The sequence below is a fragment of the Chlamydotis macqueenii genome, chromosome 2, assembly GCF_036417535.1.
Source record: "Chlamydotis macqueenii isolate bChlMac1 chromosome 2, bChlMac1.mat, whole genome shotgun sequence".
Lineage (NCBI taxonomy): Eukaryota > Metazoa > Chordata > Aves > Otidiformes > Otididae > Chlamydotis > Chlamydotis macqueenii.
Window position 1 is genome coordinate 93,769,878 of NC_141557.1, and position 236,140 is coordinate 94,006,017.

At 39.1% G+C, this 236,140-nt stretch overlaps 1 protein-coding gene across 1 annotated transcript; it reads right to left on the reverse strand.

Moving 5' to 3' along the window:
• Positions 1-55,340: 55,340 nt before the first annotated feature.
• Positions 55,341-182,032, reverse strand: PTPN3 (protein tyrosine phosphatase non-receptor type 3). The gene is made up of 27 exons (XM_086740444.1): positions 181,928-182,032; positions 150,158-150,312; positions 140,076-140,183; positions 139,861-139,903; positions 138,712-138,790; positions 137,177-137,221; positions 136,196-136,248; positions 126,445-126,565; positions 123,478-123,565; positions 120,296-120,384; positions 114,870-114,933; positions 110,592-110,764; positions 104,267-104,401; positions 102,622-102,798; positions 91,001-91,024; positions 88,565-88,763; positions 87,489-87,566; positions 86,469-86,525; positions 81,463-81,619; positions 79,653-79,819; positions 76,718-76,808; positions 76,394-76,455; positions 75,538-75,684; positions 71,286-71,414; positions 62,574-62,719; positions 61,758-61,893; positions 55,341-57,874 (listed from the first exon to the last, which is right to left on the reverse strand). Exons 2-27 carry the CDS (start codon positions 150,293-150,295, stop codon positions 57,797-57,799), a joined length of 2,784 nt encoding a protein of 927 aa, XP_086596570.1. The 5' UTR covers positions 150,296-150,312; positions 181,928-182,032; the 3' UTR covers positions 55,341-57,796.
• Positions 182,033-236,140: the final 54,108 nt, after the last annotated feature.

The window sequence follows — 236,140 nt, forward strand, 5'->3', positions numbered from 1 at the left end:
GCAGGAAGTCTGCAGTGTTTGTCAAAGCAAATAAAGGAGAGGATATGCAAAGCAGCTAACAGCTTATCCATGAAAATCTATCTCCAAATTTCAGCAATAAACTCTTTCCAAAAAGGTCCTCTCAGGAAAATGGGTCTGTCGTTTACTTAATATAATTATCTCAGAGCATGTCTTAATTTGCTATATTGATAAATGCTATATTGGCAAGTGCTCTTGAAAAACTAGCACACAGAAACATGATACCTTACAGGAAGCTATTAGTAATAATGAAAACCTTTCAGAAAAATAAAATAATAGCTCTAACGTGTGCAAACCCATTATCACGTGGAATAAATGGACCCAGGAATACCATACATAAAAACTGGATAGGTCTGTGTTGAACTGTAAAAACAATTTTTTGGTGATACCAATTATTTTTAATGGTTATACCAAGCAGATAAGCAGCTGAATCAAAATTATTCTCCTTCCCATATTTTTTTTTTAACACATGTAGGATCCCCTACTATAATAAGTATTTAGACACAAAATACCCACTGTGTCAATGAGACTTGACTGTACATCCACTACACTACCAGTAAACAGGAACATGTACCTGAAGCCACCTGATAGCAGGCACTTGCTTTTGTGCCAACCACACGGAAAACCTCTTCCCTAGCTGATGTGTGTACCGTGTCACCCTCTCTCTCCTCCTCTCCATTATGTTCCACATGCCAGCTTTTGGCAAGTCCTTCCTAAATCCCACCCTTGTCACAGGCAGACCAGATTATTCCTCCTCCTCATACAGTCCTGAGAAATCCAACTCCTCCTGAGCTGCAGCTGAGAGGCAGCAGTGCTGATAAACTGGTGGTGAGGCAAGAGCAAAACACGAAGTAGCAATCAGTGTCAAATACAGGACTGGAATGAGAAAGGACTCAGTAAATTAACTTTTTAGCTATTCACTTGTGTGAACCTCGGCCAGCAGCTAGACATCCACCCAGTTGCCCTCTCAACAGGGGCAGGGGTAGAAAATCAGATGACAAAGCTAGTGGATTGAGACAAAGACAAGGAGATGGCTTACCAGCTACCATCACGGGCAAAGCAGGCTTGACTTGGGAATAATTTCCTTAATTTATTGACAATTAAAATAGGTTTGGGTAGAGAGAAACAAAGAAAAAAAATAAAACAACTCTTTCTCCCTGCTCGCACCTGCCCTGTTTTTGCAGGTTCAACTTCACTTCTTCATGCCCAACTCCTCTGTATCTCACTCCCTGAGGTACCGACCTGTGGCCGATGGGCTCTGCCGTGTCCTGTGGAGGGGTCCACTGCACAGATGTCTGGAACTGGCTGCGTCTGGCTCAGGGCAGCCCCAGCCTCTTTTTACTGTGTTTTTAAGAGTTTCATCAGATAGCCCCCTCCCCCTCGCTGACAACACCTTGCCACTTACACCCAATACACACTGCGACTGTTTTTATTTGATGTTTTCGATCACTGCAGCCCAGTTTAACAAAGTGGTGAGGGGAAAAGAGGTAGGAAACTGCACTGTGTTGCTGTAACAAAGCAGCAGTCTCTAGGACACACCGTATGGAGAGTGTCAGCTTATTCTTCCTTGCTGACCTTCATTGTCATTAATAGCCATCATGCAAAACAGCCATTCAGCAGCCTTATACAGCTATTTACACAACTCAGCTTAAAAAGAGTTTAGGATCTCGTCATCTGCTTTTTGATTAACCTTACTGTGTCTTTGCAACGAGACCTGTCCTTACCATTACTGTTCCCTGGCACAGAACCCAAAGTGCCATTTGCAGAGATAGCCATGTCTCAATAAAGGCAGGGTGCAGCCAGAAAACAACACTGCAAAACACTGAATCTGAGTTTACTCTGTGCAACATATGCAGAATCCCCTTGAGATTCTTGCAAGATGGAGTCCTCTTAACTCCCGTCTGATTTAGTGCCTCCGCCTCCTAGAGCAAAAACAAATATCTATTACCTCTTAAATGAAGCAGATGAGAATTTCTTGGCTTTAGGGATCTTGAAAAATGTACTCTAGCTTTCCCAGCGGAATATCTGCAACGCTTTATTTTTTCTTAAATGAGCACTCATCTACTGATTTATATTTACAGCATCTGGCTACGTAAATTTTTAACATAAACCTGTATTGAGTAGGAAACCAACACCTATCATTACAGAGAGGTTTGCATGGATGCAAAGCTTTCCCTGTAAGAATTTCAAGCATGTCTCGTTTGCAGTCCCTACAGCTTACCCCTGGGGACCTCCCCTCTCTATAACCCTGAAGGAGGTTGGAGGCTTGGCTGGATTAGCATCGAGACACACGGGCAACTGTAGTTGGGACTATGAACGATTTTGATTTACAAAAATAGGTTGGAGATATTCATCTGCCTCCGGAGTAGTGAACAGCAACTGTTCAACAGCAGCTTGTCACTGCCTTTAACGTTCCCCTTTCTGCGTAGGGGGTAAATACATTACACTGGATGTTGCAAGGTGAGTGCTTATAGTGGGGAAATACATTTTGTTTCTTTATAACATGTACATCTCTCTGCTCTTGGGTGAGCTCTTGCGACAACATTATTTAATTCTAGTGAAACGTGTTGTTGGATTTTTTTTTCCCTTCAGCTGCATCCTTCTCTCCAGCTCATGTTCACAGATGCACTTATTTTCCTCCTTTCATGTAGACTTTAGAAGTCAAAATCTATGTCCTTTGAGTTTCCTCTGTCCTTCTGGAATATCTGTGTTTCCTGGCTCCTCTGGATGCTTGCAAATTCCATTGTTTGACAGGGGGTAGGTTGCATCCATTTTTATCTGGGCTTCCAATAACAGAAAAAGTATTTTAGAAGGAAAGTCTTCATTCCCACTGGAAGACGTAATTCGACATCTATTTAAAGGAAGAGAGACTCCAGATGTTTGGTACAGGGTGCTATGGCTTTGAGTCACAATCAAACGGTGCAACATGGGAGAGAAGATCTCGCTTCCAGAGGCAACAACTTCTGATTCAGGCTAAATCCATCCTGCGTAGGCAATGCAGAGGAAGCATCACCTTCAGGCCTGACTCCAGATACTCACCCTCTGGCCTTCAGGCAGTGGGCCTTGCAGAAGCAGGAGAAAGCGATCTCCTGTCTGCAGGATTTGTACACTGTCTACTATTTGTGCTGTGCTACCTCTCCTCTTCTTGCACATGTTCTCCAGTGAAGATGGCTATAAAACAAAATGCAGCTGCCCTTCTGCTGAAATTTTACTGATTTGATGTCCTTCCCTGTTTTATTGCTGATGCTAATAATGAGCCATTTGTTGTGTCACTAATACTAGAGATATCTTTTCTGGAGAGAAGGAACTGCTTATTTGAGCCTTTTAAATTTTTCTGGCCAGGCTAAACCACCAAACTTGTTATAAAGCTTTTATGTAGATTATTACCAACAACATTAGCATATTAATTATTCCTCTGTGAATTCCTAAAATGTTAGTTCACCACATACTGCTAATTAAGGAGGCCACAGCTATGAAACTAGGCAGAGACTACAGTCCCATATCCAACATAATTTTCTATTACTTGACAAATAAATCAGCTTTCATTACTCTTTTGAAGACGAGCTGAAAGTACTACCTGCCTCGACTCACCAACACTTAGTGGCTTGCCACACATAGCCTGGCATTCTCAGGATTATTTCTGGTTTGTCCCAATAAGTAGGGACTCCTAGATATCACTATGTTCCTATATTCCACTCTGATCACTAACGGTTTGATCTGGAATCACGAGGAAAGTGAAAGCTTTCCGCTTATCATGTTTGGGCCCTGGATTAGGCCATTAGCAATTGGACACTGGCTGATCTTGGATTTGACTTCTGTGTCATTTTGCATCCCAGCGCAGTGGTCTCCACCTCAAAAGTCAGTTTCAGTTTTAAGGTGGGTTATTGCTTAAGACTCCAATTTCATTTACAAATGCTCTATCGATGTGAGAAGATCCACTACTGCTGCAACCAGGCTGCAGTGAGCTGGCATTGTCAAACCTCTTTTGTACTTTCCTCTTAGAGGATGTGCCCCAGTGTCTGGTGGGACCAGGCAGAACTGCTGGTGGTCTCAATGCTTCAGAAGAGAGAATTTTCCCCAGCCTGTAACTTGTATGAGGCGTTTCTAGATCTGCACTGGTCGGAAGGCTAATATCCCACCAGAAGGGAGGCTCAAGCTCAGGCCTGAGACTCAGATGCAAGGTTCAGGGGCTTTCCGTTCTTGCGTAGTTATCAAATAGGTGCAGAGAATCCACATCTACTTCCAATTCCCTCATTTGGCTACTTATTATGGCAGACTAGGGTGAATGCATGACCTTAAGATTTGTTTGTTTACCACTCCCCGTATCCAGATAATTTACCAAACTAGTAAAATTTGTGAAGAAAAACCCAAACTGCTGTGACTCCTTTCTGTAACACATATTGTGGGAGATGGAAAGTCCAATTGGCAGCTCTGTGTAGTGGCAGGTTGGACTGCACAACTTCTCACTCAAAATCTTAAAGCCTAATCAATCCGACTGCAGAGACAGGTGTATGTTAGAAGCTCTCCAGAACATGCTTTGTCTCGATGGGCAAAAGATGGACTGACTAGATTGAAAAATACCATTAATGGGAGCCATGAAAGAAGAGAAAGTACTTGTGACAGAGAGTGTCCCTGGGTGTGTAGACTAGAATGGCTGAAGTCTGCAGAACAGAACTGCACGGGCTCTTTGGCTTCCTGGTCTTAGCCAGATACAATTTTTCTCACTTCACCTTTCTTTACTCAAGGTAATGTGAAGTTATATTTAGACTTGCTGGTAAAGAGCTGCGGGATTCTCCGATGAGAAGCAGTGTAAAAAGTTCAAGGCGTTGTCAGACTGGGAATTGTCTAAATCATGGGAAATTAACTAAAGAATATAAAGCTATTAAAAACTCTGTAACTCAGTTGTTTTAGAAAAAAAATGCTGAGAAATAAGTATTAGTGTTTTTTTTTTTTAAGATAGGAGGGCAAGGAAATGAAGTACCGCTAATATGTCTTTTGTCTCTTAAATAAGAAAATTAATGTGTCCAGAAAAAGGAAAGTCTCTTTTTCTTAGAAATAAAATGGCAACAATTGCCAGAAAAAAAATCCCACATTCATATTGTGCTCTCATAATGCCTAATAGGACTTGAAAATACAGTCTGAGAATTCTGCATTTTTGGTAAAGACACAATAATCTTTGCAAATAACATGCCAGTTTTACATATTTGGTGGAAAGTTCCCCAGATTTATTATAATGAGCATTTCGCTTTGTTTGGGGTATACCTTTGCTTTGATAACTTGAGGAATATTATTTCCATCGGTCAAATGCAACTCGTTTGATGAGAGCAATGGAACGGAGACATGTACACACAGCTCTCCTAAAATTTCAGTAGGTTGGCATACACAGCTCTACGCAAAGAACAGAGGAGGACGTGTGAGCAGAACTATATCTGAGTTAATCTATCAAATAATAATAATTTTTAACAATCACCACAACAATGTTTTAAGTCCCAGCTCCCTTACAAGCTCCTTCCCAGCAGATAAACTGTGTAGAATAAATCAAGCAAGCAAAACCCTCTGGCTTCACTACTGCTGCACCTGCTAAAGCAAATGCAGCCCTATTTCAAAAAGCATTTACAGTATTTGCTCACTTTAAATCAATGTTCATTTCCATGTCTTCTTTTGGTTGCGCTCAGTATTGTACTGACATCATAGAGTTATACTGTTCCTACATAAGCCTTACAGTTTGAAATGATGTAGAGAATCCTTATTAACACCTTACAGGCAAGATAACCGCAGTTCTTTGTTTAAGCTATTTATCTGAGTACTGTGTGCCACTTCTTATGATGGGATTTAGCCTCAAAGCTGGCTGAGTGCCTCTGTTTATCAATTCCACAATACATCTTTTTAAAAAAAAGAAAAAGCAATGTATCTCTTCTCACGTTTTCAACTGGTTTTAAGGTCACAGCCAAAAGGCATATTTTCAGTCAAAGCTGTGTGTGATCTGGCTGAAAGTCATAAACCCCCCTAGCTTTAATGGTTCTGCCAGAGAACCCTTATTTAGCTGCTATGAAGGCATAATGCAAAGGCACTTATTGGAAAGCTGAGTTTATATCTGACTCTCTTCAGCTGGAGCGAGCCCTTGGCTCGGCACAGCTAAACTGTTCTCTCTGCGTGTCGGTCGCTCTCTGCCTGCTGGCACTGACATGGCTGTGCTCCTTAGCTCTGCTGCAGTTCTGCCGCTCCTCCTCCTCCTCTCCCTAGAGCACGCGGAAGACAGGAGCACAGAGACTGTATCAGAGGAGACGTACAACAGCAAATGCTTCCAATCCAGGTTGTAAAAGACACGGAGCAAACAAAATCTAATTTAAGGACAATACAGAATACAGGTCCGGGAGCACCCTGGCACCTGCTTTCATCTCTCCATGTGGAGTCTCAACAGGCAACTAGTTCCCACCACCATCACGGGGAGCTTAGCTTGTAACCTGCCTGCCCAAGACAGCAGAGAAGCTGACTGAATGGTAGTCACACGGTTGACACACTAATAGCTGGCATTTGGCATAACCTGACAGTACATTTAGTCCCCTAGATTTCCTTCCAGAGGTACCACACAAGGCTGCCAACACCAAACTTGCTGGCTGCACCCTGGCTTGGCTATAACCCCTGAGCAAGTAGAGTGTTGTATAAGGAACCAACTGTACCTCTGGGATGAACGGAGTGCTCCTGCTCCTTGTTTGCTCATACCTGATGTAATTTGCTCTTTCGTCTTCTCTCTGTGCTCCAGCCTGGGGGAAAAGCAGCTAGCAGCTAGCAGAGTTTGCCTTCTTGCCTTCTGATATCTGAACGCAAGGTCTACAGGCAAGCCGTTTCTGCCATGAAGGGTAAGAGTGCTTCTTCCTGCAACCCTCAGTCCTAGAAAGGGGATGTATTGCGTGAAAAATAGTCCAGCCCTTGGAGTACATCCATTCAGGAGCTACAGATGAAGGGAGAATAGCCTCAGCATTTGCAGAATGAATTTTTTTGACTACTAAATGAGAATATATTTATAGTTCAGTTCTGGAAAGGGTGGGGGAATCTGATGACAAAGAGACAAAACTGACACAAAGAGGGATAAGGATACAGCTGATGTATTCATAATGCAAGCCTTAACTTTCTCTCCTGGGACAAACTGAACATGAAGATACCCAAAGCAAAAAAAAAAAGAAGCCAATTTGCACAGTAAGAATGGGAAGACCTAAGCATAGAGTGGTGTTTCATTCACTTTCAGGGCTCTGGGTGAAGCTGTGGTGTGCTGTTTCCACTGGTGGTTGCCAGTTTCAAGTTTCTCGTGGAAGAAAAGACAGAAAGAAGGGGAAGATGAGAGACATATCCAGGGACAACTTGGGGGGGGGAGCGTCCCCCCCCTCTACCATCCTTAGCTTGCAAATGAATTTTCTTCAGCTACATGTGCCCATTCCAGGCCTTGCCTTTGCTCCAGACTGGCAGTTACTTGGCAGCAGATCAAGCAATCAAGCAAACTTTCATTAATTTGAGGCTGAGCTGCCTTGCTGTCTCTTCTTACCCTGTCCCCTAACAAAGAAGAGCTCCCTTCCCCATGCACCCCAGTGGGACGAAGGCCCACTGCTTGGCACCAGGAAGGATTCATAAAATTAGAGGCCATGTTCAATAAACATAATGGCGTGGAAATGGCCTAGGTGCATTAGTAACGCTGCCAGTATAGGACTCATGGAGAACACCAGTTTTGTCAAATTTGAAGCAAACAGCCAAAGCTGTTGTTGATGGAAAGGTCATCATGCTGTCTGCATAGTGAGTGATGTGACAATTCAAACAGTTTAGCATTTCGAGAATGGTGCACAGGAGAAGAAAATGTGTCTGGCATCCAGTGGTGACCTAGTCACTGCCTGTGGGCTTCACAGCACAGAGCTGGCATCACTTCTTCCCAGTTTCCCAAGGCACGGCCACAAGAAAGGCTTGGAGAAGATAGTGGAGAATGAAGGTAACACAGTGCTGGTGAGACACATCCAAAACGAGCTCGACAGCCAAGCACAACACATTGCGTAGCTGTGGGGACGTTCCTGTGCTCCATAAGCACATGAGCAAGCACTCACATTGATACAGTGCTGCCAAATTAAAGTGTCACCAAACCCAAGCTAAAAGTCTTTGCATGTCATAAGAGGGCCTTATGCCTACAAGAGACCGTTTAGACCTACACTAGATCAGTTCACCTTGGATTTCAATCCCAGCTTGGGCTGCAAGCATGAAAATCACTGTGCATGGGTAATGCAGAGATATTTTTCCCAAGTCTATACCTTGCGTCATCTTTTGCACTTGTATAAAATGGACCCTTTCTGACCTGTCAGCATTTTACCCATCATTTGCATGAGCACTGAGGACTACAGCAGTGATCAAGTCGAAGAAGAATCATTTTCTCTCTCATATATGATTCAATTTCCCTCAGGTCTTTCTTGTTCTCATCAAATAGCCTTTAGCATTCTAATTTCTGCTCCACTTTAAGGAATCAAAATAATTACTTCATGGCTCATGATACTCTGTGGCTCATTTTCTAACTATTTGCTGTAATGAAATTAGTGGGTTTTTTTGTTTTTTTTTCTTTTTGTAATTGTTGAAAGCTGACGCTTCTAAATAATGGATAGACCAAAACATAAGTCTTAAAATAATTACTGCCATAATAGCATTTGCAGTGTGCAGCAAACACCTCCCAGCTGTAGCCCATCCCCCTTGCCTGCACGGTGGCTGTGCCCAGTGCCAGGACCATCTCCTTTTCAGCATGGAGGGCACTGAGAGAAACACCCTGACTTGTCATCATTCAGGTTTATTGATGAATTAGAGTATTGGAAAAAGAGGTTATGGGGGTCAGTGAAAGGGTATATTTCATGTAGCCCGTTTCTCCTCTCCCAGCCAGTCCCATACAGACTATGTTATCTCTGGAAAGTGTATCGCCAGTGAGGGCTAGCGTGCAATGCATCTGACATCCTGATAGTGCATACTCTCATTAAGCAAATCCCAAAGATAACTCAGAATCTAATGAGAATGGTTACAGATGCATTAACAAGGTCACTGATAAGAATATAGTCACAAATCACCTAATTAGTAGGGGAGGAAAAAAATCCAGGCAAGCTTTTCTGCACTTTTTTTTTTTCTTACAAGTGATGCTCTGCAGCCAGCTGCCAGTGATTGTTTCTTTTCCCCCTACCTGTATGAATGGCTGCCAAAAACACTTCTCCCAGCCTTGGGGCCTGAGAAGAGAGGAAGAAACAGGAACTCCTGAATTCTGGTATTTTGATCCTGTACAGATAATTAGTTTGTGATTCTGGATTTATCTTTTCAGGTCTGCTTCTTCTCTACCCTGAAGAGTTGCTCACATCCATCTGATATGGGGGTTCCCCTATGCCTCCCCTGAGTCAGTTGCATTGTGCATTTATTTTGTGTCAAAGGACATTGAAGGTGGTGCAGCACTCACTATGCTGGCTACAAAACCCACAGAAACAACAGGAAACATTTGTTGAGTTTTCATCAAATCAAACCTCAATATATGAGAATTCGGGTCAGTGAAACTCACTTCTCACACCACTGGAAATACAGATTTGTCCAGGTTCTGTTTGTTTGGTTAGAACCAGGACAGAAAAATAAGCACACTTATATTCCCTATGGGACCAAATAAAAATTACACTTCATTCTGATTAAATAAATGAGATAGAACTCCAAAGTAACGTGATTCTGCCATTCTACGGGAAATGTAAAGCTGACATAATTCATTCCAATATCATCAAACCCCCTACATTTCCACCAGCTCAAAAAAAAAAAAAATCGTTTAACTGCATGAAAGCAAATTGTTTCAGTCCAACAAAGGGTTTTCAGCTTAGCTGAATCAGCACTTTCTGATTAAAAAAAAAAAAAAGTACCTTCAGGAAAATTTGGACAAACCACAAAGACAGGCAAAATAACAAAATGTCCTGCATCTCCAGCTGTACTCCTTACTGTACCTCCTTACTGTTAAATGGGCAGGAGATTTATTCTACTCCTAATCATGAGAATTTACCTGTTAATATGTAAACTACCACAACCTTATCGTATTATGGGTTTATAATACAAATAATTTGCAAACTAGTAATGATGTAGTGTACACATAGGTACAATAATATGTACACACATATAGAGAACACATATTTATAACAGTCATACAAATACACCTAGATATAAGACTCTCACATCAGTCACGTTTGCATAAAAGGAGTATATATGTGTTAACTATTTGTAGCAGAGAACGATGCCTTGAAAGCAGAGGTACTATACAACCAGAATATGGCCTTAAAATAGAGATTTATCCTCCTCTCCATTAATATTCACTCAATACTGTTCACTCTTGCTTAATATAGCAAAGTTCCCCACCATCCTCCATTAAGAGAGGCAACTTCATTCTCTCCTTGCACTTTCAAGGTTACTCTCTGCCTGAACAAATGACGCCCGTGCTATCATTTCCCAGCTTCGACAGAAATCATCTTGTCCTTCATGATCAGTGTGCAAATGTGTGTGCACTAATAAATAACAACACTGCTCATTCAGACAATGTCCTTCACAGACTTGCTTTCCAACTCAGTGGAATTAAAAGCAACATCAACCAAAAACCCTGCCAAGCTGGGGTATAAAAGTTAAACTCCACACAGACTACCTGACTGTAAAAAGAAATTAAAGTAGGGAATAAACACAGAAAAATGGAAAATTTACTCATATTTTTCTGAAAAATTGTAGTGGAGATCATTTACAGCCTGGTAGCCAACCACATGGGCAGCTGTGGTGAAACTTTCTTGGGTGTCCTGGTGTCAGGTACCCCCAAACCATACAGACACAAAGCATCACGCGTGCTGTGGACTTTCTGGTGGCAGGGAGTCCCCCTGAGAGACAGAGGTTATCTGGCCCTCCAAATAGTCGGCCACACACAAATACTTCCCCAGAGTATTAAGTCTTGCCCTCATGCAGCTTTTAAGCCCTGTCTGGGAGGCAGAGGGTGGGGAAAGGAGCAGGGACTATGCCCCTGGAAGATGCATAACCATTTGCTGAGGTCTGCTGAGGCCCACAAGAGTGGATCCGCCAGATTTCAACTCCTGCCGTAAAGCGACTGGGTACTTGGCTTGGTATGGGTGGCCCAGAGATCTTGGCGGATGATAGCCGGTGGGTCTGTAAACGTAGTCAGCAGCAGCCCCCTAGTTTAGATCTGACCCTGCTGCTGGTTGCAACAGAGCTTTAAAGCAATAGGAAAAAGGAAGTTAAAAGGTAGCCAGAACCAATCCAGTGTTAGCAAAGCTTCAGAAACAAAGTCTCAATTGTAACAGAAATAAATCAGTAGTCTATAAAGAAAACTGGGTATTCTTTTTTTTTTTTTCCAGAGATCTCTGTGCCTCTTGGATGTGCTGTGCATTTTAACTACCACATACGCTATTTAGCCTGAATGGCAGTGGAACAAAGGATTACCTTTAGAAAAATCATGTTTATCTTGAATGCCAAGTGCCACAGTTAATTCTGCTCAGAACAGCAGTGGCTTGGTGGAGGCACAACAGCCAAAAGTCTCTGCTGCAGCAAGCATCTTGATGATAAATGAGGAAACAAGGCAGCCAACTCAAGACCCTGGGTAAAGCCCATCAAAAGGTACTAGAGAAAGGAGAAAATTATGGAACAGCAACTTGAGAAAGCACAAAACACAAATAAGAACCCATGGGACAAGCTTGACTGCGTTTGGGTGCTAGTCTTGAATGCACCTCTCTCCACTCCCACTAATCTCAAAAGATAACACAGGATTTTAAAGCTGTAAAAAACATGCTCGCAACCTGTGGCCAAGCTTTTCTGCTCACTGCCCCAGCCTCAGCAGCAGCTGCTGGCTGAGGGCATGCTGCCTTGGGGGGCACGGAGAGCGTGATGGAGGTGGCAGCTTCCAGGGACATGCCGTTTGCAGGGAATATGTCAGCAGCAACCTGCTTGGCAGGCTCTAAGACAGCAGGCATATGTGTAAATAACTCTGCATATGATTATTTCTTGTTCAAATTAAAAGGTGAAATAAAATAGGAAGTTCATTGTTGCAGAATAAGACAAAAAGTGAACGATCATGCCTGACAGCCACAGGTTTGTTTAAACTTCATGAACTGTTGCTCTGAGTTACTTGCGGAGGCTTGCACCCACGTGCCTTCGTCACTACCGTGCAGCTCCCAGCTGAGTTAGTTCCAAGATGCCCCCTTTATTCACTGTACTTTTTAAGAAAACTTAGGGGATGAGGTTCCTACTGATTTTGTAATAACAAAAAAAGGCCAAACACTGTCTTTTGGAGTTTGGAAAATTAAGATTATGATCTAAGTGTTCTTTCCTCTCATTATCAAAGTCAGAGTATGTCCCTTGGTGGTTTCTGTAAGGGCTGTGAAATCTATGCTTTTTTGCTGGTTTTGGAGTACAGATGTGTAAGCCAAACAAAAAGTCTTCAGGGTGCTTCTTTTTTTTTTTTTTCTTTTTTTTTGGTCTTTTTAAGGGTAGGTATAAGTAACAATGTTACTTATAAAACTGCAATAAATAAGATCTCTGTCCTGCGGCTGGGATGCAATAGAAATGATAGATTCTGATTTAATCTGTTTGTCCAACTTCCATGATTCTAGCTCACCAAGTAGAAAACAAACAATAATAATAAAAAATTCCAACTAGAACATTAAGCCTCCCAACTTACTGCTTTCTCCCTTCCTAAAACAGTGAGGGAGAAGTGAGACAACTGATTTAGCTCAGCGCACACCTTACAGTTTGAAGGAAAATATATTATTTTCTGCTGGCTCCAAAAGAAAAAATATTGTACATTGATAAGACTCTTGCCAGCAGGAACAAATTCAGATTGCACATTAACCTTAGGCCTGCAAAACATTGGTTAAAAAAAAGGATGTCATGTTCTTCATGTGTGAAGAACGCGCTATTTTTCAAACTGAATCATGTTTATTTTCACAGAAGGGTCAATACTTTATCTTGATTTCCCATATTTAACATTCTCAGAATGAAAATAGGTAAAATAGAAAATCTTCTAATGGTCACAGATTCTGTGCAAAGCTACAATGGCTGTATGTCACCTTGATAAGCAGCTTATCCAGTACAAGAGAGCTGCGTTCACAAATTAATGTAAATTAGGTGAAAGCACGAAGGAGCTGAATGTGGGGCTATTACTCGCTGAAAGGAGTGTGACTCACAGTATTGCTGCTGGAGTAGAGCACAGAGCTGTGCTCTTCAAAATCCCTGCTTCGATTTCATTTCACAAAATATTGTAATTCCATTTTCTAAGGAAAGTAGTTTTGGCCTTCAGTTCATTGGTCTCACCGTATTAAAAAATTATCAAATACAATTTAAATTAATATTTTACTCCCTTTTGCTCCTCATGTCCTTTCCTTTCTGGAGGTAGCTGCAGTTGGGCATCACATGCAACAGCAGTCTCTTGTAGGCACCATCCCATCCGGGTTTCACCATGTGAAGGCAGAGCTCCTGCCTGCCACGCAGGCTGTGGAAAGGGCCCCATGTCCCTTTCATAACTCTGTGGCAAGACACATGCACGTTTGTCCTCATGTCATCTTGGCCAAGGAGTACAATCAGTTGCGGGCTCCCAGTCCTGGGGATCACGCAGTCCCCAGCCCAAGAGGCATCTTACAGGCTAGGCCCTTTCACCCTAATGCATGACAAAAATGAGTCTGGGGGAGTTTTGTATCCAGAGGAGCTCAGCCTGAGGCTTCCCACCATTGCACAGGGCTTTGCCCACTGAGCACCAAACTCAAATTTTGTCCAACAGAAGCTGCATTTTGGAAGAGCTCTTCCAAGCACCAACCCTCCAGAGATGGCCAGGCCTGTCATCCAGGGAGCAAAATGAACCAAGGCTGCTTGTGTCTAATGCATTACTAATTCCACATCATACCTCTTTTTATTTTTTCAGTTCCACTTTGCTTTTTTCTCTGAACTACAAAAACAGTTGGAAAAAATGCTTTGATCACAGTAAAGTCATGCTTTACAGATGTTTTGTTCTTCAAGTTCTTCATATCACTTATTAAAATAGAAATGCCTTGGAGTTTCATAAATGCGCATAGTGCTCAGAAGCTGCAAGCAGTTCTCTTCCCTCTTCTGTTTAGAAATGCGCTAACAGCTGGAACATCACTGCCTTTTCTTTCAAATTGAAAGCAGAATTAACTGCGAATGAGACAGTGTTTATTAAGTGTGATTTGTCACGAACTGATAAGAAAAAAAATCTCCAAATCAGCATGTTCCAGCAAAAATTCAAAGTCTATCCGTACTTGTATCTTCTGCCCTCAATAAGAAGCACCTTCACGTTACTCTCAATCTTAAATACTTCTACCTTTATTTTAGGATTCAGCTCCAAACTCTCCACAGCCTCTTCATGGTGTGGCTATAGATCAGCCCCAGCCTTTATCTCATTTTTTTTGGCCTCCAGACAAGGCCTTGCCTCTAATCCTGCACTTAGATGTGTTGATACTGGGTCAGGAGACTTTTATTTGGTTAACTCTTGTCAACCGCTCAGTGCTTTTGTGCCTACTCAGCTCTCCCATCTGGCCCACCTTTTTAATTTCTGTTACCATATTTAATTTTAACTTCATACGATTCAGCCATGAAAAAGCATTTTACAGCATAGTCTGTAAGACAGACATTTCACAAAATAAAAAGCTGAAGTGCTTTTCTCAGGAAACAAAAAAAAAATATTCAAAGATGGTATGGTCTCTATTTAAGTTATTTGCCGTTTTTAAAATGCTTTTTCCTCTGCGGCAGAAACTTCACCCACTCTTGTATTCCAGCCCACAGCCACTGTGAATAGTTTGGAGCACCCACACACACATTCAACTTCCACAGGTCTAATCAGAGAGTCCTTTTCACAGAGTGATTTTCAGATCAACCTAGATGGGAAAAAAACAACAAAAAAACCCCCCAAAATTAAAAATCACAGTCGATTCAAAGTCCAGGAAATTTCAAGGTGGTTCTGTAGAAGCTGAGTCAGGCTCCACCACGAGATGAGCGGTCCTCCTCTCCTATGAGGACAGGCTGAGAGAATTGGGGCTGTTCAGCCTGGAGAAGAAAAGGCTCTGGGGAGACCTTATAGCGGCCTTCCAGTACCTAAAGGGGGCCTAGAGGAAAGATGGACCAAAATACTTCAGCAATAGTTGTGATAGGATGAGGGGTAATGGTTTCAAAGTAGAAGGAGGTAGATTCAGACTAGACATCAGGAAAAAAATTTTTACAGTAGGGTGGTGGAACACTGGAAAAGATTGGTGGTGGATGCCCCATCCCTGGAAACATTCAAGGCCAGGTTAGAAGGGGGTTTGAGCAACCTGATCTAATTGGAGATGTCCCTGCTCCTTGCAGAGGGGCTGGATTAGATGACCTTTAAAGGTCCCTTCCAATTGAAACTATTCTATGATTCTATGAGTACTCTCACAGGGATGTGATGTTGCACCTACCTCCCTGGCGTCAGCTGCTGGGGTTTTCCAGTCTTTTATCTTTGTGCACAAATTCCCTGTGATATCACTGTGAACAGCCAGCACCAACAAATCCATCTTGTTATTTCATTTTTATACCCTAAACTGTCTTATCTTTTTACCAATGAATGAAATTACAGACAAATCGGCTCAGAAAGTAATGGCAATCACTCTCTTGCACAGTGGGAGGAGAAACAAAAGATAAGATCGTTTTTCTCCTATCTGTCTTTTTAATGACCATGAAAAAAGCCTCTGAAATTAGTTGAATGAATCTCGGCACTTCTTTCTTGGCTGAGATAGTGATTTCATTGTTAATTATTCTGTAGCTAAATTGTCTTTGGTTGCAGCTTCCATGAACTTTTATTACTTTAGCAATATTCCTGGTTATCAAAAGTCCCGGTTTCTGTTTACCAGGGCAGTAATACACACACTCAGGACAATGTCTCGGCTTGACTTTGGACTACATAACTTCAGGGTTTCTTTTATGCCTACGAGATAGCAGGTCAGGTTACATATTTGTTCTAGCCGCACTATAGCTGTTGAGCAGCATTAGTGCAGGAACAAATGAACTTTTGTTTCTCTTAAGGGTACAGTTAACTTGAAATTAAAATCTGAGAAACGAGTTTGGGGAAGTTTCTGCCTCTCCTCACTGTTCGTCGCGGTGCCAGCTGGGCATTGCCATTCTTCAAAATATGCTTTTCTCCTCTACTGCAGGGAGACAGAAATTGGAATTTTTGTACAAACTATAATGAAATACTTAATCTGAAATCTTAAAGTATGCTTTTTTCCCTTTAATGTCTTTCAGTTAAATGTTATTTGCATTAATAATTGAAAAAAAATTCTAGTAGACCTGTGATTTTAGGCTTTTATGATTTCTGCATGCAGAAACTTACACTTTCAGATGAGTACTAATGACTTGATATCAAAACACACTTCACACAACAGTTAACAATACCAGCACTCTCTGCCCCAGAATCATTTAACTTTTGAATTCAGGTTCAGTGAGCAAAAAATAAAAGTTAAAAAGTTCAGTTGTTCTCCCTTTGCCTTATTCAGAAGCATTTTTCCTTGGCATTACTATTTAGTGTGGCATTTCAACACCCAAAAAATAATTGTCAGTGTGAAGACAGTATTATTGAGTAGCTGGGACATGGTCTTGTTCTTGAGTGTTGCTCCGGAAGGGCTCTCACTGATTTCAGACAGATTCATGGCTCATGAGTGAACGTGGATCTAGCCAAAGGCTTGTGTGACCACAGGCACTTCTTGACCTTTAGGCAGATTTTTGCAGCTGCTGTTCTGCAGCTTTTTTTTTTTTTTTTTGCACGTACGAAGAGCACCAAGAGAGTTGCGGGCTGGCATTCCCCCTCCAGGGAAGCATGAGGAGGCTCTCATTTATCCTTGACTTTGGAGGAAGCTGAGGGTACTCCATGCGCTGTAGGTGTAGGTGTTTAATCAGCTTTCCTGGACTTACAAGAGAAAATGTTTATCAACACCTGACACTTAATGTCCCTACCCTGTGCACACTCCTGCACTCATTTGTCTAAGAGCTCCTTGGTCGCTTGTCAGGCGCCAGCAGAGATCGTTTTGACAACATCCTTATTCATGATGATTCCTTTAAATGGAAACATTTCACATCAAAGTTATTCATGCTCAGGGTGAGATTTCTGAGCACAACCAGTGCGACCAATACATGCTACTCGAACCACTAAGCAGCTATTCACTGAATGAAAATAAATGGCTTTAAATCTGACACTGTAGCAGGGCGGAGCAGAAACTTGAACCTCGATATTTTCCCTTTAGGTGAGTTTGCCAGCCACTAGGTAGTTGGCTCTTCCAGGCTAAGAAATACTCCTACTTTTTGAAGCCAAATTTGCAGGTTTCTAGACAGGTAGAACAGGAAATATATTGAAATTAATATAATATGTTTTTTCATGGGATGAGGTACCCTTTGTTCATCCGATCTCTAATAGCAGAAAACTGCTTCTCAAGTGAACCCTGTAAGGAAACATTCTGCATTGCTAATACAGCTGCAATGACAATATTACAAGAGCAGTATGCTGGCTTAGGAGCACTGGTACTCCAAGCAACGCAAGCATTAGGGTGGCCAGCAGACCACACAGACTTGTGCTGAGATGCATCGATATGCTGCCTGAGGACGTGCCTTCTCACCATGTAACTCCTCACCAGTTTGCCAAACAAGCTTTCTTTTATTTTTTTTCCCTCTATGTGAAAATAGTAGCTTGTAAAAAAATGTAATACAGTAGACATTACTTTATAATCCTATGTATCTTCAGAGTGTGAAGGGACATCAGTATCTCAGTGCTCCACACTGAAAAGTAAACAGACTGAAAGAGGAGAGCGCCAGCTAAAAATACCCTTAAAGTAAGAATAAAGTAGCCATAAATGAACATGATGGAAATTAAAGTTTTCTATCAAAGAAGCAAAGTTCTGGAGCAGCTCTGCAGAGAAGTCCAGACTGAAGAAAAATGAAGCAAACAAAGAAAAAAACCCTATGCAAACAAACGAATATTAGGTTATTGAGCTTCATAAAGTTGACAAACTCTAGCCCTTAGTACACAGCATTGGTCCTTTTGTTTGGTATATTGATATGTTTGGGCCTATCAGCTTTACTGTCCTTAGAAACAAGCAAATGCCTAGTTATTTATCAGTATTATTCACTCTTCATTCCTTTTCTTCTTTTTGTGATAGGGAATTAAAATGGGCAAATGAGTGTTACAGCTGTCAGATACAGGGACAGCGCTAAAAGTCAAGGTAATACAGAGAACGTAGTTTTTGAAGAAAGCTGTCAAGAAAAATCATTCTTAGGAAAGGGAGGAGGAGTATTTAAAAATAAAACGGAAACTTTTCTCAATGCCAAAGTTATATCGAAAAAAGCTTTTTTTTTTGCCGCTTCCTTCTCTCCCCAGATACACAAGTGGGGGGCCCAGCTGAAAATGAAATACTAGTGTCACCTGGACTCTTTTGGAGTGGAGTGAAACATTCCCACTGCTGGAAGGCATTTCCCCCAGATACGGTCCTACGGGACAGCTTGCCAAGGCAGATGCAAGTGAGCAGTTTCAGGGTTTGCAATGTTTTCCTAACTGGAGCGTAACTTGGGAAATCCCTATGTGCCCTGCTTGCACAGTGAGGCAGGCAGATGCAAAAAAGCCTTGTCCTTGGTGCCATTCATGACCCTTGGGAGACAGAAAAGGACATGGAGCAGGGAGCAGTGGGCAATCTATGCATTGTCCTGTGCATAAGGCCCCTGCGTGTGATGTTTAAGCACCACTGAGCTACATGGTGGGAACATATCTGGATAGAAATTTGTTTTCAGCGCTGCAGAGTATCTGAGAATGTGCTGGCTTGTTGACTTGCTCTGCTAGTTCTTACAAATAAGTTTTTTTTTCCCACTTGTTCGAATTTCAGAATCTTTTTTTTTTCCCCTCATGGACACACAGATGTACGTATCATCATTGAAAGGCCGCTGTGGGACGTGAGGTGACAAAAATACAGCTCATGACTTTTGGGTTTCTTCCCTTGTTCTGTCAAAGGAAAAACTCACTCAGCCAAGAAGGGGCACTGATAAACCTCTGAGTCTGCCTAATTCATTCAGCCCATCAAAAGGCGAGGAGATACACACACAGCCCCATTCATCCTGGTGTCCTTGCTGTACATTAACAAGAGATGTATTCACCCTTTCAGGGGCTCTCAGTACGTCCTTTCATTTTGGACAGTGCCTCATTCACCTGCTTCTCAAGTACATCATTCCAGTAATATCAATCTAGGAGGCCATCAGCCCTGCATACTTGATCATTTCCAATTAAAACAGCAACATCTGCATTGTATACGAAGTAAAAATACTGGAAGATTAAGGAGGCCAGTATCTAAGTTTAGCTATCAGAGGTGAATGTAACCTACTTTAAGTGCGATGAAATTAGACCGTTTGCCCTAATTTTCACGCATTTAGCATTATCTCAAGAATACCGATACGGATGGAGGGAACACTTGAGAGCAAGTGGCAGGCAGCACGGTCACTGTGCTGCATCACGTACAAAGTTTGCCTTCAAATGGAAAGAGAGATTTGTAAAAATTAGATAAATGTAAGCTGTCTGTCTCTCCAGCTTGTCCAGGTGGGAAAGGGAGAATACCAGCATCTTCTCTTCTAAATCACACTGATTCCTTCTTTTGCCTCTGCTAGCTTGCTCTGGCAGTACATTGAAATAAACTCGATACTGTTTATTATTTCACTGGAGAAGGTTGCTCTTTGAGAGGTGTTGGTGGGAAGATTGGGATGCGGGGGACTATTTGCATTTTGCTTTTTAATTAAATGGAGCTAGAAGGAGGAAAGCATCTCTCCTTTTCTCAGGCCATAAGTAGTGGCGATGTTTCTAGTTCCACCTATTGGTAGAGAAGTAAAAATTATTTTACTTATATTCTAAAGAAAGGAATTTCAAGAATTTCTAGTGCCATCTATGAGTGAATATAGAGAATTGCCAGTATTCCTACTCTTGTTTTACACACATACAAAAAATATATTACAGAAGTGAACATTGCTCATCTTGTCTTCTCTATGTCCACATAAGATCTTCGTAAATACAGTCTTACTGCAGCTATTTAATACACGCACTTAAATAAATCCAGCTGGAGTCAGGAAAACCTTAAAACTTATCCTTATAGTACAAGGCACCAGCCCAAACTGCTGACATTCAATCTGTCATCATAATATCAAATCCTTAAAGGAAAGCCCAAAGGAGGTACTTGGGCTCAAACCTCTAAACTTCCTAAATCACAGTGATCCAGGGTCAAAATCTACATTTGACTCAGAGCACACTGAAAAGGAACACCACCCCTGCTATAGTTCAGGTTTTTAAAAACACATCCTAATGCAAAATGAGCTGAAAATGGCAAAAGCTGCTGCAAAATCCAGTTGTTGTCCTCCCCTCACCCCTAAAAACATGAGCGCGGTCTGCCTGGAATTCCCCCCTGGATCTTTCTGAGAAGCAATTTAAAACCTCAGAATGATAATTACCTTTTTTGTGATACACTATAGGTTGAATTTAAAATGCTATTGAAAACACATCATTAGAGACTATCAGAAGAGACGTGGGAAATCATGTACTTTCACATTTCCTTTTGAAAGGTTCCCAAATGTACCAATTTCAAGGTACGCAACTTATCCCTGAGAAAGACTTTTTTTTTTTATTTCTCCTCACCTCTATCTCAGTCAGTTTCCTGTTTTTTCCTTTCTAAAGATGACAGCAGCAAAGGAGAAGTGGCAATCAAGAAAATAAAGACTGGTTATATTAGATTTCATCAGAGAAAAATATTAAGAAAAGGACTACAAAGTATCTTGAAAAACATGTTCTTTTCCCCCAAGGAAAAAGTTAGGAACTCACATTAAGGCAATATTCATTTGCAGAATATTCTCAACAAAAATTTGCAACCAAAAAATGTTGTAAATGTTGTCATAAAAAGTGAAACACCAAGAAAATATTCCCTGTTTTTTTTTTTCTTACTGTTGTTTAAAAAAAAAAAAAACAAAAAACAAAAGCATAAGCAGCTGTTTGGGGAGAAATGTTAAAAGAAAACCTCAACACCAAGAATTGTGAATGTGTAAGATGCTCAGAGCAAGGGGGCTGCAGAACCTCCACCTCCAGAATTGCTGAGGAATGGGTGAGAGGATAACGTTCACCCGTGGTCCCTGCACCTCTCAAGGATGGCTCCCCAGCAGCCTGTGGGTGGGATTGCCCCCTCACCCCAGTACGGTATGGTGGCTTCTAAGGGGTACTGGCCAAAAGCAGACCAAGCAAACTGGGAAGGTGTCTAGCGGGGCGGGATGCAGAATCAGGTCAGATCCAGAGTATTTCTTAGGCTGGCTGCAATGCCACACAGGCATGTGTATTGTTCTGGCTATTAAGGATCTGGCTGGGAATAAAAGCGACCCTGCAGTACACAGATGTCATTGTTCCCAAGCAGCAGAGCCCCTTATTAAGCAGAGCATGCTAGATTAGCTCAGCTTTACAGTTTCCTTTCAGTTCTCTGCAGGGACATTTTTGCAGCAGTGCAAGCAATGTGTGTATTTTCCTCACAAGGTTTCACACCCATATCAGCCTAACTCAAATAAGTATGACCACCTGGGCCAAATGATGCCCTGGGTTTTCATATGTAAGTTGATAGCATCTCATCACGCTGTGGAGAGATGTACACAGAAGTAAAAACAGTAACATCTGCTCTGACTATAAAATTATTTTTAGTTTTAGGACAAGGTTTGAAGAAAAACCTTGTGGATTATGACACAGTTTCTATATTAAAACAGTAAAGGAAGTGTATTATTTGTATTGTGCTGCTTTCAGTTCCTCTAGCAAGCAGAGATTAAAGCAGGTTTTCATTAGCTGGGGGCTTGCATTCTCTTGACATTGGGTTCATGATAAAAATACAGCTAAACATCGATTACCAAAAGAGCACTTAACCCAAAAATGACACCCAGAAACTGAGAATCCCTGCAAGCAACGTGCATAATAGTGCAATTCTCATCAGTGGGAGGGTATCAATTGAAAATGTGAGGGGAATAGAGGGTTATGTTACATCCATTGTATTTTCACTTAAATCTTTCCCTCTGAATAAGAATATTTTCTGTTCATTTTAAGACAATATCTGATTTACAGTAGACTTGAATGAACTGGAGAATGTTATCCAGGATCAAGCGCAAAGCAGGGATAAAAATCTAACAGCAGGATTTTCAAGGTAATACATTTTAGTTCAGAGAATACGGATGTATAAAAATACAAGAAGATGTGCATTTGGTCTCTCCAGTAGCCAAATGTCAGCAAATGACTAAGAAAGGCATGGTCCAATAGAGTCCTGGACTGAGATCCTTGTTTCAAAGCAGGTGTAACGCAGTGAGTAAGGGGGGCTGTATCTCGTAGGGGTTAGTACAATAGTATGGCATTGTGAAACACATTTAAGCTTCATTGTCCTCTTGCAATCTTTCACTTGTCCCCATGATCCTTCACATCTTTTTTATGTATGTCCAGAGTATGTATTCCTAGATTTTGTCTAAGGCAAATGGACACAATCCTTCTTTCATCCAGGGGAAGATCAGTTGGGAAAGTACACAAGTACCTCTGTATTAGGGCCTTCTGCACATGCCCAGAGACAAAAAGCTCTTCTAACAAATCCATGTGTGCCAGTAATTAAAATATAACTGCAGATAAATATTTCCCCCACACAGACACTATTGGATGTCTCATCTTTTTTCTAAGCCATCTATTGCCAGACAGCAAAAACTTCAATTTCTTTACCCATGATTTATCTATTTTTGCACATGTCAAGAATCTGTGCAGATACACAGTGAGAAGCAATGGTACAACTGCTTGAAAATTTATCACAGGATGTGTTACCGCAGTTTCAGAATGTTTCCAAGCATTAATGATAAGTAGGTCTTAACTAAAGTCCTCTATCTGACCTGGTTGCCTGAGGAATTACCTTTCTTTCTGCAAGATACAACCATGGGAAAGACAAGGTGTAGTCTCTCAACTGGAAAAGAATAAGACGATCTTCAATATTCTAGACATACTCAGGTTGATGAGTTGTTGTTGGTTTAGAGGAGTGGTTTTGCCTTTTTTTTTTTTTTTGTAGAAGCAGAAATGATGCACATCAGTACTAGGGGAAATTTGACTATGTGGTAATTTCAAGGTTACTGTGTACATACTGCTATTTGTGTGTATGTTTAAATCACATAAATAAAACCAATGAAAAAACAGTTGATTAAAGAGAACAAAAAAAATCATAACCATGTTTGAAAAAAGCCAGGAGAGATCTTTAGGAAATACACTCCCAGGCAGTGACTACCATGCACTTACCTGCACGGGAACCAAGCCCAGAGGATGCCCTTTGGTTTTGTCCTTGAAACCAGTGAGTCAGGGGAAGGAAATTTCAATTAAGTAGAAAGCAGAAGTACAAGTTTCTAGAAAATTCTTCCTAGAGATATGAAAATATCCTTACTTTTCTCTTCTTTGTTACTAGACACTGGCTGCATTGATGTGGACATATAATAAAATCGACCAGAAACACAAATCTTTGCTAAAACAACCCAGAAATCCAGAGCAAACCAAATTAACATCTTTTGCAAAAAACATGGGGGTGAGGGGAAGGATTTGAAAGAGTTAAACCAGTTTGCCTTGGCTTTCTCAGTAAAACATTTTCACCTACACATAACATTTTTAACATAAATTGTGAAAATAGGTCCACAAAATAGAGTAATAATCCCAGAACTTCACAGAGCAAGCTTCATACAACAGGCTTTCTTTGGACTCAAACTGGTGGGTTTTTTCCCCCTTCATTTTAAAGCAAAAAAAAAAACCAAACAAACAAACCCAAACAAAAAGAAACCGCAAGAGTATTATTTTCCCCTCCAATTTTTTGGTTCAGCTATCAATCCCTTCCCCTCCAAGCTCCTTGCTCAGCTCCACTTATGACTTTTCTTTTTTTTTTTTTTTAAAAAAAAAAAAGGAAATAAGATGAGAATTTGAAAAATTCATGGAAAATAAGGCTGCCTATTTGACTAATACAAACATTCACATTCAAGATCCTGGAACTGATCAGCATATCAATTTGTTCCTGACACCGAGGTTAGTATCTGAAACAACGGTACCTCCCCCTCGCGATTCGAACACAGCGTGTGTCATACCTCTGTGCACGTTGTTCTCCTGCTCAGGCTGAAAAGGATGAGCAACAGTAGTCTTATGAGTCAGTGCCTTCCCTGGAGAGGCTTCAACCACAGCATTATGAAGGTAGTAGTTTGGTTAATTCAGTCTCATAAGTATTTGCCTTCAGCCACTAATGATGGTAGAACGAGTCATTCCTTTTGTATTTTAGGAAATCCATCCTTCACACCATCAGCGGAGTCAGTTTTTGGGGGGCAGTTTGACCAATCTGGTGTTCACCAGGACGAACTTCCCCCTGGTTTCATATCCTTACTTACACAACTGGTTTGGCTCACTCTCCTCGTGTGGCTGAGAGTAATTCAGCTGGCTGCTGTTATTAACGTGGGATCGCGGTAGCTTTGTATTTATAACCTGATACACCACTGGTGCCTGGGCAAAGAACATGCTCTTTCTGCTGTATGGAGGGTATTTCTATGCCACGAGGCAGTTTGTGTGGCTGAGGTACAGCAGTGGGGTACTCGTAAGACCGTGGTATCCTGGGCTTGGTGCCCAGGGTGAGGTACCCCTCTGGCAGCCCTAACTGGGTTGCCTTCATGGCTCGTGCCACGCAAATCCTTGGAAGGTAAGGTCCCTGCACACATCTATGAACTAGCTCATCTGGTGGAAATGGACAAAATAAAAGCCAGCTGGTATAAATCTGAATGAGCTTGTTATATTCACCAGTATCAAGGGAGTTAACATTAGTTTGCACTAGTGGCAAAACTGGCCTTCAGTGTGTAATTGGTGATACATATCAGCTGCTGGGAGGAACAACAGATATGTCCTCTCTTTTTATGAAGCACCTCCATTTTTTAAAATGCTTGACAAATAGAGATGACTCCAAAGAAGTCAGTGCACATCCTGTTCTAAGATTTCAGATATTCCAGTGGTAGGTGATAATTTTATTTCAGCTTCGGCTTTCAGCACTAGGTAATTCTAGTGCTAAGTAACGTTGCTTCACTTGCATTCCTTGGGTATAGCATCGGTCTGTGCTACCTGTGCTCTCAAGTAATTCTCAAGGTATACTTTGTGTTTAAAAGGCTTTTCTATATGTCTGAGAGCTAGCAGTGTGTTCCTCTTCAAAACAGTTTTGATTTATTCCCATGGCTCATGAGCTGAAAGAGCAGAACTGGCAGCAAATAGCTACATTGAGCTCAACTTGTTGTATAATATTAAAAGTTTGTTAGTTATTTGCTCCCTGCAAACTTATTCCACAAAGTTTACAGAAAGTATTTGTATTGTTAGCAAAGCATGCAGAATTTGGAGTTCACTCTGTCGCCATAAAGGGCTAGGAGAGTTGATTTTCAGAGATGTCTGGCACTCCAGCATCAGAAACCAATGCTGGGATAAATTTTTGGAATCACCATCCTCAAATGCTTCCTTTCCACAACCTCTTTACAGTGACAAAATAGACAGCAAATCCTTTCATTTCAACAGCTTCTGGCTTCAGCCCTGCTATCTCAGCAGGATGTGAAGACAAGATAAAAAGGCCAGCAGTGACTTCGCCTGTAGATGGGTCAAAGAAATTTTTCATGAAAACAACTTTCATTTCATCCCTAAGATGAAGTTCAATGACTGCAGCACAGTCAGGTCCCAAGCTATTACACGTGTAAGTAAACAGCTCAGAGGTTAACATACAGCTGAGAAAATCTGTGGGGGGTTTTTTCTTCTTTTTTTTTTTTCTTTTTCTTATTTTATACATGTTTTTCAGCTGAAAAAAGGATTCAGGCACGTGCCTCTGCAGACACATGGCACAGGCTGGACTTCTGCTCCAGATGTCTTTACTGGGAGTTCTCCCTGTGGATCCTGTGAGTCCTCAGGAGGGGAAGCCACAGAAGATGCAAGATTTAGATTTTGTAAGACTTGTCACCACCTTTTCCTGGCCCATCTGGAAAAAATAGAGTACAGCACCCAGCACTGCACTAAAATAACACAGAGCCGCACAGGACTGACCCAGCCTTTCCCAAAGCAGTACAAAATAGTTCAAACAAGAGCCTAAGGTAAAAGCTGTGTTTCAACAGAGGTAAGTTTCAGAAATCAAGCTTGAGATTAGATAAGCAAATGCCCAGCTCTTGATAAACAAATGTGAAAAACTCAAGTGGCTCGAAGGCTGAGTACTTGCTGAAACCATGGCGTTGCTGTGTGCACTTGACGCTCAGACCAGCCGAGGAGATGTCCGGGACCGGTTGGATTAGCAGGGCAGTCTAACCCAACCTGTGAGCAGCCCCAGTTGAACAACCCAAGGAAGCAGGCTCTTTTGTGGGTGGAATAAGGGTACTGCAGAGGGGTGAGCAAGGTCTGCTTCCTGCCACCCTCCAGCGGGCAGCTTGGGGTAATCCCCTGAACCCGAGGCCCCATGCAGCATCCAGAAGGCAGTTGCTGAGGGTTTTGCAGGGCATCTGTGGTGCAAGTGCCCTGTGTGCAGGACTTCACATCCAAGGCATAGAAAGGGCAGGCTGCCCACCATTTTCTGTCCCTTTTTTCCCTCTGAGGACAGCTAACTGCATCAGAAGAGAACACAGATTATTTTTACCGGGCCAAACACGAGCAACGCTATGTATTTGGAAAGAGATTTCAGATACATGCTGAAGTGATGACCTTGCCTGCAGTGCTGTCAAACATGTGGGAGCTATCTCTGAAAAGCCCATCTGTAAAAGCAGCAGCCTATGTCAACCTCCTCACTCCTCTATTTCACAGCAGAACCACCATAAGGATGGCAATTAGCTCAGAACAAGAGGTGCATGCACTAAGCATGCATGTACATATTGTCTCTGTTGAGTAAGGATATTTGCTTTATACCAAACTACTTTGCAACAATAGTTTTTTCAAGATCAACCTATCTGCACCACAAGCAATGTGGGGACATGGAGGTAAAGCTGAAGCGCTCTTCTCAAAGGCATGATCTCTGAAGAACTACAAAAGTATTTTTCTGGATCACCAGAGTGGAGGTCTTAGACTGAAGTGATTTTCATCTGCAGCCTTCCCTGCATCACCAAAGAGGAGCATTTTTATATATGCATCCAAAGACACATATAACAAGACATAATTCTCTCTCTCTATCCACAGCCAATAGAGTTGGAGAATTCTGACTTGAATGCACAGATGTGTTGCCAGTGTTTTCCTTGTATTGTCAAACGGCCAAGAAAACTGCTCTTTGTTGATTTCTACATGTAGATAGGAAACTTGTTTCTGTCAGTGAACTCATGACCAAAAATATTATTCCTTGTTTCAAACAGAATAGGTTATTACATGACCATATTGCAGATACCACTGTTACAGTCCTTTGTCGTGTTTGTCTGAGGATCAATAGCTAATTCTCCATTTGAGAACTGTAGTAACTTACACAGTTACTAATTAATCAACATATACAAATTATTGTCTCTTGAGTCCCTTAAGAGGGACAGAAGAAAGAAGGTAGCGGCTATTTTTGCATCACAGTGGCTCAGGCGCACTTCTCTAGGTGCTGTGCAGTTTCCATTTACCAGAGAGCATTCACACCTTTTCCTTTCAAAGGCAGATACCAGAAAAGTACTCTTTCAGTTGAGCACACACTCTACAAATTTTCAATGTTAAGCTTCAGAGGGGATAGCTAAGAGTCAAACACTTAAAATACATGGCCTTGAATACTTTGAAACCAGGGGTTTCTACGTGTGTCTTTGACACACATTGTTCAGCCAGGAACTGTTGGCATCAAAACAAGAGCTTAGGTTTTACTAATCTAGCACTTCCATGTGGAAAAAGAAACACTAAAAGAAATTTGAAGACCACCAGCAACGTGGAAAAAACAAACGAGCCTGTGTGGACATCCTGAGGCAGCTCAAGGGAAGGAGATGTAAGCTTGTTTGAAAACAAGGCTGCATAGGACAGGGTGAGAAAGGACCGTGCAATCACAGCAAGAGGCTAGGTGCCTGTACAGCAGTGGGACCTGTCACAGCCAATGCCACGTGCCACCAATGTGAAGCTGATAGTGCCAAAACCTGTACCTAATGCATACAATAAGGCCCAAAGGAACTTTTGACTCCTGCAAAAAATATACAGCTTTTGGTTCACAAGGAAAACATTATCCTCTTGTATCCATAAATCTTCATAGCTCAAGAGAAACTAAGACCTGCATAAGAATGAGATTACAACGTGTTCCTTACGGGGTCAGGAGAGTCCATAGGTTTTTAATCAGCTCTTTGGTATTTGCAATATAGTCAAAGTCCTAGGCCACTGGCTTAAGAGTTAGAAAAATAACAGAAATATTTCTTCACCTGGTTTTGAAATCTTTAAGCATTTTGTGCAACAGGAAAATCAGGTCCCAGGAACAAGGGTGCCCCAGCAGCTTGTCCATCAACACAGGAGATGCCCCCTGCTCAAGAAACATTTGAGTCTTCTGGGTGGGACCAGGGTTTCTGGGTACAGAGGATAACAGAGCTATGCGGGGCATGCCTTCATGGCTTGTCATTAGAATCTAAACACTGGCTTAAAACTGAGGCCGTATTGCTCTCAATTAACTATTACATGAATGTCCAAAAAAAAAAAAGAGGAGATTGCTGGAACACACCAAGGTCTATAAAGAATTTTCCATCAGCTGAAATCAAGTTTCATCTCCAAGATTTGCTGATGACACTGAGCTATTCTGGGTGCACTCCAGAGGGTATTGGAGAAAGGTGGAAAACCAGACAACAAATCGTCAGATTACATACATGCAATTTGAACTCTTTCCAAATGCTGCCGGGTACTGAACTGAGTATATAAATTCAGAAGAGACATCAGTGCATTTTAACAGACAATTTAGTGGCAATGTCTGGACAATCTGTCAGTAGCCAAAAACAAACACAAAATTTAAAAGGAAACAAAGTTACAGAATAAGATAGAAAAGTTACAAAATAAGATAGAAAAGCATTCTACTGATATCTAGCTTATCATACAATTTACTTTTTTTTTGTGAGAAGTATAGCTGAGGCAGAATTTGAAGGTATCACTGGACAACTGTATGAGTCCTACAAGATTTTGTGATGATTTACACCATCTTTTTAGAAGGCCCACCCCAGTAGCTATTATGTGTGGCTTTAGGTGTTGACCACATAAAAACACGGTCTTATAAGTAGCTGTCAGCACACAATACATGATTTTTAAAGAAATCAAATTATGTGAGTGGCTGTAGCATACTTTACACCCTCACTCAGCAAAGCACCTAAGTGCAGCCCTCTCTGTCTTCGGAGAAACGTGAATGACCAATCTTGCCCTGAAAGTTTTTGGCTGCTGAGCCCTGCCAGTCTCAGAAGAGTTCAGAGGGTCCAGGATGCTGACAGAAGACATATGGGAGAAGTACTAAGAGATAAATTTACTTTGCCATATCTCACCCACAAAGGTGAGGGCCATAGAGAAGGTTCAGCCATCTACCTGTTAAGTTTACAGTCCTTAGGTCAGGGGAGATACAACAAAGACTTACAGGGAGGAATCCTCTTTAGGATGGGTCCCATTTAACATCTGTATGAGTGACCTGGAAAAGATGATTAATATGCTCATGACATTTACAGATGCAAATTAATTAGAAAATGAGTCGAAGAGCTAATATGCAGGTGGAAAACAGAAAATGAAGTAATGGTGTGGTAAGGCATATGCATACAGTCAACACACGCATATACATATGTGTATTTGCACATCTGCTTCTGAACATAGTGAAGGAAATTATTTTCTAAATGACTTTTTATTGACAACGGATTCACTCTGTTGGACAGCTGAGTAAAAAGACTTTTCCATCAAATGCCACCATCTAATGTATTTTGCTGCTATGGGCAATGCTGTTGATCTGTTTAGTTGTCTGTTTCCACAAAGGTGATTTCAGAACAGATTCCTGATAAATTTGTTTCCTCCTATCTTCTGTTTTAGCCTTTGTATATCTGTGTTGTTAAAGCAGCATGGGAAAGCATTTCAGGAAAATTTCAAATAGAAAAGGGTAAAAATATGAATCTTGTATCTGAGAAGAAAAAACTTCAGAGATGACCTTCTGGCAAGAGGAGAGAGGGAAAGGGTGTGATTACTCCACATAAATAGCGCGGTGTGATTACTCCACATAAATAGCGCTTGCAGTGACAGTCGGGGAGCTGGCTTTCTTTGCCAGACACACACTCTCAACACTTTCAAGTCCTTTTCCTCTGACTGGCTTGGCTTCCAGATAGGGCTGTCCAGCTGGATGTGATAGCAAGGGAACAGCAGCCGAGCCGTGAACACCTTCCCACCTGCTTTAGGCCAGCAGGAAAGCTCTTTTCTTTGTAATTACTCTGTAACCTGTGAAGAAAAAAAGCTTTTCATCTTTTACTTTTGAAGACTTGGAGTCAGAGATGCTCATAGTCTGTGCAGGGCCAAGCCACTGAATTATTGTTCGCTTTCCATCACAAACCTGTGAGGCCTCCTTTGGAAAAACAGCTCTGCTCCTTTTCACGTACTGCTTGGAAACTCCTTCCCTGACTCATGGGCCAGCACGCAGGGCTCAGCCCATCCAGGACACCTGCGGCAGGGCCACACTCAGTCATGACATGGAAGTGCAAGTCGTGTTGTGCCATGCAGTGCTGCCAGACAGATGGAGCATCTCGGTCCAGGGCCGGGGGTCTCCCAGGCAGATCTGGAAGAGACCTGGCAGCACCAGGATGTCCCAGCAGCATGTATGAGGGTGGCACGTGGTCTCCTGATGCAATCGAGATGCAGCAGCATTCATGGGGTTTGGGCACCTCAGTAGGAGACCATGAGGTTGAAACCAATGTGTTGAGCGCAATGAGACCTGAGAGACCTGATTGCCCCCTCAAACCACTGCCTGCAATCCTTGCCCTCACAGCTATTTAACTGAGCACTGCCCCTAGGCTCCACACAGCCTCTCTGCTCTCAGGCGGTCCCGGGTTCGATTAGCAGGTGTCACACATTTGCACACACACAAGGACAGGGCAGGATGACAGGATCACCTGCAGACAGCAGGGAGCAGCATCAGGAACGTTGATCTACGTCGTGCACTCACTGGCCCCACATTTTTCATCCTGATGCACAGTACCAGGAAAGCCTTGGTAAGCTGAAAGCATCTCACAGGTTTGACTGAGGGCAGATTTTTAGCTCCTGAATATTAAAGCTAACCATGTTTAGGGTTGGAGTTTTTCAGATACATCAATCTGCAGAGAAGAGGCTCTCTAGGGGGAACCAGCAACCCTCACACACATGCATAAACTCAGAACGAGTTGGACAAGTCGCTTCAAAGGATTTATTTTCTTTAACTTTGTCTGCTTATAAACCCAGCCATGTATTCTAGGTGTTAGCATTCCTCTGTTTACATGGGGCAAACAACTCACTCAGCCCTGCTAGGACTGAGACAGAGACTCCTCATAGCAGCACTCCTGGTGTGCTGCTGACCTCCTGCCTCTCCCCTTTTCCTTATTTGTGGCCGGCTTCCCGGCACCCTCACTGCAATGGATCTCCTGTGCGTATGAGACAGGAACGGAGGAGGAGATGTAGGAGGAGAAGATGCAACTCTGCAATTAGCCAGGTGACAATGGCAACTGACGTGGTACCCAGGGCAGCAGGTCAGATGGACTGTGAAGAAAATGATACTGGTTTCCTCGTACTCTGATGTGCCCTGCCTGCAAACCCAGGGTCATATAGCACACTGGGGGGCCTATAGCACATCCTTTCCCACCTTACAGCTCTGCTGTGTTACAAATGTGAAGAAGAGCCTGCAATTCCTCTAGCATCATTACTGCAGAAAAACACAGAATCATAGAATAGTTTGGGTTGGAAGGGACCTTTAAAGGTCATCTAGTCCAACCCTCTGCAAGAAGCAGGGACATCTCCAACCAGATCAGGTTGCTCAGAGTCCCATCCAACCTGGCCTTGAACGTTTCCAGGGATGGGGCATCCACCACATCTCTGGGCAACCTGTTCCAGTGTTCCACCACCCTCATGGTAAAAATTTATTCATTATGTCTAATCTAAATCTACTTTTTTTTTTTAGTTTAAAACCATTACCCCTTGTCCTATAGCTACAGGCCATGTTAAAAAGTTTATCTGCATCTTTCTTCTAAGTCCCCTTTAAGTACTGAAAGGTCACAATAAGGTCTCCCTGGAGCCTCCTGTTCTCCAAGCTGAACAGCCCCAACTCAAATAGCTTCAAGCTTCTTTCAGAAGCCAGTAGAAAAGCCCAAACCACTGTCCATTAGCAAATAGACCTCTGATAGCACCTGTGCCTCTCTAACAGTCTCTGTGGCAGAAAAAAAAGCCTCCACTTTTGCTCTGGCTACACCTGTAATTGCAGGAAAGCCTTTGCATGTACCTGCATCCAAGGCTTGGCCTTCTAGCCACCAGTGAGAGAAGAGACACAAGGTGAAGGATGGGGGGTCCCTACCCACCTGCCTGCCCCTGAGATGCAGCCAGGCGCCTGTCCTGAGGCTGCCTGCGCAGGCTTCAGGCATCGCTTACCAGGGCAGAGGGGTTAGCACACCTGCAGCAGAGTGGGGCATGTCCCTCATCACATCCACTGGCATTCAGAGCGTGGCATCTCATTGCGAGGGTGCGTTCATCTGCCCGCTGGTGTGCTGGCATGGGAGAAATGGCGCAGCTGCCTGCCGGAAGGAAAGGAAAGTATTGCATTTGAGTGAGTAAATTTAAAGTGTTCGAGCCCAAGTCCAGTAGCTCATTTATGATATAATGCCAAGATGTCTCACAGGGATCTGTGCTCCACTTTCCTCTGCCCACAGCCCATGACGCAGCGCAGTCTCTATGTTCCTGGTTCCCCGATCGCAGGAGCTGCATCATTGTGACACATCCCCAGGCACAAACAGCTTGGCTTTGTCTCACTACATAAACAATAGCAGTCCAGGAGCAATATCTCCTACTATCATCACTGAAAAAGCAGCAGTGATGTTTGAGAATGAAACCCCTGAAAGGGAAATATTTCACTGCTGATTTGTAACACAGTCAAAGATCTTCTCTGCTTTGGAAGTTATAGGTCTTAACCACTGAACTCTGCATGGTCCTGGGAGAGGCACAGGACCCTAAACGTGGCGATTCCCTACCTCTCATAGTCGGGCTTGCCTTCAGCAGGGGTGCTTAAGATCCATGCACCATATTTACAATACATTGGGCTACGTGGAACTTAGTCAACTAAATATAAAATTCAGCACTTGCAAGTCTACCTAATTAAAATTGAGTTAATTGGGCAAAAAGTAATCTGCTTAAGCTGATACAGAATGTCTGAAGTTGATCTGAGATCACACAGCTGGATTATTATACTGGCGTTTAGAATATTGTGAATACTATATGTTGGGTGCCCCAGGAAAAAAACCTCAATGGGAGAAGTTGTGACTGATGCTGGTTTTCAGCTGTGCGGCGTTTGAGGTCAGAAGGTCCCTCTGCATCGCACCTCAGACATGTTCAGGTAACTCTGAGATCTCAGAGTCCAGATGCAGCAATTTGCAAAAACAAGAGAAGAAAACAAAAGCATGTATCGTATTTAGTACAGTGCATGCCAGACAACAGCTGGTCAGATGAATAATTTCCCAGAAGAGTGTGGGAAAAGGTTATTCTTTAGGAGGAGTTGACGAGACTCGTGCATACTGTTAGTGATCCAGAGTCTTGCTCGAGTTTTTAGAGCAGGCCACAGAGCCAGGGTCCAGGTCATCCTCCCAATACTGCCGTTGGACTGGTTTGGGGGAAATCAGTCAGCGTCCATCCCTGCCTTTCCTTAGGTCTACAGAACGGATGGTGACCCAGCGTGTCCCACGGCATTAGGAAACCAAAGGGATGTTACCAGGTCTTTTTAGGACTAGAACTCAGATTTAAAAAAAAATAAATAAAAAATCCATTCTTTTTAAATACTTACTGACGGAAATTTTGTTTCAAGTAATGAAAAATGGCTAATCAAACGTAATATTCCTCTGCAAATGTTAGCATAAGCAGGCAAAGGCAGAGCACAAAGCAAAACTGAAGAATTTTGAGATTCTGTCTTCTTGTGGAGTAAGAGACTCTGAAAACTGTTTAATATCAATTTCCCTGTAATTAAAAGCATGTTCAAACAAAGCCCAGGACACATGTACCTTTCCATTTGCAAATCTACACAGGTTGTATGCAAACATGAAACACACAGGCCCCTGCCATTTTCTGAGCCATAGAAAAAGTGAATGTAACAGCCAGCATGAGGACAGTTGAATGAATTTTCATCTAGCCCTTCCTACATTAATGATGTGATATACTGTCAGCAGCAAAATGACAAGGTTTAGCATATCAGGGCTTCTCCTTGTTGCCTAAGGAAGCCCCCAAGACCCTTCAAAGAGGCAGGGTCCTCTGGCACATCCCCATCAGGTATCACTGAAACCAAATTTGCTCCTTGGAAAACACGCACACATTCCCACCATCCCAAGAAGCAGTGGGCTACCAAAATGGATTGCCTAGGCCTACCTGGCCCTGCTCTTTCCTAGCAAAAAAAAAAAAAATTGAAGTGCTGTTAGGCCAATTTGCCAACTTCTGCAAAGGTTAAAACCTCATGGCCTGTCCCTGTCTAAGTTATTGAATGCTTGTAGGATGGGCAAGCAAGATGATTTTACAGCAGGTATTCCTACAAAATGTGACCACAGCATCCAGCTGAACAGCCCGTGGACTGTTTCTGCAAGGAGCCAGTGGATCTGCTCAATATTTTAACTCTCTTGTCTCAAGGCTTTTGCTTGATTGCTGAGGAAGCATGGAAGTTATTGTGCTTACTGTTTTAGGAGTCAGGAGATAAGATGCATCTGGCTGTAGGGAAATTTATAGGAGAAATAAAGGGCTCTCCTTCAAGCTTAGCTAAATGCCAGGCTTTTTATGCAAAAGTGCAGCCTGCAGTATGCTAACTACACAGCTCTTAAAGGCATGTAGAAATCAGGCAGCAAAAGCCAATAAAGAAGATATATGGCTTGCCAGATAGCCTTAAAAAGGCAAAAGAAGCTTAAAAGCAACTGAGTTTAGTCATAATTTTGCCTTGGGACAACACGTTAACTTTTGCTTGCAGTGAAGGTTATGATCTTAGGCTTTGGAAAGAGGTGGGATCTGGTGCAGGCTCTTTCACAACGCCCGTGATTGATTTCCTCTCTAGAAACAGCCTAAATCCATCATACCAGGTGCCCAGTTGAGCTGGGTGCTGTAAAGAGACCTACGAGCCCAGTTTCAGATGGGGACCCCAGAGTGCCTGGGAACATAATATCTCTCTCCGTCCCTCTTCTGTTGCATGGAGCAGACCAGCGATCCAGCTGGGATGTGCCACAGTCCTTGCTGTACCTTGTCACTGGTAGTATCACTAGGTGGCCCTGTTAGATTGTCTATTTCTTCTGAGAAAGTTTTTAATCTTCAAAAAAAAATAACATAGTGTGGGCTTTAAAAATTTTTTTAAAATTGAAATTTTAAAATTAATTGGGGCTTTTAAATTTTTTTTTTTTAATAAAGGAGTCTTATTTCGAGAGAAATTGTGGCATGAAGCTGGCAGCTTGCTCTGAGGTTTATTCCCTGTATTTAAACAGAAAACCTGCAAAACCACAACTCTGGGCTCAGAAGGATGAACTTTCCTTGAGGAGGGGTTTCTTTGTACACTGCTTGAGATGATCTTTTCTCTAAAGTTAGTAAATGCATATACATAAAAGAAGATGGGCTTCAAGCAGCTGATGCTCCACTCTTCTTTAGTAGAAAGCTGATCCAGAAGTTTGCAACGATTTGGCCCAAAGCCAGAAGGAAAAGGAGAAGTTTGTTTCAAGTGAAAAGGCTGGAACATTTACATGGACCCCCTACATTTACCCAGACTTGCAGAGGGAAAACACACTAGCTTTGCAATTCTATCATGCGTTACCTTTCCTCTTCCTCTAAGATGTTATTTGTGCTTGTGTGGAAGAAAGGCCATTCACTGTTTTATCACAATCCTTCCCAATTCAAAAAAAATCAAGAGAGTTTATATAGTGAAGCTTGTAGTCACTTGTACAGCTGCAGCATGAAGGCAGCTTGGGAGTCAGAGAGTTTTTAACTAGAAAAACCCGCAAAATCACACCCCTCAGTGCTGCGGAGCTGGACGGGGTCTCTGTGTCGCATTCTCTGTGCAGCTGCTTGACTATTCAGTCCTGTGAATTCACAGGAGAGCACAGAGCAGCAACACATTGCGCCAAACTGCTTTGGGGTCTGCTGGGAGAAGGAAGACCTGAAAAACCAGAAGAGTAAAAATCAGTAGTGCCTGGGAGAAACAGTGGGATGAGAAGAGATGCTGAGTGGAAGAAGCTGACGCAAGCACTCAGAAGTTACTGCTGTGTTATTTCCTGCAAGCAACCACCTCTGCTACCAAAACATGCTTGGTGCTGCATCAGTTAAGGAAAACCCAAAGACCTGTTAAGTTCTTCAGCAGTGAGCTGACCTTCTCACAGCCTGAACACTTGATAACTGCTGTAATTAGAAATTGTGCATGCTCCAGAAGACCAGCTGCTCCAGCACAAGTGAAGAAGATGAGAAAAACAAATGAGCAAAGAAGCCTGCACCTCTCCACCTTATTCACAGAAACTGTAAACAGAAAAAAAATCTTGGTCCCCAGCAATGTGTCAAAAGGGAGAGGAGGGAACAGAGAGTGGATTTGTCCAGCTGGCACAATACAGCCAGAAAAATTGTGCAGCCTAAAACGCGCACTATCTCTGAAAGGAGAACAAGCCCCGAAGAGCAAAGATCTGCCACGGCACCAGTTGCTTTACATAGAATCATAGAATGGTTAGGGTTGGAAGGGACCTTCAAAGGCCATCTAATCCAACCCCTCTGCAAGGAGCAGAAACATCCCCAACTAGATCAGGTTGCTCAGAGCCTCATCCAGCCTGGCCTTGAATGTTTCCAGGGATGGGGCATCCACCACCTCTCTGGGCAACCTGTTCCAGTGTTCTACAACTCGCATTGTAAAAAATTTTTTCCTAATATCCAATCTAAATCTACCTCCCTCTATTTTAAAACCATTACCCCTGGTCCTATCACAACAGGCCCTACTGAACAGGGTTTCCTCCATTTGCACCTGAGCCAGCAAACCCACCAGTGACATCTGCTAATGTTAATGGAAGGGAATCCATCCTGGGTACTGCAGAAATGCTGACCATTGCTCTTTGGATAGTGTAGCAGCATCAGTCCCACTAAGAGAAAGAAGCTCAGTTTCTTAAAGCAGACTGTTTTGGTTCTGAACATCTTGACTAACAAAAATATAAAGGGGTTGCCCAAGACCCACAGCAAAACCTCTGCTTTTTTCACCATTTGACTTCCACCATGCTGAGATTCCCCTGGGCCCTTGCTGGGAGGCTGTTACGAAGGGTCAGGCAGGACAATGCTTTCAAGCTGACAAGTACGAGAGATTCTGGAGAGCAGACTCAGATCCACAAATAAGCAAGGGCTACAAACAAGCATGTCAGATGCCACATGTTAGATTAAGCAGCCTTTGGAATACCTTCCTTTCCTGAAGATGCAGTTTCCAGCCAAGCAGATCTTTGAGAGGAGCCCATGATCACCTTTCAGATTAGAGATGGCCATTTGCAGGGCTTTCTAGGGGTTATTTTCTTGTTCTAACCTTCCTCTTGAGTAAGTTAAGCTGTCATGTGTCAGAGACTGTGGCAGAGCTGTAAAACACGCTGTCTGAGAATCCCCTTTGCTTACCCACTGTTCCAAGGAAGGTCCTGCAATTACAAGTAGCAGGGTAATTTGGCACAGCAAGAAGGATTTACTACTCAGCAATTCTCATGATTACAGGACATCAAGTGGCATGTTCGGCTCCTATCCCAGTGACAGAATTCCATCCCAAGTGCTACAGGGGCAACAACAGTCACTCAAGTCAGCAAGAGTGACTGGCTGCAAGCTGAGCTGTAAGGAAACTTGTTTCAGCCACTCTTCTTAAAGCTGAGCCTCTGTCCCCTGTTAAGTACCAAAATGATACACCCAGCAGAAATGCAGATTAAAGAATACTTAATGCAAGAAAACCCTCACAGAGAAGATGTTTTCTCTGCCTGCATCCCTTTCTCCAGCAGTGGCAACTTTCATCCCAGGAATAAATTATCCACATATTTCAAAGCACTGAAGCAAGCACAAGGGCTTTTTACAACTCTCCCAGCTCTGTCTTCTCCATACAACAGTTGTTTCCAATTACAGCCAGCTTCCATCAGCATCTCTCACCCTCCTTGCTTGCAGGAGCTGATTTGGATACTGACTTCGTGCTTTCACCTTAGTTGTTCCCTGAGCTGTGGGGGAGGAGAGGGGAAGAAGGAGAAAGTGAATGTCAAGAACCTGCCTTGGATAAAATATTCAGCTCTTACAGTGAATAATACATGGGAATGGAAAATGTTTACCCAGCTACATCCCAGCCCAGCGCACTGGAGCAGAGGACTGTACCAGCCTGGCTGGCAGTGCCTTACAGAGGACCAAAGGAGGCAAAAATTTTTGCAGCATTTCTGTTGTTAACTAAATTCCCCTTCACCAACCCAACAGCAGAGCCAGGCTACACACATACACACACAAAACCAATCCTTTATATTTCTGCTCCACCAGCATAGGTACCTTGCTTACATGCACCTAAACAACAAGTGAACTCTGCAGAGGTTTCAGGGCAGCCCCAGGAGGTTAGGCTGTCCCCTGCTGCTGATCAACTCCTCCCAAAACAATTAATAGAGGTTTGTCTTGCAGCTGCCTCGTCGCCCCCAATTCTGGGCTCCCATACGCTCCCCCCGCCGAGCTTGCTGGTGGCCATAGCAACATCCCAAATATTGCCTGGAGTGCCAGCTCTTTCCTCCTTTCAAGCAGCCTCTGCTCTGGGAAGCAATCTTCTTGAGGAGCAAACCTCTGTGCTTCACACTTGCAGCCACTGTAATCTCTGGCCATTTCACAGCAGGCTGATTTCCGATATTTAGCAGGTGCCCTTGGCCCAGCACATCCCCCTTGCCCTTCCCTGCCTGTTTCCAGCACTGATTGCTGCTGATGAGCTTCACAGGAGAGTAACACTGCGACACACCAGCCTCAAAGTATGGGGGGCTTTACCTGCTGGCAGCGTTTCTTAGGCACCCTCTTGGTAGCCTCTTTTGCCAAAATGCCATCCCCATCCTTGCTGCAGGGCTCAGCTTGGCTCTGCTCATTGCACCCCAAAGGGTCAGATCTCTCCTCTCTTCATTCTTCTCTAGCCAGAGGGTTGGCTGGACTAAAGACCCCAGCAAGCCCCTTTGTAAGGGCTGCTGAATCAACCTGGGCACTACCTGTAGTCGATAAATGGGCATCCTGCACCACCAGATGGGAAAACGCTCATCTAAGCACGTACTGTAACCTAAGCAGTTCGAGCATCCATTTGTACAAGTGCCACACTGCTGTGGGAGCCACTCCTCTCCCTGCTCCTACAAGTCGCAGATGTTTCCTTTAGCGTTATTCTAGTTTCAGACACAGACTGCACAGAGACTGAAAAATAAGGAGCCCTAAGGGATTTTGTGAACCCCTCCATTTGCTACCTCAGGATACACGTGCACTCCTAATATATCAAGACACCACAAACATCCAGAAACCACTCCTCAGAAATCATGGTGGGGGGCAGCAACCAGGAGGGGACAGGAAAGAGGAGAGGAAAGGGAACACAGAGGCTGTGCCTTCCCTTGAGGGAGCACCAGGGAACCTCTCAGCACTCGTACAAACCCAGGAACATGCACCCCTGCCCACACACTGCTTGGCGGTTCATTCAGGTAACGGCTGTGCCAGGCTGAAACCGCTGCTCCGGATCGGCTCTGTTCACTGCATTTCTCTTTCAAATTGTGGTTTGCAGAACTGTTCCAACAGGGTTTACTTCCAGAGCACTTATTACTGGTTAAAAAAAAAAAAAAAAAACAAAGAACCAAAAAAACCCCACAACAGAGTGCCTCTGAGGCATCCTGAAGCATAGATACAGCTTGAAGGAAAGATTTTGTTATGTTTTTAAGCCCTTCAGTGCTTTCAGTTCTAATTCATTTATGCAAGGAGATAAAAATGTTATTTATTGCAGGCCAGCATATTTCCAGACAGATCTAATCATCATTAGCCTTTCTGATTACCAAGAAAACAACTTGCTTAAGTATTGATCATAAATCTATGACATCACTTGGATTTATTTTAGCTGTGCACATTAGTGTCAGCCGCTGCGAGATGCAAATACAAGAGATTCGCTCTCCTATTGCTTGTCAGAGTATTGTACGTGTGCTACCTCTGTATCCCAGGCTCAGATATTGCATTCCTCCCATGGGGTCTAACAAAGAAGAATTTCAAGAGGGCAGAAAATGAATTTCTAGCCCAAGGGAAGTCATTTGATGAAAAAAAGAAAAGTTGTATTGTTAATAATTTTCATGGAAAATGAAACGAAAGTGGGGATGAAAAAAAAAACAACTGGAGTGGTTTTAGCTCTAAGTGGCACTGAGGGCCTGATAAGAGCTGTAGTTTGTTCTTTTTGAGCTCAGTCCCTTCTGCACACTGGGGGTCCCAGTAAGGCTCAACACAAGGTGTGCCTCGCTGGGGGTAGGGTAGGAGGAAGACTACTGCCCCCGTGGGCGATGTCAGGCAAGGGAGGCTGTCTGACCCAACCTAAAAATACAGCTCAGGAAGCATTAAGAGATCTGGACTCACTAAAAATAATTATTTTTATTGGATGTATTGTTTTCCATAATGAGAAGTTCTTTACTGCTGTGGATAGCAGGCACTTTCCACGAGAACGGTGAAAGCCTGATTTGTCCAACAAGTGTCACTGGAAATCATTTCGGTCAGCTTATGTAATATCACCTTCTACTTTGAAAACAACAGGCAGAGTAACCTTCCTGATTTATCCAGAAAAAATGGATGGCAGACAGGGTTGGACAGCAAGTCATTTTTAGTGCACAGATCTGCTGCTCTGCTCATCGCTTCACCACCGGGAGAGGGAAAAGATGTACCCGGGGTTTAAAGAGTCACTGTCTGCACTACCACATTTCCTCCTTGAAAGAGAGGGATAGCAACTGCAGAAATCCATCTTCATTGTTCTTGGATTCCTTATGAGTAACAAACTGATGTGCAAAAAAAATTACATATAAAATCCAAGAAGGCCCAAGGTGCCAAGAGATCTTACAGGAGCTCCTAGCAAGGCAGCATGCAGCTGAGGCAACCAGCTTCTCCAACCTGCTAATTACATCCATCCATTTTCAAGGAAGGGGATAAAATGTCACGATGACATATTTTACTTTAGCTAATCAATGCTGCGGGCTGCAAAGCGAAAGAAAATAGCCCCATGAATTCACAATAACCTTCGTCAGAAACCTTCTGGTTTTTTATGCTTAGCTGCTGCAAAACAGAAGAGGTTAAATAATGAAAACACAGGAGAACGGCTTGCTTCGCTCCTCATCTCTGCTGGGTGGCCTTCAGACCAGGCACGGCTACAGGCCAAATGCTCGCTTGCGATCAAGACCAGAAGCAGCAGCTCCCTTGTGCTTCTGCACTGGCAGCATGGCTAGGGCTGACATCAGGCAACTGCTGGGCTTTTCCATCTGTCCTCAGCAAGCGGTGGCAGATGTGCTCTGAGGAGCATGAGAGCCTCCCAGGGCGTCACCCACCAAGCTAATGCTACAGCAGAGTTGGGGCCCAGGACAGATGGAAGTCTCAGGTGGTGAGAAGAACATGTTGAGCCATCTATTGGATGCTTCTTCGAAGGGCTGGATGAATGAACCAAGTCCATGCTCTTCTTCCTACTGTTGTTAAATATGGGCAGAGCTTGGGGTTATTCAGGGAGGATGTCCTGTCCCTCCTTTTTCCCAAACCTGTCTGCTTACCACTGACACAAACATGCTTTCCCTGCCTTAGTGGAGCACACACAGATGCTTCTCCCACCCCTTTGTATCAAACTCCCTCTATGCTCCAGGTCGCGCATGCATGGAGACTGGAAAGAAAGCAAACAGTTTTCCTAGAATAAATTTGGCCATAAAAAATGAATCTTCATGATATTGGATGATTTTTAGCAAAATTACTTTTCTAAAATTTTATTTATTTTGAAAATAAAATCACCTTGTGGAAAATTTTCCTTTAAGAAACAAATAGACCAGTTGAAAAGGAACTGAAGTCATTGACTAGAAAGCAATTAGAATACTGAAAGCTTGTTAAGGGACACATTTGACTGGACTACTAAAAATTTAAGTTTATTGCTGTTTAGGAAAGGCCAACAAGAAAAAAAAATCATTAGTTTGGTGTATCAATTAATAATTTTATTTATTTTTATATTCTGTATTCTGACAGGACACAAGGATAAACTTAGAAATCTCTACTTAGCAATAAATGAAAGCAGTGGCATGGGACACGAGAGATCTGCTACAGGTCATCTAACAAGGAATATTAGGTAAACAGTTTCAATTAATTTTCTTTTTTTTTTTTTTAAATGTTTACTTATGCCGTTAGTTGCAGCCTTTTCCTTTCCCAACAGAAAGCTATGAAACAGGCAAGAGGCTCAAGAGCTTCTTGGGATACAATGGCAGTGAATTTTTTTGAATGTCAAAGGTAAGAGGGAGTTTCAGAGCATGCGTAGCTCTCTAAAGAAACAGCATGAAAAGCACACACACATGTTATGCCAGTGCGGAGGAAGCACAGCAGGAGAGCAACTTGGCTTTGTCAGGAGCTATGCAACAGCCTGAAGGTTAAGAAGAATAAGAAAAATAGGAAATAGGAGAAGTTATTCGAGAGAAGCATGACAGAAGAGCATGAATTTATAAGAGTAAAATCAAAGGCCAAAGACACAGAACAGACCCAGAGAACAGCACCATTAACAGGAAAGCATGTAAATTAATATATCAGCAAGACAATAATGATCATTTCTCAGTGGGAAGGGAGCAGCTGGCTCTGAGGATCGGAGCAATTAATGCCGCCTTGCTTTAGTACTCACTGAAAAGGATCCAGCTAGGACGTGGAAGGGCAGAAGAATAACACCCAGGGAAGAGGTGGAAGACCTAAGATGCGAGTAGAAAAGGAGCAAGACAAAGAGTAGTCTGGTAAGGCAGAGAACACCTAAGCTTATTTAACTGGCTAAAGCTGAGGAAATGCACCCAGGGTGCTCACCAGCCTGTGATTAATCATGTCAAAACCACTTGTTTTTGTTGATCACTTGGAGAAAGAGTGGTGCTGGGAAAATGGGAAAAGAGACAAGTGAGATGTTAATCTGAAAAAAAAATGACTGAAGTGTCCAAGGATAACAGAGTAAGTGGCTCCAATTTCAATTCCTAGAAAAGCACTGGAACAAATTATTTGATTATATGTGAACGTGCAGAAAGCAATCAAGATACAAGCAACCACCATCACCCTCTGATTAGAGATGATAAGGTCAAATCAATCTATTTTTTTAATCCATTCCCATCCTAGGATGTAAAAATCTAGGAGAGGTCTTGGTTTTGGGGGATTTTTAGTGATTTTTTTTTTCCTTGTTGTTTTGATTTTGAGGTGAGTTATTTTGTTCCGTGTTCAGTTAGGTTCAAAAAGCAGAAATAATCAGTTGCTGTGCGAAATGGACCAACCTTGAGGGCCTTTGGGAGTACAGGAGTTTAATAACTCACCATGAAATTAGATCTTTTATGTTTATCTTTATTTATTTTACACTTGTTATTTTGTACCTTTGAACATCCAAACCACACGAGTTGGCTCCCCGCTGTGACACTAGCCCTACAAAGTATTTCTTTAAACCACATGGTAAGAATAAGATCTACACGGCACCCTGGGGTTCACAAACGCCAGATGAACGTAAATACACATCTCTGCGTGCACATGAAAGTGCCCAGCAGTGTCATCCAGAGCAGTTTTAAAAATAATTATCTGCATTAGTCATAGGGTTGAGCAAGGAACGCTTTGACAGAGGCAGAGTTGTCAGCCTCCATCCACACGCAGCGGAGCGTGGGGAGGTGCAGGCAGAGATCTGATCTATTAAACCAGTTGATAAATACCTTACAGCACTCAGCATGAAAAATTAAGCTGTGAACTATACAACATATGTCAATTATCTTCTAATTTTATTAGACAGGAGCTCACAGTACGATGTTACTGAGAAGGCAGTAAACCTTGGGTTCCAGCTCTGAAGAAGCCAGACTCTTTGCTGCAAAACTGAACAGGGGAATTCAGTGCCTGCCATCAGTACTACAGGTCTTTAAGGGACATCTGCAATTTGTTTCATATATAAAAAAAATAGTTTGTGAGCTGTTGGATGTGAATGCCTCCTCCTCCAAGTTTTACCAGACCTTTCCTCACATACATTAAAATTTCTTTAACTAAAAAAGCCATATCCACCACAAATGAAACACTGCAACAAAATGTGCTTTTATCAAGATATTCATTACCGCTACAGGAAACTCTTCTTAAAAAAACCTACACCCAATCAAGCAACCTTTGATGTCATTCCAAAGGGAAAACAATTAGCACAGATGAGTTGACTGGAATCTCATGGGACACATCCAAAACGTCCCAAAACCCAACACAGGACCACAAATCCAGGGGGCAGGAGCGGCCTGTTACTGGTCACCAACGCCCTTGGAGTGATTTGCCAGCATTGCCCTCAATGGCTCCTTTACACCTTCTTTAAAACATCCCCTGACGGAGCAGGGAGTTTTCAAGGACAGGGACACAGCACACCAGCCCCTGGGGCAGGGCCCAGGCAGTCGCTGTGCCAGAGGCTGGTGGAGAGCCTCTGAGCACTGCAGCTGCCTGAGGAGGGACACCTGGGCCTGGAGAAGTTCAGGTGAGAGGCAGGAGGCCAAGAGATTTTGGGCATCCAGAGGAGTGGTGGGTGGCTGCGGGCTGTTCACTGTGGTACCAGGCTGGGCAGGCAGGGCGTGAGTGGCAGGTGACTCGAGTAGGGGTCTTGGTTGCAATAAGTGACGGGGACATAACAGAGGAAGATAAGAACACCTGGAAGTTATGGAGCATGGTACAGAAATCTGGTGACTTGCAAGTTAATGAGACAGGAAATAATCAGTTAGAGTCCTCTCCTCTTAATCTTCTCCACCATATTACCTTGGCCCAATGCACCAAGTTCCCCTCATCTAAATAAACCAAAAATTGCCAACCACTGGCCACTGAAATAAATCAAACTGACCTCGGCTTTCTAATTGTTCCACCTCCAATAAATGAGAGAAAACTAACAAATATTTTCAAAGACTTTAAATTATCCCCTTTTCCTTTAGCAGCCACCTACAACACACGCACATAACTGGTGGCTGCATTACAGACGCCATCTGTTCCAGCACAACAGCAACTCACCCACTTCTACCCACTCGGCATGACCAGAATTTAAAACTGCATGCAGGCACATGTGTTGTGATGGAGGAGAGCAAACTAGGACAAAGAAGGGACAATCATTGCTTTGAGCTGCATGCAGCTGAGATGAACCCTTCTCTTCAGGAAGACACCAAGTCGGCTACACTCAAGGTGGTAAAAAAATTCATCCTAAGAGAACGAAGTGTTTCACTGTCTTATAAATTGCGTAGTCCTGATGCAGCCACCCAACCCTATTGCTACCTTACCACCAGCTATAGCCAGTAATACAATTGTTTTTAGTGTGAAACTTCTCTGGTGCAGAACTCCACAGAATATTTTCATAGAATCACAGAATAGTTTGAGTTGGAAAGGACCTTAAAGATCATCTAGTTCCAAGCCCCCTGCCATGAGCAGAGACATCTTCCAGCAGACCAGGTTGCTAAAATCCCCGTCGCACCAGTAGGGCCTCCTATGGAATACATGAAATCATTTCGGGAGCTGGCATCAGCCCTGGCATAATCCCTGCATGGGCAGAGGACCACAACTTAGCCTACAAGTTCAGTTCCCTGGTCTGACGGTTTTGCTCTGTGGCTGTGCGCATCACACAGTCTCTGCACCTAACCATACGCGTTTGGAGAGCAGATAAAAACAACTGCATCTCACTCTATTGTAAACCAAACTGCTTGGCAATAGGTTACATGATGTTCACAGTACCTTGTCCACTGGGAGCTAATCAAAAAACGTATTATCTTTTGCAAAATTTCAGCTATTGCTACCTTCCCTCCCCATAAATAAGGAATACAAGAAAGCTCACAATATCTTTGCATTAGAAAAGTAGTCAATGCTGTTCCATCCAGATCCTTTTTTTGTGAAGCAATAGGATCACAGTGAGAACAAGTTTTTTTTTTGCTGAGGGCTTCAATTCTCTTTCCAGAAAGGTCTCTGCGCTATGTGGGCTTCCTCTCAAGGCATGTCGCCAATGCTTTACTTCCAGTTTCTATGACTTTCTTCTTGCTTGCTTGCTATACTTGGATAATCCAGGCTCCACGCAATACTGTTCCCTTTGCACTTGGACGCTTCAGAAACTCTTCCAATTCACATGGCTCAACCTCTGCTTGCAAAATGCATCCCGAAATTATTTGTGGCATAATTTCTATTATGGAGCAGTTATTAAAACAGAGTATGTTTACTTGTTTCTTTATATAGCCTGACTAGAAGGAGGATGTCATACACCTGCTTCCTTATGTACCACCGTTTGGTTGATTGTGCAGGTATAAACTGTTTAGTCTCTCCTCTGAACTAGCTCGAAAGCCCTTTGGAAGTGAGATTGCATTTGATAGTTATTTCCACAGCATCAAGTACCCTAGTTGTATCAGATGATAAACTTGAACAACAATTAGTTTGATTAAGGAAAAAAAGACACAATATGTAAGTCAATCTGTTTAAATATATGCTGAATGCAATCACAGCTACATGAAATATTTTGGTTTTCCTATTCTCTGCCACCTAAACTCCTTCAAATACTAGGAAATAACTTCTCTAAGTCATTAGTCTTAAAAAAAGTCCTCAATCATACATAACCTTGTAATGACAAAAAAGCAAACACAGATGGCAATAAAGCAAGCAACATTCAGTGTTAATTGAACAAGTAAATCTGTGCGTCTATTACAGGAATCTGCAAAAGCAAATGCTATGCATATAAATAAGAAAACCAGGTTATACACAGATTTTTTTCAATAGTGTGAAGTAAGTTTTTACTTTAGTACAAAAGTTACTGTGGCACAATAGAAAAAAAGCACTCCTCATTTATACATTATGTATGTTACCTGCATTGCCATCCTCATTTTAGACTGCCCCCTTTTTAATTCTGTTTATGGTTGAGATGTCAAACTGAATTTATGCTTTACCTGCCCTTTTTGGAGCTACTTTTGTTATTTACTTATGTGTTTATTTTTTAGACATATATGCACACATACACATATATATCTATATATTTACATTCCCTTCTTATCCACTTGACAGAGAAACAGACAGTATTTGCAAGTAATGCCATTTAAGCAAATCTTTAAGACATTTCTTGTAATGGCAGTTGCTAAGATGTGGTTTCTTAGTTACACAGCTCAGGAGCTTTAATCTATTTTCCCTTTATTTAAGCAGGCCAGTTCTGAGTACTCACTGCTGTATCTGTCAAGCTGAGTAACAGAGGCCAAAAAACGGGAAAAAAACCAACACGATCTACATCAGGACATGAAAAAGCAGATTCTACAATTCTCTATTCAAAATGCAAGTGTCTTCAGCAATAAAATTTCTGAGGAACACTTAAGCAAAGGGAGTAGATTTTATTGTAATAGTAGTTCTTAAACTGAGAAAAAAAAAAAAAAGCCCGGCAACATGGGTGAAAATACTACTATTCTGAACAAAAAATGACACTGGATATCTGGATACAGCATATTGCATATACAGTATATTGAAAGGCAAAAGGCACTTCAGGTTTTGGCATGTAACCACAGTCACTACATCCTTTTAGGCTAAGTATTATACATGAGCAAGTTGGCCTTTTTTGAAACCAGCAGGTTTATGCTAACTTGGAATCTGTATAAATGAATGGGAAGCGCAAGAGCTACACTACATTTACACTACATTTGTATTAAATTGTCCGAATATGCATGAGCAGAGCTATCCACATTAGAGCTGAGGACCCACATACTCAAAAAGGACAACAAATTGCTTTGTAGCTTGCAAAGAGTAGCATTCAGTATTTAATTTTAGATGAGAATTTAACAAGTCTAAAAGCTCAGGGCGTTTGTACTGACACAGAAAGCTCCGAAGGCCAAAATTAAACTTAAGTAGGACCAAACCCATTAGCAATCGTACTCCTATAGTATTCTGTGGGGTACATTGATGTATACAGTGCTGTTTTCCACACACCCCTCCACCTCAGTATTACTGTCAGCATTACTGACACCTTAGCCCACGCCATCATGCGTGCCCGCGCAACCGGAGTGCCCCTGATACAGCTACCCGGTATTCTTGAGATGCGGAGCTAGTGCTCGGGAAACTTTTGCTATCAGTGCCAAATTATTTATTTTTTAAATTGCAATTGATACATGGAAGAACTAAAGGCTCCTGTTAATGGACAATGTTGCATCTTCTGTGGGTGGATGCTAAACTCAGTGAGAGGAAAAATAAACCAGAATACAGTTGCTTTAAAATACAAAGTATTGCAGGTGTCCGAGCTCCCCAACAGCAGTATCAGACTAACACACGAGAGTGCGCGTAAGTTTACAGCGAGTCTGGACTTCCAGTATGCTCCAGTGAAATACTGAGGTCCTTCGTCTGTGGGGATGGACCTGGGAAACTGAACTGGCTCTGAACCCTGAGATCAGCAGCAGTGATCTCAGTCTTCCCAAACATCTTTCAGTAATTCTCACACTGTCTTTCTTTTTAACAAATGGAGAACCTTTGAATTTTGTAATTCAAATTAAAAGACAAGTTTTCTTAGCAGATCAGCTTTTGCACATGCTACTGTTGCATATTTATCTTTTAGCATATGGAAATAAATTTAGTTAGATTACACTAGGACTGACCAAAAAAAGGAATTTAATCCCAAATCAAGATGAAATTGGATATTTTACAATTTTTATGACGTTTGTTAAAATATTTTACTTTGAGTACTGTAAGAAACATAAGCTGAATTGAATCACTGCTTGAAAATCTTTATATCACTGAGATACGGTACCAAAAAGCTATACATGCAAATAATACATACACTGGGAAATGTCAGTTTGACATCTATATTCCCAATTGTCTTTGCCTGACATGAGTTACATAAAGACATCTCTTCCATACTCCTGGCTTTGCATTGTCCGAAATCACCCTTAACACTGGGCACATTAAGGCTGTCTTCTCCCCACTAGCACTCAGTTGCACAAGTCTTGATGATACAACCACGGATTTGGAGTCTACTTCTGCCTTATTTCCTCCAAAAGGCGCCTCTGCACTCTATCCTGCTAACAAGCTGCAAAGACACTCGTACATCTTTCTGTAAGCTGTTTTATGTGGATTTCCAGCAAAACTTTCATCTTGGTAGCTTTCTAGGCACCTATAAGAGATTCCAACCTGCATACATATCCCATGTCCAAGCTGCCCAGCTGGTCTGTTTTGGTCTTGTACTTTCTGTTACCAAGATTGCATTGTATTCATAGTTTCATCACGAAGGATTATCGGCCTCCAGAGTAAAAAGACTAATCACTAGGCAGTCATGTCTGGTAAACAGCATCCCAGTTCTTAACCAAATCCCAAACATATTTTAAGGTCAATGCTCTATCCATCTGATAGCGGTGGATTCAATCTTCAGTGTGTTTTCTATTTTGAAACTTATAAACTTGCATTTTACATACATATGTAAACAGAAATAATTCAAGAATAGCATCCCTGAGCTCTGGTTTGTTGTGAAAATGTGAGAACCATGCTGGAGCAATGAAGGGTTTAGAAGATGTGACTATTGAGACACCTCTGGGGAGTACCATGAGGACACGGGAAATCCCAAAAGGAAGAGTAGTCTGTACATTTATACATACTAGCAAAAAGGAAAATCTATGCTCAAACAGTTGTTTATGTGGCCTTGTACCTCATGAGTGCAAAGGTTTATCAGTCTCATTAATTGAGACAATCCTCTGTTATAAAAATTGTTGCAAGTGAAATATTCCTAAGAATTTGTGGCTTACTTGGTTGCTCTACTTCTCCAGGAAGGTATTCATGACAGAATTACACATGGTATCTGTACAGAGCAGACACTTTACATATATTTGCTTGCCTAGACAAAATTTAATTTACAGTCATGTGATTTTTTTTTTAAGGGATTAAAAAGATCAGTAGCTTTTTAATGCAACCCTTTTTTTTCTTCTTGAATAAAGCCACACTAAAACCACGTAGCCAAAAATGCTTTATTTCACCATTAGCCATATAACCAAAAAGAATAAAATGGTGGCCATAATAGTTTTGTTCAAAATAGTTCCAAAACCGAAGAAAACTATACTGAAAACATTAACCAACACTTTATTCCTATAAAAATAAAAAAGAAAAATGATACATTCATTTCAAGAAGTGTCTACTTTTTTAAACAATAAATTAAGCTTTGTAATATCAACATCAATTTACATTTCAAATGATTTAAAAGAAAATTACAGCTTGGGATACAAAATAAACTCTTTCCTTACCTTCCAAATACATCAAATACATTCTTTTATTCTTTTAATGTACTGGCATCTACGATCTCAGTAGAAGAAACTATAGAGTGCTACAGAAACAGTAATTTAAAAAAAAATTTCTAGAGTCACTGAATGGTTGTTATCTTCCAGGCTTTTTCTACATCTCTGACAAAAACGCTAACTGAACATATATGAAAATACAAACTGAGTGACCAGGATAGTGGAATCTTTTGCAAAGCTTGCAAAAAACCCTCACACTTTGGCTTTCCCAACTGCTACGTCATTTATTCCAGTATGATTAAGCACATTTCTGTATCAGTTGCAATGAAGGTCACTTTTAACCAACCATCATTTGTTATTATGAACGCCTTTCAGATTTTCAAAGCCTTGATAGGACTGTCCCTGTTATTTATCTTGTATTTCTCTATTAAGGTTACACAGTGAAGTGTGAAAACCTAAATAAATTGTGCTTAGTACTCACTGCACAGGTCACTGGAATACAAGTATTGATACTTGTCATTTATTTTGCAAAATATGAATTTGAAGTATATTTACATTTGAGTGCATATACTAATTCCCCACCTAATTTCTACAGACAGTAATTTCATTTCTATCAAAAACTAAGAAAGCAACAGCTATACCAGGTTTTCATTCATGTATGCCAAGCTCTGAATTAGAAGGGTATTGATCAGGAATAACTCAACAGCTGCCATGCTAACCTGCTGCTTAATTGAAGGAAACGAAGCCCATGAAAATTAATGCTGCTGGTCTGTGCTTTTTTTTTTTTCTTCCCCTGGAATGAACGTAGGCCTTCCCCGTTCTTGCCAATTCATATAGATACACTTGATCGTACTTTAAACTTGACTGCTCAGGTTAGATAATACAAGTACAACCCCACTAAGGTCAATACAGACTGCTGATTTACTGAGCAGGCTTTTGGTCTCTTCCCTAAGGAAAGAAGCCCTTTCTCCTTCCAGTCTGCAGGAAGGACTTTTGAACCTGGAGTGCAACCAACCATTCGCAAGAAAGTTGAGAAATTAATCAAGCAATTAGGTCAATGTCAACTTTTTTTGTGCTTTAGCAGCCATGCTGTTTACTAGTTGAGAACTAATTTGGTTTATAAGATGCAGTCACAGTAAAGAAGATGCTTCTAGCAGCTTAATTTTTTTTTTTTTTTTTTACAGAGAAACTATTTTTTACCTTGTAAAAGGTGTATTTTGTACAGATTTTGGCAAATAGTTCTTTCTTACTTGAAGATTCAGATTTTAAGGTGTGTGGGATTTGTTTTGTTTTTTTAAAGTATCAATTCTAGCTTAGCAGAAGAAGACTTCCCGATGCTTGAAGAACAAGCTCCAAAGACTTCCTATTTACAAAACAGTTACTCTGCAAAAGGCTGATAGGAATACGATGCCAGACTGGTTTCACTTGGTCGCTGATGTCAGGTAATGGATTTAATACCCCTGGCAAAGCAACTGTTTCCTCTTAGCGTGCATGGCAAACTCATTAGTTACCCAGCCATTTCTGGTTCCATTTATGTCTCCGAAAAAGACACCAAATGAAAACAGTCAAAATAATTTTTAGAAAGAAAAGATTTCAGTTTTGTTGAATGTTACTGAAAAGCACAAAGCGGTAAATGAGGAAAAAGTTCAACTTAAAATTATTTTCTGGGTCAGTCTGACAAAAATTGAATCTCACCAACAGTAGGGCTCTTTACTAAAAAAATTGCTCCAAGAGAAATGATGCACGTAAAATATAGAAAAGTGTTCTGCAAAGGGAAAAAAAGTCTTCCATTCCCTATCTGTTAAAAACATTTTCATCCTCACAATTTCTAAAAAAAAATTAAATAAAAACCAGATCTCATCTGCCCTGAGCAAAACATTTCCTACATGCTTTTTTCAAAGTATCTTCATGATTTTTACCATTGTTAGCAGCACTGTTTAAATTCCTCAGAGGAGCTCAGTTCAGGCTGATCTGAACACCACAATGCACCTTCTGCAGGCGCAATATCATATCTTAGGCAACAGCAACATCACTTATCCTTCCTATGACAAAGCCAGTTTTACACTTGTGGGAAACCTCAGTGTTTTTATAAGGTGAAACAATGACAACTCAAGAAATTACATCAAAGACGACAGAAGTTGAGCAACTAACAGTAAATGGATGTGTTTCATTAATGTTTATTAAAATAGATGCTTTAATATTTTAAATAAGAATTTCATTAAAGATTCAAAATCTGCAGCTAAGCTCAGAATAACACAATTTAAGACTCTTATCCAAGTGGTCTGCAACACAATTAGGAGAGTCAATAAAGGAACATTCTACTCCCCATTCTCAATGCCACCTCTTAAGATGTGGGAAAAAAATCCAACAAACCAAGACAATAGTTACTCGTCTCTTACCTACATCTAAAATTGAACGAACAGTGTCAGTAGCCCACACAATTTGCTTTTTCCATGATACTCTTAGTCCTTAACAATTGCTCTTTATACCAGTGGTCAAATCAGCCCACTACTGCCACAGGGTTAGTCTGAGCTGAAAAATGGTGAAATCTATCAATATCACATGCTACTCCTTACTTTTCATTTGCAGAAATTTCTTTTTTTTTTTTTTTTTTAAAGACAAATTTCAGTGGTTGTGGATACTACTGTTTGAAGCTTGTACAGCTACTGAACAACTGGAACATTAATTATTCTAAAATACATTAAAACTAAACCATATTGCATTAGATCGCTATGTTTACACTTAATATAACACTATTGTTAAAACAGACAGGTACCTGAGATGGCTTAACACTATCAGTGTCAGAACTTAAATGAAGGGAACCCATTTAATCAAAACACTATGTTTTATATAATGAATTAATCATTCACTTGGCTTTCAACTGCCTTTGAACAAAGTATTTCATGACACAACCTTACCTTCTATATAGTTTCAATTAATGAATGCTTTTAATCAAGTAGACTAATTACAGGTTACCAATTGAAATACAAACATTTCCCAGCACACATTCTTTTCGGAAAGGCTTTATGTGAATGAGTAAAATAAACTTGCACTTAAATGCTACATTTCAGGATATAACATTAAAGCCATTATCAGTGAAATAACTATGTTTAAATTTTAATTGATTGAATATGAACCATAGGTGTCTATTTTCAACATTTTCAACCAGTGGACCATTTATGCATTTAGTCTGACATAAGAACACCATCTACAGGGAAGAACTTTTGTTATAAAACAGTATTGTATCATGCTTGTAATAAAGCAAATGCATAGTTCATTAGATATTTCAGAACTGCAGTTCTTTTGAATATATATATTTTCATAACCAACTATTGCATAGTAGAAAAGGAGAGGAAAAAAGAGAATCAACTGTTAAAAAAAAAGTGTATATGAAGAGCTATTGCTGAATTCTAAGATACACTTTGATTGCATATAACTTAGTTCCACAACAGCTAAAAGAGAATTATTGAGAGCAAAACCCTGAATTACCAATTTTAATTTTTTTTTTTTTTTTTTTTTTTTTTTAAAACATCACCACTATTGAAGGTTTGGTTGTATTGTAATGATTCATATTTCATACATCCTGTTACACAAAAGGCATTCATGGTTTACGGAACCATTTTTCTTACTTTCAATACATGGTAAGCTCTATCCCTCCCACCTCCGTCTCAGAAGCATTCCTCTGTGATATTTCCGAAGACACTCTGAATAGGCATTTTGGTTACTTCTGTATCAAATATAAAGCCATTTGGTTAAAATGTTTAACGCTGAAGAATAAATGTTAGTGTATTTCACAGTGATGAAAACCTCAAAGGCTTATTACTCCCCTCTTCATTCACCATTATGCTAGAAATTTGGAATACATATTGTTGTGATCACACCAGGACAGGCAAAAGGGAGTTAGAATGTTTTTGGAGGTTATACTGAATCTTGACTTCATAGCATTTTCTGCTATTTGCCAGTTACTTGACAGTTTAAAATTTTGTGTTAGGAGCTTTATCTCCTACCAAAAAATCCCTCCAAAATATATATTAAAAAAAAATCAACTTTGTGTCTTTTTAAGTTCCTAGTTCTTGTGGAAACAAAAGCAAGTATTAATAAGATTTTTTTTGTAAGCATGCTTTCATTGTAAGATCAGGTCTAAGGCATATGTCATTCAGTGCAAAGTCACCCCACACTACAGAGAGAAGACAGAAACGCCCTTCATTCTTCCCTGTGGACCCTACAGGCACATGTGCAAAACCCAGCAAGACTGAAATAAAGATGGACACAATGTACAAGATACTTGGGTAGTTAATATTTGCTCTATGGTTTTACAAAAAAAATTTAAATCAAATGTTAGAGAGATTACTATTTTTATAACTTTGAGTAGTGTCTCAGTGGCCAGCAATTTCAATCAAGTTATTAAAATCCAAGTAAGGTATTATCGAAACCATCTAAGTTTACCAGAACAAGAGCAGCATTTGTTGTCACAATATGACTATCATAATTTAAACACAAACACACTAATGTAAGTCGAGCCTATACCACATACCTTGAGACTGGAGTTACATACGGAATAACTTTACAGTGTTTTGGTAAATACATTCAACATGAAGAAACATAAATAGTGATAGGAATATAGCAATAACTTTAATAAAATACTTCCATAGAAGAAACACATCACAAAAAGATGCTCTAAATATTTTCTTACTATTTATTTTCTTGGTTTTTTTTCCTCCGTGCCTTTTTCAGTTCTTGATAATCTATTAATTGCAAGTCATGCCAGTTGCAAGAACATCAAAACTTAACAAAAAACAAGCAAAAAAAAAAAACAAAACCCAGCCAAGAGATGTTTTACCAGAAAGGCACACACACAACAAAAGGGCGGCTTTTGTTAAGCATCCATTCAGCAGGCAGATTCTTTAGTGCCCACTACTCCTCAGGTGGCGAAGAGCCACAAGGTTTTCTCACTGCTGAATACTCTCTCTAACAGCAGTAGGCAGGCTGCACTTGCACAACACTTTTCCACACGCATTTTTCAAAAAAGCCTCCCAAGCAAGATGTGCATGTCCAGTATCATTTTACATTTGGTTAACAGACAGAATGGGTGACCTGATGCAGTTTAGCAAGTTAAGAGTGAACCAGTTACAGTCTCTTGCCTTCCAATCTGTAGCCAATCAAGCAGGAGGATAATGAGCCAAAATATTACAAAAACATCAGTGAAAGTGAAATCTGGAATGCAGTACATAAGAATGAGCACAAACCTATTCACCCTTCAATCTAACAAAGCCAGGAAGATTTCCATGTTGCCAACTACCTTGTGTGTTCCAATTAAAACTCTTTTAATCAATAAACAGTAACCAGGTATCTTCCTTACCTATAACTACTAATGTAATTTTGAATAAAAGACCATGTCTACAGATGACAAGGGTCAGCAACTGAGACATCCTGCATTCACTTTTCAGCTATCTCCTGGGGAAAAAAACGCAACCTTCTGGTAATATGAGATGCATATTGTATAGCTGTGGCAGTTTCTACAATGAAACTCCAGATACAAATGAGAATATCCATAATATAAACCATAATTCTAAAATATATCTGAATATGTGTGTATATATATATATATCTAAAAAGAAAATTATCTAATTTTCTCTTTTATACACATATAAACATCTGGTTAATATGCCCCATAAAAATTTTTCCTTATTTAGGACTCATCTTTTAAATAACAGTTTTAAACAGTCCCTTAGAATATTTATTTTAAAACACTATTCAAAAAATGAAGAACTATTTCAGGGTAATCAAAAGCACACATAAAATAAATTAACATCATACAAATGTGGTTATATTGTTCAGAAAGTCCAATTCTCCCATTTGAAATGAAATGGAGACCAGTGTACCTTAGGGTGAATTATTCATCAATGCACAAATTCATTCTCTCTTTCCGTGTATATCTTCTTATGAATTTACCTGCATTTCCATAAAACAAGAAACACAGTAAATCCGTAGAAGTCTTGCAAAAAGAAGTTGTGTTTCACTGGACAAGAGCAGTTTTTGCTGAAGGGCAGCAAGTCAAAATTTTATCATAATCTGAACACTAGCAACACCTGTGCCCTTGTAAGCTTCACACCTTGAATTAGCAGCAACATATTTGATGGGTTCAGTAGTAATCTTTCTTCCAGTACTGGATTAAACTACTTTGCATACACAGTAAGTCAATAGTCTAGTACTTGTGTGCAACATTAATCCATATTTACATCTGAGAACTCATAAATACACATGGAAACAAAGGTGAAAGTGAATTAAACCTCGTTTTAAGTTAAAATGTTTTCAGTCCACATATAGAAACAGCAGTGAAAAACAAGTATAAAGGAGATGGCAGTAGAAACAGAAGGAGCACAATAACTAAAACTGTAAGAAGTAGGTCACTGTTAAAAGCGCAAGTTGCAATTAAAATTGATCAACAGAAAATACAGACGGTACCATCTGCATAAATGCTTAAATGCAGCATTATTTTGCACTTCACATACAGGAGATGTGATTTCTAAGAAGCATATTATAACAGCTGGCATACTTACTAATAGATTTATGGTAACTAAATACATAATTTCTCCAGCTCTTAATGTACAGTAGTTATGCATTACCCTTTAAAGCTTTTTCTCAGCCTTTTAGAAGTCAAGGTTACATTTCCATGACTATTCAGCGTCCCAATAAGAAAGTTACAAATATTCAGCTTCAATGAACTTTCACACAATATTAAATACCTTCTTAAGCTGAATTAATTTAAATACTGTTAGTTTTCTTTTTGCTGTTTCAAAGGAAACACAAGGACCTTTAACTTCCAAAGTGAAGGGGTGTTTTAAGGCAGTAAAAGATATGTATTAAGGTTTCCATGATTGTTTATGGTTGTCTATGTGAATAAAGAATATTACACACAATTGCTCTCATATATTTATCTACATGACTTTGTTATACTGTACACGATTTAGCAATCTTCTTGAGAAATTTAAAGTGCCACAGTTCAAATGTGCTCATCTGTCTTTTCATGGGCTTCTAGTCCATTCTAGTTGCTTTCAGAAACCAGGCCCTGCTTTACTTAAAGAGCAGTCTTTTCAGGGGAAAAAAGAACGCATCCTTCACAGCTGTGCTAACTGGAATCCAGTGGTCGAACCAATCCTTCTTTGTAAACACGAAGAATAGCTTCACAAACAAATTTGTACTGACTCTGCATAAAAAAAAAAGAAAAAAACAAAGACATTTATGGATGACCAGCTAAACTCCTGATTATACAATAGTATTTAATACGACTAACAATCCCACTGCTTCCTTTTCTCCTGGACAATGACAGGACAGGAGATACAAAGATGGAAGGAGAAAGTCCAACTCTCCTGGCTGTGTTCACAGTAAACAAAGGTAATATTTACTCTTTTATGAAGGACAAGCACTAAAAATCTCACACCAAGGAAAGCACTATCCCCAAATTTAACGGAACACATACTTATATGTCAGGGAATAGGATTTATTTGTAGAAGACATGCAAATTTATAGGATTCTTCTGACTAAGTTCAACTAGTTACTTACGTTCTTTATATATCTCATCTATTTCTTCGGTTCTGTTAATCTGATTCTTACAAGTATTCTAACCTTGCCAATCCTACAGTTACATATTACTGGACACATTTAAGTTACACGACCAAAAATGCATTTGAAGTTACCACATAGGATATAAAGGTCAAACTGCCTTGCTAAAAACGATGTTTTTTTTAAAATCACCTACACTATTGCAGAAGATAGTCACTTTATTTTCAATTTGTGATCAGATCACACATCTCCTTTTGTAACCAAATGGGATCAAACCCTTTAGAATAAATATTTTTGAAGAGTAGCAGTCACATTAATTCTTCTGCCACCCAACATTTTGAGCTCATTTTGTTCTTATAAAGTCTTCACAAATCAATGTTTCTTTTCTGAATTATACTATTACAAAGACTATTTCTTCCATGATCTTGTGATGTACCTATTTGTTAAAGCAATTAGCCTGTGAGCCTTTCTGAAAAGTGATACAAGGAGATATTAGCAATAGGACCAGTGCAGCACTACAAATCCATGCAGGCTGAATTAATTTTTATGATTAACACAATCTGAAGAACACAAGATGACAGAAATTTAAAAGAACTTACAAAGATGAAAGCATACTTGCCCTTCGAAAGTACTTTTTACTATTGTCAAAACCCCCAAATGAACACCTTTCTCAAAAGTTCAATGCCATGTATTCAGAGAAGCATAGCTTCACATTTTCTAAGTCCCTTTTTACACCTTTGAAATGTTCTCCTAGTTGCCTTTTTATGGCAGCTCTCACCAACTCTCCAAGAGCGTCTGGAAACATTGCCCCAACATCTCCCTAAGGACAGGGCTAAAAGATAAAACTTGGAAGCCTGGACTGTGAAGGACTTCAGGTTGCATTTAAATATCAGTAGTTAGGAACATTATTCTTATCCATAACCTGTAATATATTTTCCCTTGAGTACAGAAAAACTTAAGGAAAACTTGAGGATGGAAATTAATTTTCTATGTCTCTATTTTCCTGCCTTTTCTTTCAACCCTTCAGTCAATTACTCCCACCTTCAATATCACTCTGTTCTTTTGTCTTTATGTCTTAATTACCTTGACTTTTCTCTTCATTGTTATTATCATTTGCATATTTCTACTGTCTGAACAAGCCCAGTGTGATATTTAGCTCTCTGTTCAATACTTCTGTTAACTCCTTTGTGTAATCAAGTTACAGAACAAATAAGAACGAACACTTCAGCATTGCCTCCTCTGACTCAGACTCTGACTACTTGTTTTCTTTGCTCTTATCTGTTGCATGTATTCTTACTGCTCACTCAGCTGATAACTAGTTCTATAATGTATGTCCTAAAGCACTGCTTTCTGTATTGTTTAGTATCTTTAATTTCTCTTTAACGGAATGTAAATGGTTAGGTTTTCTGTTTAGATTTATTTTTAAATGAAAGGCCACACAGTTACACAAACTTTGTTGTAGCTTTATTATTTTGATTGATATTTTTGTTTTGCTTTTCCTGATGACCACATTGCAGGTCTTTGAGAAACTACAGCTTTCACATGATTAACAGCAGACACTAAAAAGACCAGTTAATAGCTCTGAGCCCATTCTTTCTTATTGAGTATCCTGTATCCGATGGTAAATCAAAACATGCATCTGGCTATGTGTATCATCTCAGAATTAGAGCACACAAAACCCCCACAGGGCAGCTGAACATGCTTCAGGCAATGCTATTACAACTGAACAATCCCTAATGGCTTCTCCCAGGAGCCCTAAGCTGAACATCCAATATGAGCAGTGGGGCTAGCTGGAATGAAGGCATGGGATTGCAATAGAGCACCCAGGATAGACCAAAATGTTAACATGCAGCTCTCTGATATTCTGCTTTCTCACAGTTGAGTGTTTGCTTCTGTGTCTCATTTGCAGCACAGTATGCCAATTCTGCTCATTGGGCTTTTCACAACAGTATCTGCATACTTCCGAAGTAACAAGTGAATTTCGTTTCACAGTATTGCTGCTACAGATCATGCCTCTCCTGATTGTGCTGATAGTAAACTGTGGAACACAGTCAGCAAGGTAAAGAATCCTATTTTAGATACTCAGTTTTCCACATTCAGGGTCTGATTGTCAGTGTATGGCTATTCCCTATATTCTTCAGTTACGTCAAACTGTAGAGTATAAGGATAATTCCTGCTGATTTCTGCTGTAATGGGAGGTATTTGGCCTTCTATCAAGCTGATATTTACTTCAGGTTCTTATGTCTGATTCTGAAAAAGATGATCACCTCTGGAAGGTTTAAGCCTGAACTTCCTTAGTTCATTTGAGAAACCGAAGGGCTTAGACAGGTACAATTCCAGAAGTCAACATTCAGCTCTCTTAACCTTAAGGCTACCCTTTATCCTCTCATTACATCTTGTGTCATAAGCTCGACTTTCATTTCCGCAAGGAACAGGCAGAAACATGTATGAACGTGTATGAACAATCTCTGCTCACAGAGCACTCTAATGTTATACAAGCAACTGTAATGCCTGAAATTTTCACATCCTTTGTTAACACAAGACTTTTTCCTCCATCTAGTCAATCATAATACTAGCTCCTGCAGTTCTTAATCTGTTAAGGACTAGAATTTGTCTTCTCAATTTACCTTCTTCTTTCCCTTGATCAAGTGGAAACCACGGTATTTTCTTTTGAATATGAGAGACAGAAATGTCCAATTTAACTGTTGTCTAAACCCCTTTACTTCCACTTGTCACAGGACATTTAGCTCTCTGAAATCCACAGTTCATACTCCGTCATGCAACCTCTACTCAGAAGAGTCTCCCATTCTTCATCACTGTCTCTAATGTCAATATGTTAATTTCCAAATTTAACACAAAATTGCTCTTGTGATCTCAAACGGTCTCTGAACCACTCTCATCTTAAAATAACCTTCTACTTTCACGTATCAGTTGTTGATACTACTCAACTTCTCCTGAATTTCATTCTTGCTCTTTGTTATTCCAAAGTGGAGTAGTGGCACAATTTTAAAAAATACGTCTATTGTTCCTATTTAATTTCTACTCCTGAAGCGGCCTCTTGAAAAGCCATTTCCTTTCTTCAAACTATACCACAAACCCTTTAATTTTACCTTCAGTTTAATAGCTTCCTATAAGGCTCTGTACTAAGAATGAAAAAAAAAACCAACCCAAAAAACCCACCCACCCAGCTATTCTAGCTTCTTGCAGAGAATATAGACAAAGGACCATAAAGAAACGATTTGGGCAAGTCTGATTTTGTGCAGACTAACTACCTGTAATGCGTAGAAATAAATTATCTTTTAACAGCAAGGTAAGAAATATTTCCAAAAAAGTTAAAAAGTTAAAATATCTCACAAGCAAAGCAGCCTTTGCCACCACGTTGTGTTATGCTAAATGTAGGAAGCATGAAGTATAATGGCAACTGAAGACTCATACAACTAGATTATTTAAAAAAAAAATTGTATCTGTTTTAGAACTGAAGAAGTGCAGTATATATATAGAAGAAGAGGCTTCTCTCCATCACTTACTGATGTTTGCACCATCATAGCTCGCTGGTCTCGCATTTTTCGTACAATATCCAGTGGATAAACAGGTTGGTTTCTTTCAATTAAGCACATAGCTGTTTCCATAGTGACCAATACACCAGTGCGACCGATTCCAGCGCTGTGCAATGTAACAGAAAAATAGTCTATAAAATTAGGTTTTTGCAATGCACCAGATTCATATCCCAGTCTTAATACTAGGATGCTAAATTGCCTTAGAAATTACAGGAAGACCTTAAAAAAAATTAGAACAGAGTGTGAAGCTTATCTTTAAAGCAACTTCAATAACATTTCCTGACAGTTATTAAAAAGAAAAGAATTTTATATAAATAAAACCTCACTTAAAGTAAATGGATTTTTAACAAGTGTAACTACTTACAAATCTAAATGTACTGGTTTGGTATTTTTGACTAAAGGAGGTAAAAGCCAATTGACTGCTTTTTGACAGGCACTTGAACAGCAGAAAAAAAAACAAAAACAACTTTGCAGCACCATTCAAAATGAGGTTACAACAGTTGCAGAGAATAAAAATGGAGAACAACTTTGCAGATTACCAGCTCTGTGACAATTATCTGACTAAGTAATTTCACCAAAAGGTTGCAGGAGAAAGGGAGAGAAAAGAAACTTATCCTTTAGATAAAACACCAGTGCTTTTGTCTTCAACAGTGAATGCTGGTATTGGCATAGTTTAACATTTTCGTCTAATTCAACGAATCTCCTGTCTTGCAGATAAACTTTCCAAAGCAAATGCTATTCTAAGGCTGAAGCAAAGTTACAATCAGAATTTTAAAACATAATTACCTGCAGTGAACAAGGACCGGCTCATTCTCTACTCTCTTTGGCCGCATACAGTTCACAAACTCCAAGAAGTCCATGGAATCATCAGGAACACCATGATCAGGCCAAGCAACATACTGCAGATGGGTGACGGTGTGTTGTTGTTCTGTCTAAAATACAGTAAGGTTTTTAAAAAGCATTCAGTGTTATGACTCCTCTATTGATGTTTACTAGATACAAGTAATAATTTTCAGAGTAAGCGTATTCTGCAGGTGCTGTAAGATGCATTAACATAGAAAATGTTTATACTTTATGATGAATTTTAAAATGACCAACATGTAATGTTTAAAAAGCATGCAGAAGACATACTCAGTAAATGAGGTATCAAGCTTAATTTCTCTGATCTAAACAGATTTTCTGTGTTTTAATTTATTCGCTGCTGACCTATTATACCTTGATATCAATGACCGACCCAAGGTAAAAATGCTACAAAAAACTTATGCATAATAGTACTATATAATGCTTGAAGGTCCCTTCCAACCCAAATCATTCTATAATTCTGTAATAGTTCAGAATAGGATGGAAGAAACAGCTGAAAACAGCAAAAGAACTATTCACAACAACATCAAAATAACAGGGTCTTGGGACTACACAATCGCAGCTCAACAGGATGGTATGAGACTGTATATAGACTATAGCATCAAGGAACGCTATGCTTGCATACTGTTTCAATGCTGTAAGGTGCATATCATCTGCTTATTACCTGCAGCACATTAAGCCCTACCACTAAAAAAAAAAAACCCCAAAAAACCAAAACCGAATGTCATTCTTATCTAATTCTACAATCCAAATCAATCTCTCAAAGTACAGCTACAGATCTATTCTAAATATGCATGTCTGTGTGTGCTAATAGATTCAGTTATAATATAAAGTTGCCTGCAACATTTCTAGCTCTGGTTTCTATTAGAAAACAATATATGTATTGTTCATATACTCTTATTCATTGTACATCTATGAATGACTTCTGTACAACCTACAGAAGAACATTTTTCTTTATGGAAGCAATATAACTAGTTAAAAGATTCTGTATGAAAAGCTCTTTTTCATTCAATTGTACCTAAAAAACGGTTTTACAGAAATTGTTTCAGTTTAGCTCTTTGTTAACTTTGATTACGAAATCACTCAATCATCCTTGCCTTCACATTGGGCTCAACTGCTATGTTACAAATGTAACCAATGATTAAGGTGGGAAGGAAAAAACCTAAGATGCTCCTGAGCTCTGCTGCATCACACAATGAGGACATCTCACTCTTCACAAACGGAGACAAGTCATCATATCGTTCCCTTATTTCTTCCACACATTTAGCAACAGTTCAACTGTTAGCTGCATTTTATTCATGTCTATTACTAGACCTAACATTTGACACACTACTGAAATAAAACTCTCCTTTATCACTGTGTTAGTCTATAAAAGCTGGCCTCTCCCTACTGGTCCACGCAAGAATGTTTTCATGATGCTAGTTACTTGAAGAATTTTTTTTTTTTTCCTTTTCCCTTGAGTGCACAAATACTGAAATACATGGCCTGTTTTAAATGCCTTCAACTGCTTGCTTTCCTCTTCCACTTCAAGTGGTTTCACTCCCAGGGAGCAGGTTAGTAAGACACAGAAGACAAAAATAACTACTGCCTATGTACCAGCAGAGTCCTAGAAATGCGTTTATTCCAGTCGAAGTAATTGCAGAAATTTACAATTGCCTCCAAGGACACAAAGATAAGCAACACAGCTCATACTTTGTGTCTTAAAGGCAGAGCCTGAGCAATCAGCCTAGCATAAGGCCCAAGTGGACAATGTAATCTACCATCAATGACCAAGCTCACTGCAATACAAATTGTATTGGGATCTATCATCCAAGTCAGCAAAAGACCCCACCATGACTAAGATCTCTGCAAGAAAAAAAAGTCACAGCCTTTTTCTACTCAGTTTTGCTGCCATTACATAGCTGAGCTTGATGAAATGATTACACTTGAAAATTTTCTAAAATGCCACAGATTGAAAAACACAAAAACATGACAAGAAAATGTCATTAAAAAGTCCTCTTTTGCAAATCTGTGTGTGCTTACTCAGAACCTCTTCAAAAGAGAAATGAGACAGTGCAGCAATTACATGTAAGTTTGAGCTGATTCTCTTAAATTAGAGACATTTGAATTACAGCATTTGGGTGAGACAAAGACTTAATTCATTCTAAAATGATCCACGAGTGAAGATCTGTATATCGTCCATGTGTATCAAGAACTTCAAGCCATGCATCATGGATAAATGCCAATGGCACGCCCGAGGATCACTCACAGTGATCTGCAGCATCAAAAGCCATTTTACAGTCTCAGAAAAGAGGAAAGAGTTAACTTAACTTTTACCTATCAGTGATTCAGGCTCAAATCTAGAGAGCTGCATTTTTTTTAAGTAGTTCATAGACATTAATTACACCAAGCATGTTACATAAGACTTTCTGGAGTAAGAATACATTGAAAGAACATGCCGTTAGTCCTCAGAGCTGCTTCTTTTGGTGTGATCATCTTAATTTTCTGTTACATGTCCTATTCATTCCTGGAGACCAACACAGCTGTTTGTTAATTATTCCAGGTATGCCTCAAGCTTCAGTATAGTTTTTTAGCTAGTTGTGTTTTGATATTATCAATTTGGATTCTTTTGGTTGGGCTCTTCTGAGGTGATTCAAATTGTTAAATCTTGACTATTACATTACTTGTGCGTTTTGAAAAGCAAGTGTTTTTAAACACTTAATTTTTATTAGTAAGTTAAATGTAGTGTACAGTAGATATATTCATATACATTAGAACTAGTTATTCTAATTCTAATACTTTTATGTCTCACACAGAAGATATAAAACCAGTATTCTGATGAAGTCTAGATTTTAAGTAATTTTCAGTGGCTTGGTTTGTTTTTTCCTCTAGTATAACATCTTCAAGTCTTTACACTCATAATGAAAGTCAGCTTTTAAATTCAGAAAATGTCAGCCAAATACCACGACACATGGAAACAACTTCCATTAAAAGACCATCATGGTTACTAAAATCTAGCACTCATACATTTTAAAAAGTGACAGAATTATAATTACTGGTCCCATAGATAGCCTCACTGTACATGTCCTATTAAGAATAATTATTTTTAAACACATTATTTCTGCCAGACCCTGCTTCTTTGTACAATCCTGGTAATGGAAAATAAAGAGGTAGCTTCTTATTATACTCATGTTGCTGTCTAAATCATTATTCTCTGCAAGTTAGCTTCAATCCTTTCCACAAATTTATGGTTTTTGTACTGCGATTTTTAATGACAGTCATTATTGTAGAATCCTAATGACTGATAAATGTAGAATTTATATTTATAAAATCTGGCTTTATTAGTCCTGCTTTATAAGCCTAAACTTACAGAAAGTAAGACAGTAAGATTTGCTCATGGCCTTGTGACTACGTTTGCCTAACTTGAACATTACGCATCTTGTCGTCCCAAAAATATGTAATTTTTTTTGCACTCACATGGACTGATTTCATTTGAATTTATGTATTTGGTATTTCCACAAATCAGCTTAAAATGGTGCATTCAAAAAAAAAAAGAGTCAAAAAGACTCCAGTGACATTTCTGAATTATGTAATTTGCCCAGTTTATCATCAGTCATTTAGCTGCTTCACCATGTTGACCCATATTTACTTAGCAAGGAGTTGCAGAGGTCTAAGACATCGTATCTGTCCCAACCTATTTGTTACTGTCCTCCAGATAACGGTTAGATATCAGAAAAAAAAACCCAAACAACTGTATTGTACCTACCCCTCCTATAAAAACGCAAGACATCTTACTGCAAATGTAACTTCCTCGCGGTTACGCTGGCATCCTGGATTTTGCTCAAAAATACAGGCTAAAGACACACGATATTTTCTAAGTCTGCCATTGGGAATGCAACTCCTAACAAAGTATAGGACTGTCAGAGGTAATGCCTCAAATGGCTGCTGTAACACATATAACAATCTCATTATCAAGACCTTCAGCCACAAAAATATCCATTCTTCATCTTTCTGCAATTTGTAGTCTTGTTTATAATTACACCAAAAGGTAGGCTTCCTTGTTTCATTCTCCTAAAATGACTCTCCCTGATTAATAAAAGAATCAGTTGTTCTTCAGACAAACAACAGACACAGCTTAGAAAGATAATACTCATATAGAAAGAAGGAAATTTAGGCTTGAAAGGTCAACCTTAATTTTGACTTTTGTTAAAATCCAAGCAATTGATTTTGCATTTCACCTTTGCATTTAGTGTCCTTTTTGATCTAGGTTATAATATAATCTTCAATTAAAAAAAAAAAAAAAGAAAAGAAAATTTCACTATGTAGAAATACATTAACCTTTAAATGGTCCTATTATCTTCCAGCAGGAAGAGGTATACTCTTCCTGGGGGGGCTTCACAATGTACCATGAAAGCCAAAACTTAGTGATCAAGGTTAAGGCCTAAGTTTAGAGTAGACAGTGGTTATTTCTTCGGACCACTGTTCCTACCTCATTATGCTTCTGTACACCCTTGTCATAACACCTTTAATCTACTTTCATTCTTCAGTTATCATCCAAAACCAACTCATTCTCTTCTACCACGAGTACTTGATACAACAGAACATGTTCAGTGCAGACATTTTTCAGAGAAGCCTTTAAAATACCTCTGCAGTGCAACAGGTTTGTTCAAGACATCTATGTCATGATTGAATTTATACAGATTTCTTTGGAAAGAGAAAATACAAGGTCTCATTTACTGTGTGGAAGCAAAAGTTCCAGTGACCAATCTAAGAATCTTTAACATGAGCAAACTCAACAATTTTTCCACAAACTGTTGTATGACATGTATCTGGCAAGGAAGACAAACGGTGTGGAAAGCCTCAGCCCAAACAATTAAGATGTGTAAAGTCAGAGATTATATTTTCATCTGTTTATAGCAGAAGGTGCTGGCAGTATACTCATTTACATTGCTGCCTTTGTTTCATCTAATATCGACTTAACACAGTCACTAGAAGGCCTACACGCTGGTCATTCACAAACAGAAAGACACCAGTCATTCTTCATCTTGCAATTCTACCTCCTCCCTTCAGCAAACAGCAACATCCTTCCTTAGCAAAATGAATTCATGCTTAATCTTCATTTGAATTGCTGCATCAATTGATTTTATTTTTTCTTCAAACCATCCCCTCCATTATCGTGATGTCCATGGAAAGTGACAGCTTCTAAATTAAAAAGGAGCTCATCTCCCCAAATCCCTTTATTTGCATTGTCATTGTCTGTACAATCATGCTAAATAGTCCAAATTATGACACAAGGAATTGTCTTAATTATCTAGACTTGGGTTGTTTATAAGGGGTAAGTGCTCTCTGGTGGTCCTCATTCATTATAGCAACGGTATAACTTGTCTTTAAAGGATGAAATTAAATCAATTTTTGAACATCTTGAACTTTTTTTTTTTTGTTTGAATTATTTAGTTTAGTTAATAAAACTAATCAGGTGGGAGCATGACAGGGCACTTTGGAAACACCGAAAAAGGTGTGGCAACTACTAGCGTAAGATGTGGCAGAATAAAAATAACCAAACTTGCAGAGTTCTTCAAAGTTATGTGAATAATATGCTTCAGGAAGTATCATCTCCATAGCCTTGCTAAGTTCCACGGCTGAGTTCTAGTTACATTTAACCGAAATAAAGAAAAGTGCTTGTTTAAACAAGGGAAAGCAGCAAAAAAGGGTTGTTTTTCAAAACATAGCTGGATGAAATTGGTGAGATTTAATGGACAATGATATATTGCAAAGCAATTATCTTAAGGGAAACTGAACGGAAGTTTGCTTCAGGCTTCCCATGGTATTTTTTCAATGATTAAAAAGAAATATTTATCTTGTTTTACCAAATAGTGCTCTGTGTTTGCACACATTTTCTTTCCTTTGGTCTGTTTGTTCTGGTCCTGAAGCTTTTTTAAAAAATAATTAAAAAAAAGCGAACCTCAAAAAAACCAAACGTGGTGCTTTATTTGCTTTTCTTTCATTTTGCTACCGGATAGCCTTCAATCTTGGTCTTGAAAATAAAAAGCAGGAAAATAATCCTTATTTCGTTTCATGAGGCTTAGGAAGGCCACAAATATTTCACAGATTTGCAGTCATTTGCTGATCTTCAATGACAGGTAAAGCAGCACTGAGTTAAACTGTGTCAGAAAAATCCTAAAAGGTTTCTTGTTCTTCATGTCTTCTGAACATATTTGAACAAAAGGCCAAGGGCATCATTTCATAAACTTCTCTTTTGAGGTATATTCCCCTAAAGGCAGATTTGAAATCTGTGCAACTTAATTCACAGTAAACTCTTTCACAAATACACCTTTCCAACAGAAATCAAGTTTCTTGTGAGTTTGGAAGCTTGATCCACCTTACTATTAAAAGCTACTTGTCTTCATGAAGACCTGATCAATGATGTTTACATTAGTTCAGGGAATAATAAAACCCTGGGTGGAATTCAGATGACTTTTTATGTATTCTTCAAGGAATACAACAATAGTATCTGGGAGAGGTAGTACATATAAAGCTTTGCAAAGTCTACTCAAACACAAGATGCCTGCAAAAGAATACATTTGGTCAGCTTTAAGGAAGCAGCTCAAATGATATGTAAAACAAGGAGATACTTCAGTGTTTTAGAGAGTTCTTTCACTACGTTTTAACAAGCTACAAAGGTTATTTCCATCTGAAATGCCAAATGCACAAAAAGCTATCAATTATTATGGTCCTATTTTTACTGTACAAACAGGTCAATGCTGAGTGTTCTTTTTACTGCAGCCACTTTAAGTGTACCAATAAACCAGTCTTTACTGAAAAAAAATCTACCAAACAAAACCCAAACAAAAAGGCCCCCTCAAAGCAACCTTGCCCTCACCGCAACAAGCGCACATCCACCTAGGACTAGCATTAGCATGCTTTTCTCTATAAACTAGATGAAATTATGCAAGCATATGCCTTTGCATTCAAAACAATGTTCTCAACTGAGAGCTACCATGAAACAGCTTACACAGTTGAAGATCCTTGTAACTTTCACACCTGTTAACATGTCTATAAAGGCACACTGTATTCTCACACAACCTTTATCTCAAAAAGATTAAACCTGTATTAAAAAAAGTTGACTGCCCTATTCTCATTAGGATTTTGACTTAACACATGCTAGTAAATAGACGCCTGAAGTGAGAACCAGTATAAAACACTTTATATTGAATAGTCACTGGTGAATCTACTCAAAATTATGTACTGGTTTGACAAATACTAACCAAGAAAAAGAACAAGTATTTGAAAAGAGTAAACTAATATTTACATGAAGCAGTTAAGTGACTTGAGTGACAGGAACTAAAAGTTTGTCTACATATACCCTGCAGTACTGCTTTAATGAGGTTAATTTCTTCTGTGTTGTCATTCAGGTTTATTCACTTACAGATCAACTGGCTGAAAAACAGAACCAAAGTCATGCTGCTCCACGACTGGATAGTTTCTCAGAGCTAGAAACTGAAACACTGTAAACCATCTTAATTGAAAGACCTTTAACTACTGGCATCTCACATGTTTATGACTACAAAGGAAATCTTAATGACATTAAAACAAATTTGGACGTACAGTCAAGTGACAGATTCAGTTACAAATTTATGACACTGAAGGACTGGCCATCTTGCTGTAAGGACATTGGTTAAATGTTACATCTTAAAACAGCTATTTCCTTTTTCTTACTACTAGCAAATCTAGTAACAGTAAAATCTACTTAATATACAGAAGTTTAAAAGATTGAGTAGTATTGGAACTGTAAATTAGCATTTGGCCAGTACACAGTGACTTCTTATGATAGTAGAAATCCTTCATGTTTTTGTAAAATACTTGGGACCACAGAATTTTGGAAGAGAGGTCAACAGGGAAATGTATAAGAAATGTAGGACAACCTACAAAGAAAAGCCATACTTCATCCCCTGTATTCAGGTTGTGCGAAATCTAGATGTGATCTGAACATAGATTTCACAGCACAAGCTGATATTCAAGAAGCATTCCATATATTCAACTTTCTCTTTGCTTTATAACTCTTCCACTAGCATAAAGTATTAACAGCTACAGAATACAAGTACTTTACATAAATTGAGTATATTTCAATTGAGATATATAAGGATTTTTTTTTCATTTTTAAAACCTGCCTAAAGACAATGAAAAGAAACCGGTGAGGTTCTGCACCTTCTCTCAAAAAAACCATTAGTACACTTCACTTCTTTGTGCTAACTGCATGTGCCATTAACCAAGTGGCCCATATTTCATCCCTGAAAAAGCACAGTTACTTAGAAAAAAATTCTAAGTGAAAAATCGAAATACTTGAAGAATCAATGACTACAAAAATATTTACAGAAAAGCACTAAAATTCTTCATGAAGATTATTACAGTATCTCTACAGCATAATGTATTATTGTATTACAGAACTTCAAGAAGCATGTTTTTGAAGACGCTCTAAAGAAATAATCATACTATGTTAATTCATATAATACATACATCATAGTTTTATAAAAATGTGTATATATATCCACAGGTGTATATTCACACAGAGGGATATGCTCAGACAGAGTGTATATCTACCTATCCATACATGTAGTTATTCAGTTTGATTGGGGATAATTAAAGAAAACAGCCATTTACCTCAACATTTGTAATCACCATTTCTCTAACAACATAAGCAATCGTACAGTCTTCAGAGTGGCATCTGACACGGAAGCGGCCATATTCCATTACATCTGGTGGATCAGGCCAATACTGATGACATTTGGTCTGTAAAGAAAATAAAGCACACATATAAAGACTGTATACAGGCACCTCTGTTTGCAGCCTCTCCTTCTATGCTGTGGTTCAGAGAATTCAAGGAGCAGTATAAAATCTACTCTTGTTTGCTGGTGAGGTGTTTACAGCCAAACTGGAAAAAACATGACAAAATAGGAAAAAATACCTATTTTTTTGTAGTAATTTATAATAAAAATTCTGGTAAATCGGATGCAAGATGCTTCTGTCTGGCAGTTATGTGCAATTGCTAAAAAAGATTTCTCAAGGCATAATGTAGATGAGAAGCAGACAGATTTATTATGGCTTAAGAAAAAAAGTGTAGGGGACACATTTACAACTAACTTCAGCCACCTAATAGCAGGCTATAGCAAAGACAGAGCCACACCTTTCTTTGAAGTGAAGAATGAAAGTTCAAGAGGTGATTAAAAAAAAAATATGTAAAAAGGGAAATTCTGATCAGATATGGCAAAAAATTTCTATGAGGATGGTCAAGCACAGAAGCAAGATGTCCTATGAAGCTGTGGAATCTCCATCATTGGAAATAATCAAAACTTAACTGACGCGACACTGTGCAACCTGCTCCTGCTTTGAGCAGAGAAGAGTGGACTTGATATCTCCCCAGGTCCCTTCAAACCTGGATTATTCTTAGACCTTTGAAGCAAGATCACGCTGAAATGTAAAAAGTAGTGCGAACCAGTCTATTGCCCCCTGTTCCAACATTGCAGTCTTGCAGCTGAGGGAAAGAGCACGGAAGGCTCCATTTCTGGAGGCCCTAAGAGATAACTCATCCTGTGCAGAGAGAGGGAGCAAGAAAAGGAATACTCAACAGCACTGTCACTCCTTAACATACACCCTCCAGAAGTTCAGCGTGCCTGGTACTTGTCTGGCTGCTTCCATAAGAACAGTTTCTGTTTTCCTCTCCCTGAAAACAAGTGGTGAATGTAATGAAGTCACCCTATCAATCTTCTAAAGATTGCTTCCCTGACTCAGGTATTAGTTTTCAGGCCACTAAGAGCTATGTGTTACTTCAGTTTCTGACAGAAATTCACTGGATGGGAAAAACATCTTCAGTCTTCCATTTGATTGTATTTTGTGTTTTAAGGCAAATATATTTTTAAAACACAGAATAATGCTTACAAACATTAGTAGCAAGAATAATACATAGAAAGCTATTGCAGGCACAACAATCCACAGTAACTTGGACATATAATGAAAGTTGTCCTTCACACTTTCTAGGGAAAACTGAGCTCAGAAATTGGAAGAATTGATAAAAACTTTAGTTCGTGTGTGTGTCATTTTATGCCAGATTGAAGACTGAAGACAGAGATCTCTTCGATGACTAATTGTATCCAAATGCTAAATTTATAAACAAAAACTCAGAAACAAATGTATTGATGCAGGAAAGTGTAATTTGCCCTCTGCCTCAGGTTTCATGCAAGCCCATAATGGCTTAACTTTCAAGCCTACCAACGTGTAACAAGCAAAGTCATGCATGTGAATGCACCTGATGTACTGTACATGCAGTTTGAGTTATACCAAAATACAAGTGAGAGCTGAAGTGGAATTCAAATATTAAGGTTACACCCATGAAATACCCTATCTTTTCTAAAATAAAATAGATTAATCAATTCTGCATAGAACCATAAAGAATCATTTTCTCCCCTGTCTTCTGCTGCTGGTAGAAGAGGCTGATCTTCAGATCCCTACCACTCTATTGTAGAAATAATAGTCTTCCTTTTTCTGGTTCACGTTCTAAAGGCAGATAAGATAGGCACATCTAGTTAGTGTACATGTAACTTTTGTAGAAACAATCTTAATGCCAATATCTATTCCTCATTTTAAAAGGTAAGCTTAGAGCAATGCCGATGATAGAAAGTTTGCCACCTCATTTCCTATCTAATCAAAGGCTGAAATGTTGTGGAATAGACTGAACTTGAAAAGTACTTCAATGAGATACCAGTTCAGTGAAATCTTTGTCCACTAAAGACAGTTCAAGTTTGCCCATCAACATAAATGTTTCAACATTTCATCCCAGTAAGTGAATATTCTCATCTTCCACTTCTGAAACTCTAGTCTTGTAAATAATTACCATCATGTAACAAATATAAGCAAAGTAGTTTCCAAGTACAAGTTCACTGGACTTATGAGAAAGGCAGACTAAAGAAAAAGATCCAACTGAGTTCTAAAAAAATCTAAGGGATTAATAAAAAAAATCACCTTGACAACACCCCAGACACTATAGTGAAAACTTAATTTAATTGTGTGCGATCAAAACACCTGAGCTATAAAATTGTCCGCTTCACTGCCTGTACATTTTAATAATAATTTTTATTAGCTGCAAAAGAAACCCAACAAAATGATATTGCCCAACGTGTTCATATTTCAGCCTTAGTTAATTTGGATTCTCTATCAACATACCAACATTTCCTGTGCCATCTATAACATTTTTTTCTAAAACTTCTTTTTAAACTAATACAGAGTGGTAACAGCTGGAAATCTTGAAATGTTAAAATTTCTTTAATTCTACCTTTCTTAAGGGCTCAATTTGCAATGGCTTGAAATTCAAATTTTAACCATTATGCCTGAAACTTTTACTATAGTAACTTACTTGAAATACTTTCCCCTTTAAATTTAAGCCAAAATAATGCATTCATTTCTAAAAAAAAAGGAACATTGCTGGAGTAAAGGAAAAAAAAAAAACCCACAAAAAAATTTATCCTATAATACAAACCTTAACACAATAGAAAAAGATATTCTAGCATGCAAAACCTCCACGGTTTGGGAAAAGGCTTGGCATTTGGTAATGGGGATACTCTAGCAAGAACATGTACCTTTTTCTATCCCTGAAAATTCAACCACAAACTGAGCAAATGTAAATCATCTCTGAAAGTAAACAAAACTCAGAAAAAGTGTTCAGTATATAAAGGTACCAGCAGGATGGTTAGAAGCTAACACAAATTGCCTTGGAGGTTCCAACTCACTGGGCAAAGTACAGACTAGGACTGACTTGTGTTTCTCCTCAACATAAGGAAAAGAAAGCAGCAAGCTATTTTGACCACAATTCAGTTGAAAGATGAAAGGAGCATGTTTGTGCCAGGTGACGTTCACTAATGTCTGTCTTCATGAACAGCTAGGTAACCTTATCATGGTTAAGATCTGTTGCTTTTCAGCTTTCACACTCCTTTCATACATTTCAATAAGGAATTACATTGTTGCTTAACTGTCCCTACTTAAATCAACCATTATGCTGTTTAGGACCTCAAAGACTCACTCTCTTGCTTTCCAAAAACATTAGTTTTTGACTGGGACGCCAGATAAACTTGAAGTGTAGGATAATTTGACAGTGTAGGACAGATCATATAGGAAATACAGATAAAGGTTACAGTGAAGGCATACAAGAGTCATCATCATCTTCATCTCTTAAAAAAACCTGTCCGGTTTTCAGCTTCTAAAACTTCAAAATCAATCCCTTTATGTACATTAATAATCTAAAAGCTTCATCTTTAAAACTACAAAGGATATGTTAAATCAAAGTACAACAGAATACATCAGATATTGCTTTAATTTTCACTGTATTATTCTGAAATTAATGGAGTGCTAGAATTTATTTAAACAGAATTAAAAGAATTATCAAAGCAATTCTAGGAAAGAACTTACAACATAAATAAAAGTAAGCAGGTTAAATTCTGACCACTGACACGGTAAAACTAGTAAGTACTGCAATGGTAGACTCTCATTTGAAAGCAGACTGCAAGTTTTGCTCAGTATGCTCAAAGCTTCCAGATGTCTGCTGAATTGTTAGGAGAGCAACTGCCACATGGAGATTAGTTCTCAGGGGGGAAAAAAAGACGGCATGTAGTATCTGGCTGATCAGCAAAACGGAGTCAATGCAGTGATTTCTGTTTATCAGACAGATGGTTTGTTTTCAAGGAAGCATAACAAAAAGAAAATTGCAAAATATCTGCTCCTCCAAGTAATTCACAGTGCCTGGCCTTCAGAGAAATGATTCAACTGAATAAGCTGGCCTATTTTAGGCTTATTTAATCATAACAATGGGTAAGATGTTTAAAGGCACAGTACCTTTCTTCAGCATACAAAGAACCTGCACACTTACCCGTCCTCGTTCAGTAAGAGTTGTTAACATGATGATCAGTGACAATTTGTGATCCCAGACTACTTGCCAGAAGTGTGCACATGTGTGTGGAAGAGGCCCCTGAGTAGCAATGTACCTGTTCACAATGCCCACAGAAGGAATTTCCATCTATAAAGAGAAAGAAAAATATTATGTGACGTTTGCTCTCATGACTCAAGTGCTATTTTAGTTCAGTATTTAATTCAAACAGGATGTTTTAAGGGAAGATTAAGGTGGCAAGTCAACTAATAAGACAATCAAGATCACAATTTATTATGTGAAAAAATCTTTAAATACTTAATTTAAATCAGATGTATACTAGAGATTCTATAGTCCTTCATGCTGAACTAGGAAGAGATGATGAGTACTGAAAACGTATTTGAAAACTTGAAACTGCAAAGCTTTCCAAATGTTCTTTAATATTTAGTAAAGAATAATGGCAAGGTATACCAAAGGCACACTAGCAGGGTAATCAGGGCTCTTGTTTATCTTCTGGACCCTTCAGAGCACAGTTGGTAGGCCATAAGTAGTTCTAGAGGGAAAAAGGCTTAGTTTTAAGCTATAGGAGGCAACCTGAGCATTTGCAGTATATAGAAAGGTAAAACAATTTTTACTCGTTAAAGACTCTGCACTTATCACAGTGCTTGCATCTACTGTGTATCAAGATGGTCACATGTTTCACAAGAGAAACTTCACCTTTCGCATTATGAATCTTTACATCTTTTACATTTACAAGTCCCCAAAATATAAAATGAAAACCCCTTATTCCTTAAAAAGGCTAAACTTAGTCTGCTATCATAATAGAAAGTGAGCTAATGCAGGTCTCTGTATGACTTACATTCACATAATTTGCATTAATGTAATCTTCATCTCCTTGCAATATTATCCTTGTGGCATCATCTGCACACAAACCCAAAAAAGAGGGAATAAAATTAGCATTAAGGGGCATGCTTCCCTTCTATTAAGTAAAAATCTGAGGAACTGCAGACACACAAACAGCAGAATACAAACCAGAATAATTACCTTTTTGAAAATAAAACGAATAATTACACGACTTTGATTAGATAATGAAATCTTTAATCAAGAAGTTCAATACAACAGTTTTATAAGCTATCATTTAGAGGATAAAGCAAAATAGGCAGAAACTGTACTTAATACTCACAAGGCAGAACATCTTTGTATCTATTCTTGTCCATATTCTGAGGTACCTTTGCACATGTAACAGCCAACCCTGGTTTCTTTCTGTAAAGTTGCTGCAAAACAGAATTAAAAATGGTAGGATTTTGAGGGATATAATCATGCTATACACATAGAAATAGATTCACATGAAAATACATAGACTGAAAATAAAAAAGTTATTTTCTTTAATCTTTTTCCTAATCATCTGCAAAATTAACCTGAGAAGCTTTTGTATTTAATATGACAAGAATTTCTGTTATTGCTAGCCCATCATCATCTCTAGAAGAATTTATGGGGGGGGGGGGGGGGGGGGGGAAGAGGATATGTGAAAATCATTGATAAACCATTTCCCTGCAAGGTTGCCTTTTTCTTATAAAACTGTGGGCAAGAAGGAAAACAGCGGTCGAGGGTGGAAGAAGTGAGCAATAAAAGACACCAGAAGGAAAAAATAGCTGCCAGCCTGATGTTTTCTGGAATCAACTGTAATCTAAAAAATTTAGACAGATTTTTATTCTCTGGACTAAAACCACCACATTCAATCCTGCAAGCACCAGAAAAAAACAAAGCTTCAACGTAACACAATCTCTTAACACGTCACTTCATTTCTTTTAGGCCAACTCCTATCTTGCAAACTTTATCTGGAGTAAATGTAAGCATACAAGTGTATAACCAAAATTTTACGGTCAAAGTGCATTAAGTGCATTATACAATACAACAAAAGTTAGAGGGGGAAAAACAACAATAAAAAAAATATCAAGAAATGCAATTATACAACCACAGGTTTTCTATATTAAATAGACATGAAAGCAACTTACAACTGAGTTATTAACCTGGCTGTGCTGGAGTTTTATATGCTGCTTTGAATGCTTACCAAAGAGCTCATATATCTTACAGGTTTGATGAAGATTTAGAATATGGTTCCATATATAAAATGGATGAAACAAACAGGAGGCAAGAAATCCCCTACTTTGGTTGAGACAAAAAAGGAACAACACACAAAAAGTTTATTCTACTGTGAGATTTACTGAATCCTAAGATTTAGTATCACAGCTCACCACATTTTTCAACTTGAACAGCATAAATAAGGCATGTGAGAAGAGAACTTGATAATATATATAACTGAACAGCTTCTATCAGTTATAACTCAAGTTCCATTCCACTAGAGCCAAGTTGCAAATTCTGCTTTTTTTTTTTTTTGGGAAACAAGGAAGAATAATTTAACTTGAAGTAACAACTCTGAAGCTTCATTATTGTTGCCTGGCAAAAAGTCATTTGCCATTGACAAACTTCTTAAATTCTGCTTGAGTGGACGGAGATATTCTGGAAAAAAATGATCATTCATAGTTTACTGGGTAATTATTATTTTACCAATGTGAATGGAGAGTTTGAGAGACACAAAAGCTGATGAGATGATGCTGCAATTGTCTCTGCTTCTGAAGATCACTGAACAATGTACTCGAAGAAAGAAGGCCATTACACTGTCCCCCAGTTCATTAGATTTCATAAAGGTTTTGTGCTTTTTTTTGTTACATCATCATCTTTTCCCAAACACTTTCAGGAAAAAAAAATCATAAAGAATCAAATATCTTATGAAGATTATTAGAGGAACTTTGTGCACAAATTTAGTCAACAACTTTGACAATTAAGAAAGTATTCAAAGGCTAGTTCGTATCTTTTGAGTTACTGTTTCAACAGCTAACAGACTCATTGCTATGGCTGCATTGCAACCAGTGTTGTGGATTTTGGAAAGCAGCTATGAACCATAGTCTACAATTCCTTAAAAAAACCCAAATAAACAAAGGAGAATCTTAACTCTCAAAAATCTTGGAAACAAAGCAAACCTCATGAAAAGAGTGGTTATGTGATAAGCAATACCACAATTCTTCAGCCACCACCCTTAAATCTTATGGCATTTGAAAAAAACAGAGGAAAAGTATCAAAATGGGGAAAAATTGTACTGCTGTTCTACAGGTTTTCAGCGTCAGAAAGGGTTACTCCAGAACTCCACAATGTGAAATTAATAAATCATAATAATCAGTGCTTCTCCAAAGCTGCTATAGATGTTTGGATCCAGAACAGCAAAACAAGCACAAACATACATACATTGTACTCTCTTGTCATTAGAGAAGCAGCTAAATTATCTTTCCGGATTTCTTACGCTAGCACTGAAGGAGCTAATGTAATAAACTATAAAAACATTTTATTAGTCAATTTTCTATACCATTCCTTGCTCACATATTGAAGAACATGACAAACATTAATTCATTAATCTATACAGCAGTTCTTCAAAGTCTCATCCTCTATACAGGGGAATCTCACCTATGAGGTAATCTGCCCAGGAAGTAATCATTAATGTTTTCGATTGCCAAGGAGAAACACCACAGAACTGGACATTACAAATGGTCCTGCAAATAGAAATTAACATTCCAACACTTTCATATCAGGCTCTAAGAAAAGACGATGAGGAATGGTCCAAGTTGCTTCCGGTATTCCATGAAAGAAGGCAACACAAGAACTTGAAACCCTAACCTAAGGTATAAAAGATGTTTTAGAAATGTCACTGAGCAGCATGGAAAAAGAAACAAAGTACAAGATTGATCTCTGTCAAAATCCCACTATTCTACTCAATAAAGCAATTAAGAAAAAAAATTAATTTAGTAAGCTTTGGGTACTTGAGCTAGAAACATGTTAATTAAAACATTTTTCTCAGCAGATGATGTTTTATGCAAAACTGTTAACTCATTCTTCCCTATCCTAAGTTGTGAAGAGTGAAACTGATGGGCAAGTCACATTCTTGCTCTCTTGAGACAAGACTGAATGGGAGCAATGCGATTTCCAATTAATTAAGCCCTTACATTACTTGCCTGTCGCAACTATTGGTTTACATTAATGGCATTTGAGAGTTGAGTTTTACCTACCTCAAACTGAATAAGGACAGTCCCACTTTCCAGCCCTCTCCTTAGCTGCTCCATAGTCTCCTCCAGTGTATCACCACCATATTCAGAACAGACAGGAAGAAGAGATTCCAGGAGATTGTGCGAATCGGCTTCGTCTTCTGATTTAGGCTCCACAGACTGTTTAAGTACTGAAAGATGTATTGAAAATTAAAATACATATAGCACTAATGTGTTTGCAACACATATTAAAATTTACCAGCTTTCAAGGACGAAGTTTGTAAAGACAAGGCCTCAGGAAAGCAAACTGCAACACATTTAACTACATTTATCTATGTACAACATTACTGTAGAAACTACTACAAAGAGCTTGACTTTCAAGCACAAAGAGCTTTTTGCTGCAACCCTGTCTTAAACATCGAACTGCTGAATGAATCACATCATCCACCATGGTAAAAAAACAAATGAGTTTTGCCTACAAAATTTGAGCATAATTAATAGAATATATCTATAAGAAGCTTATATAAGTTTGGAAGCCCAACAGTAAAATGAACACATACTTACATTGTACACCCTAGCCATTAAAGCAGCAACTGAATTACATCTTGCAATTTCTTATGCAAACATTGGAGAAACTAACGACAAAAAAAGTATTACTTTTCTATGACATTCCTTGATAACATGTTGAAGAACATAACAAACATTAATTAATTAATCTATATAGTAGTTCTGCCTCTGTGAAAGCTATTTTAGCACCACATGTGTCCAGCTGTGATTATTTTCTGCAATGATCAGAGTGCCTCATACTTCAGAAAATGGGGAGCTGTTCATACTCATGCCTATACAAACGACTGGCATGGGGCCACACGTTATCCTTAGCTAAGAGCAGACTTATCTTATCTGCAAGTAGGAAGGGAACTAGAAAGTTTAAGGGAAGACTAAATACTGCATAAAGCCAGTGGAAAGGTCTACAATAATAGGAGGATAACTCATCCTAGAACCACAAGGAATTTTAAATAAAGTAAATGCTACAGAAGTATCATTTAGGCGTTTTATTCTCTCCTCTTTCTCAGTGATACATAATCCGTTCAGATTTTTAAGTTTTAATGTAATCAGAAAAGCTATGTAAAGCCTTTCCATAATCACATGTGTTACGGTCTTACCGTAGCTCTCAAGGAAAGCAAATAATAAACTAGAAGTTTCACATAATCCAAAAGCTCTGGGGATCTGCATGTCTTTAAATAAAGAGCAAGCAAAACTAAGCTGGATAGGTTCCCCATATTTTAAATATACAGGCTTAAGACTCTGAATATTTCAGACATTGTCTCCTGTTAGCAAGTAGCCAGCACAGGTCAAGCTCAATATTGTCACAAAATGTCTACTGTAAGAACGGAAAGAAAGATAAGAAAATAAAAATAAAGAAGCTTATTTGACTAGTTTCCTTGCATAATTGTGCTGAAGAACAGCCCATGGGTATTTGCAAATCCACAACTGGGGATTCATGAAATTATGCTATATTTACAAAAAAAAAATAAACAAAAAAAACCCAAAAAAACCCCAACCTACTTTTGCAAGGGACTATTTGTTCTCATAGATTTTTAGACTTAAAAAATAGGAAAAAATTCTAACTTGATAGATTTTCTGTCGCAGTAGTAAGAACCTATATAGTTAAAGCTATTTGTACTACTAATTCAAATGCAGGGAGATCTACTTTTTAGCACAGACCTATTCCCAGTGTACTGAGAATGCATGTACACAGAAGAGGGTATATCACCAAGCGTAAGAGCAACAGTCTCAAAAAAAAATTAAAAGTGAATAAAATTAGCCCACTTACCTTTCCGTCTGATCAAAAGTGCAAGCTCTCTCGTGTGAGATTCTCTGCTGGCTTTTATGAACATGACCACTTGGTCATGCGTGTGCTCTGAGATATCTCGGCCATTAATTAACACTATCTGATCACCTTCATTCAGTTTTGGAATGCATTTATCAGCCTGTTTCAAGACCAAAGAAACACATTAATGTCATTGCATCCATTCATGTAAGCAGAAACACATCAGGATATTAAGTTCATCATGCAAACAAAATCATCAGAGTTCTGACAAGATTTCATCTTCTGTAGCAGAAGTTCCATCACGGAATTCATATCTAAAGCTGTCTTGCTTCAAAGCCTCTCAATGAAGACGAGAAACAGTTCAAACAGTATATTGATAGCTAAAAAAAATAATTTGTATTTATGAAACAGTCATCAGATTGCTCTCAAAGATCCAAATTTCAGACTCCAAGCCTCAATAACCAGTGGTTACAGCCATTCACAAGTGAATTTCTGGAAAAAGTGTTTAGGGCACATAAGATAACATGCTTAAGTTTTCATGCAGTGAATACTGAGAAGTCCAAACATGATTTTGATGAACATAATGTAAGTAACATAACATTCCCCAGGCATGCACTTTTTAAAATTTACAGAAATCCATACATATTTTCATATTTTTGTTACTTATCAGATTCTTGTTTGGTGGATATCAAATGATATCTACAAATAGAGAACATTCTTCCTCATTTCACTCACTGAAAATTTTAACAAGAAGCTGCAGGTGAGTACTCAAGCTATGATGCTCAAACACCCTGCATTTGTAACAAATTCTTTTGCTCCCTGTGCTGCAGAGAACAAAATGAGGTTTTCCCTTATCTCACAGGAAAACTCCCATTATGTCTTGTCTTGGATACAGCAATTTAGATTAACTGCTGAACTCTAGGGTTTGTTTGGCTTTTTTTTCTGTCGTACTTCTTAGCGTGCTTAGCTCTAAGTCAAGTGCAAAGCAATTCAAGGTATGGTCAGAATATTATGATGATGATGCTACAAAGATGATTAAGAGACTAGAGCATCTTTAATATGAGGAACACCTAAGAGAGCTGGGAGTGCATAGCCTAGAGAAGAGAAGGCTCAGCTGGGGATCTAATCAATGTATATAAATACTTGAAGGGAAGGTGCAGAGAAGACAGAGTCAGACTGTCTTTGGTGGCGCCCAGTGACAGGACAAGAAGCAACAGGCACAAACTGAAACACAGGAGATTCCATCTGAACATGAGGAAACACTTTTTTTACTGTGAGGGTGACCAAGCACTGGAGCAGGTTGCCCAGAGACACTGTGGAGTCTCCCAGCTTGGAGTACTCAAACGTCATCTGGGCATGGTCCTGGGCAACTGGCTTTAGGTGACCCTTGAGCAGGGAGGAGTTGGACAAGATGACCTCCAGGTCCCTTCCAACCTTCTCTCATACTCTAATATGAATGCACAGGATTCTGCAACCTTTGAGTGTCAAGTAGTGTAACAACTTCATTTTCATTGCTATCCCAATTTTTATTTTGTCTAGGAAGTACTCAGCTACAGAAGAGTGATATACTTACATATACACTCCATTTCATTTGTTACACGAATGAGACACAGATCTTTACTGTTATTCTCTATTCATAGTTGTTCCCTGTATTTCCTTAATGCCAACACAGGTTCCCTGAACAAGATGTTCTAATTAGTCCTGATCCTGGTTATGCCTTGCACTGATGGGTCCTAAAGTAAGTTTATCAGTGAGGTACTATATTGCCAAATAAAAAATAGGAAGAGATGGAAAGGAGAAGTGATAATGATAGACCCAAGAAGAAAAATGCAGAATAAAAAAAAAAAAATAAAGGCAAGGATATGAAGAAGAAAATAAATTGGGAGCGCCTTGTTTTAGAGAATAAAGTAAAAAGAAAGAAAACTTAAGACATTTATGAATGACATAAAACAGATAAAGGAGAAGAAAAAGAAGAGAGAGAAAAGATGTATGCAAAAGGAAAAAACTCCAATTAGAAAAGCTACATGAAAATAACAAAAAAAGGAATATAGTTTCCTCCAACTTTTTACAAAGAAATAAGGAAAGAAAATAATGAAGGATAAGGAAGATTAACAACCATTAATATAAAAGACAAATGTAAACAGAAGAGGAATGGGAATTAGGAAGAGCCATGGTGTTCTTCAACACTGATTTAACTAGGTATTCACAGCTTCCCAAAAGCTCTCTTGCCATATTTTGTACAATTTACAAAGGCAAGACTGAAGAGTGCAACTATGAATGACTAATTGATTTAATCACTCTGAAATACTAGTGTTTGAGATATAAATTATTCTGACATATAATTATTTGAAAAGATAAGTGATATAAAGACCATACCAGGTCAGTCTAGGAGAGTTAACAAGTCAACAAGAATATGGAGGGAATGGTTTCTGATCTCCTATATTTGCCTATAATTTGGATTTTTTGTCTGATTGCTGGTTATTATGCTTTATTACACGAGATGAATATCTTTGCTCAAAGAAGCTTCATTAATCATGTGATACGTTAATGCCTGACCATATAAAATGTATCTCGAAGGAGAATTAATTCCTTCCATTAAGCATAGTTGGTAGATTTTTCAGATACTGAGCTTTTCCAGACAATTAATTGTGTCAAAGGCTTCCCGTCCTATTGACACATCCAATGTTTCATTTTATGCTAATCACCTTGTTATTGCTCCAAGAAGCGTGCATACTATTTTTCAATGAGAAGGTCTATTAAATAAAACCATAATGATTTCTTCAGCACCTTAGGACATTAATAATCTTTGTGAAAAAAAAAAATCAGTATAGGACTTTTCAATTAAAAAAAAAAAATAAAAATCAGACGCAATAAATGGCTGTTCTTTAGATTTAATGCTCTTCCACAACAATTTTGGCTACTCTATTCTATCATATTCCCAGCATACTAGATTGCTGCTGTATTAGAGGAGCATTTTTAAAAGAACTTTAGCATGTGAAAGGGAAAATACTGCCTTATTTTGGTGAGTAGATCTGCTTCCCCTTGTTCACAAAAAATACAGATCTTTTTTTTTTTTGTAGGAAAGTGGGAAAAACTGAATTGCAAACCTGAGAAATAATCTTAGCAAATAATATTATCCAATAGGATCCCTGAAGAAAACTTACAGGGTAACAAGTAAATCTAGAGCAAGTTAAAAGAGTAGCAAATACAATGAAGGAAAGGCATAATTGAGATAAAACAATGCAAAAATGCATTCCTCAGACTGCTTAACTTGAACTTTTAAGTACCAGCTACATTTCATTAAACAGTCAAGAACAGGTGAAATTTAGTATATGGAAAACAATAATCAATGTTAACATTGCTATGATATAAAAATAATTTCTTCGTCTTGCTGTCACATGATGTGATTTCTATAACACTGCTCTTGAGTATATTGCATTGGGTAACTGTTTCTAATTTATTCCCTGACCCTTGATAACTTGCTCGCTTGCTGGCTTACTAGGCTAGAGAGTTAACCGATGACTTGTGTCTATGCTTGTGCCACTAACTGGAGACTCTTAAATGAAGTCTGTAAGTTAGAAGTCCAGTCCTTTTCCAATCCAAGAGGAAAAAAACAACAGATCAATATTTCCCAGAAGACCATCTGAATCTGCCAAAGGAAATCACTGCTTCCAGAGAAGCATCTTTCATTCTCTGACAGTGGAATGATTTCCCTATGTTAGCTTCAGTAGATCAAATCACCCTTAAGAAGTTTGCTAGGTTGACTGTGAATCATTTTAAGGACTGTTTAATTTTCACTTTGTGGATTTAAGTTAAGGATAAATTCCTACTCCTCTTTTATTCAAATAATTATGGCAGTTCATAAAGGAGCACTACGCACTGCATAAATCAAGCCACAAATCATAAGCATGATAAATACAAGAACTCAAACGATCTGTTTTAGCTTGACTTACACTGTGACATACAGATATCAGTCCTGTGACTGCTTATCAAATTTCAAAAGAGTCTACAAGACAGAGAGTACATCTGATTTTTAGGATTAAGTCAGCAATATTTCCCATCAAGTTTGCACTGAAATTATTTTAAGAGTTAGGAAATACACTTTGGCAGAACATGAGTGAAAAAAAAAATTAAGGTAAGATAGCATATGTCCTCACAAATTTATGTACTAATTATTCAGAAAAAAGTTACCAAAAGATTATATTACTATTATTATTTCACAATTCAACAGAATAATTCAATGGATGTACTGATCCTGATGAGTGTTCCATGTAGTCCATAAGTATTTCCAAAAGCAAAAATCCACAGCAAAACAAGAACAAAGCAAACATATTCCACTCCCCGTCTCCCCCACCAAGCACACTCCCATCCTATAAAGATTTTTAGCCCTAAGGATTTCCTCAGCCTATTGTGGTTTGTCTATTCAGTAACTGTCAGTAGGTTTCCCTCCCAAGTATTTGTTCTCTCTTGATGACCCACAAAATTATTTTAACCACAGTATCCTTTCTCAAAGTGTTTCACAGGTCTACTATCTTATGCATGAAGAACCTGACCTTTGCTACCTTAATCTGGTAATCCATAGTTCTACTGAAATTCCCTGCTTACAGTGCTCCTAACATTGCAGATCTCTACTACATCTCCCTTAAACTAGTTCTTTTTTTTTTGTAGGCTGCAGCGGTCCAGACTACTCAATTCTTTAATGAACACTGTTCCATATCCTTAGTCATCACTCTTGCCCCTCATCAAATACTTTCCAGTTCAAGATGCGCTTTTTTGAAATGACAGGAGGACATAAACATGCTTTCTACTAGTATCTTGTTTGGCTAGCAACCACAGATCTTTTCATCTGTGGTTTAAGAAACCACTGGTCAAATTCATTTCTAAAGACAACAAGCAGCTCAGCTGTTATCTCATACTGGTTATGAGTTTACAAATTTCTATGGGTAAGGACTTGTGTGAGTGGTGGAGGGGAGTAACAGAGGGATTAAAAGTCATAAGAATTTACTTACAGGTGATCCTGGAGTTATTCTTGATACCACTAACGGCATTTTTTGATCTACACCACCCTAGAGGAATGTCAAGTAAATAAGGACCATAAATATAAAATTATAATATGTAGAAGAGGCATATAAAACAAGCAATCACCAGTTTTTATTTTTATGTAAACTTCACGCTCTGCCAATATAGCTAGGGCCAGCAGGATTGAATTTTCATCAGTTAATGAGGTGGCATGAGGGCGTGGTGTCTTAAAACCTACCAATTTCCAGGAAACTAGATGCAGTGTCTTTGCTTCCTCAGATCAAATGAAGCACTTATTCTAACCCCACCCTTCAAGCAAGCCTAATTCCACACTTGAATTTGCAAGGTGGGCAGCATTCTTAGATGTTATGATGAATTTTCAAGGGATCAGGTTGGATTCAAAGTTCCAGACAACTGTATCACCTCATTCTCTTTACATTATGTTCTATCACGGCCTCACCAATAAATGCCCAAGGTGAAAAGATCAAACTCTGCCCTGATTCTCATAATATGGCTACTTTACTCTATCTGCCTAAGTGGAATTTCAGTGAAGTAATGTGAAAAATTTAGAAGGGAGTCCATAGCAATTTAATTTTTCTTCATAAATTACTTTTCACCTTTCTAATGATTTTTTTAGAATGGATATATTCAATAGGATAGCACTAACTATTTAACTTGTTTTGGAATACACAGGTCAAATATGCCAAAAGTTGATTCCTTAAATTACGCTTCCAAGTTCATATTTAAGCAGTCAAATAAGCAGTCTGCTTCGGAAAATGTACCATGCCCATAGTACATGCAACTAAAAATTACAGAACTTGTAGAAGTTTATTTTTGCAAATGTTGCTTTGGCATCTAAGCATTAGGCTGTCACTTCTAAAAACTCTCAATCAATAAGAGATTCCTGTAGAATATACTGCTTTCTCCAAAGCATTGCATTCAAAATGAAAAATAATTCTGAAGTCAAAGCATGGTATCTCTGTGAAGTATTTAAAAGATCGCTGTTTTACCTTTAGATTAAATCCAAACTTCCCATCTTCATCTGGTATGATACGCACCAAAAGTAAATCACCCTCAATTAGGTCATTCTACAATATACAGAAAAAAAACAAAACCAAACTTTTCTAGTTTTTAAAATAAAATAGCAGCAAATCAGAACATAATGCATCCAAACTTAGATGTGCTGAACAAGAATATGTAACTCCCTATCTAAATTAGGAAGAAGCTAATGTTACAGAATATACTCACGATTGTAACCATTTAAATTGTAAAAACAGCTATATACATAACAACAAATACATTCTCTGCTTTCTCTGTCCTGACACGGCTACTTTCAGCTTTCTCCACTGACAGCTCCTATTAAAATTTTCAACGTGTTGTCTTTACTAAAGGTGACTTAAAAGGAAAGAATGGTTAGGGGCAACACCTTTGAATCACTTCTACTCCAAAGGCTATGAAGTGACTACTTTTTCTCCAACTTTTCTCCTGTGAAAGGAGTGAATTGGTATCTTCTGCAGGAGATCCACAAGCCAGAAGGATTGAAAGTTGGCAGCAGCTACTGTACAGGCAGGTTAGGCAGGTAGATAGTGACAGTTGTTCAGCACCACTCTGGAACAGGCTGGAGAAAGGGGAGGAATGATTCACTACCATAAGGCCGGCAGGGATCAGCTGCTCTCCAGCCAGCACAGAATTCAAAAGATGCTGTTTAGCCACCCTAAAGAGGAGACGCTTGGGATAAAGTAGAGTTGTGCCTGCTGTCAAGACACAGAGCAGCTCGAGTTATCTGATCTTTACTTGGAGGAAACAAGATTTAATCACTTAAGTATTCCCATTCCACTAGAAACTTACCCTGCAGATACTTCTGGAAGCCTGGACACTATGGAAATCAATGCAGTTGGCAAGCTTGCCTATCATATTGTGTACACAACCTTGGATAAATTTGAGCAGTAAGACAAGATTTATTCTTATTACTGTATAAAATACGCTCATCCTAAAATATAACTACAATTTTGGTGGGTTCTGGAGATACAGTTAAAAGCTACATTCAGTACTAGTTTTAAATTTAGAAGGAGGCAACTGAACGTACCTTATTGCAGTAGTACTGACTGGAATCTTCCGTCGAGCTACTTTTTGTAATGTTGTCATACGTTTCTAAGAATTGTTTATCTACCCCTTCCAATGGGTAAGAGCCAGAAATGTTACCAACTCCATTGGGAGACTGAGCCAAGGCTTTAGGTGAGGTACAGGTCAGAGAACTCCGCGTTGGACTGTTTCCCAATACATTCCTTCATTACAAAGGATAAATAAATATTACAAAGGTATCGTTATCCAGATTTTAAAATTAAACAGTAAAACATACAAATGTACTGTCCAGTTAAAAGAGCAAGTTTTACACTTTGGATTTAATGCTACTTCTTGAGGTGCAGGGTAACACGATTGGAGTACGATCTAAAGCCTACCATTTGATCAGTGGAGATCCAGAAGAATGGTCAAAACAAAACCAGAGTAGCAAAAACATTTTTAGAAAAATACTTGGATGTTAGCAGTGAAAGGCACTGTTGCAATGGTACAGGAAATCACAGTAACACAAAGGAGGAAATGAGAGCTGAACCCCAGGGGAAAGGCACTTCAGTTGCCAATCGTACCCATGAAAATCTTTTGCTGTGATTCCACTGTCATTCTTGCAAAGCACTTTTTTTTTTTCCACTCCTGCCTCTTATGAGTTCCATCTAAACCTTATTCTTCTGGGAGAAGGTGGTTTGGAGAAAAGCCATGGTAAATTGTCAGAGAAATAGGAAATGAAGTCACAATGAAAGGTCTAATGACAGTTAATATATTCTGTTGTTGAGGTAGCTATAACCATGAAGAAGGACCCAGAATTAAACCAGGGTGCAGACCTGGCCTAGTGAGACAAGGACCTTAAAATTCAAAGATAACAAAAACGATAACAAATACCTCAACCCTTAGAACTGGCCAAATTCCCTGGTCGTGCTCCAGGACCATTCAAACATTCATTTAGCTATATGCTGTCTTCTGAAGAGAATGAAATGCAGACCTCCGTCTGATACAACTAAACCTCCTCTTTAAATGGAACAAATTCACAGGTACCATACACACTAACTGCTCCCTCTTTATAAATACTACATAATACTTTGTGAAAACCTCTGCCCTTGAGAAAGCTCAGGTATAGCTTAGACACAGTTCCTCATCACTAACATACAGCGCTGTGTACGGCAAACACTGAGTCCTAGCTATTTGTATTACCCCACTGCAGACAGACCTTTCACTTATACGATGGATCATGATGCTCAGTGGCAGTACGTTTTGCAGGAACACTCCGCACTGCTGCTGACAACCCAGCACTGCAACGAAACATATTTGATCCTTGGAAGTGCATGTGCTGTTAGTTGTTTATTATAGTTTATCCCTAAAAGCAGTTTATCTCTACAGTTTATTTCTGTCTAATTCTTACAGAGTTAAAGTAGCAGAACTATATGCAAGTAAACTCTGGCATTAAAATTTGTAAATTCAGACATTTATTTCTGCTCTGATACTAGTCTAATTATATATGTGAGCTCTTCTGAACCATTTCCAGATGCTACTGCTAGCTGTCAATGAAGAAGTAATACTACACTATAGATGAATGTAGCTTAGGCTTTTAATATACAGGACTTGCATTGCAGCAGACTTTAATAAAGCAAACACTTATTTCTCAGCTTGTGGAAATCTGACTGCAACAAATATAAACATCCTGAAAAGTGCCATCAAGCAAATGTATTCTTGCCATAATATTTCTGATGTTCAGTTACACTATACGTACTTGGCAGTAAGAGTTAAGTGCAACACTTTCAGTTATTACAAAAAATATTTCTCAGTGTTCAGGAGATATTATTCACTTTGCTCTCTCAATAACTGGAATATACTTTGAAGTAGCGAACTATAATGACACTTAAAAGAATTATACTGTCAAGGTTTTGTTTTTATCTGAGAGCTTCCAGGACTTTTCATGATTCCTGTGAGGTCAGTGTTAAGCAAGCAGGAACATTGTATATGTAAATACATTTTAAGTTTTCCACAACACAGCAATTTAAAAAAACCAAAAACCCAAAACGTTTCACTTGCAAGTTGAGATTACAGTTTATGATTTTCTAGTGCAGAGAAAAATTTACAATACCAGAAGAATATGACAAGTTGTTTCAGTCAATGACTTCTGTCTATATATAAAGAGTTATCAGAGAAAATTACCAGCGGATTTTTGCATCATTTATCTTTTAAAACAGTTTTTAACCAACTTTTTTTGTTATAAGAGGTTAGGACTGTATTAGGACTTAAGACCTCCCACATTCTGATCTAAAAACCTATTTTTTTTCAAAAAATCTTTACAGTCTTCATTGGTTTATACATTTATTGCTATCTTCTAACCATACAAGAGCAATGCTCTGAAAAATCAGTTCAAGTTATGAATTTTCTTACATATCTTAAAGCTAAAGATTCTGTAGTAGAAATTTTAAGGAAAACTCACTTTGGTGATTCTTGTTCAGAGGACCTGTTAAAAAAAAAAAAATCAAAAAAGTTAATAAGCATAAGTTAAATCTTCAGGAAAACAAGAACTAAACTCTAATTTTAAAAATGTCTGCATAAAAGCCAAAAGATGTGCCCACAGTAAATTAAAGAATACTTAATCCGATACTGAAAGTTTGAATCAGACAATTATGGAATTTATGAAACACTCAACAAAAATCCTAGGGCAGCCCTAACCGCTTACTTCCACTTTTGGCACAAGCCCAGGTACAGACAACACAGATCTGCCACCGCAACTTAAATGCTGTAGGAATTTACAGAGGCAATTATGTAGCAAGACACACTAGATCACTTAAAAAAGCTTTAGATGTGTATCACAATTCCTACAGATGTCACTGTATTCTGTAAAAAGTCAAACATGGCAAAATCTTTATGTATAGGTAACAAGAAATGAGCATCGCCTGCTTCAGAAGCATGAATTTTCTTACACATTGTCACAATGCAAGAGCAGAATAGATGTTCGCAGAGAACTAAGACAAAGCATAACTAAAGCAGAAGTTGTTATACAGATGAGGACAGTCTAGCATGGAAGAGAAATAAAAATTTGCAGTACATAGCATTTTTGAAGGCATTCAATTAGCTTCATCAGAAATCACCTTAAACAGTAAGCTAAACTATATCACCATCAATTAAAGCAACAGCTGCAATACTAAGATAAATTTGAAAGTAAAAGTTATCAAAAAGGTGCTTGCAAAGCAAACTAAGTCTAAGGCAGTTGGGATATCTTTAAAATTTAATTAAGTGACCAAAAACCCTGGAGTTATATAAGTTCATGCTGGAAAAATAAAAACATGAAGTAGTTTGGTTTGAACAGAGTTGTTGAATTCTTAAGTTATATGAGGCAATTCACAATATACAGATAAATTTTCAATTACTTGTCTCTAAAACAATCTCAATACTGAAAATTATGTACTACGTTTCATCAAAACTACAGTAGAAATAGCAGCAGTATCAGTCTAGTTAAGTTTCCTTATATGTGCTCTACAACATGAAGAATTTCTTCCTTGAGAGATAGGAATGGTGAAACTTGATTCCCTAAGAATTTGTGGAGGTTTGGGCCATGTGTACTTTTAATTTTTTTTAAAGCACTAAACTTCTTCCCTTCTTACTGCTGTCATGCCGCCTTTGTGATTCCACTGATATCCACCTCCGCTCTCCCACAAATACCTCTGGTTCTCCTTGTTTGCAATTCCCATAGTATTTTTACTCTCTAAGTGCCAGCAGTGCACAGCAGATCCTTTGGGAACACGCACTCACTTGCTGCCTAACCAGTCCATATCTAAATGGAACAGCCAACCACTGGACTCATAGTGTAATTGCTCAGTGAGAGGAGAATGTCACTTTAAGGGTGTTTGGTTTTTTTCTACCTAGTCACTGACTTCCACTAGAAATAGAAAACTTTGCATCTTTGAAAACTTCACTCCTATATTAGATTTGACCACAATCGTCCAGACGTTCTTAAGTGGGAACAGAGGCAGACAGGCAACGCAGCAATGACATAAGCCTTATTTCCTTAGGAAGTCATGCTAAAAATAAAGAAACATTGAATTTATTTTAGTTTAAGCTAATTGATTTCCTTGTGAGGCAAAGAACAATGAAACCGTACATCTTTTCGATGTTTTGCCACAGTAGGGCTACAGCTCTATTACCAAATTCTCTATGGAATTCAAGTTGCCGTAAGTTAATCCTTGCATCAGCCTTTACCAAAAATTTACAAACCATAAAACTGTGATGCAAGCCCATGCAATGTCCTCATTTTACTATAATATCTTCCCTCTTTCCCCCCAGTAGAGTGAAGTCATTTGAGACAGAAAAAAAAAAAAGCTTGGGCTTCCATTCGTATACTGCGTATAAAAATGCAGCAAATCTTTCATCATCTTAGTAATACATTTGGAGGCTTAAATATGGCATATAAATTCTTAGTAATATTTACTGAAGTTTTATCTGTTGAATTATTGCACTTTAATTCAAACTTATCAGCTCTGAAAGAGTTACTGAATTGTTCTGTAACCTTTTAAAGCAGAAAAAGGTAACAAAAAATTTGACCTGGAAAGTGACCAAATTCAATGATTAAAAGAATTCATCAGGGAAAATTCAGCTGTGTCTTCCTAAAATCCAGCACACTTGAGCTGCAGAATTTTGATCTCTACAACTTAAAAAGTATTTCTAAGCTTTAATTATTGACTGATATGTTAACATGAATAACTAGATGATCTTTTCTGGCTACACAGTATTCCACATTTTGCTAACTGATCTTCCTCATTCCACAGCATTGGACAAGAACCATATTGTAAGTCAATAAAAGCAAACACTCACCAGACCAGCCATTCAACTTTTTCATCAAGAAAGAGAGCCCTTCCTTGCAAGGAGATTAAGCTTTCCATTGGTGCAGCTAACAAGCAAACAATTTAAAACTGCAGATAATTTTTCTTCCTTACTCCACAATATATCTAAAATGATACCATTTCAGTCTTTCACTCACTATGGATTGCTCTGTCAGTGACAATCTTTATAAAAAAAACTTTTGCCCTGAAAAAAAACCCAAACCAATCAAACTCTCCTTTTCTCTCAGGAGGACAGAAAAGAAAGACTCCTCTCCATTTTGATGTGTCCTACTAGGGAATTCTGCTGTTCTGAGAACTGAGGATGCTAAACTACAGCGAAATAAAACCCCAAGAGAAAAGGGACAACTGAAACAATAGCACTGCAGCAAAACTCCCCCTTTACAAACAACTGAAGGAAACATCTGTAGGGTTTGCCCTTCTGGTGTTCTTGAAGTTCTTAAAACTTCTTTTACTATAACACCTGCAGGGCTGGGGAGACTGAGTGTGCCAGCACTTCCATTATCACCTCTTTTCTGAGAACTCACCATTAAAACTGGGATGATTATTATTCATAAGCCAAATAAGTGGAAAATATTTGCTGCAGCACCTTTTTGCTGCCTTTAGAAAAAATTATATACAGAATTACTTGCATAGTTAATGTTCAGCATTTCTCTGAAGAGAACGACTGTGTAAAGAAGGCCACGTAGATTCTTTGTGCTGCATACTTAAGAGTACCATTACAGAAACACTTGTGGACTTTACGGTATGCACAAGTTTTTCAGTTATTTTCTATAAATTCCAAGCACTCACATTTGTAAGGTGCTGCCATCACCCATTAAAGGACACTTTCAGTAATGCTGTATTGCATCTATTGACTGTATTCCAGTTTACTGACTTTCCATGAAAGTTTCATTTATTCTGATTGTCTGCAACCGCTTGGCTAGTTGGAAAGTTTGGCTTATCACAGATTTGCAATTCAACTTAAAGACTTACTTTTTGGATGTGAAGTGACTGTTTTGTGAACTGGCAAGGAAAGCGTAGTACATTTTGATAAGGACATATACTTAAAAAGAAAAGTTTACATATAAGCAAAATATATACATGTACTGTTTTCATGTATATTTGAGTAGAAGAGAACAGTAAAACTCAAAAAAAAGTCTATTTGTGGTAGTCTTAAAACACTAACTTGAAACTAACTGAAATATTCTGAGATCCATTGCCTAGCATTAGAACATCTTTCTTGAAAAAGACTGAAGTACATGAACAAGGACAATGGACTCTTGTGAAATGCAGCAGATTTTCTAAAAACAAGGAATTGAACACAACTGCATATAATGTTCTACTTAAAACTTTTTTTTTTAATTATTTGCAATTTTCTACCAAGAAAGTAGTTACTAGGACTTGGTTGGATACATCTGAAGGGTCCTTTCTTCGACTGCAGTGTTTTACAAATTTTATTCACAAAAGAAATTATATTTTACTTAAAATAATGATGTGTTCCCATAGTACATTCAACAAATCTCACTGTGTAGCTACAGTTTATTGTCTATCAAAATGGTAAGCTGAAAGAACTGAACAAATGCAGCATACGTTCAGGAAATCTATTTTCAGTGCAATACCTTCACCAGATGATATATCACACTTACACCAGGAGCATATATGCACTTCCAGAAATTCATAGCACTGTGCAAGTGAATTTCCTTTTGTATACTAGTTCATCATTTCATTTCCTTCCCCTCCAACTCTGGGACTGTACACATTATGCTATCTGTATCACCAGCAAAAGTGTGTTTTAGAATATAAGGTAAAGAAGTTTATAGCTTCGCAAGCATGTTTAACTAAGAGAAAAGCTTGCACAGCAATATGTTACATTTATAACAAGTAGAATTGTAGACTCAAAGTAATTTAGTTGGAAGGGATCTTGAGAAATCACCTACACTCTTGTTCAAAGAACAGCCAACATCAAAGTTAGATGAGCGTGTCCAGGTCCTTGTCATGTTGTGTTTTGAGGCTCTCCAGGGATGGAAACACCTTCAACTTTCCATTAATGTGTATGAGGGCTTACTAATCTAAGCGCAATTTTTTTCCACCACCTCCTCCCCTACCCCCAGTGTCTTTTGAGCATTTCCCTTGCTACAACTTGTGTCCACTGCCTCACATATTTTTGCTGTGAACCTTCAAGAAGAGTTAGCTCCATATTCTTGATAACCTCATTTTGGCAGAGTAGGGCAACAACGAGACCGACCCCTTCTCAACCTCTCTAATCTTCTGGTTCTGCTTCATGTATTATATGCTCACATCTGTGAATAGCTAGCCCCATCTATCTCACCAATCAATGTGTGACTCTAAATATAAGATTTATAATGTCTCATGTGTCAGTAAGTTTTTCTTACTGACTGATACTATACCATGTCATTTAGAAATGTGTTTGACAATTATCTTACTTCTGCTTAAACAGCAAATTTCACAGCTAGTCTTTTCTGTTAGGACACTCAGTCTACTCTAAGAAACTTCCAAAGCACTTGTTCTTACACAGTCTGCTGTTCCAAACCAGACAGACATCTTTGGTTTAATTAATTACAGAGTGAACAAGAGAAACTGAATACAGTTCAAGCAGCAACACCCTCCACACAGCTTTATCAGGTTACTTTTCCAAGCCAATAATCTAGTTATTTTTTTCCTTAAGATAGCGGGTTATGGACATAGTTAAATTTATATATTCTTACTAACAAGTACCCTTCCCACTCGGAAAAGTGGGTTCAAAAACACGAAAAAAGGCATTAAGAGGGCAAGTAACAGCTATATTAACACTACTAACTATTCCACCTATAGTATTAAAAAAACATTTTAAAAAGCACAACCCATTAAATCTAAATTTACAAGGCAAAAAATAATCTCTGCTCCTCATATAAAGGAGAAATTGGTCCCGCACAGGTAACAAGAAGATTACCCTGAACCACAAGGAAACCTGTATGTCTCAGTAACCCTTTGCATCTAACACCTTATGGTCTGAAACAAACACCAGCTTTAACAAGACAACATTCAGTTAGGGGGCAAATGTGGGTGTTGTCAACAACACACAATCTTCCCACAAAGTCATATTAAAACCTTAAATCCACAAAACAGGGAAAGAGTAGTAGAAGTACTCTTCCCATTTCACACGGACTGGCAGAAAACCATGCAGCTTCCCGCAGCTGGATTTTCAAAGGTTAAGAGCATTAAACCACACAGTGGTTTTCAGTTTTCATTTCTTGTCATTCATTCATTCACTTTCATTTCTCACTGCACTGTGAAGTGTGAACATCTATATCACACCTCAGGCACCAGAAGATGCTAGAGAAAAGGGAAAGGAACATAGAAGGAAAGTTAAAGTTCAGAGCTCCTTAAGTACTACTTGGTTACATGTCTGTGTTTTCATGGCAAACCTTGGACCCTGGTATTTTGAGTTCACCAAGTGTTTAAAATGCATATTATTGAAACACTTAAAACTACAGATTTTTAACTTACAACAAATACTCGAACATAAGGAAACAAGCAAACTCATTTTAGTCTTTTAAAATTTCATTCATTTACTTGAAGGTAAAGGGTAAGCTAGTTTCTTTCAAGTTTGTTTTCTGTTCTTGTAATACCTCATCAGTGAAGAATCCTACACATGAACTACTTACTGGGTATGATAAGCATTAAGTTGCATTTTTTTTTTTTTTTTAATATCAATACTGAGAACCAGAACTTGCTCTATGAATGGACAGCACAGTCTTTCAAGATAAAACCGACCATCTGACCCAAGATCAAGCATGTCAGAGTACACGATTCCAAAAGGTAATCAGTCTATCGCCCCAGTTAAAGCCAACTTAGATTTGAAGGTTACTGCTTAAATGAAAGATATTTTGGAATTTCCCAAACTGGTCTTGAAACAATGTCACATACTTCAATATGACTACTTCATTTTCACTGTAGCATTTTGCCCTTAAATGACACAGTAGTATACAGACTGCATTAGTGTCATGGAAAGGCAAACCAGTAATGACGATTTGTTCTACACTGGTGAGGCTTTCCTTATTCCAAATTTGGAAACTGTAGTGGTATCTTTATCAAGACAGACTGTAACAGTGGTAATCTTCAGGTACTATGCCAAGCTAAAAAAAAAAGGGAAAAACTGCAACTGAAAAGAATTTCCTGCACAAGTCCACCAGGTGGTATAAACCTGTTACATTGAAAGTGAAACATTTTTCCCAAAGATAACCTCTTCCAGGAGCTCTATCCAGGCTACCTATCAAGACAGCAGATGGTCAGGATGGGTTGATGCCAGGTAGTCTGTAGGTATGACACAACTTTGAAAAAATACCCAAATTAAAGCAGCTTTTCCACAGTGATAACTAGAAATAATAAAGGCTCATAATACAACTTTTAGTTTCTATCTTAAAGGAAAGTCATGAGACTTCGTATTGATAGCTCTTCCCTAATGGACATCTCAGCGTTTAAGGACATCTGAAGATGAGATACGTAACCTCATAGAACAGAGAGAAGTTTTCTACTTTGCTTAAAATAAGAAACGTAGTAAGTCAGTAGCAGCAGTGCTTCAATAAAGAAAATGCAACTCTGTCAAGAAAAACATCTTCAAGGAAGCTGATGTCAGGACAAGGAAAAGCTAGTTTTAACTGAAAAAACATTTATCAAACAAGTGCACTTAGTAATTACTATGTTTTATCTCAATATTATTCTTGATATCATTTTAAAATCAAAGTAATAGTAGCACAATGTGCATACGCATACAGGCACGGGATAAATACAGTGACAGAGTGAGTACAACATATATATTTGGAAGACAGACTGGATTATCTGTTCTGAACTGGTGAGGCACAGCCATAACAAAGTGTGGTATAACACAGAAAGGAACCTGAGACTTTGGAAGGCTCAGTGTGGGCTCCAAGACTGTGTCACTGTTAATTTTTCAGTGGCAGTAGCAGTCAGATGAGATGCACAGCAGCAGGGCAACAAAGAGGAGAAAGAACCAACAGGGGAGGCTTTCCTCACAAAGGCTAGGGAGCCCTGGGCTAAATGAAAGTCCTCTTCAAGTCCTCTTCAGCGCTGTCTTTGATGACAGGTTTTGTATGCAGCTGTGATTTGAGACAGTTGGCTTAGATAGGCAAACCTATTCATGCCCTGTGAATAAAGCTCTATTTAATACATGTTAATTTGGGATTAGAGCAATTTTTTATCTATAATACATATGTAATAGACAGCTCCAATCTTTTCTGCAGACGCTAATCTGAGAGAGAAAAATTGCTTCTTTTCACTACGTCTGAGCCTCAAATTGTACTTGAATGTGAAAGTACCTTAGGATAATTTGGGTAGCAGAAGCAGTCTAGCTATACCAAACACAAGACTCACAAGATTGCCCTGGCTTTCTGCAGTTCACCTATGCACATGGCTTGCTCTATTTTCCAATTTTCTTTTTTTTCAGTCATAGTCTGTAGGATATAGGTCATAAATGTCAATTAGAAAGTAGAACGTTCAGATAAAGTGCATTTAAAAAAAATCTGTTTTCTTCAGAGAAACAACATTATAAGTGACAAAATTTATTTTTTCATTATAAAACAAAATGACAAAGACTTTGACGGGCTGGAGAGGTGGGCCAATGCAAACCTCATAAAACTCAACAAGACCAAGTGCAAGGTCCTGCACGTGGGTCAGAACAATCCCAAGTACAAATACAGGCTGGGCAGGGAATGGATTGACAGCAGCCCTGAGAAGAAGGACTTGGGAGTGCTGGTGGACGAGAAACTCAACATGAGTTGGCTAGGTTGGATGGGGCTCCGCGCAACCTGATCTGGTTGGAGATGTCCCTGCTCCTTGCAGGGGGGTTGGACTGGATGGCCTTTAAAGGTCACTTCCAATCTATGATTCTATGGAAATATTCTTAACCCTCATCTCCAGTATGATCATTTAAACTATTTAACAGTAAATATCGTTCTAGGTATTGACATGTTGATATATTACAACATATTTAAAGAAATAGAAGAAGAAATATTAACTGATATGTTTTATGCTCTCTAAACTAAGAGCTGTTCCACAGAACTTGTTTTCTAAATTGTGTACTGTTTTATAGAAAGATTGATTCCCTTAAGTGAGTAAACACAGCAAGGAAGAAAACCTATTATTAAGAAAATAATTATACTTTGTATTGTCAGGAGGAAAAAAGGTGTATAGGGAAATAAATGCAGGTGTATGTACTCTGCCAGCAGTGGTGGCTTCTGCAGTTCTGATAGCCTCCAAGGTTCCAAACATGCCTTGGTAGGATTAGGTATACAGTAAGTCTTGTTATACCTATGTATTTGTCTCAAAAATCAGTATATCAGAACAGATCACTTTGAAGATAGGTCTGTCTTGGACAATTTGTCATTTTGACAAAAAGGACTTGACATCACCCAGAGGCTGAAGTAAAACAGGTGAAAACTATCCCCTGCCCCTGAAATGCTGATGGCAGCCTGAAAAATAGAGAAAACCCATATCCCATGCTAACTGCAGCTTGCACAGTCTTGAGCTTCAGATATAGTAAATGAAATTGATGTGAACATACTTAGTTCACAAAAATCAAGCAGCTGCATGATTAAGATTTGATGTCCTAGACATAACAATTAAGTGATTAAAAATCAGCATCTTACAGTTGTTTGCTAGTAGCTCTCTAAAAACGTTTCAGATTTTTTTTTCATACCAAAGCTATTCACCAGTTACAACTAGTATTAACTAACACCTTTTTTGATAGTCTCAGATATCAAGCTAGGCAGTGAAAAAAGAGCCCTCTAAAGACAATGTATACTAGCAGGACTATGAAAAGCTACTCTCGGCTGTTTTCTAATGAAAGAGAAATATTGAAATTGCAAATCTGTATTTTTTCTGTAGTGTGTTTCAATTATGCCAATTCAAACCTACTAAAGACGAGCATGGCAAAACAGGTAAGTTGGCTTTAAAAGATTTATCAGTACACTGCAAGGTATTCTATAGTTAATATCTAAATATTCCTGAAGTGTGGCAAAAGTCCAGGACAAGTGTGTATCTTTGGTGTTAAATATGGACAAGGTAAACTTTTTTCTTATGAAACAGATTTAGCTGATAGGGTAAGACTCCCTCTGTCAATAAAGCATTTGGAGAAAGAAAGATTTTACTACACATATATACTTAATTTTACTTTACTTCTTTCAACAAGGGGAGTGAGGCAAGTAATGACTGCTGTAATATAAAAGAAGAAAAGCTGGAATGTGGACTAACAAACTGTTAAAAACTTCAGGGTAGACAAGAAACATTTTTATTTGTACAGTTACTGTTTATTTTACCCCAACTGTTAAAAAGGAAAGTATTAATGACCATTTTACTTCATGGAAATCTAACAGTCAATACAACAAAGGATTATTCATTCCATTCTCCTTCCAAAACACACACTTTGAATTTGAATCCATCAGATTTATGCAAGCATTTTTTTTCAGTTACCTGCAAAGTATCAAATACTATAAACACACCTAAGAAGCCACAAATGCATTGGGGATAAGATGCATAAGAAATTTGGTTTATATGAAGCAATAACAGTAATCTCCACAGTGAGTGATATTTCTTAGATACAGGATAGTCATTTAGTGCTCGGAAAAAGAATGAATGTGTTATTTTCAAATTAGGGACATCCTATTTTCACTATCTGAGAAATAGCATAAAAGCAGGCTTTCCCACCCCATTCTCAGTAGGCATAGGATGAAACAGGAAGGAAAGAAAAAAACTACAAGGGAAGAAAAGAAAAAGGAAAATAAAATAAAAAACCCAACAATATACTAAGAGAACACAATCTGTCAGTCACAGAACTCAGCATGATAACATAGTTTTCTGTCATCTCCTGTTTTCCTTCATCTCCTCTTATGGTTTGCCTCTCATTATTTTTCATCAGAAAATACTTCTAAAAGAGTATAATCTGTAAATGTCAAAACACAGGAAAAACATAGCTTTCTATCTATGACTATTCACAACATCTAGAAGCATCACTTTTACATACTATCATGGCTATTATTAAAATTACTAGTACTAAGGCTCACTTGACTTCGTCACAAAAATGGAAAAACAATTTGAAACACCACAGTGACAAACCCCAAATATTCATGCAACATGTTAATTTTCCCCTTCTTTCATAGAAACCTCTCTGCTGTAATGTAGTAACAATGTTACCACATCAAAATTTGAAGAAAACAGTTTAAATCTAGAGTTTAAAGCTACAGCTACTAGCAGCACACCATCATAAAGGTAGGTGAGTCCTATCAGCTTCCATTAATACACCGCTTCTCAAAAAATATCTTGCCTTAAAGTTATTAGGGATCACTAGAAACCATTCTCCTTTTGTAACATTACAAAGGAACCTGCATTTTAATACAGAATAATCTCCCCAGCCGAATGTTTTAAAGTAGCTCTGTTTTCGTTTTGAGACTGAACAATCAATGACTTCGTACACCTTTTTGTGAAGTTAATACTGTGTTAATCTGAATATATTTATTAAGAAATCCCTCTACAAGATAAGAGTGAAGCCATGTGTAAATTTAATGTATGAGCAACCAAATAATTAGTGCCCAAACACAGGCACTTCAAGCCCTGGAAGCAAATCTACCAGTAGCTAGGCTGCTGCAGGGGAGAACAAAGTTGATCCTCAACGAATATAGCAAAAATACCTCAAGGCAGAAATCAGAAACTGCTTTCAGACTAATAATCTACTCTTCCTCTGAGGAAGGAAACAGATGGATGACCACTAGCATTATTATATTCCTGTGTTTACTCAATGCAGTACCTCTTTCAACCGATGATGCTGAGCATAAGTCAACTCCTTTAAGAGTTCAGTAAGTCTTCCCCCTCCCAAAAGAGGAAGAGGTTGTAACAGGTAGGAAAGGGTTGCAGAAGCTACTCGGAAACAGAATATTACGGATATGAATAGGTGTGCCTTAATAGCTTCTCTAATTTTACTGAGAACTCAACTACGGAGAATTGTTTAGGGATGAAGGGTTCCTTTGTTTTTAACTTGTCATTTTGTATCATGGCATTTGCACTTCAGCAATTTGTCAAAATACAGCTTATGCAAACACAAAACTGTCTGAACTCATTTTAATATTATAACCGATGAGGATCGTTTTATACTAAAGTTGCTTGGTTTTTTGTTTGGAGTTTTTTAACAAATCAAAACAGGCAATGAATTGTTTGCACAACTCCTTACCTCCTCTGTGGACTACGGTTCTGAGAGAACTCCGAATCACTGTCCTTTGATGTTGGAGAGCCCTTATATGTATAAAAAACATCCTCTGTTTCAGTAATATAACTAATCTCATTTGTAAGGTTATCTACAGACGAGTGTCGTGGTTTACGAATTTCATGACGTAGTCTAGGACTCCGCCTTAAAAATAAGGAACATAAACACAAGTTGGAAATTCAGAATAATTCATAAAACTTTATCAAAGTGAAATTTCTATCCTATTGCAATCTAAGTTCCAAAATCTTCAGGACAGGCCTATGTGTCTCACTTTAAATAATCAATTTTTAAACATTTTGTATAGTATATCAGGCAATTATACACTGCTAGGGTCAGTACACTGAACTGATTTGTTTTTTCCACCCCCAAATGCTACTCGTATTGTTAAAATTCTAACAATAGGATAATTCAGGTTGGAAGGGACCTACGGAAGTCAACTAGTCCAACCTCCTGCTCAAAGCAGAGTCATCTGACATCAGTGCAGGCTGCTTAAGGCTTTATCTCATCAGATCTCAAAAAACTTGAAGGATGGAGACTGCACAGCTTCTCTAAGCAACCACTGCTCAACAGTCCTTGTGACAAAGCAGTTTTTCATTATGTCCAGAGTCTCTCGTTTCAACGTATACCTGTTGCCTTGTCCTCCCACCACGCAACACTGAAGAACCTGGCCTCATCTTTCAGCTAGCTTCCTCCTACATAGTGCCAGGTTGTTATTAGGCATCTGGGAAACGTGCATTTGTCTCAGCCTCTCCTCACAGAGTAAGTGCTCCATCCTCCTGACTACCTTGGTGGCTGGTGGCCTTTGCTGCGCTCACTCCATTTTGTCAGTGTCTTTCTTGTATTAAGGGACACAAAAAGCACCTGCAGCATTCTAACAAGGTCTAATGAATGCTAAGCAAAAAGGAGATAATAACTTCCCTTGATCTAACATTTGTGCTTCTGTTAACACTGCCAGGTTGCTGTGGACTTCCTTGCTGCCAAGACACACTATAGAGCTCACGTACAGCTTGCGGCTTATGAAGATTACCAGGTCCTTTTCCAGAGAGTTGCATCGCAGACAATAGTGTTGCACTGGATTCTTCTTTCCAAGGACTTTGCATTTGTCCATTTCTCCGTATTATCAAGGTCCCTTTGGATAGCAGCCATGCCCCCAAGCTTATTGACTCATCCCCCCAGTTTGTTGTTGTCTGCATACTTTGAGCAAGCACTTCATTGCCTTCATAAAGATGTTAAACAGGACAGGTCCCAACACAGATCCCTGCAGTACTCCACTTGTTATTGACCTCCAGGTAGAGTACAACCCAGTAACAACTCCCCTCTGAATCCAGTCAATCTTTTTTTTTTTTTTTTTTTTTAAAAAAAAAAATCATCCTGTTGTCCACCCTTCCAGAACATAATGCCTTAACTTGGGTATAATATTTTGGCAGACAGTATCAAAAGCGTTCTAAAGTTGAGGTAAGCGACACTCACTCTTCTCCTGTTGTCTTATATATTCTCAAAATAACAATGTTTAAATATATATATACATACTACATAATTATTCCGCTAGAGTACATACAAATAGAAAAGGTAGGAGGCTGGAAGGTATGGGAAAGGCTGAAATTGGATTTACCAATTAGGGGTAACAGGAGGTGATCGAGAAGGAAGGCTTTTGGTCTCTAGATGCTCAACAGATAAAGATCGTCTCATAGATGGGTTCCAGACCATCCCACCTATAACTTTTCTGCAGTACTGGCTGTTTACAGACCTGAAAAGAAAGAAAAAACTGTATGTGAATTATTTTGCATGAAAACTTAAATGAAATAAAATATGCTTATGAAAGTCAATTTTATAATTCATGTGTTTTAAAGAGTCTCCTGTGCTTACTCCTCCTTACTCACGCATTTCCATTCTCGCAGAGCCATTTGCTGTCCTTCACTTGTGGCAATAAAGCTGTTTGTTAACCCTGCCTACAATGCTAATCATAAACCTGGGTAAAAATAAATTTTATCTGAGACTTATTTTTAACTCAATTGTGTTCAAGAAGATGGAGGGGAAAACAGGAAATTAGGTATGCCCTATTGGGACTGAACTGAGTGCCTAAAAAAACATGATTCAAATGTAGGCAAAAGATTCTAGATGTTCCCTGTTAAAGCTCATAAATGGGTAATAATTCATTAATGGCATCACTGAGCACAGGACTACTTTAACCATCTACCTGCTCTCTCAGCAAATAAGAGCTACATCACATCACTCTGTTTCCAGAAGGAAGCCTCATTTGAGTGATGTGATCCTTATAGGAATAAACCATTAGAGAAAGATTTGACATGAAAAGAGGATCTCCAAGTCTGGACTGTTTCTTGTGACAAGAATCTGACAAGATAAGGCTGGCATCAGAACCAGAACCTCAGCTAGGAAAGCAATAAGAATATCCTACTATTGGAATTGTACAGCATAAAGAATTTTAAGTAAATAAAAATGGAGATAAACTAACCTTTATGCATCTTTTTACACAGCATTCCACAAGACAAGCAGAGAGAGAAGCTGCTCATCCTTAAGTTTACAGAGCTAGGACTTCTCATGGAAAAGAAGCAGTTTATGAGTTACAGGGAAACCACCTTTGGCTCACTAAGTCCAGAGTTGTACCTAACGGGCAGCTGGGATAGCAGAGTATGTCAGGACTTTACTATAGACCTGAAGTGTCTAAACTTTACATTGTATTAAAAAAAAAAAAAAACAAACAAAAACTCACATTGTTTATGCTGTAGATATTACTCGTGCTGATATCAAACCTTAAGTATGCTTTGCATTGTATTGGTTTTTGTTTATACAAGTAAAAAAAAAAGCAACTCAAAACTTTTTTACATTCTGAAGTATTTTTTATATCTTGTTCATGACTTTAAAGCAAATTAATTCCTTCATCTTCTAAAAGTGTACTTTTAAAGCTTCTCCCAGTTTAAAAAAAGCAAAGAGGAAAAACTTAATATGAAGTATCCACATATCAAAATCAGTTACCCATGTATGTTTTCAAGCTTAGTAAACACACAGTGCATGAACTCAGGAGAAGCTTTTGCCTGTATTATCCATCTTACTTCTATAAGTCTCCTGAATACCAATGACAAGGCCCTAACTACTCTGGGTCTTCTACAAAAACAAAGAGTTCTTTCAAAGAAGCCTTATATGGATGGAGCGGAGAGGGAGAGTGAAAAAAGACAATGTATTACGAAAAATGCATCTTGAGAAATTCCACATATTTTGCATCTATAAGCTCTCCTTTTTTACAAGTGCCTGTTCATGCATTTTCCAATGCAGTTGACTTTTGAGGTGCAAGGTAACTCGTGTGATGGAAGCCAGAGCCCTAACCCCTAACCCCTCACCCTAACCATAGAATCGTTTTAACATTCTATTGTCTAGATATTTCACTTAAGGTACAGAATATAAACAATCTTCTGAACTCCAAGTAGCTGTTCTTCAGATATCAAATATTAGAATATTTGGATATCATCACTGGATTATGATCACATTGAATTTGTCATCTTCAGATGTAAAATATGAGGATATCCTTTCAGTACTTAAAGGGGGCCTATAAGAAAGATGGGGACAAAATTTTTAGCAGGGCTTGTAGCAATAGGGCATGGGGTAATGGTTTTAAAATAAAAGAAGGTAGATTTAGATTAGACATAAGGAATAAATTTTTTACAATGAGGGTGGTGAAACACTGGAACAGGTTGCCCTGAGAGGTGGTAGATGCTCCATCCCTGGAAACATTCAAGGCCAGGTCGGATGGGGCTCTAAGCAACCTGATCTAGTTGAAGGTGTCCCTGCTCACTGCAGGTGGGGTTGGACTAGATGACCTTTAAAGGTCCCTTCCAACCCAAACCATTCTATGTTTCTATATTTCTCAGCAAACATGCTGAGAAGCTGCCAATGCCTTTCTGGAATGGGCTATAATATCTTGAGGTGACAGTTCCTTGCTCCCATCTACTACCAAGGTTATCCTCTGTGGAAAAAAATAGGTACATTTTTAGCTTTTCAACAAGAAGTGAGAATGTGCCTAGGAGAGGTTATTCAACATTCAGTCCAGAAATGTTGAATGAACATGGGATTCAGTCTGCCCTTAGAATAAGGCTTACAGACAATTTATACAACTCAGCAGCCTAATTTAAATGGAATTCCACTAGTAACTTAAGCTAAGAGAATCTAGAAGGGCACAGAGATGTGCAAATAAGAAATTGTACTAAAGAGTTGCAAGAGTTCAACTATTTGAAATGTTGCAGTAAATGGTAAGATATCTGCCTCACATAAGTGTAAAAGAACATAGTATAAGAAAGCCACAGTTTCCAGAGGAAAGGTGGTAAAACTTGAATTAAAAGAAAACACCTTCAAAGTTGACATAAATTGGATGAAAAGAATTCTTGAAGATAAGTCAACCTTAAAACGTCCAGGGTTGTATGGTGTGATTGGTGGGGGTTTTATGTGCATGTTTGGTTTCGTTTGGTTGGTTTTGTTTTTCCTAATGCAAAATTTTGCTTCCTTTCATAAGGGAGAATGCAGAATCCCTTTTTTGGTTGCACAGCTTCCACATGAGCTCAGAGCCGTCTTTGGAAAGAAACATGTAAGCTCATGTTGTCTCTTAGAATAATATTCCACCACCACAAACAAGTGGGAAAGTAAAAATTTTCAATATATGACAGATGACTTTGAAACTGACTTACTCACATGTTTTCTTAAATCTTTTGAAAAAAAATAATTTTCTGAGTGACACTGATAGACACAGATAGGAACTATTGAAAGTCTTCTAAAATTACTCTTGCTTGTTATATACTTTAGCAGTCTCTCATAGTAAAGGTTGTTGAGTTATTTCTGCCTCACGTAGATCCTAAATTTCATGCTTGTTGCTGGCATAAATGAAGCCAAATAATCCATTAGAACAGAGGATATCATTAAGCTGAAGGAAGATATCACAATGAACAGCTCTCATACATTCCTTAACAGTCTAAATAAGCAGTTCAGAGATAATGCCTCAGAACATGAAATTACTTGAAAATAAGTCTTTCTTAGTAACTCAGTTCAACAATGAGAACTATTCTGCATGCTACATGTTATGAAGAAATTGTAACAGTAAATTTGTCAAAATTCACATATTTGGTAAAAAATGGAATGATACTTGTGAGAGACTGTGTCGAATATTTGTCTCAACATTGTCGAAACATCAAACCACCACCCGAACAATGGCTTCCCATTATCTCGCAAGCCAACTCCTGTTGTCTTGTGAACCTGAATGCAGAGCTGGTTCCGAGAAATCTAGCCCTACCCTGGCCCCAGCATGGGCCCAGAGATGCATATCACCCAGTAATGGGCATGGTAATGGGCATGCATATCACCACCAGGTGAGGGGTGCGGCTAGGAAGACCAGCTCTTGAAATAAAATGAAAACAACCAACATAAACGGGGAACTTTTTTTCCACTGGACTTCTTCATTAATTCAACGGAATACACATTCGCCGGAATACACATCCACGGAACCAACATCAAGACGACCAACATCGGGCAGATCGTCCCCCCATCAAGCGAACTGAACTGTTGGGATGTCGAAGCTCCGTGGTGGTAGCTATTACAACCAAAACTCTTTTCCCTCTTTCCATTCTTTCTCTCTTGCATTTACAAACTTCTTGTTGGGTTAAAAAAATTACCTGGCGCTTGACTCTGTTTTGAGTCTTAATTCTGTTCCTGAGAACACGAACAAAACCACGCTCCGGTGTGTGAGAGGTTGGTCCAGCCGCCCCTAGCCTCCCAGACTCGTCTGAGGTCGGCTAGAACGCAAGGGGGCCTTCCTCTCATCCGAAATCGGAACATGACAATACTAAATTGGTACCCTTTGGAAGTCATACTGTTTTCTTTCTCAACTTTACAAGTCTGTGCAATGCCTGTGTGTGCGCATGTGTAAATACAAGCATCAGGATTTTGAATCTGTTTGCAAACTCAGGAAAAATAAAGAACTCCAGGACATGACAATGATACAAGCTTTGAGAAAGTCACCTCCTTAAAACCTTCCCTATAGTAAAAACAAATTCATATCACTCCTAGAGGAGCAAATTCGCAAAATACAGATCTGTAAAATGTCTGAAAACAAGCAGTTGTATGAAGAGTAATCTAGTTTTCTCCTGCTTCAGCTATGATCTAGTACTAGGTAAAAATATGGAATTCCACTCCAGCAGAAAGCAACATTTTGTCAGTCGTCTTACTGTTGGACAGCCCTCATGCGTTAACTGCTTCATTTACAAGCAATATTAGTCTACTGGGTATGAATTTCTGCAGTATCTAGAGAGACATGACAGTATAAAAAGTCAGCCAGTCACCAAAGTCTGGAAAGCTGTTTGAAGTATGATGATATCATTCAAAAGTTGAAGCTTATTCAAACAGGAAAGACAGAATCAGCCTGACAAATTAAATGCAAAGTTAAACTCTTAAGGGAAAACACTGCAAAAACCCCACAAACACACACAACCCACAAACAAAAAGAAAACAATAAAATACTTCTCCAAAACAATCCGAATAAACAGGTTTCTAGAGAGTCTACAGAGACTACAGATGATCTAAGGACCAAAGAACCCTCCAAAATCTCACATTCAGAGAAGATAATGATATAAGACCTCCTTTTTCACTCACTATTACTATGAATATTTTTATATGTCTCAAGAAATAAATATTTTTGGGGTAGTGAGGTATGGATGGGACACTGACAAGATGATGACAACACGACATGACACATTTATAGCTGAATTGCTAATAAATGTAACAGAATAATTCAACACAACGAAAGAAATCACTGGGGCTGATACAAGAAAAAAAAATCTAACGGCCTCTAAAATGAAACAGTAGAACTACTTGAGTAAAACCTCCCACTTTAAACTAGTGATTTAATCTACTCAAGATTTCAAAAAGATATTTGACAAGCTCCCTTAAACCCATAAAGAAATGAAGGAGCTAGGGAACAGGGTCCTCACTTGGAGGAATTACACGTTCACTTGTTACATAAAAGAATAGGAAAAAATGTTTTAGATTTATAGTGAAAAAAGGTTAGCGGTAAAGTCTTAGAGAGATATCTGTTCGGGACTCCTCTCTTCAACATATTCACTAGTGATCTAGAGAAAAGAGTAAACAAGGTTTGCTGAAGATGATTAATCACCCAGGAGGGCAAAAATAAAGGTCAGTTGTGAAGAAACAGGGGGTTGGACTAGATGACCTTTGCAGGTCCCTTCCAACCCTAACCATTCTATGATTCTATGATTCTATACAATAAACTGGCAGATGAACTTTATTAAAGTTAGGGTCCAGTTGGCGCATATGGGAAGCAACAATCACAACTGCATATAGCAAAATGACAGCCTCTGAAGTATTACTTTTGGGGAATTAGAACTTAGATACCACTATCAAACTACCAGCTCCATGACTAGCAGAACCCAACGATGCAAATAAAGGATTAGAAGTGTCACTAAAGTGATATCTTTACTTGGATGGGACAAAGCTTTTCATCTCTATGTCAGTAATAAGTGGTTGGTATGACACACTCTAGAAATTGCCCTAACATATGAAACAGAGTATGTATATGGGACGAAGGGGTAAACAGAGTAAAACAAATCTGTTCTGTTCTCTTATTGGATCATGAGGTACATGACATTTTTATTTTCTAGTGTTTTACTATCTCAAACTGAAACAGCAACTTGAAACAATTCCAGTAAAACATATTTTAATATCTTTTTAGGAAATTGTAAGAAAAAGTTCTATTGTAATGATACCGTGTTGCAAAAACTGAAACCACATCTATATCATTCATATACAGACTGGGACACAGCTGCGGGCAGAACTGAACTCTGCCACTCCAACTTGAGCTCTCAACTGACACAAATCCTCCCACTCCCATTACAAAGCAAAACATTATTTCACACAATACTTACTTTGCTGGATTCCTAGAACCCAGGGTCCAATAATGTGACAATATCTTTTTTTCATGAGGTAGTGACTTCTTTGCCTGAAAAAATGTGTGATGGTCTACACAAGATTTCCATAGATTTTTGCATGCTCTGTAATTTAACATGTTGAAGGCAACAATATGCTCTCTGGATTCATTCTGTAACAGTAGGAAATACTACATTTCAGTATATACAAGCAGATCAAAGACAGAATAATGAGTTCATAAAACAACAATAAAATTATTTTTAGCTTAAATAAGAAAAAAAGCATTTAGGAAAACAAAAAAAAATCAGCATATAGTAGGTTTTCAGCTGGAGATGGCCAAAATAGCCCTATGGACACTTTAAAAGTTTAAGCAAAACTGAAGAACTATTAAGTTTTTCAGTTCCTAATCCTTACACTGTTAATGAAAGATTTAAACCTAGAGTGGTAAAGATTTTGTATATACAAGTGTAATATTAAACAGCTAAATACAGTTTCAGGTTTCCAGCCAGATCTTGACCTCCTATGACTAACAATACTCTTTTAAACATTCCATTAAGGGTGCAATGTAGACAGAAAAAAAACCCTCAGTCTTTGAAATCAAGCTTTTCACATAAAGTTTCAACTCAATAACGTTCTTTCAAGAGCCATCACATGCAAAAAGCATCTGCTTGATAGTCTTTTAGAAGATATTAGAGACGTTAACAGCGATCCATCTTGGGGGAAAGAAACTAGCTGTCGTGGGACCGGAGCTGCTGCTACTGCTGTTCAAATGCAATCTTGCTCAGTGGATGAGGCCACAACAAGGAGATCAAAATGAAGCAGAATATTGGTGCAAACTCTTACTTGTAACTTCAGTGCCAAAGTGCCAGTGAAAAACAGGTGTAATACAATTGTGCCACCCACCAACTGTAGCACTTGTTGAGCTACTTCAGATCCGAAGAGAGTTTTGCACAAGATATAGTTCTGCTTAGTTACTATAGTTATTAATGCAAAGAAAGTGGAATGTAGTAAAGCAAAGAAAGGAAGATAACATGAGACCTGAGCTAACTGCTAACACAGCTCAGCACTTCAGTGAAAAAGAGCAACTTTTCAATTTCATCACTCATCTTTTCCAGTTGCTCTGAATTACGACTGAACTTCGACATCTCAGCACGCAATTAGGCAGGCAACCATCTCAGTAAAGCTCTCTTTCTAGCTCTTTCTTTGGACAAAGACAGGATTTGGGCTGCAAAGTTTTTTTTTTTTATTAAAGGACTCAAAGATCTAATAAAGCCCTTTCTCATACAGCCCAGCAAGAAACAGATGTTCCACCTGGATAACACCTTGATTTCTAGTTAATATCTTTTGTAGGTCCACAGCAACAGCCTTGCCGGGAAGTAACTACAGACCATTTTGGCTGGAATATTCAAACTGTTTTTCTTGTATTCTTGTTTCTCAGCAACATTTCACAAATGCCATGTATCAGAGATCAATGCCACATTCTGGAAGTCACTTTATGACTAGTTCAAACAATCTACGACTGAAGTCATTATTTTAGAAAACCAATCAGAATTCAAGAGAAAAAGGATTTGCCTCTTGATTTTATGTAGGCACTGCAAAACATTTAACTGATTGCAATATTTCACGTATGTTTTCCCTATATCTATTAAAACATCTTTTTAAAAGTTTTGTTGTGGTTTTTTTTTGTTGTTGTTTGTTTGTTTGTTTCATTTTTTTAAAGAAGTAAGGTTTGTTATTTGAGCCACATGCATACTGGAACCAATTCATCTTTGTCAGTTCACCACAGTTGCTTCTAATTAGCTTATATAAAATAAAGCGTGCAAAGTATAGTGAAATTTTAACTCAGAATTTCTTGCAATACAAGAAGCACACATCACTTCAACATTCAATGACAAATAGCACTTCTGACACACACTGGCAGTTGAATACTGCCTGAAGTGTTGTACTACTTGGGAGTGCTGGTGGACGAGAAGCTCAAGATGAGCAGGCAATGTGCGCTTGCAGCCCAGAAAGCCAACTGCATCCTGGGCTGCATCAAGAGGAGCCTGGCCAGCAGGTCGAGGGAGGTGATTTTCCCCCTCTACTCCACTCTCATGAGACCCCACCTGGAGTACTGCGTCCAGCTCTGGAACCTTCAACATAAGAAGGATGTGGGTCTGTTAGAGCAGGTCCAGAGAAAGGCCATGAAGATGACCAGAGGGCTGGAGCACCTCTACTAAGAAGAAAAGCTGAGAGAGTTGGGGCTGTTCAGCCTGGAGAAGAGAAGGCTCCGGGGAGACCTTATAGTGGCCTTCCAGTTTCTAAAGGGCACTTATAAGAAAGATGGGGAGAAACTGTTCAGTAGGGCCTGTTGTGACAGGACTAGGGGTAATGGTTTTAAAATAGAAGGAAGGTAGATTCAGACTTGATATAAGGAAAAAATTTTTACACTGAGGGTGGTGGAACACAGGAACAACAGGTTGCCCAGAGAGGTGGTGGATGCCCCATCCCTGGAAACATTCAAGGCCAGGTTGGACGGGGCTCTGAGCAACCTGATCTGGTTGGAGATGTCCGCACTCCTTGCAGGGGGGTTGGACTAGCTGACCTTTGAAAGTCCCTTCCAATCCAAACTATTCTATGATTCTATTCTATATATAAAAATAATCATAATGTTAATAATAATAATATATACAAAATGAACGATGCACAATTTCTCACCAGCTGACAACCAATACAGCCTGTCCTAAGCAACAATTACGCAACAGAACTAAGAGTGATCTCTGAATGATCCCAGAGCAGCGATTCTGGAACAGCAATTTCCTGAAAAAGAGAGTTGCCCACTGGCCAACTCCCATTTATCTACTGAGCATAACGTCTGTGGCATGGAATACTCCCTTTGGCTAGTTTGGGTCAGCTGTACCGGCTGTACCCCTCACAGCTTCTTGCACTTGCACATTAGTAAAACCCAGGAAGCTGAAAAAGTCCTTGTTCTCTTAGCAACAACTAATAACATCAGTGTATTATCAACGCTCTTCACATACCAAATACCATACTAAATCCAAACCACAGCAGCTACTGGGAAGAAAATTAGCTCCATCCCAGCCATAACCAGGACACAGATATTCACTGAGACATCGATCTTGCTCCCCAGTCCTTACGTAGCTCTTCAGTAGAAACAGAAATATTGCATACTTCTATCAAATAGCTGATCGACACACTGAAGCAGTGGGAGGGCAAGAGAGCAAGAGAGGTGAGTTAGCAGGGAGAGACTGTGATAAGATAATCTTCAGAACAGGAGCATAAGGAAAGTAAAAAGGCTAAGAGAAATAAGGAGAACAAATCAATGAAACATGGCGCATTTCAGGTGACTGCAAATGCATAACCTTTGAGAAAGAGCCTTCATAAAGTTTACGTGTAAGTTAATGTTTACCTTTTATTATCTATTCAAGTTCTGCCTTCAACTGAATTAAAATATTTATATATCTGCTAGTCACTAATTTCTGTGGGTTTTCTGTCATATTAAATTTTCTCTTCTCTTTGTAAAAAGATATCTTAATTTATCTGTTCATATTGTGGCAGCACAACACTGTAATGAAGATTTCCCTCCTATTAAACAGACAAATATTAGAGCACACAGCATTATAAAGACAACTCTTAACTGCATAAAAATTTTACATCAGTTTTATCAACTGTCCTCACATATTTTGCAACATCTAAAGCCCTCCATGTCAAACACAGGTTACACACAGCAGGGGGTGCACTATCCCTCTTTGCAACCTCATGTCTTTCAGCTGCAGAGCTCTCCTTTCCTCTAGGAACCTTCCTTTCTTTAAGAACTCCAAGTCCCATAAGCAGAAGGGACCTCACAAAGTCCTCCTAGACAGGATAAGCAGCTGTGTAGTAGATTCACTGCACTGAGGAACTCTACAGGGCAGGGAGAACATCAAAGAAAAGAGCAGCAGATGCTGACAAGAAAAGGAAGATATGCTAGGTTACTAAATACTGGAGAAAGGATGAAGATCTGCATTTTTTCCAAGTGTCCAAGGGAGAAGTAACTTGTATGGGAAAGATACAAGTCCAACAGACTGAACGTAGAAGGATTCAGTGTTGGAAGAGAAACAAAAATGGGAAATAGAGCAAGGATAAGAAGACCAGAATAGCAAGTGCAAGTTAACAAAACAGAATTTCAAAGGCAAGTTACCACAACAGAGCCTTTTGATCAGCATTTTGTCATCTTAACATTTAAAGCAAAAAAAATTGAACACGATCACTTGAGCAAAATAAAAGTTACTACTTACATGTTTTTGCCGTTGCTGTATAAAAAACTTTTTCCTTTTAAAGGAAATTTTTAATATGTTCACCCTAAAAGAAAGAAACAGACTATGAAATACTAAACGAGGTTTAGAGAGATAAAACAGTGAAAAATAATACCACATACAGCGAACCTTAAAGATTATAGCTGTTTAATATTCAATGACTATTGAATATTAAACAGCCATCTCCTGTGTTGAGTTGTAAATAGATGTTAAGAAACTCAAAGGAAATAGATGCTAAGAAACTCAAAGGAAAAATTTTAGCTAAGAAGGAAAGGCCTTTTTAAAATTAAGATTCTTCCTCATTTACTCTTTAAATAGTTCACACAGCAATTCTCTCCCACCAAATCTATTCTTGCAGCAAAAACCTGATGACATCCTTTACTAAGTTGCACAAATGTTAAATGTGTCAAGTTTGTATAACTTAAGAATCATATGACAACTGTGACTAAAGTAACAAAATTTCAGACCCTAATGACATGACAAGCTTGGTTATACACCTGAAATTTCCCAGGGACTTCACAGAATTGGCTTCATAATGTGAAAAATATCATGTACTTCTATTAATAACTAAACAAACATTTTAGTTAAAATCATAATTTTAGAAGGATGAAAGCTGTAAGAATGAGTGTTAATATATTTTCACTTCAATTATTAACATTGATATATAATTTATGTAGTAATTTTATACAGAACTGAACACCTCTTTTCTATATATACATGGTACGAATAAACATTTTCTAAGGATTACCGTTGGAATTGGTGCTCAAGCAGTTTTCATTTTCTTTACATGCTTATCAGTTTTGCTAAACTAAACAAACCTCTAGCTACCCACACACCTTCCTACAGCAAAACAAGATTTATCTAAAATATGTAAATTTTCACTGCAATAACTGAAATTTTCTACTTCAGTAAATGAAAACCTACACATTTCGGAAAAAGAAATCTGTAATCAACTGGAATCATATGGATGCATTGGGAAAGCTATTTAAGGTCTGATCAAGTCATATCTGCCTGAAAAAAAAACACCATGAAAGGTTTTAGGAAGGCTGCTTCTAAAAGTCTCAGAATATTGTTGTCAACTGATAGTGTTTCATAGCACCTTAGATCTCATCAGACAAGAATTATATTGAACATCATCTCAGTTCTTACCACAGGTTTTGCATAACTCTCAGTCAATGGGACAACGGCATATTGTTCATTCCCCACTGCCCATGGGAGAGATGCACTTCAGTTATAGAGCAACGTCCTTCATTGATACAGGAGAGTATATTTGCCAGTTGCAAACAAGAAAGGTAACGGAACGAACAATTCCCCCTCCTGCACAAGAGGTGGAAAACTGAACGTGTGCCCATTTCTTAAAGTGCTTTTCTCCATCAATTACAGAATCACAAAGAAATAGGAATTTCACTAACACTGTTCTTTGGCAACCAGGTAAATTGTTGTGCAAGTTAATAGAAAGTTGACATCCTACCCACCTCTCCTGTTAGGTCAACCCTTGAACTACTTACACCATTTGACTTGCTACCTTAAATGGTAATGATCTATATTTCTCATCTAAAAGTTCTGGATACTGAACTTCCAGATAAGTCATAAACTTTCAGTTGTATTTCTTGAGATGCAACTCATTTACATATAAATCCTTTCTTAATCCTAGTGCTACTTTGCCTGAATTAGTATCACTCAAGTTTTGTGCTTCTGGTTTCCTTCTTACCACAGTTCTTGACCTAGATTAAACTTGAACAAGTTTTTAGAGTCATTCTTAGCTTACACAGTTGCTGTCATGGTCTGTTCTTATCCTAACATAGAGCCAGCAGAAATGCAGGACACAGAAAACTAACTTTGCACACTAAATGAAAAACCTTCCACCCAACAACAGAAAGGCAGCCAACATACAAAAATATGAAAAATCTCTCACTCTCTCTCCTCACTGCTCCCTTTTTTTTAAAAAAAAAAAAAAAAACAACAAACATGATTCACTGCATGACCACATAATCACTTCAAGCCAAATCAGGGCTTTAAGTCTCTTTATTTTGACTCTCCTAAGTAGAGCATCCCTCTCAACTCCATTCATTCCTCTCAAAGTACAACTAATTCTATTTAATTCAGTGACAAAGAACACATGCTAATCTGACAGTTTTATTTAACATTAACTAAAAATAATTTGTAATGTTACGCCTACAAGTTAAGTGAATGCTCACATATAGCAGAATCCACAAAAAATCCAAGAGATCAAGGTATCATAGGATTTAGATTTAACAAATGCTTGAAGATGCCACATCCAAAACATGATCTGAATAGAATGCAGTTACTCTTATTCTAACTGGTGGCTTGGCTGCCCGTAGCACTCACCAACAATCTGTCCAGTGACTATGCAGCATTCACAAATCACTAAATTTCATTATTTACTTTTAAAAAACTCAATACTTGTAGCATATTAATAATGCTACACCTTCTAGGTCCCATCTTCCTGCCATTCACAAGGGTCAAAATAGATCTGTCATTTAATGAGCAACAGAATTATTCATTTCTGATCAAATTGGCAGTTCTATCCTAGCACTTAGTACTAACAGTTGCTATTTTTGACTTGAAGGAAAAATGTTTCTTTATCTTTAAGTCTTGCATTTTGCCATTGGAAGATTCAGCAGGAAAGGTTCTGTCAAGTTTGCTACGTAAGATGGTTGAGTTTTTTAAATTTTAACTAGTACTGTAGAATGTATTCCTCTAGCACTTCTCTGAAGTTTTCAACGCAAAGAAATAGCATACACTTAACGGCATTTAATACATGACCTTAACTGCTGCCAATGTACAGACTGCTTGTATGTTTTTGCCATTAAGACAATATTTTACCTGTAAAATTAATTTGGAAGTTATCACAAAGTAGTTCAGCACCCCTCAGAATAACTTTCCAGAGCATATAAAATACTGCATTAAATCCAGAGTTATTTTTTAAACCTATCTTGACTCATCAGTCAGCTCCTAACGTAGGTTGTTTTGATTGAAAATCCTCTTTTTGCCAAGGCAGTACTCTCTCACTGCCTCTATTCCTGAAAACTTTTGGTCCCCTTTGACCAGTACCATATGGCATAGTTGTATTGTTATCATCCACTAATGCTGCAGAGTAGTTTACTCAAAGTTTTGGAAAGAGTGCTTTGACAGTGTTTGCTGCCACCTTGAGTTCTACCACGTTTGTGGTGAAGCTTGCTCAGCCCATAGGAAAAACTACTTACTACAAACGGTGTTACACAAAAAGCCTAAATACCATTTCTATTACCTGAATGGTTTTGGTTTGTTTTTTTTTTTTTTTTCCATTCTCAAGCATATCCTGTTCTGTAAGGAATCTCTTTACCTGCACATCTTCAGCCCAATCAAGGTAAAAACTCCAGGTATTACAGAAATATATCCCCTATTTTGAGGTCTAAGAAGAAATTGAAAGTGTATACTACAAATACAGTCCAGGCTGGTCACTTCCCTTGTTTGCTTTTTTGTGGGGGGCAGGCAGAGAACGGACACCATTCCTGCATCAAGAATTATGACTAACTCATTCAAGAAGCCAGAAATGAAATATCTAAAAGGTATCCCCTATGTAGTAAGTTTTTTCTCCTTCCAAGTTGAGAAGATATTTTGAGAGAGAGAGTAGGAAAACTTGGAACAATTGCATTAGCTGTCAGTTGAAAATATTGCTGCCTAAATCACATATTTTAGAGTGGATTTCCACCCCCCCCCCCTCGATTTCTTTTTGTAAATGAGAAGAGGCTTTTGTGAACCATGTTTTCTTATCTGTATTTTATTCCTCTGTGATCTCCAGGAATAAAAGCAGCACAGGAAGTTGTGGATTCCTCCTGTCTTGTGTGCTATAAAACTCTCTCTCTCTTCCCTAAAAAAAAATAAATCATATAGCCTTAGATTTTAAAGTACCATCACTATAGTTTTCGGGAATAACTACTATCCATTCATACCTTAGGTCACTAACAGTGGCAGAACAAGACTTGCAGAAGAGAGGAAATGTGCCTCCAGCTGGCAGTTTTTAAAACCTGCAGCTGTTTAAAGAAGTTGAGAGATTGACATATGAAAGGACAGAGCTCAGGGCACAAAGATGAAAGATAAAAGTCTTTTATGCTACAGTATGCATTAGAAATAGAAAAAATACAAGATGTCAGTCACTGTGCTGTGTGAAAACATTATTGACATACATTCAGGATGATTAGAGTACATCCAAGTGAGTTGAAAGACAAGTCACTGCAAATAAATAAAAAAGAAAAATCCAGAGACTGTGCAGTCCATTTTTCACTGAAATTTAAATTGAGACCTATTTTTATTGCTTTCCTATTAGAAATATCTGTTAGGTTGGGTTCATAATAAAAGGAAGGAATGACTCGAGTATTTAAGAAATGCTGCTAAGCTGCACCTTTTTATATAATTAAGGAGCAAAAAGCAAGTATAAAGCGTTAGAATGCACTTGTCTGCCATGATTAAGAATACTATACCATCTTACTGGAAAAGTTCTCCAGAAAAACTGTTACAAATCATACAAGGAAATTATGCATAACATGGTAAAGCTATACTTTAACAAGTATACAAAACAAAGTCATACTTATTTAAAAAAAAAGAAAGATTGTGAAAAATTATTTCTGACCCAACAAAAAAACCTTAAGGAAAGGCCAAATCTCCATATAATTTCTAATTTATGTTATCATTTTTATTTTGGTATAAATAATAAAGTTCATAAACACTATAGATAAGTATAGCTTAACTAATTTCTAATGTCATTCAAGTTAGACATCTTCTGCACATTGCTTCTTGATAGAAATTATTTTCTACAGCACTATCACGTATTCTAATGTTTTTAGTATCATAGAACAATGCAAATGTCTCTCCCCAAGCAGACTCCAAAACTTGTTAATACTATATAGCCTTGTTTGATGACATTTTAAAAAATTGTTTAAATTATATTATCCTAGTTCCAATAAATTTGAAACTCCAGGGTAACTAATTTTGCATTTCTTTTATGAGAAACAAATACCTTCTTGCTAAATGACACAATTAAATGATCAGACAACCAGCTGTTGAGCTTTTCAGTAATACTGATTTAAAAAAAAAAAACAAACAAAAAAAACCATCTTTTGAGCATAACAGCAGCAAATCTCAAGACCACAGGGTCCTCCTAACCATGTACTCACACTCATACATGAATTATCTTGATTAAGACTCCATAGAGTGCAAGGAGTTCAAAAGTTTTAGAGAATTAAAAGTCTAGGCAACAGGTTTCATTTTTATCTCAACACAACAAAATACCACAACACTCCAAACAGAACAAATTTATGTATTGTAGCCACCTTTGGAATAAACATTAAAGCAAATGGAAATAGACTGAAAAGACTAGACATTTCTTTACTAGTAAAGAAATTTACCAGGGATAGAAGCTTGTGCAGATGAGTTTTCTATATACAGCAATTCCACCGGATGCAATTCCAATCATGAGATCTAGATTATGGAGATCCTGCAAAAGAAAAATACTTTAAGAACACACACATGGTTTGTGTCACTCCCATTTATCTACTTAAAAATTAATTTTCAAGTTTTCTATACTTATAACTCCTGAGGCAAAAATTCATCTATTTGAATATTTTTTGTCATGCATCTTTGACCCTATCTACTAGGTAATATAAATTTTCACATATTAAAACAAGTTGTAGTGTTCATTTTACTACACTAGATATTCTTTAGATCAGTATCAGACTAAAGTTTCAGATTCAGTCTTATTAACTTAACCATGGGAAAGAAGTTGAAGTGCTTCCCAAGATCAGTCAGGTGAATGTCACAGAATTTTTGGGACTGGACACAAATCTCCTGATTCTAAATTGTTTAAAAAGACAAAAGGAACTAACTCGTCATTTTTTCCAAAAAAGTCTCACCAACAAAGACTGGGCAGGAAATGACCACAATTCTCTACATATGAGAGTATGCTAGAGAAATATACACATGTATATGAATATTCGATACACTAAAACTGAAACCGTCGTTAATTGAAACAAAAAACATGCATTAGCTTAACATGCTCAACTGGAAAAATGCATCCAGAAATTTACAACACTTTATAGGTATTGAGACACTCAAGAGGAAACGTGTGCTTACATATAAGCAAACACTTGAGTTAAAAAAGGAGGAGGGAGCAAGTTGAATGATCAGTTTGATGCTAAACCCAAACTCATGCTACATAAGTTACAAATCTTGGCTTCCTATTTCCTTTAGTCGACACATACTAATACACTACTACGCAGATTTCTTAAAAGTGCTGAATACACGCATAAGTCTACACACAGGTGTAGAACCTATTGGTTAAAACATCAGGTTTGACTCAAAAATAGTTTCAGACTATTTTGTAAAGGATGGCCAAAAGGTGATGGATTCTCTTAAAACCTTCAGTAGCTTAGCTGCTCCTCTAGATGGTACTCTGTGCTCAGTTAATATACAGTTTTCTTGTATGTTCAACCCCAATTTCTTCATATCACTAAGGTACAGAAGAATAGAACAGGTCACGTGCTCTAACAATACTGTGGAAAGTCTAGAGTAAATCCTTTAAAAGTAGTTGAATAGAAGCACGACATACGTATATGCTGAATGAAACTGAACCTAATTTGCAACATGATTTATAAACCTCCAGTGAAATACCACAGCAATTCACAGAGAATGAGCATAACCTCTTTAATATATGTAGTGCATTAACACTGAATACTGACAAAGTGAGAGGAATGCCATTCCTATCTCAGAATTTATCAAAGGAAAATCATTAGGTAGGTAGCAGTCCAAATACACTTAACCTCATAGTAACCCAGAATCAGCTGAAAAGGTTAATAATCCTCAGCTACCTGCTGGCTCCCTTTCCCCAAGAACTGCTGCCAGAAGAGATGGTGGAATCCCCACCGGAAGAAGCTCCAGAACTGTCAGCTTATGCCAGCATATTACAGTAATCCAGAACTGACATCCCTTTATTTTAAAACTTGGGAAAAAAAATTGAGGTATTCAGGAGACGAATCACAAAAAAATTTAGCTACCCCTGCCATGATATGGACAACTTAAAGCAGGGCAAAATCCACTTTTATTGGCATTTGGATCTTACTCCAGGTTCCTGCTTTTAAAATCACCAGTGTGAAGAAAAAACAGCCCTAGGAGAAAAAGTGGAAAACCTACATGATTTAGTAGAAATAAAGGATTAGCTAAACACTTGATGGGGATTACTAAGGCCAAAGCTCCTATTTTCTCTAGGAGCTTTGTCAGATCAAAGTTCATACCCCATCCCTCTCTGCCCCAGTCTAAAACACTAATCTCTCATGCTATTTGCTATAAAAAAAAATTCTCTTGTGTTAAACCTAAGTCAAAAACAACATTTTGGACTAGCAGAAATAAAGAGGGTCTCCCAAAAGAAAGATGATGTAGATGTACAGTTATTTCCCTCTCAAAACATCTGTGCTGTTAAACAGCACACGCAAAACAATGTGTATATACTTTTCTTCTTGCCTATTCCTTTATAGACATAACCATAAACAAAATCAAGATAGAAATGGTCACGTCAGGGACACAGCTAGTTAAATACTGATTCAAATTTGATTTCATTACCATCTGCATTTTTGCAAAGATGGAAATAATACTGATGCTACAAGTTTCCTATCTTCCTTTCTCTGATCAAAAAAAAAAAAAGATAAGTTAACATCAGACTAATTATTAAGCAGGTAAGATATGGTCTGGAGTCAAAAGGAGATTAAGAATTCAAGAAATCTCAATACAGTTTTAAGGTACTGAATTCAGTCTCTTGAGTTTCTTAATACTATTTCATTTTTTAATATTACAGTTTTAGCAATTGAAATTTATCCTCAGAGAAAAGCAGAAGTGATTGCAGATGAAAACTAAGCTTAGATTAATTCACTCATGGAAGTTTCATGTTTAGCAAGTTGCTAAAAAGAAAGCTCACACTCAACTTCCGCAAAATATTTAATTTCATAAATAAAGTATTAAGGAAACTAGATACTCATCTGCTCTTCAAGAAACATTGTCCAAAAGTATCCCGCTCTCAATTAAATTCCAGTAGCCAGCAAAATACTAGGACATGTTTCTTATCAACAAACACCCTATGTCTGAAATATTTCAAACACATTTTTAGTGGTCATCTTCCATGCTGCTAGATACTGCTTAGATTTAGCCTGGAGTGAGGGAATTCAGGAATTAAAAAACCCAGTCTCTATACTCTTTACACAGTGTTAGAAATTCGGAGAAAGTAAACTCTTAAAACACTACCAACTTAAACATAACATTCATTTTCCTTCATGCTAAGACATTTATAAACTTTAGTAAAATTATTAAGTAAAATGTATTGCAGTATTGAAACAATTTATCTTAAGTACGTTGTTACTCTTCTGAGGAGATTTAGCCTATTTGGTTGAAATTCCAGCACCTATGTTACATAGAAATTATGGGAAAAACTTCCTCACTCTAAGTAAAAAACCCACATTGTGAAATCAATATTTAAATGCTACTATTATGTTCATGTTAAAGGCATATTTTTTTTTCCAAGTGAAAAATCACAATGTAAACATACTCTACCACTGTGCAATTCCACTCCATAGAATTCAAGCGTTCGTGCTATATTTATGTAGCAGGACTCCGCTTCAGATTGCTTGAGGCCACTAAAAGAGGGAAAAGAAGATACAGACCATAATAAAAAAAAAGGCATGATATTATATTTATCCGAAGTGCAGAAAAAAAGAAGAATGCCAGGGTCTGAGAAATAAACCTCATTGAGTAGTGCCACAAAGTAATTCACTGATGAAGTCTCTCCTAAACTCCTCTCAAAATTTGAGAAAATTATACACAGTTTTATTACCTTAGTTGTTCTGGACCAGTTCTTTTTAGGAAAAAATTCTTAGCTGTTTTGTTTAAATGCATGAGGAAACAATTCCCCTGTAAACACTTCCTTCATAACAAGAGCTGTATCTGGAAATATTCTATATTGCATGGTCGCTCAGAAGAAAGCTGTTCAGAAGAAAGATTAGTAGCAGGAATCTACTAAAAAATAAAGAGGAGAAAGAGTATTAAAAAAAGCTGAAATCATGAAACTCACCAAGGAAAAGCCACCTAACTAACGATAATCTAGACTACTTTTTTCTCCTGTCACTAGATGTGAAATGTGCTGCAATACTTAAAAGGATTCTATCTTCTGGTCTTCTAGAAAGCTTCTATAATTCTCTCAGGCTTTTTTTTTTTTCTAGATACAAGAACTCAAAAATCCCCAAACTCCCCACAAACTGATAATAGAGCTTCATGAAAGTGCTTCATGGAATCTACTAGGAGTTTTAAAAACCAAAGAATACAAAAGTAATCGGTACCTAACTGATTCTCCTATGCAGCTGACTAATTATTCACCCGAGGAATACAATGTGACCTAAACAAGATTCCTTTAGGCACGAGAATGAAAGTAGCCCCTTCCAATAAATTGAAAGGCCAAGATCAGTCAAGAACGAATCAGCTCTAACCTGGAATCTGCCGTAGCCCATTGACAGTGTGCTGCGTGGATTTTTGCAAAAGAACATGAAAACTAGCTAAAGAAACTTGCATTGAGCTACAACATACAAGACATAATATGGCTTCCTAAGTCTGTATTGCATTTCAGCAATTCCAGCCTTTTAATTTTCCTTTGTGAAAGTTTCCAAAAGGATAGATACTAAAGAATGAAAAAGGATAGATATTTATAGGGCTGACTTTGCAATCCTGTAACCTAAGAATGCCATTTTAAAAGGGATAGTAATTTACAGATATCCCATATGGTCAACAGCAGATATTATTTACTCCAGATCAGCAGAAATCTCATTCCAAAGCAACATTGTTCTCCTTAAACTGTAAGAAGACAAATTCTCTCTTTCTGTCTTTCCTTCTCAGAAGGCTCAGTGAACTAGAATCATTCTTGTCAAGTATGTTACTGGTGCTGATCTAGTCAAAATCATCTCAGACATAAGAATTCACTATGCATGTTAAAGGAGGACGCAATAAATTTGTCTGACTCTCCCTGTACTCTGAAAAAAAATAGGCCTGAAGGGCTAGGTTTAAAAAAAAAAAAAAAAAGGCCTAAAAAAATAATGAAGCATTTTTCCCAGTCCAGTATATTCAAGTATTTTTCTTCAGAATTTCAATTACCACCACCTACATGAATTCAAATACAGCAGTTAAACTTTTCAGTCATCAAGGCTTCACTTTACCAAAACCACTCAAAGAATTCATTTCACTGAAAGGACCAGAAAAGAAAAGAGTCTTTCCAACAGACCCCACTGCACCTTTGTCTAGACCAATGGTAACTTCTAGTCTGTTCTCTGCAAGACACAACCAGTTTTATATCTCTGGCTATAATATTACTAAATACATAACTTCAATCCAACCAGTTCAATACTCTTCAGAATCTCCCTCAGTGGTGTCCAAGATGACTGCTTCCTAAAGACAAGCAGGTTTATTCACACCTGTCTACAAGCCCCCCTCTAAAAACTTCTCAGTCTAATTTGGAAGGAGTAAAGGCCTCAGATACTGTGTTTCTGAATATGAACAGCTAGGAAATAGGAACAGCTAGTCCAGATTAGTACCTACACAGAGGAAATGGCTGCAGATAGAGGTCAGTGGTTCTCTGTTTCATCCCATAAACGGCAAAGTAACATGTATGTTCTGGATGACTAGGCAGCACACATGAAACTCATAACTACTCACTACACCCACTAGCAGTAAAGAAACAAGAGGGAGAGGTGAGTACTGAAAGATAACAAAAAAGTCAAGGAATGTCGAGGGAGATGAAAACAGAGGTATTTCAGGGTATAAATCAAAGAAACTAGGAGAGTAGGGAATTAACCCTGCTACAGTAAAGATACAGACAGAGAGAACAAGTCTGTAGAGATGCAGATTTCATTTGCTCAAAGGCTCACAGTTTCTTCAGTTAGCATATTTGCATTCAGCTTGCGAGTATCTGATCAACATCACTAATTCTAAATCTGAAGTCTTACAAAAGGCAAATCACTAAGGTCAGAAAGAATAATTAGCTGTAGATTAACTGTAATAATCCATTGTAGCTTTTATATTATACTCAGGAGAGTGGAGAGAAAGCACTACATTAATTGAGGTGATTTATGTTGTTGTTTTTTTTTTCCCCACAAACAGAAAAAAACCCCAAACTACTGGATTTGAGAAATGGTCAAGTGTCCTTGATCCAAAAAAAAAATCCCTCAAACACCTAGTACCGTGTTCTAGATGGTCACCATTAATAATGTATAATGCTAACTGATCTGCTGGTTGTCATAGTCAGAAATTTATTTCAACATTTTAACACATGGGCAATGGGCATCATACTCTGCATATGATTAGCCGAGCACTTACATGACAAAACCAAATATTTTGTTTAACAGAAGTGATATGAAATAAAACTTTCCATTGTACTGAAACTACTAAGAACTTGAGTCTTCCTTTTGACATCTTTTTTTTTTTTTTCTTTAAAAACTCAAAGACGTGAGAAAGAACTAAAAGTTAACATTACCTGTGCTGCTCATGTAGCGATTCTACTTTGGTAAGAAAATCTTTGTTCTGCTCTGGTATAAAGTTGTAATTTGACAGATATCCTGAACGATGTACTGAAGCGTTATAGTCTCCAAGTTGTGCTGTTAGGAAACAAGAAACACATACATAAAGTTTTCATAGTTTATTATTATTTACAAGAAATACCTTCTCCTCCTTTAAACATGTACGTATATGGGGAAATCCAGGAATTACAAGTTATTTCCCAACAGACAATCAGCATTGAACATAGGGAATTGTATGACAGCAGTGAAGAACAATTATTTTCAAAATACACTTACCATAGCTATAATCTCAGGCACTGAATGACTCAGTATTTTATTTAGTTACTAAATACTCTCACTTTTGCATCACAAGCTGTAACACCACCAGACAAGCAGCACATGCCATGCCAGCACAGATGTGTAGTACTGTAACATTACAGGAAACCAAATTGCTTCAGTAAGAGATGGCAAATGAAATCAATTTGACATACATTTACTTCACTATAACATATTAGAAGTCTGCAACAAGATCTGTCACTTAGAAAACATCTACTCTTCACGCTTTCAGGTAAGAATTGTTCAAACTACTGTGGCTCTGTCCTAACAATTCAATCAGTAACCTTGCCCTGGCTCAACATGAGTTGCTTAACATAGCATGAGAAATAACTGCTGATTTACTTGTAACATGACCAACCTGCTACCCAAAGTAAATACATATTTAGAGTCAAATAACCTAAAAAGCTCAAGCGTTCCCTAAAATGTTATTCCTTCAAAAATTATACTAATTAGTATTTATTTTTAGATAGATAGTAGATAAAAGCTAATTCTTATCCACATTTCATGGTATATCCGAAAACAAATGAAAGTATAAAGGATCATAAATGTACAGCCTCAGTCTATTCTTTAAAAGCTAAGTCAGCATATGCTTGTATTCTAGAAAACATACATAAACCTTTTACTTGTTATCAAGGTGCAAGGTTTGGGGCAGCAGGGAGGTTGCTTCAAATAAAGTACTTGCCTATATGCCATAAATTTACCTAGTTTCAGTTAAGTAATTAAAAACGCCATATTTCATGAAATCTATGTTTTCATGAAACAGTTGAAGAGATTAAACCCAAACAACGATGATACGGTTAACCAAATCACTAGAACCTGAACTAATCTGCTTTTTTATTAAGAGGCATGAAGTATTTATTATAAAGCATTAGAGCTTCCCAGAAGCTATTTGTCTGACTTGTAAATTAACACAAACAAAAGCACTTTTATAGGCTGCAAACATGGCAACAAAGAAAGCTCCTCAACCAAATCAAAGTTAAAGAGTATACCTTTAGGAACAATACTATTACTGCTATTTTCCAGAAAATACGAAGTATAAAAGAGTGATTTAAATGACTCAGGGTAGCAGACGGGGTGGAGGTCAGGAATAATATGCAGAAGATAACTCATATTTGCCACTTACATATCCAAAAAGCATTACTTCTACGGCCTAGAAAACTGAACCACTGTGATGTGAAACAGTACCCAAACATATGCAGTCAGAAGCTAATAGCTGCACACCTAATTATCAGCATCAAGGAAAATACTCAAGTGAAAAAGAAAGTAGAATGATAAACAGTACGTAATTTATTTTGAATGCAGATGGTTCCTGCAATGCTTAGCCCTTTCTTCAGTAGCCTGAATTTTAAATTATTTAGCAAAATGGCTGGCAAAAGACTAAATATTTACCATTAGAAGCAAAACACATATTTGAATTCTGCTGTCAAATAATATATCTCTGAAGAAGAAAACAAAACAAAACAAGACAGAGGATTCAGAAGTATAACAAGAAACTGAAATAATTTTTAGGAATAGTAATATATTAACAAAAGTCCAAGTCTCTCACGACCAAGGCTAAGGCAGTAACACTGAAAACAATAAATAAGCTTTCTATACAAAGTAGGTGTGTTAATAAGAGCATAAAAACAAAACACAAAATTTCACAGGCAACAGTAGTTACTTGAAAACTTTTTCCCTTATTAACCAACCATTAACACAATCCATCCTTTCTATGAAACACAGTCTATACTTTTAAGGTTTGTTGAAGTCAGCTTGAATTACATTCTTGTCAATGGGAAGAGACCAGATTGCCAAGAATAAGACAACATAGGGGTCCATTTAAATTTTATTTTCATTAGGTAAAAATGTTTGGGTTTTTTTACTGTAGTTTTACCTTCTCTAAAGAGGGCAAGTGCTGTTCCTTCACGCATTATGAGGTAGGGTCTTCTTGCCCATTTTCCAAATATGGAGGTTGCTCTGGTAATTTTTCTTCATGCTCCTAGCTACTTAGGGTCATGTCAAAAAGGGGAGCAGGTTAGAGTACTATTTGCTTCTCCAACTACCCAGCCAACTGTCACAGTTGAAAAGAAACTATCAATGCTGATTAATAGATGTTGTGCAGGATTTTAATTATCCAAGTAGGAAAAAAAAAAAGGTTAGGGCATATCAAGATGTCAGTAAGCAGAAAAACCCATGAGATTTCTGCCTCTTTACTGGATTTCTCCAGAAGAGAGCAGAGGGGCAGGAAATTTTAAAGACCTATTTCTAATCTGAGTTTCTCCTGACATAGCTCCTGCTCTGACTGTGTGAGCCAGCAGATATGACTCAATGAAGATAAAGTTATAGAAAAAAACCCCATATTTTCACTTTTCTCCATTCTAGACAACTGTTGATCTTTAATTCATTATAAGTGGGAAAGAAGATAGAGTAAAATTAAATAAGAATATGCCACAGAATAATTTTCTGTGGATGAAGTTCCACATTGACCTCCCAAAACAGTAATTGTACAAGCTCTCAAACAGTAAGAACTTATAAATACTTGAAAAACCAAATAAAAATATTAAGATCATATATGTTTACACAGGATATGAGCTGCCTATGCCTTAATGAAGCCTAAACAACTCATATTTTCTTCAGACTTTGTAAAAATAAATAATTTCTTCAGTGAGAACAATGTAATACGTATGTATTTTTGTCTTTCTCCAGTAAAAAGACTTTTGTGCAGGAAGGCATAAAAGAAAACGACTAATTAAATTAAAAAAAAAAAAATTCATGCATTTTGATAAGATTCAGACACAGAGGAATGGAAGACCAGGAACAAGTTTGTTTATGTAGCACTGACATATTTCAATAGGAATTCTAAGGGTACACGTCTATCTTCCCTAGAAAGAGAAGCTTGAGTACCAGATATATTGCTGCATTTGGCGGGGGGGGGGAGGCAGCAGGAGGGAAGAAAGCTTTACAGAGGGGAAAATCTGATAGCTCTTTCAGTAATTACCAAGGCTTCATTTATTTAGTGGTTTATTCCAAGAAATCACTGATAAGTCAGCTTATATGTTGGGGTAACACAGCACTGATCTCATTTCTGTCTTCACTACCCCAAAGGGAAGGTGCAAGAAAGCCAGACTCTTCTTTGAGTTGTAAACCAAAAGGATAACAGGCATCAGAGATTTCAGCATTGGAAATGCAGAATTGTACTGAAAGAACTTGAGTAACCTGATCTGACTTTGAAGAAGCCCCTTCTAAGCTAAACTTGCTAATGGTTCTTCCTTACATGAAGTTATTTCTGACATTCAAGCTTCCTCCTAAATGATCAAGATAATTATTAGTTTGGCTCCAATTTTAGAAATTAATTTTACTGTTGTTTTTCAATGCTCACAGTACCAAAATATCACCATTTAAATTAGTCCAATTTTCACATCCAGCCCCAGAAAGCATAATAGTAGAAAAGATAAGCCTTTAGCTTTGTGGAACTTAAAAGGTGACCATTTTCTACTTCCCGTCTATGTGATATCCTTCAAGCTACAGAAGACAAGTTGGTCTCCAATACAGTTTGCTTGTAAACAATAAGTTTCATACAAAGTAACAGCACCAGAACCTATTTCTGCATATAGGCACTCCAAGTAACTACAGATGTCAGAAGGCAAATGTATGAATGGTTCATTGGCTAAGCATGATGGAGAGTCAGTTATAAATAACATGGATGATTTGGTCCAAAGGAATGCCTACAAAAGCTAGTCCCTGAAAACAGGTTTAATATCAGCTTTCTAAAGACCTGAGAAGTGTACTAGAAAAAAAAAAAAAATCATGTAGCTTCACACTGAATTCATAGCTTTTTGCAGGGTTGAATATTTTAGGTGACATGAATAAAGCACAAAGTTATCCAAGTTGCCTAGTTTTAAAAGAGCATAATTACATAAGCAGATCAGGTTCCCAGTGGAATAGAATATAACCAAACAATGGGACAAGTCTAGCACACAAGTAGTTTAACGAATTTAATTTTTATCGAGGACTAAAAATTCTCAGGTATAAAATTGCAATCCAGGATTAAAATATAGTTAGGGCAAAATGACTGGAGGATAACAGCAGCAACTGATGTGCTGAGACGAGAATGAAACATCATATTGAAAGCTAATGATAAATTTATCTTCATATGAACACTGAGGTACAAAAAGAAAAGATACTTCCTAATCTGTACAGTTCAGCCAGTGTAGACATTTTAAGTGAGCTCTTCTTAGCTGAAATAGAGACAGAAGAGAGATGATGCACTACATAGCATAAACTACAGGAGTTTGTAGTTATTGTTTCTCAACACTAAGTATTCTGGCATGAAAATGCTTCTGGAATCAGAAAATAATCCACTACAGCAGTGCTCAGTTTCGAAGAATCAACATAAAAATGTAGATATTTAATAAAGAGACACTAAAAGGGAGCACTGAAATGAGTAAAATCCATGTAGGTATACAGATTAAAGATATCATGCTGAAAACTGATCAGAAAGAGACTCCAATAAGGGACAAAATAAACCTCACAAGTGGTCACTGAGAGAAGAAAAGATGTTTCAACAAGTGGAATCTGCATCCAAATAATGACAAGAGTATGAACTCTAACCTACTCAACCACCGAGTAAGCACGATGTCCCTACTAAGCAAGTAGAACTAGCTATCACATGGATAAAACTAATCCATTTTGTAAAAGGAAATACTGCTTCATACTCAAGAGCCCTTAAAAAAAGTTTCAATCTAGAGATGATTATGAACAGCTGCTTATGATCACTTATGACAGCTGGTCACTTTGTTGTGAGACAGAATGAGAAATTAGGCATTAATAAAAAGAAAGGAACATTTGTAGAAAAAAAAAAAAAGGCCAATTATACACACACAATGGTGGGCTCCAAATTACCTATTACTACTCCAGGATGAAAAAGTGAGTCATAGTCATTGTAATAGCTTTTATTAAAAAACAAAACAAAAAAAAAAAAACAACCCCAAAAAACCCCCAAAACAAAAAAAAACCAAAAAAAAAAGCAAAAAAAAAACCCCAAAAAACACATTAGCAGCTCAAAAGCCAGCCACCACTAAAATGAAAATCTCAAGAAAAGAAAGAAACATATCAGAAAATATAAATTCTACTGAGCTGCTACTTCTGCATCTCAAATACAAAGTGTATTTCAGAAGCCAAACAGTCACAATCACAAAAAGTATTGAGAAAAGCAAAGCATAATCCGAAGTACAAAGAATATTCATTTTTGAAAAGGTGTTGGGATAAGTGCAAGGAATAGGATAAAATACTTAAAGTAATTATCAGTACTTGCAAAACATTGTTTTGCAGAACTAATGCATCTAAACACTATGCTGATCCTCTGTCACGTATGTTGTTTCTCAGCATTGATTACTACTTATTATCATGAGTACAATACTGTACTACATGGACCTTGACCTTGCGTAACTGTTCTTTTCCCTTTTTTAGTTATGTTACACAGAAATATTTAATAGGTTCATCCACCTTAAAAATAAAGAGGAATACTACTCCTAGGCTACGAGGCACTGTAGAAAGTCAGCTCCTTCAGCTATGGCACTGGCCAGTATCCCAGTCTAGGATTCTCCATTCCAGAGATTACAGTGCTGTGCTTTGTTTGGAAGATTTAAAAAATTATTTTTAGCATAGTGGAACACCACCAGACAAACAATGCTTGAAGTAATGATCTCCTGAAGTGGCCTCTGTATTGCCTAGCACAACTGCAAAATATAATTAAGGGAAAACAGTCCGAAACAGCTGAAGAGCTGCTGTGTATAAACCGTCGGGATAGCCTCAGCAGAGTTGCCAGCAAGCTCAAGAGCAGCAATCTAGACCACAGTGAATCACATGGAAGAAAATGAGTATGTATTTCAATGAATCTCTCCAAGCAGACTCTTGCATTGGAGGTTTCATCACCATCACACAGATAACACTCTGGTACTGCCGATGACAGGTACTGCCAGACATGATAAAAGGTACCTGTGACTGAAAAGCACTGTCATGGGCTTCAGAAGAACAGACAGGACATGCACACAATCCACAGACTACCCAACACATCCAGTAAATAATTTCAAACACTGGAAATTCAGCTTAAAAGTTCTTTGTGTTTATCCAGTCTGATTTTCATTCTGAGGCAGAAGAGCTGCAAGTTCCCTTAAGAGTAGCAGGAACCTGACTGACCTCTAAGCAGATCTCTCAGCTTACATGACATCCTTCTGAGCATCAATTCACTTCAAGAAAGAATGAGTAGAGAGTACATGGACAGACACACGAAAAAACCCCAAATGCTAGCTATGAGAAGAGGCAGATCTCCAAAAACTAAGAAGCCTGAGGTTTCAATATAATTTTATAAAAAAGAGAGGAGAGTAAAATGAGGCTAAGTTAGACGAGTCAGGCAAGAAGCAAGTTGATGGGGGAATTATGTGGCACAAGTCGTGCTGTACAGCTGCTGTTGACGTTCCTCTAAGTCTTACATCCCACTTCCTCCTCTGAGGCAGGTAGGACCTCAGCCTTCTGGGACTCCGAAATTCTAACAAACTCTCCTACCGCCCCTAGTTCCTGAGGGACTTGCATGCTAACCTGAGCTTTCCTCAAACCCTCACACTCGCCAGCTTTCCTTTTCCTAGAAGAGGTTAAAGCCCACTTGAATCCCAAGCAATTGATCGACCCCTTCCTGAACAAACTTCCAAAGACAGATACCAGCGTGCCAGAGAAACCTCCTGGTTCTCAGAGCAGAGCTGAGAGGGGAATAACATCACAGGAGATAAGAGAAAGACCTCACTCATAACGAATCATTGAGCAACTGATGCTCAGGGACAAAAAAAAGCTTAGAAATATTAACAACATTTTCTGTTGACTTTGTTGCTGTGCTTTAGATTCAAGTCTCAATCCAGCAAAGGATTTACACACCTAAGAGCATATTCCCACCAAACCCATGGGGCTTCTTACATCCTGACAGTAATTTAAACACTGTTCGGGAAATGGGAACTTACTACATATGAAGTGATAGAAAACAACTGGTGCTAAATCAGCTATATGACATTTTAAATTAAAAAAGCAATAAGCACACTTTATAGTCCCTTATTTAACTTTATAGGCTATACAACATTGCCATTTTACACTTCTAAAAAAAACAAGGTATGTGATTTATCACTAGACTGTTATTTTAACAAAAGAGTATACTTCAGATTTATGTTTTGAAATTATTAGCAAGTTCTTCAAAACGATTTCAAAATCCACTGATCATTTCTGTCACAAAGTACATTTACTGATAATAAAGTAACAACTTATTCTTCAAGTGTCTGAACTGCATTCATCATCAAGTTTAGTCACATGCTGTTGAGACACAGCATTCACACCCACTTGTATTGCCCTGTAACTTAGCACCACTAGACAACACAGGCTGTGCCACAACGGTTCCAGGTAACATGCAAGAGCTTTATTTCAGAACCACAATGCTGAACCCAAACATCTGTGCAAAGGGCAATACAGAGAAGCAGCACTCCAGCAGTACAACAGCCACCTCCACCAAATGCCCCTTTGCAAAACTCAAAGGCTGTGAAGGTCAACCATACAACTGCCACATGTGAAAACTACAGTTAAAATGCAAAAGCAGAAATATCAAACATCAGACTTCATGCACAATGAAAGATATCTGCCTCAGCTCTCCTGTCAGTGACAATCGCTCCACCTTTTAAATAAATAACCATAAGTTTGTCAGACAACGACAATTTCCCCTTCTGTATACAAGGGAAGTTACAGAAGGAAAGAACAGCTTGAAAACCACCAAGAAGTGGCAGTAATAAGAAACAGCTCAGGTAGAACTGATCCATGACAACTTCAGAAATTCACTTTTTAATAAGCAGATACCTCATATCCAAGGACTTCAATTCTCCTTAATAAGTATGTTTAGAATTTAAAACACCAAAAGAAAACTATTTAAAACAATTTAAGTTGACAAGAATCCTTACAAATATGACAAATACGGAGACCAACACACTCAGATTTCAGAATGTCTTTCCTATGTCATCATCTTTAGGTAAACAGTAACAACCTGGCAGCAAAACAAAAACATTTTTTTTTTTAATGGGAATATGTATTTCTATGTTTCATTTTTTTGCCAATGCAGAGAATATAGGTATCATACAGACAGCAACAGAAAAGCCATCAGCTAGCAAAAATGCACATTCTTGTGCTCTACCACAATCGGGTCAGCAACACTGTATTTAGCAATCCTAAAAGTTCAGAGTGTTTCAGCCTTCAAGTGCGATATTGTGCCCCTGGGATACAGGAGCAGGGATGCATTTCCTTTGGCAACAAAACTGAGACTCCCACCTACTACGGAAAACTTGCTCTGGTTTCAACCATTTTTACTAAGCTTGAACACAGTTAAAATTCCATTTAACAAAAGGTCACAACATAAATATAAAAGCAAACATTTCGTAGCTACTTGGGATTTTCATAGATACCAACACTTTATCACTTTCTCCTTTGAAAATTATATTTTAATTATTTAGCTTGGTCCTTATTTCAAGCAAAAATTACCTCAATCATTTCTGTGGAACTTGCTAGCCTTTCCATAAAGAAATGGGATAAATATACATCAACCAAATAATCACACAACTATTCTAGTATGCTTTCCCTGACAATAATTTTTGCAAATATACAAACTTCACTAAACCCTCAACCTGTTATTTTGTTTGTTTGTTTAATGAGAAAGGTCTTCCCTTCAGCTGGTTTTCACTACCTGTTTGGGATGCCTGTAAGGCATCGGATCAGGCTCCGTTTGGCTCTTCCTATAGAAGATATTTTTCTAATATCACCCTTAGAATTTATTTTCGTCAATTGTAGGCAGGTTAGTAGGATAGAAGTTCTTGTACGCAGGGTCACCTTAAAAGTATTGCAAAGTGCCGAACAGTCTTACATATCTAACAAATCAAATTCCCTGAAAAAACATTACATAAGAACATTGGAGTTTCTTAATCATGAGTTTACCTTCCTCTTAACTGTTCTCTAGATGACGTCTTATTTCCCTGGAATGCTTTCCTGTAGCTGTTGTAACACACAGTAAGTTTCATTATTTTGTTTCCAGTGACAATAAAAATCTGACGTTTTTGTCAGCAGTACGAGCACACATAAATAAGAACAATTTTTTTCTTGTATTTTTTTTTTTTTTTTTTACAGACCTAACAAGTACAGTTTTTCTATTTAGACTGTCTGAAGCCTGCTTTAGTAAGCTGTACCATCTTTACAAGGTAGCATTTACCTGTAGCATTTTGAATATTCCACAAAAGTAGATAAGGAAAGAAATCTTTCCTTATTTTTCAGTGTCAGGCAGCAGAGAAGGTAGTCAGTCAAATACATTTATTAACAAAATAATGATTGGTTATTACTTACATTGTACTGCATATGATGCCAGGACAACAGCAGAATTAATGGGGCATGACAACCTGGAAAGAGGGGAAAATATTTTTATTTAGACATAAACTGTATAAATGTATTGTTGACAATGTCTCTGCAATTAGTTTAGTACAGGAAGACTCATTTATCTTCAAAAAGTATCCGATTTTTTCTTACAAAGTTTGATTGCCAAAGTACAGTAGGACTAGATATTAAAAGCTAGTTGCTGTGTAAGAGCTTCTTAAGTGAACAGAAGTAACTAGTCCTAAAAGGACATACTCCTATTTATGCTGGATGCTTATTCAGGACAGCAAGAGGAGAAGGGATTTTTTATGTGGCTCTGGACATTATTTGAATAGCTGCAGTCTGGTGTATTCAAAACTAGATACAATCACTAAAATTAGCCAAATGCCAAGCACAAAGAGATCTCTGATCTCATGACCAAAACTGACTTCATAGAAGAAAAAAAAGCCAGCATCTAAAAGCAATTTACACTTGGCAGCAAATACTCAGACCATCTTTTCCCCCCTTTTTTTAGAATATATAAACACACAGGAATCACAGGCAAAGGAACCACTTGGTATACACTCACCATATAGGGAATATAACCCTGAAATCATGAGAAACAGTAGCATCAACTGCCCCATGCTGCTCCCTCCTCATTTCCGCAATAGACAGTGGGTCCCCACATTTGGAATACCATGCCTAGCACACCATGCCTTGCATAAAGATCTCTCAGGTTGTACCTGCAGACACACAGCATCTCCTACAGCTCGTTTACAACGGACTCCTAAAATGTTCTTATTGAGTCAGCTATGTGAAAATTTGTACTGTTGCCTAGCATTTTGATTTTCTTTTAAAGCAGTATTTCACAAGCTACATTTTGCAATGATAACCTCAGAAAAAGATTTTTTTTGGTTTTTAAAAATATCTTATTTTAAAAAGAATTATAAAGAAATTGAAGATTCTTCTTATTACCTTCCTTCCACAATATCAGTCTTCAATTGCAGGAAGAATAAGTGCCTAGAGAAGATTTTTTTGAAAACAAACAAATATAAATTTACTTTCACATTTAGAAGGTATGGTTTAAATTGTTACAAGTATTTGTTTTACTTCCTTAGATTTCCTGGCAAACTATACAAACAGATGAATAAAACTTAGTGGCATCTACAAACACACGATCATACACCCACTCACTCTCACAACAGTTTTAAAGATCTTTGGCAGTCTGCACTACAACTCCAGGACCATAGTATTAAGGCCACAACAAAAAAATACAAAACCCAAACCATTACAGAATTCAGGAATATTCATCTTGGATGTAACTTTCAAAACAACAACAACAAAAAAAAAAATAATCACCCACCACACACCACTTCCCACCCCTCTCCTCCTGCCTCATCAATCAACCCCAAACTGTGATAATCTATCTTGGAACTACTCAATGGACGAGGAGACATTTCTCAAGTAGCATATGCTGACAAAAAGCTCTTGAACAATTCTCCAAGAGCAGTTCAAACTTGCATTTATTAAGTGTGTTTGACAATGTTACTTTATAGTGATACTGGAGAGTTGGGATGTGAAGAACCATGAAGAGCAGATCTTCAAATAATCTCAGTTTAAAATTGCAGAAGAGCATACAACTGCATGATTAGCAAATAACAACATCGGTAAATAGCTACATTTTCTACAAGAAATATTTGCTGTACTAGTTTCAAGTCATTGAAATTAAGAAACAATAAAATGTTAGAAAAGTTACAAAAATGCCAGATTAGTGGGTGCCTGTGAATTCTAAATTCAAAATCATGTGCATTGAACAAAACAAGTATTCAATTAAAGCCCTGTGACAAGTCAATTGAAAATTGCATATAATTCATGTAGCCCACCACCCCAAAAACTAAGAGATAGGTTAAAAAAACCCACTTTAAAGGTCTACTATAAACTGAAGTGTTATAGATTTTTGCAGGTTACAAGTAATAGGCAAACTAGAAAACAAGAACTGTTATCTGTTCTTCCTGAAACAAAATAAGCCCCACCCTCCCACACCCTCAGCATTAAATCTACTACACATGTTCAAAACTGACTCAGTGTTGATACAAAACTTCTAACACAGGCTTAGGGCATGCAGACAGCTTAAACATTGAACTTCCCTATTTTTTAATCATTGCATCTGGTTAATTAAGGGATCAGAGAAGAAGAGAAAACACAATAGGCAGGTACTTCAACAGACAAAGGCTCAAGAAAAAAAAAAAGGAATCCAAGGTGCAAATAAACCAACTGTCATCTTGCCATCTTTGTGTGAGCTTATATATACACTTAGAATTGCAGCTTGTGCATAGCAGAAGCCATTCATTATAAGCATTGCATCAAGCTGTCAATTCCAAACACATTTAACTCAAGGAGTTACACAAAGTTATCTACCTAATAAAGCATAGCTTGCCAAACTGTGGTGATGGTAAAGAAGGGCTTTACACATTCTTAGTTCATGGAAGCAAACATCAAACAGAAATTACCTGGTTTGTTCTTGCTGAAGTGTGTTAGGATCAGGAATAAAAAACCTTACACGAAAACGAAGGGTGCAGGGAAAACCTCCTGCAATATTTCAGAAGAACAAGCAATTTTTTTTTGTTGTTTAAAACCAAGGTTTTTATTTCTATATTTATAGAAAAGTTACATGAATAACCACATAGAAATCTCATGCTTTTTTTCTTATGAAACCAAAAGAAACTATGAGAAGTCTCTCCTGATGCCCCAACACCAACTATGAGAAGAAAATACTCTCAAATATTGTGATGCTTTCATTTAAAGTATTTTGTATATGCTACTTTACATAAAAGGCATTATTCAGTTATCTTTGCCTCATAGGTATTAGAAGAGAAAAAAGCAGCAAATATATCTGAAGCGTCTCAGTTGGGATACAGCTCAATTCTATTTTACATACAAAACAAGAAATTAACAGAAGTTCACTATGTTAACTTCACATCTTTTTTTATTTCAAACCGTACACAGTCTACAGCATATGGTAGAAACAAAAGACCTGAAAAACACAGCTCAAGTTTCACAGCACAAACATGGACAGTGTCACTCAGTTCTCCTAAGCTGCTACCTGGCAGGGTCATGCTGGCCAGCTTGTCCTTCTTGGTAAGCATTCTGTGCTACCCAAAGCTGTTTATAAATAAGACATACTAGAACAGCACATGCAGTTGGAAGTTTGTGGTGTTTTTTTTTTTTTTGGTTGGTTGGTTTTTAATAAAAACGAACAAATTATTTTTTTTTCTTCTACTTGAGAAATTGCCAGAATCTATACATGAAATTGTCTCCATTTCCCTTAACGAAAATCCCTCCTCTTCCCTATCAGGAGGACTTTTACTGGCACCAGGATATGACTACTGCTTTCACAGCCATGATGTCCAACACTGTGCAGAAGCCAGGTTTAAATGCTATTACAGCATCAAAGTTAGTGACCTATCAGGTCTTATTAGCACTCGGGTACAAGTAAGAGATGTAGAAAGCTCTGCTGAAAAGACTGGCAGAGACAAGACTTGCTCTTAAAGAAAACATCTGGATGCACTAGTTTACAAGAACTGTATTTATTTTAGCCATAAGAATACAGAAAAGCAGGAATACACAGTCACAATCAATATATCAAAAACAAGTCTTACCTTTTAACTGTTTTCTAATAGGTTTGTTTGGTTCAAGCCATCGCTGTGAAACGAAAAACTATTAGATGGATTAAAAATATTTACAAATAAATACTATTTATTTATGTGTATGTGTGTGCACGTATATGTGTGTATACATACAGGTATATGCATATATGTGTGTATATTTATACACACATATACATGCACACACATTTATTATTTACTATACTTACAGGTGAATCTACTGAAGTTTCATTTTGCTGTAAACCAAAATATTCCTTCTCCATCACACCCAATTGGTTATAGGTCATATCCAACAAAATCTGTCCAGTGTCTTGTTTCTGAAAACAAGAGAAAACTTTAGAAGTGAGACTCTGCAACATTTACACATTTTAAGATACAATTAATTGAAATGAATTTCATTTTTAAAAACTGTAACTCATGAATAAAAACAGCTGCTAATTCATTGGTTCAAAGTTCTGCAGCAATAAAAACTTTACTCTGACAAAAGTATCTTTTTTTAAAGAAAAGAAAAAAAAAATGTTTTCTTTCCAAAATACATAATTGACACAAACTCAAGCCCTTGCAGTCAGTCCAGCAATTTAATTTTAAGCAGGCAACCTCTCCCTTGACTACAGTCTTTAACAGCAATACCGTTCTGCAAAGCTGTAGCCTGCAACGATGGCTTCGAGCCACATGGGGCTGCTCTGGCCCCTGCTGTCACCACGAAAGCAGTACGCTCTGTTTCTACATTAGCTGTCAAAAGGCAAAGTCAGTATACACTAGGATGGGGGGAAAAAAAAGGAAGAGGATGTTGTGCTCCAGCCATAAGGTACTTCAGACTAAACCCCCACCTATCCCTTAGCCTCCACACGCTCAGCTGCCCCTCAGCCACCGTACCTTCTGCCCAGATGTCCCCCAAGACAAGTATCACAGAACTAGCACAACAGAGATCCAGAAGTGTAAGCACGGTATAATTTTCCCCAAAGAAGTGTGTCCATGCTGTGGCATTGTGGAGAGCAGATTAACCAACTCATGCCAAAAAACACTGTGAGCCAATTCTATTAAAAAAACCCAACCACAAAAAGAAACAAACAAAAACCTCTCAACAAGATTGCAATCATAAGTATGCTAATACGTAATAAATAGCCTGCAAAGCTGTATGGCATTTTAGATCTAGGGTTTTATATATGAAATTGCTGGACACAAAAAATCAGGCTGGTTCACTTGGTATCTTGTCTATTTAAAAAGTTAATTTTTCATGTGATCTTCCAAATCTCACCCTTAAAAGCAGAAATAAACTCCACATATGCAAAAAAAAAAATCCACCAGAAGAAAATTATTTAGACTGCAAAATACAAGCACTTTGTTCTGAAAAAAATTTCTTAATTTTTTAAGTTCTGATTTAACTAAGTTCTGATTTTTTAAACAAATTTCTTAACTTCTTAAACAATCTCTTCAAACAAAGAACTTAATGTATAAGCACGATAGTGACCACATTTTTGTGGATGGCCTCAGTGCAAAAAGAGTGCTCACTTAAGTCAAAATACAGTATTGTATTCAATCCTTTTTGTCTAGACCTTATTATACAACACTCAAGTCCTGCTCAGAAGACAGATTTTTTTTTTTTTTAAACATGGTATCACACTGCTGTAATTGAGTGCTTTCCACAGTAACGTATTTCATAGTCTTCCCTTATCTCATTAAAGCATTCTTCCTATTTAAAAGATGGGAAAAACCAATAAAGATTCAGGCAAAAGACACCACTTTGTCTAGTGGATTTGGCCAGGCCTAGGGCAGAACCGCTGCTGGCCAGGGCTGAGCCAATTGGTAGCAGAATGTTCCCTGATAACACCTCTGCAATAACATATTTGAAAAGGGGAAAAACAGAGGGAAGAAAAAAAAAAAAAAAAAAAGAGAGAAGTGAAGATGTGAAGAAGCTGAGCGGGGGCAAAGAGGGGGAGGCACAAGCCTTGTGGGCCTTGCAGGCCTCACCCCTGCTCTCACCAGCAGGCCGACTGGGCCCAACCAAAAACACCGGACGTCATCTTAACCCTCTGAAATAATGGGCGTTTCCTGACGTGAATACATTCATCTTTAGCACTGCCTTACTGTACATACCGTATTCGTTTCTCCAGGGTTGTGTTTTTATAAGCAGAATGTTAAAACACTTTCAAGTGACATCACATGACACCTGCACAACTCAGAAGCATAATTGCACATCTATGGTGTGTAATTCTGACACATGAGCAACTGAAGTTACATTGTGACCAAAAGTAGTAATTACAGGGGATGAGACATACATTTTTTTTTTCAAAAGAAAGTGTTCAGGCATCTCAGGTTTCATTAGAAATGGGGCAGGAGAAGAACACAGAGGGCAGATTCTTTCGCTAATTTTCTCTCTGAATTGCAACACTACTGACTCCCTCCAGTCTCTTTTCTTTGCAACAGCATTATCTCCTAATTCCCTTCTCATTTTTCATGCTTCTTTCCTTCATCACAATTCACATGCTTTCACCTTCTCACAATTGCATCCCCTCCTCTCTCCCAGTACACAGGAATTGCTAAGCCTTCTCATTGCTTCCCTGTAAAGACAAGCAAGCTCCCTGCTACAACACACTTGCTCAGCAGCTGCAGTTCTCTCTTGGCAGTGATTCCATGGGTCTTCCCAAAACTAAATCCAGCTGCTCAGCCAGCACTAGTCTCCTCCGCTTACACATCCACTATTTCCTTCTCTCCCTCCTCTCCACATTTCCTATCAAAAGCAATTTCCAACTCTACTTTTCTGTGGCTCCAGTTCTGCCTCTCCGGTATTAAAAGCACAGAGTTTCTTACGCAGTGCCTAGATCAAGCACCCATTCCAAAAATCTAAGCTAAGTAGAAAATGTCATTTAAAATTGTTAAAATCTTCTTCTGTTGTTAAAATCCCCGAAGCTGAAAGTTTTTGTTGTTTTTCCTCAAGAAAAATCTATATTTACTCAGCTTTGACTTGTTTTAAGAAATACCTGGATTACTTTTCAGCCTATACATCTAAAAATAAAGTTACCACATAACTCACATTGCACAATCTTCAATCTATTTTGCACATCAGTAATTGAGATCTAGGTGTAAAGTGAGGCAGGCTAAGCATGTCACATCACTGCTTTTGAATGCTGACATCCATTCCAATACAGTCTATACCACAGTGTTCTCTAACACTACAATATGCCACTACCATACAATGTGCTTTACAACACATTGTATTTTCCCTCGCCTCTGCCATAGGAAGAGGCCAAAACAACATGAACACAGCTCAGCTAAACTGGGCATTAGAATCAAGTTCTCCTTAACCCTGTCAACCACTACAGTAAGTAGTTAAGATATTCATAATAAGAATATCTTAGAAAGGCTCTTGGCCTTTCTGTAATGAGATTTTTAAAAATTATGTACTTTCCACAGTAGTCTACTCTGTTATAATGACACAAGTTCTTAAGATAATCTTAAGAATATTAAAGTTTATTCTACTAAAAAGAAACATTTCAAAAAGGTTTACTTGTTTCCACTCTGAAAAGAAATTTCCATTTATTTAATCTTCTTGACATCTACAATCTTTATCCTGAACTGTTAAAAACTTTACATCAGCCACCTCATAACCACACGCCATTCACCTCCATCTAAATCTGCCTTGAAATATATTTCACCTCATGTTGGATAGGCCAAAAATTAATATTTAAAGCAGTTATAACTCACACTTATTACATTCTACCTGTGTGACAACAGTTTGCTGCTGTATTTAGGGAATTTACATTAGTCAAGTTTAATTTCTAGCAAGCTACACAATTTTGAAGAACCTCTTCATTATTTTTTATGTCAATTACTGCCTAGAAGCTGCAGTGATCAAGATCCACTGTCCTAAGAACTGCATAAACCTAAGTGAGAACTGTTAGTTCTTTGTAGTGGAGAGGTAAATATGCAAGTAATCCCTTCTAGTTTGTTAACTTCTACAAGTTAGTGGTACAGAGTGACACTTTAAAGAGGACAGTGCAACATACAGCACATCTCCCTGTCCCTCTCCTCTTCAAGAGCTTTGCACCCACTTTCTGGCCATGATAACCTCACAGTTAAGCACCACCTAAGCTTTTGCAAATTCAGTTTCACTTCAGACACAATACCCACTACCCTGCATGAGCTCTTTGAGGTCATCCTTTCCTAATTTAGCCTCTAACAGCCATTCACCACCAAACACCCTGTGTCCTTTGGTCCCAATACTGCTATGAGTTTGAACAAAGTGCTACACTTCCTTTTAATTTCCACACAAGTTTTACACACAGCTTATTTGTTTGCTCTTCTGCTAACTCTGTCCTTTACTCTTCCTGGAATTTATTTAATCACTTGATGCTCTTATTCAGAGCATCCAAGATTTCGTTCAGCTAGAATAAACAGAACAGCCTCTTCTTTCCTTAGGTCCAGACTTCCGCAGAGCATCCTAGTTGTACTTTCTGTGCCTGCCTGACTAGAACTTCCCTCTTCCATCTGCAAGTAGCCAGGATCCACATGTGACATTCCCTGGGAGGTGGCCTTAATGCCAAGACTAACACTGCTAATACTTTCTTGATACTGGCTGAAGATTCCTGCCTGATGCATAACAGTGTTCACCTTTTTCAGAAGGGTAAGACATGAGCAGCTCAGCCTGCAAACTACCAGTGTTCTCCTTTACTGTTTGAAGCTGAAAATGGAGCTTAAAAAAACCCATTACCTCATCTTATAAAAGCTATTATTTTACACTACTATTTCCCTCACTGCAATTACTTTGTTCAAGATAACCTATCTGCTACCTCATATTCCTGCATCTTTTTAAATTGTTAATATTGCCTCAAACCTTACATTTTTGATTTACTGAAAAAGATCCAATAGCAACATGTTAATGAAATTTGACAGTCAAGAACTCTATTAATGTCCTTGCACTGTTTATCATCTCCTTTTCAGCAAGATCTACTGCCACCTTTAGAGCCAACTCCCTGCCCATCCCGTAACTCTTCTAAATACCATACACTCCAGCACAGTATTTTCCTTTATAAAGGTCATACAAAATATTTACCTAAGCCCACAGAATTTTGACCTAATGCATTTCCTCCGCCTCAAACATGATTTAAAACAAACATATACATGAGCTTAGTCATTCCACTTCTAACTTTGGAAAAAATCTCCCCTCCACTAATTCTTTCCTTCAGCATTTACTCCGAAGCCAGGCTCCGAAGCCAGCCCCATGAAGGGCTAAGACTAACAAGTCTGCTGTAGGTCAGATCACTTTCTCACTGTCCTGAAAGGCATCATCAAATTTCACGCTGTCTTACTGTCTTCCAGTCATAGAGTATACTGATCTGCCTCAATATGAAAGTAAATATTTGTTGCCAGCCTGTAACTTCATACAGCAGTTCCTTCAACATGCAGGGACACAGATCAGCACTAAACTGCCTTGTATTATCAAACAATATCCAGTATGAAAACTTAGTTGACAAACATCCAATACTTCTGCATCACTGTGTTTTGCTGAGTGGTTTAAAATTATAAAACTCACATCCACGATCCAAAAGAACCTGTTAGACTCATATCTCTGCCCTTTATTTTAAACATAACAATAGTAATTGTTGGTGTTGATTGTAACAATTATGTTCTTTCTCAAATACTGGAAGAAGCAGCTTAACTGAGATGGTAGAGAAGAAAAACCATTCCTTTCCTTATGATCTGAATTCCAAGTCATGCAAATTTTCTCATCATTACTGCCTATTTATTTTATTTCTAGAAGGAAAGCCTATTACTAAAAGTCAACTAGTCTAAAAGCAAAAATCACAGATACTAAGATGTAAGCATCAACTCAGAAAGACAACGCAATGCAGAGGTAAGTTTTATCCCTTCACAAAAGTCAGTTACTGGAAATTGAGAGGCATACCTCCCAAGTGGTAATTCCTGGTAAATGAGTCAAAGTAGAGCAATAACAGAAAATTCCTGCATGTTTATACCAAAAGTTACAAATAAATTTGCATTATTGCTCAATATACACCTATTAAACACACCCAAACACGGTATCTGAGCACATTCTGTATATATTAGGAATGATACTAACATTTTCCCCATGTGGAAATCTTATGCATTATAGACTTAGAACAAGACAGAGCTAACATCAGAGACAGAAATGAATTAACCTTATCACAGAATTCAAACAACTGAAATTTTTTTGGAGGCTTCAAGAAAACCTGGATATAATTAAAATCAAGTGCAACCCTTGGTACCAAGTGTAGTCAAGACTACGTCAAATGTGTTTTTGAAAGAACATTTCCAGCTCTTAGCTTACGTGCACCTTCTATTTTTTGCCTGAACTTTGGATGTTCCATCTAAATACTGAAACACGTAATGAGGGAAAGACAAGAAAGACCATTTCACCCTTGCGGAGTTAACGTACATTTCTATTTGGACTGTAAACAATGTAGTGGAATGTGTCTGTCTGTACTCCCATGGGGACTTACTTGATAATGATGACTTAAGAACAGCACATACCACAGGTTACACTGATTAACTCTTTGTGATACCATCAATACAAATTTCAGATTCATCAAAACTGTAGTATAAACACCTTTAAATAAAAATAATGAACAAAAATGTCTATCACTTCACTACTCTGCCAAAGTAAAAAAATTCAGGAGAAAAATGGCACTGCTCTAATGAAATTAAGTCCTTATTTACAGCTTGTCAGGCTACTGATATTCTTTGGGATAAGTGCTTAATAAGAACAAATTCACAGGATTCAAATTATGCAGCTATCTTCAGCTTTCTGAATAGACAGAAAGTTCCTCAGGTTATTTCCACAAGCAAAATTCACTTTCTTCCTTTGTCCAGTTTTAGGATATTTGGTTTTCATTCACACTGCTACAGGTAGAACCACTGGGAAAACAAAGTACCATCTAGCAGAATGATAAAGAGACCTCTAGCTATACCTTTGAAAATTTCATAAGCCCTTGCAGTTTGCTTACAAAGTTTGATGAAAATCAGCTGTGTGGGCTCTGTAAAGATCCTCTTGCTACAGAATGAAAAGAAAGTAATATCTCTATTCTCTCAGTTCTCTAAAAGGTTTAGCATTTGGAGATACCATGAATGTTCTACCATCATTTTAAAGCTGTCACTTAATACTAGTTCAAAATTTCAAAATACGTAAGTTGCTCTTTACAGTGTGTCAATAGGTTGTAAGTTTAGACTATTTAATCAATCATCTTTGTATTAAATTTAAATCCACATCAAATTTACTAGTCTTGAGCACCAGTGCAGTGCCAACAAGATATTAGAAAAGACAACTTAAGAATATTTATTTGCTTAAACTCAAAGCAAATATCTCCCAAGTTTCTTCTTACCCTTGATTTTTCTTTGATGTTATTTTTCTATATAATCCCCCTACGCCTTTGAAAGATAGAAATCCTCTTGCAGTAAGAATTCTGTGTTCAGATAGCAGGTACATGACAAAGCAATGCTCACTATTTTTCAGTCTGTTGTCATTAGAATGGGAGAAGTCTTTGATTCCATTTATGCTACTTAATGGACAAAGGCCAAGCCTCCAGTATTTTGCTTTTCTCCATTCACTTTCCAGTACTTGTGGTAGAAAAGTATAATCCTGTCTGTGAATGTAAAGTATACTTATGTACACATGAATATTAGCCTAATATTAGTTCAAAGTGTAACATATATGTAAACTTTAATAAATCACAATCAGGGTACCACTAGCCCACAAACATACAACCCTGAGCGATTCCCAGCCTTAGTTTTCCAGTGATACATTGAAGATCTTTTAAAGAGAAAACACTACAACCTATGCTTTAAAAGGGGTGATCCTGTTTAGTTCCAATTCTCCAAACTCAGGAGAGAAAAAAATCAACAGGTTTCAGCAATAGCAGCAAAAACTGAGAAAGTAAAAAACTAGAAAACATATTCACAACATTCACAAGGCATAGTTTATCTTTTTATCCGTGTATCTTGTATCTATGTCTAGCCATTTCAGAAAGTACCTTCATTTTAATAACGTATTACTACATTATTAAACACATTGCTGTTAATTTTTCTTATGGATAATCATGCCATGTGACATGCATATTTAATTTCTTAAAAACAGGGAATTATCAATTGACCTGGCATCCAGAAACTGATAAAGTCTGGAGCAAAACCAGATCTATAAATCAATGTCTTGATACGAGAAACAGTTTCTCTAAAGCAACACAGAAACTGTTGCACTAGTGGGGAAATTCTGTTAAGAGTAAAACTGATTTTCCTCCAACACATGCCAGTTGATTCCCAGACTGACCACAGACTTAAGTTATTCTTTGCTCACAGACATAAAACTCAATGATGTTGGCAATTAAAACAAAAACACACGCACAATCAGGCACTAACTTTACGAAGCTGAATTTTTCTGTTAATGTAATCAGAACTTGGATACAAATTTTGCACAGCTGGCTTCAAACTCTTTTGAGAGCTAGATCTTGTGCAATAACCAGAGCGCAGCAAAGTCTGCTCTTAGTCAGATATCAAGGCTGGATAATCAGGAAGAGCCATCCCCGCAGATAAGCGCAGGCTCCCTCAGTACTGGTATGAAAGCTCAGTACTCAAAGAACTTGCATCTTCCGGTAAACCTCTTCCTTGTGTTAGCCTGCAAAATACCGGTGTAGCCGCACTTCCCGCTTCTTTTTAATAAAGCAATAATGAGTCCTGCATTACCCCATGACAATTCAGCATTATAGGTGCAGTAAAGGAGGCCCTCCTGATTGCTGGATGAAGGAGGTAACCAGCAGGGATACCCTGGGGGTACACTGAAGGCAGGGACAGAAGTCAGCTGGGTCTGGAGTTTCAAAATGGTTCCCATTTATCATATTGCACTCACTGCTTAAAGGATAAAACAAGAAGCAAAGTTCACTTGTACGGTGCTGGACTTCAGGCCAAGCACCAAATTTAAAACTGCAGAAGCACTTGTTTGCAAGGGAAAAATACACTACTAAGCACAGATTTGAAAAAGTTTTAAATTCCTCATTTTTCAAAGATCCTTGCGTGGGGGGGAAGAGCAATTATGCTAGCTTGCTGACAGACAAGGCAATCCTATAGGGCATGCTGGAGACTAACAACGGAAATTGTACACTAACGTGTTGCTCTTACTCTTGTATACCTACTCTCCTTGTACCCCACTCCTCAATATTACCTACTTAATATATATATATATACACATACACACAGGTCTATGTGTATAAACATACATACATATAGAATATAAAATATATACTAAAATATGGGACTAATTCTGTTCTGCATATATTAGAATGAAAATAATCTGCTTATCTACCAAATAATTCCTATTTCAATAAATATCCAACACACAAATTTGAAAAATAAGATCAGTCTGCAAAGAGAACTGTAATACTTAGGGAAAATATAGTTGTCAGGTGAAGTTTTGAATCTCTTGTAAGAAAGTGTTTTATAATCTAAGATATCCAACAACACCGTTTGTAAAATGTTGCTTCTCAAATACTGCAAATTGGATAAAACAAGTATCCTACACACAAATTCACATGATTATACTTAAATTCATCCACAGTTTTACTGCATGACCAGATAATTCTACTGAAAAGTGATTGAGGACTGAAGGTATTTCCTTTATTTTCATTTTAAAATTAACTAGTATTTTAAATCAGTACTGAAGGTTATAAATCAAGATCTTTACAGAATAAAATACAGTAAAAATGTAGATTACAAGCCTCCATTAACACTCTTCCCCTCCCTCCTCCCAGACAAAGAGACTACAATGAAGTACAAAAGACTAAACAGAATGGTCCTACTAAGCCCGTCTTCGCTATTTACATAATCTTTGCATTTCAGAAAATACGTACTGACACCACTACAGGAGTTTATAAGGCCTCCTCCTTTTAGCACTACCAGTCCTTGGACGGGAGAAAAGAAGGAACACACACAAATTTGGGAGTCCCTTTTAAATATGAATTACTTATTCATAGCTGACAATGTTCACTAGATCTGTTTCTTCATGGTTCCCACATCATGCAGAAGATCTTTTTCCAGATACAATCTACATGCCATGATTTTATAACATTTCAGTTGGTTGACTTCAAAGAAAACTAAAATAGCACTTTATAAATCCATTTCACAACCAGTAATTCTGCAATTTGTAATGGCAAAGCTACATCTTCAACATCTTTTGGAAATCCCATGCCTCAGGGTCCCACATTTGATCTTCAGCTTTCAAACAAATTTCTACTTATTTTAAAAAAAAAAATTAGTTTTCCAAACTTACGTTGACTTTGAAGCTTTGTACTGAGCCATCCAAAAAGTGGACATTACAGATTATCTCTGATCGAGTTTTCTCTTTTGGTAGTTCTGATGCTCGTATGTTATTTATCCTCCCACCTAAGGCTCGTAAACGGGAGTTCATAACTATTGCTGAATAACCTATAAAACAAAAATTATGTTTAATAACAGTTCTTATAATTCACTATGTTTCATCTATCTTTTTTTCAGAGAAACTCACAACATCATGAAGACCTCATTATATGCCAAATACCTACAGTAACAAATGCTTCTTACAGAAAAGAATAAATTGTAAAACTAGCACATTGTAAACCAGAACACAGATGCATACACGGAGGGGCTTCCATGTTCTAAACTTGAACATTCTAAAGAGAATCACAGGTAATCCCTGCAGCGTATGCTTAGCTTATGCATGGGCCATTGCCTTAGTTGAAATCAGTATAAAACCTAAACACCTACTATAAAGCAGGAAGGCAATGTCAAATCAAGTTTTTATAATCTCTAATTAGTAAATCCCTTACCTCCTTAAAGATTTCCTACATTTTTCTATATTTACCATACAAATTTTGTTACAATAAAACAATTCTATTTACTGTTAAGTGACAAAACAGTTTTGAGTTAATGCAGATCACATCCTGTCAGATAGCATTTTGTTTCAGGAATATATATAGAAACACCATATGTAAGGCAGCCAGAATTACCATTAAAAGCATGTCAATATTTTACAGCCTAGCATACATAAATCCACAAACCTAGAAATTTATTTCTGAGAAGAATATCCCACAAAAAAAAAAAAGAAGTTGTTTTGTTGGAGTTTGGTTTTTTTCTTTTTTTTTTTTTTTGAGAAATCTTCATGAATGCCAAAACTCTGAAAACTAGTTTTCACAAATAAAATTAAAAAAAAAAAAAAGAAAAAAAACCCAAACCCCACTAAAGAGAAAAAAAAAAGGCATTCATTGAAAAAAGAAATGAATTAAATACAGTCAAGCCTGTAAACATTTCAAACCTCTCTTCACTGGATCAATTTACCAATTAACATCACAGCATATAAAGCCAGTTGGCAAGAGAAGCAGAGGATCATTTTCCAGGTTAATTACCATACCAATTACCAAATCATACCTCACTAGTTAGAGGCCGGCTACAAAAAGACTTGCATAATATGAGTGTTTCCTAGACTGATGGCCAAGCAAGGCAGGACCAACATCAGGACTATTTTGAAATCTCCCCTTACTTATGTATCTGTCCTAAAACATAAACTGGCTTTGCCTTTAAGCAGCTAAAGAAACTGAACAACTCAGAATAAAATAATTCAAAATTGTGAAACATCATCTCTACTCACACATCACTACAAAAAGCAAATGTGAAATGCATGAAGAGCCATGAGATTCAAAATTGTACAGAGCACTGAAGGCAACAAAGCAGTTCAGTGATCCATCCTTGCGTAACAATGTGTAATCTATACTTAGAAGCAGCTAAAACAATTCCCTTCTCACGGAAAACTCAGAGGTCAGATACACAAAAGCATTCAATAAGTATTCTCTCATACTTATTTTGTCACCCACTTGACAGTTTGCTATTGTATATTTGCTAATAAAAACTGTAAGTTGCCAAGACTCATTTATTTAGCCAGAACATGGTATTTCTTCCTAGGAGATCAGCCGTATTTTCCTATTCTTTCTCAAAGTTTGGTTGGTTGGCTTTTTTGTTTTGTTCCGTTTTTAAAGGAGGGAAAAAAGGGAGAGGTGATCTTTAGGTGAATTCTGAACTGTATTCACGTATAAACCACTGTACACTCCTATTGCTTTGAAGTTGTTCTTAATATACAGTCAGCAGTTAATCACAGTATGGTTTTTTTGGGTTTGTTTTTTTTTTTAAACTTGAAAATAGGCTTTCTTATTCAGGAACGGTTGTTGCCAAATAAAACATGCAGTTATCAAGGACATACAAAATGATGAAGACAGATTACAACTACATATGAAGACTTAAATCTCACATTCTCCAACTTCCTAGCAGCTAAGTTTTAAACTATTTATTCAGCACCATGTTCATCTTTCACCAAAAAGCCAGGTGACTACACAAATTACACTGCACAGTCTTTTCTTCCCTTTCCACCCTCAGAGGACAAAAATCCCACTTTGCACTTGCAGAAATAGCTCTCTATCCACTAGTCCACTGATGAGTAAAAGGAGAAAGTCAGTCTTTGCTGTGGGCCAGCTACTAGATGGGAAAAGTTTTTTGGTAGCCAGATTCAAAACTTCAGCCTGGCCTTCACGGCTCAGTCTGCATTGCGACGCCTAACACTCTGGGAGCTTACAGACTTCTCTGCTCTCGGGAAAATGCTATTTGACCCTTCTGCTCATGTTCCCCAACTTATTTCACCTGTCATCCCCATTGCTTCTTATCTTACACTTCCACCATTCCTTTTCTTCAGCAGAGAGCAATGATCATAGGAGTCTCCAGTGCTCAGCTCCTAATCTGCCTGGAGAAAGCAACAGAATTGTGCTCAGCCCCTGCCCTCCTAGTGCAGAGCACGCTGCAGGTCAAGCCATGCTTGGAGACCCTGCAGAAATTTTGATATCTAATCTTAATCACTCTCCAGCAGAGCACTATTTTTTCAAGTGTTACAATATAGCTAGATCTTGCTACTCACTTGTTCAAGCTTCAAATACAGAAGCTGATAAAATAACATCAATAACAATTATATATATATGCTTGCTATACAGAAAAAAAAAACCCAAAAACCAAGAAAACTCTCCCAAACCCAAACTCTTTTATAACTGTGAAAAAATAAACCCCAATAAACAAATTGATTAGTTTTTGTTTGTTTGTTTGTTTATTTAACTGGCTGTGCATAGCAGCACAAGTAATTACGTTCCTTCTCTTTAGAAAGCAGAGTATGTCATCTGGATAACCTAGCCCATACTTGAGGTAGATTTGGTAGGCTAGGTTTAATTTTCAGATTATGGTCCCCTATGTTCTTCATAACTTGAACCCTTAATATTTCTTCTCCACTTATGTATCAGTTTCTACAGGAAATTCAACCGTTGCCCCTGATAAACCACATTAGACTCTCTAAACCCAATCTTAAGTCTCCATTGAACGCTGTCAACTAGACACAAGAGATGACAGGAATTTCACCATAAAGCTATCAGCAACAACAATGAAATTCCATTTTGAAGTCTTTCACAAAATATTGAGAATTGTGAATGCTATTAAAGAGATTGTACAATATGTGTTGTTACTGCTGTACTTCCATGTGTCCCCCAGCAAGTCAAACCCGCTCTTTTTGATGTCATAAACCTGCTAACAGTGTGTCTCCCACCATCCGCAGAAGCTATCCAGGAACTAACAGTAACACATACCTACATACTGCTCTTCATAAAATCAGAGAGGTGCTTAGTTTTACATCAAAGTTACAGTTGCTTTTTATGCTAGTTCTTCAGTTACATTTGTTGTAATATCTTCAGGTTATATACTTGACGCCTCAACTGAAACAGTAACTCAGAAATTCATCACAAGAAATTCAAGCCTGCTAGCGTGACCAATTTGCACTAAGTTCACAAACGAAAACATGGAATGCCTTGATTTTTACAGTTTTATGCAAAATCAAATCTGTAACACAATCAGAGTTCACAGTTTGTGTTTACAGCATGCCCAGAGCCCCAGCCAAGGCTGTCCTTGATGGAGCCAGCTGACCATGGGAACTGTGCCAAGGCCGGGATAAATGGCTGAGTGTTTGGACACCACAGCCATTAGTCAACTGGAGCTCAAATGGCTTAATCAAGCCCCAGAAAACTGCCACCAGCTGGGAGTCCCAAGTAGAGAAAGCCCCACTCTCAACTTCCCACCTGCGTGGCCTTCAACATCACTCTGCAGGCAGCAGGCTCCCGAAGGAGCCATTTTACAGGTGTCACACCACAAGCACCAGCCTAAGTCATTTTGCATGTCCCAGTTTAACATGCCATATGCTCAGTAAGTCTGTAAACAAACAGCTTCGCGAATCCCTACTCTAAAGGGCAAGGGAAGGAGAACAGAAGAGAGGTGAGCAGCTGAGTTATTAGCACCTGCTCTACTACATTTCCTCCACATGTGACCCGTGTTTAAAGCCATATTTTAAATAGGCCCACGTTACTGAAACGACTTTTCAACTCCAGTGCAATGTAAAGGGGTACGTGAAAGCACATGAAGCAATCTGCAGTGGCAACTGCTTTTGACACAGGCGTGAAGTCAATGAGATCTCAGGCAAGACCAGACGCCATGTCTAAACACCACCGACCAGCCTCCAGCAACCAGTACCAGCCATTACATGCAAATCCCAGCTCCCACTTAGCAGCCTCAGGCAGGAGGTGAATTCATATAGTTTTTTTTTATTTTGTTTTATAAGACAAATTTGAACATTATCAATAAGTGAATACTTTAACAATTATTCCCCTGTCCCTAAAGTAAGCATCTTTGAAAGTTGAGAGTTATATTTTAATTAAAGAACCAACAAAACCACGCCCAAAACAGAGTTATTTTCAACCTAAGGTATAAAACAAACACATGGAATTCTATCCCATAATCAAACCATGCAACCTCACAGGAGAGACAACACAGCTACAGAAAGAAGTTAATGTTTTCCAAGTACATTAAACACATTTCTAGACAAGTTTGGTTATGCATGCCTTCTCCTACAATAACGCTGCAGTCAAGCGGAACAAAAATATCGTGTTTTCCTCACCTTTTGAATTGAAGACTGACTTTTTAAAAGACCTTTCCATGCCAGCATTTAACTTCTTTCCAACTCACTTTGGAATTGTTGGTAAAGAAAATTATGACCTAATTCTCAGTATAAATACCATTAACGTGTTTGTTACAGAAGAATTAAATCAAGAGCAGATTCGCTGAGTATATACTCAAGGACCTTCTACATATCATCACACCATGTATAACTGTGAATAATTATTATTTTTTTATAAATAAATCATTCATTACCACCATTTCATTGGGTAAATGGGGATATTTCTACTCCTGCAAGTGGGTGCATTCATATTTTTTTTTTCTAGAAGGGGACTACTGCACTCTAAGTGTTCTCAAAGTTTCTTTACAATCATGACTGAAAATGTATAGTTCCACGTTGGGCTCTGAAAAATCGTAAATATTGCAGAGTCTGTGGGAATGTCATTATGAAAGGATAGTGCTTCTAACCCACTTTCGTTGTCTGAGTGACCTCCCATGACAATGAAGGGAAAAGGGAAAAGCTCTAGTACTACAGACACGGCCAAGTCTTATACATCCTTTCAATAACAGTTACATTTTTTGGTTACTTATTGCTTTATTTAAAGACATGAAATAAAGTAAATGGGAATACAAAAAGGTAAAAAAAAAAAATCAAAGGTGCCTTTTTATTAATCTAAAGCCCTTAGACAACCAACAGAAACGCTCTTCAGCATGCACCAACTTTCCCTATTTGCTGGTTAAAATAATCTCCCAGATTATCTCAGAAAAAAAACCAACCCTAGTGAACCTGAAATTTTTGTAATCATCTATATTCTGATTATTCATCCCATGGAGTTATGAATTCAAAGCCACATCTATCAGCAGTGTATCTTAATGAGGGTTAACTTATCCAGTCAGATTTTCCAAAAAGACGACTAAAGTTTAACTCAACACCTATGAAAATCAGCTTCTGTTTTTACCTTTTACAGAGAAAATGCTTTATCTTTTCTACATTCCCAATGACAAACTAGGTGTCTCTCCATTAATATAAAATTCAACTGCCATGAGTTTCAAAACTCCCATGGGATTCAAAAATCCTATGAGGTATTTAACCACAATACAATATTTGCACATTTCCATACAAATTACAGGGCATTACTAAAGTAACAACCACAGTGAAATATAAACTTCATTTTGAGCAGAAGCATGTGCAGGTTATCACTTGCTCCTTATCCGTAGTTATTTCCCACAAATTTTTCCTGTCGTATTGATCATAAGTTATATAGAAAGCAAATTTGGAAGCCAGAAGTATCACAACATGATGAAACTTCGCATTACTTGACAAAAATCAATTAAACTATAAAAACAGAACGAGCATTAAAGTCTAAGATGATTAAGCATTATAGCTTATGGTGTAAAAATACTTCCAAATTGAGATACAAAGTATAAAAGATTTCTTGCAGTATCTTCTCAGAAATTGAATAAAATTGTGTGAGTGTAGACACATACACAATCTCCAAAGCAGTAGCTGCAAGTTTACCAACTGTCACTCTTTAGACATCAGTATCATTACAACTGAAGCTTCTAATCCCAAAATTAAAATCAACATAACAGAATTAAAGATTCATCTTCCTTATATTTGCTTCCAGTGGCTAACATCTGTGATATATTCCCACACAGCAAAATTATTTACCTGCCATATAAATAATGAATAGGTCTAGCAAAACATTGTGAGAATATGTTATCAAAAATTGCATCAACAAGGTTTCAGTCATTCTAGTTATCACCTTAAGTTTTACAGAGAAACAGATCTTACTGGCAGAGATTCTTTACAGTAAATTAGTCCATTAAGTACAAAAAAAAAAAATAATTGCAAGCATAGGCACTTAAAACTAATACCTTAAATAGGTATGAAAATACCTATATTACCATATATTCTTGCACATATTGCCAGTCCAATATTTACCAGAACTAGTACAGAACAAACTAAAGAAAAAAATTCTTCCGTAGTAAAATATAATGATACCTTTTCTTCATCTGACAGCTCTTTATGCTGGACTTCATCCACAAACAAGCCTTCAGGGTAGACTGTATATAAGATGACATCTCTATTTGCTTTCTTAGAATGTACTTGAAAGCATTTTAGTTTCAATGAAGGTAGTTAGAAGGAAAAAAGCCTCAATTTAAAAACAAAAACCAAACCACAACTGATTTTGAATACTCTTTCCTTTGCTAACCTCCACAAAATTGGAACCTAACTCTTTATTTTACTTTTTAAAGCCAGTAAGTAGATAAACTGGATTGTTCCTACGTCTAGAAATCAGGTACTTACCTACTGCTCAGTAGTCATCAACTCTAAGAAGAAAATCCAATATACACAGTTGAATGAATTTTTAAAAATCCCCACACCACTACAAGAGGTTAGGTGCTTAATTAGCACATAAGATTGAATTATTAAGTGCTTTGCAAGCCTTCCCTGCACTTCCTTTAGCTTTCCATTAGAAGATATCTCTGGTAAACTCGTATTGCAAAGTGTTTTCAAGAAAAATTCAGCTATTTTGAACTCTGGATTCAGCAAGACCACACATGAAAGTTGAAGACAGACTAGAGGAGGTGGGAAGGAGAGGAAATAAGACCGAGTTTTAATTCTAGCATTACACTGTATGTAGATTGACATGTCCCTAAGATCCCACTAAGGCAGTAACATACCGAAGGTAATGCAGGCACTGCGAGAAGCTGCCAATACCTGGTGCAGATAAGCCATGCAACACAGTAAGCCACCCACTCTCACTTCAATTCTGCTGCCTGGTATGTACATACACCTATGCAGCTGGACTGGAGACAGCACTTCTGTTGGGGACCATCCAGTCTCTCAATGGATGGCAGAGAGTGACTTAATTACAGGCTCAGTGCTCTCAAAATACTGTACAGGTGTAACAGGAAAGGCTTTACTCTCCTCAGACTATGCATTATACATTAATATTGGTTAAATTACAGAAAGCAGAGCTCACTTACAGTGACAAAGTAGATGGATTATCCTTAAAAAAGAAATATTCATGTCAAATGTTTGTTCTGTATTTATATAATATATATATATACTCATTCTGAAACAAGTTTTAGAGACACTCTACCTCAACTTCTCTGAGATACCTCTTCCTCCTCTCCTTTTTTCAAAAGTTTCGCATTGCCTAAATCCTACAAATTTTTGCCTGCGAAGTCTTAAAATGTGCACAGCTTCAGGCATACCAACAGTTCTCACTGTTAAGAGGACAGAGACTGGCTAGCAAGAAAGCAGGACAGGCTGCTATTATAGGTTGATAGAGATTATTTGGCCAAAATAATTGTATTCTTTACATCGTCATAGTCTTGACATGTGAGGAAAAAAAGAATTACCCCAGCCTCTCACCAACACGTTCAACAGTAAGACTGGTTATCTGAAAACTTCATCTTAAAATCAGATAACCTACAGCTAATTAAATTCTAGAAGAGCTTACTGGTAGAAAAACAATACTGACCATCAATTTCAGTACTTGGATTCTTGAACATGCTTTAACCCAGCTTCTGAGGAAAATACTTTTGGTCACATTTGCAAAGGATCAAACTAGATTGTATGAATGACTCTTCAAACTTCAAGTGTGTGAATCTGGTCACATCAACTTCACTGATGCTATGATGTACACAGAATTAAACCATGCAGCTAAGTCATGGCAGAATCCAGTGTGTCATCTTACACACTGTGAAGCATTACTATAAGACTTTAGATGCTGGATTCGCACTAGTACAGAGATATCATCTACCGCATGCAAAATGAGTCAGACAAGAAAAACAAATGGAAGGAAAAAGCAACTGACCTGACAGCAGAGACCTGCTCCCTACTCTGTTCACATACTTTAAAATACAGACGAGAACAAGACACACTTGTAATGCTTTCACACTTTCAGTAGTTTTTACTGCTCATGCAAAAGATCTTTATGATGTTTTTTTTTAAGAACTCATTTATAAAATAATACCTTAAGCCAGTGCGTTCAGGGCAATAGCAGCTCGTTGGTCCATTTCCTGCACTGTGCCAATCGAAGCATTCAGGAACTCTACGGCTTCCTCTATCACCTCCCTCAGCTTTAAACAGCACCATGGCACAAAAGAAAGCTGGCTTACCAAAAAATGCAAGAGCTATCACTAACTAATTCCCTAAATAACACCTTTTGGGGGCTACAAACAAAGTTGCATGAACTCAAATCAGAAACTGCAGACTGAAAGTCAAAGTTCACCTTCCCCAGCTTGGTAGTGTCTTATGTTAAAAACACTGAAGAGTGGAAGAACATGAAAAGCTGAGTAAAAGTGAAAGCTGAGCATTGCAGTGTCCAACTACCAACATTTCCCTTGAATAGTTCAGGACAGACTGAAGTATATAAAGATTTTTTTTTTTTAAAGTAACTGCCACGTTGTAAAACCAAATAATCAAATGTGAAGCTGTGTCCACACCTACAGTATTTGGGTAACCAAATAATGCCATTGGTTTATATACAAATAATTTATGCCCTCAAATTTTCAAAAATAAATAAGTAAGCATACACCACTGGATTTTACAAAGATATGCTAGTAAAATGTTCTGAAACTCCAGGTATCAAGTTAATTACCATGACAAATTTTAAATACAAAAAGACCTCATCTTCTATTAGCAGGCAATAAAAACTGTATTTCATGAAACTATTGTATGACAGATGAGAACCATCATGTCAATTTTACTGCCTAGTAAAGTTGTAATAATTAAACAAAATTTAAATAATCTGCATTACAGATTTAGGAAGAGATGTAGAAAAAAAAAAATAACCAAAAGCTCTAAGGATTAAAACAGATACATCCTAAACAGTTTTAAAGGGGAAATTCTAGTGTTCAACTATATCCACAGTATGATACTAGTCAAGCAGTCTACAAACTGCCTGTGTTACTTCTACTGATTTTAAAAACCACAGAAAAAAAAACCCCAAACATTAAAGCAAAACAGGAACTACCCATACAAATGTCACACTATCCACTAGGCTTGCAGGTCAATACTAGAGAAGGCAAAGATTAGTGTAAATCAAATAAACAGAAATTTTGCTTTTGAGTGGTCACAGTGACAAAACTTTGCTGAGGAAGTCAGAAAGCATCAAGTCCCCATATCATGTTCCCTACATGAGAAATGCTGTTTTCTGATACAGGACAACAGTTCAAAGTGACTATCTATAAGTTAAAAGACCTATATTAGAAGATCTACATTGAAATGACATTTTATTTGCTAATGCAGCATGTTGGCCTGTAAATAAAAAAATCATGGCTTACAGCTAATAATACCTCTTTTGCGCTGACTCCAATAGCTGTTTAAAAAAAAAAACCAAACAAACAACAAAAAAAAACCCCACAAAACTTTCCAAAACAAGCTTCTTCTCTTATCTCAACCGCATGCCCAAAGTAATTTTTTTCCTATATATTAATCAGTCCAAGAAAATATCTCTTTCTACAATTTTTGTGTCTGATTAACATATCACATTTTTCATGTCAAAGCTACAGTTACCAAACATGTCATTCTTTTCAACAGGACTGATGTTATCATACCTCGTATTTCATCCTTTCTTTAAAGAAGTTTAAGCTGTTTTTTAAGGAGTGGGAAAGAAGTAGTTTGTAGACAGAAGAGAGTACAGATGCACAGCCTCGTGTTGAATATAACCATCTTGCCACTAACAGCGTTTTGCAAACAGGTCACTTTCCTCCTCTCCAAACTGAACATGGATCATGACTGAAGTAATTGCCAAAGTATACTTCTTAAAGACTTGGAAGAGCAGGCAGCATATTGTAGGTACCTGGATTGTGACTAATAACTTACAGCACAACTTACTTCGATAGCACAACTGAAGAGAGTTCCTAGAAAAGAACGGAACAGAGCTTAGATCTGCTACGTCAGATAGATGCTGCTAACAGTGGTGATTGCCATCCATTGCCAAGGGGGGAAGAGAAGGAGAACAAACACCTTAATCATGGCCACGAAAGCATTAATGCTACAGAAAAACTCCACTTTTAAAGAAAATGGCAATTCCACACTAATTTCAGTGATGCATTGTTAAAAAACCTGAAAAGTAGCCTGAGATTACAGATGACTGAGGCTTCCTTCTTGCGTGGGCACAGTAGAGTAGCTGATCAAGATCGTTAAATCTACCTGCCACTTGAAAACAGCATAAAAAGCGAAGATAAAAATAAAGAGCAAGAGAAACAAATTCGGAACATCACCACATAGCAGTATGCCAAGTCTGCACCGGTGAAGTTCCCACCTTAGAATAATGTTGTGTTTTCAATGAAATTCTACCTCATCTACACATTTAATGAATAAAATTGTGAAAAGTTTGAAAGTGCTAAGATCTCCAGCTGCCTGAGGTTCATTTGAAGTAATCAGATATAAAATAAAGCCATTAGTAGTGATGTCTTCACAAGTTTACCCATATGCAATATCAGAAGGTCTCCCAATATCAAAACCAAAACTGTGTATTTGCCCATCATCACTGTTAAAGATTTCTAATAGCACTCAGACAGTAGCTAAAACAGTTTTTATTGCTTTCCCAAACCTCAGAAGGAGGTAAGCAGTAGCCACCAAGATTGATGACAAAAGTCTTCTGCTGCAAATGGTACTAAGCTGGCAAACTCGCACAGGTTATTAAGTAATTTTTAATTATATACTAGATTTTGATCAGAATTCTCGATCCCATACTAGGCAAATCCAAATTAAAGTTTTGCACTGTTAACTAATACTTTCCATTGATGGTCATTACTCAATCTGCTTTTTAACACAACATGGACTGTATTCCATTCAAACTTGGGAAAAAAAAAAAGTTTCATTGTTGGCAGCAACAAAATGGAGTCCATATTTCTTGCAAGAAAACATTCCTGTTGGAGAAACATTCAGATCTCAGAAGAAAGTACATCTTGTAATTTGTGTTAACAAACAAAAAACAATCTTTGGAATTACCATGAATTTTCTGTCTGTAACCAGACTTTTCTTTCAGGCTTTAAAGCCCCAGACTTCATGGAACTGTTTTCCATATATTCATGCTTAATGCATTTTATAATCCATGTTCTGCCATAAGCTTTTCAAATAAAATGCCTCAAGCATGACAGAGGACTTGCTCTGCTATAAAGCTTAGGGTCCCCAAAGGAATTCATAACAAAGCACTGGAAATCATGCAGTTAACTACAGAATACTACAGAATACTATTGAAAAAGAGAAGATGAGAAAATAACTCTAACCACAGCAATTCTTCCTTAAAAAAAAAAAAAAAAAAAGGAACACAACAGCAATCAGAAAAATTAAAAGTTACCTAGCTTTAAGCTATAAAGACAGGTAAAAAAAAAATCTTGTAGACACTATAGTTGTACTCATTTTATCCTTCAGGACACAACAAGGAACAACACAAGCTCAGAAGATCCTAAAGTCTCACAAAGCTAGTTTGTTTGAAGGAATTACACAAAATTCTACCTCTCAAAGAGGTAGGAAAGAGCTTGAAAATGTGTTGCAAAAGTCTTGTAACTCAGAGCCAGAACCTAAACAACATGATGAAATTAAAACACCTCCTGATACTTTAATCATAATTGTTACATAGTCAGACTAGCAAAACTGAAAGTGATCATGTACAAAGTTTATTTGCTGTGTGAGGGGACTGGGGAAGAACTTCTCCAGAGAGTTTACAAATATGAGGCTTTTTAAGTCTTCAAGAAGAAAAAGCAAACAGATACTTTGAAAAGCCAACCTACAAACATCTGCACTTTGTAAACAACTACCATGGAAGAACAGTTTTCTTCTATTCTTTCCCCTCCATCTTGATCTCATCTTCCTCCTTGTTCATGACTACCTGGCAAATTTATATTTTGCGCTTACCAAAACACACTTCTTTCTTCCCCTTTTGGTTTGTTGCAGAGACTTCAAGATATGTAGGATCACATCAATTTGTTATCTTCTATCAACAAGATCAAACTGTTTGCCAGTACCTGCAGTGGCACTGACCACATGTAGCTTTTGCACAAGTCCTCCTCCTGAACGAAGAGAATAGGTAAACCAAAAAAAATAACAAAACAAAAACAAAACACCACCAAAAAAGAAGAGCAATGCTGCCACCCAAAATAGCTAGCCATTTTTCCAGTCCCTGCACACGCTTAGGTGTCTTCATTTTATAAGAAGAAAGCAATTCTGATGCACAGTGAAGGAGGACAAAAAAAAAAAAAAAAACAACAAAAAACCCAAAAGTAAACATACAACAGGACACATCCTAACTTGCAAACAATCCGTGCTTTCTGGTTTTTCATCAGCATTTAAACAGTGCATACTTTAGACCAGAGAAATCTAAACGTTTACATCTTTACATCCCTGTTAGGCAATGTTTTCATCAGCCTACAGGATTAAAATGTACCTAGAGACCACAGCCTACGAGACCACAAGGAAACCACTTTGAAAAGCATTCATCTAATATAGATGCTCCTGTGTCTTCCTTCCACCGCAAACGCAGTGGCGGCTATTTTTTAGTCAGTTCTTTCCTTTCAACAAATTAATTCAATTAAGCTCCCAAAGAGCCAAGGAGCAGCCGCTCGGTCAGCATGCAATGCAGCTTCAGCACCAAGCTTAGCCACAGGCTGTCGGCTGGCTGGACAGCCGGGTCCCTGGCAGCATGGAACACCTCCCTGGACCAGGGCAGGCAGAGCTTCCTTCCACCATCACATGGTGGGTGACAATACTAGGCCAACTTCTATGCAAACACATGCTAAACCTTCTGCCATGAAGCTACCGAAGTGATACACTTGTTTTCCTCAGTTGTGCCAGCTTTTAACTCACGGTGCTGGCAAAGAGGTAAGTCTGCCTATTCCCGTTGCTATAAATGATAAGAACCAGCGCAGGTGCTGTTCTGACAGCTGGTGTCCGACCTCAGATGAAGGGGAACATACTGGGAAGCTGGAAAGCTGAAGCCAGTGAAGGGGATACCCATCAGGAGGCCTAGGGAAGGTGGCCTGCATTGAGAGGGAGCAGGAGCTGTGCAAGCCATGACCAAGTTTGGGGGAGTCAAACGGAACAGGGTAGAGTGTGATTTGGGAAAGATGATTTGGTAAAGAGCTGCTTGCTCTTAAGTGGAGTACTCCTTTGGGTTTGTTTTGTTGTTTTGTTCTAGTTTTTTTGATGTTCTGTTGGGTTTGTTGGTTTGTTTTGGGTTTTTTTTTCGAAATATATATCTCCTACTGACACATAGTGCCTTCACAAGTAATCCAAGCCCACTTAGGTGTTTTTTGTTAATTTTTAACACAGTTATCCAACAAATAAGCATTTATAACAAAGCTTCCTGTTGCTATCGAAGTAATGCAAATCTCTTGAACCTCATATTTGTCAGCTTGTTAAAGCTGCCATGCACAGCCGGGCTCACACATTTTACAGAATTAAACAACCTCCTTGTTTGAGAATGGATCTCCTTATCCACTATATAGTAACTGCTGCTGGTTTTCAGAGTTTTGAACTTGGAGGCTGGTTTCATTTTTAAGTCTCAAATTACTTAGTACACAAGACAATGCCAGGTATTTTTAAACACACACACACATCAAATTTTGCCAAGTAGATCTGGCATTCCCCAATCCTTCCTATTTCAGCTTTTGTACTCCTGGCTGGCAGGTAGAATATTTATCTACTTCACTCAAAGCAATCTTAGCATGCTGTGGCAACCGATTACAGAGGAATGCAGGCACTGGGCCAGCGTTGCTGGTTTATACTGAAACAGAAGCAAAAAAAAAAAAAAAAAAAAAAAAGGGAGAGCTTAGCTTACCGTGCTGAGATCTGGTATCTCCCTCCTGGTTCCCCCACTGTGAGGCACTTTTTTTATGGCAGTGATAATGAGTAATGCCTCCCAATAGGCGAATTCCTCAAAATTTAATGGGGAAGGGCTGGGAGAGGCAAGGAGGGAGTTGACTGCAGCACCTTATCGGGTCAGAGCTATGATTGCAGTGCAGCCAGACTAAGAAACAGGACAGAAGTCCAGAGCTACTAACGTTTTCTTTCTTTAGTATTTCTTTCAAAACCCTGCAATACACCAGAAGTATATTTTAATGGAAAGGCATCAAAACAAGGACTACTTGAAAACACAATACTGTGTTTCTGGTTTTGCTTAAGACTAGCCAACTGACGAAAAGCAAGCGATACGGCAAATCAAGGGCAAAACAGCTCACTTCCCTGGAAAGAACTGATTGTCATGAGAGCTTTAAAAGGAGACATTTATTTGAAATCGATTCTTCAAACAATGTTGTCAAGCTTATTTTACATCAGTAACTGAATAAAGTAGATTAGCAACTTGATTTTAAAAGCTTTTAGCTAAATTTTTATATAGTTTTCTAATAATTAAGCTTATGCTGTGACCAGTAACAAAGGTAATGACCACTATTCCAGATTGGATACCCTATATTATACCTTTAAAAAAATACTCAGGTTAGTTTATTTAATCTTAATTGCTTTCCTAGTGCAAAATGTACCTTGTCATAAACAGGTAAGTGGTCTGCTTACCCACAAGAGCTTTCCCAACGTGACATCAATATTTACACATGCTGAATGCACTCAACCCCCACCTGATCTTTGGAATCAAAGTACAAATTCTGGCTTATGCCATACACACTTTCCTACTATTAATAAAACCTGGAATTTCACCTAGGCAAGTTTGTCCCTTGCAGAAATGGGGAGATGGGATTCAACTTCAGCACGTAACTGCCAAATCTAGCCAAAACTTCACTGAAATTGATATGCAAGTTATCTAACCTTCAGCCAGGGTAAATTCATGCAGTAGCTTACAGTCCCCACTTTTGAAGCAGTATGACAAGAACAGGAATCTTTCCAAAGTAAAGGCAATTTGCAAACCTAGACAGAATTAAGTGGCAGAACAGTTTTGCTGGGGACTGAGTGCAACGACAGGCTGGCTGCCTACCCCTGAGCCAGCAAATGCAAAGCAGCCAAAGAGAAACACAGCAGTATGTTTGAAAGGGAAATTTAAGAGAACTTCATAGCAGAGCTCTGGCTGGGAAGCAGTTCAAAACCTTGAGTAAAAATCAGAAAAGGTACATCTCCTGGTTTGATTCTTATTGCATTTATGAAGAAAGGTCTCCCTTTTCCATAAATTTCAAAAGCACTATATCAAATAATGTTCAAACGAAAAAATAAATCCGAACTGATACGGCTAATTGAATCAATGATTACTGCAGGCTCTGAAGAGTACAGGGGGGGTTGAAGCAGAATAAGTAGAAGACCAGATATGAAGACAAGTGCTGGATGAATAAAGGCATAGTGGGATGGGTTGGAACAAAGCAAACCATAACAACAGCATGAGAGCAATGCAAAGAGTAGAAGAAGAAATCAGGTAAGATAGCTGAGGGCAGTTATCTGGAGTCTTTAAAACAATGAATAAAGTTTGTTCCTAAGGAACTAGATTAGAGCCAGGCAAACAAAAAAATACCCCCCCCCCCAAAAAAAAAAAACCAACAACAACAAAAAACCAAACAAACAAAAAAAATATTTCGGATGGGTGATGTTCTCATTTGTATAAATTCCTACTAGCACCACTTTAAAAAAGTTTTTTTTTTATTTAAAATGGACCATCAATTACTGTGAAACACAAGATGGGCAACTGGGGTGGGTTTTTGTGTTAGAGTTGGGGGCAGGTGTTTGGTTGCTTTTTAAAAAAAAAAAAAGAAAAAATCCTTTGAAGTTTTGGCATCTTTTTTGTGGGCTTCCCTTCATTAATATTTGATAGTTATGATTTCATGCTGAGTCTGAAATGTTTCCTTGACAGCACTGCCTTTTAGTCCCAGTCAATCTCAAACAATGTTATCTGCACAGTTGGGCAAGGAGTTGGATGCATCTCATTCAACTATTTGGCATTCTCTTACTGCTGAATTTGTCATCTTTTTCTCCAACATTACTCAAATATGTAGTGTACAGACAGCTGACTAACAGAGACCACATATGCACATCATCATCTGTGTCAGACATGCACTATACACTTAAATATAGTCTTGTTTTCCAAACAGACAAAGGTTTGACCTGCTGAAGTATAAAATATTTTGCCAGCATTCACTTTCAACGCTTCCAGACCAACTCCTCAGCTCCCCCCTAATACCACCCCCAGAAACAGAAGGGAATGAAGACCTCAGAAAAACGAAGATGACAACTCTATCCAGCAGCATTATTACAGTCATTGTCATAGACCGTACTAATTACTTTCTTCCACCCCAAGCTTCCAATCATGTTTCAGGAAAAAACAGTTTATCAAATTATCTTCTTCATACCTCAAATAACTTCATGCTCAATGATCAATATTAAACTATTAAGGAAAAAAATGTCAATATTATAAAAAATGTACAAAATTAAACTAGCACATTGTAATATACTAAGCTTGTAAGAAAGAAATGTGTAGATACACGTGGACTATGTGCATTCTTACTTGAGTAGGTTGAATCAGAAATTGTACTGTAATTTGCTTCATAAGAAAAACAAATTTAATGCAATTGATTAATCAATCAAACATTTGGAAGGCAAAAAGAGCTGGATATCAAAACAGCTGAAGTAAAGTTAAGACCTTGTGAGGCTGTAGCATCTTTTCCTGAATTTATGAGTCCCACTACTAGCAAGTAAGTTTATCCCAGTTCCCTCTTCATCAACTCTACTCTTCCCCAAAAATTCAAAATGCGGGTTTCAGATGGCCACTTTCCTCTGGTTTCCAGCCATGCAAACCTCCAAAACTGGATCACAAACTAGGCTCTAAACCTCAGTTTGGAAGTGAGATCTGGCTCTCCTGGGCCCCCACCAGCCCATGAAGTGAGCAGCTCCAGAGCCCTGAACGCCGGCACACCCCTGCCCACGCTGCAGCAGCAGTCCGATGCCATCAAACCACGCCATGCTGCTGCCGCTAAAACCGAACACAGAGGTTCAAGCAATTCATTAACCACGCGGCCATGGATCCACGCCAAGACACGAGAAGCAGATTCACAAACAACGCCAAGGGATGGTGTTTCCAGAGCACCCGTGAGGTGTGCTAAGGCAGGAGGTTCATGGCCTCGTCATTGGTAACAAAACCCAGGAGAATCCTATGGGCTGCCTGCCTGGAGAAAATGGACTCATCGCCAGTAGCAGGCATTTAAAATCAACAACTTCTTTATTTTAGGGCTAGTCCATTTGAGGATACTTTCTCCCTTTCTTCCCCACACCGCCAAGGGAAGCTGTCACCTACATCATTATAGTTGTAATTGTGCAAACAATAGTTAATTATACATCTAGCTATCAGTACAGAAAGGTGACAGCACCCTAGTGCCCGAAGCAGCGCTATCTGTTTGAACATACCCTGTCATGCCTGCAATTATGCCAAGGAGTCAGGAAAAAATAAGAAACATCTACACTGAACATCTCTGCTCACAGGCAAACACAATGGAAACACCTGGTTCTCCACTTCAAGAACAGGTCCTAAAGTGGTTAGATGTCAGGGGGGAAAAAAGCTATGGTTGACATAAATGGAAAGAAAAATGAAGATATCAAACAATTAAAGAAATATCAACAGCAGCAACATAGGAGGTAAAAAAATACTAAGTTTTTACTTAAGAGAAATGCTGACCTTGTAATTGTTTTTTTCCCCTGCTGAAATGCTTTTGCTAGCTACGACAACTGCCATGGTTTCCCCTTAGTGGGAAAAAAAAAAAAGCCTGAGAGTAACAGCAAAATTTAGAGGTAAGAGTGGAGGAGTCATTATAAAACAGGCTTATAAAGTATATCCAAATATACATATTCATCTTTGATTGCAAAGTTAAGCATTTCAAACAGTATCCAAAAGTTGCTAAATAAACTCAACCCAAACCATAACTAAGCCAAGTAGTCCCTACATTTAATTTCACGTGCAAGTCAGTCACAGGTTAATACACAAGGTTTTGAATATTTAAGTATATTTTCCCATGAAGTAGCTTACAGGATTTTGTTATCTCCAGTAGGAGATCTTTAAGTTCCATTCTCAAAGTTAGGTCTAAATTTTTAGGTTTTCTGCTGCATTGTACCCTATTCATATGTTATATACACAGACACCACCATGCTAATGCAGATCTTAGGATTATTTCCTGAGTCAGTGCACAGCAGAATTTCCTTGGCAAAATTTGAAAGGCTAGTTTGCATGCTGTTACAGGGAATGTCAAAGAAGTACATTGACTTTTGAATAATTTCTATAACAAACTGCTGGGACAAAACCAAAGAGACTTGCTGCAGGAAGCCCAACCACGGCAACTGGTCATTTTGGGGGGGGCGGGGTGGGGGTTGGGGGAGAAAAAAAAGAAAAATTAAAAAACAAGATTTGTCTACCTCAAAGTGTCTTGAAACATATATCTCCACTATTTTAAAGTTTGTCTTACATGCTGAATTTGTTCTGCAACAAATATATCAATATGTATATTACATGTGTATATATATATATATATATACACACACACACACTCAGCCATAAAGTCTTCTTCATTCAGGCATTCATAATTTACATATAACCAATAATAAAGTAAAAAAAAAAAAAAAAAAGGTATTTGGTACTCCTAGTCAAACGCTTTCTGATTATATTTGAAAGTAGGTTTTTAAACACTACTCTAGCATCACGGTGTACATCAAGCAGAATCCTACAGGAAGCAACCTGATTGAGAGCTCATTCCTCATTTTAGACTCTGCTGTCATATAAATAAAAATAACTGAGTATCAGTATTATAGATGTTTCTCTAATATATAACGACAGTATCAGCTCCCTTAATAAGGGTATAATTATATGGCTGTAAAGTTCTGCACTGGTAGACTAACTTATTCCCCACATCATTTTCTGTAGGAAAAAAACCCTCTTATTTCAACAAAATTAATGTTATTTTCATTAAGCTGTCACCAATATTTTACAAAAACATGGCTATATATGACCTAGATCAGAGAATTATAGAAAAATCTAGGTTAGAAGGGATCTCTGGAGATCATCTCATCTAACTGTTCTTGAAAGCAGGGCTTTAAAGTAGATTTTTCCAAAGTCCCAGCAGGTCAAACCTTGAATATTTTCATCAAGGAAGACTCCACCACTTCTCTAGGCAACCTGTTCCAGAGTTTAATAGCTCTCAAGATAAAGATTTTTTTTTTCCCTTATATCCTGGCATCTAATTTAAAATAAATAAATTATAAAAAAAAAACACGAAAAAACCAAACACAAACAAACAAAACAACACAAAACCTCTCCAAATAAAAGAAGGAATAAATGAGTAGTTTAGTACACTAATAGTTTCATCCTCAAGTTTCAACACACTAACCTAATGTATCACACTGTCTGATAATACAGTCTAGTATGAAGTAAAGACTGAAACAATCCAACACTGGACAATGTCATGTCTTAACACCAGCAATGCAGCAGGAACCAACAGGCACTAGAAGTCAGTGTCTGCAGAACATTTATTCCAAGGAACTACAGTTTACAGTATATGTAACTGCTCAAGTTACTTATTTATTATTGAATAATTTGGTAATATATCAATGATCTCTTTTGGTGGCTACCTCTGGCACCATTCACTGTCCTATTGAGTCACATCGGTGTGTCAGGATGCCTCTGATCATGGTACCACTGCTCTCATCCCTTATGATCCTAGGCTGCCACCTCTCCAAGCCTGAGATCTTCCTCTCTTCTGCTCCCAGACCCCAAGCCTTCGAATCCCACAAATGCTTCTGTACTGCCAGTCCCCTCTCTTGACTTGCATAGTTATTAGAGATGTAGAGTGAGGCAACCTAAGTAGTGGTTGAACTCAAGTCAAACACCTGCTCACTCACTTACCCTGTGGGCAAAATAATACATACACTTGCTGAGCCTCACACTGGAGTAGGCATTAACCTTCTTATATAGTTCACAGCTTAATATCTTAATATCTCTCTCTCTCTACATATATATATATATATCTCTCTCTTTTATAAAGCACGTTGAAACCAACCAACAGAGTTGAACATTATTGGACTAGGGATGGACAACCAGGACGCTCTTTAGACAACAAAAGAGACTCAGGAGTTGAATGTTCATTTGATCCAGTGTTGTTTTAGGTCACCTAACAGCACATCAAAGTGAAAAAGTACCGAAGAAACAGAAACTTTTGTCTTGCTTACTGGTCACACATCAACTGCCAAAAAGGGATCTCAACGGATGGAAAGGAAGGAGACTAATAAAGCCAGACTTGTCACGCTGTCTGACCTTATCTGCTGGTGAGAGCCATATCCGCCGATCGCCTTGAAGCTGCCATCTAAACAAACCAGTAAAACAGGCTTTTTTTTATTACCCATGTTAAGAGTTCAACTTTGCCTCATAATGTACAGCAAATGGTTGTAAAGCCAGTTTTTCTCCTCACTGCCAGAAGGAAAAGCAAATGAGCTTCAATGAACAACGTAAGCCACCTCTAACCAAGAAAGGCCATCACACAATCCTGGGTACGTGCACCTGGCAGCTGAGGACCATTGACACGTGCAGGACTGATCCAGTGCTGCAACCAGCCACACAACCGAAGTGGCACCTACGGGAACACCTTCTTCAGAGCTTCTGTAACATTTGGCCTACCATCTAGTTTTGCAGAGAAAGTCATAGAGAGTTTGGCAAGAGAGTTTGCCAAGTCTGAGATGTGAGTTAATGCTTTCTGTTTACAAATGCTTGGGGGATGAGAGGCAGAGGGAAAAAAATACAGAGGACAAAAAAAAGCTACTTTTGCCTTTGGTAAGCGAGGTGACAAAAAAAGCTACTGTGTCGGGCACTTGGCAGACTAAGCAACGTGCAGATTTATTTTCTTCATACCAGCTTAATACAGCCTGTATTTGTCTTTGGCTGCTTGCTTTGACACCCGAAAGAGAAATTTTAAACCAGTTCTCTTATACAAGGAAAGATTTACTGCCTGGGTAATTAGAAAACACCAAACACAGATGACCTCAGTGCACACCACAATGCTACTCCAAGTCAGTCAAACATAGCACGCACTGGTTAACGAGTAACAGAGTTTGTAACTGATAATTACAGCAAAATCTCTTGTTCCTGAGAGTACCCTCTGACAGACCTAACTTCAGACCCCAGTACATCCAATTCTACAGGATCACTCGTTAAAAACTCAGTTCGATTCATTAATTAATCTCAGCAGATGCTATCTACCAAAAATCCTTTTAATAAAGAGTCAGAGTCCTCCACAATCCAAGGAAAACGGGTAAGACATTATGAGTAAGCTTGGTTTCCTATATAAAAAGTGCACAACTCCTCTACAATGCTTTTCCCCTCAGAGAATTTTTTGAAGAAACATTTCTTTATGAAACATGTTTTCAGAAATCAAGAATTCAATACAAGTAACAGCAAGTTATTCTAGTGATGAATTACCTTTATTACTAGGTCTATTCTGAATACACCCAGCTTCATATTCCACTGAATCATGTTGTTTGATTACCACAAAACCTTCAGTTGCTCACAAGCCAGACATCTGTTTAGAAACCAAGTGCAGTTAGATAAGTGACACTTTTACTGTAAAACCAAATGTACCGCTATCTCAGGATCTGAAAGCCAACATACTCAACTCAATATAAATTAACATGTAATAAACAGGGTTTACTAATTTACCACAGATTTTAAACAACTCTGTAATTGTGTCCTTCTGTTCATATCGGTAAGGAGAAATAACTGATTTTGCATTACAGAACAGAGAGTTAAGCGTAGTATTTCCATCACATGAAAATGTAAGAATTTCACAACTAGAAAGAAAATTAAAAAATAAAATAAAATAAAATCCCCCAATGAAAGAGGCAGGAATGTGTGTCAGTGGCCAGGCCACAGTGCAAACCTGGAGCAGGGTTGCAATTTGGCTCTAGAGTCAGGTAAGAAAACAAGTTTTCCTTGGAAAGAGGCAACAAATGTCTTCCTAGAACGCTCAGTGAAACACTTGGATAGAAAAGAAAAAACAGTGAGTCTCCCACCTGTACTGAAGAATTAGAAATTGTGTAAATTCACCTTTATGTTATGTGATACACTGATAAGGAACTAAATCTCTAAGGAAACGGGGGAAAAAAAAGTATTCAAAGCACTGTATTTGTGCTTGAGCATTTACCAAATCTGTGAAGCTTGTATCAAAAGGATACCATCACAACACAGAGCCCTCCCTTACTATTAAGGACACAGGTAGTTTCACTACAAGATGTCAAAGGTCCGATATGGAATGCAACTAGATATTTGTAAACAGCCAGTTTTTGGGGGCATGGGGTCACTGTGGTAGTAAATTATTGTATAATAAAGTTCCAGAAAAGCACATGCTATTAATGAAAGTTGCCTGCTGCCATTACACTTGCAGATAGGGTTTTGTTTCACAGTTTGAAGAATGATAATGTTGCAAGCCTATGTATTCAGCTATACCAAAAGTATGATGCTCCCTTGTTCATTCTGGGGAGATACTACCTGACAAACACGGTGCAGTGCCCAGAAGCAGAATCCTGTTAGCCAGTTAAGCGCTTCTTAACTGAATGGTAACAGCACGCTCACGGGCTCTATCAGGTAGGTGTGCCTTCAGTCAAAGCTACCAAATACCAGGACAAAATGAATGAAAAGTTTAAATATTTATCTGAAAAAAATAATAAAGACATATCTGCTCAGAAAAGGCATAAGACAAAAGAAAACACAATCTTTTCTGTTATTAAACACTGAATCACTTCCTAGTTATCAAAAAACCCTATGTTCCTCATAATCTTGGAGACTTTACCAGCTCCCAGGTGCCAAACCACTAGCTTCCTTCAGATAGATATCTTTTTCCAGGTGTGCATTTTCAATACGAATAGGAAACATACGTAAGCAAAGCTGGAGAACAAACTCAAAATTCACTGAATTTAATGAACGGAAAGCTACAATTAAGACAGCCACTTTACTACAAGAGTATTGCTGGAGAGTTCTGAAATCTGTCAGGGATTTTTGGTCTCTTGCCACATCAGTAGTGTGCCCTGACTGGCGCGGTCCTACAGACTTTCCCTCAGCTTACTAAATATTCTGCCAACTACTTCAAAGAATAACTGTATTGCTGAAGTCAAACAAATCTGAAAGCAAGAAGAATCAGTTGCTGAAAGTTGGGGGTTTTTTTTTGTTTTAATAGAAAAAACCTCCACCATGGATGCAAATACAACCCCTCCACACACTTGTGTACAGTCTTATTAAAAGCTACTGTGAATTTAACACACATAGAGTACAGTATCACAAGTATTTTCACAGATGAAGAGTCACCCAATATTTACAAACCTGAATTTTCTCAGTGACATCTCAAATTGCTTATGACTTTTGTAGTAAAATGGAAAGTACTGATTCCCCCCTCCCAATTGTTCCCCACAATTATAAATTGTAAAAATATTTGTAATTAAATCACTGGCTTTCAACATTTAACAAACAGCCATCAAATGCTGCATACCTCAATGAGCAGTCTAAGTTGTGTTGTCCTACTATTACTTTTTAAAAAATATATTTTATTAAATACATGGAGAATTTAAGTTTTTAACTATGTATTCAAACTCACACGATTAAATTCTTAGTAACTTTTTCAGAAGTCACACAAAACAGATTATATTTACACAAACAGGAAATAGGTTTATGATCCTTAATACAATAGGATCTTTCTGTAAAAAGATTCCCAAAAGACATGAACTCTTTACAAAATAATCCTGAATAGAATAGCATAGAAAATTATTTTGAGAATGGCTTATGCTCTACCCAAACTGAAGTTCACCAATGAGTTTCCGTCAAGTAAAAACTGTCACTGTTTTTACCAGGCATCTGAGAAAGCCATGTTGAAGGTGGTAATGGGCAGAACAGAGAACGAAATTGTAACTGGGTTTATTGTATCACTCAAGTTAACAGAAGGACATTTCTAATAAATAATTGCATTGATTCATGAATGAACTGAGAAAAATCAAGATTTAAAACTGAGTTAGCCATATGCAAAGGTGAAATATCTTAATCAAAAAACAGTAGCCTAAAGAGTGTCATGTGAAAGAGCAAACTATCTGAGTTAAAGAATTTTAACTCCTTAAAACATTCTGATACTTAACAAAATCCATTGACACACTGGACCCAAAAATAAGAAGCCAGAAACATGATAAAAGTTTGAACTACACCATAATTACAGAGTTAATCCACACTCTAGGCCAGAATGTTAGTCAAAGTTTTTTAACAAGTTTCCAAGGTGCTTTAATAAATCTTTGCTGATATATATATATATATATGACTAGAAGTATGTGCAAAAACTAGAAATTGTCCCATCCTATAACAACCACTTGAAATTGAAAGCCAATTAGGACAATGTGCTCACTAGGTTGCTCAAAGACACCTTTCTGTCCTATAGTAAACATGGACAAACACATTCTGAAATAATAACATGAAGATAAGGCAAGCTGTACTCTAGCATGTGCTAGCTGATCTTCTTGACCAAAGTACAAACTGCTTTCTCTACAGACCAGAGATTTTTAACGTGTCATTTAGAATATTAGCCACGCTTCGAAAAGCTACCCTCATCCAGACAAACCACTAGCATTGAAGCAATCACAGCAATCAAAAAATCCTTGCACGTGCTACAGGTACACATGCACGTTTGCCTACAACCAAAAGCTGTGCCTCTACCTGTACCACTACAGTTCAAGAAGTGCAGTCCTTCCCCATCAATGTAAGAATAAGAAAAAAAAACCGAGAAAATTGCCTAAATTATGAAAACCATTTTATACGGATACAGACATAGAAATAGAAGCCAACTGCACATACATCCAAAACTCGAGATAAAAATACTAAACTTTACAAGAAATCACCAAAACTCAAAGAAAGAGCAGAGATCAGACCTCTGCGTACTCAAGGCCAGTCTCTGGGAGATGCCCCATGTTGAACAACAGGATCCACATCCACACAACTGTAGGCAAAACAACACAAGAACACCACTACCACAGCCCACGCACAGGGCCCAGCTTTGATTCACGAAGTGCGTCACGCCGCAGCGCGTAACTGTATCACATAACTCGCCAGGGAAACAGGCGTGGTTACTCATCACAGTTTGGCGCTATGAACCGCTTCCTTTCCATAACACTACACACAACAGATCAGAATCTGTCTGGGGGCGAGGGAGTGCACAGCGGGAAATCAATGATCAAGATGTCAAATCATAACTACTTTGGTAATTTAAAGTGCAAACAAAACAGCGTTTGACTTAATACTGAAATACTTCACTGTTGATTTCAGTTGCTTACAACTGCTCCTTTTACAAAGTTATTTTTTAAAGTCTTCTTTGAGTTAAAAAAATAAATCTCATTAATAGTGTCAATAATAAATGACTTTAAAAGAAAAGGACCTTTTTGTTTCCTGATATACAAAAAATAAAAAAGAAACTTTACTTTGTGCACAGGTTATGTTTTACTTGATATTTAAAACATAACACCGAGGCATCCAGCCTTGGTTAATACTACTGGCATCTGTCAAAATCACTAAAGCTGCTATCAAACCATTGAAACTGCATTTGCCAGCTACAAAGGTTGAAGCATTTTATGATTCCACATCAATTTTACCATTTCTTCTCTTTCAGAAAAGAAAAAAATAATAACGAAGCACACTTCAGTATTTGTCTACCTTACCATTTCAGAAATGAAACATTTTAGCTTGTTTGAAAGGTTATGTGAACTTAAAGGAAGAGTACGTAATTAGTTTCATATTACACTACAATAGAAGAGCAAAGTAGAGGCAGAATCACTTTCCATACATCCAGTTTTCTTCTTCTTGCAGACAATTTAAAAATATATTGATTTTGTTTCCACCTCAAACTATTAAAAAATTTTGAATCCCTTGTCCAACTTTATCGTACACTCCAATAACACACATGTACAGGTTTGAATTAAGGACTGACTTTTGCTCCCATTTTTCATGAATTTCTATAAGCAACATCACTAAATCTTAGTGGGGAAGTTCTAAAAAGAAAAACAAGAGACAATAGAATGGTTTGGGTTGGGACATCTCCAACCAGATCAGGTTGCTCAGAGCCCCATCCAACCTGGCCTTGAACGTTTCCAGGGATGGGACATCCACCACCTCTCTGGGCAACCTGTTCCAGTGTCCCACCACCCTCACTGTAAAAAAAATTCTTCCTAATATCTAGTCTAAATCTATCTCCTTCTATTTTAAAACCATTACCCCCTGGCCTATCACAACAGGCTCTGCTAAAAAGTTTCTCACCAGATCCCTATGACTGCTAAGTTACTACCTTAATACTGAATAGTATTCATTAAGAATAATTATCTAACCAACTTCAGAGCACACAGGCCACTAGGTCAAATTTGGAAGACAAAAGCTGGTTGTTGATAAATATGACAGAAAGTAGGTGGCCATGACAAGGATTACTCTATTACCTCTTGAAACATTCTGAATCGGTCAACACAAGCAAGCATGCAACATACTACTTTGGCTGTATTTCTACTCTGCGATGCAAGGAAAAGTATCAGTTTCATTTTTGGCACAGCAACACTTTTCAAAAAGCCCCAAATTCCTTCTGCTAGAAAAGAGATTATGACCACTTAGCTTCAAGAGCTCCTCTAAAGCTCAGATTCTGAAAAAGTTTCCTCAGCAGGGCTTTTAGTTGTGCTTCAGAGCGTGCGACATCCTCTCTCTTGTCAACATACATTGCCATAAGTGCTGAGAGAGTTGGGATTGTTTAGTCTGAAGAAGAGGAGGCTCAGGGGAGACCTCATTGCACTCTATAGCTTCCTGAAGGCAGGTTGTGATGAACAGGGGTTTGGCCTCTTCTTCCAGGCAACAAGCAGGACCCGAGGAAATGGCCACAAGTTGTACCAGAGGAGGTTTAGATTGGACTTGAGGAAAAACTTTTTCTCTCAAAGAGTGGTAAGGCACTGGAACGGCCTGCCCAGGGAGGTGGTGGAGTCGCCGTCCCTGGCAGTGTTCAAGAGGCGGCTTGATGAGAAGCTACAGGATATGGTTTAGTAGCTGTGGCAGCAATGGTAGTGGGAAGACGGTTGGACTAGATGATCTTATAGGTCCCATCCAACCATGTGATTCTATGATTCTATGATTCTATGATTCTGGCTGATACAGACACTTCCACGTAGCCTGGACTAAGTTCCCTAAACCACGTCTTTCCTGGTGGGCTTAAGATACAACCGCAGTTCAGAATTACCTGTTGATTGATTTGGGTATTCCTACTCAGATGAGAGCTGTCCCATGTTCTAGCCCAAGATATCCAATGCTCCCATCAGGGGCTGACACGTCAAAGATACAGATTCTCACCATAAGCCAGACACCTGCAAGTTGAATGCACTAGTGCTCATCAATGTTATGCCAAATCCTCTTTGTTGACTGACCTCATGCATTTAAGGGGCTTATAAGAAAGATGGGGAGAAACTCTTTAGCAGGGCCTGTTGTGATAGGACAAGGGGTAATGGTTTTAAAATAGAGAGAGGTAAATTCAAGCTAGATATAAGGAAAAGATTTTTTACAATGAGGGTGGTGGAACACTGGAGCAGGTTGCCCAGAGAGGTGGTGGATGCCCCATCCCTGGAAACATTCAAGGCCAGATTGGACAGGGCTCTGAGCAACCTGATCTAGTTGAAGATGCCCCTGCTCCTTGCAGGGGCGTTGGACTAGATGGCCTTTAAAGGTCCCTTCCAACCCAAACCATTCTATGATTTAACACTGTGGAACAAAATACACATTGCACTGCTATATCCAAGTAGCCAGAAGATAAGAGAAACCAATACTACAAACTAACCCCAACTACTACAAGGAGGAACTTAAATAAATTATTTTTACTCAGTATACTCAAAGCTGCAGTTTTGGGAAAAGAACTGAAAAATGTTGTTCTCTTGCTTTTCCACTCTAGTGCAAATTTCTCAGTAGATGACCACATGCCGTTGCCTCTGACAGCAATCAGTTGTCAACTTCACAGTTATAAAGCTTATGGAATTGTTTCTCATTCAAAGAAACATGCCACAAGGTTCCCACAAAACTTAACAATGCTGATTTACCATATTTAAAATAACATGGTTGGTAACAACGGTCCTCATTGCTATTAAGCTTCAGTTTACTTTTAACTGTTTGACTTGTAATGAACAAATAGCCCTATAGATAGATGCCAGCATGACAAACATTATTTGTGAACACACAAAGTGAGAAAACAGAAGAACTGCTCACTGTACCTGCACTTAGTCCACCTTGTAGAATTTAACATTAATGGTTTCTGTACACACGACTTTTAGTGTTGTGCCCATGTAACACTACTCTTTTAGTGTCTACATAAAGCTATTATTTACCTATCAGTACAAAAAGTAGGTCACAGCCTAGAAATCATGGAATAATTTAGGTTGGAAAAGACCCTTAAGATGATAGACTCCAACTGTTAACCTAACACTGCCAAGTCCACCCCTAAACCATGTCCCTAAGCACTACAGGTCCACCCTTTTTAAATACCTGGTGACTCAATCACTTCCCTGTGCAGCCTGCTCCAGTGCTAGATAACCCTTTCAGTGAAGAAATTTTTCCTAATATCCAATCTAAACGTCCTCTGGCACAACTTGAGGCCGTTTCCTCTCATCCTATCACTTGTTACTCAGGAAAAGAGACGGACACCCACCTCGCTACAACCTCCTTTCAGATAGTTGCAGAGAGCGATCTCTCCTGAGACAACTGTCTGGACAACTGTATCTATTATAATACTGGCTATTAAAAACCCCCCACCCAAGATCTTTAGAAATTAGTTGCTATTTTAGACCACTGGAGTGGATGAAAACAAGATTTATCATGTGACAAGTCATGAACATATGCAAGAAGGTGATGTTACTATCACACTAGCTTTTTCATTATCATCTTCTGCATTAAGCATAATACACCAATAACACAAATTGATAAATCAAAAAGCAATTATGGCACTTTCTGGTTACGCTATTAAATTAAAAAGTTCACTTAAATATAATCCTATTACAGTCTTAGTTTTTACTAAAAGCACTTCGGTGATGTAGGGGTAACAAGTCAAGTAGTGTACAGTACAGCATATCACTGTGATATTACCCAAAATTTCTGTCCTGAAATCACAAACTAACTGTCCCAGTCTTAGAACATGCAAAAAAGGTGATAATGGATGCATAAGAAACACTTCTTAAATCACAGAGAGAGAGACAAGCTTTAAAGAGTTTTTCCAGAAATCTACTGCCAGCAATATCAGTGTTTAATGAAACAAAATCAATCTTATCAACACAAGTTGGTTCTTCAAATGAGCTGTTTTGTTAAGTGTACTTAAAAGTATGTGGACTATTACATTTTTTCTTATTAACTAAAAAAAACAAAGATGTATCACCAACCCATCATGACATTTTTGCCACAAGACACTGCCAGAGAATGTTAGCGTCAGAAAAATTTAGTATTCGTATTTCATTAGCAAGTTTTTCCAGATATGGTAATTAAGCAGACTTTTCTTTCCCACATTCCTGTTTGTTAACGGTTTCCTTTACAATTAAGACTGCCCAGGTAGTAGGGACAATTTGTTTCTTCTAACGGATTAGTTTCAGAAATTTTTTTTTAAAAAAAAAAGTGAAAGTGCAACTCCCCTCTGAAGCCAAGTAAGTATTGTTCACTTTTCGTAAGTATTTTTTTCTGTGCAATACTGTACAAAATTAGTACTTCAGTAATACAGATATTTCTATCAAAAAGATAGTTTGAGATGATCATAGTAGCAGTACCAGTATTTAATATTATCAAAGCAGTAATTTGTTCCAATTTCTATTACACAGGTATTAGAGCAGGAGCAATTTGTATGACAAGCTGTACAGCCACAAGGGAAGCAGCCATCCTAGCAGGGAAAATGAAAAAAAACCTCCATATACTCGAGAGAGAGAGAGGGGAAAGCAAGGAGCAACAGAAGGAGAGGCTGACTAAGTGCTTCAGATAATCTCAGTAAAGAGAGGAAACGAGAAATGCCGTAAGATTAATGGGAATTTTATATTAAAAGAAATATCATGTTTTACTGTTGTTGCATCTGTTTCACAGCGCCGATAAGGTAACTAGTTTTCACACTTCGTACATATTTAAGTGTTAGATAGACGCTAGATAAATTACAGACACGGATATATTATCTATCGGGGATTATTCTGTCTCCACCCTAGAAGTCTGCACCCAAAACGTCGGAAGTAACTTCTCGGAGACGCAGCAGGCAGCCTGTGAGGTGAGGCACCTCCTGACCCAGCCCCGCAAACTACTTACCCCAGGGCTCTGAGTTCGGGTCCCTCGGCAGACCCGTGCCGAGCAGCCGTCGGTCCGTGCGGGCAGGAGCACGGCGGCGCTCCTCTCCCGAACCCGCCTGAGGCACTCGGTGCTCGGGCGGGCTCGGGAAAATAAAAAAACAACTCTCATGCGAGACGCTCCGCCAGCGATTTGGGGTAAGAAAAGGTCGGAGGAGGGAAGAACCCAAACCAACCCTGGGAGAAGTCAGCAAAGCCAAGCGCAGGAGCGAGCGGGGACGGGACCATCCCCCGTTCCCCACGCCCTCGGGGGACCCGACGGTGCCCACTTGCCGGGGCGCACCGCCCTCACACTCTCCTCAAAACTCCAGGCGAGGAGGCGAATGGAAAACGGAGGGACCCCGCGAAGCAGAGCGGAGCGGCGCCGCGCCCCGGGTCGCCCGGAGCCGCCGCTCCCCTCCGGCACGGCACGGCACGGCACAGCACGGCACGGCTGACAGCCAGCACGGCACCGCCGCTCACCTTCCCGCCCGCTTCCCCGCCTTTCCCCCGCCCCAGCCCCGCCAGCCGCCGGGAGCAGCCCTCGCCCCCGCCCTCCCGCGGGGCTAGCGGCCAGCCCGGCACCGGCGTGGGGCCAACCGCCCGCCCGGGCACTCCGCCGGCCGACCGAAGAGGAGGAGGGAGGCGGCCCCGGCAGCACCCCCGCCTCTCGGCGGCGCCCCACCGGCGCCAACTTTCCCCGCAGCCCGGCTTCCGCGCCCCGCCCGGTACCTGCCCCGCCGCTGCCGCCGCCCCGCTCCCCCAGGGGGCGCAGAAGGCCGTTACGGCCGCCGCCACCGCGCAAACCGAGACGAGCAGGTGCGGAGCGTAAGACCACGGCGCTGGAGCCGACCCCCCTCCCGCCGCCGCCGGCTCCTGTGCCTGGGCTGGGCGGGGCGGGGCGGGGCCGGGAGGGGAGGAGAGGAGAGGGGCGGTGAGGAGTGCGCCCGCCTGCCCGCGCACGCCCCCTAGCGGAGCCACTGTTCGGGCCCGTTTCCCCACCCTCAGCCCCGCAAATCCCCGCTTCGGCTCCACTCGGATCCCTTCGGCACTTTCCGCCGCTTCCGGAAGGGGGAATGGGAGAGGCGGGGCGGGGGTCAAGGGCAGCGGAGTCACCCCGGGGGCGGCGGGGGGAGTTGATCCGTCACCCCCTCTTCGCCGCCCCGCGGCGGGGGTGCATGCGCTCTGGAGGGGGCTGCCTGGTGGGCACCTGTCCGCGCGCGGCAGCGGGACTGCCCGGGCGGCGGCCATGGCGGCACCGGCACCTTCCTGGTCCCTGCCCCAGCGACAGGGGAGGGGAGGGTCCGCTCCCGGAGCTGCCCCGCCTGCGGCGTGCGGGCGGTACCTCCTGGCTGCGGGGCAGCTGGCGCACCGAGTGCGCTGCTTTACAGGTTCGCACGGGAGTGGCGAGGCCTGCCTCGGCCGCTTGAGGCCCGGCCCCGCGGACGGACCGTGCGAGGAAGCGAGGAGCCTGGTGCCGACCTGTGTCATCGCCTGGGTTAGGAACGAGGCAAGTGCAGAGACACGCGAAGTGCCATCAAAGAAAGCGGGTTCGTAGCACGTCCCGCCCGCTCGCCTCTCCTGACGGGAGGTGGATGCGTCCGGCTGCTGGCGAGCCCAGGGGCTGAGGTCCCCAGAAGGCGTGGGGAGCCTCCTGCTTTCCTCTTGCTGCCCTGCTTCTTACAGGACACGCAGCAGCACCATGTAGAGGGATTAGGTCAGGTCTTGCAAGCAGTGTAACTGTGTCAGAGCAACTCTACACCCGTGCTAATTAACTGGGCCTTTCAGCAGAGCTAATTAACTGAAGCAGAATACCTCAATGGCCCAGCAATCCGGGGGTATTTTTTCTTCAGTGGCAAAGCTAGTTAAAGAAATTTCCAGATGCGTGTTCCTGCCCTTGTGGCACAGTTGTGCTAATGCAACTGTGAGATGAGATCAATGAAACAGTCCAGGTTAAAAGCACACACAAAAACTCTCCAAAAATATGTGAAACTCGGATGTTATTTTCCTGATTTGTTTTGAACTCTTATCTTCAGACAAAGTTAACATAATTGTGTTAACACAAGTGCAGGGGTGGGAGCACGGAGAGAGTGAATTGCTGTGCCAGAAGCTCAGTGCAAGACACAGAGATCAAGAGAAAACCAGAGTCTTGCCAGAGAAAAGCATATCACACTGTTCCTTAACATGGCTATATTGTTTCAAATTCCAAAATTGCCCTTTACAAAACTTAATTTAGGGAACTCTATGCTGCATTGCACAGTATAAATATTCTTGCAGTGGAGATGGGGCTCTCCAAAATGCAACTTGGCTGTTGCAGACTGCCTGCCTTGTACTGCTCATCCACTCCACCATTCCTTGGTACGCTGCTTTGCTGGCTGGTTTGGGTGAAGTAACTTGCAGGTAGCAACTCCAGATGCAGTGAAGGCAGGAGAATAGGAGCTAGTTTGTGCATGTCTGCACAGTACTGCCTATCTAAATTTGAGTACTGGGAGGAGCATAGCTGTATCACATGTTTTCCCACCAGGGAGAATGCACACTGCTGCTCAGCATGGCTGATTCACAGGGTTTTTCAGATTTCCTGCAGGTTCCTCTGGACAGTTCTGTCTTATGCTCATAAACATGCTTATTAGTACCTACCCTGAAGACCGATCTAGCCAAAAGACTTGACTGAAGAAGCCATCTAATAATCTAATCCCTCTTCATTTATAAAAGGTGCGTAAACTTAATCTTCCACACATTTAAATCCTAATGAAATATTCAAAGTCAACAGGGTTCATTCTAGTTAACTGGTTCTGACAGTCAAAGTGGGAATAAGTTCATTTGTTAACTCTGTAACATTCCTCCAGCGTGTGAGAATATTTAACTCTGGAATGATAGTTTGTAAAAAAGCACTGGCATTGCCATCCCAGATCAGCCAGTCAGTGTGTCTCTGGCAGAACCTCTCCTTCTTAATGTGTGAGGATTAGACCCCTCTTAACACTTTGTGTGCCATGGAAGGACATTAAAACCTCCTTTAATGTGATACTCTGTATTTTTCTAACAGTAGAAGTACTTTGTAAGCAGTAGTCATCACTGCTTCCTTGAGAGGGAATGCCGTAAAAAGTACTACACAACAGATACATGAAGTTAACACGTGGCCAAGCTGCTGCTCCCCATGTTAAAGGTTACTGCATCTTGCCCTCCACATGGTCCCGTGTAAATCTATGGGAACATTACTTTAGTGACATGGTAGCCAATACATTCCAATCAATCGTAGACAGAGCCTGATGACTTTTAGAGGTGAAATATGAGTGTATTAGGCATTTGATTTAGTTGTGCAATTCCTGAGTTTCCAGTAGGACCAAAGCTGTGCAGCTCGACAACTCTTTCATTACAACACCAGAAATTATACTGTTGGACCTTGAAGGAAATACGTAATCCCAGTCTTTCCAGGTGTTAAAACTGGTACCTTGTTGTATCAAGTACTGTCAGTCATACCAGCGAAGAAGAATATCCCCTGCTCTGTCAACTGGGAGTTGCAGATCTAATGGGAACAAACAACTTTCTATCACACACAATTACTTACAGCTCTGAAATTCTGTTTTTGGAAAGCATTTCCCCACATTCCTTGGTTGTATGGAAAGGCAGAGAATCCTATACTGATCAAGAGCAGGGAAAAGAAGAAGGAATGTAACAGCTGTGACTGCCACACACAGGATACCGTAGGAGCGCTAGTGAATTTCTCCCACAAAGAGATGATCTCTCCTACCAAATGTGATAACAACTAATAACAAAATAGCTATGTTTCAAAACCGTTCCTACACATCACCTATTTGTTAAAAAGGTAGATAAAAATGAATTCATTACCTGTAAGTCATTTTCCTATCACACTATCAAAAATGTGAACAAAATACTAATTCCATGAGAACAACAGCCTGAAATTAAAAATAAAAAACACCACTTGCCTTCAGAAAACAAACAGGATAAAGGTTGTCTCTGTTAATTTCACCTTTTGTGGCAGAGGCATTATTATTTTCTGTAATTACATAAACACACTATTTTTTGTAGGATTGTCTCCCATTCACTGCATGTTTCGACAGCTGCCTTCACGGCACATGTTAACACCTACAAACTGGATGGCTGCTGTCATCCTATTGAACATCCAGCTGAAGGCATCTAGGACAGTTTTTCAGCTCTCAGTTCTTGCGTGTGTTTAGTTACATCTCTGAGCACTTTTAATAAAAAAAAAATCACAACCTGAACCTCTGTTTGGTTTACTCAGAAAAGGAAAGTGCTCAGTTACTGACCAGAGGGAAGAAGTCCTGCTGGAGGGACTTCCTCAGCATCACCCAGAAGTGCTGTCACAGTAGCAAACACCTCTGATAGCAATTTCTGCAGCTACCTAGACAGGGATTAGGTACTACTTGAAACTAGCTAAGCAAAAAAATTGTGGGTAATGTTACTTTTAATATAGTTGAGTTCTCCAGTTAGATTAACTTGTAACGATACGAGGAAAAATTTAGCACTGTAAAAACCACTCCGTACAAGACAAGGCTGCTTATTTGAGCAGCATAACTGGCTTATGCTACCCCTTAGCGAGTTCATGAAACCACAGTCTGATTTCACAGCTTAGACTGGCTTTCTTTTCTCAGCTTTAGTAACCAAGGAAGGATTAGCAGGAAAAAAGTCCTCAGTGCTGCTGGGCTGTGACTTAGCTGGAGGAGTGTTTTAAAACAGCATTTTACACCTCTCTTAAAACAGCACAGAGCGTGTTTTAAGAGATGTGTAAAATGATTCTGTTACACTTAGTATCCAGTTTTGGACAACCTAGAGGAAAGCAAACAAGTTAAAGATTTGGACAGGCTAGGGATGGGCACAAGACAACTGTCTTGAGTCATGTACAACATCCTCTGTGGCTGGGATAAAATGCAAACAGCTTAATTCAAAGCAAAGATTAAAATTACATGTTAGAACAAATCTTCCTAGATTTAAACCAAGCTACAGAGGCAAATGGCAGAACCTCTTTCACTGCATGACTTCAGTGCAGCTTAAGGAAAAATCCTGTATCTAGGAATTGATCCCTTATTAGAGAGCAATAAAGAAAAAAGACTTCTTGAGGTGTCTATCAACCCATGTCTGTGATCTGTATGACCTATGGAGGGAAAATGCTTTAGGCTTGTGTTGTCAAGACCAGCAAGCCTCTACTGAGCGTGTGTGCATATGTATATATTCATACACACAGATTTTCAGAAGTTAATTGGCCAAATTTAAGAGTATTTCCATCAGGTCATCAAAAGACTCCTTGCTGTTAGAATCACGGACATGATAAAGCTTCTAAATAGAGAGTTGCAAAGAGGGGGTTTGTGTGTTGCTTTTAGTTAGCAATTCTTTATCCTAACTCTTCTTGAAATGGCTAAATTATGCTTAAACTCAGTTCAGCCTGAGGCAGAAGCTTATGATGGGAAACTTCATCCCAAATAATTAACTTCTGGCACAGTTGTAACTGAAACTGGATCTTTATAAGGAAAATGCTTGGCAAGCTGAGCTGTAGACGTTGTAGTCACTGCCTTCTAGATAGATCCACATATGTGTGTGCAGAGTAAGTTTTACTCCGCTTCTAGAGACACTAAAATTCTAACAGCCGTCCTTATCTCAAGTTCATGAGCTATATTTTGAAGTCTTAGTCTTTTAAAAACATAAACCAGCAGTGAACTTTCCAAAAATCCCTCGGTGGCTTAAGTTATGTTCACAGCATCACAAAGCGCTGGTTTAAGTGAACATAGACTGGGAGTATACACATCAGCAGCAAATGTTGCTCGGCAGTTAGATAGTAACTTGTCTGGCCAAAGTAATTTCTGTGCTTGCACAGTCTTCATGGACGTTCTCCTCTTCCCACACTTCGGCTGAGATTGTCAAAAGTGCCTACATTTACTTACAGGCACGTATGAAGCAAGTCATGTTATGCACTGATTCGTGAAACACACGTCGTGAAATATCGGTTAAACAGAGTGGAAGGGTGCATGAACAAATTGACACTGGGAGTGTACCTGCAATGTTACACTTAGTCCTAAACAGTGAAAGACTGTGAAAACGTGTTTCTAAGGGAAACAGTGAAAGCACAATCAACACAACCATTTAAATGTAGGCAGAACATTGTAGATTAAATGTGTTGCTGGGAAATGAGTCTCTGTGTGTACATACAGAAAATGAAGTAATCACTTTTATCTCTACTTTGATTATCTGATCAGTAGTATGGTGAATATGTATTAACAGGAATATTGGTTTTTCTGTTGCGACAAGCATACATCTCAAATTATCTTTTTGACTTGATCTTCTTTTACTCCTCTGTATGGCCAGTGAATGATTTCCTCTTATCAGTGATACATAATTATTCTAAATTATGAGAGAGGGAGACATATTACTATAACTCACATATTTTCCTTGCATTCACCTGTAACAGTATTTCCCTACTTCAGGATATTTATTTTTTAATCTAAAAAAAATGTGATTCATAGGAAAGAAGTGTCAAATAATTTTTGCTTTGTCTAAAATTTGCAAATGTTTTACATTTAGCAGTTAGCCATGAAAAGCATATTTAAATGGATCTTACTTAAATAAACGCAGTATATATATTTAATATAGCTGCACAAGAGAAACAATGTGGCTGTATGCTAATTTTCCATAAAACATACTTTGTTTTTTTCAAATTTACCACTCCCTAAAGTATAACAGGAGCCCATTTTAAGTTCTATGTCATTTGAATTTGAGATGGAACACTGAAGAAAGCGGCTTTAATTGAAGCTTGAAAGATATGGAATTGAGCCTTCAGGGAGTGTTGGGCACTTTTCTTGTCATTCTGGTTGATTGATTTGCATGATGTGGGTGGGGAATGTTGTTGATCAGGCTGTCCATTTTAATTTTGTACTGGTTCTGTCAGCTTTAAAGTGAAGTACGAGCTCAGCTCTAAAGTAAGGGGCAAGCATACAAGCTTTAGAATAGACACTGCGCTGCGGGCTAAAAGAAGTAAAATAGCACCATTTACACTCTTTTGAAAAGTGTGATATTTAAGTGAACTCAGAACATCCTATGCTGCAATACATTATCATTAGTCTCCTGCATTGAATAAGTGCCTTCTCTTTTTCGGTTTCCTGATTCACATGTATATAAACAAGCTGGAAGAAAAGTCTTTAAACTTAACACATCACTTTCCTGGTTCCTTGAGAAATACTGCTCTGAACTTAGCAGACAACCAACAAGGCTTAATGATGAGACTTGATGTGTCCCCAGAGGGGAAAAAAACTCAGAGCTGATTTTACTGTTCTGATTTACATTGCAATGTATGCCAAACCTAACGTGGCTGCCAGCAGTTCACCATGTCTTGCTGCTGCCTTATTTCCTATCAAATAATTCTATTTAAGAGGGGTTGAATCTGTCTCCTCATTTGTTGCTATGTGCACATCTGTTACCATCAGATTTTCTTTAAACAAAAGCAGAAAAGCTCCACACTTACTAGTTTTCTGTGAATCATTTCTGGCCAGAGTGTTTAACTACCTAACTGTTCTTGCTGCATTGCTGGTAATGCTGCTGTGACCATTGTGAAAACCAGAAGCACCTTCCAACAGATGGCATATAGGGCAATTAATGACATTACTGCTTCTGTGTTATTGGGCATCCTACATAAATGAAACAAATAGCCTTCCCTTTTCCCTGTGTTATCATACAGCAGTGTTCATTAATGCTCTCAAAAATGGAAAAAAAAAAAAAAAAGTTCCTCTTCTCACCCACTCCCCACCCCCTGACAAGGAAACCATATGTTTCAGGAGATTAGTAATAGAGGAGCTTCTTTCTGAAGGTCACAGCTCATGCAAAAAATAAAACCTTAACTATACTTCTTTTAAGAGGTTGTTAATGAAATGTGCAAATGCCTCAGCATTTTCATATTCAGCACAATTCAGTCCAGTAGCACACAGGGTTATAATGTACCTAAGGGGAGAAGACATAAAGAATTAGGTCTGGAGTCTGGGGATCGGAAGGCAACAGCTTGACTAGACTAATTGATTTCCAGACTGATGTTTTAAAAATCTATAGAGTGAAAATACTAATGAGGCCCTGTTTTGGAAGGAGGAGAAGTTGTTCTGAATTTAACTATGAACTTTCAGTAGCTATGGGGTCTTGTGCTCCAGGTATTTAGGATGTAAAGCAGCTGGAGAAGTTTTCTTCCTATGAGCCATCCAGACATATCTCGTAGCTGTCTGGCTCCATCTGTTGTGACATGCACTAGAAAGCAGGATGTGTCAGAGGACTTAAAACCTGGACGTTGTAGCATTCAACACATCTCTACCTCAGGTGCTCCAGAGAGGTCTGTTCATTTAGGATATGTTTCCTGGAAGTGTGTTCTTGAACACAGGTAGGATTTATGTCCCTTATTTCTGGATTCTCATCAGGACCAGTTATTACCTGAGGCGCAGTTTCACAGCCCTGTTGGTGCAAATGTGAATGTCTGCAGGAGTACAACTCAAGGGACATAGACTGTGCATTATCAAAGTCAAGTGCTCCTAAAGTCTCTGAGTTGCTGCCTTGTATACACTAAGGGCTGCAATGCGGGAGTTCTACATTTAGTCCAAGTCCCACTCTAGGCTTTCTAAACGCCCATGTTGTGTCTGGCCTTTCATGCTGTTCATACTTATCCTGACTCTCGTGAGAAGTGGTCTGAAGGTCTGAAACCTGTCATTATTCTGTGGGTTACACACATAGGGGGAAATAAAAGAGAGCATTAAGCCTGCAGAGTCATGCACCCCCAAATCAGGAAATAAGGGTGTTAAAATCATTCACAGATTTATAATTGTGCCCTCTTAGCAAAATTCTTAATTACAGGGTTCCATTTAATATTGGAATGTTGCATATTCCTTGTCACAAAGCTATTTTTTTGGGCAGTTATTGAACCCTTTTAAATTACTGGCCAGTTTTGAGAAGAAACATAACCTCCTGATATTTTCCTCCTTGTTGCAAAACCATTTCTCAAGTTCAACATGATTTCTCAAAAGTTAGAATTTGAGGCAGTACAGAGCTACCCAGAGAATGGCAATTAGTTTTCTTCTCTCTGAATCACCTTGTGATGGGGTTTGCAGTGACCCTGGTGTCCTCGCAACGCAAAAATAGGAAAACATGTCCAGAGCAAAGGAAAAGATGGTTTTGTCACAGCCTGGCCTTAGATTGGCTTAGGCTGCCCTGGCTCTGTGCTGAGTAAATGCTTGTAGATCGCAGAAATCTGTTGGGTAATGACAGACAGTGAGGGGGGGGCAAGGAGAGGAAATAGGAGGAAGCAATAACAGCCTTTGAAATTTCTTGTTTTAAATAGTTTGGAACGGGGATGTTCTTTATGTTATTTGTCACTGGCTATTTCTTCTGTTCATGCGTAATAGAGGCTTGGCTGTCTTTAATCTACTATAAATGTTTTTATTGCTTTTCTCTACAGTGGGCCAAGGGATGTAAGTGCCTTACTGCTATTTTGGACTCTCAGGTCCATCCTTTAGATCCTTAGATTGACTCGTTCCTTTCCAGAGCGAAGAGGAACAAGATTTGTTATCTAGGTCCTGGCACTGCAGTCAAGTGCTCCCATTCCTAATTATTCCAAGGAAAGCAAGACACATTCCCTAGAGTCATCAGGTGCCTAAGCAACCTTTTCAAATTGCTTTAGTTAGAGAAAGAAGTCAAGTAATTATTTCCTACTTTCCTCATAAAGGATCAAAGCCAGCATTTCTAGATTAAACATGTGGTAAGAGTGGCATCTAATGGCTCTGAAATCCACAGGATGGTGGGGGAGGACATGCGTCACATGTTTTGCCATTTTTATTAGGAAATGTAGGAACAAAACAAGGGTTTTGGATGCCACCAGACATCTAGTTCCAGTGGGAACTGAAGTTTTCGATGCTCAGATGCCTGTGGATCCTGTGTGGAGCTAGCTTGCCGATATGAACAGTTTGGGTACTTTTGGTTAACAACCATTTCTATAAATAAACAAGTGTATAGTGCTGTCACATGTTCTTCCTTTCCTGCCTTTCACTTCATATGGTACTTTTATAATTCTAGAATTACAAATATGATGTAATCAACAACACTTCCACTGGTAACATTACTATCTCTGTAAAGCCTGATAGCTAACAAAAACTGTTTTCAAAGCAGAGCTGATCTCATTGCTGATGCTTGTGAATAAAGATGTTTTGACATGATAAGATTCTGTATAAATTGATGTGTTTGTTATTGAAACATATCTTAAGTTTTCATATCTGTTCAAAAGGGAAAAGAAAAATAGGAAAAAAAAAAAGAAAAGATAGAAACTTCTTTCCAGGATGGAAATGGCAAAGCAAAAGGATTTTTGAAATCTTCTAGCTGCTGAAAGGCTATTTTAAGTACAGAAACAAACAAATTAAGCTGATAAGAGTAGACTATTTGGCCTTTATGCAAATAAAAATTCAGTTGTTTCACTACAACAGAACTGTACCATTCCTGATACTTCTCCTCCAAACCTTTCTTTATGAGTCAACAGCTCCAAGTAGGTAACACCAAACACTGGTATGCTAGTACCTGGAAATTTCAGCCTAGAATCTGTCAAAAAACTGTCAAAGAACAGACCACAGAACAAAGGGGAGAGGTGCTTACAGTGGGTTAGAAACTGCTGTTCTATTAAGAGAATTAATTGGAGCAAAATAGCTACAATTATAAGTAGGAACTATAATGGGAACGTGAATGAAATATATATAGTTATATGACCCACTAATGACTCCAAAAAAAGCTGTAAGATGAATGACTCACCATGTTTTAAATATAGTTCCCTGCTGCAATAGTTGTATCATCAAACAAGGCTCCATTTGAATTACGGGGGAGCAGGGGCTGTACGATGGGGTCCTACAGCCGTGCCTCGGTGATTCGCACACTGACAACAAAGGCAGAGGCTACACAAGTAGTTTCTGTTATAAGTGATATAAGAGAGAGAAACATTTGCAAAGGGATGACTCACTGATCAGAGGGCTTGCAGTTTGACTGTGATACAGTGGTTGAGATAAATGCATTCATTATTTTCTATAGCCTGTGACCTTTTTCTGCTTCATAAATAGTAACATTTATTTTTCTGCACAATATTTATTTCAACACCGTCACTATTGATTTCGCTGTGTTTCATCAGTTGTTCCAATTGTAAACTTAGGCTCACTTGCTAATATAAGATCAGTGGCTTTCTAAAGGCGAAGAAAATAGCGAAGACATGCTACAATTTTAACAGCTGGGAACAGAAATAGCCTTTGACACAATGCTTTTAAAGTAATTTTTTTACTACATGACACAATTTGTTTTTAAAGAGCTGTCATGTGTCTTACAGACATATGTCTGGCAAAGCGAAGTCATGAGAGGGGTAAAACAAACAAAATGACCTCTGCTCTGCTGGCCACCAAAACAGCACAGGCAAGGAAGTGAAGAATTTTACAAGGTTCTTTGGAAACATAAACCCAGAGACTATATTGCAGATGTTCTTACTGTCACTTGCAGTGCCGTCTCTGAAGGTCATTTCTAATTTCAGCCACGATTCTCATGAAGTGAGGAAGTAATTCAGATAGTCTGTGGAAAAGTTTATGGATTTGGGAGACCCTTTATTGCTACAAGGAGCTTTTAAGAGCTTGTATGCAGAAGTATTTATCAAGACTGCAAGAGATTTTCTTTGCACATTTGAAGAAGTGAAAGGAAACTTCAAAATAAGGATAAGAAATGATAACCTGTTTCTTCTTTTTCCCATTTCCTCTTTCATATGCACCACATATGCATACTTCTAAAGAGATAAGAGGAACAAACTTCCTTGCCACTGTGCTGTAAAAGTTCATAGAGACAAACTTAAACAATGACTTATTTCTCAGAATAAATAAAACAGAGAGTAACCTTCTTTCCCTGGAAAAATTTGGTATCATTTACTGATATGAAACCACAGAAAGCATCTGGTATTTAAAGCTATTAAGAACCTGGCCCAGCCAGCCTTTGTCATGTCTATAGTTCAAATAAATTGGCTTGCTTTTTGGGGTGAACATGGGATGAGCAACCTGATCTAGTTGAAGATGCCCCTGCTCCTTGCAGGAGGGCTGGACTGGATGACCTTTAAAGGTCCCTTCCAACCCAAACTATTCTGTGATTCTGTGAGCGCACGGGGCTTGCCTCTTGTCATGGATGATTGCTGCACACTCATCCTATGAAAGCAACAGAGCTCAGAATTCAAGCTGCCATTCAATCTCTAGTTTAGCACAAGCTGTTTATAAGCTCTCTGGTAGCTTGTGTATACAACACCATTTACATTGGTTATAATGACACGGAAGGAGTAATTAAGAGAGAATGTTTTAACTGTACCTGAATTTAACTTGTCCTATGCTGCTATTCAGATCATCTGGTGTGTATATAACCTCATATTGAAAACATATATGTAACTAGGAGGTTCATAGATAAAAGTAGTCCAGAAATATAACAGTATTATGCATAAGAGTGTGCAGGTTTGGCTATCTGTTCCTGTAAATACAAAGACAATGGTTACATGCATGGAGTTTCTTTGAGTTAGCATGTTCAATAAACTCATCCCTGGCAACCATCCTGCCGTCCAGCATTAGGGTTAGAGACCATACATCTGTAACAATATTTTCTCCCATGCCTTGTGAAATTCTGGTGGTGCAGCTCAGAGAAATGGAAGCAATGTAGCAGACCTGAGGCAAATGATGAAGACCTTGCAATCTCCCTGTGCTTATTTACGACAGGAGTCCTAACAACAAGTCGGTATTTCCCGTACGTGTGTCTGGGAGTTTGGAGATTCATGGCAGAGAGGGCAACACATCCTTTTGTTTGTAAGCTGTGCATGCCTTTTGGGGGTTTCATTGGTCTATCCAGGGATCCCTCGCCGTTAAATTTCTTATTGTCTCTTCCGCATGCTGAGATAGTTGCCACAATGGAAGATGTGTGTGCTACACCTTTAGAGATATGTTAATGAAAAGTCCGATATTTTAAAACCCATGCATTTTCAAGTAACCTGCTTTCATACTGTTCATAGCTTAGTGTATATTTAAATAAAATTTGTAGTCCATGCTAGAACAGGAGTGTTTAGAATGTGAACTGTGTTGTGGGATATTAACTCTAGCATGCTACTGCTACTGCCATTATCTTTGCAAGATCGAACTTGATGGAAAAGTTAAATTGATATCCTCAATATCAAAAACCAAAATATTAATAGTAATAGCACAGATTGTCACATCAAAAGCATGTAAATGTTCAGAACTACTTATTTACTTCTTATAGTTAAGAACTAGGAAAAAGTAAAATATTATAACTGTAATTTTTTTGATGGGCTTGTTGTGAGGAGCTTGGTAAAGTTTTTAAAAGAATCGTTTGAAAAAAATTGACAGCAGTAATTTCTTTAACATTGGAGCAAAACTTATGCCATTTTCATATAAAAGCAGATTCCTTGGAAATATTTTTTGTCTATTTTGTGTGCTAAAGAGAACTTGTTTCAATGCAATACTTTACTGCTGAAAATAATATTCTGCCAAAGGTGTAAAATATAGTATGACGTGAGGATTAATTTTCATGAAATTTTTCAGACACACAGACTTTCATGTATAGCAGAAATCAATAACCATTTTAGTCTCTTTTAAATTTTGTTATTTATTTCTGTTCTAATAGAGGGAGGGAATAAGAAGCCCCCTGATGACAAAAATAATATCTTTGTATTGAAATGGATATTAAAAAAGCACAGTATGTACTTAGGGACTCTAAACTGCACACACTAGTGTGCTTTGTTCTGTGCCCATAAAGGGTCCCCTGGAAGCTGAAGAGAACGGTTCATATGCATAAAGTTAAAGCATATTCCTGAGAACTTGTAAGCTGAAGGGCTAGTTTAACAAATGCATTAACAATCCATCATCTTTTTCCCTTTTTGCTTGTATTTCCAGTGAAAAAGAGCATTCAGTACCTTAATTATTTTTCATCACAGGACGAGAAATGAAATGCAGGAAATAAAAATCACTGCCAACTCAATTGTATAAGAAGTTTACTGTGGGACGTGTTCTTTCAGTATCTTACAGCCACTCCTCCAGGTTGGATTTCAGGGGACAATGTGAGAGTATAAGCTTAGAAAGTGACACCAGGGCTCTGAGCACTGGAAATCGTTGGCTGTCAGTCACTTCTGAGGACAACTTGAAAAGGATTATTGCAATGAAATAAATTGAGCATGAATTCAAATGGCTTGGTCAAGCTGAATCAGAGCAAAGGTTTCTATGATGCCATCTGCCTGGGAAACCAGTCCTTAGTGTTTTGTAATGGTACAATCGACTTTTTTTTTAAAAAGCCAACAACATGTGTTGATGTTTTCTGGTAATGCCAAAAATCTTCTTTGACACAGGATACTAAGATTTTGTGATCTAATTTTCACTTGAAAATGCAGGTGGAAAAGTATACCCGCCCTTTTGTGTTTCTATATTTATTTTATAGTTTTCAGAAGTATACTATTACAGAAGAAAATGGCTTGAAAGAAAAAAGGCAATTGGGCCCATGGGTGAGTGGGACTCCAGAGTTCCAGAGTTTTTTTTCAGGAAGGATTTGACCTTATAGTTAATATAAGACAGTACGATCAACCAAAGAAAACTTCCCATTTTGAAACTGCATCATGTTTGTTTGGAGTGTGTGGAAGAGGGGAAAACACTTTTAATATGATCATACATTTAGCTGAGAATGAGAAAATAGATCATATTTAAAGGATGCTTTTTCTGGTGGCTGGGAGTGCAGTTGAGAAACAAATCCCTTAAACTGCTATTATTAGCCATCTCAGAGGACAGAGATATTTTATCTGACTCTGTCCCAGTTTGAAGACCTCTCTGTAATACAAAGAAATTGAAGTAAAACTATATGAAAGTCGTTTGTCCTAATTTCTAGTGCCTACTAAAGTGATCCATATTGGAAGTCTAATCTAAGGAATGATGCTTTAAAGGACTAGTTCCCTGCTCCGAAGCATAAAGCATTCTTCCCATCAGCTCTTCTCCTTCACCATAGCCAGGCTGTTGTGATTTTGTTTTATAGTCCCAGTATAAAGGAAATGCTATAATCTTAATAAGAGCTGGGAATATTTAAAATTCAAGATGCAGTTTCTGTGCGTAGCGGCAGAGTTGTATTGGGTCACAATCTACGAGCATCACTTTATTCTCATGTTACGTTAATTCATTGGTGGGAAGTTAGGTGCAGTCTCCTGGTTCAACTTATATTCAGACAAATGGCTAAAGAAAAAGTGTAGCAATTAATCTGGTGAGGTGATAACCCTTCAAAAAATCCTCCCTTCAGAAAACTGCCTCCTGTGTTCTCAGTACTCTGGAAAACAGATGGAAAATATTGTAAGGAGTGAAAATTACTGGAAATGTATGGTAATTAAAAAAAAATAAAAGTAGGAAGCATGTGTGAAACTGTAGCATAATATTGTCTATGATGACACCAAAAGTGCATGAAGATTTAAGAAAAAAAAACTAAAATGAAACAAATCTCCGAGTGTCCTGAATGTTGAAGGAGTTTGAGCCAGGAAAGCCACTAGTCATTTACAGCCAAAAATACTGTTGAATTCTGCCAACTTTGTCTTTCTAGGTTTGTGTCAGTCCACATTTTCCCTGTCTTTCTATTGGCTACTTGCCTTTTCAGTACTTTAACTAAAGGGTAAGAAATAAAGCTATACTTGGCCAGCGGACCATACTGATGAGTCAATACGCTGCTTCCTTGGAGGCCAAAAATGCCTTTCACATGATGTAATCGTGGACTTTTATTTTAATTGACAGCTAGTACTTGGAGTCAATGTCTATGCTAAAAACAAATAATTTGGATACTTGAGGTGCAGAGGAGACGGAGGAGCTCATAGTCATTACTTACCAGTGACACCCAGTCAAATGGATACGCTGCACAAGGCAGCTGCAGAGATTACAGAGTTCTATTGGATCTTGAAGGGTAAAATTCAAGAAGGCAGTGTTTGTACAGAGAAGTAGTATTTTATTAGATGAACTGATAGAGGTCAAAGCCTGCTGTGCTTCGTCGTGGAATCTCGCGGCTATAGCATATACCAGCACGGCCTATCGCGTCTTTCTAAACAGAAAAGATATTGCTTCCACTTCCGCCTGCATTATGAGGATTTTAACCCTGTATCTACAAGTAATTTACAGTGCTTGATGATTAACAAGAGGATCAAGCTCCTGGTCAGCCTTTCTCCCTTTCTGTCACTAGCAGGAATAAAAACCAGGACAATCTCATTTTGGACGCAAAAGGAAGTATCTGTTGAGTAAAGTCAACACTTGAACTGAAGAGAGGGTGTGAACAACAGTAGGTAGCTATTTCTGAGTAACTTATGTGTGAACGTACGGGTTGTGAGAGAGAAGTGCTTTGTTACAGGTGGGTAACTCATGGGTGAGTCAGGGACAACTCTGGTGACAAACTTGCAGGAAGTGTAATTCACATAAACCCTTCACTTTAAAACTGCCTTTAAAAGTACGTGTGTCTATGACAAAAGTACTCTGAATATCCCCAGCCAAAAAAAAAACCCAAAACTTCACAAATCAGAGAGCTGAGATCAGTCAGACCACATAATCCAAGCCTGTAAAAATGGCCTGAAGTTACCAAAAGCTCATAAGAAAGTCACAAACACAATGATCATTCTCAAAAAGAGGGAAAAAAAAAAAAAATCTTTCAGAGCCCTAGCGCTTCTGAGAGTCCGTAAGGTTATGGAAATGCTGCTGCAGTTTTTGTTTCCTCTTTTTTCCCCCCTCCCTGTAAAAAGGGAATAAAAGCATGAAATAAAAAATAAAAATTAGCTTTTAACCTGAAAAAAAAAAAAACCCACCCTAATTCGCTTGTACCCTGGCTTTGACCGGGTGGGGTACCGGTGCCCCGTCTTAGCACCGGGACTGTTTGCGGCTCCCTCCCCTCCCTGCTGCAGGGGCGCGCGGCGGTGCGCCTCTCCGCAGGTCCTCTGCCGCCCCCTGGCGGCCGCAGCCCGCATCGCGCCCGGCGGCCGCGTTCTCCAGCGGGGCAGCAGGGAGGCAGGAGAGAACGGGGAAAAAAAAAAAAAAAAAAAAACCACCAAAAAAAAAAAAAAAAAAAGGCCTTTTCAACTGTTTCTACAGAAAATGCCCATCCTGCCCGTGCTGCTATGTTCGCATTGGATGTTACTCACAAAGACTTGTACCTTCCGAGAAACACATTTGCTGTCAGTGCGCCCTGTACATGGACACCCACCTGAGTGTCCCTGGTAGTCCTTCAGCTTCCTCTTCTCTGAACAAAGTAGCTTCCACAAAGCTCCGAATTTGCAGCCCTCAAACTTTCCACTTCATAGAATCATAGAATGGTTAGTGTTGGAAGGGACCTTTAAAGGTCATCTAGTCCAACCCCTCTGCAAGGAGCAGGGACATCTCCAAACAGATCAGGTTGCTCAGAGCCTCCTCCAACCTGGCCTTGAATGTTTCCAGGGATGGGGCATCCACCACCTCTCTGGGCAACTTGTGCCAGTGTTCCACCACCCTCATTGTAAAAAAATTTTTCCTAATATCTAATCTAAATCTACCTCCCTCTATTTTGAAACCGTTACCCCTTGTCCTGTCACAACAGGACATATTTCCTATAGAAATACTCCAGCCTTGAAGCTCTCAATCAAACAAGATGGAAACTGGACACCTGGGACTCCCAGGCCAGCAGAGCCCTTCCCGTGTCCAACGCCTTTGGAAGCCATCCACGCTGCTGTTTGCATTGCAGGCCAGCCTACCAGCCTTAGTCATGGGCCAGGAACCTGTTTACACTAGGTTACAGCACAGTAATAATCGTTTACGACTTCTGGAAATTAAGGGGGTTTGATTTGGGTGGGTTTTTATTTTTGTGTTTTTTTAAACTATATTACATTAGCTGTAAAGGAAACAGTGAAACTTCGGGCTGTATTATCCCTGGTAAACAGAGTTGAGAGTTTGTTATTGCTTATGCTGCTGTGGTTTCTGGTGTGTTGACACTGAAATCATGTGCAGTAAATAGCCAAAATAGCTAAACACAAAATACAAATTCTATATCTAAGGATCTCATTCCATAGCTTCGGTTTTCCTCTCTCCCCAAATCCTTATCTAATGTGTATTGCAACCCTTCCACTGCACAGTTCTTTCTTTCGAGGTTATCTTCAGGAGTTTTGCCTTTTTCCATAGAAAGCAGCTTACTGTTTCCCAAGGATGCTCCCAAACGCTCTGCATCTGTTTTGCCACTTATCTTTGTTATGATGGTGCAGTTTTATAAGTGTGTTTGAGCTTTACAGTGTAGATCAAATTAGATTCCCCGCAGAGAGGAAGTAATGTAAATTAAGATGAAGGCAAACGGAAGAAAGTGCGTGTGATACATGACCTGCACTGAACGGCTGGAGGTAGTTGGCTGCTCAGCAGCAAGCAAAGCTCAAAACCGAGACTGAACAGAGGAGAGGAGTTAATAGCAGAGAGTGGAGCTGATTGCACAGAGAGAAAGAGGAGGAATAAGAGCATGACCACTCCATCATGTGACATGTTGCTGTCTGTGTCTGGCATGATGGGAGGAGGTATGCTATTGAGCAAGTCATACTTTTTCTCATTGTCTGTAATTACAGATACACCCAAAACTGCACACACAAGCTTATCACAAAGAGGATTTCACCTCCCTTTTGACATGAGCAATGCTACTATAGCTTCTGTTACAGGCTGTACCTTTGTGCAGGTGCAGTTTGGTGGAATTCTCCAGAAAGCTATAAAGTCTTAGTTTTAGTTTTCAAGCCACTGTGGTAAGCTAGCCTAAATTATCCAACGCTGCAGCCCAGATACCAGTTCTGGGTCACCATCACATGAGGTGACAGGAATCCAATGATGATAGCAGTATATTTGGACACGTACGGGCATAAGTGGACGTTTTACGCATGACAGCCCTGTCTCTCTCTCCCTACTGTTTATACAGGTGAGCAGTGTAAGGAGGAAGAGCAGCAGCTCATCAGTCCCATATAGAACACCTGTGTTTGGGCAGTGCCAGACAGGTCACCTTCTTCCACATGCACTGAGATTGCGAGGTTAGCCATTGCTCCATCTACCTTGATGGTAGGACCAAGGATTTGCCTCCCCTGCCACCCTGAGGAGATTCAAATCCTAGCTCCAAATAAGGCATACTGGAGGAAAAAAACACCAAGCACTGGTCTCCTGTACAAGCTGAGAGCAGAAACTCTTAAGACCTGCAAGTTATAACTGCTTATGCCTTACTTTTGGGAAAGACTTGACCTGACTTACATGCCTGTATCCAGGACAGTGTCCATGGCTGTAATTCTCCCAGCCAAGAGCTAGCTTCCTAGCTTTCTCCCAACTGCCGACTCAGTCCTTGAGCGTCTCCTTGGCATTTCCTGCTGTCATAACCATTTGACTCCTCCATCAGTAATACATCGTTCTACGTGCATCAGGGCTTGCTGGACTGAGGGCTTGGGGTTGGATACATCTCTCCCCTGAAAGGAACAGAAAGCTTCTCCCTGACAGCACTACAAGTACAAAGGGGCTACACAGATCTAGCTAAAGGAAAATGAGGGAGAATACACCCCGAACATTCTTTCATAGCATTTTCCCTCCCCAGCACTGGATGAAGAAGGAGTTGTCCTTTACCATAGAGCATTAAAATCATCACAGCTAGATAAAATTAATCTTCTTTTGTGACATTTAAGGAAACACAGCTGGATGAGCAAAAAGTATCAACAGGCTTGACCAAGTATTTATGACATTCACTGTTATTTTTCTAGTCATATTTTCACCTTTCCCTAAGATAGTTAAAGTGAATTGGAAGGTGGTCAGTACAAGCACAAATTTTAAACCTCCTATTTTTTCAAAACAAGATGTATTCCATTAATGATTTATGGGTTTTAAACCTTTGTTTATCTCTATTATCTTTGATGAAATTATCGTTCAATGGTAAATCTCACAAAGTCGGCTTCAAACATTCCTGTTGAATTTTGCCCGTGACTTCAATGAAGCTGTAATTTTGATTCTTACTTAACCATTGAAATAAAAAACACAAGCAACTGGGATAGTGTATGGGTGCTTTATGTAGCCCCATATCAAAGATGCTTCTGTTTCCTTTCAACAGAAGTCATTCAAGATCCCCTGAGCCTGAAGGTTCCCTCCCATTTCTTCTTAATCCTTCTCCTACGCACTTGTTTTCAGCCATGCCCAAATATCAAGGCATACAAAGTCTGTTTATACGAGATGAGATTTATTGCCAAGACATGAGCAGTTTGAAGGTTGCTACCCTGCTGACTTCTGGATTTTAGACCCAAGTTCAATTTTAAGCTCTTCCAGTTGTTGATTCTGAGATAAGAGTCATTGCTCCTATTTTTAGCCACGAACAGCTTTGAAATCAACATTTATTTGGTGCTGAATCTTGTGTTTGTTTCCAGCATAGGAATAAGATTTTCCCCACACGCATTTGGCTGCGTTGAACCTTAATTAGAAAAAGGAAAGAACAGATACGCATCTTTGAGAATTCTGTTAACATTTGCTTGCACTTCATTAACTAATGCCAAACACGGGAAGGAAGTAAACATTCCACTCTTTAAGAAAATTAATGAATGAAAGCGTGTTATAAGGTGGAAAAATAACATAGGAAACATTATCAGAGTGTATTATTCTAGTTCTGACACTGGAGAAGGAGAGGGAAAGCAAAGTATAACTAACTTCAGTTTCAGCCAGCTCATACCATTCCCAGTGTTGTTTTACAGTGACATTTGATACGTGGAAATTCTGGGTCCGGGTTTACCCTCATTTTCCCTGGATGTACTGTCTGCTGCCCGTGGTCGTAGTGACTTGAGCTCTGCCTGCTCTCACCCTGCTTGCAGATCTAGGTGCCACGCCAGGAAAGTACGGGCTGGCCTGGCTGCACCGTCATTGCTGCAGCTGCTGCTGTAGAGGAGCACTGAGTGACCTGCTTGGACACGGCCAGCCGTGGCTTCCCGGAGCTGGGAGATTTTTATCCACAGCATCGACTAGAAAGTTGTGCTGCATATAACCTAGCGCTGTGATGGGGTGCCAGCGTCTGAGCAGCGATGACCTCCGAAGATAAAAGTGAGCAACCTGCCTCTGCTCCCAGTCATCCCTATCAACCAGTAGCTGACTGGAACCCTTTTTTGGCAACAGCTGTGCTGAAGCCCGATGTTAAGTGCCACTGTGATGGCTGTGCCTCCGTGATGTTCCCTGCCTCCCCACTGGGCTTGTGACTGGTGACTGGCGGGTAAACTACCCTGCACACGTGTAGAACAACAATAAGCCTGGATATCTCATCATCATCTGCATACAGCTCTTTCTAAAACTGAAAGGCTAATAGTAACACTATCCAAAATAGAAGTGAACTAAGTATCAAATGTATAATGCCTCTTGGGATAAATAAGCTGCGTGAGTCACACGGAGCTGCAATAGCAGAGGCTGCTGAAGTTCAGAAAGGAACAAGGGTGTAAATGTCATCGCCTTTTAGGGACTGCATGCTTGAAGGAATATGCCATCACAACACGCTGTCCTTTACTCCTCCTTTTTCTTACATTTTTCCTGAACCTCAATTATTTTGTGCTCAGCTGTAAGGGAAATCCACAAGAGCATTGTGCACCTGGGTTCTCCAAACTCATAAGGCTGTAATGCTGTCTGCTTTTGTTTTGGGGATTAAAGGACAGGGTCTGGTATCTCCTCACCACAATATATGGCCTGATGGGAGTAAGGTATAACTTTGTTTCAAGGGCTTGACCTTTTTCCAATTTTTATGGTGCTAAATATCTTCAGCTTTCAATCACAGCAACGCACAGAGTGCCGAGCACCTGGTAATAGCAAATCCCAGACCTGCTGCTGTGGAAGCTGGAGCTCCAACTCAGGACAGGATTTCATTTATAATTTTATTTTCCACACAGAACTTTCTGTAACCTGCTGGTATTTGTAACAGTATAAAAGCATTGGTAAAGAAATATCCACAGTGTGCAGTCACTCAGCTGCATTTTCACATCACATTAAAAAAAAAAAATAAACAAAACCACCTTTCTGGAGGCCATTAGTATCTAAAATTATCTGAAATACTGTCCCAGGAAAGGATGGTAACAGAAGAAGTGTGTACCTACCTGGCTCATCTGTACCTTGTCTACTGGAAATACTCACACTCAATAAGGTAGAGCATCGTTGAATGCTGGTCTGCTACTTCACATGCAGGCTTGTGGGAACTCCTGATGATGACTGGATGCTATGGCTTGGCATGGACTTGCCCAGCCCCGTGTATCAGGGACACATTCTTTTCAGACTTGGGTGGGTCTACTTGAGATTTACCCTCAGAGCTAATCAATAAACAACGGGTGAATTTGAGGAGTGGGTTTGGGGGGCAAGCAACAATGATTCAGCTGCTGCAAAGAGATAGTGTAACCCCATGGCTTCATCCCTGAGACAACTGGAAGATGCAAAGTGATGGTGCAAGCAGCAGAACGCTGGGACTTAGCCCTGTTCCAGATCCTGTCCTTCTGGAAATGAGAGGACGTTCCTAAAGGTATGAACCTGATGGGGCTAGGTAGCAAGGAAGCCTGTTATTTCCTTCTCCTACCCTGCATCAGCTCGGGTCCCAGTGCTGGAGGGAGCACGTGGGACAGGATGCATGAAGTGCACTCCAGGGAATTAACAGCACCAAAGCCCCCAGCATCTCTCCAGCAAAGCAGGGAAAGGAGAGTGCAAAGCACACCTCACCTTTTACCTTGTCTGTGTGGCTTGATCCTCAGAATGAGCTAATGTGAAAGAGTAGGGTAGCCTTAAGATAACGGCTACTTTTTCTTTTAAAAAGAGATATATTTATTTATACAATGAATTCAACACCGGTTCGGTGACCACTGCAATATCGCCAATCTTCACAAAAGTAAAACTACAGCTGGGATTAGATGTACCGCTAACCTAACCCATGAAAGCTTTATTGAAGTCCATGCTAATTTACATGGCTTCATCTTCTGCGATTTGTGGAAAGACAAGCTCAGAACAGCAAAGCCAGTAGGGAGGGAAGGACAAAAGAAAATCGGTAACCTTCACTTTGAGGTTGGTTTTCTTTTTTTTTTTACCTTTGCAGGTTTCTGCCTCAAATTAACATTGGCTAATGAAGTTCTTTGCTGTGAACAGTAGGTGGATTACTGTGAGGATTATGTTTGTCTTTAATGAAGTGAATGTCACTGCTATTGCTCCTGCTGAACGATATTCTAATAAATGAAGCCTTGCATCCTAGTGAGTTTCAGCCATATTAGAAAACTATGAATAAATAAAAAAATCCAAAATAATTTTTAATTACTTAGGGATTGTACCTGAAGTGAATCCACCTCAGACAGGAAGGTGGCTTTAAATACCTGGTGGTTTAAGAAGAATCATTTCCAAAGAGATCATTAGAAAAGTCATCTTTTACAGATGCAAAACTCATAGCACCAATTAATTAATGAAGCTGGAAATTAGCACAACTTTAGTACAAAAATAGAAACAAAGTAGCTGTTAGAACAAAAGTGTCTAAAATAGGAAGTCTGATTTTTTTTTTCTTCTTGGTTATACCAGTAAAGCAGAAATTAGAATTCAGGCTATAAGCACTTCCTTAAAAATAATCTTTCCTATCTGCAAAATTAAGACTGTGAGATGAAACATACCTTAGACAAAAATACCTTAATTATCGTGAAGTGTCAAACTATCACTGAAATAACCGGAGCTGTACTGATACATCCCAGCAGAGCGCCTGAGCCACCCGGGTTTCTGGGCAGAAGAGAACTGCAGTTCGCTACCTGCATGTTCTATGGACATGTCAAATTCCACGTGGCTCCTCCTGACAGTAAAACAAGCGCTGGCTGAATCCATCAGTCATTTTCCTTGTCAGCCTGCCAGTCTCTGCTATCCTGTGCTCTGCTTCTGATTTTAAGTCTGATTTTGCATTTAATAACAAGTCTGATCATCCTGGCTGAGTTAAATAGCTCAATTTTTTTTCACACAGTAGCTAATCCATCTTTGTGCAGCCATGCAAGAGGAACACTGACAACTACCACAGTACTTCTGCTTCAGCAGCAAGGCAGCTAAAGCCGTGAGAGCGGATAAAGTGCCTCTGAACTCATGTCCATAGGGTATAAATCCAAGCTGGAAAATCCAACCAGACTTCCACCTGAGTGGGAGGATGCCTGGTTAATTTGATTAGAAAGTGGCTAAGGTGCCCATTCCTGCTACCGCTGCTAAAATAATATTAGATGAGGGCAAAAAAAAAAGGAGATGACACATTTGCAAACAATCTAAAAAGCAGCAGTCTCCAAATTTACCTGTTCAACAACCTTCCAACGCCTTTACAACAGGGGATGTGGGTTTTCTTATGAGTGTTTTTCCAACAAAAATTAATTGATGTCAACTTCTGTTTTCAAATGGCATGAACTGAGTTGGGCGTAGGAGGAAGGAGCCAGCCAAGAGGAAATTTGAGGCTTTTTAGTTTCCCACTGTAAGCAGGTATGCATTGACTGTACTGCTTCCAAAGGCGTATGCTGCAAGTCAGCATTAATAATAGCTCACAAAAATGTGGCTAAACCTGTATAATACACGAGATGTAGACATAGCACCCTGTAGGACAGCACCCCTTGTAGTGTAACCTCCAGATGTCTCAGTAATAAACCCTCTACACCTCCAAGTCCACCACATTTACATCCTGTTTGTTCCTAAAAATCCTCTGTTTCAACCTCGAAAGAATGAACATGCCCAGCAAAGGCAGCAAAAGTCAGGGTGAGTAGGGATTTTCCAACAAAATATTTTTACTGGAAAATTCCATTTCTCAGAACTAAAATGTTTCTCCGACATGTAACAGCTAAAAAAATAAATCACCCAAAACTGCCAACAGAACAAGAGATCCTGAGAAGACTTGTGATAGGCTATGGTGCTCCCACAGCTTGTAGCACTTGTAATACTTGGGGTTTTTTCAGTGGGACTCTTAGAATCATAGAATCATAGAGTGGTTAGAGTTGGAAGGGACCTTCAAAGGTCATCTAGTCCAACCCCCCTGCAAGGAGCAGGGACATCCCGGACTAGATCAGGTTGCTCAGAGCCTCATCCAGCCTGGCCTTGAATGTTTCCAGGGATGGGGCATCCATCACCTTTCTGGGCAACCTGTTCCAGTGTTCTACAACCCTCATTGTAAAAAAATTTTTCCTAATATCCAATCTAAATCTACCTCCCTCTATTTTAAAACCATTACCCCTCACCCTATCACAACAGGCCCTACTGAACAGCCTCTCCCCATCTTTCTTGTAGGCCCCCTTGAGGTACTGGAAGGCTGCTATAAGGTCTTCCCGGAGCCTCATCTTCTCCAGGCTGAACAGCCCCAACTCTCTCAGCCTGTCCTCATAGGAAAGGTGCTCTAGCCCTCTTATCATCTTCATGGCCCTTCTCTGGACCTTCTCCAGCTGGTCCATGTCCTTCTTATGTTGGGGGCTCCAGAGCTGGACACAGTACTCCAGGTGGGGTCTCACCAGGGCAGAGTAGAGGGGGAGAATCACCTCCCTCGACCTGCTGGCCACGCTCCTCTTGATGCAGCCCAGGATGCGGTTGGCCTTCTGGGCCGCAAGGGCGCATTGCCTGCTCATGTTGAGCTCCTCATCAACCAGCACTCCCGAGTCCTTCTCCTCAGGGCTGCCCTCGATCCATTCTCCACCCAGCCTGTATTTGTGCCTGGGATTGCCATGACCCAGGTACAGGACCTTGCACTTGGCCTGGTTGAACTTCATGAGGTTGGCACGGGCCCACCTCTCCATCCTGTCAAGGTCCCTCTGGATAGCATCCCTCCCTTATAGCGTGTCGACGGCACCATACAGCTCGGTGTCATCGGCGAACTTGCTGAGGGTGCACTGTATCCCACTGTCCATGTCGCCGACAAAGATGTTGAACAGGGCTGGGCCCAACACGGACCTCTGAGGGACGCCACTCATGACCATTCTCCACTTGGACATTGAGCCATTGACCACCACTCTCTGAGTGCAGCCATCCAGCCAACTCCTTATCCACTGAGTGGTCCATCCATCAAACCCATGTCTCTCTAGTTTAGAGAGAAGGATGTCGTGCGGGACAGTGTCAAATGCTTTGCACAAGTCCAGGTAGATGATGTCAGTTGCTCGTCCCTTGTTCACTGATGCTGTCACCCCGTCATAGAAGGCCACCAAATTGGTCAGGCATGATCTGCCCTTGGTGAAGCCATGTTGGCTGTCACCAACCACCTCCTTGCCTTCCATGCCTTAGCATGGTTTCCAGGAGAATCTGCTCCATGACCTTGCCAGGCACAGAGGTGAGGCTGACTGGCCTATAGTTGCCCAGGTCCTCCTTGTTCCCCTTTTTAAAAATGGGGGTTATGTTCCCTCTCTTCCAGTCATCGGGGACCTCACCAGACCGCCACGACTTCTCAAATGCAATGGCCAGTGGCCTGGCAACTTCATCCGCCAGTTCCCTCAGGACCCACGGATGAATCTCATCAGGTCCCATGGACTTGTGCACCTTCAAGTTCCTCAGATGTTCCCGAACCTGCTCTTCGAGTACAGTGGACGGTTCTTCATCCTCACAGTCCCTGCTTGTGCCTTCCATAGCTTGGGTGGCGAGACAAGAGCCCTTATCGGTGAAGACTAAGGCAAAAATGTCATTGAGTACCTCAGCCTTCTCCATGTCCCGGGTAACCAGGACACTGGTTTCCTTCCGGTGGGGGCCTACATTCTCCTTGGATTTTCTTTTGTCCCCTACATACCTATAGAAGCTTTTTTTGCTGGTTTTTATATTCCTGGCCAGATTCAATTCCATCAGGGCTTTAGCCTTCCTCACCTGATCCCTGGCCACTCGCACAGCCTCTTTGTAGTCCTCCCAGGCTACCTGTCTCTGCTTCCACCCTCTATAGGCTTTCTTCTTCACTTTCAGTTGGTCCAGGAGCTCCTTGCTCATCCACGCAGGCCTCCTGGCCTTTTTTGTCCGACTTGTTCTTCATCAAGATGCACGTCTGCTGAGCTTGGAGGAGGTGCTCCTTGAATATGGACCAACTTTCCTGGGCCCCTCTTCCCTCTGGGGGCGCCTCCCATGGCACTTTGCCCATCAGGTCCCTGAAGAGGCCGAAGTCCACCTTCCTGAAGTCTAGGGCAGAGAGCTTGCCGTGTAGTTTCCTCGCTGCCCCAAGGATCTTGAATTCCACCATGTCATGGTAGCTGCAGCCAAGGCTGTCCTTCAGTTTCACATCCCCCACCAGCCCTTCCCTGTTGGTGAGCACAAGGTCGAGCATGGCACCCCTCCTTGTCGGCTCCTCTATCGCCTGCAGGAGGAAGTTGTCATCCACGCATTCCAGGAACCTCCTGGACTGCCTGTGCCCTGCCGTGTTGTCTCTCCAACAGATGTCAGGGTGGTTGAAGTCTCCCATGAGGGCCAGGGCTTGTGACCGTGAGGATGCTCCTATCTGCCTATAGAACACTTCGTCTGCTCTGTCCTCCTGGCCACGCAGCCTGTAACAGACCCCCACCGTAACATCCCCTGTCCATCCCCGTCCTCTAATCTTGACCCACAAGTTCTCTGTCAGCTCCTCCTCCATCCCCAGGCAGAGCTCCATCCACTCCAGCCACTTGCTGACATAGAGAGTGACACCCCCTCTTCATCTCCCCTTCCTGTCCTTTCTAAAAAGCCTATACCCCTCCATGTCGACGCTCCAGTCATACGAGTCATCCCACCACGTCTCCATGATGCCAACAAGGTTGTAGCCCTGCTCGTGTATTCTCTCGGCGGCATCCCTGATACGAGCCCCCAGGAGACAGCACACCTCTCGAGAGAGCGCAGCGGGTCGGCAGATGGGTGCTTCCGTACCTCTCAGGAGGGAGTCACCCACTACTATCACTTGTCTCTTTTTCTTGGTAGCACTAGTTATCACGTGAGGCAGTCCGGCTACCTTGAACGGCTCCAGTGCCTCCCCCAAGGTGCTAGGTCTTGCTTCTTCAGTCTGCAGAGCAGTAAAGCGGTTCTGCAGGGGCACCCCGGGGTTCTGGGGAAGCTGCTTCTTCCTCCTGCTGCGCCTCGCCCTTGCAACTTTCCATTCATTGGCATCTTCTGCCTGCTTGCTTACCTCGTGTGTCAGTGGTGGGGGGGTTGATTGGTTGACTTGGTGACTCTTGCACGGCCTTGCCACATGGAATGAAAACCCCCTCGAGTTCCTGCCACAGAAACAAGGGTCTGGCAACCCTGGGCTTTTAGCTTCACTGAAACTTAGCTTCAGACTCCTCTGCAGTACAGAGCTTGCAAGCCTCAAATCCCAGTTGACTCAACCACTGTTTTCCAGACTTTTATCTCACAACTGGTCCCTCCTCTCACTGGATCTTAAAAGCCACATGGAAGCCATGGAAAGTGGACTTTCATGCTCAATTTAATTCAGAAAAAAAACATTTTGATTATTTCCAAAACATTTATTTCTACCACTGTGAAACATTTTTAAACACTGTTTTTTTCCTCTAGAGTGAAATATTCATTCTTTTTCAGAATCTTTGGATTCCCAACAAACATGGAAATTCTCATTTTAATCAGCTTCAACTGAAGTCCGAAAGTGGAAAGAAAGAAGGAAAAAAAAAACAAACCCCAGTAGCATCCCCTACTTGAGAAAGCTGTGGAGCTTTCTGTTCCTGACAGCGGAACCGCATTGTTGGTTAGAAAGAGCAACACTCAGAACAGTTTCTCATTGGAAACATGGATGAGCAGGAATGGCTACACTCTTTGACATTATAATCAGAAAAAAAAATTACTTGTTATCTTCACTTACATAAGCTAAAGATTTTGCATTTCCGTGCTTTTCATCTAAATGCTTCCTTTGAATCTTGGCCAGTGGATAAAATATTAGTCAAGAGGTTTGAGGTGATGTGAAAAGAAAAAAACCATCTGCTAGACCTGCCTTTGTTCAGATGTTTGCAACTTGTAGGAGCAATTAGCGCTTTGTTACAACAATTGAAAATGCTTATCTTCTGAGCTGACATATTAATGCATTAATCCGATTCCTTTAAGTACTTAGTAGGGATTAGAATAGGAAAAAAAAAAAGAAAAAAGTAGTAAGGTTGTTTTTTTCTTTTTTTTTCACATATGAGGCTGCAGGGTTTTGGAGAGGGTTATTTTTTAGTTTTTATTTCACTCAAGAACAGAAGGCTGCAAGATTCTCAATTTCTCCAAAAGTCAGTTCCAAATCACTTTTGATTTAGATTAATTGAAATGTTTCCCTTCAACAGACTCAATTTTTGATATTTTATTTGGATTCACTAAAATTATATTTTTTAATATTGTCAAGGAGGAGAAAGCTATCTGTGATACACTTTAATCTGGTGTCCTAAGGAAATAAGCATTACATTATCATGCTCTCAGTGTGCTTCTCTGCTTTCCTGTCCTCCTCCTCTCTTCCCACACCCCCAAAAGGTTTTGAATCTAGTTTTGATCAAATCTGTCAGAAAGTTCTGCAGTTCTTACAATCTCAGGAAAGCAGGCTGGTGAGTAAAGTTGGAAAAGAAACACTACTAATACACCATTAAGGGTAGAAAAACAAATATACATCTTATTAAACGTGGGAGAACCTGCACCAGAATTTCTCATGATGGTTCCACCACTTACAGAACAGCTTGTTAGCGGTGTTGGAGAATTCAGGCTGTCTGCATGATGGTCTCCTGGCTGAATGCCAGGTTAAACCAGAAGCTTTAAAGAAACAATAAGTACAGCAAAACAGAGACAAGGATAAGGCCCTGAAGAAACAATAGGGAAGCCAAATATTGAGAAATGGCCCTCAGTTGGGAATGGTCTAAAAGGATGTTGTCTTCCGACAATCCATTGCAGTGAGGCAAAAAAAAAAAACAAAACAGAAAGAAAAAAAAGATGATCCCAAAGTGTTGCTACATCTTGGATACAGAAATCTAAGGAGACTAAATGATCTGTGAGTATTACTGAGAAGTTTCAAATGCACAAAGAGAGGCCCTGGACGAGAAGAAAAAGCCTCCCCATCACACAGCTGGCTGCTCCCAGCCACTGATGGAGATCTAGGTTGAAAGGAACGTATGTGTATTTTTGAGGAAATATTCAGAGATGGGGAAGCGAACCTATTCCATCCTTTGCTATAACATTTTGTGTATGTGTGCAGAACAACCAGTAATGCTTTGAAGAAACTGTTCACAGGTTATTAGTAAATCAGCAATGTTGTCTCCCACAGAAGTGGCCATAAATCCCCAAATGCAGCTTGGCTTTTCTGTGAAGCAGACAGACAGGGAATGGCAATATCAGCACCCCACTAGGCATAGTTCACTAGGTGGTCATGCAGCCCAAAGTAGAGGAAGAGTAAAGATCACGTTTGAGAAGGGTTGAAAGGAGGGATTAAAAAAAGCAGAGGTTGAACTGCAAGTGTGAGGGAATCATGGTGTCAAGCCAAAAGCTGTTTTAGAAGAAAAAAAACCTGAAGCACCAATTCTTACAATCACTGATAGGGGAAAAAAAGTCTTTTTTTTTTTTGGAATAGCCTTTGTCCGATGCCAACATTTTTATCTCTAAAACAAAAATCTCCACCCTGGGTGGTTCTTATGCAGGTTTGCTGCTCGTGTGATATGTTTTAGGGGCAGTAAAGAGCCAAGTGACAGCACGGTTGCCTGTGCAAGGCAACATTAACAACTGGGTGCTCTGCAGCAACTGCCCCATGACACTGCTGCCCCATAGTAAGCAAAAGCAGGATAAACTAGTCTGCAATTACCAAGTGGGCTAGTTCACTCCTTTAAACATAAACATAGATCTAAAATGAGATTATATTACATCAGAAACAAGTTTGAAGGTATTTGTTGGAATTTGGCTTAATGACTCTTTTGTCATTGTAATTCACACCTTTCACCTTGCTAATATCTAGCAATTGCAACTTGGCACGCTACCAGAAGATGAAAGTAGCATCTTTCACCTGTCCTTTCTGTTTGCTCTATCTGTTCTTTCCTATTTTTTTTCTACATATTTTGCAGACATGCTGGATTTTCTCTTAAAAGCTGCTAGTCCATTTCCACTTTGTAACCACTGTACAGTCAGTGGTTTTTAAAATTAGCTTTTTCTTGTTAAGCTTGTAATTTAAAAAAAAAAAGAAAAACAACCTATGCACGTCAGTGCATTTTACACTTACTGACTGCGGATTGCACAAAACCATGGTTCCTTATATGTCATCTTTCCAGCCATGACACATGGCCTATAAGCGTTGTGTTGAAGATGACACAAAAATTCACAGGGACTGTTTCTGGAGGTACCACAAGTTATCAGAGCCTTTCTAGAGCCAGCATGGAGCCAGCACCCTAACCTTGTCTGCAGAGACTCAGAAGGGAAGCCCGAGCTGCGAGCTGGTCAGCCTGCGTATGGAGCGCTATACGAGGGGTCTCCAGCCGTGAGCTCCTCCACTGTGAGATGGGTAGAGCACAGGGCTGGCAGCAGGTCTGCAGCGATGTGGGGCTGAAACCCTGGAGATACAACGAAGGAAGCCAGTGCAGGCTGTTTTGAAGGTAGTATCAGTGAGCTGCCCGCCTAGCCTGGTCCCCTCCCACGGCAGAAAGCCCACAGCCACAGCCCTGGAGAAGCTGTTATCATCCGTCACCACCAATTACTCGCAGAAATTCTCCTCCCTTTAGTTGTCCAGCAGATGTCTTGTGGCTCAGGCTCAGGAAAATCACTACACCCCTCTTGGACACGGTAGACACATCTTCCAGTGGCACAAAAAGCGAGGAAGGAATTTGCCATGTCCTTATAAAGTCAAATTTTCCATGTACGCACAGTCACATGAACTGCTGGGCTAGGAACTGCTCTGTTTCACTTAACATGTGCAGACTGCACTGCCACCCTGCCCAGGGGGCTGTGGTCACATCCATGACACCTGTATATCTCTATAGCACACAGTGTGTTATTTATTAAGTGTTCCTTCCCAGCAGAATCATCAGTGCTAATCAGACCAGAGAGGAGAGCAGTCCCTTTTGCCAGGAAGCTTATTCTCTCAAGATTCCAGTTTGATGAATCAGATTTCTGTTTAACTCATTTTATCTAACACAAAACACAACAGATATGTTCCGTGCAGAGGAGTAACAGTGGGAAACGATGCAAGCATCTTTCCAGAGGGAAGAAGCTGGTGTATCAAGTCCACTTTGATAGCTGTCTTTCCTTCAAGCTCAAAAAATATGCCAAGTAGATACACTCTGCTGGCAGTTTTCAGCTTTCTTTCTGTTCCTTGTCACTCCATTAGGAATCAACACTCATGTTTTTTAAACATCTGCACCCCAGTTTAGGACAGGTCTATGGCTATAGGGGCAGCAGGAAGAATTTGCAAGAGTTTTATTACGCTCCTGACACATTCTCAGTGGATTTAGGGATGCACTTGATTCAAACAATGCTTTGCAGATCCATTTTTCTCCTTTGCTTAAGCAAGATTTAATCTAGTACAACGCATGGTGGCCACCTTTAGAAATATATTATATGGAAATACCAAATAGTGTATCTGAGATTAAAATACAGTCCTGCCTTTTCACTGACAACACGTGGTGCGTGCTGTTTGCTTACTCATCACAGTAACCAGTCTGGTGCATCTTTCCAGGCTTTCAATATTAGATTATCTGAGCATATAAAATCAAGCTGATGGAATGAATCACCTGATAGATTATTGCCCAGTGAAAAAAAGCACAGGCTTGTCATTATATTTGCCTACAAAGCACCACGCACACCTATGGGGCTGTAAAGATAATAAGCATGAACTTGATTACTGCTAATATGCTCTGCTTCAAGTCTCAGATACACAGCGTATTTCTTTTATGTAATAACTTGTTTTTTAATTTCCTAGAATTGACAAAATACTTCAGAGAAATTAATCTGATGAATACAGTTTCATTGACCTCGTCAAAAATTCAAGCAATAACACCAGAATAGCAATAAAAATTATTGTTCGAAATGCCACTGCAGACCTGCGGCATTGAATGTGCCATCAGTTCCAGCTTAAGGGAATCAAATAGACTTAAGAAAATGGCATGCTTCAGTTTTAATAACAATACACTTCAGATTGCTAAAGTGTTTTTTTTTTTTTTAATTTTGGATGCTACACCTATTTCTTGCTTTTTGTAGAGCTGAAAAATAAGATTTCACTTTACACACATGTACTATATATTCCCAGCAAAAGCTGGGAGAGAGAATTGCTGGCTGATAGTTGCTGCTGCTGCTAAGCCTTCACACAGCAGAGAAAAACAAATGGCAGCAAATCAAACGACAGTGATAGTCAATTAATAGTCCATCTGGAACCTGGAACCAGTTGTCCACTCTACGCTGCCACCAGGAGCCTGCACTTTCTCCCACTCTTTTTCCTGACATGCCTGCGGCATAACAACTGGACAGCTCTCCACAAGTTTTCACTCAGGTCAGGTCTGGCCAAGGGAACAGATTTAGTGGCCTCACTTTGCTCCCAAGGAACACTTTTCCATGGGCTGACCTGTGGGATGGGCGAGCTCAAGCTGCAAAAGGTCATTTGAGAAGATGCTTAGGGAGAAACCTGCTCATCTTTCTTCTATGTTGGCCAGGACACTTTAGCTACAAATGCCAAAAGCTGACTGATATGTACCAGCGGGGTTTCTAACAGAGAGTCAAAGTGAATCACACCAGCAAGGTGGTCTGAGTAAAGCTACAGGACTATAGCCTGGCCTCTTTCCTTCCAAAATGATGGAAAGTGTTACCTGAGGTTCAAGAGGTAACAGACCATGATTCCTCACAGCTTTGGACCAAGCTCTCGCAGCAGAGCCGGATGCCTCCCGCTGAGCCCGCAGGCAGTGGGAAGACCAGGCACGCTTCCTACCGGGACACTTTTGGAGGTAAAAGACATCCCACCCCTCTGGCCTCCCTGGGGGAAGGTGAGATGTCTAGATAGTTGGCCGCCAGCCCTCAGCCCAGGTCTTCTTCTTCCATGGCCAAAAGTGGGGCTCTCCTTGATCGACAGTAAGAGGAAGCTGGTATTGCAAAGGAAGAAAGCTGACAAGGAAGTGGGGGAAAAACCAGCAAATAAACTATGATACTGAGGTGTGGAAGGAAGGAAGATAACTTTCCTGAGCCCTCCCACAACATATAAACAAATGCCACAGGCAAAATCCAAAAATGGCAGAGCAGAACCACAGTTTCCATAAGCTTCTCAGTCACAGAAGCCATGACTACTAGCTATTAAACCAGAATTAGTGGCCAATAGCTTCCGTCATCTCAGATGGTTACAAAACAACAGGGATGCAGGCACTACCAGCCCATCCTGTGTCACCCTGCACACCTGGGGAACACCAGACCTCCAGAGTGGCAATGGTCTCTCGCTGCTCCCAAGGGCCAGCCTCATGGATAGCATAGCACCTCCTACAGAAATGTCATTATTTTTTCCCCTGGGTAATTTCTCTTTAATGAACCATAATAAAATTGCCCAATATTGCTTTCTTTGAGCATGAACTACTGCTTGTAGGAAGGTTGGGTAGCTCCTTCCTGTAGAACTATGGTGGGAGGAAAAGATCTGCCCTCATTTATTTAATAAATGAAATAAAATGGAATGAAACTGAAATATATTAATAATGAAAGATGTTGTTTGTTTTTTTTTTAATTAAAAAACCCAAAATCCAAATAGGAATAGTCTCCCAAATAATTCCGATAAACTTCAGAATTTCCACTCAGTATTGAAGGAAAAGAGTTAATGAAAAACATTTCTGAAGCCAGAGAGAATTCTGTGTTTATTAATAGGGAAAGTTCAAAAGATTAATCATATAGATCCTTTGACATTTCCTCTTGCAAAAGCATAATCTTGATAAGAAAAATGTTTTGGCAAGAGTACCCTCACTGTTGAATACATGGTGGTTACTCTGGAAGAGGGAACAAGAGCTAGCTTGTTGAAATGGCACTGCAAATGCAGAAGAAAAGCAGGTTTTACTGAGCACTGGTTCTGGACACTTCTGCAGATAATTTGTCTTACAGATGTGAATGAAGTGGGAGCTGTAGTCCAAATTCTTCGACTACCTCTGACACAGCACCAGCGGGAGGAATGAAGGTAGAAAAGCTCTCTCATCCTTGCCATTTATTTTTTCTCTCTCCGGTTGTTCCTGCTGGATTTAAAACTGGCAGAGGATTCTCTAGGGGAACCGTACGGCCGTTTGTCTCCTAAGCACAGAAATCCATGGGCAGCTCAGTGAAAAGCCATACTGGGGCAAGAGAAATCCAAACCGCAAGGCAGCACGGTGAGTTACCATTTCCGCCCATGGTTTTGCAGGGGATTAGCTATTAATACAGATTGAACTGAGCTCTGCCTTGCCTGCACAGCTGCAATAGTAATAATAGTCATGCATCCTTTAGATCTGTTGTATTTCCTCTATGGCAAGTCTGCAGCAGTGAATATAGCTCTGGGCTGCTTCTATATTACTGAAATTCACATTATTGTGATTTTCTGACCCTTTTCCTCCATTATCATTAAAAAGCAAAAATGAAAAAGCATTTCTTCTACCCAGACTCTGCTGTCATTCTCCGGGCCCACCATATATTATCTGTCTCCTCATTATCTGGACCATAACAGTAAAAGTACTGAATGAAGCACAGACAAAAACCCTGGAGCTAACTTGGAGTACTTCAGTCCCGTATTGCCTACGTAGCCAGCTTCCTTTTGCAATCAGATTTTGGTTTGATACTATGGCTGAAAATCTTGACTTTTTTTTATTCTGACCTTACTTCTGCCTCTCTCTTATTGATATACTTTTGTCACCTGTAGAAGTTTTGAGCTTTATTATTTCCTTTGTTTTGATTCCACAAATCTTATTCATGTTTGAGGTTGCATTGACTCCCTGTCTAAGGTTTCTAGAAAAGACTAAACCTAGGGTCTCAGGACAACCCACAGACTTCTAATGCTGTATTAAACCCTTTTTACTAACAACCCATAAAACATGTATCAGTATGGACATTTTAGGCTGATAACTTTTTTTTTTTTTTCTGAATAGGAGGTACCTAAAACTTCAGGACAACTTAATTTCTGGCCTAATAAACTCTCCTAGTGCTATTAGCTCTACCCCGCATTCTGTCCCTGTGTGTTCTCAGTCTGGGAAAAAGGACAGAGGAGGTGGGCATCCATTACCTTCATGGCAACACCAGAGGAGCTGCAGGGACTTTAGTCACAGGTGGTTTGGAAACAGGCCAGTATGTGGAAGCCAAGTGAAATGTATATGGTAGTCTTGGTCTCTTGAGCTGTTGTGTTCTGATAATACGACACCAAATTAAAAAAAAAAAAAAAAAGAAACAAAAACAAAACAAAAAAAAACCCCAAAAACTAACTGACATCAGATTTGACCTTCTCCAGTTCTGGACAAAAGCAATTATGTTATCAAGGAGGTTTTTGTGTTTCATCTTTCTTCCATCTAATAAGTGCCTCCCTAGTAAACGTTTTACAAATCCCAGTGGTTTCTGTGGAGCAGACAAATGTTACACCAAACAAATCCAATGGAAAAAATTTGATTTTTGGTGTGTTGGCGTTTTTTTTTTTGGTTGGGGTTCTTTTTTTTTATTATCCTCTCTTTAGTCTTTTATCCAGAAATGACAAAATTGGTTCCTGACTTGGAACACAATTGTTCATGACAATAAATCAGTTGACTTCACTGCTGCTGTGCCATCCAAAATGACTTTGTAATCTGGAAAAAAATAATTGTGCTGAGGAGAAAGGGAGCGATGGCCATTTCCCAGGCTTTTTTGACCTTCTGAGCAAGAACTGGAACTTGCCTAGTGGTTCAGATGCTAATCTGCCTACCCAGTGTGTGGGTGTGCTCTGAGTCACAGCCAACATGTGCACTCACTTCTAAAACAGGGCTTCCTAAATATTTTTGTTAGGGTAACTTTTGTTTAACTTTCATTTGGCAGAGTCCCACACTGGGAATGGTCAAAAGCTCAGGAAGGACCATATGTTGCATATGGAGCTGCTAAGAACAACTTTGAAAGTTTTCAGACCTTTTTGTCTCAAACTGAAGAAGAAAAGCCTCACCCCGCCCCCCTCCCAACATGAATTAAGATACTGCTTTTTTTCTCACCCACTTGCCAGCAAACCACATCTGTCAGGCTTCAAATGTGCAACAACAACTGTCTGTCCACAGTGAAGATAAATGTCTGATTTTTTTTTTTTTTTGGCGTTTGCTGTATTTATTTTTTTAATCCATGCCTAGTGACTAAAACTCAAGGGGCATTCTGCTGAGGACATTCCAGGCAACTGTAACTGTGCAAGTCCTGAGCAAACAGGATACAGTGGCCATATGCAGGCAGCAGGCACCACAGAGATTTCTGCAAAGAGAAGTCTTTTTTTTTTTTTTTTTTAAATTGTTCTGCTTCTTACATAACTGGGAACACAAATGATGAACATGTTTCAGTCAAAGCATCACAGGTGTTACAAATTGCTTTCTCTCTTGGAGGCCCTGTTATTAACCCAGTTACTGCTGGTAATAATACCTGCTGCCCTGCAAATAAGCCTGAAAAATGCACTGGGGCCAGCTTCAATAAAGGGCTTAGATGACTCAGCATAAGTTGTTGTAATGCCCCATATTTAAGATCTCAAGCCTTTGAGCGGAGTCTGAATCCTGAGCAATAGATCTGTAAAGTGCACAAAGAGTGTTAGATGCCTGCAATAACAACTCCAAGCAGCTTAGGGTGCACCTGCTTAGACCTGGCGCATAAAGATGGCTGACTGGGGAGAGGAACCTTCCAATCCACCTGGCATACCTGCAAGGAGATTCTTGCATTCAGTCACGATCCGCAAACCAGATCCCTTCCCGAAAATACAGCTTTGTGGGCTTTTTTTTTTCCCCTTTTTTCTTTTTCCTGTTTTTTTCTTACCTTTAGAGAATTGAGGAGGCTTTACGCTTTTTAATGTTCCTCCTTCGCCACGATTACCGCACATTCGCGTAACACCCTGCTGTTAGAGCTGTAACCTCAGAGGGGGATGTCCCAAGTGTGGCTCCCTGCCTTGGCTGCACAGCGTGCGTGGGAGGGGGGCTTCCACCCCCTCCCCAGGTCCCTCCAGATTTATGCAATCAGGAGCTCTAAAGTAGGTCAGCGTGAGTGGGCTGGAGGGATACACTCCTCATCCTCCAGCTGCAACTGTGCAGAAAACAATTCAAGATTCATTAGTCCGTCAAGAGAAAGAGCATATTAAGCAACCGAGTCATGTTTCCTCATGCTCAGGCCACTCACCTGGCATGAGGGCAACCAGCTCTCTAGCCTTTGTCTATGCTTGATTTTCTGTGTTTTAACCAGTGGCAATCTTATGTGAACCACCAGGAAAAGAGATGCCAGCGGGGGAACTGAAACTCAGGCTTGTCCATCTCTGCTTGGAGCTGTAGCTATCACCGGCCTGGTGGCACGTCTGGAGCAGAGCTCCAGAGTAGCCCCTCTCCTGCTGGCCAGGCTTTCTCTCAAGAGACTGAATAGATTTGAACCCAAATATATTTGAGTCCAAACATATTGGAATATTCCCTATTCAAATAGAGAATGAATATTTCGAAGTCCTCTCAGTAAATAATCAGGTTACTCTGCAGTGCTCGGGCAGGGGAGAGGAATTTTGCACTTCAGCAGCAAACAGCAACAGCCACTGCATGTGATAAGGTGAGAGACAGGTTCCTGAAAGTGGAGTGTGCTCTGAGGGCACTTGTGAGACATACCACTTGTCCCCACAGTGGGCTTAGTCAGGGATATGTACAAAGCAAGCCTTCAGTTCTTCACTCAATTCCACCAAGACTGGGACAACTCATGACATGTACAGAAGTACAGCTCCAAGCTCTGGGTAAACTTAAGAGCAACTAAGTCCTTGAACTTAATTACCACCAGCTTTGTTAGGATTTTAGTCTTAAATGTCTCAGTTGGGTTGAGTCCCAGACCAGAAAATATCATATGGATTTGACATCTATCTCCATTTTATATGAGCATCAAGGGATAAAGCCCCTTGCAGAATGCAGTGCTCCAATCTAGACCATTCTTCTTGAAGGAAACACCGTGAAAAGTTTTTCTTTGTTATCCCACTACAAGTTTGACTCGGTGGTGACGCAGTTGACAGCATAACTGGGCCAAAAACATGATAGCAGAATTAGCTTTTTTTTTTTAGAGGTAAGGCCATGCTATAAGATGGTAAGGATAAATGCAAGTAGGCAGACCCCTTCCTACCAATGGCTCCCTATGGCCAATGCAGTGGAGCCTGGATCCCTTGGAAATGCAGTGCAGCAGAAGCCTCACAATTACGATGAAGAAAAAGTCTCCAAAGAGTCAGAAACCTTTCCAGACCCAGGAACTCAGTGAACTGTAGATGTATGTGCGTTTGAGATGCAAAGTGTGTGCTGAGTGATATGACAAATGTATTCCAAGTCTGTTTTAAACTTCTTTCTGCTGTTTTCTTCCTCAAGGCCAGCCGCTCACTGTCCCTCAGAGCCCATCTTCCTGCACAGGGAGCAGAACGCCTCCAGCTGCTGGTAGCATTCCCACCCCCGTTACCACAGCAGCAGAAACAGCAAAACGTTAAACACAAGGACATCGTGTGGGCAAAGTCCCTGCATCCTCCGGCTTCATGAGCAGCCTTGGTGCAGCTGGCAGGCCCCAGAGGAGCCTGCAGAGCTCGGGTGTTCACTTCGGCTCCTTTTCCAGATGAGCCTGCCACATTTCTGGGACAACCAAGATCATCTGTGTGCAAAACGAGTAGCCAGCACTGCTTATGCCCACTTTATGTGTTCTTCAGAGAAGCATTTTAGGGGCCTGTCTATTTAGAGCATAACTTCAACAATTTCCCCAAATATACTTCTCAGTAACCTTTGACTGGTACAATTGTCTGTCTTATATTTCTACCTGGGCTCCACCCTTGCATTGCATAAGCCCTTCTATCAGAGATAAGTCGACAGAGAGGAATTCACATGGAAGTATCTCCTGATGTGGCGTTGAGATGAGGAGCATATGAAGAGCATGTGTATTACTTTTGGTTTGTTTTCAGTTTATTTTTTTCTTCCTTTGGACATATTTGGTCTTCAAAAAGTAAGGAGTGACACAGACTTCATTTCCTATTAGCTGACTACAGCTATAGGTTGTATTGATGTACACTGGTGTGTTAATTTGTCAAGTTATCAAAAAATCAGAGCCAAAAAAAGCTGACAGGGAGGCAGCACAGTCCCCTGGAAAATAGATTTCCTTACATAAATCTTTTGTTTTGACAATATGACAGGTCTGGTCAAGAACAGTAACTGTATTGGGACAGTATATTTTGATTTTTCCAAGACACTCAATTTAACACCACATGACATTTTGATTTGAAATGTCCACTAACTGGAACTTACAGGGTGTGCATTAGATGCATTAAAACTTGATTCCCTGGTAGACCTTTAAAAGGTAGCTGTCCATGAGGAGATAACTGGGGCTGTTTTTCTTGTGATCCACATGAGACCAATTCTTAGTTTGACTTAATTTAATATTTCAATCCACAATCCAAACAAAAGAAACAAACCCCCAAAACTGAAGTCTTTACCAGCAAATTTAGTAGGTGAGTCAAAAAATCAGTGAGGTTGTTAATAGGGAATCACTCCTGCTTTGAGGGTGATCATTCATTTAAATCGTCAAAGTCTAAACCAAAGTGCATTCTGATATAATCAAACAAAATATTTTAGATCTCAAAAAAGAGAAATGAAGCTAAGGATGAGCAAGAGTCTGGGAAAACTGTTCCAGAGGGGACTTTTTAAAGACTCCTCCTAGACAATCACCACAGTTTTCTCTCCTGAAGATACAAAGAGAGCGAGACCTCACCCGTTGTCCCATCAGCAGACACACAATACCACAGCGCTGCTCCTAAGTAGCGAGGATGAAATACATTCATTTTAAATTGCTTTTTCAAACGCGGAATTTAAGTAAGCCATCTTGAAAGTATGTGTTTGACATTTCATGCCTGGGAAAACATAATCATCAAAACCAAGCAAACAAACAAAAAAACCTCCCATCACCCCAAACACAAACCCTTTTGGGTTGAAATTTCCTTGTTTGGTTCCAACTTAAAGCTGAATGGGTTTTGGAAAGATGGAAAAAAATAATTTCAATGGTTTTAGTTGTGTCAGATAATGAACATAAAAGCACAAGAGTTCTTTGTACTTTAAAAACATTGTGCAGACTAATTTTGTTGTATTTGAAGTTTCTTTGTTTCCCCTGCTTTTTTGGTAAAGGCTTAGTCTAGTGTGCTTTTGTCATATGCCCTCCTTGACTGATGAAAAAAAAATCTAGGCTCTGTCAATATGCAAATACTACCAAAAAGAGCAGACCAACAGAGGATATTCAAATTATATGAAAAATTATGACACCATTATTAAAATAAAGAGTAACAGAGAGGGAGAAAAGCAAAAAGATAGCTTATATTATTTTCCTTTACAATTCACGTTTGCAAGCAGCTGTTTAGGAACACTTAGGACTAAGTCATATACTTGAGAAGTCTGTTTACCACTATTCCAGAAGAAGCTGCATTTATTACACGTTTTTCTTTGTAAGAGGAGTAAAACCCATTGTTAAGACTAATTTAGTGTATTTTCCTCTGAAAACTGTCTCTGCCAAGAGAGGCTAGCAGAATGGCTTCAAGAAGGTTGATGAGGAAAGTGGTGGGCTATCCCTAGTTACATAGCTGTGCCTATATGTGGTATGTACATCTCCCACAACATTGTTTTGACAACTAATAGGTTTTGAGACAGGAAAAAAAAAATCAACGGTAGCAAGAGATGGTGGGATCTTAACCTGCTGTGCTACTGTTTTTATTTTCCTGATCTGGTCATATCTGTCACGAGACAAGCTTCCTGGAGAGATATCTGACACCAGACATTACTAATCCGTAGTTTGCCTCAATTGCCTGGTGAAACAGAGTGACAGACCATGGAAAACCCCAGCTCATATTCACAAGGAAAGAGCAGTATTCACCTGTGGAGTGAAAATCCCAGCGCTACAGCATTGGACCTTCATGGACCTATGAAAAACATGTCCCATGACTAACTATGGGCTAGTTTTTCAGTGCTGCAACCATCCTGATGTGTCTTGGAGGACAAAAAAGCCCCAACATAAATGTCTTAGTTTTTCCCTGAAACACATTTATGGAGAGAAATGACAGTAAGCAGAAGACACATCCATAGACAGCTAGACCATAAGCTCAGGTACGAAGTCTGGAGTTTCTTGTTGACTTCATGTAGCAACAGACACAAAGCCAATGGCTCCCAACTATGTACCATGCCTGTTTTGTGTAACAGAAAGTATTTCTTAAAAGACTTTTTTTTTTTAATTATTTATAAGCTAAAATCTGTAGTGGGTTGACCTTTTGGACCAATCCAAGAAAGTACTTAGTTTTGAGCTCAAATGCATCACCTGCTGAGGCACAATTTGACCCTTTACAGCTAGAATGGGCCCATTCAGTGCTCGATTTGTCTTTTTAACATGGCAAATACATGCACTACCTGCTCCTGGCAGGTGCTTAATACTGTAAACGCAATGAGGCTGGTCCTTCAATAGTCCTTTCTTCAGCCCATGGGCTCCATTGGCTTCAGGGGGGAATCACTGCTGATTCATGCCACCAGAAGGTAATTAGAGGACCCAGCTCGTCCATCCTCAGGTATTATATGACTTCCTTCCTCCTATGGATTTATTCCCTTTGGGTTTGATTTGATTTTGCCGTGCAAACTTTTTAAGCCTCTACAGTGCAGCATGGCACATTTTTGTGAAATTGAGCGCCAAAACTGAGATTGAGAAATCTCCTTTTCTCTCTTACACACATGCAAAAACAATGACATGCAGTATAAAGTTACATTTCATATACAATTTGAGAGCTCCAGCTACCTTTTATGTCTTCCATAAAATGCAACTGGATGATTTTAACCTAGTATGACTCTTGTTTTCTTTTTAATATCAAAGTGAACAACAGAAAAGAAAAAAAAATAATTTTAAGAAAGATAAAAACATTCACTTATATCGCTTAGGTTACAGCAAAGCTAAAAATATTGTCATCCTGCTTTCTAAAAACCTTTAACAGCACACTAGCCAGTAGAAAAGAAAGTATCACTGTTTTTTTTTTTTTAATAGCACGATATCGTAATTCCAGATTTCCTTTAAACTCAGTTACAGTCAGTTGGGTACGAGTGGGCTGGCTCCTAAGTCAGCTCAGCAGGACACTGTACGTTAGGAAGATTTTTAACTTTCTGTCACCTTTTGCATATGGGACCTTGTAGAGAGTAGAAAACAAGACAAAATGAAAACATCTCTCCATGGGTAAACTGCATCTTTGCTGACAGCCTTGTCCTATTCTGCTCTTGAGAATAAACATAAAGCTCTGCACAAAGTGACATTTTTATGTCCAGAACTAAGCCAATCCTCCCATCTGGAGTAAGTTTTAAGTAACATCCTCATGATGTTGCCAAAACAAGCCAGGCCATTCAAAAGGCAAAGTTTCTTGAGTTCAAAGACAGAAGTTTTTCTTTGCACTGAGCTTTGTTCTGGCAGTGTATTGAAGTGGCTTCAGGACATGCTAGTTCCATTTCTAACTTTGCTTAGTATTTTGTTCAGACAAGTCCAGTCCAGAATGACTTAACCCACTTTATTGTAGTTAGCTACATTTTTACCTTTCTGTCATGCTTGTCTTTGGCACACTAGAAATCTGACTTTGTGTTTTTCACAGGTCTTTTAAAACTTTCCTAATTATTTTAAAAGCCAGCAGGAACAGATTTTTTTTTTTTTTGTTCTTTCTTGCCTGTGTGACATTTTCTAGTAATAAAAGTAATATTTCTGGGTAGCAAAGGAGTTCTGTGACAGCTTCCTTTGGGGAAGAAGGGATGGATTTGGGAATATTTGTACCGTAACATAACTCTGAACTGACATTTGGATAAAGTTCTAGAAAGCTTGCTGATGTCTTAGGAAAAAGAGGCTCTGCATCGTCAAAAAGCAAGGCGTTGTTTTTAACCATACTATGTCTTTCCAGAAAATGCTTTCACAGCACTCCAGTCTGCCACTCAAGTTGCTAAATCAAAGCTCATTGTTCACATTCTCCATCACACAAGGAGCCCTGTGCCACAGCACTTTGCAAACAAAAGTGGAAAGTCAAAGATTAAAGCAAGTTTCTTCAAGATGCTTTTATATCAAAGTTCTTCATATGAGCATCCTTTCTTTCACTTGTAAGTACGCTAATCATATTTCAATTGCATGCCTACAATATAAAGTTAATAGCTTCCTTATTCCCTTATTTTAGCATTTCCCCTCTACTCCCTCTGTCTTTTCAATTACAGTAGCTAGATAATTTCTTTCATTTCCTTTCTCCAGTGTCCTGTTCTCATTTCTTATACAAAATCATATTTGATCACTTACACTTTTCCTGAGGATAAGCACACGACAGCAGCATCTCTTGCTCCACCATGGTGCCGTCTGTTGGAGAGGCCAGTGGTCTTTTGAGCAGCGCTTGAAGAAAATGTTTTGGAAAGCTAAGCTCACTCATGCAGGCTTCTGATCTTCTCCAGTACTCTTGGCTTCTGTGTGCTGTCACATGTTATCCTCCCTCCTGGGAAACCTGTGAAACAGGTCGGGCAACACGCATCTTGTGTGTCAGAAGAGTTTTAATTGATTCATTGCAACAGGTACCCACCCTCATTAAAAAAAAAAAGGTTGTTGAAAGGAGTAGTCTCTTAGCGCCTCATTTGAAATTACAGAACCTACCCTAACCTCCAATGTCACAGCTGGTGCACTTTAAAGGGAAACGACTTGCTGGGTTTGCGAATGTACAGGAAATAATTTAAAATCAATCTTAATGCCAAATAAACCACAGCTAGCGGTATAATTCGGATAATTCCACGCTGTGGGAGAGCAGGAATCCTTCCGCTGTGCACCAAAGTGGCAAGGGCTGCTGCTGTGTCTCCCCAAGGCCCGATTTCTTTTGGGATGAAACAACTCCATGTCTCTGCTATAGAGGCCTCTGTCTCCGTGAGCACCCACTCGTAGTGCTACTGATGTGAACAAACTGTGTGGGTCCGATTTCTGAGAAATGCATCCCCAGGAATGTGAGGTTAATAGTGCTTTGGTGCTTGCAGAGAGCATTCCTCCATGTAGCAACTGCAGAGGTGGCTCTACCTTCCATTAGCCCCTACCCACCCAGGGCTCAGTGAGGAGGCCCAGCACTGCCCTGCAAGCCCCTCACAGCCCAGTTACCGTTTATCTGTTATCCCCATGACCAAAAAGGGTTGCAGATGGGCCCTCATTAAAACCTGTATCAATTTCACATCAGGGCGCATCTCGTAGTGCCCCCATAGTAGTTTCCTACTGGTGTTGCTCTTGCAAGCCGGTGATACCATCGTTAAGTGCAAGCAAGGCTGTGGTTAGCAAGAAACCAAAAAGTAGAGGACGCGGGATTTATGCCTGACTCTGCCTCTAATTTGCCGTGTCACCTTGGGCAAATTGCTTTCTGTTTCCCCATCTCTAACACATGCATAATTATAGTTCCCTTTCTTTGGAAAATGCTTTGAAATCTATGTACAAAATGCAGCATGAAAGAGGAAGCTATCATTATTGCACCCTTGTAAAATATTGGGATGAGGCAGACAATAAGCAGCGAGCTTTTGAGATTTCGTGCATGTGAAGTGCTGTGTTTTAAGAGGAACGTGACCTTGTTGTAATAATGATTCTTTTAAAAAAGGTACTCCTACAGAATTTGGCAAAAGTTCAGTTTCTGTTTTCACAATGAAATGCTGAGACAAAAATCTAAATCAATTCTCACTTCTAGGAACATTACGCCCTCCTGGAAACAGCAAGTCCACAAGAGGTTCCTCGGTGGAAAATGACATAATATGGCAATTTCCTGCTTTTCTCTCACCTGGATAAATAAAATCTCCCATTCTACAGCCTGTGTGTGCTTATGTTATACTCAATAGATCTAAATACTCATGCTCTTTCTCCTTTTATCTCTTTTAAAACTAGAACTCAACAAAGCTTACAAAGATTGGGTTTTTTTTCATGTGCAGATAAGCTTGAATAGGTTGATGCAAAATGTTGTTTTCACTCACATGGGAACGTCATACTTGTTTTAGTACTTCAGCAAACAAAATGAAAGGGGTGCTTGCATTCACCCCACTTCTACAGTGTTGCTCATTGAGGGCCCTTCCTCAATGAGGAGGATTGTAAAGGGTGTGACAGTGAATTAATTTTCCCCTGGACTTTAGGGCAAATCATTTTTCACCTGCTGTATTTGGGAAGACAGCAGCTGCTGGGCTGTGAGAAGTGCAGGATGGAGCTGCCTTGGCTTTCCTGGCTCTGCTTCTGCTGCCGTAATCCACACACTTTCGTTCTCAGTCTGAAGTCGTCTCAAGTGATGGCAATACTCTTAGGATGATATACTAAGGACCCATGTAAGGTTGGAAACTAAGACAAACTTGCAAAAGCTTTCAGGAATTTTATTGTCTGTGTTGTCTGTGAAGAAGCAAAGTTACTGCTTTTTTCCTTCTGCATCCTTTTTCTGTAAGACAAGTCTCAATAGAAATTTGTTTCTGTCCTGCTTAGACTAAAATCCTGGGTAATTCTTAACATGGGCGATAGCCTAAAGGTTTAGCTGGGAAATGTTGAATTGAAGATAAGTGGCTGTGGGGAAATAGCCCCTTAATTGCAGGTTAATACTGGCACATTCTGAAAGCTTACCTGAGTCTTGAAACATAATTCTTTACATGACTTAACATGGCCAGCCAGCTTTATTACAGACCAGGAGAATGGTAAATGTATAACTTACTCGCTTCTTACTCCATAATCCATTAACTTCAGAGCCATGTTCTAAGATGTCCTAAGGTTACTGCACTGAACATTTATAGTAAGAAGTGAATCACTTAGAGTTGTAGGCTCAGAAATCCATGGAAGGACATTTGCAGAAAAGCGTGCATTTATTTGTGTTGTCTGAATATATACAGTTGCAATAGGTGACTTCTCAATAATCACATTCTTACGACATTAGCAAACTCATACTGGGTATCAGATTAGCGTGGTCTGATTTGAATTTCAGTGGAGAGGACTGTTATGAAAAAAAAAGGCCTTCTTCTAGAGAGATAATATAAAAATTGCACAATAAATCCTTTAAAAAAAAAAACATTTTCTCTTTCTATGTTGAGCTGTAATTCTTCCTGTGGATGAAACAGGTCAGGAATTAAAGCTGTTACCCAGCCTTTGGAAATGGAAGGCACAATGTCAGTTGATTCCAACGTTTAACAGCAGAGAAGTGAAAAATAGCAAGTGAAGCTTTTTGGTGCTTGAGATAACATTTGGATGAGTGAACACATTTGGTTAAACATCAAATTCTAAAAATCTGAAAACCATCTAATGAGCTAAGTGAACCAGTACTGTGAACTGCAGCAAAAACAGTAGGAAGAGTCAAGTTTACATACAAGAGCATTCTGTTGTAATCATGAAATTAAAGTATGAAGTGATAGCAGCCATTTACATCTTTGGACAGACTCCAAGCACTCAAACTGATGCATACATTTGTATGTGAGTTATTGCAAAGAGCGTTCAAACGACAAACATCCCATAATTGTGGTGCTTGATCTTCCAAGAAGCTCATATCTATAATTATAATCATTGTCTAAAAAAAACAGTGCAGGTTTACAGTAACTGTGCAATTGATGCTTGTCTCCACTTCTGTTGCTGTGACGAAGTGACAAAATAACCAAGTCATGCTCACATCTGCTTCCTTATAGTGCTCCAGCTGTCCTCACCCCAGTATCTGGCCATAACCTACAATTATGTGTCATTAGCTTTCCATGGAACCGATCAAAGGTTGTCCAGTTGTGCAGGTGAGAGGCTGATTTGGGAATATGCCAAAAGGCTGAGAGTGGACCTTATCTGGCATAAAATGGAGCAGGTTTAAGCAATTGTTTCTTTAAACAGCACAAGTTTCCCACTTCAGGTAATAACTCTATTACCCAGAGCAATGTGAAGATGGAATCCTGAATATATTGGTCCGCAGAGGCATGTGATGGTGTCATCCAGACCACTTGGGTCATCTTTGCTTTTCTGTTCTAACTGAAGGACCCTAAAATGCTTAATTCAGCAGAATAGTGTTTGTCTGAAATTGGCTTTGAGGTATTACTGCAAAGCATCTGCTCATTTACAGGACTGGAGCAAGGGGATGGAAGGGAGCCAGTGTTCTCTTTAAAAGGGATGAAACTTGGGGAAAAAAAGGAGCTGAAACTGGTGCCTCAACCTGGCCGTGAGAGCAGTGAGGTTATAAAACACGAAGATGGCAAGTGTGGTGTTAGCGGAGTACACATCCATAGCAACTGCCTGCAGGTGAGCGGCACAACACACACCGGACGCAGAGCTGCTGTGTGCGAAAGGCTTTAGGAAGCATTACCTTGTGGCATCTTTGTGTTTAGGGTGAGAGGCTGCTTCCTCACACTGAGTTTTGGACACCTGCAGTATAGATGGCTGTATGTGAGGTCGTCAGCCCAGGTTGTCTCTATAGTCAGTGGAGAGAACTAGGCACGCTGAGGACATGAGTCATCTGAGCTGTTCCAGACATCTCTTTTTGGAGGAGACAAGCCATGCCCTAGACCCCTTTGTGCACTGACTCACTTTGTAAAAGGGACCTACTGTGACCAGCTCTGAGGTGAACCTCTACATTTACTAAGATGAATTCTGCTTTTCAGACAACACACAAAACCAAATAGGTTGTATTTATTCTTCTACGTGCACTTTTCTGTTCCTTTTCTGAGACAGGGAGTTGAACAGTTTCCACTAAGTTGTGCCCTGCAGACTCTAGGATGACCCTGGAACATAATTTGTCCTTCTGAGACCTACTACTCAAACACTAAAAAGCAAGAGGAACCTAAAGGCAATACACAGCAATACCACTGCTGAACATGCCACCACCTAGAAGCAAAGTAGGGGACCTCTGTGGAACACTTGAAATTTATCCTAGAACAAAATTTCCTGAAGATGGTATAAAACTGTTGTAGTGTTTGTGGATTTTTTTTTTTAGTTTAAATTAAATAGCAACTCAAAATTTTGATTTCTCAAGATCACAAATCAAAAGCCATCACGTATTTTTAGACAAAATCTAATTCAAGCATCCGCTGGCAGGGTAGTTCCGTAATGTATCTGCTGTCAGACACAGTGCAGACTTCTGCAGAGCAAACAGCAGTAAGATAACTTGGCATGCTGGCTGCTTCATCTGGAGGCATTTCAAGGAATGCAGCTTTAAATACTTGCCCATTCAACACTCCTGTCAAAGTTTTTCCTCCTAAACCACCAGTTCCTTTAGATTAATGAGCAGAAAACCCATCGGGCTGAAAGGACCATGGGAGTGAAATCAGCCTGCTGAGCTGCTGCAGAAACCTGAAGGGATCCAGGGACAAAAGGCTGGGAGGAAGTGGTGTGCTTTCCCACTCTCTGAGGGTGATGCAATGTGCTGTTAATCCAGCACTTTTCTTTTTTTTTTTTTCCTAGCTTCAGCTCCAGGGATCAACAAACACACCTGAAGGCATGAGGGATGTGTTTAAACAAAGGAGATGTGAACATATTCAAACCTCAGACTTACAAACATGCAAACAAAAAGACTGCATAAGGCAAAAAGGAGGCAGTTGCAGTAATTGCAAGGGCAAAACCCTGCAGAATAATGAATCCAGTAATAAATTGCTGTCAGCACACACAGACTTCCCGTTAGCTCTGTGTGCTGTTCCACTGCCTAATCCTACCTGTTGAGGGGGGCACAATCTGGAAGATTGGTTTTTAAGTATTTAGTTCTCTTTCCCACTTGTTTTCTCTCCGTGCTTGGTTACATTGTGGTGCGAGTTTTTGGCTGATGGGCTGATGAACCAAGAGGGTTGATACCCTGCAGTCTGCTTCTGCTATACACTCGCACTTGCAGCAGGTCCCCTCAGAGCCCTACTGACCGATTTAATTGCTTGTGGCTTTGAATCCATCTTCAGGATTTCCTGGGATTCATCTGGCCATTGCAGGTGAAGGTACATGGAGATGCTTGGTGGGCTGATGTTGCTCAGGTCCTCAGCTGTTTGCTTTGCCAGTAGTGAATCCTACTAGTCCCATATGGATAAAAGAAAGTCAGGTGTAAACTGCAGAAGTCCCATGTTGAAGTCAGAAGATCATACTCTGCAGGTCAAGATTGTTCTTGCTGAAAAAGGTAGGGAGAGGTAGATAGTCAAGTGTCAGCCCTGGAACTCTTTATAATGACAAATAAAGGAAATACATAAGTTCCTTTTTAATGCTCCTACACTAAACAGAAGAATGAAGGACTGCATTAGTTGCTTCCATTCAAAATGCATTGATAGAGAACAAGGTCTCCACCACTGGTTGTGCTTGGGCCATTTTCCACAGTTAACCTCTGTGGATCACCCTAAAACAAAGGAGTTGGGAAAGCCCAATTAATTTAATTCAAGAAGGGAGGGTGGCTGGAGAAAAGAGGGCATGGATAGTTCCCTTGGTCATGGAAACCCTCAGCTAGGTGTTCTCCTTGGAGCCCATTTGCAGCTGCTTCCCCACCACTTAGAGCATCTAAGTGTACAATCAGGGGCCAGAAGGTTCTTTGAGCAGTGCTGGGTTAGGGGAAAGTGAAGCTGGCGTAAAACCACTGTTGTACACCTCCTCCTCTCACCATTTGTCATTTTATGTAATTGCCTGGATTTTCAACTATTTTTTCAACTACAATTAGCATAAGCTAGCACTGAAAATTATTTTTGTTAGGAACAACAAAACCCAGAAAGGTATGATAACGAGAGGAAGAGGATAGTCTTGCCTATTAGTCAGTGCAGGTAGGCAAGTTCTTTTAGAAAACAGTAATTAAGCATCAATAGATTAGATAATGCTAATCTTTACTGGAAATTATGGCTTAAAATTAGAGGGCGGATTGAAGGTATTAAATATACAGGAGATCACTAGTGACATTGCATATATGTGAAGTGAAAAAAAAAGGAGATTATTGCAAGGGAAGAAAAAAAAGCCAACCACAAATGTTCATTTAAAAAAAATCATACAACTGATCATTTAGGGTGTAGGAGGTTGTTCAGAGTTAGTTGAAGGGTTTAATTACTCCGTATTTCTTGGATGAGTAAGCTTCTTGACTTCTTTTCCGTGCGCTGACCAGAGGACATGTGTAAGCTTCACTGTATTTAGTAAACACCGTAGGGTAGATGAATTCCAAGTGACAGCCACATGGTTTCATCCAGCAAAATGGTGACTTGTCATCACCATCAAGTTATCATCACGCAAAATGTCAACAAAGAAATGTCTGTGTTACTGGCAAGTGAGTGCAACACCTTGATGACACGGAGTGGCATTTCGCTTCTTTTCCGTAGGTATGAGCCTCAGAAGTGTGACTCCTTTCTAACTTAGTTTTAAACCCCATCATTTCTTTTTCCTTGATACTCATTGTCACAGGCATGACTCTTGCACACCCACGACAAGCAGGCAGCCCCTATTAACTGTATCTTCAAATTTTAAGAAGACCTAATGTGGAAGGAGCCAGGCACCAAAGGAGCCTAAAGAGGGAAAAGGGCCAGCAGAGGGAAACCAGATTTAAGCAATCTCTCATCAAAGCTTTAACCCTACTAAATTATTCGTGCCGTGTCCAAAGGTTAAGTGAATTTAAAGCTCCAAATGCACTAAGCATTATGCTTAAGGAAGAAGCTAGAAATGCCCCTGTGCAGCTCCATTCTGGACTAGGGAGCCAGATATGGTCCCTAGTCCAGAATGCAGATAGGTCCATGCAGTGGGGAGCTGTCCCCTACTCAGACAGCAAGATGGTGAAGCATCCTCTATTTAATTGTCTCACTAAGAACTGCACAAACCATTGGTGCAGCTTCAAAAATCAGGTAAGTGCTCAGTTAGATATTTCTTATACTTAGATGAAAGGAAGTGACGTGTTGGATACAAATCAGCTTAGAGAAGTATAGCAAGAAACTATTTTTAACACTGTATAGGATCAGTATTTCAAGAATATGATTTTTGGAGATACATTTATTGAATTTAATCAGTCTTCACTTACGTTCATTACATATAGATGCTACTTCATCTTACACACAAGACTCTAGCTTTCTCACATCTAAGTGGAAAATGCGTAATAACTCAGCGCTTTGAACTACTGCATCTATTGATGTCTTTGCAGCTAGCCATGGACCTGTGATTTTAGGAATTCTTTTATATTTCCAAACACTCTCTGCACCAAGGGATGACATCTAGCTTATTATGCGCTCTGTTACTGATTCTTTGTCATCTATGCTCTGCTTGCTGGGGATCAGGAGATTTGATCAAAGACATAAATAAAAAATACAGTCTGGGCTCAACTGTTTTTTCTTCATTCTGGTAACTTAGATGTAAAAGTTCAATATGTTGTACAATAGAAGAGATAGTTCTAGAAGGTGCCCAAGATCGTTAAGTAAACATGACTGTTTAAAAGAGAATTTTTTAATGCTTGATCTGACATTAACTTTCAAAAGGCAAAATTCTTAGTCACATCGCTATTCAGTTTAACTTCACTAAGAAAATAATTCCAATTCAGTTTCTTACAATTATCATACTGGTAGTGTCTTTTGACTGAAGAAAACAAGAAAAGCTACAGTTCTATTTTTTACACTACTTCGTGCATATATACAGTTCTAATATTATGCTTCAAATTAACAAAAAAAAAATGTTGTCCCTTTGTGGCTTAACAAAGGAGGACTGTGGTATAATGCCAACATATACCCCTCAGTATTTCTGCTGTTAATTACCTATATCTTACAAAGTTATACTGATGCCCTGATTTGACGTCTTATTGTTCTTGATGAAGTCACACACACCAGCACACAGTGAAGGCATTAGCTAGTGGGTCTTATAACTATTTTACAAATATCTATGTGAACACTACATTTTAGAAGCTAACAGAATGCCATTACAGCAGAAGATGTTAACAGTTACTGGAAAACAATTCAAACTTGCTTGTCATCTGCACCTTTCTGCCTTTGAAGAGAGTGCCTCAAAAAGAAAGCACAAATACAACATTGAAGAGTTTACATCAACATAATATTTGTGCCATTAACAATTTTTACAGAGTGATAGAAAACCAGACATAAAAATAATTGGGAGTACAGCTGATACCCTGTCTTTGAGCAAAGATCCACAAACCAAAAAAAAAAATACAAAACCTAAACCTTTTTATAGGGTGCTTTGGATACCTTATTTCATCAGTCAGTGGTACCTCAGCATATAATGCCATTCAACAGCTAATAATGTAAGCAGATGGGACTTTTTGCTAGTGTGAGTCAGCTTCATATTCATAATGCATCTTCATTAGCATTTTAGTCCGGATCAGGAGGGCATGCTGAAGTGACTCTCACAGTTCCTGTGCTTTGGTTTGGCCTAAGAGAGTGTGAATTGCATCAAACTCCAGCCACAAATAGGCATTCAGCCCGCAAGTAACAAAATCCCTGAGACAGAGACAGCGGGGATGATCTGTGGAGCCACTCCTACAGCTCTGCACTGATTGCTAACGTAGACATGGCCTCAGAGTGCTCAGCGCCGCTCCTTCGGTAAAATGTTGGCAGTTTTTTTGGTGATCCAAACACATTGCCTCTAAGAGAACATATTCCATAAAAATAAAATGCTTTGGGAGACAGGCCATATTTTTGGAAAGAAGGGATGGGAGAATGATTGAAACAATTCAGTACCATGGAACTGACTGGGGTGTGGAGGTTAAGTGCTTTTTCAATTGACTTGTTTTCAATTTCTGATGGGATTTTAGCTTTTGCTGTATATTATGCTAAGAATTTGAGTACATCAACATTATAAAAAATGTATTTCCAACTTATTTTTCTGTTTCAAAATGAGAATATTTTACCTCTAAGTTAAAAAAAAAAAAATTTAAAAAATCAAATTTTTGTCTAAATACATACTAAAGGATTTGAAATGTCAGAATTTCTTATGGGACTAAATTTCATTTTCCAGAAAGCTCTCTTCTTTAAACTATTGCTAAACTGGCACTAGTATAGCAGATATGGCCTAGCACAGGTTTCATAACAAAACTATGTACTCCAATTCATTTTGGTAGCTGCCGCTACCTAGAAATCCTTTGGTCTGTTGTTTGGAGTTGTTATTTTCCAAGAAAAGGCAGCGTAAAATTAACCTGTACACCTGAATGTGTGGTAAATGCCTGAGGAGCCTCACCTTTGCTCCCGTTAGCTTGTTCTCCTACAACAAATGATAGAGTCCTCTGTATTCATGAAGTTTTGTGCATTTGCAAAGAGTCAAAGGAAAGCAAATTTCTTTCTAGTGGTGCCAGGCTCTGCCCCTTTCCAAGGAAGCACATTGCTGAGCATGCAGAAGAGCAACTATTCCCTTCCTCTCCTCCCTTGATTGCCCTGCCACCACCCACAGCCTTTGGGCTCCTCCCAAGGCCAAAAATGACAATCATTTCCCTTCCCAGTCTGAAAGAAGTGGCATTAAAAACATTAAGATGAAAGTGTGTGAATCTTGGAGAGCATGGAGCTCACCTGCTCTGCTAATACAGTGGAAGGATTTATAGTTTTTAATTTATTTGGGTTGCACCACTTTTAATGTGGTAAAAAATATATTGGTCTTTTTAATCCTGCTACTGCTGTTCCCATAGAGGAATAAGTATATGCTCTAACGCGTTTTCTAGTATACTCAAATAACAGTGTGCACAATCAAGTTTGCACTTATACAACTAGTTGAATAGTCATCTTGGTATGAAATCTCTGTGCAGGGTTCTGGGCATTTTTGTGGGGCAGCTTGGATGAGGAGTGGGCTTTGCATTTGACTCCAGTTATGGCCATCAGTCTGCAGGCATTCTAGTTTTATTGGGTACTGTCTTAGCTCTGTTTCTCTGCAACTTTTCCCTTCTGCA

What these genes read in the sequence shown, in the direction of transcription:
- PTPN3 (XM_086740444.1), bottom strand. Translation starts at nt 150,295, where the DNA reads ATGAACTCCCGTTTACGAGCCTTAGGTGGGAGGATAAATAACATACGA. An exon ending in CTTCAGCAAGAACAAACCAG is followed by an intron (nt 137,222 to 138,711) that starts GTAATTTCTGTT and finishes AATCTTCTCTAG; the next exon opens with GCACTTATTCTTCCTGCAAT. An exon ending in ACTGATATTGTGGAAGGAAG is followed by an intron (nt 136,249 to 137,176) that starts GTAATAAGAAGA and finishes CCCTCTTTCCAG; the next exon opens with GTTGTCATGCCCCATTAATT.